This window comes from Pieris rapae, chromosome 16 (genome assembly GCF_905147795.1).
Source record: "Pieris rapae chromosome 16, ilPieRapa1.1, whole genome shotgun sequence".
Taxonomy (NCBI): domain Eukaryota; kingdom Metazoa; phylum Arthropoda; class Insecta; order Lepidoptera; family Pieridae; genus Pieris; species Pieris rapae.
The window spans coordinates 3,948,750-4,178,240 of record NC_059524.1 but is presented as its reverse complement, the minus strand read 5'-3'; the positions used below and the strand labels follow the sequence as shown (position 1 = coordinate 4,178,240).

Here is a 229,491-nt window from a genome sequence, read left to right as displayed (position 1 = left end):
TCAACGTTTATATTTCCTTTACAGTCTACATTTATTTTTGTACTTCACTACAAACTTATTATAAAAAATCTTGTTAGTATAATACATTGTAAAATAAATAACTTATACTACCAAATATACTTATTATTTAAAGTGATTTAAAGATCTCCAAATTACCCAGTTCTGGTCATATTGATCTTATCAAAACCTAATATATACGAGTACGTAGTATATCCTCAACGTATTGATTTATTACATACGAGAGTAATAGTTAGCTAATGGTGAGATTAAGACACGATACAAAACGAACAATATTCGTTTGTCAAAATCCAATACGTTTTTACGTTTGAGTGTCAGCCTTAACAACAATTCTTATCTCTTGATCGTCGATATGTTAATAGCGTCTAGTGTACTCTCAGATTTTAAGGCATTTAACTAGATCTATTTTGAATAGCGTTCTAGAATATGGTGCTTATCATAAGTCTCGATTGTGAACCTTCTTCTTAAATAAGTTCTGAGCGGCTTTCAGAGCACTTACTTAGCTGTAAAATACATATAAGCTATGACATTAGTGCTATAGAAACTAATAAAAATAAATCCCACAAGTTTTTATACCGAATTTTATGTCAGCCTTGATTCAGAGAGGATCGAAGAAGCCATTTCACACCCGATCGAACGCAATCATACTCATATCGTCATATGGAATAACGAATACTGAAAATATATCGGTAATTTATGAAGTAAAATCTTACATTTATAAGGCATGCTACTTTTTTGTACTTACCGTGTAGTAAAATCATTTAGGTAATCTCAATGCAGTATTTCAAACAGATATGTAGTATGTACTAGGTACTTGTTGATTTCTGATACAAAGTCTACGTTTTTCATCAAAACTTTATTTTATACTGTTATGTTATTATTAATAGGTGATTTCTTAAGGGCCTCAAGCCTATGTTATTGTGTAAACTGAAATAAGGAATTGCTTTCCAGTCGTACCGCTAAATATAATAATACTTTTGTAATTTATTCTGTCTCTAGTGGGTTCTGATCCGTTCAAATCATCAATCCTTTATGCTGATTGTTTACTGCTAACTATATTTATGTATGGACTTTAAACAGTTGAAATGTTTTTTTTTCAATTTAGCCTATTCTTAAAAATAAACACTGATGTATTGTATATATATATGTACCACGTGTTAAAACGCAATCACATTTCTTTTTCTATTTATGGGTATCAGTGTCAATATGCATATATATTTTTTAATTCCTATTTTTAGCAAAACTTATGTTTACATATATTTTCGTACATATTAGATAGAAGATTTTATAAAATTATCAATAGATTTCGTAATATGTATGATGTTGTAGACTTAATAAATAAATAAATAAACGTAAAAGTACAAGAAAAACGTTAATAATTAGGAAACCCGTTGTTTTCATACAATCCAATTCAGGTAAAAGGACTTTAGGTGGATTTGTAGTGGAAGGATTGTAGGTGTTAAAGTTGTCACTTATCAGGACAACTTCAACACCCTTGTATAAATACATAAATCTCAACTATATCTAGTGCTTTTTTTTTACTTGGGGAAATGCATTGGCATACGCATATCCTTCCGCGGCGCGACTGCTTGGTGCGGAAGGGTTATGTGGGACTCGCTATTGTGCATACCCACTAAAACCCCAAGGCACCACCAACAATCGCCTTATGCGGGATGCGGTAACAATCAAAACTGCAGAGCCTTATCTGCTTCCCGACATAGGATGTGGCGTATGGGTCCGCCTCTTCACACTTATTGTTGGTTTGTGAAAATACTTGATACAGCAAGTATCCTTCACAGACCGGGCCATACGCTTTGACAAATAGCTAGAGGATATCGGGTCCAGTACTTGCAGGGATGGGTCATCATCCCTTCTTTTAAACGCATAGACCCCTGCTCCCCGCTTGGGCACTTTTTAAGTGTCGAGAATTTAGCGGTCGCGTCGCGCATTTTCGCGACGGGCCTGCGGCCTCTTTTTTCTTTTCATAACCGCCTCGCAGAAATGGTAAAAAAAATTTCACGGGCCGTCATATCCCGCGCTCAATAAAGCAATATGAGATCCTACTCCTAGATACAAGATAGATATTACTTTTCCCCTACTTTTTTTTTATTTTCTCCTTTCATTTCCCTTTCAGCGGAACACAAACCGGCCACGTCTTTAGTAAAAAATGTCAATAGAAACTTATCATTGAATTTTTACTACATACAATATGAAGTGTTTTTGAAAAAAACAAAAAAATACATTGTAATAACCAAACGGCTTAACACATTTAATTCAAATTTAAAAAGCCGTTTTCTATCGTTAACCTATTGTGCGTTATCATTTTAATGTGAAATCATAATCACATTACTAATTACCTATGAAACACATTGTATACACTACAGAATAATATGATTAAAGTGACATATGTTGTGGTTCATAGCCCAATGCGCTTTGCCAACAGCGTATCAGCTGATAAGCTACTCAGCTAAATTAACATACCTTCGTAGTTCGTATTGGCTTTAGATCTATACATGACATATCTTTGAAGCATCAAACCCCGCAGAATATAGAGATATGTCATGGATCGTGATATAAGTTAATTACGTTCCTTTGTTCAAGCCATAACCACCATATAAATTGAACTTCTTCATAGAAACATAAATGGAATATCGATTTTCTAACCACGAGTAGTGCTCTTGTGTGAAAAATATACCTTTTACGTCGTAGATTGATGTAGAATGACGCATGCCACAGTTCTCAGGTCTCTAGACTTTGTCACTAGATATGTTTATAACCTCTATTACTCTCGTAGAACATAGGTTTTGAAATTTCCAGAAGTCGTTCAATATAATTCTAATTCAAAATCATTTATTTATTTACTATTTTTTTAATTTATTTGTAACTTAATGTACACTTATGAACGTCAAAAAAATAAATATACATTAAATGCTTCTAATTTTACTGCCGGTTCTCAAATAAGGGCGTAGAACGGAAGAGAAGAACTGGCAATAAGCTTTCCTTTCCTTCTTTTACACAACGTTTGTAAGGAGCTGCAACCATTACACCATGTTGCATATGACATCTTGAGTAATAAAGAATAATAAAATAAACTAATAACAAAGATTTGTTCTCTAGCAGCCAGAGTCATGGTGAAATATGAGCACGCACTTTCTACTCGTGGGAACAACACGCAAATACGTAGTAGAAGCAACTAATATCACCACATACACGAATTCAAGTACGACCAGTCATCACAAGTAGCACCCGTTCACGAGTATGACGCATGGCCAGCCATCGGCCCCCTCGCCATATTTTAGAGAGAGACAACTCGACGCATGGACGCCGCCACAAGCAATGACATTTGAGCATGACGAATTAGTGCTAAGTACACCCACAACTGCTGCAGGTACATATACGGGCACTGTATTTTTTACAACTATAATAATTAACAAAATACAGCATACACTTCAGTATTTCTCAATAGAAATAAAAAATTATACGCTGTCCTGCTCTTTCTATGGCATTTATCATGATATCACTTTCACAATTGTGTGTAGGTATGTTGAAGACTTATTGGTAGAGCTATATAACTTTATAGCTGGGTATTTAGGTACCCAGGTACCAGTACCCATTATTAAATATACCTTTAATGAAACGATATATTTTTAATGTTATGGCCTGGTAACATAGACCTTTAAGACATAACTTATTTGAAAAATGTTCAGTATTTTGAGGTCATAACACTTCACTAATTTTCGTCATTTAAATAATAATAAAAAATAAAACGATAATAATCTGCCTTTGTCACAGATATGCATTAACCAAATATGTAAACTTGGTAACTGTCAATTTCAAAGTCGAAACCGCTGGTGATCATTTCACTTTACATAATTAAAAAGTTATACCTATAAAAAAAGTATGTTTGACAGACGTCATTTTGCATCTGTGTTTACCGAAAAATATATTCGATGCAGTTACCGATATTGTAATTACAAATTCTTTAAGAATTTACTTACTGCTTGTCCTCTGCATTACGAATATTTAATTTCTAGGTTAAATATAGCTCTTGTGCTGTTATTTGCAATATGATTCAAGTAAGTACTCACCCTGCCTACTTTTCTGAACACATTGTTCAGTGTTGACGCTTATCTCGCGATTATACGTGAGTTTTCTTATAAACAATCTTAAATCGTTATAACAGTTTAAAATATGTTAAGTCAGTCTTCGAAATACTTTTATTTATGTAATTAACTTTAAAAATAACCTGTTGTCATTTTCCAATATGGCTCACTGGAGTTAAATGATTATATCACGTATTTTGCAATGTAAGTTGGTACGTACATATTATAATGTATGTCATAAACAACACCTTCCACATTGAATTGTATTGGGAAAAATAAAAAGACTGGGAGCAATTTTAAATAAAATATACTGCCTATTATTTCAGGTTGTATATTTTCAATGTTTACTTAGAGTACAAAATAAATAACACTAAACTAACAACAAGAAGAATGTTGTCTTTAATAATTATTAATAATTTCTTTTTGCTATTAGGATAATGGATCCTATTATTGATAATGACTGGCTTATGAACAAATCAGAGCCTATTGAAGACAGTCAATCTGGAAATATTGCACGCAGTTGGGTATGGAGAGAAAGAGGTATTAAACCTCCTAACTCACCAAGCAATAAAACTGTGTTAGAAAATGTTGCTGAAGATATTCTTGTTCAAAAACCACTTAAAATAAGAGTAAGTAATAAAGATTGGCTTTTATTTTCTTCTTTATCTCATATATCAGTCTAAAATATTTTTCAAGCAAATATTATGATCAATCTATTGGCTAAAGAAGTGTTTACTTTTATTCTGCATTATATAATACCTGCATTGCTTAAACAGTTTAATGTCAGAGGCCTACCAAACACTATACATTCATCAAACTGTTGAATTTTTTGTTTAAATTGAATGATTACATTTGTAAATGACATCTAGATCTCCATACTAAGTGGTATAAGTATACTAGTTATACATAATTTATTTCAGTGCTGTGATCTACCAGGATATCCACGTTCAACATTCCTCATGGTCTTTAGTCCTGATGGGTAAATGCTTTATAATATCTATATTGCTATGCAGATATATATATATATATACATATATATCAGAGTCAATACAGAGCCCTTACAAAGAATCCAAAGTATTTATTAGATTGCTTTAAGTCTTGTCTCTGAATCATACCAATAATTCACATTCATAATATAAATATTTCTAAACATTTTGTTTCACCATGTGAAATATTGCAATTTTTTTTATAGAAGTCCTAATAAAATTAAATGTTTGAATTTAAGTTTCTGTTTGTGCTTTTTGTTAATGTGAGTCACCATGACTATATTTTCTCTACTCTTTTCTGAACCAATTCTCGTATGGTTTAACCTAAATAAATAAGTTACCATAGATTTTATCTAATATGTATGCATTATATTTAACTATGATTATAATTTAGTTACCAATTTTCAGTACCAAAGTTGCATCAACGCACGGAAATCATAATGTGTATGTGTCTGAGTTGGCAAGTGGTAAACATGTCAGAATATTAAAGGGCCACCCAAGAACTCCATGGTGCATAGCATTTCATCCTTCACATCCAGAACTAATTGGGTCAGGTTGTCTTGGAGGCCAAGTCAGAGTTTGGGATATTGCAAGTGTAAGTATTTTATTTTTTATATACAAGTTATGGATAAGAAGGTGGCCACATGGTATAATAAAGATACATGTTGCGTATGTGTAACAAGAATGCACACTTTAGCAGTATTATCTTAAAACATAGTTAATAAATAAATCAATTTTAAACATCAAACATTGACTATTTTTGTATTTTTTTTTAAATTAAGGGTGGAAGTGAAGTATGGAGTGTACAAAAGGAAACTGTAATAGCGTCAATTGCCTTCCATCCTCGTGAGCAGTTATTAGTTATAGCCACTTCTAATGAACTTTACTTTTGGGATTGGAGTCAACCGGCACCCTTTACTAAAGTCTCAACTGATGATATCAATGAGAAAGTGAGGTATGTTTCAAGAGAAGCCATTAAAGTATACTTTGAAAAGTTTCCTTTGTAACAACATTGACAATTAAGCAGTTGTTAAATGAAAAAATCAGTTAACCTAAAAATTGTAAGATCATATGGAATATACCAAATATTTTTAGAAAAAATATTGTACTATATAACATTCACCAGATAATTGGAAATTAATTGGAAACAATAAAACCATTAGGTCAGTGATCTCTATAAAATATTACAATTAAAGCTACAAGCCCGGGTTTTAAGCATTTTGTTTTGGATATGGCTATATTGTGCTATGTGAGCAGTGTTGGCCTAGTGGCTTCAGCGTCCAACTCTTATACTTGAGGTCGTAGCCTCATCCCTGGCTGTGCACCAATGGACTTTCTATGTGCGCATTTAACATTTGCCGAACGGTGAAGGAAAACATCGTGAGGAAACCGGTCAGGCACTGGAGGCTGATCACCTACTTGACTATTAGATTTAAAAATGATCATTAAACAGATTCAGAAATCTGAGCCCAAGATCTAAATAGGTTTTAGCGCCACTGATTTATTTATTTTATATCGTCCAATCAAAACTGTAATTAGTTTTGATTTTTTCAGATATGTGGCATTTGATTCACTCGGATATAAACTCATAACAGGAATATCACTGTATAATACTCCTTGTCCGCCTACTGTCTCTGAACGCAATGCACACTCCAGTCCACCAGCCAACTATCGAAGACAAGAAACCGATGATAGTCCTAACAATAGATTGGATCCAACGGGCCCAACGGGAGATGTCATAGTTAATTCTTACCAAAATTTAGTACAAAGATATGACAGTCTGGTGAGAAATTATCAGAGGTTGTTTTTGGTACGACATAGGCTTACAGCTACGACACCACCGCCTAGCACGGTATAGTTTTTTATTTTCATTTGTAAAATTATCGTAGATTTGGTCATTTGTAATTTAGTATGCTCTCATTTTACATTTGACACATTGAACAAATTATATCTTAAGAGTATGAATTATTTTACAATATAAATTAAAAGGTTAAAATTAGAAATGTTCGATAAACATTATCTTTGATTTGTGAAATTTAATAATTGACAAATATATATTCCGCAATTCAAAATAGACACTTGACAAACCATAAAAAATGTGTTAAAGGAAAAAAAATGTTGAGTAAATGTAGAGAAAGATTTGTTGACATAATTATTCTACAAATGAGATATAGTTAGGTGGATAACAATTGTTTTAGTTTGGAAGATGTATAGTATAAGTCAAATATACAGCCCGTCTGTACTAAAATCTGGATGCATTTTAAATTTATTTTTTTTACAGACGGATCGCGGAACTGACCCAATGGAAACAGATTCTGCAACAGATAATAATGGACCAGTTCGTCCAATGTTTACGATGCCATTCCATCCTGTAGAAGGTAAGTTCTATTAAATATAATATATGTATTTTTTTATATAAATATATGTATTTCTTTTGTTACCTATATTAAAATGCGATTTTATATGTTCTGCAGCAGAGAATGCACCAATTCGTCCGACGCGTACGACGAATTTCTTTTCAGAGGATGGTAAGTAAAATATATAGCTAGTATTAGTATATATATATAGTAGTACTACTCGGCCCAGCGTTGTTGTGGCTAAGGTTTTTTTTATATTATATAGGTTATACATAGTAGTAAACTATTCAAGGGAAACGGTAGGAGAACTTATGTGAAATGTAGATAGCTTATGTGAAACGTTGGTACTTTTAACACAGCGCCATCTGTTAGAATTGTATCAAATAATAAACTAATAATTTGCAATAAAATAAAATTGCGACTATAATTAAAGATCCAAACTATCCTATCTCTTAAGTTAGATCAAACTGCACATGGTGTGCAAAATTGATTGATATCGGTTCGGTAGTTTAGGTGTCCATCGCGGACAAACATCGTGACAGGAGATTTATATATATTAAGATTATACATTTTATTTAAAAAGTAAATTATTTTTTGTCATTATAAATTGTGTTTTGTGTTCTGCAACAGATAATGTACCAATTCGACCAACGCGTAGGACTATCTTTTCTGAAGACGGTAAGAAAATTTATAAAAGAGATTCATTTTATTTAATGAATATAAATACATATAATACATAATAAATTGCTTTATTATATTTTACATTGCAAAATACTTTAAAGTAATCATAATTTAGTATTATTAGGTAAAAACCTTTTGAATTATCTGTGTGTTGTTAAACATTTGAATATAATAAACCTATTTTATTCATTTTATTAAAATTATTTCTTAATCTTTGGTGAAAATTGAAGCCTATAATAGCCTCGCCCTTTTTTAGTAAAAATATGTACTATTCAAAATTATAATAGCAATTTATGTTGAGATAAAAGACGCATAGAATCTAAAAAAGCAATACTACTGTATCTACAGTTTACTAGATTTATTTTTTTACTTCTTTTTTAATAGATGTCAGGCCAAGTACATCTAGAAGTAATGAAAATACAGACAATGCTGATACAGATCCACTTTCTCACAGTCGACTATTGAATCTGGACGCATTGACGCTCGAAAGAGACTCCATGAGGTAATTTTTTATTGCATTGATAAGCAATGCAACGATTGATATAAAAATATTTCTCACACTCGTCATCAGTACTAGTAATTTTACGGTCATTCTAAAATAAATCAGTCCTTAACAACGTGGTGCAAATGTGTATTTTTTTTAATTTCAGGACCAGAAGTTCGAGCACCAGTAGTCAAGAGTCCTCTGTCTTTGGTTCTCGCCCTTCAGCGTTTCAACCTCTCAACGAAGGCAATAGGCCATCTCTTTGGCAAGCGGCCAGGCTTTTACCAAATCCCTTTACACCGCCGAGACGTACTTTGACAACTAGCGTTTTTAACCAAGAGAATTCGGGATCTTCTCGAACAAATGTATTTCCCACTTACAGATCAGTGACTCCCCCTCCCCCTCCCACTCCTCCACCCCCTCCGGCCCCAGTCGATCCCCAAACGAGTTTCAATGAGACCATATCTGATTCTGTAGACGCGATTTTTCCTTCGGACAATTCAGTTCAAGTCGATTACCTAACTCCCTCATCTCCAGACATAAATAGCCCCATTCAGGTAGTTTATGGTGCTTTCCCACCTGAAACCTCCAGCAATTCTACCACGACCCGTACAAATACAAGCACAGAATCTCCCGTCAATAACCCAGTCGATGCACAAACTATTAACGAGAGTCTCGATCTGATACGTGACATTCTCAGAGATTCTGGGACGAGATTATTAAATTTGATTACCAATATGTCCTTATCAAACTTGTCGAGAGAAAGGCGACGGGAACGCTCTAGAGCGCATTCTGATGGCGACGGCTCGAGTGATGGAACTTCTAGATCTAGAAATACTAGAACTCGGCCGAGGTTGTTTAGTTCAGGCTTACCAATGTCACTCTTTTTATCATCTAGTTCAGAATCAGACAGTGATAACCCTCCCGAAGTTAATATATTTAGAACAAGAAATGCATCATTTAGAGAAGACGCCACCAGAAATACCAATCGTCCAAATGCAAGTGGATCTACTAGACCGGAACATCCTACGGACAGATTAGTTTTCGAATTGAACGATGAATTGGTGTTGGAAGAAAACTTCGAATTGGGTGGTTTTAACGTGTCTCCCAATCCTAGAACATTTCATGTTAGATCCCAAAACCCGCAATCCGCAGAGGAAAGTACAACCCCAACAACTACTAGAACAAATGAAGAACCTAGAGAGAATCGAACACGGAGTAGTAGCTTCGACCCTAATATGCCCTCTACCAGTAGGGACAACTTTTGGTCCGGAGGGAACACTCTGACCTCCCAAGAAGCATTTCGAAAAGTTCGAGGCGGCGTTAACGCCTTGCAAAAACATGTTCAACAGCTGACGAATTTCTGGGTCCGCGGACAGAGGATAAGTATGCGGGACTTGCGTAATATGTGGGAAAACTTAAGGAGGAGAATTCTAATGCTCCATAGGGAAACGGGAAGACAAGATGTTCCCAGTTATTATTCAAGATCACTTTTAGAAAGATGCATGATGTTGTCTGACATGTCGGAGAACGTTAGTCGCAGCTCAAGCAGAACTAGAGGCCACCAAAGGACAGAAGACAGAAACGCTGAAACAAGCAGGGAGCAGACACCTGCAGAAACGGGTGATAATGAACCAAGTTCAAGTCCTGGAACTTCAAATACAAGCAGACAGACTAGAAATCCACAAACGAGATCCTCTTCAGGGGGTCGATTTTCTCCATTCGCTAGACGCCGCCTACAACCTAACCATAGGTGGAGACATGAAGACGAAATACGTAGGAGAGCCCGAAATCCCACATCAAACCGCTTATCACCAAGGCTCTCCAGACCTCGGCGAGAACTCGCCCGGGCTATTGAAATAAGTGCTACGAGACATGAGATTCGGATGCGCGCAATGCAAGTTTTGTCTGTTATGTTCAATATGATGATGATGTGCTTGGAAGAGCCAGGTTTAAGCCAACTTATTATAAATATGTTAAGAACGTTAAAAAAGGCTTTAGCTTTAACCTGTCTTATGCTAATGAGTAATAGAAACGGTGGACGTGGAAGTGGCAGCACTAATCAATCTCCACAACGGTCCGATAATCGCAATTCTAATAACTCTGGTAATACTGAAAGTAACACTGACGGTAATACCAATGATACGAACACGTCAGAATCAGTGCAAAATTCAATATCAAGTGAGGCAGAGGAGGATCGCGCTCGCGAAAGTACATCTAACAATGGAGAAAATACTATCTCTCCAACAATAGTTTCTAGTCCTAGTACCAGTACCGCGCAAAATTCATCCTCCACATTACCTAGTACATCCGCCACACAAAAGTGGAGTAATCGTCTAGCTGTCCAAATAGCAACAGCAAATAGAAACACATCAGTAACTGCCAGATGTAGAAGAGAGTTATATTTAGAAAGTAGACGGCTTAAAGCTTTACATCGTACTAATCCTACAAAACATCCTCTTATAAGGAAACGAGTGCCTCCTTTGGCCTCTCACCGGATTCCTATGTTGCGGTCGTTACCTCGAAAGATAGTCAAAACACCTACCCCAAGAGATCCTTCGCCACCGACGCATCCAACCAACGCACCTATAATTTTCCCCCTACATGAACCACCACATGGTGAAATTTCAAATCAAGAGCCGTCTCGACTCCCGCCAGAAGTTATGAATGAATTCGAGCATAGGATTAATTTAATACGCATAGCTCACATGCAAGCGGTTAGATTGAGAAATGCTGCCAGAAATAGATATAGACGCCTGCAAACGATACGTCTGTATACCCCATCGTCTGTGCGGGAAATGTTTACTCTTCAAGATGGAAATGATCAAAATCAGCAAGGGGCCCGATCAAGTAATTCTGAAAATCGGCCGACATTACTGAACAGAGAACGTCTTGTCGCCCGAGTTCCTATTAATATACATTCTGAGGATATGAGACAATTGCACGCCGGTGAGGCCCTGCTGCAAGTGAATGACGCGGTAAATGTCGAAGGACAAGGAAATCCACAAGCACGATTGCCTAGGATTCACGAATATCTACAACCAATAATTCTGGCACAGGTAAGATTTGTAGTAGGTACTTATTTATTACAGAATAAGTTGTAGAATTAGAATCGTTTATTTGCCCTATTTTAATTTGGAAGTCAAGTCTTTACATCACAGTACTTGGAGTATTAATTCATGTTGTACGACCCTAGAGCTAACAAACACTTCAATCCTGTGTTTTGTTTCATCATCAGAAATGTGCCGGTGTTAGCACGCTATTTAAATAAGTAATGATAGCGACGGCTGTGATGAAGAAAAAAAACAGATCTTAATTTGAGTTAAGACGTTGCTATTGCATTATCAATCTAACATTTTTAGGTAACATTTACAAACGAATTTGCAAATGATTATAAGAAGTGTATAATAGAAATAAGTGAATTTTGATTTCTCTAATGTTTTGTCAGTGTAAGTAGTAAACGTAGTGTTATTAAATTCAGAATGCAGTGGTAGTTGAAGATGACGAGGAGAATAATGGGGAAGGGAATGGCTTTGCTGGTTTCGGAGTTCGTCGAGTGGGCATGGGAGGGATGGCTGGTCTATTGGACGCTAGTGTTATATCAGACAACTTTCATTCGCCGTCCCATAGAATACAGGCATGGGACTTCACTAGTGGAGACGCGCCGGACATAGCCGATGGTGGGTATATTGAAATGTTTAGTGAAAAGAAAGTGGCGTAGCAAAAGGGGGGGGGGGGCGGGGGTGGTCCGCAACGGGTGTCACCTTTTTTAAGTTGACACCCACCCGATCTCTCAACTTTAAGAACAATGTACAAACAAAAAAAAATCACGAGCATAAAAAAAATTCAAGGATTTTTCAACTAACACTAGTTCAGGTCTTAGTAGAATTCCGGGATTCCCGGAAAAGAGAGTGACGCTGTCCTGGGGGATTCCCCGTCCCTTACTCGCGATCTTTTAAAAAATGACCGAACCGTATAAAATTTATCGCCTTTTACTTTCGATGGGGTGACACTACAAACTTTCGCACCGGGTGCCACCCAAGGTAACTACGCCACTGATTATAGACCACTTTCTTTCTCGTATTTAAGCCCAAAACATAAATTTTTACCGCAGATGTGTTTTTCTGATATCAGTTTTCTAATACTGACAAATAACAACTCTAAATACACTAGAAATGTTTAATTTAGTATTATTCTATTGTTTCATTATTAAGTAGAATCAAGCACTATTTTGGTATATGAAGTTTGTTGGAAGTAAGTTTCCTCTGAACTGATATAGAAAATAGTCTTCCCAGCTGTGAGCTATATATTTCAGTCTTCTCGTTTAACCACGTTAAACAGCTTATAATATTGGTTCTAATAAATAATTTTAGGTGACAAAAATATAGTGGTTCAAAGATGCAGAATTCATAACGATGCCAGTATAGATATATCTAAAGACGGCAGATTGCTAGTGGCTCTCTTACCAGTGCCACGATTACGGAACACGAGCCATTGGCTAGGTAAGATAGGTGTGTGTGCTTTTTATTTTTTATTTTACACTAACACTACACTATAATGCAATTCTTTTGTGTATATGAAATAAGTCGCCTAATCATATAATGAAAAGAGAAAACAGTATTATGTTACTATGGTACAAATTACAATAATTCTTAAAATATCCCAATATACTCTTATCTAGAATTATAGACAAAAGACAATTGGGACACAATTATTAGTTTATTCTTCGCGCTTTTATTGCTTTCTGTAACCTATCTGGGGTATATTCTGCCCAAAAATTATTATTACAAACTTATTATTATAATATTAGTACAAACCTTCATTTAGCTGACAATAAAAATATATCTTTACAATTCAATGACGTCACATCTATGATATCTATGATATGATAATATCGCTATATTTCGGATCTAGGGGTATACTCGCTGGAATGGCCCCGTCTGGGTCACTGCCTTCACACAGCGGTGCTAGAGCAAAGTGCCGTATCGGTAGCGCTCTCCCCAACTGGGCGACACTTGGCCGTGGGGCTTGGGTCTCGTCGCTTCACATCGGTACATCACGCGAGAAGCAATGTGTTCGCCTTGCTGTTTAGGCTTGACCCTCTCGGTAAGAGTTACGTCGATTCATATAACGGATCACTCATGAATGCCATATGTTGCACAGATTCTACATGCATACAATTTTCAGACGGCACAAGTCGCACCGGCCTGTCGCCTATAAAAGAGTTGGAGCAAACCTGGGAGCACGGTTTCACCAGCCTCAACTGTTTGCGTTGGGCGCCACAGCCTGGCCAAGGTTTGGTCTACGCTAACAACACTGGCCAACTTATTATTATGAGTTAGACGGGTCACGTGATGTGCGAATACGCCACAGAGAAATCTCATGTATACTATTAAATGTCATAGTATGCATCGAGATATTGTTAGTTAATTGCCCGATTGGAAAATGTATTACAGCTCAAAATTGTGTCGTAAGACATAATCTGTGTAAAGTTTTATCGAGTTTGTCATTTTCAATAGCGAAAAATTAAAACAATCGAAACGCTATAATTTTGTGTCGCATATTAACACGTTTTTATTCAACGAACTCAAAATAAAGTAGCATTTTTACATAATGCAAAAAAAATATATAAATAAATTACCAAATGTAACCCACATTACAATTGCGTACCGAAAATTTTAACGCCATTATGCAATAACTCAATGTAATTCAAAACATCGTTTTAACGAAGACATGTTCAATGCTGATTATAGGTCAAAAACATTAGATTAAAATGACAATCTAAATGTTTGCTTATCAAGGAGCTTTATTTAGGTATTTAGGCCTATATATGTATGTAAACGATGAGAAATCTTCCCATCGTTTATCGACCTAATAGGTAAAATATAAGATTGGTCTCTTTAATGATCTCGGGCCTTTATTGGCGGCAACCGGTAACATGACAATCGGAACACCTTATTGTTACCATTTTTAGTTTTACAGCAGAATTTATTTAATGAATTGTAGTGAACAATTTGTTGTATGTATTGCTTAGGTACATTTGTTATAGTACTCAGATAACATACCAAATTTGGACGGCCTTATGCAACGTGGATCAAAACCATGGTGACCATGACAACGGCCAAAGATAACAAATATAGTAATAGTCTATATTATTTAATAAGGCCAGCAGTGTTTGTCGAACGGCCGCTTCGTTCAACGGCTGTCACCTAGATTGTGTGACAGAGAACGCAACTAAGCTAAACTAAAGCTATCTCTTTCGAATGGTCGATGTTACCGTTAAGTACTGTACACAAAAAACTTTACTTTTATCAGTCCTGTAACCTGTTATGAACTGTGGTCGAACCGTTTAAAACTATATATATAAATATATTTCCTTATATATTAAGATCCCAATGTTTACATGAAGTCATTCGGTTTCATGTAGATTAGAATTTAGGCGTAGGTATGGAATTTCTCTAATAATTTGTAATATAGGTAGGTAAGATGCGTGGGCATAAAACTATTTATATTTTTTTTCTATGTAAAATTTATTTTCATTGTACTGACTTTGGTTGTAAATTAATTTATTTTTACAATGTACAATTTTAGTTGAGTAGATTTGATACGAAAAAGGCAGAATTACAATAATATTAATCTTATCATTTTTTTGTAAAAAAATTTCGTAATTTAATTAATTGAAAGAATAGCTTTATTTAAATATATCCTGAAAGCCGATAACCGATGAACGTTTTGAAAATTAGATCATCTTAAAAATGCTTTTTTTAATTAGTTCTATATAAAAAAACTTGCGAATTAACTATTGAAGAAATGTAAATAATAAAACTCTTTCTTATGTAATTGTGTATGCATTAGACTTTTAATGTTTATTTAGTTCTTCCATTATGTTTGTAACTTTATTTTTGTATAAAGCTTAATATTTCGTTTATTATGTAAAATGGTAATAAATAGAGAATTTCACTCAATTGTGTAGTTTGAATTGCAATATATCACTAATGTGCTACTAGATACTAATTAAAAAAGAAAAGGCTAGAACATGTCTCTGGCAGACGATTTCTTATAATTATAATCAAAATAGAACAAGTGGAGAAATAGAGGTTTGAGAACGTCAAGATCATACATGTATGTCTTGATAAATAAATAATTAATTTGTGTAGAATAAATCAACTCTAGGTTTTTAGACAGACCTAAAAATTCGTCATTTTGTATCCAGCTAGATGTATCCATATCATTGATTTGTCGAACGATCAACGATTTAAATAATATCATTAATGTAGATATGACGATGTAGATTGCAATCATGACGTAACCTAACTTTTATTATTACTTGATTAGTTTAGAGATTTGTAACAAAACTAGCGACCCGCCCCGGCTTCGCACGGGTGCAATGCTGATACTAAATACACTTCAGAAAATCTGTGAACGTTGTATATAAAAATGTGGGTTATCCATAAGAGATAGACATATACCATCACGGACTTTTCTGTAGACCTTTTCAATGTGTACAATACTTAGTACATTATTTTGATAAAACTCGTAGGGTTCAGCCTGCGTTTGCAATGTAAGCGGAAAAAATGTAATTATTTACGAGATCACATTAGAAACCTCAAAAATAACAGTACTTCTCCACTATTTAATGGATGTTATTATACATATAAACCACATCTCACTCACACAACACTCTATCTATTTAAAAAAACCGCATCAAAATCCGTTGCATAGTTTCAATGATTTAAGCATACATAGGGACAGAGAACGCGTTTGTTTTATACTATGTAGTGATGATAACACTGCCTTTACTATTAGTCAAATCAATTTCAGGTCTGGCAGCTCATTATGCCAATACATAACGATTCCAGCGCCTCTTTACGGTTTGACCTCTAGACGACCCCCATATCATAAAATTACCATAGGTTTAGCCGCTAATATCGTTGGAAGCTGACAGTTTTCTGCGGACGTCAATAACGAAGACATGTTAAAAATAAATGCACTAAGGGCAGTTTACTATAAAGTAAAGGGAGAAATAAAACTAGAATATAGAAATGAAACAAGATAAAACTTTTTCTAATAATTTATTCATCATTATTATGTGACAAAAGTTGCCAAATGTACAAAATGTGATTATAGGTAGGTAGGTATATTGTGGCTAATTTAGATTTCAAATATCCCTGCTTCATGATGCGAAATATCTTCGACTTGATTTATTTTCCCTAGCAGGCAACACTACTCTGAAACATTCTTGATAATTGTGTCTCTATTTCTTTAATAAAATAATTTTAACGTGTTAAATGAAGTGCAATCAATTTAAATCTTCCTTTGTCTAAAATAAGTTAAACCCCAATAAATTGACTTAAATTAACAGAAAATAAATTTATTTAGTTATATATTTCCTGCATTTTTCATCAATATTCTATAAACGCAAAACATATATTTTATTATAACTACACTAACGTGATGATGACGTAAACTATAACTAAATATTGATTAATACAAAAAGAAATTGAAATCATGAAACTGTGCTACAAAATATATAAAAGATAGCGCTCAAAGTCCTATGGGTAATACAATGGGAATTCAATGCATACAAAATGGTACCAATTAAGGAACCATATAATAGCTGAGGAGAAGGGACCTTTAAATGGCTGACATTTGCATTGCATCTCGCTTGCATAGATTGGTGTCCACTAACACATTGGTAACAATAAAATAATAACTGATTATAGATTATTCTAAGTCTATTAATTCAATGAGCATTAATTATTTAAAAATCTTGTAAAAATAACTCTTCAAATATTTCATTTTGATTATACAACAGATTAAGCCATTTACAATTCCCTCCTTTAGCCCATTTATTCAACTGTTATCGAATAAAATAAAAATTAAAAAATACATGTCATATTTACAAATTACATAACATTTTGGTAAAAGATTCTGTAACAGACTTTTCTCCCTAATTTGTGAATGATACAATAAAAAAAATTCAAATGTGACTTAGGAACTGTCACTATAACTAACGGTTTTAACTTACAAATTGTATGCAAAACCATTGGATAACACTAAAACATCCTACAAATAATTTGCTCGCACCACACAAACGACTCATCACAGACCGAATGTAGAATAATAGATGTCTAGTGTGACCACACCTTTTGGTGACTTAGAAGCATTTAAATATAATATAGCGTCTATAACTAACTTCTTTGAAGTGATGTGATGCAATGTTAGTGTTCTAATGGCTTCAATTCCTTAATTTGCTTTATTAGGTAAGCCTTCTCATCATTGAACTGCTCGTCTTCAGAGCGGTCTGTGTGGAACTTGGTCAGGAAGTCCACCAACTTATCCTGGTTTCGAAGCAGTATATCCAGTATTGGTTTTGGTTTGTTTGGATTGGCTACGAACACCTGTAAGATTTTAGCATCATTAGCCTTTTCTAGTTGATACCTTTCACACCCAAATCATAACAAAAATATGATTAGATTATTGATCCAGGATGGATTTAATCATAATTTAGATGAGTAGTAATGTTTCTTTAAGAATGAATTTATTTCATTCATAATATAATAATAAGTATATAATATAATTTCACTTATTCTCTTTTATTTATACAATGCAAACTATTTTCGATATTAAGGTGTGTTGGTGAAAAATATGGTGTAGTTATGTAATAACACCTATAATTTGTTAAAAAATTAACTAAAATAATTATTGATTTATTTTATTATTATTTTTAAGAAGTCAGAAATCTCTAAGTATGCCTAAAAAGGTGTACTAACAACCACTGGAACTTAAACTTTTATAATTTCCATTTATCTTGGCATCAGGGACCAGCGATATTTGAATTTCATAAATTAAATTTCATTTCTATTGTTATTATTATTTTATATTATAAAGAAAGGGTCAACTTAATACTGCCAGGGTAAAGAAGATGAAAACTTGATCTTTTATAATCTTTATGAATAGAAAAACAAAAATAACTGTAAATAAAAATAAAGAAAATACCTTAAAAACATGGAAAGCCTCGAACTGTATATTACGCGATTTCTCTTTAAGCATATTCATCATCAACTTCAAATTCTCCGGGTTGGTAATGTATCGCGTCATAATTGAAAAGTTATGTCGATCCAGCAAGAGTTCCCCAAGTAATTTCAAACTCTGCCGTCGAGTTACATAATTCTCCGAGTTCAACAGTCGTTGGTAATGGTTAAACACCTTATCGTAATTTGCTTCTAAAAACTCAGAGCTTAAGATTTTGTGTCGTGTTAACAGTTCCTAAAATTTTTATTGCTATTAGATCATATGTATTAACATCATAGTAGAATATAGATCAATCATCAAATCTACAGACTACTGTGGCTTAACTTATTATCATAAATTTCATGAACATTGTGGTGTAGCTTTATAGGTTTTTACTATAAATAACCTGATAAAGTACAAAATTTGTACTATTTATTTAAATTGCAGCATAGTATGTTGTCAACAATGATATGAGAAATATAAATTTTGAAATACCTGCCTTACAAAATCCATAACTATTTATTTTAGTTTTTATAACTTTTTCCTAGTATTATTAATTTCATAAATGGTATTATCCAATTAATAATTAGCAACATGATAAATTTAAAAGTTAAGCAATATATTTTATAATAAATTATAAGGAAAAAGATATTTGCCCCATATTTATTTTGGAGTTGGTGTCATATTAATTCATTCTGGCACTTAGAATTTTCTATATAAGAATTACTTGATTAACAAAAAATTATAATACATACATATTATATAACATTATAAATATGTAGGTGTTTAGGAATTAAAAGGTCACAGATTCATTGTACCTTACTATTGATAATTATTCTTAAAGATAGGAATATTATGAGAATACTTAAATAAAAAACACATGGTTTAATAAATGCATTGTAACAAATATTTTTAGTATATACTACCATTTTAATCAATTTGTGGCCAAAACAATGATGTCAACTACTGTTTCAGAAGAAAAAATTATATACACACATTAAATGTTATTCTTTTATTTGGTTCAAAATATTTATTTAAACTATATATGGGTTCGAACAAATTATTTATTTTAGATGTTAAGAAAATATATATGAGAATCTCAAGATATTCTTATTAATTTAAGACTTTTCAACTACTAACCTTAAATGTAGAAAAGGCATCAGAGGCAATATCAAATGTTGAAACTTCTACATATCTGAAGAAATTGTAAAAATCGTCAGAATATAACATTATTTTAGCTAAAGCCTCATATCTAGCACACTCTCTAAGCATAGTGCCACAGTTTGAAGCAATTTCTTGGTGCTCATACCTGAAAATCCATATTTTTATGAATTTAATGTATTTGTATTTAATTAATTTAAAAATAAATACAAAAATGTATGTAAAGGTGGAGCACTAAAATAAAACACAAACTTAATCCTACTACAAAAACTGACAGTTTTACAGATTCAATGTATTTAATTAGTCACAATTTTTTAAATTTTAACAATACCACAACTTACCCAGACATCAAGGTAAACAGAATTTCAGGTTTTGTACATATGTACTCGACTGTTGGGGACCGAGTACCTATTTGACGGCGCAATACATTGTTGAATACTTGGGCAACATCTTTTTTTCCTTCAAAGTCAATGCGGTTCAAGTTCTACACAAAACAACATTATTAGGTAATAAATAAAATACAAGAAACAAATATTTTTATTCTAGTACCCACTTGAATAAGAAGAAGAAGGAGGTTTGTATTGTACAATTCTTGAGCCAGCTGGGCCACTATGATATCAGTTTGTGGCTCAGCATCTGAAGTACCATACAGCATGTTTTTTATCAAAACCTAATAAACACAAAACCAATTTAATATCAAAAGGTATTATTATTAACATCAATATAATTAAGAATCATTCATACCAGGTTTTTGCTCACATCTTCTTGGGCTTTTTCTGCTTTCTTATCCCCCCTTTCTAGAGCAGTTACGGCATCTTTTAACGATCGTACAAGCTCCGCTGGGCTCTTCTGAGATTTACCAAAAAGGGGCATAGTATTTTGATTAAATCGTCACAGGCAGTCTAAGTAATCTTGTCTTCATATGATAGTACCTGTAGGTAATTAGTATGTATGAAAACAAAAACAGTATATAACAAGGCTACAAACCTATTTACTCCAACTATGTCTACTGGAACGAAAGACAAATAAAACTGTGCTTGACAAATTCATGATGCACCTGCCAACCTTTTGATATGCTAGATGGAGAATGAGAGTATAAAATTGTGTTTTGTTCGTTTTAAATATCACAAATATAAAGTACACACACTCACTTTCAGATTATTACAATAAAATCGCACCTGAGAGATATAAACCACAGCAGAATCGAACAGCTGTGCTGTCAAACTTAAAGTGTCAATAGAAAAGTTGGTAGTTGGTAGAATTGCAATGAACGCAATACTTTAGTGTATATAAATTATTTTTATTGCGTGGATAGATAAGAAGCATTACATGAAGTTAATAACCTAATATATATTTTATAATTAGTAAAGACATGAACTCCTAAAATATATATAATATAACAACTGCTGTTGGCTATATTTGGTAGAAATAATAAAAGTGATTGGCTTAGCTTTTGTCTGTGAGGATGTTAATATTATTAATGTTCTGTGACTAGTAAATTTGGTGATTTGTCAATTATGTCATGACAAATATCCAATACCTGTTTTCAAAGTACAGGTTATATTTTAGGTTAAGCTTAATTTAAATAAGAGCAATTAATTACTTACAATATCTTAATCTTAACTTATAATGGCCGAGGCTGTAAGTGAAAAGCTATCTAAAAAGTGAGTACAGTGTGAATAATCGTAATAATATGTATTCGTCACGGACTTTAACGACGGTTCTCTTTAGTGCTTTGATGAGTAAAAATATAAATTTTATAAAACCACTATCCCAATTTTATTCTACAGTTAACACACGGTTAGTTTATTCATTTAGACATAGATCTTAAACTAAGGCTAAAATATTGAAATTAATTATATTTATAGCGAACTTAAAAGGCGTCTTAAGGCCGAACAAAAACTAAAAGAGAAGGCTGAAAAAGCTGCTCAACAGCCTGTTGTTAATGTAGAAAAGAAAGTATCCAAGGCTGAAGAGGAAATCAGCCCAAATGAGTACTATAAATTAAGAACAGCAGCAGTAGCAGCCCTTAAAAATGGAAAAAAAGAAGATCACCCCTATCCCCATAAGTTTACTGTTACAATATCGTTGGAAGACTTTATTGAAAAATACAATAATTTAAACAATGGAGATGTTGTTGACGATGTTACCTTGTCAGTCGCTGGCAGAATTCATTCTATAAGAGAATCTGGGTCTAAACTAATTTTTTATGATTTACGTGGCGAAGGTGTTAAAATTCAGGTAATTTACAAACTAGTCATTAACATAATTAGTAATCAATTTATTATTGTTTTGCATATGTCTTACAGTTTTAGTTTTTTCTAAATTTTATAGGTGATGGCGAATGCTAAATTATATGTATCTGAGGAACAATTTATTAAGGACACAGATAAATTAAGAAGAGGTGATATTATTGGATGTGTGGGTCATCCTGGTAAGACCAAGAAAGGGGAATTATCAATTGTTCCAAAAACTGTACAATTACTTTCTCCCTGTCTTCATATGCTTCCACATTTGCATTTCGGTCTTAAGGATAAAGAGACAAGATTTAGAAAAAGATACTTGGACCTCATATTAAATGATAAGGTATATTTTCTTCAAATTAAACTATCAATTTTTATTTTTTTTATTTTAAGATAAAGAGAATAAGAATTTATTAAAGTATTGAAGGTAATTACATAAAATTTATACTTTACAGGTGAGGCAAACATTCTATACTAGGACTAAGATTATAGCATATATAAGAAGATTCTTAGACAACCTTGGATTTTTGGAAATTGAAACTCCTATGATGAACATGATCCCTGGAGGAGCAACTGCAAAGCCATTCATTACCCATCACAACGATCTTAACATGGATTTATACATGAGAATAGCTCCAGAACTATACCACAAAATGTTGGTTGTTGGTGGTCTAGACCGGGTATATGAAATAGGTAGACAATTCCGAAATGAAGGTATTGATCTTACACATAACCCTGAATTTACTACCTGTGAGTTTTATATGGCATATGCAGATTACCATGATTTAATGGCAATAACTGAGAGTATGATTTCTGGTATGGTGAAAAGCATTCATGGTTCTTATAAGGTAAGAATTTTTTTTTAATTTGTTATAAATAAAAATATTAATGATAAATAAAAATGATCACAAACCTGACTCAGATATCTTGAGGCCCAGACTTACAAGGTTGGAGCTGTTCATTTTTTTATAAATAATGATACAATGTAAATAAAACCAATGCTTCTCTTCTTGTCAGTTTAAATTTACAGGTGAAATACCATCCAGATGGCCCAGACGGAGAGGAAGTGGAAATTGACTTTACTCCCCCATTTTCAAGAGTGCCCATGATTGCCACTCTTGAAAATGAGTTGAAAGTAAAGCTTCCTCCTGCTGATAAGCTTGACACACCAGAAGCCAATGCAATTCTTAGCAAACTTTGTGAAAAACATGAGGTAAATTTTACACCAATTCATATTTCAATTTATATTATAGGGGTTAAACAATTTAATTTATTTTATTTCAGATCGAGTGCCCTGCCCCAAGAACAACTGCAAGATTATTAGATAAACTGGTTGGGGAATTTCTTGAAGAAAAGTGCATCAATCCCACATTCATATTGGACCATCCTCAAATTATGAGTCCGCTTTCAAAATATCACAGGGATATTCCTGGCTTAACTGAAAGGTAAAAGTAACTTTTCATATGATTAAAATATCACATACATATTATGTGCTTTTATGATAAATACTGCTAATTTTAGAAAAATGTACCCCACATATAAGGATAATATAATGTAACTGTTGTAATTGACTGAATTAGATTAACTAAACTGATTGTAATTAAATTACAGTCAATATAAATGCATGTTTATGCTATGTAAAGAAAATGCCTGTGCCCTATTTGATAAACTAGCCATTATGTTTTCTTTTAATTAATGACTTTAATGTTATGTATACAGTAATACCCCGACTTACGCTACCTCGACTTACGCGAATTCGGAGTTACGCGGTTTTATTTTCTCGTCTATTCGTTTTTTGTTTGAACGCCGCGCAGTTGAAGACAGGCGTTTGTTTCTGACTCCCCCCGCCCGCATTATTATTCGTTCAGTTTACAACAGGCACAGACGTGTAGTCATGTAAACTGTGTAGGATAGTGATGATGTTCAAGAGCTTGTGGATTCACACAATGAGGAGGTCATAAATGATGAGCTCATATCAATGCGTGAACAAGAGGAAGAAATTGATAATCATGATTCTTTGGATCCAGTTCAATTGGAAGATCAAATGACAGTTGGAAACTTGACAGAAGCCCTCAGTTCGATTGAAAAACGGTTAACAATTTTGGAAAGCATAGACTCCAATGAAGAGCGCATTTTGTTACAAAACATGGAATTAAAAAATTACTAGGATGCTACGAGGAGATAGACGGGAGAAGAAAACGACTTTGTAATTACAATTTATGAAACCTTCTACATCAAACTTCGGTTTGCGTTTATACACTCTGTAGTTTGTCATATTATCTAGAATGAGATACTAATTATTTCCTAAATTATTGTTTTATTTAGTCTCCAGTCCCAATTAAACATACTTTGTATGTCTTTATATGCAAATTTGTACCCCGACTTACGCGAAATCGACTTACGCGGATAGCGCTCAGTCCCACCTATCGCGTAAGTCCGGGGTATTACTGTACTTAATTATTTTCAGATTTGAATTATTTGTAATGAAAAAGGAAGTGTGTAATGCTTACACTGAGTTGAATGACCCAGCTACCCAAAGGGAGAGATTTGAACAGCAAGCCAAGGATCGGGCGGCTGGAGATGATGAAACTCCTCCAACAGATGAGGCATTCTGCACTGCTCTTGAATATGGCCTTCCTCCTACAGGGGGTTGGGGACTTGGTGTTGATCGTCTTACTATGTTTTTGACAGACTCAAACAATATAAAGGTAATTCTTTTAAAAATTTGAGTAATATATTACTTTATTCTATATAATTATATATAAAGATTATTATGTATATGTATAAAAATCAGCAAGCAAATAGAAATTGTTGTATTTAATTGTATCGTTAATTAAATCGTAAAATCACATATTGCTTTTAGGAGGTGCTGTTGTTCCCAGCTATGAAACCAGATGATCCTAATAAGCATAATGCAGAGGAAGGTGAACCTAACCCTATTCAAACTGGTGCCTAATTTCTGGCCATTTAGAATTTATGTTTAAAAATTTTCATTAACCCTTCTCAAATAAATTGTTTTAAATATACAAATATTTTATTTACAGTCCTTGGAATTGACAATTATTTTTAAATGCTGACTGGATTTTATTTCCTTTGTTCATCAAAATAATAATTCTTTGTAGGTAAATTTAACTTTTAAAAACAATAGAATATTATTTATTAGACAAACTACTAAATAATTCAGTTGATTTAACTCGGAAACAGGCCTTTAGCCTTAAACTAATGAGTGATGATAAGCATATTATATACCATTCACATATATTACAAATAACTCATTTATTTTAGTCTTCATGTACTTAACTACTATAAGTTGTCTATCTCATCTTGAACTAATGCCACAGTGGAATTATAATGTTCACCTAAGCTATACATATGACGGTGATAAGTTATTATTAAAGGTGGTCCTTCATATTCATTACCCTGTTCAATAGTTTCTGGACCTGTTGCCTGGATAACAGTGATTGGGCATTTAAGACAATTAGATAAGGCTCGGATCTCTAATTGACCACCCCATACTTTAGTGCTACAAATATTTTCACAATAATCTTCGAATTCTTCACTAGTGAGCATTTCAAAAGTATTTGGATTTGTAAGAAATGGCAAAAACTCATCCTTATTTTCTTTTATGTGATTACACACATTTTTTCTCAGCTCATCAACAGTGACGCTAATGTTTCTCTTATGAATTAGTTGGTGTTCAATAGCTTTATAGAGGCAATCACCATCTGAACTAACAGTAAAAATATTAAGGTGTCTTTCTTTCAATCTTGCTAATATAGCTTGCATTTCCAAGTTCCTTGGACCATGTCGATTTTCTTTTTCTTGAAGTTTAATTTGTTCTGCTCTTTCCTGTTCTTCTTGATTTTTTTTATTTCTTCGTTTCTGAGCTTTGGATAACTTAATATTATTAATATCTTCATTTTGCCTAAGGTTCTCATCATCTAATAAAGATGAATCTTCATTAACATCATCCCTTTTGACTTTTTCTATTTCTATAGCATGTCTCGACTCCAATTCAGCTTCTAATTTAGCAATTTCGGTTGTTAGTTCTTTCTTTCTTGTCTTGTCGTTTTTAGCAGCTTTTTTTAAACCTTGGATTTTGCTTTGTAGTTCTTTCCTTTCTTTTCGATGTCGACTTTCAATAGATGTTAACGAATTAAATTCATCGATATTATCATTACTCATTATATTAAGTAATGTATAATATCTAATTATATATTTTAGTTTTCACGTGTGAGTGTGAACTGAAAACTATGTCCTGTGATGTGACTTGTGAGTCTAGACAATGGACACAGACAAAGAGTATGCAGTGTTGCCAACTACTACCAAAGGCATGTAGAAATTAATCAGATCCTTGCTAGATTAAGTAATTTTTTCTCCCTAAAAGCTGCTAGCTGTAGATAAATTTCCCGATGAAAATAAAGACCGTTCAAACGTGATTACTGGCGATCACACGGCAATCACGTGATATATAAGTGTAACCTGTTGTGGAGGCATCCAGTGTGTTTGTATTTATTTTATTTTTGACTTTGTTTTTATTAAGGATGTCTCTGTTTGGTTTCCCAATAAATAAATAAATGAATAAATAAATCTTCTTATAAAGATTTTGATATTTATTGAAGGTATACTTCTTTTGACACCCTGAAGTTAGCTGTACAACATTTTAGATTTCATATTATTAGTGTCGTTTTCTCTACCAAAGTGGAGTTAGGCGATTATATATATAATAAACGATTTTAATCTTGTTAGCTTATAGTGGTTAGTTAATAGTAGCCCGACGCCAAAATTTACTAATTCTAGCTATAAAGTACCTATGTTGGCAACACTGAGATTATATCCTATACGTATTATATGTAATCATCTTTGGTATATACTATATACACTGTTCAATTTTTTTTCATTTATTGTAACTTCGCATTGTTCGTGTTATCTGTGACGATTATAAAGATAAAGTATAACTGTGGTTAAAGTTTTTAAAAATTAGACTTTTTAGTTTTTACTTATGGCACTGCCTGTGTTGTTTTACTAAAATTGTGGTTCGTAATTTGTATCGTTCTTTGAACGAAAATAGGCTAAACCTTTGATATTTTGTTATAACTTTTTACACAATTTACTTATCGTATAATCTGTTTGTTTATTACATATTATCCTATATAAATCGTGCGAGAAATGAATCCTTGTTCCATAGCGACACCTCAGCAGGATACTGAAGGCGATGGAAGGTGGAATAGCATTGTAAGTATGTAGGTATTAATTTAATATGGATATCGTGATATTATTAGCAATTATCTTAAAACCTCTTCGTGATACCGTGATACATCATATAATGAATCTTTCTAGCACAACAGATTTCTTTCTGATGCGAAAGGGAAAGATGCCGATGTGATCTTCCTAGGCGATTCTATATTGCAAGCATTAGAGCATACTGAAGTGTGGAATCAATGGTTTGCGCCACTACATTGCCTTAACTTTAGTATTCATAGAGACCAAACTCAGAATGTGTTATGGCGCATTAGAAATGGGGAGCTGGACCATGTAGAGCCAAAAGTAAGCATTATCATTTTTGATGCCAGGGCTATACATTGTTTTATTTTACAATTTAATAACATTTCCTAGATTTATATAATAACATTTTTACAGGTCATTGTATTGCATGTAGGAACAAATAATGTTGAATATACAGCAGAACAGATTTGTGAGGGTATATTAGAAATTATTCATACAATTCAAGAAAAGCATCCCAATGTTTACATAGTCATACCTGTAAGTATATATTGTATTTCATTTAATACAAACATATACAATAATACAATACAATCTAAATAAAATTTCAGAGTCTTCTTCCTCGTGGCCAACATCCTAATTTATTAAGAGAAAAAAATTTCAAGATAAATCAACTTTTAAAAGAAAAGGTGGTCCATATGAAGAAAGTAGATATGGTATTCATTGATAAAGGTTTTATTCAAAGTGATGGTACCATAAGTCACCATGACATGCATGACTATCTAATACCTACAAATGCAGCATGTCGGAAGGCATTTGAGCCAGTTCATGATCTCTTGCATCAAATATTATCCGAAGGAGAGCCAGAGAAAGATTTGACACCATCAGAATAAGATCCTTTATGATCTTTCTAGCATTTCTTTCGCAAGCTCATGTGATTATACACTAGTACTTATTTATATTTAGCTTTTTTTATTATAGGCTAAGAATTTAATGTAACAAATAATTTATTTGTAACTCATACATTCCTTATTTATTATGTATAGGCTGTGCAATTTGGACTGAAATATTTCTGAAAAAAATATTGTCAGAAATATACAAAATTATGAACACTAAAGAACACATAATTAGGTGATAAAGCAACAATATTTTTGTAAGTAATGAAGTACTTAAATTTTACAAAATGTTGAATGTGGTAAACTCAAGAGAATGGTAAATGAGTGATGTAAATGTTTTATAATTATTGTCAATAAACAATAATAAACAAACCCTACCACTGGCACATGATTTGGTTTGAACCTTTTTAGCGTATGGCTTAAAAATATTTCTCTTCTTTTTTTATGAATGGCATGATTAATATGTAATTATACCATTATGAGCATTAAAATCTATGAAAACTTACATCTTAGTTGATATTATTTGTACGGAAATCACCAATTTGCTTTCAATTATGACCAAAGATTTTTTTTTACCAAAGCTCCAATTTCAATATTTCAAAAATGTGCTAATTCATAGAAAATATTGTGAAAAAAGATCTCATTCTCAAATATTTGTTAAAAGGTTGTTAACATGTACCAATTAATATAAAATGTAAGCTACTTAATGAAATATATTTCTTTTGCATGAATATTTGATGTAGTGGAACTACAATAATTGTAGTTTCAATAAAAAAATTCTAATAACACTTTTAATCATTATTATAAATCAGAAATCTGTCATGTATAGGCTATTATATTTAGCTACTCAAGTTGCCAAACTGCTGGAATCTCATGACTGTTAATTTGCATTACATTGATAAGGCTTAAAAATAAAGTGCAATTGTTTCTAAAATGGTTTTATTCACTGCAATTCCTGTTAATAGCAATTTTTATGCTTGTGAAATCAATTTTTTTAATTCCTACAAATAAAATTCAGTGCACAGTTAAATTATTTCTACAGGATCTACATTACAAGACATATAGAATAATGAACATATTATTGGTTCATCTGTTACTACTACTTTACTAAGTGTTTCCTAAAAAGCACTGTATTGCTTACTTGATTTATTAATGAATTATACAAATAAACTAAATTATAATCAAAATTTTATATTGTTTTTTAAAAATGTATTAACATGCTTTTACACATCTTCATTTTAAATATGATGCACCGCATACAAAAATTTCTGTAATTGTCTACCTAATATTTATTAAAAAGCCTCTTAAAATATAAACTAAATGGTAAAGAAGAGTTCCTTTTTTGTAATGAAGTATCATATATGTCAAAATGGTTTTTCTGCAACTTTGTAAGATAAATTTCGACACCAACTGCTGGTAGAAAAATCTGGTTTGCAACTTTTGGTATTTCTATAGCTCTAGCCTGAAAATTTAATAACTTTTAATTAGTTTATTTATACAAATAAACACTTTTTCATATTTTCTAATACCTACTTTTTGCAAATGGCTATTTGCTCTACTTGCGACTTCAAAAACAACATTTCGCATAGCTTCGTTATCAATTCCTCTTAATATTGATTCTTGACTTATTTTATATTTCATTAAAATGTCCATTGGTAATGTTACCATCTTGTGATGGTTAGACACATGGATAGACCTGCAAATATGCAATATTTATAAATATTTGCATAAGTTACTTGGCTATTAATTTATATAAAAATATACCTTAAAATATTGGCTAATCCTTGAGATTTTCCTAAATGAGATGCAGCGTGATCAGCATGTACATTAGTAATTCCAGCTATGCTTAGCAGTAGATAGTAAATTGATGACACTGAATTTTCAGAGTGCTTCTCTATATCTTCAATTGTTCTAAAGTATTTGGTTTTTAATATATTGCTCCTAGATGTAATTAGTCGTTCTAAATACCTTTGGGGTAATTTATAACTTTGACAAACCTAAAAATATAATTGATTATGTTGTTTTATGGTTGGCTTTAAACAGGAGAATAAGAAAACTTACTTTAAACAATTGCTGAACAACAGGATTCGCAGGTATTGTTGATTTGTCCACAGATTTATGAAATATTTTATTGAGGGAATCTTGCCAAAATTGCAATCTCATTGTTGCTATTTGTGGATCAGTTGTTTGATCCTGCACTCTTGCTACTTCTACATTGAATGCTCTTATAACCAATGCTGGTGACCGTATAGCTTTAGTCATAAGAAGAGTTGCCAAATAGTTCTCATAATCATACTGTCTATCTAAAAGAATAACACAGAAGTACCATGGTTGATTGGTTTATTAAGGAAGAAATAAAAAAGATACAAGTTTTAGATAACAATGTTTTAACATACCTTACAATGTCTGCACAGTAATTTAATGAATCGAAAGCTGCATTAGCTTTCGGCGACAATTGTTTTACAGATCGAGCACCTGCTCTGGCAGGTTTGATTAATAACTTTATTTTAAACATAGTGTTTATGTAATTTTACCTAACAGCTGCAAATTACAGAATACCACTCGTGGAGCTTTATTTAAAATGCATTTTTCCAATGATTGCTAGTAAGTTTAATTTTTATTTAAGCATGTTAAATAACTTGTCGTTTATTTATCCTTGATTTTGCCACTGGTTTGGCATGCACCTCTGAATATTTTTTTATAATGTTAATATTCTATAGTACTTTTTATTATTACACACACAGATTACAATTAAAAATAAATTTAGTAATATAGTACCCTTTTATAGAGTATACTATTTCACCACAGTCTAACCTAAACTATAAACCATAAATTTAATAAAATAAAACCAATACTAATGTAGGAAGCCACACGCCACAGGAATCATGGTAATTTTCATAGATGGGACTAGCGGTATGTTTCCCGAACATCGAATCCATTATACAATACGTTTTTGACACACTTAGCGCTAAATACCGACTGTGAATCTGAGGGACAGAATCGAGACTTCCTAATAATACATTATGATTTGTGACTAAACTTACGTAATTAAAAGGTATGAATAACGCTTACGTTTGAGGCTCTATAGTCTGCATAGTATTTTCTTACCATCATTTTATTTGATGGCACAGAGATTGTGGAAACGTGAAACATGATGAAAATGCTGGCAAGTTGCGATTAGTCTAACTAACGCCTATCTTGCAACAGTTGGTTATCAAAATGATTTCTTTGCATCTATAATTCTACTGACGTACCTAAAAATAATTGCGTCTTTTGCGGACTTATGGTTTCGATTAATAAAAAATACGTTTATAACTGACGATATCTGGGTGTCAATTCTATGTGTGAAATAGCTTATATCTTTATTATAATACAATATATAATTTAGACGTATAAAAAATACACAAACAACCTATGTATTGTACTTATTCACGTATAATATTTATTATAAAAAAAGTAAGAGATATTTTTATATAAAAATAAAATTAAATAATTGCTTAAGAAACTTCAATATCATGCGGTACCGATACTTCGTTACTCTCCATATCTTTACACTTGTCTCCTAAGTCCACATGTTCCGTACAAAATAGTATTATCCTTTGGCAAGCTTCTCGTAAATATGCTTCAGGTACAGTTAAAACTATTCTCATATAGTTGGGATACTCGAAACACTGTAAAATCGAAAATAGTCACATTTTCTATAGTCCACATTCTCTACTAGCGTCCCGTCCATGCTAATTATAATGATTTTTAATATGGAGAAACATTTTTTTTCTATCATCAATAGTTTTCGCAGCGCATGCGATAAAATATAATTATAGGCATTTTTTTATTCGTTTTCTTGCAATTAAAATAGGTGATAATGTGGCATTAAAATAGTAAAATAATTTTAAAAATCAGTCCAGTACTTTTTTAACCATTACATTATAGACATACAAATCTTTCCTGTTAAAAATACTAGTCTACATAGACAGAATTAACCAGGACCTCTAACAAAAGCTAAGTGTCAGACATTGGACGGCAGAAGCCCGATATACCCATTAGGAACTGCACAGCTTATAGTAATGGGATTCTATTTCAGCGCAAGACCTGTTGTTGTAACAAACATACCTTCCCGGGTAAACAGAAAACTGACTGCTCTTTCACAAGACGCTCCACAAATTGAAATTCATTTGTCATATTGGGAAATAGAACCATTTTTATTTCAATCATCATGTACATGGCTCCTTGAGGCATAATTGGTCGCAAACCAGGGGCTCTACGTAGTTCTTCATAGGCAAGTTTTGCTTGATTCTGAAAATAAAAATATTCTGGTAACCTTTTACTTTAAAATATATATTCTATTTACATCGGTGAATGTAAATTGTAAGTTCCTTCCATCTTATTAATTTTTTTTATACCAACTTCATGTTATTATGTTAACTAACCTCAATAAATAGTATGACATCATCGAAGAATGTTTGTGGTGTATATTTGAGAATACTTGGTAACGCTCGCTGAACTAACACACTTGGTCCTAGAATTCTTGATGCTAAATTGCTTAGCCCGTTTCTAATTTCTTTTCCAAGAATATTATGGCGATCGTGGATGATTACCCATCCCATACGCCAACCAGGAACTAAAAATCTCTTTGTGAGTCCACTACATGTTAGAACTGGAACATCAACAGACAAGGATGACAATGCATGGAACTTATGACCAGAGAACACGAAATGTTCATAAATTTCATCAGCTATAATTGGCACGTGGTTTCTTGCGGCTACATCTAATATTTCCAGCAAATGCTCCTTGTTGTATACTGAACCGCATGGGTTCGATGGATTTATTACAATAATGGCAGCTGTGTCGTCATCGATTTGATTTTCTAAATCGTCTATATCGACTTTCCATTGCTCATCTGGCTGTAAAATATAAAATGGTGTAATATTTGCGGTGTTTTACGTGTTACGTATTTACGCATTTATAATTTAAAAGGATACCAAAGAATAAGACGTAAATAGTAGGTATGCAAATCAAGCTACACAATAAACTGGAAACTTGTTATGCTTCTAGAAACTTGTTGATTAGCGCTTAGTAGATATCAACTGGGAATTAATTATATTTTCGTTGATACCGCATGTCTCGTTAGAATATTTGGAAAGCCTTTGTCCCTAATACTAGCATCCGAGAACTTCCCAGTCAGCAGAATTGAAATAAGTTGATTCAAGCTATACTATATATATAAAATAAATTTCATTTAATTATTTTGCGTTGTATAACCCATGATTCTTAATATGTGGTTTACGTAGCTGTCCTCGTTGTTTTATTGATCTTTGAATTCAACTTTCAAGGTTACTTGTTTTAGGTATAAAATTATTTTAAAGCATTTGACTTGTTTTTAATCAAGAAAAATGTAGTAATCCTTTGCATTTTTATACATTATTTTATTTCATGTAATAACCAAAAAATATTCTGATAAATAGTTAGTTGCTAATATTAAGTTATTCATTTAATATTATTTTAGATTAAGTTTGATGACTTACCAATAAGTTATAGAATTTAATAGATATTCCTAATCCCTCAGATAGAGTTTGATAAATCATGAAACCAGGTCGTGGTATAAGTATGTTTTGTCCAGAATCTGCGATGGCGGTGATAGCAAGCTCAATCGCATGAGAGGCGCCGCTAGATAGTATGACATCGTCTGGGTTTATATTTCCTTGATGTGCACTATATTCTGCAACAGCTTGTCGAGCTTCTAGGTGCCCCTTAGCAGGAGCATACCCCCTACTTGAGTGAGATTCCACACTTTCTCGAACTGCTTGTAAAACTTGTTCAGGAGGATTGAGATTCCCGAATGTTGTAGGATCACCTGCCAATGGCGCGTCAGAAAATGGTAAGCGATTAATTATTCACTTGCACAACTAAAATAGGCGCATTTACTATATTTATGAATGGTTTATTTGTGTCTATAACTCTAATATTTGATATGAATTAGTAATAAAAAAAATATATATTTTACATTATTTGTAAATTCATGAAAATATAAAATCAAACGGCATGAATTATCTAAGGTACAAAAAATGATTACTCATACTTATATTTTAGATAGTTAATGGGTATGCATTTTATTTTTGCCACAAACATCAATCATACCTATAGAAAGAGCGATCAATTCCTTTTGGGGATTTGGCTCAACCCGTAGGTTCTCGACTATACTTCTTATTTTGTTATGGGTATTACGGGCTAGCGTGGAAGCTCGTACGTCCCACTCCTTTCTTCCTGGCGTCCTTCGTGACATGGGCACCAAACTTATTGTTATTAAAAACTGTGGCAACACGCGAATTGAGAATAGAGGCTGCCTCTCGATACACCTCACTTTTGTATTAAAACGTTTGACGATCACTAGTTCCCGAGTCGCAGAACTGGTTTAATTATGTATATGAGATGACGACAGAACAGCTTTTAAAATATTCCACCCTTATTATTAATATCTAAACACATACGCAGATTGGAAGAGGACGTTGAAAATTAATTGAGAAAATCTGATCTACCAGTAGAGAGTAGAAAAGCGTGTTATAATGTTAAATTAAATTTTCGATTAGTACGAATACAAATATATATAACTTTTACTACAAATTTGGAATTTGTATTAAATACAAATTGATTCATTCAATAATAAGTTACATTACTCTGTCAGTTATTGGAGTGCCTGTACAGCCTGCCAGAGAGACCTGTACATCAGGGTACGCAGCTCATCCAATGGTTTAATGAAATCGTAAGTTTATAAAATATTATATAATGATAATATAGAAAACTGAGAATTATTACTAAAGCAAGGTCGAAGCGTTGGTAGTGAATGTGTTGTGTGAACCGGGAGTGAATGGCTGTGATATTTGGTGAAAAGTACTAATGTGAAAAAGAGTTACTACTACTACCAAATGGCTTTGGGCACGGAACTATGAAGAAACTGGATTACGATACACTTTAATTATTGTTTTAATTTCGTTTAATAACTTATAGTAAATAATAAGGAGCTTAATAAGGTTATTGTTTATATACTTGATAGATAGGAAAATTGGCGATGCGAGAATTTAGTTTTACATTGAGGTATAATACACATTATGAAAATAGGCCTTTCCTAAGCCTTTCCATAAATCCATTCTTAAAGAGCATTAGACTATGTTTTCAAAGTATAAATGATTAGGCGGATTTTTATAAGATTATTGAAAAACCAATTGTTACGTCTGTAAGTGAAACTGAGGATATTGCCATGGTGATGTTTTTTGAGCTTATGGTGTCAACGGTCTCTGCTTCGTATTCACCGTAAAATTCCGGGAGTGCTCCTCCTTAACAATGCGCTTGAAGCACCACGCATCTTTACATGGTTTGTATTACCTTTGACTCCTTGGTCCTTACACAAGTAAGTAAACATTTAAGATTCGAATTCCCTATTTGATTAAAGCCCTGTAATAATTAATTATGAACTTTAGAAGGTATGTTTATTCCGGACTGTAAAATTCTAAATTTAACAATTGACTATCTTAGTTTTCCTTCTTCTGTAGGGCATTCTGTTCATATTATCTTCATAATTAAATTTGCTTGAAAGGAGTTTGATTATAACAGTGACAATTATTTCTAGGGACATCTTAAAATAATTATGAGTACAATATAATACAGTTCCTCGAAGCATTCGTTTATAAAGGACCGATAAACATTTACTTGCAACGTAATTAGTAGGGTCAGTCAAAATAGTTTAGGTAAAAACTACCATATGTAACTACTTTTATGACCCCAATGTGATATTGATATCTACAGAATGTTTCTACCAATTTCGGCAGGTAAACCCATAACCACTGACCTGTATATTAGAGTATTTAAAATACGTAGTTAGCAATTTGTTTTTGTTCCAATTCATAACGCAGACATACAAAGTGCATTAACATTTGTTTGTAAACAAGTTGTTATGAAGGTTGTTTACAAACAATAGTACTCATGGTACTACGCATTACTTGAAGTATATATATGTATGAATAAAGACTAAAAAAATTTGTTTATTTATTTATTTTATTAATAGTTATATCAGGATGGATACAATGACACTTAGGTACCTCTGACCTTATTTCTAGTGCACTATGTTGCAAATTTGTACGCTAAGGTCTACTAGAAATAACTATATTATGCATTCACTTTTTGTAGTATAAACGTCAGTCCAAACAAATAAGAGGGAAAAAAGAGAGGTTTGCGACTATGTCGTACCTGTGACATCCTAGTTCCTAATGGGATTGATTTGCTCCAGTTCAAACAATTTGTATTAAAACTAAACTTGGCGATTGAAAAGAGTGGCGGAAAGTTTCTTGCCAGTTCTTCTTACCCGCTCTACGCCCTTGACTTGCGAACTGGTTGTAAATGTAAATTTAATTAGTTTTTTTGACGTTCATAAGTGTACATGTTTACCTATATGAATAGATATTTTCAGTTTGAGTTTGGGATGAACCAATGTTTATTTTATGTCAGAATACTCGCAGCTACAACTTATAAAAATCACTTCAGGTATTTTAAGATCATCACCTCATAGGTATCTACATCCAACATGCATCTGAACTATTACAACAGATGGTGTTGCACGAAAGAGATTAAGTAGGTACTAAAATTTTAAATTATTTGTTTGATAAGTTTAGTACAACTAGTCTGGCAATAAACTTATTCATTATTTTGAATTTGAAACACTCCACAGGGTTTTCTCCATTGCACATATTTTTCGTGTTCATTATAAAATTACAACATAGCCATTCTATGTTGTAATTGAAATTATAGAAAGTGTTCAAGAAAATAGGATCACTATCGCCTAGCACAAAGTGTCATATTACAGACTCTCCAAAAGCTTGGAATCAGCGGTATATTCATTTACCGTACTATCAGCAGATAGTATAACACTTTGTCTGTCGAAGACCAGAAGAGATCGGGGTGGCCGTGTGCTGTTAAAACTACAAAGGCCGCTAATGCTAAAAAAGGTTAATGCTGTTAAAGGCAGAATTCGTCGAAAGAAGAAGACGAAGCACAGAAATATCCTGTATAGACATGAAAAATATATAAAGATTAAAGATCGCTACAATAAGCAAAATAATAAATAAAAAGTGTATGCCCACAGTTCTGAATTAGCTTCTCAAGTTCGGAAATGTTTAACATGGTCATTATCCTGCATCAGTGATGGTTTAGTCGTGTCTTATGAAAGAGTCACAAATCTACATTTTTGTGAAAATGTAGATTTGTGAAAACTTTAGCCAGTCTAGACTTCAAATAATGGTCAATTTTCCTACATCCCACCTACAACAGTCAAACACTTATTTTTTATTCTCTCCACTGTTTGTTCTTCTTTACACTTTACTGTGTCATTGCTTTCTAAAAGCATTTTTAAATTTCTAAAAGCATTTTCAAATTACGATTTAACTCTTTTTCCGGTTATGCAGCTTCTTTAAATACGACACAAATATCAATACTTCATACGTTATAAAATATAAAGAATGTGTACCTACTTATTCTTAGAACAACATTTGTTAGTATGATATAGTGTATAGCTCTAGAGTAGGTATAATTATATGCTAATTTGTTCACTAGATTTCTAACAGTTGGTAGAGTCTGATGTTTGGGTGAGGACCTTTGTGACCGTTTAGCTTGTGACTTATATTTTAACAGACCTGTTTCGGGATGATTGGTATATAACACGAATAATATATTTATGGATAATTATAGAGGAACAGTGATATTTTTTACATACCAATCACATGCCATGAATTGCTACAGTTTAAGGTTTTTGAAGTGAAACTTCTTTAGAATCGTTGTGATTTCAAACCGGATGCAACGGAAAAGCGACAGTAAAAAGAGACAGAAACATTAATTCATATGATTTAACGTGGGAGAAAATGAGATAGATAAACTTCTTTAGAATCGTCGTGATTTCAAACCGGATGCAGCGGTAAAGAGAGACAGAAACATAAATTCATAAGATTTAACGTGGGAGAAAATGAGATAGGAGGCATTATACAGCCTCTCTTTACTGCCGCTTTTTTATTTGATCGAATTTCAAACTTTCGTTGTTTTAGTTTTTGCCAAACTAAAGATTTATATTAAACTTATAAATTAAAATGTATCATTAAAATATACTGTTTTTATAGAACACACACATTTAGTTAGTGGAAAATGATTAATTTATATTTGATTAATTATAAAAACTTTGCTTTTAAAGGTTTCACTTTTACCATGTGTGAATTGCACATATGTTTTTTTTTTTAGATATGGGTTAATTTCATATACCTAGATATATAATGATAACATTTTAAACGTTATTTATTGATAATTACTCAATATTGTGCCGAATCGTAGACGAAAGAATATACTTAAACTTTACGACTCAATTGCGAAACTTAATCAAATCTCGTTTTGCAAATAAATATTATCTACTTAAATTTTTCGGGTTTCATTGCGCTGCTGTCTAAATCCTCTGAGCTCTTTTATATAACCAAAAATTATTTGTATGCGAGTTACACTACTTCGTAAAGGTATATTTAAATAGAGAGTTCTCATTTAGGTTACCTACTGTTAAAGTTTTATTTCAAATGCGCTATGTAACTTTTGTCGTGTAATTAAGCAACAATTTTGTTAACCTAGTAAGGAAAATAAATTGTCGACTTATGTAACTAAAAGCAAACGAGGAGTATCTATTTACTAAACTGGTTGCAGGCAAAGCTTAGTCGAGAGTAGGGAGAGAAAAGGCAAAGTGTAGTCTGTTCCACACTCCCTTGAGTTGTCCCCCAGGTTCGCACACTTCTGATACAGGGTGGTATGGGGATGGTCCCATAGCAGACTTGCGGCTCGCGGTTAAACCCCACCAGGTGAGAACCCCAGTTGCACCGAGTGATGTTCAGTGAGGCGACCAGCGAAGCCGCAGTTCCTGCCCTGGTGTCGTCGGTTTTCGCGGAGAACCGGGAAACTTGTACGGGCTCTAGAGGCCTCGAGTGCCCCGGCACGATTTTTTGATATTGAGAGGCGTCCCCTCGATCAAACATCTTTGTCGATGTTTGAGATGTTCGAGTCGTGCAACAAACTCGTCGATGCACGTCTCGCGCTATAATGACATTTTTCATGTAGCGTAGGGCTGATAAGATTACTTCACGCCGTTTGAGCGTCATATTTTGTAGGGCGCGCAGAGAAAAAGGTTAAAGTGAAAGTTTGATTTTTTTTTAATAAGGGAGTTCGGCTAATAAGCATGTGTAAAAAACAATTGTAAATTCTGTGGTTATTTGACTATTTTGTCAACATTTGATAGAATGACAATTGACAGCCAACTAATCTGATATTAAATTTTATAAAAAAAATCTCTACTGAAGTTAAAGTTGTTGTATTTGGTTATAAATTAAGATCAATAATTCACTAATTATCCGGAACTAGAGCTAATAACTTATAGAATATAGCCGAATTATATACCTGCAAATATGTCTCAATTAAAAAACTCAAAGAAATTTAAATGGGCTTTGGATTTCAATCCTAAGTAAGTTTCGTGTTATGTATAATAAAAAATTTCGTTATTGTTGATTTAATATTTCATCTTCTTGTAGATCACGCTCGCAAACAATGGAATTACCTTCGCCACCAGGGTACAGTCAATCCACTAGTGCAAATTATGTAGAGACCTCTAAGGACTCTGATTCGCAGCTTCTGTTGATAAAAAAGTTATGGGATGTTGCTTTAGGCCCACTTAAACAAGTACCAATGAACCTCTTTATTATGTACATGGCAGGAAATTCTATTTCGATTTTTCCTATTATGATGGTGGGAATGTTAATTGTACGTCCTATAAAGGCACTGTTTACTACACAAGGTACATTCAAAATGGTAGAAGGAACACAGGCTGTAGGACAAAAGTTTGTTTATATAATTGGTAATATAGTTAATATATTTTTAGCATTGTATAAGTTTCAAAGTATGGGTTTGCTACCTACACATTCTAGTGACTGGTTAGCATTTGAAGAACCATTAACTCGTATGGAACATATTGGAGGTGGTTTATCTATGTTATAATCATATAAAAGCTACAATTTCATGTATTATTTATTATAAAATAAAATCATGCTACAACCCACGTATTTACAATTTAATTCAAGCCTACATTAGTCTTTTTTGCCATTGAACTCATCAATTTTTGCTTTAATAAAGGCCTGAGCTTTCTCAACTAAAACCTGCGGGGACTCCACCTTTTCTATCTGTAAAACAATTTAAAAATTTTTTGTTAGTTAATTGTATTTTAGTATGTTTATGATTACATAATACAGTAAAAATTCTATATAACAACACTCAAGCTGTGCATATTTTGATGTTACAAAGACTTGTTGTTAAATGGAAAAAAAAACAGTATTAGAAAAAGTTTATTTCAGACTAGTTTTTTAGTAATTACATAAATACAATTCTTATATCAGCACTATTGCAAATAGTCTATTATTTTCGCCTGATGTCTTTTGCTGCACCAGAAATTATGTTTTATTTATTTTATTCATATTTTGCAACATTGAGGCACCTTTGTGATAAAGCATGTTCTTGGTATCCCAATTTGTAAAAAAATGTAGGGATTTCTAAGAAAGTTCAAAACGTAAGATGACAATAGTCAAGTTTATTATGGGCTCGGACAATAAAATAACATACACAGACAGCTCCGCAGCTTGAACTAATTTCAGAAACTTAAAAACTACTTTTATTATTTCATAGCGGATATTGACTCTGGGTGTGTTGCTATGTAGAGTGTATCATTGTATGGAAAACAAGCTAAAATAACCAGAGCTGAATGATTTCGACACTAGGAGAGTGTCTTTACAACAAGGGATATTACATGGAGTTTACACTTTAATGTTAGAAGACAGCAGAAAATAGTCGGTATATCTTTTGGAGGTTGAGGTGTTAAATTTTTACCAAATATTGTCCCTGGTTCAAGAATAACAAAAATAAAAAAAAATATTTAAAACAAACCATTTCTTTTTTTCCAGAGCTCTCTCACATTCTTGTGCTGTTCTCTTACAAAATAGAGAAAGAAAATCCTGCATTAAAAACAAAATAGAAAAAATTTAGTATTAAGTAATCGAACTGGGTTTCACAAAAGAGGCCATTGAATGATAAAATCTATTGAACCAGGTACAATATACAGCTATATATGATCTAACAAACACCTAATTATTTCTAATACATTCTAAATATCGATCTAAAGACATGGATGAGGTTTAATATGGCCTCCTTTGTAGTCTACTAAATAATGTAATGAAATAATTCTTGATGCTATTCTTTAACTAATTGAATATGCTGTAAGCCTCTCGGCCGGTCCTACTGGTGGAACTGGTAATATTAACTTGACTCTACATCATCCAACTGCTTATAAATCCCCCTGTCCCATTAAAAATTGTATTTGTTGTAAATATAATTGTTAGGCATAATAAAACTAAATAACAAACCTGGTAAGTTTGTGCTACATATACACCTGTATAAACCCCACTTCCAAAGATGATCTGAAATCATTATATATTTTGTGAAGTGTTACTAATTTATATATTTATTTGTAACTATTATTTAATTATTAAAATAGTTTGGACATTAAGTATACATATATTATAAATTTACAACAAATTTTTAACTGCATTTCCTGTGTATAAAAAACCAAAATATTTAAGAAAATTACAATTTTCTCCACACATAATCAACTTACACTTGTTTTAAATAAGGATGTACAAATACCCATTATTTACAGGTATATATGTATTTCTTTAATTTGTCTCCTATTTATTTAACATTTTGTATAAAAACAGAAAATTTTATGAAATTCAATATTTTACAGTGACTTTAATGACAAAATAAACATTAAATGGCATTAGTTATGAAACCTTCAAATAATTTCTTTTTTTAATCAATATACCTAAAGAGTACTCAAATAAACACTCAAGATATCATGAAACAAAAATATCAATCTACTAATGAGGTGGTATATTTTATACTAGAACATGACAATAAATTATTGAGTGTAAATTTAATATGTAATTACGATACAGTCTACCTTAAAAAAATACTCCTACTATTTTAATATATTAATTTTTAATCAGAAAATAAAGATCAATCCAGTTAAAATTGAAAAATCAAAAATATTTCTTTTCATTTTGTTGATTAACTTTTTGTCTATCACCAAAAATCAAAGTCTGGATTAAATCAAATATATCATTAATTGAAGTGACAAACACACTAAAACATTCCTAAAAATAGACTTCATTTTCGTAATGTGTATACAATAATTTGGCAGTTATTTTTATATTAGTAACAAAGGCCATTGTTCTTAAATACACACAAGACAACTATTACCCATTACATTTCAATGGGTTCCTTTCTTTTTGCTAAAAAACTTACCAGTGCTTTCAGCATTTTCGAAAAAAAATATTACAAGATTAAACAGAAATTGCTTGCTTATACAGGAATCGTAGAATTCAGCACTGATTATTGGTATTAAAATATCAAGGTGTAAACCTGACCTATTTAAATATTAGTACCTAAATAAACTGTCTTTATTCTTAATATATTAATAGTAGTACTGTTATGCATTAGGTTTAATAAAGAAATACCATTGTTTTGATTTTTGGTAATCTGCTAACAGTGAAACAGTCAGCTGATTCGTCAGTTCATGTCTTCATGACAATTGTTTTCATTTATGTCAATTGTCAAGTTCATTTATGTTTTGTCAATGCGAGACATGGGTGATGGGTGAGACAATACCCATCAACGAACGACAATACAAACAATGAAAATTCGGTTTCTCAAAACTGAATGTTCATTGTTCAGATTCAGAGGTTCAAACTTCAGATTGTACTAATTAATCTTTCTTTCTTCAAATGAAATTATACAAACTGAGATAACTGGCGCCTTATTTCCATTTTCTAGCACCTATGTTATATATCCGTCTGTAGGTGCTTCGTCTGGCTGGATCCTTTTTTATTCGCATAAAGGGCAGTTACGGTGTGCAAATGCTAAGGTAAAAATTAATACATACTGTAGATCTGACTACCCAAATTACCGCCTGTTTATGTCACAAATACTGTTATACTTTAAAAGTGTTTAGCCTAAGTACGAGGGTGGTCCGATAAGTACCTAGCCTACAAAAAAATATTTTTTATCTAAGAAAAAGTGACGATTTATGTCTAAATATATTCTTTTTTGAGTTTGATACACTTAACCCAGAGATGTTCCAACTTCTTTGACACATCAGAAAAAATATGTATGAAAGGATGTCTGCAAATTGACCTCCGTAGAGACGATAATCGCCTCATTCGACACAAATTTCTGCCCGGCGTGTGACTTTTTAAAAATTTGGAAACAAAAAGAAGACGGGCAATTTCGGAGTATATGGGCAGCAGTTCGTAGAATAATTCTACCATTTGCATCCTGCATCCTGCACTTCGCCAAATGGGCCGTTTTTCTTTCACTCCGCGTCGAAGCGGCCCAATTAATAAGAGACCTGTGATCGTTTTGCCCTTCTGCAGGTTCGATTCAGAAAGAGATCGATTTAGAAAGATGTAAACGGTGGTCATCACTTTTCGCTGTACGATTTCCTTTTCAAAAAAACGAATCAATCCCAGACCGATAATGCTTTTTTTAATGATTTCTGTAAATCGCGACACGCGTCAAAATAACGCGTCCGTGTCCGCTTCGGCTGAAATTTTTACAGTATCTGTCTACGAGAATGTTCTAAGGGATGAAAAAGTGCTATCACGCGGTGAGGCTAAGTACTTATCGGACCGGCCTCGTATGTTACTATGTATACACTTTGTTCTGAAATTAATTCTGATGTATTGTGTGTTCCGAAGCTACCGATTTTCGTTAAGGTTTTATAAAAATATACGAGATTAAATGAGATTTCACTTTGACATTTTAAAAATAATATTCAAACTTTTTTATCAAGTTTCTGGACTTCAACTGTAAAATAAATATTTCTTAATTTACTTTAACTGTTTAATATTCACCTCATACAAAAACGCTTGGAGAACAATACACATAATAGGTACATACTATAAAAATTTAATACATTTCATCATTCTAGAACTTTCATGTCCTTACATAATAATATTATTAACTATAAGTAAACGTTTGTAAGAGTTCATTATGTTATAACATATTATCGTATCAACCGGCTCCTGGTTTACGCATGCGCTTGCGCATGCGTGCCCTTTGGCATTGAGTGTCCATGGGCGGCGGTATCACTTAAGCAATACTCCTGCCCATTTGCCCCCTGTTCTATAAAAAAAGACACTACACAAAATTAAGATTTTTTCTACATAAACTAAAATAATACTAATAATTCATTATTATTATGCTTGGTATTCCATTTTAAGAATTAATATTCAGAAATTCATAAAAAATGAAACATACCTATATTCAAGAACACTCATTATATTACACTTATTACTAATTAATAAAAAAATTCAAATCATATTATAAAAAACCTTATTGGAATGTTTCGTCATTTAAATTGTACCTTGACTTGTTATAACCAAGTTCACATAATATAAGTCTCTCTAAACAACCATTAATTAATAAATACTATCACAATATTGTATTGATCCGTAGACCATTATTCTATTCATTGTTCGGAACTTCTAAATAGGTATTGTATTGAGTCTTCGTGTAATGCGATTAGTAGCATGATAATACCGCCAGTTAAAATGCCTAAAATTGCGACTACCACGTGTAAGCTTCTTCCTTTATTGTTTTCATTTATTTCCGGAACTAAATCAGCTAATGCTATGTAAAAGAAAGTACCAGCCGTTGCAGCGTAGATCCATTGTGAGGCGGACTCGTGGTCCTCCGCAAGCCAAATTCCAATAGCCATGCCAATGAAACTAAGCACAGAGGATAGAAGGTTGTAATACATTGCCCGTCTTATGCTCATACCAGATCGAAGTAACACTGCGAAGTCACCGAGTTCATGAGGAAGTTCGTGGCAGAAAACTGCAAGTGCCGTTGCGAAGCCAGTCACTGGATCTCCACTAAACGATGCTCCTATGGCAAGGCCGTCAGTGAGGTTATGCAAACCATCACCCACTATTACCATAAGTGCAGTTGATGTCATAGGCCGTTCCACCGGTGGATGTGGCGAGCCAGGCATTATGGCTCCAAGTTCAATAGACTCTGTTTGTTTTGCAGATTCGATTTTCTCCTCTTCCACAGTTTTGCTTTCATGGTCATGTGTATGCGAATGTCCACCGTTCATTGCCTGCATGATAGCTTCGACACTATAGAACAGTAAAATGGTCAGAAAAGTGACACTGCATTTTAAAATCACTTCGGTTTCCTCCTGTGGTTCACTTGAAGAGCCGTGGCTTTTCAATGCATGAGGTAGAAGATGAAGTAGAGCGTCACCACATAAAGTACCAACAGCGATAGCTATCAGGAAATGAAGCACGTGACTGAAAATGGCAGACTTTATCATCGGTACGATTCCAACTCCCAATAATCCAGTAGCGCTAATGACTAAAATCGCTAGAGTTGCGTATATCCATGCTGAAAATGATATTAGTCCATATGAGAAAAAAACTATCAATTTAGTTACAATCAATTAATATTGGAATTATAGTATTAACAAAGATAACAAAATTACAAATTCGTTTGTAAAAAAAGAAATTGTTAAATTAACCAATCATGATAATATATATGACAAATAATATAGAGAAATAACTTACTCCAAATTCTATCCAATTTCGGCACAGGTGCGTCTGTCTTGTAACATGAACGTTGGTCTAACTGATACACTAGGGCCGGACACATTTCCAAAAATGTTTTTGGATTAATAGTTATAATCCCTGGCTCTGTCTCCATTCCATATACGGTGAGTATTTCTCTTGGTGATAAACATGATTTCTTGAGTATAGATGTCGCTGTAAGTAAATAAATTAAATCGTTTTAATCTCAACCAAATTACCAAGAAAAAAGCACGTTATTTTTTATTGACACATTAAGCTAATATAATTTTGATAGTGTGGTAGATACCTTAGATTAAGAAATTTTATATTTAAGTATATGATTAGGTACATGATTTACATTAAATACTCAGTTTCATTACAAACCAATATAATGAGACCTCCAAGGATTTTTTAAAATAAATTATATTGATTAAAAAAATCTTACACACGAATTACAATACTTTCTAAATTAGGGATCTGATATGAACAGGTCATGTATATTTTAGCTTATACAGTAGAGTTTTAAAGGAAGATAGAAAAAGGAAGTAATTTCAATAGACTAAGATTAGTAAAATAAAAATTGAAAAACGTTTTCTGGACGTACTTTGCTATTCATGATATGATCACAACGTGAAATCTTAGTTCGTGCAGTTTCATGTTATTATTGAAATGACGTGAAAATGAAGTTGTATTGAAACTGAATCGTTAAAAAAAAACACAATTTTTAAGGTAATGTATCAAAACATTCAAATACACAGTAACTACTTTATGTAAAATTCTGAAATCTATAAATATATAAATGATCTAGATGCATCTATGCCGTATGCATTAGTCTTATAACTTAAATATAATCTTTGGCTGGATTGGAATAATGTATTGAATTTTGTGTTCTAGCTTAAGTAATTACCTAGATTAAATGTGAAAATAAAGAGTATGCCTCCTCCTCCAAAAAAAAAGGAAAAATGTATTCAGTTCATTTTTAGATTCATCAAAATTCGAAATAAATAATTAACACTGTCAGGACGTCAAGAATATAGAAACTTAAAAATACTGCCGTACGAAGTAGTTTGAATGTTAATTTGATATTAGAGTAGTAGAATCAATGCAGAACTAAATATTAACAGATGAGGAATCAATAGATTAAGAACACTATGTAAACTTTAGTTTTCTAGAGTACCTCGGTTTAGTTTAGTTCATATGTTGGGCTTTTAATATAGATAGAATCATATCATAATTATAAAGTATATTACTAGCACTATCTAATCTTTTTCTTGTCAAATATTCTTTAAGTTGTTGTTAAATATTATTTAAGTTTGCGACTTATTTGTGTACAAACAGCGCAGAAAAATATTTAAAAAATCGACGGCGAATGAAATTAAACTTATAAGTAATAAACTGTTATAAAATCACTAAGCTGGGTCGCAGTGATGTCGTGGACCTAGGGTCATAATAGGATAATCGGGACCTCTTAAATAACGGTCGAGTGTTGCGCAAAACCGACTTGTTCCTGTATCGTGATATGAATATCGTTATGAATTTATAACTCTTAATGTGATTTGAATATATCTTATTAATTAAAACAGAGTCAACTTACAATGTATTTAAGTTGTTGTTGGTTTGTTTTTATTATAAACGTAGCGCAGTTTTATAAATACACCATAAGTTTGAGTTTCTGGTATTGTAATTTTCTTGGATGTAAATTTTACTACTAAGCCCATACAAGTGCGTCGCTTGTCGATTATCAAGGGGGGGGGAAGGGGGCAATATCCAGTAGACTTGAAGTATATACAGAGGATGGCACAAGTATGAGGATGATTATCCCTTTTCTCGATTTTTTTGAGGTTGTGCCCTGCTTTATTTATCAACATTTTTCCTTATTACATAAATACACCCTACTTATTACCTAGCAATATGCTATTGCGTAAAAGAACGGCCAAGGCGTACATAAAAAAATATATTTGTAATAATAATCTTTAACGGATATAGTCCATGGGATTATTACGTAAACAAGTTGATCCACTCCAAATCTTATCTATTTCCCATACGTAAAGATCTGATATATAAAAATACAATGTTTACAACACCAAATTTAAAACGTTCTTGATTCCGTCCTCTCGGTGACTTCTTGCATTTGGGCTTGGATTATAGCTGGCAGAGATTTTGTGTTTAAATTACAAAGTAATATTCTTAGTCATTGTTTCACAAAGAAAAACGTTTATGCTACTGGGGATTGAGTATCTACCGTTCATAGAATGGTTTATGAATTATTAATATATATAAATTGTTCCTTTAAATGCCTATTCAAGTATTTATCATACAACAAATATATAGTATACATATATGTATATATATTACGCGAAAGTCAGCTTTCTACCAAACGAACAAGTTACACCGGATTGAAAAGATTTTCCATTTATTAGTCGATAAAGTTACCTATTTCCATTGGTGGGATCTAGTTTAGTGTTACGTTGATATTGAAAATATTTTAAGCATTTGAAAAATATTTATTCCAAATTAATGTCAAAATAGATATACAACACTTGTGTAATCCTAGCAGTGTAGCCTACCCTCAACTGACGCTAGAAGAGGTTTAAAATTCAAAGACCTACTCGCGTAAGATTCATATATTCCTTTTTCAAAATCAAAAATACTGACATACGGGAGTCACACTTAGCTAAGTGTCGTTTCTTAATATCTCCGTACACATAGCCCAAATCTTGCAACTTATGACGACAGAAGAATGGTCACCATTAAAAGTGAAACGATCATAGAAACACATAAAATGAGCTGTGAAGCTGTGTTTTATAAAATATGATTATGGAAGGCATATTCCATAATCATTTATATTTAAATTATTAGTACTTATATTTAGTACTATATACGCTAGCAAGGACTAGTGTTATGTATAAAATATAATTATACGGTTGGCTTTAACCATTCCTAACTAGTTTGTGAATGTAATTTTCACGGATTTTTTGCAAGGTCGTTCGAACCAATTGTTTGAAAACTAAAAATAGTAGGTATATTCCTATAATGAGCTTCCGTCTTTCTCATTGGACATTCAAGGTTCTAAATTTGGTTTTAATTTAGTCAAAGCCAGACGCAGCTTATACTATGGTTAGAGAATGTAAATTGGAATCAATCAAAATTAAAATTCGATTTAAAATTTAACTAATTACTAAAAATTCACGTTCCACATTGACTGGAAAGATTTGTAAGTCAATTGAAATGAATCTAATTAGGTAATAAATATGTATTTTAAACTCTAATATTGGTGATATCATAAGGGTTATATTTGTAATAACTGCGGGTATTTAGACCTTAAGACGCTGATTTTGAAAAAGAAATGAGAATCTGTTAAAGAAAACAGTTTTTTGCCGGATTCAAGCTATGTACTATGTATTATACTACAACTTTTTCTTTTTTCACATTCAACACCTTTTGTCTTCAGTCACCTTAACCACGCAAACTGTAAAGCACGCAAAATCGGATCGGATAAATTTAAAATTAGTTATATGTTAACATAGATTAAATCCGGAGAAAAAGGGTTTTCTTTACATGTGTAAAAGCTATGTTAATAAAAGACAATACTTAATGAGATACTTACAAGTCGTTAGTGACCGTTTGTGTCGATGCTGTGTATCATGAAGCTGCTTGAAGGTCCCGTTAATTCTATGAATGGCGATATCATGTGGCGAATTGAACACACGGCCTCCCAAACCCAGGCTATCTAGGAGATGTTCGAATCCCTGAAATACCCAATACACAATTAAGAAAGCTTGTATATTATTATACCTACACAGAATCTACAAAAGCTTATTCGCTTGTGTGTGGGTAATACTGTCATGCATCTCATAGAAAATGTAAGACGCTAGAGAAGTAAAATCGCAAACATAAACGTTGTCATAATATTTTTCGGTTTTGCTTGTTAAAAACAATACATTTTGTCCGGTTCAAAGATTTATACGGTTCTCACGTTTCGGTGAGACATTGTCAATTTGAAAACATTCATATTACATAGTTCTCAATTATGTATTTGAACCATACATAAAAACGTGATAATATTACAATATTTAATTACTAGGACAATTACTAAATTAATAATTGCTAGGATAACCCAAAATAATTTCGAACGATCAAAAATACATTGAGTATACAAAAAAAGACCTAAAAAAAGTAATTGATATTAAACAAAAACTAATAAAAATCAGCATGATAGGTGTGAAAAAAAAAATCTTGATCTATCTTCATTATACTTTTTAAATTTGCCCGTGTGATTTTGTCACTTTAAATGACGACTGTACAATTGTTTTTTTGTGTTTAGTTAGCGGCTCTTGAGAACAATGAACGAAACCACAGAGAAACAGGTGGTCCATTCAAAACTAAAAGAATTAAGCAAAATATCGTTGAATAAGTTGATAAGATAATAATTGTATAATGCTAATGCAAATCTTTGTATAACAAAAGTCTTAGTGTATTGTTTTAGTACCTTCAAGCAAGTTATATTTATTTGATTGGAAAACAACTAGTTCGACGTCTTTCTGTTCTATTTAGTTTATGAATTTTTTATTTAAAAATGTTACTACAATATTATTATATCCTGGGTTAATATGTTCATATTGAAACAGAGACATGTAATTAACTACATAAAAATAGGTAGGTGTTAATACTAACTAATGTTCATTGTTGCATAATGTGCAGAAAAAGTTCATTATGTACTATCCTATAAACTCTAAGAAGTACCTAAACTAAAATACAACTTTATTACTTGGTCTGTAACGAGAAGGAAATAAGACTACTGGAAATAGAAATTTTATTACTTTGAAACTTTAAATTAAAATATGTTTATTAAGGTATATAAGATACAGGTATAAAAACAATAACTAACCTAAAAATAAAATAAGTAACATTATTATTAAAATGAGTCCCTTTAGGGAAGGTTCCGAAGATACTGGCAGCATTCCCCCTTTGAATAGCTTGACTAATTATTTGTTTTAGGTAGCTGTCAGCTCTTCTGTCTCCTGTGATGTCGAGTAACCTTATAGATATTTCCTAAAAAACCGTAAACCGTTCGGACCCGACGGACCAAGAGTCTCGACACCGAATGGGGCAAAATCATATTCGAAGCCTAGACATAGTATTAACAGGCTTTAGCTTTACAATTAAATAATTCGGGAAAACATAAATATTGTTTTAGTTAACTGTAACACACCTAATGATTGAGTATCCTACATCGATACCGGCTTATTTGATAAGCCATTTCACCAACAAGACACTCTGGGTATATTTAGCGGGGTAAACAATTATTATCTGTTATAAAATCTGTATAATCAATAGAATTAACAAAAATCTATGGACTTAAATGAGTAATGCTGACATTAGTACAACGATTGTCTAAATCCTAAAAAATAAAACAAGATAAGTGTTATGATAACCAAATAAAACGTGTTTAATAAAACTAACATCTTATGTCATCACAATTTCGAGTGTTTTGGGGTGTACATTTTGACAACCACGCGGGATTCTTATTTGATAATTGATAAGAGATCTGGAATCGATCTAGTTGGTCATGTTGTAACTTTAAGGTCATTGAACTTTCGTTTACGAAATAGGGAAAGGTGATTTGGATATAAAAGAAATTTTCCATTTATAAACGCGTGTCGTTTCTTTTAAAATTGGAACAAGAAGCACTTTGCAAAGCAAGATGAAAGTAGGTACCGATTTATATTAAGGCTGTGCCTTTTATTTTTATTAGTTTACAATTTGTTTATAGCATATCGTTTAGATCAAAAGTAAACTAAATCTGCTGCTAAAAGTTACCTACTGTTGTTATGTCTTAAAAAACAAAAATGTACGCGACTAAAAAATAATCCCTGATATGGAATAAGGATTAATGAATATACTTTGTACCAATGTTTCTGCTAAATATCACATAAAACAAAAGGCAACTTGTAAGTGAAACTGGAATCAAATATGAAATCACTTACCTCAAAGTTAATAACACCTTCCGATCCATATTTATCGAAGATTTTCTCAATAAAATACTGTTCTGCTGGTAATGTATTGTTAAGATCTTGCTCAGGGGCTAAGATGAGTTCAGCTGACACCAAACTCGTTGCCAAGAAGATGATACCAATTACGATCATATTAGACACTTAGACAGACCGTGCGCAAGCGACGTTCCACAGCACACTATCTGATTATCTGATACGAGTCTGACCACGTTGGGTACGCACTACGTAAATTGTTTATTTATTTGTGATAATCGCAATACGAATTGGAATTGTTCACGCGTCTTCGTCTGCGCGAGTGGCGTGTGCGTCTGGGACTTTCACTAAACGATCGCCGATCTTTCGAAGTCCGTTATTGATAAAGGGGTATGTCAATTTGACGATTTTTATTGACAGTGCCTGCCTTATGTACGGTATAGACGCCGAGTTTCAATATCAAGCAAGAGCAAGGATGAAATATGGAGTGTTATAAGTGCCTCGTCTAGGTTGTTTGTGCATTAATAACATTAATATATTATCTACCTACGCTGAAGGATTCAAGTGATTTATCTCACCTTCTTGCGGAACATTTTATTCATTTTATTCACAAACATGTAGATTTTAGAGATTAGTTGATAATTGCAGTACTAGAATAGTAATCTGCTCAGGCTTTTGATTCAGAGTGCCGGATTAAATAACATTAAGAAAAAGTTTTTATGGATATAAATAAATGGATAGGGAAAATAATATGTAATTTACAATTTTGTCAGAAGCAATAACTAATTTGCATTTTGCTGCATTTTGGAAGGTATGTTGCAAGTACAGTTATAAATTATAATGAGTAAAATTTAAAATTGTTAAAAACATAATTCAAATTATTAGTAGGTAATTAAAATTTGTATGAACGTGCTAAAATGAATTACTTAGTTCGGTTTGCTTTAACGTTTAATCTAATAGTAATACATTAATTACCATATTTTGTTGTAACATACCTAAAAAAAAATTGAATATATATACACATGTATATATATATATATATATATATATATTCAATTATTAATTAATTATAAATATTATAATTTATTAAATATTTATATTATAATTATTATATAAAATTTTAAATAAATGTAAATATTTAATATAAAAAAACGTACGTACGTAGACGTAAGATTTTTAATAGTGAATAATATAGTAATGTACATACATATTATGTCAGATTGCTTTATTTTAATTACGTATAGTCAGTCCTTAAACCCTTTACTTCTCATAATTAGTCAATTACTAAATACAGTATCGTTACCTAATTAAGCTCCCATTAGTAAATTTACATAGAATAACGATTGCGATAAACGGTAAGCAGGGACTGTATGTCTCGTCAGTACTGACTCGTACGCAGTTTTCTTAAAGGAGTTTCAGGGACTTAAGTCCCTAATAATTATGACTTCCGGCAAAATCCATTTTTAAATAAATATTTATCTTAAAATTTTTTTTTGTGAATCTGTCACTGTTCAACGCTTTAAACGTTGAAGTTGTCAAATTACATTGTCGATTATACTTAAAATTCGTACAAAATATCGATAAATAAATATACCATACCTTTATATTGAAGGAATATAGAAGTTATATAATATTTATTTAAACGTGTTTGATATTATCCGTTACGATATGCTCAGCTTTTTCGTTTCCTGTTTTTTCAGATATTTGTAGTTACGATTGGGGACTTGATAACATATTTGTTACCGTTGATTTAAATTGGTGCTAATATTTAATTAAATGTAGACGTTTCGCCCCAAAATCTAACACTTGATTCAATAATACATATGAAAGGACCGCTGACGTTTTTCTTTGTTGATATTTGGTAAAACTATCGGAAGGTTGAAAGATTTGTCGCTAAGGGAGTTTTTAGAAGAATGAAGAAGTTAACAATAGAATCTAATTTCTAGGTACATCCTAGATTACACCTGGTGTTTCCAGCATTTATAAGACGCCATGGAATATAAGCGTTGATAAGTTAAAAAATATGACGTAAATTACAAATGGTTTTATCACGTTAGATTACATTTTATTGTTGTATCTCTTCTTACCTTTTTCGTGACTGACATAATATCCACACATGTATCTATAGGTTTAAAACCAAGGCCGTGTATTCATTGTGTTAACGCTGACGCATGCAGTTGATGCCAAATATGTATATCCTAGTTCCTATAAGCTAGCAAAAAAAAATAGAAATCTAACTAAAGAAAAATTTCACAGGGTTCGCAACCGTACAACAATTACTGTAAATGCCGCAAAATGTAAAAAAGATATAAATAACATTATAACTATGAACTACTGTTTTTAGTAGATTGTTCAATAATTTATAAGTGGTATATATTTACGAATTTTGATCTATAATAACAAATTATATTATAGTAAATAATTTAACAATCCTGGTACGATCAACATTGATTGACATCCACTTTGGGGCGTTGCGAAGGTAAGTATGTATCCACAGAGGTTACTTTAATTCTAAAAATGTTTTTGTTTCCAGATCCATCTATTCTACTATACCGAATAAAAGACTGGCTTATGATCACGCCTTATGCAGTGTTAGAACTGCTTTTGAGACCCAGGATTTAAATACACGTTACTCATTCACTCACGTACTCACTCACTCATTCACTCACTTACTCACTCACTCATTCACTCTCTCACACACTTACTCATGCACACAATCAGGTGTGATGATAACGGTTTGAAAAGTAAAAAATAAAAAGGAAATGAATTGGTTAAATTATTTTAAGTAATTAAGTTTGTTATGGAAGAGCTGGGAACCCTAACACATGTATATTTACATAAAAGGGTTCCCAAATCTTACACTATGAAAAGAAAGATGTACCAACTTAAATGAATAAAGACTTATTATTATTATATTATTATACTAAACCTACCCACCTTTTATATAACCCGGAGAAAACGGGCAGAACGCTCACTTGAAGGATTCTAAGTCAAATTGTTTTGAAAATACTTCAGTGGGGAGCTGGTTCCAAATAGAGGTGATGCGCGGCAAAACTGCCATAGACGTCAGATGCGGATCGCTCAGAGGTGATACATAAGGAATTTCGTATTCTGCTTTGACATCCGATGATTAAACTCAGCTGCAGGTAATAATCCGAACGATTACTATGAACATTATCTTGGGCAATGCGATTGAAGAAACTGAACGTCGTTCGATATGTCGACGCAATCAAAGACAAAGCCACAGCCTGCATCAGCTCGCACTCTTAAATACACAATCAAGTGTCTGTCTGTGATTTGGTTGTGTGTTTAAGAGTGTCTTCGAAAGGAGTTCGGGATTTAGTAGACCTCAGTCCGAGACACCACATAGCAGAATTTCAAATACAAATTTGTTGCGGTCGCCAACTGCCGGAACTGTTGGCCAGTGTAATAAGTATCCCCAGTGTTGTCGTCCGCATAGCAAAGTATGTTGCTAAGTTGCAACATATCATGACATGCAGAAGAAAAGGGTATATAGGACACAATCTTGTAGGCTGTAAGATTTGTAATAAGTGCTCTGTGCCACACACAATCAAAGTCAGTCGCTGTCTAAACTTAATGCGATCGCCGGCATCTTTCACTCATTTGCTTCTGCCTACTTATGTGTAGTCACCAGCTGAGCGACAACGACGAAAGCCGTACCGACCATGGGTAAAGCTCGCCTTTAATAATGGTTTCCGTTATGTTGGAGAACAAGGAGGTTATAACTATTGGGCGATCTTGGACAGATCAGAGCGATTGCCTTTTTTAATCGGATGTATTGAAGTGAACTGACGCAATTGTGAGAAGCCATCAGGCCTGCTCGACTAACGAATGTGCAAAGAAGATATAAATAGTAAATATTAAGCCTAAATTTATTATTAAAGTAATATTACCATTAACATTATTATTAGAGATGAATTAAACATGAATATGTTACAACTCAGTCTCGTATAGAATAATAAACGCTCATACTAGTGATTTCATTCAGCTGAACATCACTCATAACTGTTGAATTTACGATATGTGATAAGGAAACGACTTAAATAATATCTCATTTGCGCCACCAAGCGATATACGAACTGCGACATAGCTATGCAGAATAGTAGCAAATGCCACCGGATCCTATCGAGTATTAGTAAATTTGTCCGATAATATCTAAATCTTGATAGCCTAATGCAATCGAATGACTTGATAGAAGTCGCGGGTATTTCATATATATATAAGCAATCGGTTACAGAAGTGATGTAAAGGGGTAAATAAAATGTTTACATGTAACTATGAATAATATATTTGCACCAAACATTTACAATGTTTTATTTAGTTTCCAATCATGTATCAACCGCTTATTTACCGCTCCCAACAAACATTCTCAGCCACTATACGATAGCTTATATAAATATTGTCACAAACATTGCGATATTGCTTATTGGTTATACCTTATTGGTGTGACAAAATGCTCCACGTCTCCGAAAGCTGATCACTCACACTTTCTAATAATCTCCATCGTTAGTACCTACGTGTATTTTCAAAATCATTTAGGTAACACAAAGTAGGTTCACTCGACCGATGAACGTCAATAAAGAAATACATATTAAACGCTAAATGCTTTACATTAACTGCCAGTTCTCAAATCAAGGGCGTAGAACGGGCCAGAGAAACTGGGAATAAACTCTAAACTATACTTTATTAACACATGAAGAAATAATGGAAACATCTTTGAATTAAATTTAGGTACCTACTTCTTGATTTGAACCTGAATTATAATATTAGCAATCAATATTTGCAACTGTGATACCGAATCAAGTGGAAGGTCCTGTCTGGAAGGTATATCCTGGTCTGTAGGATGGATGCTTGAAAAAGGATAGAAAATTTGGAAGATGGATAGAACCCACGTCGCCAAAATCGTTCGATTTTTCATTCTAATTTCTTCGACGCCAATTGTATGTTGTTAAGCAGATTTGAAATTCGCGGAAATCGATGATTGCCAAAAAAGCTAACATTTTACCGTTAGGTTTCGCTATTATAATTATTGAAGTCATTACCCTTTGAAATGAAAAAGAAGATAATCATTATGAGACCAAAGGTGAGATTTATAATTAAAAAATTATTCATCTTTATTGAAAATAAATTATAAGGTAGACATATTTTAAAACGTACTAACGTTTTCCTTGTGTTCGGGTTTCGGTACCTACATATAATTGGTTGAAATGTTAGATGTAAAGTATAATATTTCTCTTAATATGGTATCGTGTAGGTATCATTTGAATTGCAGGAAAAGTATCATAGTTTGTAGTATGCTTGGTTTCTCAGCAAATATTACTGAGTCAAGAGCAAATTTTAAATGGTTCAATCCGTTGATGCTGATTCCAAATTGCTCCCACGTTCCTGAATATAATCTTTAACACTGCTGTGAACAGTTTTGGGGAAGTGTATCGCCTTGCCTAACGTCTTATTGAAATCTTAATTCTTCTCCTTGTTGTTCAAGTTGGACTGGTGCTGTGGTGTTTTTGTAAATTTATTTTATGATTTTAATATATTTTTCATTTAGTTAAATCTAAAAAAAAATTTAGTCAAAAGTCTACGTGAATAAAGTATTTGTTGTTCCGCGTCCGAGTTGTGTTTTTCATTGTGGTACGTGTCCAATATATACAAATTTATGGTTCGCTGCTTTTATCAGTAACAATGAAACATTTCACAATAGAGTTCCGGATGATTGTATCATAATTTTATGGTAAAAATGAGTTTCTGAAGTACCTGCCCCACTTTATAGCTCTTAAATAATAATAATAAAAGGTTTGAAAGTCTCTTCTTATCATCCACATTATTGGTTTTCTTCCAGGGTTTGAACATGGCGTACGTAGTTTTTCAACTTAGGATAGAAAACCACACGTGTAAACTACACGATCAAAACTGTACCGGTATTGTAGTAGTGAATTAAATCGTTAGTATTAATATTAACAATTGGAAAACTTGTATAGAACTCATCCGCAATAAATTATTATTAATAACCTTTCGTTTTTTAGTGTTTATGTCTACCAATATGATATGATAATGATAAATAAAATTTGATTTGCATTTTAAATATTCGATCAAGATACGAAAAATGTGAATTGCCTAAAAAAAGTAGTAGGCGTTTAGAAAATTCAATATGTGGAATGTGAATGAAAATGAAATCATGTGGAATCATCGCCCTTAGATTTAAATTGCCAAAACATAATTGTATTAAATTAATGAACTAGTAATTGAATTAATGAACTTTCAAAAGATGTCTATAAAAATATATTTATATTGTTTCTTAATTTAAATTTTCGAAATCGCAATTTTGGACTAATGTTTTGATTTGCTGTTGACTAAATTATTATGACTCATTGTTTTAATATATCTAGTAAAGCATAGTGTACAATGATAGGTGCGCACAGCGATATCTTCAGCGGTTCCTTATAATTTCTCCTTTACAGCCGTTAGCAGGCCGAGTTTTTGTTGTTAGTTCTTCTCGCCTAGCCTTAACCTATATTCGAATTAGTAGAACATGTAAATTTCGATCTTTTGATTTATATTGACGTTCATAAGTGTAGATAGTTAATACAAATATAAGCGTTATGATTTGATTACTTACCCGTGCCTGGCATATTAGACTTAAAGACAAGGTATTTTACCTCGATAATGCGTTAAAGGAAAACATTTCTTTAAAAAACTGGATACAACATTACTTGACACTTCCTCCGAGGTGGTTGAGGCAAAATTATTGTATCAAATAGCAAAACCGACCCTCAACCACCTCACTCATGTCCAAAGACACCATTGATTTTTTTACTTCAAATAAAGAACTTATACTGAAAAACTTACTAAAGCTTAGCTTCCTCGGCCCCGGGGCGGAAATCGCCGGGGAGGTAGGCCCACTAGCCAATAAAAAAAATAATAAAAAAACATTACTTGACTCATTAATGATGTAAATATGTGAATTTATATGATAATGCGTTCTGTATGCCGTTTGAATCCAACTTTTTACTGATATTGTCTTGTAACGTATTCTACAGCATTACTTATGCAGAATGCATATAACTAATAAACAGTTGATTAACACATCTAAAATTGTATACAAACCTTATATACTGAAATAACATAAACATAGGAACAATGTAATTCTTATAAAAGGAAAATAAAAGAAATTTCAAAAAGCATTATATTAATAGACCGATCAAGCTCATAATATAAAAAAGCAATTGTAAAAGCTCGATTTTTATTGTCAAACTTAAATCTAAGAATACTTTCAAACAGATCTAACGTAATGATTTTATAAATCATAACTCTTTCGAGTCTTCGGGGAGACATAGGAACATCTTTGAGCAGACAATGTTGAATGAATTGCAGGCTGACTGCAACCATTGTGGAGTGTGCCGAACGCAAATAAAATAAACCGGTATTCCCGCCGCAATCATGCCAATACCTATACCGACTTCAACTGGGGACTTAAAACAGGAACATATAACAAGTGTTGTACACAAAACAAGGAATGATATTGGGAATAATAGGTTGACTCGAATCGGTCGGGATACGTTTGGCTGTGTGTGTCGCAGCCAGAGGAGGCCCGCGACTGAGCAGATAATGAAAATTGCCTCCACAGATGTGACGTATAGCACGAGTGACTCCACGCTCCGCGTCAGTAAAAGTAAGAGCGTCACCAGACACTGGAACAAAATATGCAATATTAATATGACACAACTAGCTGACCTGACAAACGTCATTTTGCCATGTATATCATTTATAATAAAAAAATAGGGGTTAATCGTAGAGGGTTGAAAATTTAGGGTTGCAATATGCACACAAAGTTTCATGAGAATCGGTCAAGCCGCTTCGGAGGAGTTTAACCACAAATACCGCGACACGAGAATTTTATATATAAGATTATGAATCTATTAATATTATTGATTTTGAATCTATTAATATGTTTTAAATATCGGATTATTTTGTATACTAAAGCCATCCTGAGACGCATCCGTAATTGAAGTTAAGATTGGATTGAAGTAAATCTTGAAAACTTTGTGACTTCCAAACCCATTTTCTCTTGTAACTTTTAGTTTTGTAATGTAATAGACCATATACGATACTAATGATATGGACGTAATAATAAAATAACCTAGCTCCTAGCGAAATAGATTAAGATATGTATATTTTTAGTGGCTACAGATACATAATTGAATCATGATATTCAAAAGGTATAATTAAGTTTTATCACTAATTATACTCTGTTGATAAAGTGAGAAAATAATTGAATTGTGTTTTTTCTGGTTATTATCACTTCCATATTAGCGTGCAAAAATTTAATTAATGTGTCAATTGTCAACCTTGTTAAATTAGTAACTTTTAGGGGAAAAATGATATCTGAAAAACAAATATATTCTATTATAAAGAGTTTGTGAGATGACTGATGTGATACATAATTATATGTAAATTTTGAAAAAAAAAATTGTTTTTTTTTAATAATACAGCATACAAAATTACACACAACCCTTAATTTTTTCAATCAAAATCTCAGGTTTATAGAGAAAAATTCACAGAAAATCCTAAAAATTTTCATCCGTAAAACCGAACAGTCTCTGGGGTAGCTTAGCAAAACTTTCCATGTTGGTATGTACTAAAAACGAAAGCTAAGTAAAATCACATTAAGGAGAAACGAAGATCGAGAGAGCAGGTACTTGGTCTATAAAATCAGAGACTACAAACCCTGATTTTTATAGACCTACTAGCGACCCGACAGACGTCGTCCTGTATGATATTTAAGCGAATAGGACATTAAACAAATTATGAAAGTACCGACTGCAGCGCCACCTGCGTGATTTGTGAAATCCACCCAGGGCTTAACCCAAACGCATACGAAAATATTCAATTCGGTCGAGCCGTTTAAGAAGAGTTCAGCAACATGCACACGTACAGTATAATTATAATATAAACTGCACAGGGTGTGCAAAATTTTATACAAATCGGATAAGTATAGCAAATTTTTATATAAGATATTTAATATTAGTGTTCTATTTATTTACACTTACCATAAAAATTAAAGATGGAACTGGAGTAAGTCGTCGGACGTCTATAAGTGCGATCGCCAGTGGTAAGTGTCCATTCCTTGCTCCGACGAAGAACAGCCTGGATGAGGCGTAAATAGCCCCATTGAGGGATCCAAAAGTACACAGTGCGACAAATAAAGGCATTATCCAAGAGAACATGCCCAGTATTTGGTCGCCAAATGTGACGGCAACGGCAGCGCCGGACGCAATAATTTGTTCCTTTGTTAAGACAACGAAGAGGGCAAAATTGGTCAATGCATACACAATTGTGACGACTGGCATTGATATACAGATTGCTCGAGGCAGGTTCCTGAAATTGAAAATATATAATTAGTAGAAATTTGGCTAACAACTTTTGTTCGACACATTGATATAACATACACATAAACATATATTTATGGAGGTTTTCTTACTAGCTGACCAAGAAAACGTCGTTTTGCCCTGTATATCATTTATACTTAATAAATAATAGGGGTTCATCGTAGGAGGGTGAAAATTAGGGGTCGTATGTATTTTTTAATGCTGTACCATAAAAAATAAAACTTTACTAAAAATTAAAAAAAATAGGGGTGGACTACCCTTAACATTCAGAGGAATGAAAAATAGATGTTCGATTCTCAGACATACCCAATATGCACACAAAATTTCATGAGCATCGGTCAAGCCGTTTCGGAGGATTTTAACTACAAACACCGCATATTAGGTTTATATTTCCATTTAAAAAAAAATAGTAGTTTAGTTACAATATTTTAAGTTGACTCAAATTGTATTTATTAACATTATTTTAAGATTGTGATTTCATTAATAAAGCTTTCCATATAACTTGAAAATTTCATGCGTTAAGTTACCTGTATGGATCTTTCAGTTCCTCTGTCACAAAGTTGAGATAATTCCAACCGGAGTACGAAAATAACCCATGGTAGAAAGCAGCCGCGATGTCCCCTGGCTTTGTTACAGTTCCCTCCATCATTGATTCAACGTTGTTTGTACTCTCAGCGAACAAATACCAAATACTCGCACCAAACATTACCACCAGTGCCAGCATTTTGGCTGCCGTAAACGAATCTTGGACTCGTGTAACCCATTTTACATTATAACAATTTAGGGCTGTGAGGAAACCTGAAACAAATATAATTATAATTGAAATGATGTTATCAAATACGTTATTATCAGCGGGTTTTAATTAGGGAGCTCACTTGGGTAACGTATTTTCTGTATTTAGTCGCTGAATAAAATGTGAATGTTGTTGAAATCTCGCTCTAACATATAACATATAATATATTGTGACCATTTACGTAAATTATTAATTTATTTTTATTTATTCCACTACATTTTTCTTTTCGTTAGTTACTACTAATTCGATAGAACTCCAAAATAATTCCCACACCAATTATCCTACATAAAAACAATACAAAATTAAACTTATAAGCCTAAATCTTATATAGTTTATATAATTAATTGTATTGATATAACCTAATTTCATAATTTATAAGCTATGTTTTTATAAAGCGAGTCACCTGTAGTTAATCTACGTAAGCAGCTTTGCGGGGCATGGTTTAAATGAAAGTGTAACTTTTTTACGAAAAATATATAACACTAGCAGACTCGGCCAAGCGTTGCTGTGGCTAAGGTTTTTGTTATATTACATAGTAATAAATTAATCAAGGGAAACCGTAGGAGAACTTATGTGAAACGTTGGTACCACGACACGGACCTAAACTAAACTACCTTTAACTCAGCGCCATCTGTTAGAATTGTATCAAATAATAAACAAATGTTAATGTTATCGTAATTTTAGTAAGGATGCCTATTTTTTTTGAAAATGAAATATAGCCTATGTCACTCAGGAATGATGTAGCTTTCCAACAGTGAAAGAATTTTTCAAATTTGCCAAGTAGTTTCGGAGCCTATTCAATTCATACAAACAAACAAAAAATCAAACCTTTCCTCTTTATAATATTAGTATAGATACATACATATAGTGACTATTTAGTCACCGGCTAATCACTATTTCAGAAAAGTACTCCTAACCCAGAGTTATGTAAATATAATAATACATTTTAGCCATTATATTTGAATCAATATTTCCCAGAACATTGGAATATATACATTATTTTGTGATTACAAAATATACATTAAGGGTTCAGGAACGAACACTAACTGTGACGCCCATAGCCAATAAAGTATGGAATTTCAGTCAGTAATTCTTCTGTTCTAAGTTAAATATTTTAAATAGAATAATATGCCCCAATTTTATGCTATATTTATGTAAAAATGTCCACAGCCGTTTTCTAATTCTAAAATGTCTTCCGTCGGGGTATTTTTAATAATTAAAATAAAATAAAACCTACATAGAATAAATTAAATTATATGTTTAAGGAAAACATATAATTTAATTTATAAACTACCGCAAAACCCATATCTAGTAGTTTTACATAACTTATCTACATTTAACCTCCAAATATTTAAATTGTTACTGCTTTATATTTAAATGTAGATATTTTTTTATTACAAATGTCAAAGTAAATTTTGGTTTAACTGTAAAACCGGTTTGAGTATCACGCGTGTTTCCTCGTTGCATAATCTATAGAACTGTTAGAAAACTCATTCACAGAGACTACAGGATAGACACATGCAAAAATACACAGAAGGTGCAAATAAATAAGTGGATTAATACTGACAGTACAAATATGTTTTTTATCACGACGCCACAGATAATGTACGCATATTTTGCATCATAGACTAAAATTACGTTAATTTGTGACGTTACCTGTCAGTGCCCCATGCATATAATGTATTACGGTAAAATAATATATTTTCCCTTGCCTATACAGGTGTGTATTACATTGTATAGGGACAAATTAAGTGCTACTACCGGAGCGTTATTTGCGCTGGCGATACGGGAGGAAATTCTCATTATCCTGTCAAGCACAATCAGCGTACGAGGATAAAGACGCGGACCTCCGCGGCCCTGCACACACGAATAACTCCTTATTGTAACGTAATTGTACTTCCTTTTTGATATTCAATATACTTTTAACTTTCATTGTTGGGCGATAAATCTGACTTTGAGCAACTTTAAAGTTCATTCGAATGAGACAAATTTTGTGACCGATTGCTTTGGGTTTGCCAACGTTGGTATGTTATTTGATGTAATTAAATGTGTCGTTATTGTTAAGCGTTTTCAAAATTTAGCTTACAAATCTTCAAAACTATATGGCGGTGGTGGTTTTTTTCGTTGTTAGAAACATCAGCCGAAAAAGTTTTGGAAATACCACTTTCAATGGGAAAATTAGATAAAAACATTTTATGGAAACTATGGACCACGTGCACACTTTAATATTACTTTGTTTATATGTATTTGAATTAAATAAGTCATTCCCAAGAGAAAACAGAACTCTTACGCTATTTTCAGGCAAAAAAAGACTATGCCAAGAAGAAATGTATCTAACATTGCTAAACTATAAAAAACTATACTTATAATTAAATTTTACAAAATATTCCAAAAACGGTCCTAAAGTCGATGTTGAGTCGATTTTATGGTTTTTGTCTATCTCAAACGGCAAATAGAAATATAACATTCCTAAGTAATAGCATTTTCCCTATACATATATGAGTTACTAGACACGAACTGTCATGCAAATTTTGCTTTCGACTTTCTACATACACTAGGTACTGTTAAGGCATCTTGGCTAAGTCCAGTTTTATAAACTTTTGTCTACCATGCACTTTTCACAGGACAAAATATCGCATCAGCGCTTCTATTAGAAATAAAAATTGCATTGTCGAAAAGTTTTCGTTATTTCAGAATATGTTTTCATTATGTACCCGAATTGTGCGAAAAAGTCCGTTGTCTCATTCTCTGGAGTACATTGAACCTCTTGAAAAGTTGCAAAGAAAATGATTGTCCAAAAAGTTCAAGAGAACCGGAAATCTTGCAAGTTGCAATGGTTATGCTTTATGGTAGGGATTGAAAATGTATTTAGTAAATTCGTTGTATAATGTATTTGCTCTGTGCAAATACCACGAAATACATTATCGAATAAATTATTGATCTATTTATTATATTGTATTTAAACTGCTGATTAAATTATACATTAATATCTATTTTGTTATGAAGTCCCTGCTTGTTTTTATATATTAGTTTGGTTGTACCAACATTTTGTCAAGATTTACAAAAGTAATATAATTTAAGAAATAAGAAAGATATTAATACTGTGAAGTTCAAATTAAAAAATTCTGCGCTTGGTTTGTTCAACATGCTAGGTTGGGTTCGATCTAAAAAGGATTTTCTTTTTATCTCCATCTATATCAATTAGACTAATGAAGAGAAAAGATTTGATTGTTTGTTTGTTTGTTTGCGTTGAAAAGGGTCCAAAAGTATTCGATATATTTAAAAAATTCTTTCACTTTTAGAATCCTATACATTTCTTTTATTTATCCTATAATCCTCACGAATATAGATATTTTCAAAAAGTTATCCGTATAAAAACTTTGTTACTTTGCGTACGCTGCGGATCTGACAATACCTAGAGAAAATCGATGTAATACAGTTTTATAGAAGACATCAATATCTACAAAAAAGTCTGCGGTACCATGTAGAAAAAAAATTAACGTTCATTTATCTAAGAAGGCTTCAGAACTAAAATCATGCTACGTCCGTATTAATGCGGGTAAAACAGAATAGCAGGATAGGCACGCATAAACACAATTTTAATAGTTTGTTACATACAACATAAATAATGTTGACCTTAGCTACCTATCCATCAGTTACTTATATTTATAACGATTAATAGAAGGTAAACTTATCCGAGAACATGGTTTAGGCTATTTCTCCAAATATTAAATAATAAAATTAATCTTAAATAAAACAATAGCAAGACGTAAAAAACAAATACGATCGAAAATCCCATTGACACAAAACAAAACGGTGTATAGTGAGATGACATTTGTTAAATAATATCTTTCCTATAAATGTGTAACTCATTCTCGGCAGGTAACTTGCAAAATAAGGATTCAAATCACTAAAGTTGCATTCTGTGAAGTCTGAACAGGCGCTGCATGTGGCAAGGAATGTACACGTTGCATATTCCACGAAACGTGTATTGTAAGTTATTATTTATAAAAAAAAACTAATGGAATTCTGCTTAACAACCTCTTTGGAAGCATTGTACAAACGAGTTATATAATACTGGCGCATTTCAACTGCGATTCTTATGAATGCAAAGCTATATACCCAAAACAACACTAAATTAAAACTCAATACTTAATTTTTTTTAAGAAAAATAAAACAGAAATCAGCAGACAGCCTAGCAATATTTTAATTAAGATTAAAAGACGAAAAGAAGATTATTGAGTGATCCCAATCTACGGAAATGAAAGTTCATCCAAGTTCTACCAAGTTTCTTTTTTTCTTTTTTTTTCAAATTGTTACGTTAGCATATAAGTGTTCTCATGTAAGTGACTAATGTCTATTATGAGAATAAATGTCTTTAAACCTCAACAAACAGTAAAATGTGGAGTTCAATAAATTTATAATTTTTATAAAAATGTGTTTCAATAATATACAATTTAAATGGTAATTGAGAAGAGACAATATAGTCACACACTAAACCATTTATTTTTTAAGTATCAATCAACTTCCAGTTCCATTCTGAACATTTCTGTAATCAATAGTGTGTAATACAGAAGTGAGACTTCTTTGTTAATTAATTATTACTAAGGTAAAAGCCCCAACAGATGATCATGTACCAGTATATGATTTGTATATCTATATTCGCACTGTATACCTGCTAATGATATTATGAATAAATAAAAAATCTGCGTTTACTGCACAAGACGTTATGCGACTGAATTGCCAACTAAAATTCTATGTAACTACGAATCGAATACATCAACCAATAGCGTGTATTTTTCTTACTCTCTCTCAATCAGTCTCAATCACTGTCACAAAAACGCTGCACATCTTTGTGACGTTTCCTAAAGTATAAAAAATATCCTTGTAACCCTATAAATGATTAGCAAAGAAAAGCATCTAATGACCAAATAATAAATATATCTGCGTCACAAATATCTGCAACGTATACAAAGTAATAAATTTGCCACATGTTGCACTATACTCGTATTCCGATGCGAACAAAATTACATCGTTAAAAATGTTCGCAAACGTCGCAATAAAAATGAACATTGCGCCAATTATTCGAATATTAAAAACATAGAAAATTGACTATGATAAAAGACGATCTATAACGACACAGTACTTTTTTTTTAATGTAATGGCCTGGTAATTAAATGGTCCAATATATATATATTTTTTAATTACTATAGATTAAAAATAAACATTACACTGAAAACATAAAGCAGATACAAACACTGGCTCACCACGACTGCTTTTTTCTTTAACATTAATTAATATACACAATGTAATAAATTGGTGCTTATATTTTTTTAAGTTATATTGTATACTTGGCAATTAAAAAGAGTGGCGGAGAGTTTATTGCCAGTTCTTCTCTTCCGTTCTACGCCTTTGATTTGAGAACTGGCAGTACATGTAAAATTAGAAGCATTTAATGTTTATTTCTTTTTTGACGTTCATAAGTGTACATTATGTTACCTTCGTGAATAAATGATTTTGAATTTTTTTTATATTAGTTGCGTAGACCAATGTAATTAGAATAGAAACGAGCAAAAAATAGCAAAATTCTCTTCGTGTAAATTGGCGATTGGGTGAAGCTTCTTGAAGCTTAACCCAATAATAATTCCACAATTAACACTTAATTAATTAATTTAATTTCACAATGTTTGTGAAATTATTATTGTGAATAGACCGCGACAGCGATCGATCTCCTATCTGCCTCCCAATAACCAAACCCTACGAAGACAATCCATTTTTGACGACGGATAGAATGCAGTCTCTTCGCTCTTTACACTTATATTTGTTAATTAATATTAACCAAATAAAGTAAATAAAACCGTATAAATAATATTAAAATATACATGTCTATGATTTAAAACATATCAAATCAAATCAAAAAGCTTTTTCATTATTTAAAAAAGTGGTGTAAGTTAAAATCTTAAGATAATCCTATCTTAAGATTTTAACTGGGCATAGTTGAACTGTCATTTTCATGCAAAGCTCTATCCACATCCATACACCGATCCAAACTACCATGGAAAGCTTGTGACAGATGGATATTACAATCCGTCGATTGGTTATTGCCACATTTTTATCAATATTTGGATTAAGATATCTGTATCAAATTGTCAAAAATGGATTGAGATAGGTTATTGGAGTTGAGCATAACTCTAGTGACGTATTGACCGATCATACATTATTATACCCCTTTTAAATTAAATTCCACTCGAATTCATATCCACATTTTCTATGAACTTCCGCCTTTGCATAACGCATCACATAAAATTCCAAGATTCTAAACCTGGTTGAGGCTCTGTTGTTTTACTAGCGCTCGCATAAATTAACTTACTTTTTTTAATAGAACAGGAGACAAACGGACAGGACGCGCACCTGATGTTAAGTAATACTTACAATCATGTTCGTAATCTGTCGTTACTCAATTCGATTTAAGATTTCTTTCTGTTCTCTTTCGCTTTAAATAATGAAACTATATGTAAACCTTAGTACGTTATAAAGTTTTTACTTACTACTAAAAATAATCAAAGTGTGCGGTTAATTATGAGGCATACGAACATTGATAAAAATTTATGCAACTTTTAAGTAAATACTATTATTTATATTATACTTACATGTCAAAACAGCAGCTACAAGAATCACGGCATCCACGGGTGGTTCACAGGCAGGCCAAAAAGGCTGGAGAATATTTGTAGCGAATATCAAAGCCGTGATAGCATTTCCAGTAGGTACCAACACGAAAAGAGCTACCCAGAGGTAGAGGAATGCTGGTAGTGGACCGAAGGCCTCGCCGATGTATGCGTAGTCACCGCCAGACTTTGGGATCATAGTACCTGGAATATAAATAGATAACTAATTTATGTTCATTTAATAATATGAAAATTTAGTTATTATAGATGCTATGGTTAACTAAAATGTACCTCATAATAATATAAAACATGATTATTTCGAATCTTATAATCATAATGGTTTAAATATGAGTCTGTTGTGTTGCGAACATTTGGTACGGTAGGTCGATTTTCTACAATATACTAGTCCAGCGCTTTTTGAAAAGCCGCATGGTTTAGCCAAAAAGGATGGATGGATATTCAAGGATGTGTCAAGTACAGACAGATGTCTGTCTTATAGTGCGTTACGGAATATCACACACATAACAGAGGGATTACAGAATATTTAAATCATCCTAATGCCTGAAAGTTACGAAGCCGAGTAGTGCGATTGTTTACAATATTTTAATGTTGTTACAACATTGACCTACATAAAGTAGGCAATATAATAACCTACTTTAAACCTCGATACTTGGCTCTATCTTCAATGAAAACACTGCATTGCAGTTAGTAAAAATGTCTTTCACGTAAATACAATTCATATTTTTATTGTTTGACCCCCGTGTCGTCTATTTTTACGTATGTAAGTAGATTCCATAACATTTTGATAAAATGATTACCATAACTAACCACAGGTTGATGGCAGTCAGAGATTTTTGCAGCCTTCGATTAGATTATTTTAGTGCATAGTAAAATTTAAATATTCTTGGTAAAATATCGCATGTCAAGGTATATACGGTGCACTGATCAGTTAACTCCATGATATCTTTTCCGAAACAGTTTTCTTGTGATTCAAACTTAGACCGCTGACCTATTGAGTATTGACGTGATAAGTTTACAGTGAAAGTAAATCAAGTCAGGTGCGCGTTATGAATTAATTACAACATTAAATTACATTAAAATGTATATATAATGTATTAATTAAAACTTACCCAACTCTGCATAGCAAAGTGCTCCGATCATTGACAGCAGCCCGGAGAGTACCCAAACAATTAGCGCCATACCCTTGGAGCCTGCATTCTTCAAGGCATTGCTGGGAGAGACGAAGATTCCAGACCCAACAATTATTCCAACAATAATTGCCACCCCATTGACAAGACTTAACCCTTTCTTTAACCGTACCCCACCACTCGGTTCTGCTTCATTATGTTCACCATCTCCTATGTCCATCACCTTCGGCGTCAATGTTTCAGTAGCTGACACTTTCGCCATCGTATGAATTTAAATCAAACCACTTAATAAAATTAATAACCCAATATGGTTGTAAATACAAACATAATTTTGGCTACCTTAACTGAATAAGTGACGAAGCTCATGTAAACATTGCATCACACTACCTTCCGAAACACCACGTGCGCTAATTGACACAAAAACTAAAATTTTATAAATACTAAAAAAATCGACTATCGCTTCACAGCTGGACGATAAAACAATTCGATTTATGCACTGATTTAAACATCCACTACTAGGTTAATATATTCAAAATAATTAAGGTCATCTATTAGTCGTATTTAAGCAGAACCGCACTTGAATTTTGAAAAATATTATATTTTTATAAATTTTTGTGTAATACATATGATTTTATAATAGGTATATATAAAATTTTAAGCATATGTCGCGATCGAAGCCGGTCCGGCGCGACTACACGTTGTTCGCTAACCGACCCCACTTTACTATTCAGTATACTTAACATGTAACTCCGAGACTACTCTACCGCGATATAATAATTCCATTACGAAAAAGGCTTTAATGTCTGATATAGCCTTTAGAATTTCAATCTTACATACTGAGCAGTAAGGATCATTTCGCACTGCGAAGTGGGTGCAAAAACTGGCTGCCAAGTTTGAACGGGTTTTCGTCTCTTTCTTTCCCCTCTGACCACGTGTACGGATGGTGTATTTTTTTACTATAATAGTTATCCTAACAGCTTTAATAACACGTGTTTCCATTGACTGTGATATATTCTAATACGAAAATGATAATAGGTTAAGGATAGTCTCGCAGGATATAAGCAATTTATTTATAACGCTACACAAGGTCATTGACAGCCGGACTGATGGTATCAGAGATCAATCACCCGTCTCAAGCCCTGAAAACTGTGTGCCTGTAATAAAATTATATACTTGCTTCAGGAACAGACATTTTCCGGTAACGGTTATGTTAAATTTTTTTTTCGACTGCTATAAAATTACATACTTATTTATTTTAACTGAAATATTTTTTTTTCGTGATTGATGCTAACTGAACCTACTTAAATTTTGGCGCAATTTTGCTAAGTAATTTGAATTAGGGCAATAATCATGTATGTAGTTTGTGAAGTATAAGAACGCTAATAGTTTCGGATTTAGTTGGTTCAGTCTTCAATTGTTGACGCAACTTAAAAAGTTTGGCTATACTAAGAAAGTAAATAGACCAAGAGCTGTGACCAAACATAACATTAAAATGTTAAACAGAATTTAATTCACGTACTTTACACGGGGACGATTAGAAAAGAGATTGAAAAAGAAAGGTTTTTCAAAATAAATTCGTAAAACTTCACGGTTTTTTTTTTCAAATAAAATAATTAATATATCATATAAAGATTTAAGGCTTTTGTATCGTTCAAACTTTATATATGTATTGAAAACACACATATTTAAACCACTGTTTATATTTTCGAGTATATATAAATCAGTAAATAGAAAAGACATTAGACATTGTATGATTCCTATAAAAACATTACTTATGGGATTTAAGATAAAAACCTTGATAATGATACAGGTTTATTTCTGTACATAAATAAATATTATTTGTACCATGTACTTAATCATTATCACTTTTTACAGGGTACTTAAATATCCTAGCTGTTCCATCATCAGATGTTGACAGTACAATGTTTTCCTTTGCATTATAAACAAGATCCAATATTTCTGACCAATGTCCTGTCAGCATTGAACTTCTTTCACCAGATCTTCCTTCATAAACTCTTAATGAGCCATCAAGACAGCCAGTAAGGAGTTGGTCTTTGATCCATGTCATTTTAGTTACACCTGCTGCCACATCCTCCGATTTTGCACAGGAATGTCTTATCATTTGCCTGGCTGTGTCCCATATTGTGATAGAACCATTAAGAGTACCTAAAATAATCATAAAAATAAGGACCTAAGTAATTAATTACTATATCATATACCTTGAAATTATTAATATCCTTTGGTTTAATAATAAAATGACAGACAACAAAGACCTAATCCAAAAAAACTCTGTCTGGATTAGTTTAACACACAGAGAATTTATTTTAAACGAGAACAAGCATCTTCAAGCTCATGCACTAAAACAAAACACTATTCTAAATAACAGTAATGCCCTATTGAACTTCTTTCCAAACAAGGTGGTCCTATATAGAATGAACTCCCTTTGAATGTTGTCCTGTCCTCTTTACTGAACTCTTTTACAAATAAATTAGGTGATTTCTTATTTTCCTTAATATACATGTCACATCCGCATATTCCGCTTCAGTGTTATTAATAGAATAATAATAATAAATTGATTTATATTGCAGGTAGAATTGTTAAAAAAATTACCGTTGTGTTTTGTTCCTTCATCAAACTTTGACATTTGACTTAATAAGTACAGAGCAGTATTTTTTTAGTATATTAATTAATATATTAAAAAAAAAAAACTAAACTGTTTATCCTCCTTGTGACAATCAAATAAAAAAGGAGATTGGTCCCACTGGTGTGTAGTTTTTGTAAAGCTTCTTTCATTTTATATTGTACTAGCGGACCCGACAGACGTTGTCCTGTCTACACGTCTTTAATTTGAAAATTTCAAACTTTTTTTAATAAGCTAAAACATTCTGGACCATTTTGATGAAAATTATTATTCAAATGTTATGACAATATCTAACGATCCAGCAGATGGTCTACAATAACACAATGATAACAAAACTTTTTTTTAATTTGATCGCAGCGCTAACTGTCGGGACAGACTAAAATTAAAATTCGAATATTGTTTAAAATTTGACACTGCGATGGTAGGGCCGTCTGTCGGATCCAATGTAAAACATTCCAAAATCAACAACTACTAATAAATTAAAAATTAATTAAAAAAACATTGCCCAGCAGACAAAATTGTGAATCTAAACCATTCCCAGATCCCCTTAAACACACACAAAAAATTTCGTCAAAATCGGTAAAGTCGTTTGAGAGAAGTTCAGTGACACACACACTCACAGAAGAATTATATATATAAAGATTATTAAAATACATTAAAAAAAAAGCAACAATTTGAAACCAAAGTTAGTAAGTCAGTTATTTTAATAGAATTACCTTACCTAAAGCAAAATATTCCAATTGTGCTTCAGGACAAAATGCAACAGTTTCCAAGTCATTTTCTGCTTGAAGCTGCGCTACAACCTTTCCATTCACCGATGTTGTTAGGACCACTTTCCCTGTTAATATATAGACAAATGTTTAAACTTAAAGCTCTTTACAAGATAACATTTTTATATATGACTTATATAATAATGATTATTTTAATATTTCTTTGTGGCTTTCTTTCTTCTCTTATTCTTGCTGGTAATATTAATGTTGAACTAATCAAAACTATAGTGTACTATAATTATGATTAGTTCAACTCAACTCAACTATAGACTTAATTTATTAAAAAATCAATAAAATTACTCATTTAAAATCATTTATCTGCATGCATTATAAAAAAATAATTATATTAAATTCTAGCAATGCGCTGCGGTTTCACACATATAAAAAATAAAAACAATAATTCTAAATGCTAAACTTTCTTCTATAATATTAGAGAAGAGATTTGTGTGTAGAATTTCAGTCTTAGAACTTCCCTATACACATTTGACATAGTTTTGTTATGTGGCGTGGAAGAATTTCATGTTTTGTAGTGAACAAAAATGGGTAAGACATTCTTTTTTTAGATATTGATAAGTTTCATAACATTTTCTGATTTATTATCAATAGTTTTCTCAGCACACACAATGGCAGATATTTATTCATAATTTTTCCACACCTTGGGTCATATTATTTTATTTTTATTAGAGATCCTATTTTGTTAATGTAATATAGCCTATGTTCATCAGTGAAGATGCAGCTTTGGTCCAGTAGTTTTTGAGTGAAAAAATTACAAACAAACATATAACATAAATCTTTCCTATCTATAAAATATAGACTATAGATAATAATGTAGCTAAATCCTGATTTATTAGATTACTCTATAGTAAACATTTTTTAGTATTCATAAAGGTAAGGAATGAATGAGTCAGTGTGGCATTAACCAAAACTCTTGGGTATGGTCATAAACATTCTTATTATAATAATAATTTATAAAAATAATGACATTAAATTACGAACCATCGGTAGATATAGAAGCCATAAGGTTATTTTCTGGGTGAATATCAATAGCAGTGACACGAGTATCATGGATTCCATTGGGGACTTGGTGTAGTACAGCATTTGTCTTGAGGTCCCATATTTTCACAGCTCCATCTTCATAACCTGCTGCTAATCTTACACCATCTGGGAATATCTAAAAAAATATGTGAATCAACATAAATAAACATGTAATAACACACATATGTTCAATGGATTTTCATATAATGGTGTTTTTCACATCAAGATGGTAGGTATATTTAACAGCATGCATTTTAAAAGTATGCTAAGTTTTAATGACATTTAAAAAAAACACTACACAAGTTAGGATATTGTTACCTTTGCACAGTCTGTCCTTATGTTGTGTCCTTGTAATACTTTAATGTCTCCAGATGGAATTTTAAAAATATATATATCTCCAGCTACCGCCCCACATATAAGAACTCTAGCTCCAAAATGCCATAGACCCCAGCTGAGATCATCAGCTTCATACTCAAATGCAACAGACCATGGTTCTTGATTTTCTAAATTACATTTCCATACTTTAATTAAACCACACATGTCAATTGTAGCTAAATATGCACCATCAAAACTGAATCCCACAAAGATAACCGAGTCCTTGTGGCCCACGCAGTCCATAATTACCTCACCAGTTTCAACTGACCACACATAAGCTTTATCATCTTCTCCACCAGTAACTGCAATTTTTCCGTTTGGGTGGAGATCACAACAAAACACTGAACCTGTATGTTTATTAAAGGCTATCTGCGATTGATCTTCAGGCCTTTCCATGCCTGTATCATACTCTTCTTCTTGATCATCCAACATTTCGTCATCATCGAACTGAATGTCATCCAATTCACCCATATAGATAAATTCCTCGTCATTCTCCCCATCCATTATATCGTCGCCGTTTATCGACGACGGTGGGGTATCTTCCTGACGGTCTCTCATTATATTATAGTTACTTGTTCCTCTTCGTGAAACTTAGCCTAAACCAACGAGATATTATAACCTTCACGAAAATAATCACGATACAAGTATCTTCTTACTTGAACAATATTTTCTTTAGTTACCCCTAACAGATTGTCCATTAAATTTTTATAGTTTAACTGTAAACATAAAAAAATATTATTGAAATAAAAATAAGATATTCACATTTCACATGCTTTTGTTTTGCTATGAATTAAAAATGTTTGGTTAGGTAGTCACTCGTCAGGTTAGGAGCAAAAATTTAGGACTTAGGACATTATAGTACGGACTACGGAGTACCAGAGATTACATTTGACACTTCGTCAATATAATATTTGTATAACATACGACATAATTATTTATTCGAAATTATAACTGAGCAATTGCAATATTTATTATGATATTACAATAGAAAGTAATTTTACGATTTACTTTTGCTTATAAACAATTTCTGTAATGAAGAGACCCAGTATTTTTTTAATAATGTCATTATTTTTTAACTTGTTCTATATCCTACATCTACAGAGTCATTTGTCATTAGTATATTATAGGCTGATGAGAAGTCCTTTGCCTTTCCCATTAGGGATAAATTGAAAAAAAAAAATACTATAGGCTGATTTGATCATGTTGTGAATTTATTTCTGTAAAATATAATTTTTTTGATTAAAAAGTTACATTTAATTGCTCTGGTGTAATTGTTGTAGCTAATAAATAACAAACATGACATCTCTAAATAAAGGTATATTAAAAAAATTGTACACACGAATTATTTATTATAAAATCATAGTTATTGACGTTTGCCTGTTTTTTCAGTTTTGTTACAGACACCTGCGACTTTCCTGATAGCTAGGCGATTTCGAGGGAAAATTAACATACAAAAACCAAAGAAGCCTCACTTCGAAAAACAACTCCTTATCGACATTACTCAACCGACTTATGGTCCACCAAAAAGTACATTACCTCAGTATGCCTTTTGTAACAAAGACAAGCCCACTTTTACAAAGAAGGAAATTGATAATCCATTTGAAAGAATATTAGCACGCGAATGTCTTGAATGGTTCAATACATCAAAAATGGTAGTCTTCCTACATTTGAACTCTATTACTATGGAAGATAAAACACCAATATTTGCTGCATTAAAAAAGAATGATATGCATTTAAGAACATATGGAAAGAAAATAATGAGCATGGCTACTACGGGGACCAGATATGAAGTTGTTAATCAATTATTTACATCTCATCAAAATGTAATATTCGGCCAGCCAAAGAATGCACATAAGATGTTTAAAATTTTGAAAAAAGCACCGCAATTAGTTGTAATGGGTAACTACTAAATATTTTTTTAAACCATAACAAGTATAACCTGTAAAATTTATTAGATGAACAGTGCAGATGTAAATCTATACTAGTACTATTAGTGATAAGAGGATCTTAGGATCTATCTTTCAAGGTTTACTTACTGTATAAATACTTAATATACATGTATATATCCACTAGGCACTTTTTATATGGTAAAGAAAAAGAGAAAGAAAGATAGAAACATGTTTTAGTTCTATCATACTGATTATTTTTTATCAGTAGGAGCCTGTTAGATTTATCCAACTGAAATACTGATCTGTGTGATGATAATTGTGGTTATATTAATTCTATTTACAATATAAATTAACAGTAAAAATTACTTTTCAGCTGGCATAATTGAAGATAGGATGATGTCCAAAAATGAACTACTGGAATTCAGTAATCTTCCTAACTTGGAAGTGGCTAGAAGTCAGCTGTGCTCAGTCCTACAGAGTGCTGGTTCATGTTTTGTCAGTCAACTAAATCAAAATCAACAAATTTTAGTCTCACATCTTGAAAAGCACATAGAGATGCAAAGCTCACCAGAAAAGAATAAGGAAGATAGTTGAAGTTGTGTAATTTGTTTGTAGCATAATATATTATAGCATTATGTGTTTGTCTTTGTATTTTGCACTGGTTATATTTATTAAATAATGTGTATAGTATACATGGAAGCTACCATAGATTATTTTCTCATATTTATGATTTTAAACTGAATCAAAAGTGAGGATAAAACACTGAATAACTATTTGAAATATTGAGTATCTGATTAGATTTATACTATGATTAGACCAAGTTTCTAAGGAATTTGTTCTCAATTAGTGTGAAATATAACAAATAATTCTCATATTAGAGAACTCTGTTATGAGTTTTCTTTAACACCGACTGATTGATTTGTCTGGCTTTACATTTAAGTCAAGGATTAGAATGCTGGGTATTAATTGACATACTGGATCGGGAACAACTACTGACCAATGAGTGTTCATACACCACTTGTATTGGTAGATAAAGCTTTATGTAAATATGCACTACCTATGAAGGCTCCCTTAACCAGGGCGAAGACGACTGTCGACGGACAAACACTAAAGATGAAGCGACAGATGGAAGTAGGTACGTATAAAAAAAAAATTTACTATCGTTAAAATATGTTTCCAGAAAAAACCTCCATTCAATTGTATTTTTACTGTCTTGTGTTAGGATTTGAATCTAAGAATACGTAAAAGAACTTCTACTATTACAAATTTTGTAACGTAAGTAAAATTTGACATTCAGATATGAGACTGAATTGTGTTTTGCGTTGGTAAAAATAAAATAAAAAGTATTTCGATTATAATTTTATAATAAACAATCTTTGGTTTACAGCCAGCCTAAAAGAGATCAAAGAAATAAGAATAATTCTTTAAATAACCTACATTATATAAAGTATGCCTGAATTTTATACAAAAGTATCTTTGTTATTGCGAAATATCATTGATACCTATGCAAAAACGAAAGAAGTTTCATACTATTGAGCAATTGTTAGCGGGCGTATTGTTAGTACGGACCATTAGCTTGAGTCTTGGTCCCATCCATTTACAAAACCTATCTAATATATATACATTAACATCATATATGTCATTAGGCTCCAATACGACTGGAAGCTAAAGTGGTAAGTGCTACGGCGGCTTCTACTTCATCTCTGTCATGTTCTAAATTGTTTATGGTAATACGCTGTTTTGAATCGGATTTTTTTCGCTTCCCTTCAGGCCACCAGGAATAGTTAGTTTCGCTTGGCTTAAATCGGGCAGCACTCTCTAACCACTTAGTTAATAACACGGGGCTGCTCGTCTTTTCAATTAAACAATTGGAAAAGGCTGTGTGATCAATCTCATTGCAATTGTTATTAAAACCGTGATCGATTGACGCAGTAGATGATCCTGAGTCGTCCGTTTTTATATCTGGACTTTCCTGTTCGTTGTTCTCACTCGATTCACGACGCGATATTGACTCTTGTTCACTCCAAATACTGTCATCAGAACAGATGCTGAACTGCTCAACATTCCCTTGCGCACGATTATTGTAAGTGCGGATTAGGTGACCCCAAGTTAATTGGTTTCTTTCAGCATTGACGTTCTTGAGTTTTCTACGCCAGTTCGCAAACCAGTTACAAATCTGTAAAAGTTACAAAAAAAATCAGAAGCGTGGTCGTTTTTTTTGGGCTTGTAATTAAGCTAAAACATATCGTTTTTAAAATATAAGAATATTGAGTCGAATATTTAAGTCAGCGATACGTGAGGTAGGTACCTAATTTTAATTGTATTAAGCAGTGTTGTGACAAAAATAGTGCCTATTTATGTACAAATAGCAATGTTTGGCGTTGTTCCAATTAGGTTGTTTGTAGGTGTAATTTGAGACTATTATCATCGGCACCAAGTGACCCATGGTATCAAATAGGTACTTTAATTTGAAGAAATAATACACTTACTTGTATATATGTTAGTCCTGTTTCTCGAGATAATATCTTTTTTTCCTCACGGTTAGGGTAAGGGTTTTCTCTTCGTCTGACAAGCCAATCTTTTAAGTAACGTTTAATTTCTGGAGTAAAAAGTCTTTTCTGGGGGCGCTGGCCAGAGACGAGACATCGCCTAAAACGGTTTTAATGAAAAAATTGGTTAACATGACAAATTAACTTCTATACATTCATCAAAATCAAAGTATCCTTAAATCGATGACAAAACAAGCACGTCTTGTAAGTCGTATTGAATGACGCACAAAGACATTATTTACTAAATAAAGACTGAAAAAGATGAGTCATGTTAACAAACCGTGTATGTCGTCTGTTCCTCACTGGTCGCGAGGACTTTCGGTCTTCTTTAGCTGGCCCGTCCATGGTATCAGGCACACCCTCGCTCCTTTGAATAAGCGTCATGGGCGAAAAGATCACTTGTAATTTAAAGTATTTAGATAAATCTGAGTAATTTCAGCACGTGCGATGGGCACCGTAGCTACAGAGGACTTCGTGTAGACGTGTGACGATAACGTTGCGGGGGATGTTTGGTGATCTATAAAAAAATAAGGACATGTTGACACAAATAGATTCAATCTTAAGCACTCCACCTTATTTTAATACACAAAAAGTTAAGCTCTATACGTTGATGTAACCGAAACATGACGTTCACATTCCTTAGTTCACTTTTAGATGTTATTATATCTAAACTCATCCCGTGGCTGCTAAGTGTCGAGCTAAGAGTTAAGATTTCAAATAAAAAACTAAGGTATTTGTTAACACTGTAAAATTTTGAGATTAATATCACTGAATCAGTATAAAAACAAAAAACATGATACTGTTACGTGTGTTGTCGAGGTCATTGTTCCACAATTTATGAAGAATTTTACTTGTACATTTTTACTAACGTCATTAGTTTTCTTTAAATTTATTTAAGATTATAATTTATTTTATTTAAACAATTGTAGTTAGAGATAGAGCAATGAAAACAAGTACGTACCAGGTTGCGGGAAAGCTCGTGGTCTGTGTGAAAATGGCGTCAGAAGTGCGACTGTAGCGCCGCCGCGCGCGCGCACCGCCCTGCAAATTCATGTTATTTCAGGACGTCTCCCGCGATGTCTCTAAACAACAAAACTATGATAGTTGTATAAAATAATTGTTTTTCTACGTTACGAAGAAATGTTTTTAATGTTATGTTGTTGATATAGTACAAAGTTCTTTTATTATTTACGATATGTAATGTAATCTCATAAATATTCAATAGTAGAATAATTTAGAACATTTTTCTCTGTCATAGAAACTGTTTTGGATGTAATTAAGGTTATCGTATAAAATCAAATACAATCGAAAGAATCTTATGCAATATTATTATTTTATGTATGTAATTAATTCGTTGATTTTTTGTGGTAATAGGTGCTATCCAAATTGCCAGACCTGTGTGATGAAAATTGGGAAATACCCTTTCTAGATAACAGCCAAAAACTAAGCTTGTAATTGACATGACATGACACACCTAGGAGTTAAAGAAGGTGTTGCGGTCTAAACTTTTTGTAGATAGATTTAGATTACGGAAAGTAATGTTATAAAATGTTTACGCTATAGATCTCTTTGTGGTCTTTAGACATATGGACTCTCGGTATGGGTTCTTTTTTCCTAGGTGGTGCTACGGTGATTAGGCCAGGGTTAAATCACAAAACCCTTGCGGAAACGAAAACATTCTTAAAATAGTATGGGCACACCGGAAGCGATGTGAACATTTTTGACATATATATATGTAACTCGATGTCGATATTAGCTTCTCTGAAATATTTTTTTATGGTTAAAACTTGCTCAAGTTGCTGGTGACAGAAAACATCAAACCTGCAGCGAAAAATTTAACAGACGCCGATGCTTAAGAACAAATAACTGAATAATCTATATACATATATATAATATACATACACCTCTGAAGTGCTGACTACGGGCCTGCGTAAGCGCATTTAGTCGCTTTCCGAAGTGTGTATGTGTGGTGGTATCATTTAATTCGTTTTATAAAATCTATACAACAACAACATTATAAGGAGGAAAGATTTGTTTGTAAGTATGTTTGTAACGAATTGCCTTAAAAAGCACTGGACCGATTTCAAAAATTCTGTCACTAATTGAATTCTTCATTACCACTTATTAATATAGGCTATATTTTTATTGCAAGAAAAAAATAAGGAACCCTACTAGTAAAAAAATGCCTATAAAATATTTTTCATTGCATGCGCTGCGAAAACTATTGATGATAGAACAAAAAAAAAAATGTTTAAAAAAATAATGTTCACCTTTACGAAGCCGGGATGGGCCGCTGGTATTTAACATACTTAACTAATACTAAAAACATTAAAAGGAGGAGTAAGCGAAGAAACATAAACAACGTATATATTTTATGCATGTTTTAAAATTAACAGAAATGTTAAAAAAATATTCGTAGTCGTTTCATTGAAAATAGAAAAGAATATTTGGAAATATAGTTTGTATATTATAAGCAAATGTTTCCTTGTATGAGTGTATAGATTAATTTTCTTGTTAACCAATATATAGGTATGCAATTATGCCTCATATTTCCTTAACTATAGGAGGATAATTTATCAGTGTACCAACATAGGCAGTAGAAAATTGCGGGTAATGAAAGAAAATGACGCAACGCTCTATTCCTATTACATCATATAAGTATTAATGATTTTTATAAATAATTAATTTGTTTGTTATTTACTATACTATGAGATATTAAAATAACAATTTGGGTAAGTAAATTTAAATCTATTACTGCTTCTAAAATAGCTCTTAAATAGTTATCTAAAATAATCCGGCATGACATTCGGGACATGTTCAATTTTTTTATACAAAAAAATAATGTTAACGACAGCAAGTACAAAATACACTTAAAAAATTTGAATTTTTTTATTTTATTATTGCGATCAGATAATCAGTACAGCTTTTAATAATTGAAAATAATTGACGCTATATTTAAAGGGGAAGAAAAGAAAATCTTACTTTAAATAAAAGGCCGTAGGCCAATTTCATAAGCTCAACTTTTGCACGTATATAGCATCTCTTTTGTGCTAGTTAGGACCCATATGTTTGTCCTTGTTACAAGCTTATTCCGTTCCTCGACAGCTGACATTTGGTCGGTGTGTTCACTTTACAATTCAGTATTCTGAATTCTCCAGTTAGCGCACATGCGCCGAGTAGACCGCGTTTGCTCGCAGTTCATATTCTTGTCGTATTCCTACATTGACGTCAAGCGTTTTTTTCGTTCTTGTTTAGTCGATCGTAAAAATGCTAACGGAAAGTAACTTATTTGTGTAAAAGTTTCATTAAATAATTACGATGTTGCGAATGTTCCATTAAATATTCTACAACATATTGAAATTTACCGCGAATTTGTCACGCGGCCACGTGTGTTGTTGTGTTTACCGGCGTCGGTGATTGATTTTTGCGGTATGGGCGAAGAAATCCAAACGGAAGACGGAACAGTGACATTGAAACGTAAAATTACGCTTTTTAATGGCGTAGGAATTATTATTGGAACGATTATAGGGTCTGGAATTTTTATATCTCCCACCGGTGTTTACTCCTATACTGGGTATGTATGCTAATAGTTTCCCGCCAATAAACTAAGTGACGTAACTTAATAATAATTATAAGGATTTGTTATTTTTATTAAAATCTGAGAGTTAAATTTGGTGAGAGATTTAATAAATTATGTTGTAAATGAATACCAATTAAAAAAAACTGTTTAGATGCATTTTAAAATTCGTCGATAAAGGGCTAAGTTCATTCATGGATTGTGTTCTTTCATTAATACATACTTTGTCGAATAAAGAGTACCTTAATGTACGCAATAGATTGAGCACGAACAATTATCGCATCAAACAGCTTACAGTTAACACCCTTTCTACGGGTAAATAATTATTGTGATACGATTGATAAATACTACAATGTGAACTAGCGATTTCAATGAATAGCTACATTATAAACGTTTAAATAAAAAATTACTTAACGTAAAAGTAAAATTTGTATTTGTTATGCAAATAATACAAAAATAATACGCTTAGACATTATTCGTTAAAACATAAAATATTTTTGGTCATCGCAAAACTTCATAATTAACACGGTTAAAACGGACCTGAATGCTGAACAGTCCTATAGTCTTGATGTTGACATAAATAATAATCCTTATCGTAACGAATACGTAAAAATAACTCAAATCCTTTTAGCATTTTTCTGTCTCGTGTTTATTTGGAGCTGGTTTCACTTCGCTGAATAACTTAAATAAAATTCATTATTGTAGCCATCTTTCTTACGGGTCACAATTAATAATATATTATAAAGCAATAGCAACGTATCAAAGAAATTAAAGTATATTATAATTCTTTCTAATAAGAACGTTATTTTCTGAATGTATTAATTATAGTTAGGTTATTAATTTTGTCTTGTATTTTGCTGTCGTATATTTTGTATGATCTCAACTGGTCAAGGCAATATTGGTTTTGATATCTTGTTGCATAGGAATGCGTCTGTTTGCGATAAACGTATGGCTTCCCGGTAACTACATAATATTTTACTAATAATTTCTCAAGTTAAGCGCAATTTATATAGAATTTCATCGACGATAATAAATACGTAACAAATGCATATTTTCGTAGAAAACTTAAAATAAAAATATCTTAAGGTTTCTTTCGTTCCGCCTTATTAATTATAATGAAATAAATTGTATATATAGCATAAAATACACCTAACTCTTTCTCAGGAATAATCACAATAATTGCTGTAAATTATTCAGAAATCGGTTTGGTAGTTTTTGAGTTTTATTTATCTCGTTCATGAACAGATATATGTATCTATATATACTACGCGGCCACGGCATTTAATTTAAAAATAGTGTTATGTTTTATATATTTATAAAGTGAAGCCGTAATTAGGGACATTTTTAAAATAAAGAATAAACTTAAATACATAATAATAATTCAAAAATAGAATACTAGAATAAACTTAATGAGATTGGCTGTAGTGCCTCTTTAATGCTGGCAGACGTAATTAACAAAAAACTGCGGATATATTTCCAGCCAGTTTTATGTTATATTTTTAATTGAGGTTTACATAGTCTCTGAAATTATGAATGTTTGTCGCAATTGTATATTAGTTGTTAGTTGAGACCACTTGCTAGCGGTGAACGCACTCCGATTCACTTGGCAACAGGGCCAAGGCTGAAATCGAAACTGATATTAAATTTGACGATGTTAATTAATCTTATAAGATAGTGTTACGGCATTTTGAAATAATGGGTGTGTCTTAAAGTATTGTTCGTTACTGAGATTCCTCTCTGAGATTTTCCGAGAAGGTTGCATAGCCTGTTATCACCAGGTTCTTGAAACCTACACAAAATTTATTTTGTTACCGATTTACACAAAAGCTATGTATTGTATACCTACTTAGATACGTACATGGCAAGTATTCAGTAGATGTAGTATGTAGATGGCTTTTGTTTTATATTAAATCTAGTATACCTGTTTGGGAGAATAAATGGGCCATCCGCAGCAAGAAAAAAATAAAAATATTAAGTTAAACTTCATTTTCTGAAATATAATCTAAAAATAGTTAAGATACACTACTCACGTGAACGGAATAGATAAGTACTTTCGATAAGACGTTGATGAAAGATACTTCGCTTCCTTTACATATTTTATCTACTTAGATCATAACGCACCCATGATCCCACACATTATACACACCTCAACAGGCTAATTATTAGTCGTAAAGTTTCTTTTTTTTAATAGTTTTAATTTGTATTTCTCGTTCATTAAATCATATATTTATTTTTGTCCAAATTCTGATTGTACTAGTTATTAAGTATAAAGCATGTTGTGATTTACTACACACGTAATATAAAGTTTAAGCGAATAAATACTTTATTTCAACAGTTAAAAATGTAGGAATATTGCGAAGTGGTAGAAGTTAATTATTAAACATATGCTGTAATCCTTTTTTAGCTTTGATTTATATGTAAGCTGTGACTTACCAATAAATAGTTAAATAAATAAAGATTTATATATGTCATCAAACAAAATTTCTTTAACTGCTAATAATTATTTACATTATTTATTCGCCGAGTAATTATGGTCAGCAAAATGCGAAAAAAATAAAGATTTGTAATTGGGTTGTACGTGCCTAAACAAAATAAAATGTTTTATTAAATTCAATTATCATTCGATTTATTAAAAATTACAATTATTTTCTTCGATTCAGATTTAAAATATGTATTGCTATAAACATTTGGTGCAGCAGTGTTGGCTAGCAGCGTGCGACTCATACCTAAGGTTGTAGGTTCGATCCCCGGCTGTGCACCAATGGACTTTCTTTCTATGTGCGCATTTAACATTTGCTCGAACGGTGAAGGAAAACATCGTGAGGAAACTGACATGTCTTAGACCCAAAATGTCGACGATGTGTGTCAGGCACTGGAGGCTGATCACCTACTTGCCTATCAGATTTTTAAAATGATCATGGAATAGATTCAGAAATGTGTGGCCAAGACCTAAATAGATTGTAGCGCCACTGACTTATTTTATAAACATTTGGTGGTAACTAAATTTAATTAAATTAGATTTTGTATTTTTTTTTTCTAGAATTCACATTAACACTTTAACATATCTGTAGTCCTACTACAGATGACGTAAGAATTCTCTATAGTAGGGCTAAGTAGAGCAAGTGTAATAATGCCCTTGAGACCTAAATGCTGAAAGGTGGCACACACGTGTCTAGATAGATAAAATACTATCATCACGAACTTAAATAAAATAGGTTTAATCTTAATTGTCAAAACCTGATTAAGTAATACATATGATATACTCTAAATATCTATATAAATATTTTACAATTCCTTTAGTAATACAAACATACGAACACTGCTTCTCTGCTATTATTATCATAATTTTAAATATATTTGTGTCTTATCGCTTCTAAAAAGTTCAATAAAACTTAATTAAAAACATGTCATTGTTATTGAATATTATATTTCGAATTTATAACATTTATGTTATGACTAATCAAGATATCGGAATTAATTACTGGTAGGTATAGATATTTCCTAGAAATTATTATTAAATGTAGGATACAGTACTATATAATAGACTCTACAAGTGCAATGTTAATATGAAATATTAATATTAGGTGGGCTAAAAAATTCGTAGACTAAAATAGAATATTGTATTTTGGGTAGAGTTTGATTATTATAACGGTTAAACAATTGTTCGATACCATTTTTGTAGTACGATTTGTCTTTAACTTCAAAGTAGGCTTCCGTTTCGGCGAATACCTCTTCATCATTGCAAACTCTTACTCTCTTAATAGCGTGAGTGATTGCCGTCCCTATATTGAGGTTTGTACCGCGCGATCCCAACTTGAAATCGGCAGCGATTATATCAACATTCCATATAAAATTCTATAAAAGCTACAGAGTACCAGCGCTCCTACCGCTTGGAGGCTTATCATATTTGAGAATCGTTAGCTAAATAACTTTAACACTGATTTTACTTAAATTTTACTGCATGGAATAAGAATTAAAATGATACAGTATCTTCACGAGGTCACGAGTTTTATATCTGTAAAACAATAATAACTTTCAAACTTATCTATTTTATCTCTTACAGGTCGGTAGCGGCATCACTCCTAATATGGCTGATCTGTGGTCTTTTATCAACATTAGGTGCACTATGTTATGCGGAGTTGGGGACTTCTATAGCGAGATCTGGCGGTGACTACGCCTATATTTACACGGCCTTCGGGCCTTTACCGGCCTTTCTTAGAATGTGGATTGCGCTACTTATAATTAGGCCCACGACGCAGGCGATTGTTGCCCTGACCTTTGGGAATTATGTGGTGAAGCCTTTCTACCCTGAATGTGAACCGCCGGAAAACGCGGTGAAGCTTCTGGCGGCGGTGTGTTTGTGTAAGTGTTCTGGTGTATCCGTTTGAAAATATTCGAAATTTAAAAAATAATATGTACTACTAATAATACTTACTTTCTTAAACATAATGACGATAGATGCGTCGGATTGCGAACTTAAAAACAATATTAATTTTAGAACATCTTAGATAACAGTGTTATAAACCTTAAGGTTATCACTCTTCTTAATGACGTATTAGGAAGAATTTAATAAACTTTTTAATTATGTAAATGTATTATAATTAGTTTCATTACAATTACACTGTGTGACGAGGACATAATATTGTTTGTACTTGGCATAAATGTTTGTAGAACAGATACAACGTGAATTATGCCGATGCCCAACTATATATAACTAACTCTTTTTTGCGTTATTTCATTCTCGAGTAATGCATATATTTATGAAGGTTGGAATCGGAATTGCATAAAAATAGACCAGCCCAGTAGATCGTAAATTCTGTGTTGCTAAAATAGCAAAGATTCGATATTCTTTGGATAGTCTAAGATTTAATCCTGTAGAATATAAACCTAAGTAATCTAATATGGCCCTTATTTGTGACGTCGATTATAGAACACATCCAAGAGAATCGGTCAGATGACGCCACATATCTGAGTGTAATTAAATTGTCGTTATGTTTGGTTGTTAAGGATCATTAAAGGATACTCATAAATAATTTAGACATACATGAACTATGAGTCACATACGTGGGCGAAGTATGCAACGCAATTTTCTGGAATAATTATGTATGTTACAAATACAAGCTGCCTCCGCGTACTTCGTTTCTCCTTAATCTGTTTTTTCTTTACTTAGCCCACCTTTTTAGTAGCTACATAGACATACCATAGACACTGTTCGTTTTTCCGGATTAAAAATCGAAGGACTAAATAAAAAAGAAATCCAATTTGTGTCCTCAGAGTTCACGGAATGAATTCTAAAAAAATACTCGCAGTCCAGTCTAGTTTTGCACTAAGTACCATATTTTGCGATTCATATTTATTTACAAACTAGCTGACCTGGCGAACTTTGTTCCGCCTTAATGGCAATAAATAAGCAGTTTGGGTTTTTTTATTGGAAAAAATACAAAAAAATTAAATACCTACATTAATCATTCATTATTATTTCTGTATTTTAGTACATAGGTTGCTCTTCACTTAAGTACCTTGTGATACACATTTTTTCATTTTTTGTTTTATTATCAGGCGCAAAAACAAACAACGCTGATGGTCTTCCGACCCGTGAACATGCCACGTATAATTGACCATGGGAAAAACATGAATGTTCTAGATTTAAACCACAAACTTTTAAGGATTGGCCTTGTGATTTGTTGATGGTCATGGCAAATGCAAGATGTATCGGAAATTGAAGTCTTTTAAATTCAAACGGCATATCGGTTGGGATCATCGGGATCCTCGGAATAAGAACTTCCTCACCTTTGAATTTTCCTATCATTATCGTAGCGTAAATTACATTGTTCTTCAATTTTCTAACCACCAAACGCATACCATTATGTAGTTCAGGTCATCTACATCTTTATTCTTTTTCTTCTTTTTTATCAGTAAGCAATGTAACTCTCATGTTTGTTGTCAGCTGCAGTTTCGTCACATAGCGCCATAGATTTGACGATTTGAGGCAAGCGTTTATTTCGTCGACAGCCGTAGATCTTGGAATTACTGGCAGTATTTGGCGGAAATCGCCAGACAGTAAAATCATTGCTCCTCCAAAACATCTCGATTCATTGCGTAAATCTTTTAATGTTCGGTTAAGTGCTTCCAATGCACGTTTATGCGCCATTGTGCATTCGTCCCAGATGATGATTTTCGATGCCGCTAAAACTTTGGCCATTGCTGAGTGTTTTGCAATATGACACGTTGGTTCTCCAATAGTTTGAAGATTTAACGGTAATTTTAATTCTGAATGAGCCGTACGGCATCCTTCTAACAATGTGGCTGCTATTTCAGAAGAAGCAACTGCAACCGCTATGTTGGATCTCGCCCGAACAGTTGCTAAAACTAATGACATCAGGAATGTCTTGCCAGTTCCACCAAGGGCATCTAGGAAATATAAACCACCATTTTCATCATCGTTTGCCTTCATTAAAGTATCATAAACTTCCTTTTGTTGGTATTTCAACAGGGGTACATTCGTTTGAACTACTAAATCTAATTCCTGGTGATCATATTCACGTTCCCGTTCCAATACTCGATTAAATGCGTCATACGACAACAACAACAAATAGAAACATTCATCATTCTTTGGATGAACTGTATACATACGACAATACCGAGTTTTATAGTTCTCTTCACTGTTTATACGAATGGGCAATAGCACTATCATTATAATTAAATTGTAAAAATAATTAAACGTATTTATTTAATAGAAATATTTTGAATATTGATTTCTTACAAATATCAAATTGTCATATATACGTCATTACATAGCTGTCATTATACGTCAATTACATAGCTATCATTTGCGTTTTATTATTCCAAGTCTGATTCTTATTTGTTATACCACTTTTTATAGTAACTGACGTTTCATGTCAAGTCCCACGGGAACGCTGTCGAACGGGATAAAAAGTATCCTATGTCCGTCTCCTGGCTCTAAGCTACCTCCATACCAATTTTCACTCAAATCTGTTCTTTCGTTCTTGAGTTATAAGTGGTGTAACTAACACGACTTTCTTTTATATATATATAGATAGATATGAATTAGTCTGGCTATTCAAAGGGGGAACGCTGCTAGTATCTTCGGAACCTTGCCTAAAGGGACTCCTTTTAATAATATTTTTTAATAATTAAATTTTAAGGTTAGTTATTAGATATATTTTTATCTATTAGGTGATGTAGTTGATATATTGTTGTAAATATATTTATATTTACAAATAAAAAATTGGGTATTAAAAACTTGGCGATTGAAGATTGTTGCCAGTTCTTCTTGCCCGCTTTACCCCCTTGACTTGCGAACTGGTAGTAAATGTAAATTCACAATCAATTTAATTTTTTTGACATTCATAAGTGTACTTGTTTACCTATATGAATAAAGATATTTTGATTTTTTTTTTGAAGCTAAGTCGAATTGGTTCACTTAAACTCGCGCAGCTAAAGATCATAAAAACCCTCAGTTGTGAGAAATTTTACAAAGTAAAGCACTAACACTTCTTTCCACACCATAATCCTGCTTTTGTCTATAAAAGTACCTCCTAAAAACGAAAACGCTTCATAAGTGCTTGAACATTTTGAGACACATCAATTGCCCCACAATGATTTTATCTCCAACACGTGTAACTTTGATAAACAACCAAATTTTGTATGTGCCTGTATAGGGAAAATATATGTCTTGCCAACAAAAAAGTTATCAACAAAACGGCCATATAATTGTGACTGCCACATGGCCACACGGTACAAGTACAAGACAGCATCCAAAATTATATTTTGCTCATGGGTTTTGATAAATACTTACTGAGGTCCTTCAAGGCCAATTGGTTAGTAAATACTGGCTTTTCATACCGGTTTACACTTTACAGTAATAAAGTACGTTGACCTAATAAAATATTCCATTCGAAATCATTCGTACCTGTTAATATTCCTAATTTAAATGTAAAATTGTTTAACTGTGGTTACTTGAATAATTTAACTGTATATTAAGCAATCTATTTGTTTTTAGAACGATAGGTGTTTAGAATTTCTGATATGTACCGATAACATGTAAATTTTCATTAATGCGTGTAAATTTAAATACATTAAAATTATATGTAGTTTGAAAACGAAAATTTCAATTACGGCAACAAATTAAAAATCTGTTATTTTGTCTCCAAGTGATATTTATTTAAAAATTCAGTCATCATTAATGACTGTACAGCCTGTTATTTTGGTGTAAACTACTTACTAACCATGTTTCGCAAAGTTCCAATAAGTTGGATATTAATTATTGTGTCGTCCCCATTCACCTATATTCCTAGCAACATTTTCATTTTTTTTTTATAGAACAGGGGGCAAACGGGCTGCGGTATCACTTAACCTGATGTTAAGTGATTCCGCCGCCCATGGACACTCTCGATGCCAGAGGGCTCGCGATGGCGTTGCCGGCCTTTCCAGAATTTGTACGCTCTTTTCTTGAAGGACCCTAAGTCGAATTGGTTTAAACATTAAACGTTTCATTTCCGTCTCTATACATAACTGATCTGTACACTATATTAAAAAAAAAACATTTTCCTTAATATGTTCCTTAATGCAGTAAGACCGACACCTAATATTACATAAATGCGTCTTCGCAGGAAACTTCCACTTAACCTAATTTCCGATCGTTCAAAGGAGCCGTTCCCGCGCGATATTGAGATACAATAGTTTCCTGTTTTCAATAGAAAGCCTATTAATTTTCTCAGGGAAAGTTAGAACTATCTAGAACAAACGACTACGTTATTAAGCTAATAGACTTGGCTTTCATTTATTAAGTAAAGTTGCAATTTGATGTAATGAGTTATTAATGTGGTTGGTACGTTAAGAAAACATGTTTAAATATTCACTGCTAGTTATGCAAATTAAATACAAATATTGATATCAAAACTAAGTCTATTACATTGATAGTGGGCCGTGACGTGAAACGAACAATATTGAATTACGTTTTTTAACGAATAGCTTCTAATACGACAGCCTTTGGACAGCCCTATACTTCCATTGAGCACGTACAGCTGTATATCAAAATAAAGATATGCCTGCCTAAAAGACCGGCTACGCACTCGCGAGCACGCTGACATCGAGAGTGTCTCTTAACATTAGCGTGAGCTTGCAGCTCGTTTGCTCGTTCTATAAAAAAAACACCAGTCATTGAAGACGATGGTTTTTTTTCAGGTATACTGACAGCAATAAATTGTATTAGTGTTCGTTGGACCATGCGTATCCAGGATGTCTTCACCACATCGAAGCTGTTGGCTCTTATTGTTATCATCATATCTGGAATTTATTATATTGGCATTGGTGAGTTTTTGGCTTACAAAATAAATTTAATAGTGTTTAAGGTTTTAATAATTAATTTGCATATCTTGAAGATTGGGGACATTTCTGCGTCGAGTTCAGTAGGTAATTATTTGCAATAGAAATTCCTGGATAGATAATTATTATATAAAATATTACCGATTTAAATAAAAACACGTGTATAATATAACACGCACTGGATTTTGTAAAACAAATTTAATAAACGTTTGTAAAATTATCTCTTGTTAGCAAGACTAAGCCGCTTTAAAAGGAAACTACTTACTCGATTTTTTAATTAAGCAGTCTTGGCCTAGTGGCTTCAGCCTGCGACTCTCATACCTGAGGTCGTAGGTTCAATCCCTGTCTGGGCACCAATGGACTTTCTTTCTATATGCGCATTTAACATTTGCTCGAAGGGTGAAGTAAAACATCGTGAGGAAACCGACATGAGTCAGACCCAAAAAATCAACGACGTGTTAACACACGTAGTCGACTTTTAGGTGATCAGCCTCCGGTGCCGTCAGGCTATGCTATTACTTGCCTACTAGATCTTAAAAATAATCATGAAACAGATTCAGAAATCTGAGGCCAAGACCTAAAACAGGTTGTAGTGCCACTGATTTATTTATTTTACTCGGTTTTTTAACCTGTGACTGTGTTCGCTGTAAAGTACCAACAATTGTTGTGTTTATTCTAAATCTTTTAATAAGCACTATAAGCAAAGTGTTTTTGCATTTTTAACTGAGGTTCTGTTTCGTCTCTATTTTTCATGTGATATTTAATAAAAAATGTGATGAAAAGAGAGAGATAAGTACCGACATTAGTTGCAAAAAGACTTATGTGTTTTTATGAATAAGTTTCTCTTAAGATAATTTTCTTAAACCTTTTCAAAATAAATATATAAATAAGTAATAAAAAAGATCAATTATTCCTTCAGCAGATTTACTGCAATTTATACTCTCCTCGTCTTGGCAGCAAAGTAAACAATCAAAAATAAGCATATAATTTTGTGCAAGAATCCTCGGAAATGCATTTTGTTTTTATGCAGAGACATGTGTGGGTAATATGTGCAAAAAGTAAATAATTAGTGTTGACGTAATCACGAAATAAGAAAATCAATAACCACACCAACAATAAAAAAAAAATTTAAAAACTTAAACACAGTCAATTTGCAGTTATAAGGACCTCTCCAGGGGTAAAGTCCTTCTCGAAGTAAAAGTCCAATGTTCTCCCCCTATCGTTTTAATTCAATCACCACCTCTCCATTTACTTACCCCTTTTTTTCTGGGCCAAACAGTATTATTAAAACAAATATAGCAAATTAATTAGAATTAACCTGCCCAGCATTAGTCCCAGGCCTTTTTATGAACTAGATAATCTCTAACTTTATAGTAAGCCTGCATTGCAGCCAGTTCCAATGTTATTCTCAAATATAAGAATATTCTTCAAATATTTGTGTAATAAACTCATACATATAAATGTTTTGCAATTATTGACAACTCGCTGCAACTTCAACTTGTTTTACAAAAATGATAATATTTCTACCAAACAAGATTGATTTTATATGTGCTGATAAAGCACGCTGACTGACCTAATTTTTATCGCATTTTAATGTTTGTACTAACTGTCCTTAGCCTAGATAAATCTAGGTCTAAACATGAATCGACAAATAGGAAGTGATTATAACATCTCAATCTAGTTCTCAGTGCGCCCATTATTTACCGACTGCGAAAAGTTGAAAGGTGCTTTTTGAAGGAATGCCAATGATGCAGATGATTCAAATGACATTATTGGTAACATAGATGTCAAATCAATTTCAGTTGCTGAGACGTTAATTTGATTAAAAGTATTATTTGGTTGGGTTTGCTTTTCAACCTACAGAATTACTACAAGTGATCATAACGAAGAGAATTCTTCGTATTTAAACAATCGTTTTGTTATAGGAACATATGGCGTTTGAGATGTAACTTTTGCTTACAAATTGGATCAACAATTTTATAGGGCTGACACATTTCGGCACCTGGTTAAAGGTTTAAAGGATAATTCTTGCGTTTTGGGTCTAGTATGTCGGTGTTCTCGCGGTGTTTTTCTATACTGTACGAACAAGTTCGCCGATGAAAAAATTAATAATATGTTGCACAAGTTAGGTTTGAAGGTCCGCTGAAGTTGGAGCGTAACACGCTTCACTACAAGGTTAACGTAGTTCCTAATAACCAACGGATGTCAAATCCCAAGGAAAAGCACATGTCGTATTAAAATACGGAAATAATAGTAGATCAAAAACTTAATAAAGATCTATTATAACTAAAAGTAGACTGAAAATAAATGTCTAAATTACTATGACTTCCGAATGTCCAACCCTAATATATTTTTGACGTACGGAAGCAGAACTTAACGCTAAATGGCGGTAATTAGTAAATAAAATAAATCTAATCCTAAATCCTTATACATTTTTGGTCGTATTTCAGGGCACTCGGAGAACTTTCAGAATCCCTTCGAAGGCAAATATGGTGCTGGAGATATTGCTTTGGCGTTCTACTCCGGCCTCTTCGCTTTTGGCGGCTGGAATTATTTGAATTTCGTCACTGAAGAGCTGCAGGATCCGTATAAGTAAGTTTTCAGTCCGTTATTATTATTTAATTAAAGTACCTGGATGACCACTTTGCTCGGTATTTTTATTTTTTTATGAATTGTGTTCTTTTGGAAATTATATTTAAGAACGAATTACATACTAATAAAATGATGAAATATGAATATTAATTTTCGATCTTACCGACAGAATAAAATTACATTTTCTAGAAATGATTCCTAGCTAGATCGATCTATCGCTACCGAACGCCCCGAATACTAAATTTCATGAAAATCGTTGGAGCCGATTCCGATGTTCCAATTATATATATATACAAGAATTACTCGTTTAAAGACATAAGATTACTCGAAGATATCCGCACGGATGTGGTTCATTTTACAGTGTGGTAAAATTACAGGGCGTGTCGTAAATTTTCATACAGATTTAGTTTTCGACTTTCTGCTAATACTACTGTTAAGGCATCACTACATCCCAAGAATGCATTATGCATTGCATCTGCTAAATGAATATATAGCTCACAAAGTATCAATTTTTCTTCTTTCAAATTTCTCATATTTTTTTTTAATATATTTAAAATAATGATTGGCTTTGCTATAGGGAACTCTGTTTACTAGTTCAATTATACAACTCTTTGCAAAGCGAAAATTACTTATATACAGTTTTTAGTAAAAATAATATTACACCTTTTTTAAAATTAATGTTTTTATTATATATAAATATGAAAATGCAATTGTATTGTAACTAAACTAAACTATATTTATAACAATAATAATAAATCTAATTTTATTTCCAATAATGATATACAAGTCATAGATTATATTACATTACAAACTTGTTATCCTACACATATATATTCTAGCTACGTTCAGTATCGTCGATCTTGCTCCAATTTCTTCCAACTGCCTCTGGATTTCTTTCTCCATTCCCTTCATGCTACCGCTTTTATTTCTTCTATCCAACTTTGGGCGCCCTCTTTTCCTTCCCCTTTGTCCTTTCGGTACAGTTAAACGGTCTTAAAAGTCCACATTTTATCTGTGTATCTTGCTATGTATCTATACTATATTTAAGGAGCTATAGTAATTGTTTCCAGCCTCGTGGGCCTATTAACAGCGTGTGACTCATCTTTGAGGTTGTTCGAATGGACTGTGCACCAATAGACTTTCTGTCTAATTCGCTTAAAAAAAATGCTCATACAGTGAAATCAATCTATAAAGTGAGGGAAAACGGCATGATGATTTAAAAAATCGACGGCGTGTGTCAGGCCTGATAATAGCGATATTGGTGTTTTTAATTAATTGTTTAGTACCCTACAAAACTTCTTTGACGAATATAAATGCGAATGTATTACAATTTGTTCTGCAACAATCGTGGTCATCGAGAGACCTTACAACTTCCATTCACCTCAATGTTTCTCAGTTTCTTAAATTCGCAGAATGTACTCGTGTTATAGTCGCGTCAATTTATGTAAGGAATATCTTGTAGTGGTAGAAACAGAAATAGTGAATGAATGGAAAAACGATTGGAATATAATAATCATTGCTATACCATATTAGGTACTTGTGATTTCTGTAATAAATAAAATCTATATGGGCTTATGTCAAGCACAATTGTGTGGTCGCTTACCTCGGTATTTCATAATAAATAGTCTAATTCGTGACGCAATCGCCGAAACACAATGCGACGACTCGATAAGTTTAATTCATAAAAAAATGTTCATAAAACACATACTTGTCACAACACATTTTCTGCTTCACTTTGAGGAGGAAGAAGGCTTCGTCTCGTCTGAAGGATACTCGACCCATCTATCATCTCGACTCATCTCAACATCTAGTGGCTTAGAACGAGAAGATGTATATCAGCGGTCGAAATAACTCAATTCAAGAAAAGATAAAAAAATCTTAAAAAGCCGGCAACGCACTTGCGATCCTTCTGGCATAGAGAATCTCGATGGGCACTTAAGGCTCGGTATCATATCAGGTCAGCTGGCTGCCTGCTTGCCTCCTGTTCTTTAAGAAAAACTCCGCTAGAGGGTTTCAGGATATGCGACATCGTTCTAATTTATAGCAAAAGCTATCGCTACAATTACATACCAATGTACTTGTCTTTGTATTAACAATGAAATGACGTTATTAAGCATGATAAATGGTTAAAAATTTAGTCTGTTTTACGGTAAAGGAGGCTTTTCTCGACTTCGAAGATAAAAACCGAAAATAACTTAGTTCTAAAATGTTATACCTTTAATTTTCATTTAGGTTTATCTTGAATTAGCTAAGAATATTAAAACAATCATTTGGATGGTTGTACTTAGAGCAAGGTCGACTTTGAATGTCATCCTTACTTCCAAGATAAAACTTGAATCGTAAGTTGTTGCAGTAATAAGCAGGATTACTTAGAAACACGTTCTTCGATATGAGTTAAAAATGTTTTTTAAAGATATAATTTTATCATAGAACATAACATTTTTGTTATAAAAATTTTATGTATATTATAAAATATCTTGCCGAAGCTGCGTACAAATTATTTGAAAAAATCTATTAGGCATGAGGGTGTGCGATTATTTACTCAATTACCATCTCAAATTCGCAATATTGGAGTGTTTGACAAATTCAAAAAGGCAGTAAAGATTCATGTTAGAATGTTGTTGACTAAAATTAAGACGGCTTATGGCGACGTGTATCTCGCTCGTATATATATACATATTAATATTAAGTTTCTCATGTAAATATTTTTACATGAGAAACTTAATTTTTTGTCAACGCGCTTCTAAGGCATGTTGGTTTCGTGACGATGTTTTCCTTCCCCGTACGAGCTAGTGTTTCATTAGCACGTAGACATAAGGTCCGTTGGTTTCCGGAGATCGAACCTACGACTACTCAGAGATGAAAGACACACTCTAAAACTACTGGGACAATCCTACTCAACAAGTCAAGATCTATACTTTTATTATTTCTTTAATAAATAGTCGGTTCGCAATTGGTTACGAATTAATGAATATTAATTTATTAACTTTTATATTTCACTTTATTCACTTCAGAATCTCGTAATGATGAAACTTTTTAAAACGACAACGCTATTGTATTGTTGTATCATATAAAATCACGATGCCTAGTGGCTTCAGCGTGCGACTCTCATACCTGCGGTTGTAGGTTCGATCCCCGGCTGTGCACCAATGGAGTTTCTTTCTATGTGCGTATTTAACATTTGCTCGAACGGTGAAGGAAAACATCGTGAGAAAACCGACATGTCTTAGACCGAAAAAGTCAACGACGTGTGTCAGGCACTGGAGGGTGATCACCTACTTGCCTATTAGATTTAAAAATGATCATGAAACAGATTCAAAAATCTGAGGCCAAGACCTAAAGAGGTTGTAGCGCCCCTGATTTACTTAGTTTTTATGTAAAATCACGCAAATTTGTCCAGTAGTCTACATTCCGCTAGTGTTTCGTGCGTGTCCAATAGGAGCAATATAATAGTGAAATAAATCTTTAAGTAAATACGAAGAGAAAAGACTCCAGTCTTCCCCAAGAGTTAATCAAACAAACCTTCTAATGGAGTTTTCTTGAGTCTTGTAAGTAAGGAGTTATTTGCTCTCTTTCCACAACTATAGTTAAGTAGGGAGTTGATTTTAAAGATAATCGTATTTAAGTACGGGTAGCAGTAGGATTTTATATTTACTATCGGAGCTCTCAGTTGTTGCCTTGTACACACGTCTTAGGTATAAAAAAATCTGAGTAAAAAAATAAAGATTCTCTATCTAATTTAACACACAAAAAAATTCATCAAAATCTAGTCGTTTGAAAAGAGTTTAATTACCATCACAGACTTAGAACTTTTTTATATATATTAAATGAATCTCGTTAATCTCATAATGCTTTATAGCATAAAAAACACAGAAATAAGTAACGACAAACCACAAAAAGAATAAAAATTAAGAAAAAAAAAAGTTTTTTGATTCGCGTCATTAACCAAGAAAAGAAATTATTAAGATTCGATGTTAAGGAATCCGTCAGAAATCAATATGTATGTTATCTTTATTTAAAGATGAAATATCTATATTAAATTCAATTAATGGAATAATTTTTGACAGACATGTTTAAAATAGCAATATTATCAATTATTTATAGCATGTGTTGGAAAATATTAGAAATTTCTTCAACTTGCCGTTTTGTCTTTCCCTTATCAAATACTCTTAAGCGATTAAATGTATTATTCATAGCGACGCTTTATTCGTAAGTGACCCACTGGAGTAATGGCCTGATGGAATATTCCATTGAGAAAATTCTCTAGCGTTCGTATTAAATTACTTTATATGGGGCTAAATGAAGACGAATTTTATTCAGCTACGCGTTATCATATTTCAAACGCCAATTGATATTTTTGTTTTGTTCGAAGTATGAGAGTGTGATTATTATTCAAAATTTATTATTTCTGATTACTTCCTGTGATACAAAAAAAACCTAAAATAATTGCCTTATTAAATTATTAACATAATGCTGTCTCATTCGCTGCTAAGAGATTTTATCTGTCGTACTCGAATATTTTATTTAGCCGTGTACCAACATTTTTAAAATTCTTTAGCTGTATTGTTGATTGCCTGATAACCTGTAATACAGGTACCTTAATCAAGCATCAGTCTCATACAAACAAGAATTTTCTTCCATTATAAATAACTTGTACTAACTCCTTCAAAAAAAGAGCGTAGCAAGTCTTCAAAGGCCGGCAACGCTCTTGCGAGCCTTTTGGCAATGTGAGCAACAGTTAACATCAGGAGAGCCCGTTAGCTTCCTATTACATAAAATAACTGTTGCTTTATTATGCGTATATGTTAAGTATACGTAATAATAAATTTAAATAAAAAAATACTCGATTTGGTCCTGAGAGTTTAGCGAATAGCAACATATTTTCGATTCAATGTTTATTTATATAAATAATATAATCGAACGAGTGTTTCTTTGGGTCCCATAATAATATATTCCAGAAAATGAATTAAGAGTTATATCGACTAAGTGACTAGGAACTATCGGTAATGGGTATATTGGTGTGCATTAGCCATTACTGACTTGTTAAATATGCCTTTCAGAAATCTACCTCGCGCAATATGGATCGCGATGCCAATGGTGACCATAATCTATGTGCTGGCGAACCTGGCCTACTTCGCTGTTGTCACCAAAATGGAGATGATGTCGAATCCTGCTGTTGCTGTGGTGAGTGCCAATCTTCGCTTCTTTAAACTTCTAAGCGTATCAGAAAAATCTAGTAGGCCGTGAGTTCTAACACGGCTGTTCACAAATTGTGTTATGGGCGTAATTAACACTTTCCCGAACGATGAAGGTAAGTACAGTGAAGTGTAGATAAATTATGCCTTAACCTAAAAATCCACAGCGGGTATCTAGCACAGGTATGATACCTGAAGGATTATGGGTTTTTTATCAAATAAACGATAGTAATTAGCACAAATATAACTTTTATTTGGTAATGAGATGAATGACAGCAAGAACACTTAGTTACAACCAACTTCATATAAAGTGTTGCCACCTAGTTAAATTTTCAATAACTATTTTACTTAAATTGCTCAATACTCCCACTAAAATTTAAACTAGGTACAAATATAAAAAAAATAAACTCCTACTGAAATTAGAGTTGTGAAAAGAAAAACAAAATGTGATCTCTTAAATAGATAAAAGCTTGAGTTGGTAACGCTTTAGTTAACATATCTGCTAATTGACTGTTACTAGGAATATCATTTAGTTTAATTACACCCAACTCAACCTTTTCCCTTATAAAATTAAATTTCACATCTATGTGTTTGGTTTTCTTATGATAAACAGGATTGCTAATTAACTTAATTGCACTCTGATTATCAACATACAATGGAACAGATGTAATATTTTCACCTAAATCTAATAATAATTGCTGTAACCATAATATCTCTTTTGCAGCTTCACAAGCAGCTACAAATTCTGCTTCAGTTGTGGAGAGAGCAGTAGTCTTCTGTTTCTGGCTACACCATGTTATAGGTCCCCCATTCATATTAAAAATATAACCTGTAGTAGACTTACGCGTATCTACATCACCTGCAAAATCTGAATCCGAATAGCCAGTGAGATCACTACTTTCTCCATAACATATACAAAAATCTTTAGTATTTATTAGGTATCTAATAACACGTTTAATGGCATTTACATGTTGTTGACTTGGATCGTTTACATATCTACTCAAAACATTTACAGCAAAAGAAATGTCAGGCCTTGAAACAGAGATCAAAAATAACAAGGACCCTATAGCTTCTCTGTATGGAAAATTAATAATATTTTCATCCATTTTCTTTGAAATAACAACATTTACATCTGCAGGGGTACTGGCAGGATTTGAATCAGTCATACAAAACTTCTCTATTAATTTTTCAATGTAATCTCTTTGATAAATACAGATACAATTATTTACTCTCTCTATTTCCATTCCACAAAATATTTCAATTTTAATTTTTTTATTTTAAATGTTTGTTTCAAATATTCTATAACTCTTTTAATCATTGAGAAACTGGAAGAGACTACAAGTGCATCATCAACATAAATTATTATGAATACTTTCACCCCATTGAAAATACCTACATAAACACAACTGTCAGCCTGAGATTGCACAAAACCATATTTTATTAAAAACTCAGTGAATCTTCTATTCCAACAACGAGACGCCTGTTTAAGTCCATACAGTGATTTATTAAGTTTTAGGATACAATCATTTTTAAATGAAATTCCTTCTGGTACTTCTATAAAAATATTCTCTTCCAAATACCCGTTCAAAAAAGCAGTCTTTACATCAAACTGTTGAATTTCTAAATTATATTTAGCTGCAATAGAAAGGATAATTCTTATAGAGTCATATCTCGTTGTTGGAGAGAATATTTCTTGATAGTCAATATCTTTTATTTGATTAAATCCGCGTGCACATAAACGAGCTTTAAACCGTTTTACCTGATCATTTTCATCCTTTTTTATAGCAAAAACCCACTTTGTAGTAAGCGTGCGTTGACCAGACCTCTCTACTGGAGTCCAAGTATTATTCTCTTCATGTGCAAGCAATTCTTCATCAATAGCTTTCAACCAGTCGTTTCTTTGTGGACTTTTCATTGCTTCAGCATACGTTTGTGGCAGTGACAGTTCAATTAGGTTTGCTTCAAAACGTCTATTAATCCTTGGTCTCAAATTTATGTTGCTTTGAATTAAATCATCATCTAATTCTTGAGAAGGTTCATATGTAGGGTCATTACTATTACAACTCAACATGGTATCTTCATTCTCTGATGATGAAGTTTCCACAAGAGTATCCTCTACATTTGTTTCTTGCATTTGATTTTGTTGTCCTAATGTCTTCACTTCATCGTCAATGTATATTTGTGTAATATTCTTCCTTATCTCTGGAACATTATGTTCTTCAAAAATTACATTTCTTGATATTTTAACCTTTTTGGTTTCTGGATTGAACATCCTGTAATTGTTATTATCATACCCAATTAGTATCATTTTCTCACTCTTTTTGTCAAGTTTAGTTCTTAGCTGATTAGGAATATGGACGTATCCAATACTTCCAAACACCTTCACATGGCCTATATGAGGTTTGATGCCGTTCCATAATTCAAATGGTGTTTTCTTAGGAGTTTGGCTGGAGGAAGTCCGGTTTAATAAATATACTGCACAATTCACAGCCTCAGCCCATAATTCCAGTGACACATCCCTCGCGTACAACATTGAACGTGCACTCTCCACAATGGTACGGTTCTCTCTTTCAGCACGCCCATTTTGTTCTGGTGTATATGGCGCAGTACACTCATGAATTATACCTTCTTTGCTGAGATAGTCATTGAAGGTTTTATTCACATACTCTCTTCCATTATCAGTATGCAATATTCTGACACTATGCATGTACTTATTTTTGATCAAAGCATTGTATTTCATGAATATGTCCATCACATCACTTTTATGTTTGACAAAATATACATGCCTGTAACTTGTAGCAGCATCCTTAAATAATATAAAGTATCTCATACCTTGGATAGATGTATGACTCATAGGTCCACAGACATCACTATATACAAGGTCACCTGGCTGTAGTTCTCCTCGTATAGATTTGTGAAATGGAAATCTGCACTGCTTTCCATATGCACATGCTTCACAAACAAAATCAGTTTTATCACTGTTATTCAGTTTCAAGCCTTCTACCACATTATCAGCACTCATACTCTTGATTTGTTTTAGGTTAACATGTCCCAGTCTTTCATGCCACATTTTAATGTTATTTTGATCACTTTGAACTAAGTTACATGTATCTGAGACCACAGCTTTAATTTTCAATTCGTATAAATTATTTTCTGTTATTGTTGCACACATTACCAAGTCATTTCCTTTGTAAATGAATGCACCAGAGTCTTTCTTGATAATGATATATGATTTACGCATTATCACACCTTCTGAGAACAGATTTCGTCGCAAATTCGGAACATACAATACATCATGTAGTTCACTGTTCTCCCACTGTCCATTGACACATCTCTTTATTAACACCTTGCCAATGCCAGCCACTTCCACTGATTGTTTGTTTCCTAATGTCAATGATTTCTGGTTACATTCCAATAGTTCTACAAAGAACTCCTTTCTATAGGTCATATGTGCAGAGGCACCACTGTCTAAAATCCACACATTGTCTTCAGCTTCATGGAATTTGGTTTCTACATTAAACGCTAACAAGTCTGCACCTTCCTGTTGAGGTTTTCTATACTTGGATTTCTTTGGAGCACGACATTCTCGAGAAAAATGTCCTCGTTTCCCACAATTATAACATTCAAATCTGTGTTTACTGTTTTTATTTTGATTTGAATTACTAGCATTTCTATTCAGCTCACTTTGTTTTGGGCTATTTTTACATCCTTTCTTAGCCACAAGAAGAGCGGTTTCTTGTTCTTCTTCACACTGTAAACTAGCTTCTTCATCTAACAAACGAGCAGTGAGATTGACAAGAGTCTGTTGCTCTGGATCCAAAGACATCCACGCTTGACGGAGTGATCTATACTTATGAGGCAGTGTTCCAAGTATTTTTGTTATCACAGCCATTTCACTAATACTTTCGCCACTTTCTTTTAACTGCTTGGCCAATGATTCCACTTTAGAAATGTGTTGAGCTACACTGTCATTTGTAGACATTTTATACTGGTAAAACTTTTCATGGATCAACATTTTACATAATTCACTCTTCTGTTCGTATATTGATTCAAGTTTTGTCATTATTTCCTTAGCAGTTTCACAATTTTCTATTAAAGTTATTTGTTTGAAGTCCATCGAAGATGTTATAATAAACATGGCCATGCCATCATTCTTTGTCCATTCAACATTATTTCCAGCCGGTTTAGGAACTGAAATATCAATCCCTTTTGCTTTTAGGGCACACTTTATCTGGAATTTCCATTGCCTAAAGTTATTTCCATCAAATTTTTCTAAGTTTATTGACCGCATTGAATCCATTTTGAGGTTATTTTGTCAATTTCTTCACAATACGATTGTAACTTTTTCTTTGCTATTTTTCTTAAAACTTTCAATTGCAGAATCTACTGGGCCCATAACCTGAAGGATTATGGGTTTTTTATCAAATAAACGATAGTAATTAGCACAAATATAACTTTTATTTGGTAATGAGATGAATGACAGCAAGAACACTTAGTTACAACCAACTTCATATAAAGTGTTGCCACCTAGTTAAATTTTCAATAACTATTTTACTTAAATTGCTCAATAATACCTATATGTGTTTTCATAAAAAAAAGACGAAAGTATATACATACATATATATGTTACCAGTAAATATATTATTTATAAAATCCAAATTCTTATTATTACGGGCTTACAGCACTGTAGTGTTATATAAGTGATCTTAAATAAATAAAACACGAATAATTTCGCAGAAACTATTTCATGATAAAAATTAAAACTATCAAAATTTATAATTTCTATTTACTTATCTCCGAAACATTTTTAAACTCCGCTATATTATGTTTAAACATTTAAATATTTTATGCGAAGAACGCCATCTGTAGATGATTCGTTCATGGTCACATAGATGGCGCAGGCAACATCACTCGTTGTTGAAGTTTCTCAATAGAGGGCGCTCTGATTATTGGTATAACCTGAAATTAAGAAGTTTTTTATGTTTCCTGTATTTGTTTAATTACTATGATATTGTCAAATACGGGGTTTTAGTTTCTCCTGTCCCTATCATAAATTGCAGTACGTAGCGTTTGTTAAAATAATAATAATAATCTTTATTTATTTTCTCACAAAATTTCATACATGTTAAATTACAACTATTTATTAATGTAAAAAAATTTAATAAAATTTTAATTACCATAACAAGTCATATTTGTGTATATTTGCTTATTTCTGTTGTTTCTTCTAAAAGGTATACTCAATTTTTAAAAAAAATCCTTTCCAGACATTCGGCGATCGCCTATTTGGTAGTTGGAGTTGGGTGATTCCAATATTCGTGGCTTTATCTACTTTTGGAGGAGTCAATGGCGTTCTCTTTACATCAGCCCGATTATTCGCAACGGGGGCACAAGAGGGGCATATGCCGGCGTTCTTTTCGCTTTTCCATATTGAGAAACAGACTCCTATACCATCACTTATATTCACGGTATGTACCTTATATAAAAAATACTACCAGTGCTTGCACTAACCCAATAATTAGTAGAATTCAATAACTAAGGTTTTTACAAATATTTTAGAAAAATCTGAGAAGCTAATCAAAATAGTAACTATTATATATTTTTTATGATTTCTTTATTTTATTTGTATATGTTTGGGATTGACATTACTTTGTCACGTGACCATGTAATGTCAATCCCATACAAAAATGGCTATATATGGCTAAATATATTTTGTTTATTTCTTATAAATTTATTAAAGTAAATAGATTCAAAATCGGTTTAAACATTTTGAGGATCTAAGATATTCTGGATTAAACCTAATAATTAATATATTAACACTATATATAGGACTTGGTCTCAGGCTCTATTTCTTGGATCATACTCTATAGAAAAATGCTGATCAGCCTTCTGCGCCTGATAAATCGTAGATTATTTCCTATTTCTCGCAATTTTTGGCTCTACCGTAGGAGAAAGTGCTAATTCATAGCACAGTCGTAATTCGAACGCACAACCAACGTACACGGTCGCACGCTTAAGAATAATTGCAAATTGAAACAGTAAATACAAAAGTGATAATTATTAATTTATAATTATTTTCAGTGTTTATTTTCGTTGCTGATGCTGACAACCAGCAACGTATTCGACCTCATAAATTACTATTCGCAAACGTTATGGCTATCTGTTGGTGCATCCGTTGTCGGAATGCTCTGGCTTCGTCATACAAAACCCGACATGCCCCGACCGATCAGGGTCAATCTAGCCATCCCTTTCCTCTTTCTCTTCGCGATCGCCTGTCTCGTTCTAATCCCAGTCGTAACTAACCCGAAGGATACCGGTATCGGTTTAGGAATACTCTTCTCGGGAATACCGGTTTATTATCTATGCGTGAAATGGAAAAATAAACCTCGGTCCTATAACACGTTATCTGGTTGTGTTTTAAGGTTCCTGCAGAAATTATGTTCTTGCATTTATGTAGACTCGTTAGAGAAAATGTCGACTGATAAATAATTTAATATTGCTCTACCCTCTTATTTATTAGTCACGTATTCTATGATTCAAAGTGACTTGACATGCGTAAAAAAATGTATTGGATTTGACGTCTCGTTTCTAAATCTCTCCCTCAATCTAGAGCGCCAAACTGAATCCACCATCTACAATATAAAGATCAATTTGACAGCTCCCTGTAACACTAAGATATTATATTCTCGAGTATTAGTGTATGGCGTCTGTCAAAATTCGATTCAAGACTGTCCTTATTTTTAAAAAAAAATAGTAATTGCAATTTTTAACTGGTGTAGTCTGTCTCTTTCCGCCACGGCGTAAACACTATATGTCAGAAAGAGACAAGAAACCTAAATCGTGTTTTTTAACGTGAGAGATTTATAAGTAAGAGGGTTTTTGCATCAAAAGAAAACTCGAACCAGTAAAATGAATTCCTAACAAATTGGCTCAGCACGTGTGTCCATGTTTTATACATAAAATAAATTTATAAAACAGTTAGTATACAGGTTCCTTCCTTCACAAAAGCAACGTGTTAAGTGTATATAGCGAAAGTATAAAAAAATAAAAACACAAATATGATCACGTGCTGTATATAATATTCGATGTCTTAAGCATAGATCACATGATCTTTGGTCCTAAAGTTAGTAAAACACAAAACACTAATGACAATTGACTTTACATAGAAAAATATTTTACCTATGTTTTAACGGCCCAGATCAAAAAAGAGAAAAAACCATAGAGAAAGCCACAGATGATGTGACCTGTGCTTTAAACATCTTTAATTGTACGAACTAAAAAGCTCTATCGTAAATGGACCAATATTATGCATTTAAGTTTTTATTTAAATCAACCTTCTATAATTTCTAGAGGCTTTTTAAATAAACACTACAATGAAATTAATTCGACGTTTTTAGTACGAATTATTTGTATAAATGATTACTTATTAGTATTTTGTACGGCTTTTTCAAACTTATTAATCATGATAAATTTTTTATACAGTTTGTAATGGTCCGTTTACTTTTAAATTATTCGTTACTGGAGACTATTCAAAACTAAATCAGTATCTTAAAACTGTTTTAACTTAATCCGTGCTTTTGATAAAACTAATTTCTTTATTAATTAAAAGTGTGTCGTCATATCCAGTGGATGTCTATGGTGAAACCGCGAGGCATTGATAGTTCTTACTAAATTTTATATCATCTGTCTCTCGTCATCGCAGTGTAAACACAATTGAACAGAAAGTGACGAATAGTGCTTCAAAAAAGCGCAGTTAGACTGATTTAGTTTTTATGAGTAGTTCAAATATTTCATGAATTGGTGTTTTATACCTATGACCGACATTTTCCTATTTAAACATTTTAATATGGAAACATCTCTTAAGCGTTATTAAAACTTGAATTATTATATAAAGTATACATTTCTTGATATATTAGGATTTTAAAAAATATATGGTTCTTTTACTTAAATGTACATATATTTACAAAAACATTTACACTAATATTTATAGGTGTTAGACGTAAGTGAACATTCCTAATAAATATACTCAAATATGTGTAATCTATGGGCAAAAAATAGCCGGCTTATAAAATTCAAATTATCTACTGTATCTGGGAAGTTTCTAGTTAGAGCGCGGCCACACGATGCGGTAACTGTGCGGTGCGGCGCCATACATACATATTACTAGTACAAACAAATAATAAATAAATAAATAAATTAGAAATGAAAAAAAAAAACTATGCCATGTCGCACGGCGGCGTCACACCGCAAGCGCGCTGTGCCAGTGAACTGCGAGACAAGGCGGGGAGGGGTAAAATATATTGCGACACCGCAACGCCCTATAGCTTGAAATAATTGCGGTGCGACGCCGCACCGCACCGTTACCACATCGTGTGGCAGAGGTCTTAGGTTTATTTATGTAAAAAAATATCATTCCATTTAAACATACATAATAAATTCGCATCCAAATATATTTTATAGGTAAATCGCTGGTTATTTCTGTCATATTGTGAAAAAATATAATAAAGTGTTACCAGATTCACTGTTATTGTATTTGGTTTACTCAATAATTTGTACCTAATTTAATTTATATTTAATTTAAGACATTCCCTATATGCGGGTTTATTTACACAATTTTATTTTAAGATTTGAACTCATTTATAAATGGACTATACTGAATATTTAGAAAATGCTTACTAGCTATTTATTCACCTGGCTACGCAATGTAACAACTAATAAATATAAAAACAAAATATGCTATTTACGAAATTATCTATGGAAATATAAATTATTCAGAACAGAGATTGTAGTTTTATTGACATAGACATAGACATATTATTTATTACAAACAAAACGCACACACATAAATACACAACACAGCAGTAATCAAAGAGAAAAATTTAAATAAAAGATATAAAGAGAGGTATTTTTTTTTATTGAGTTCCAAAATTTAAACAATGTTATTACGTTGTTTATAAGACCTAATAAGAAATTTTTAATTAATTTTAATTATTTCACAAAACAGTGTCGACAAGTGTGCCATAGAGTAAAAAGGTTCAATCTTGTGCATAATTTAAAAAGTTACCTAGTTTATAAAAAAAGTTTTGTTTATCTGACTCTGTCATTAATATGTCACATCAAGCTAGGCTATGTGATATTACAAAACCATTACAAAGGATGTTTAGTGGCATAAAAATGTATAAACCAATCCTTAAACATATACAATTTTTTAAAATCAATCCTTTATCATCAGAATTTACGCGATACATTCGAACATGCCCTCGATTAAATGGCCATCGTTGGTTACCAGATCCGCATTTTATGAAACAATTTGAAGGTGTTGCCATTTACACGACTCCAGAAATGGAGAAATACGCTAAAGTAATTTATGACGGTAGAGTAAAACCGATTGAGAGAAAGTTAAAAAATATGTGGATCAATTTTGGACCACAACACCCCGCGGCCCATGGCGTATTAAGACTTATTCTTGAACTGGACGGCGAGTACGTCTTGAGGGCAGATCCACATATTGGATTTTTACATCGAGCCACAGAAAAACTAATGGAGCATAAGCATTACAACCAAAGCCTTCCATACATGGACCGTCTGGATTATGTCTCTACAATGTCCAACGAAGTAGGATATGCTCTTGCTGTTGAAAAACTTCTCAATATAGAGGTACCGCCTAGAGCTCAAGCTATCCGAGTCCTTATGAGTGAACTATCCAGAATAGCTAATCATTTATTAAATATATCTGGTACCGTACTTGACGCCGGTGGTATCAGCCCATTTTTTTGGATGTGTGAAGAGCGTGAAAAAATATATGAGTTATTTGAAAGGGTTTGTGGTGCGCGAGTCCATAACGCGTACATGAGGGTTGGAGGAGTGAGTCAGGACATTCCTATTGGATACTTGGATGATGTTCACGAGTTCTGCATGAAACTAGGCGAGCGCTGCGATGAAACTGAAGATGTTGTGACAGGGAATAGATTATACTATGAAAGAACGGCAGGCATTGGAGTTGTATCGGCTCACGAAGCAATTGATTTGGGATTTACTGGACCGATGCTGCGCTGTACCGGTGTCAAGTGGGATTTGAGAATTTCTCATCCTTACTGTGGTTACGAGATGTATGATTTTGATGTACCTGTTGGTACTTTTGGCGACAGTTATGATCGTCACCTTCTACGTTTGATGGAGCTACGCCAGTCCTTAAGGATTATAAATCAAGTGTTAGACACTATACCGGAAGGAGAAGTACGAACAGACGATTCTAAAGTTACAATGCCTTCAAGACAGGAAATGAAAACGTCTATGGAGGCCCTTATACATCATTTTAAACTGTGCACAGAGGGGTACAACGTACCTCCTGGTGCAACTTACACTGCAACCGAATGCCCGAAGGGTGAATTGGGTATCTATATGGTAGCCGATGGCACTTCAAAACCTTATCGTGTTTTTATTAGACCGTGTTCATATCTTCATCTAGCAGGCCTAGCGATTATGGGTCCAAGAATGTTGTTAGCGGATATAGCTATTCTAATAGCGACAATCGATATAGTGTTTGGTGATGTCGATCGTTAATATGTTTTAATATATTATTAACAAATAGGTCTTGTGTTATGTTCCAGAGAATTCGTATCATAATTAAATAGGGATTTTTGTGAAATTAATAAAAATTTTCTTTATTATAAGTGGTTTTTTGTTGTCATAACAAACGCTAAAGTTTTTTTTTTTATTTATTATAATATTCTGGAGCCTAATATGCTTCTTTTATCTGATAATTTGTCCAAATATTTCAAATAATTTAAAACATACTAAACGATGATATTTCATGCGAGCTATAAATTACCTAGGTTCTATAAGTATGTCACCTGTTTGTACACACTCCCGCCTAAACCGTAGGCAAACCGTTGACATATTTTTTTAAAACCAAACGATTTTTCTAGTCCTAACGTTATTTTCATTTTGGACAGTTGAATGAATGAAGCTTTTATTTTCAATAACCAAGTTCTCACAGCTAATAAATAGTCTTATGAATTAACATATTTTGATATCAATAATATAATTAATGAATCTATTCACTCTGTCGGTTTTTGATTGTAACCCGACATAGGCCTCCTCTAGATTTTTCCACGGTAGTCTGTCCTGGGCTGTTTTCCGTATTGGGAATAAATTAAAGGAACTCTATACAGTTTAGAAGCAATTCCTACAGTAATGAAACTGTTACAAATTCTTGGACAAGATATTAATGTCAACGAAGAAAGAGAAGACGCTGAAAAATATGAAGTAATAATTCCTACCACGCTCACTCGTTAGAGGATTAATGCTGCAGTATGTATATAGATTGAAACTGTTGATGATAAATGATTAAACTATTGTTTTTATAACATGATAAATGTTATTATTTTTTACGGACTTATACTGCTGATTGGTTTTAATTATGTGAAAAGCCAATCGAAAAGAACCATGATGGAGAGAGATGATATAAAACTATAAAGATAAAGTTTTAGAAGTCCTCCAAGTACCTGCGAAACTGATACGTCGTTCGATATGTGAGCGCCAAGTATTCCAATGCTGGCTTTAAGAAGAGTATTTTCGAAAAGAGGAGTAGCGCAACAAACAGTAACAACAATAACGCGCAAACTTGTGTATTCATCGGGTTTAATAGGATTAGGTTTTGTCTGCCCCAGTCTGAGACTCCTCGTAGCAGTTTCGACTTCAGACATAAGTTACTCATATACAACTGCCCGAGAAATATCTGCCCGGCCTGTGTATAGAGATATTCCCTGTGCTGTCATCCGCATACCAATTAATGTGGCTAAGTTGTAACTTATTATTGATGTGCAAAAGAAACAGGGTCGAGGATAGAACCCACCCTTGCGTTTACGGGTTTAAGGTCGGAATATGCTTGATGCTCCGATCGGCCAGAAAGCTGGAGATCCAGTCGCATAATTTCTTGGGAAGCCCGTAGGCTGCAAACTTCGAGAGCAGTGCTCTGTTCCACATCTGATCGAACTGAAATGCCCAATTATTTTGGAGAACAAGGAGGTTATAGCTATTGAGCGATAGTTAGACGGATCAGAGAGATCATGATATATATTTCATGTTCATTAATAATAAAGACATGAATAAAAATAAAACAGTTCTAAGATCATGTAATTCAATTTAGCCAGTGTTGCCCACAACTATTTTTTATTTGCCATGAGATTCCGGCAGAACTAGAAGAGGTTGCATTATCTACGCCTTGAAGACATTATTCTCAATTCTCTCTGGAGTCAAGTGTAAACTGTAAAGTGTAAACATAATTCTCAAATCTGTGATTTCTTCAATTATTCCTTAAAATTTCTAATAATAAATAAATTAAATTAAAACCGCCGCGGCTACTATACGATTTAAACTTATATATATGATATGAACATTTTATCTCTAAACTATGTATAGGACGTGATTTATTCAAAGTAACAAAGCTCTTTGTGTGATAAAACATTTCCGTCTGTCGTTCTCAAAAAGAATCATGTCGAACTTAAAATTCGAAATTGTATCCTCACGTACTGTAGAAGGTGTAGATAAGGAAAATAAATTTGTAGCCTATATGGTACAAGCTAGACAGTCGGGAATAATCGACCCAGAGCCTGCCAATGCTGAAAGAAGATACACCCACTTTCTAGATCTCTATAATGGTCTTAAGAAAGAGTGCCCAGCATCGCTAAATAATATTTCCTTTCCACGTAAGGTTGGTGATCCATAATTATACTTGTCCAAACATACTTCTTTACATTAGTTCTTTACCTTGAGTTCTATTTCTAAAATTATCTATAATACCTTAGAAAGACATTGATAGTAATTTAATTAACTGAACTTTATTTACAAGTAATTAGATTTATTGAGAAAAGATTATTAAAAATTAGATTTGTAATTTGCTTTGAACAAAAGACTTACAAGTGACAACATTAACCTTTATTGTATTACAGATTTTAGTTGGAAATTTCGATCCTAGTTTAATATCATCAAGATGTGCTGGGTTTGAGGTACTCCTAAATTTAATTGCAAGTGAGTCTCGGCTGAGAGACTCGATGGCAGCCATAGCTTTCTTTCAAGATGTAGAATTAAATGAAGCAAAGCGTCTTATTGGTGAAGAGAAATATGACCAAGCATTTTCAGTATTGGAAACTAGCTTTAAGTTATTAAGTAAGGTAAAAGTATTACTAAAATTTTCATTAAAGGTTATTTGGATTATTATTAGATTACAATTTTATTAATACCTTTTATAGACAAGACTGGTAGACCATTTACTGACTTTTACAATAAAGTTTTCCTTTTCAGGTATATACAGATAGATCACGAGTTGTACTAAGTGCACTATGCCGTATAGTGGCATGTGCTGGCTATAGCGGTGGTGCTTTGGCTGGACCAGTTGAAAGATGGGCACAGCTTGCCCTGAGAAGATATGAAGCTGTTAGTGACTCTGACCTACTTCTTATGTATATTCCATTGCTTCACACTTGTATATCTATATGGTATGTACTGGCTTCTATAATAAAACAGATGTTTGTCCAAGCAAATGAAGGGGAAGGTATCAAACTTTGTTTGATATTTTAAAGGCAGTATATACAGTAACAAGACATATATATGCAGTGCATATAGACCTAAGGTTCAACATTCCAAATCTGTGACTGTTAGTAATGAGTTCATCACGGAATTATCATGTGACCAATTTTCATGACTCATTTTTATAAATAATTTATCAGAGAATTTATTTATAAATTTTATTCAGCTACTTATAAAGTGGAGCATGGGTAAACAACTGCTGGAACAGTATTTAAGAAATAAACCTACAGATAATAATAGATTGTTAGCATTTTTTTAAATAACATGATTAAAAATCTACAAATCTATTTTTTAAACTTGATTGTTTAATGTCAAAGTAGGTAGTTTTTTTATATGTGCTTGCAAACTCAGAATATAATTTATTACAGGGAGACATTGGGTCGTGATAAATCAAAGCTAGTCCAGGAGTTAAACAGTCTCCGAAAACGAGGAATGAAAGTGGACTCTGTACCAAGTCTAATGGAAGCCATTGACAATTTAAATACGTCAGTATAACATCATTTCAAAAATAATTCGTAAGTGATTATAGAAATATGTACTTGATCTGTCTTTGACTATTAATGTTTTTTGTTAATAATCTCTATAAATTCTTATTTTTTTAATTTATTCAGCAATTTGTAACAATCATCTTACAGCTATTTATTATAGTTTATAAGTGTCATATTATTTTATTATAATATAAAATCAATTTGATATTATAAAATTTTATATAATTGACATCAAATGCTCTAATTGATAATTCACATCAAAATGTTTGTGACATTAGTTGTAAGCATAAATATGTATATAAAAATGACAAAGAAAGTGTTATATAATACTAACTTAAAAATTTAAACCAAAACAATGCTTTACGTGTGTAATCATAAGTTTAGTGCCTAAAATTGTGATACATAATTCTAATTAAATCTCAATTTATTTAGCGGTCATTTGCATTGTCTATGACTCACACATCTATGACAAGAACAGATACAAAACTATACGTTATTGTTACGAGGTTACTCTGTATTGGAATAAATTAATAAAGGAATTTAATATAAAAGGATATAAACGCGATTCCTTATATAATTAACATGAAAGTGACTAAATGACGTATTTATTCGCGTTTATAGACAGTAAAGTAGGTTTTGGAATGTGTTTCTTAACTTAAACTCAAAAGTCAAATTTTATAATCTTAGTACCCGTAGTTTTTTTTTTTATATTATGGCCCGCACGGTTTGTGCAATACCCATAGTTATTGTTACATAATTGCTCTGTATATGAATAGACATTACCGTACTTCGTGTGATGGTTGATTTTCTACCGATATTAAAAAAAAGAAACAAAGAAAGTTTACACAAACAATTAAACGTTTCATTACACGCATTCAAAATCTATAAAGTATGATTTCGGTGCCTATTTATTCGTCTCCACTTTTCGATCTCTATCTATCGTGGAATTTATCATGATATATTGTTGATATTATTTATTAGGTGATGGTAGCTATGCGCTATTTTATTTTGTATAAAAATTATATAATGTTAAGAGTATTTTAATGTTTGCTATGTTTCATTATTTATGCATATGATATATTATATAATATTGTTTAATTCTAACAAGTTTTGCTAAAAAATAGAGTTTTGAAGGTCCTACTTTTAAGCAAGACGGTCTAAATTTTACCTATAAGTTAATGTTAGACTAAATCACGTTACAAAACAATAAGCAATATTTTATGAAATTCACAATACTGAATCATAGTTAACTGTAGTTATTGTTTTATACATTTGCAGCTCATATACATCAAATTATGAAATAAAATATACATATTCCGAACGTGTTGTTTTAGTTCAAAGAAATCACTATTATTATGAATTATCAAAAACTTGGTACCACAAGTCGGATTAGTAGAAACTTCCCTAGTGGTAAAGCATGCTATTCTTAACTATGAGGTCCTGAGCTTGAATCCATGCTGTGCACGCAGGGGTTTTTCTTATGTGCGCCCTATACTAGTATGACTCTTGTCAAAGTAGGTGTTGATTATGATACGGCGGTTCACTGCTTACACTGGGTACTGGGTCCCGGCTCCAATTTTAATGAACCGTAAAACGTAAAGGATGGATTTACTTTATCTTATGTATGTATATATATATATCACACTGTAAATAAACAAGACTATCCCTTGACGTGTTTGCAGTATGTTAGACCCGCCAACATTCTATGCAACTATCAGTAAGATTCTTGATTGGTTATAGTTATAAATATATAAGTATTGAACAATTTATACGTGCACAGAGGCTGATCGTTTAATAGATAATTCAATTAATATTAAATATGTATATCTTAATATATATAAATCTCCTGTCACAATGTTTGGCCGCGATGGACTCCTAAACTACTTAACCGATTTTAAATTGAATTAGCACACCGTGAGCAGTCTGGTCCAACTTAAGAGTTAGGATAGTTTGGATCTTTAATTATAGATCTTTAATATATATATTTTATTGCAAATTATTAGTTTTTTATTTGATACAATTCTAACAGATGGCGCTGTGTTAAAAGTACCAACGTTTCACATAAGCTATCTACATTTCACATAAGTTCTCCTACCGTTTCCCTTGAATAGTTTACTACTATGTAATAATAACAACCTTAGCCACAGCAACGCTTGGCCGAGTCTGCTAGTCTTAGTATATATAAATCTCCTGTCACGATGTTTGTCCGCGATGGACTCCTAAACTACTTAACCGATTTTAAATTAAATTGGCACACCATGAGCAGTCTGGTCCAACTTAATAGATAGGGTAGCTTAGATCTTTAATTATAGTCAAAATTATTTTATTGCAAATTATTTGTTTATTGTTTGATACAATTCTAACAGATGGCGCTGTGTTAAAAGTACCAACGTTTCACATAAGCTATCTACCTTTCACATAAGTTACCTACCGTTTCCCTTGAATAGTTTATTACTCTGTAATATAACAAAAACCTTAGCCACAGCAACGCTTGGCCAACCTCTGCTAGTAATTATATAAATATTAGTCAAATATATATTAAGTATATTAGTTAAATATATATTAAATATTAGTCAGAGAAACAGTTGCAGTCTGATTTCAAGATCTGGGCCTGCTATTGTATTATTATTATTTTTTTATTTACACGTCATTCGACTTTGTTTATTAAATTACACTTCTGTTTTTCGTTTTGTATTAAATTACCCACTAAAACAACCAAATATCTGGGATTAATGAATGATCTGAGGATGTGTTGGGGTCCTCAAATAAACTCAGTTTTCTAATTCGCTGATTTACAAATGTATCCAAACACCTTAGAAAACCCTCTGATACATATAAAATCAGGATAGTGTATACTGCATTATGCCAGTCCATATCATCTTACTGCGTCTGGCTATGGGGTGGAGCGGCATCTTCTTCAATGCTGACAATTGGGCATGCCCAACGCCTAATGCCGTATTTACATTCAGCTGTAGTGAGCAGTGAAGTGAAACCTTTTTGCTACTCAACTTCAATTTATAGAATAAAGCAAAACTTTAAAAGATTAAACATCTATACTTAATGGCAAATGTAGCTTTTTCGGTAGGTCGGGTAAGCCTTGTACTGGAACATTTGTTGGACACGAACTGTCATTTTCATACAAATTTAGTTTTTTTTACTTTCTACATACACTACTGTTAAGACATCTTGACTAAGCCCCCTGGACGTACTAGATAGGGGATAGGTCATAACTACCCATAACCGACTAGATTACGAGAGACTAGCGCATCAAGTGGAAATCCGTGGTCTATATCTACCCCTTCAGGAAAAGGCTTGTGTTTATAGATAGAGCGTCGTAGGGATACAAAAAGTGTAAAGAAATAAATCATAACAATCTGACCCACCAAAATATTGTAAATTTTCATAACATCCATCCATATAAATACTCGTAATGTGCTTTCTAATAGAACTTATAAAAGAACTTAATACCACGATATCACGAACATATTGAATATCGTAAAAATAGATGTTATTTTCTCATTTAGTAAATTGTTAAGGGATTCTCCGGGCAATTTTTCCCTTCATAAAGGTTCGTATAATGGTTATTGTCTGAATTGCTAAGCAATTTGTATACGGCGTTTAAATTAGTAAATATACATATAAGACAATTACTTCACCTCTTATGATGCTCTTTTAATAATATAATGTAGATATTAATGTTGTTGCGACTTATTTATCTAATTATAAGTAATCTAACATCTTATACTTATACATATTATATGATAATACAGAGAGCCAAAACAGATTACAAAGATAAACAATTTATGTATATAAAACAAAAAACAAGCATGTGCATTAATAGACAAAGATACATTTAAACTTGTATATTATTGTTTTTTAATGTATTTATTGAATTCATATAACAAATGAAATATACCATATAATACAATAATAAATAGAAGTGCCAATAAACACGATGATTAAGTTGAATATGACTAGGTATATCTACTTAGGACATCTAGTAGATAATATAGATTGCATGGGCAAAGAACTGGACAAACAAATGGAGTTACAAATACATGGAAAACACTGGTTACTGACAGAAGTAATGAAAAACATAAACTTACAAAAGAAAAGTCTTTGATGGCTGTATCTTACCATGCCTAGTGTCAAACCTGGTCTCTCACCGCTAAACAGAAAACAAACTCAGAGAATTTCAAAATAAACCGGTTGCGAAATAATTATTAGTGTTTATACTTTACAGTACTTCAGATTTTTGTACTAGGATAAGTATCACAACATAGTATAAAACAAAGTCGCTTTCTCTGTCCCTATGTCCCTTTGTATGCTTAAATCTTTGAAACTACGCAACGGATTTTGATGCGGTTTTTTTAATAGATAGAGTGATTCAAGAGGAAGGTTCATATGTATAATAACATCCATTAAATAGTGGAGAAGTACTGTTATTTTTGAGGTTTCTAATGTGATGTCGTAAATAATTACATTTCTTTCGTTTACATTGCAAACGCAGGCTGAACCCTACGAGTTTTATCAAAATAATGTACTAAGTATTGTACACACAGAAAAGTCCGTGATGGTATATGTCTATCTCTTATGGATAACCTTTTTTATATACAACGTTCACAGATTTTCTGTAGTATATTTAGTATCAGCATTGCACCCGTGCGAAGCCGGGGCGGGTCGCTAGTTTTACAATAAAGGCTATAATTATTATATAATATTTAATTAAAAATAAATAATAACTAATACTGTATTACTATATGTATATGTATGACTTGAGCAATCTAAAGCGGTGTAAGGTGTATTTAATTTTAATGTCACACACCGAACAGCCAATTCAGCGAATAAAAACCGTAGACAAAAGAGTTCTCAAAGTTTGCTTAAACGCGGCCGGTAACAACTATAAATCTGCCGTCTAGATTTACGAGGGGCGTCCGCAAATCGGTTTATATTTTCGATAAATAAAATTGGCGCGGGTTTTGCGAGGTAAGCAGAGGCAGTTAGGAGCACGTCGCCAGCTGCAACATAAACCCGGCAACCCTAGCGTTTTCTTGCTGACAATTTTTTCCCGCTACGGTCATTACGCAGCTGGGCCCGAGACAAAACGGCGAATCGTTTAAGCTCTACTGAGACCATCCAATTTTATTGTGTAGGTATCTAGTCGAAATTGATATGCCGAACGGTCACTTGCGTCACGTGTGACGGACATTCATCGCTGGGTAGCCCTCAAATATTATATGATATTCTCGGTTATAAGTAGGCGTAGATGAAATGTTTTCTACATTTTCTTTCTAGGTCCAATGCTCAAGAGTTATTAAAAAAAACACTGCTTTAATTGAATGAAAGCAAAGATATAAATGTGTAACATTCATGTATGATAGAGACGTGCCAAAAATCAAAGGGAGTGAGTGAAACTAAAACTTGAGTAGTCTCATTCCAGAATCGTATAAAAGAAAAGCTGTGTAAAAAGGCTTACTATAAAGTTAGCGATTATTTAGTTGATAAAAGCGCCTGGGACTAGTGCTGGACAGGCTACTTCTAATTAATTTCCTTTGTTTAAAATTTGTTTTAAATATTGTAGTATTGTTTGATGGTTTCCTTTTTTAAAACAGTACCAAGAGATTTTTACGCCGGCTTTTTCTCTCAGCCTACACCCTCTGTCTTCTTTGCCGATGAGATCCGGATCCCTACAGGTTCAAATGTAATGACTTAGAATCACTTTACCTTGATGATCTTATGTTCAAAAATAAAAGTATTTTATTTTTATTTAAGATGATTTAAAACAAATTCAATGTCACCCTGAGGTTACGCATTGGAACACCGGCTGGTATAATAATAAAATACTAGTTTTAAACACGGACTCAAATCGGGCGGTTGAGGAAAGGAAATTGTATGAAATACCAAAACCGACCGTCAACTCCCAAACTATGTGGAATCCAAATATTCTTGAAAAATCCAATAAACAATTTGTCTTGAATACCTTAAGTATATGTTAGCTTTCTTGGCCGCCCGACGTATGTCGCCGGGGAGGTGAGGTGGGTAGCAAATGAAACAAAAACACCGGCTAGTCAATAATGGATTTCTCTATCTTCTATGAGTAATTCTTGTTCATATAGAAAAGTGAATCCGTAAAGTACGTTCGTTTATGACATATGACATTCATATGTCTTGACTATGAATGTAATAATAACTTTATAGATGAAATGGAACAATAAAGGCGTGTCACTGATTATCGCACGCCCTCTGTCATTGAGAGTGCCCATGGTCGGCGGTATTACTTAACATCAGGTGAGCCTCCTGCCCGTTTCTATAAAAAAAAAACAAATTTTTTTGGAGTAGCAGAAGTTGATGTTATGTATCATATCATATTTAGAGAAATTTAGAAAATTCTATAGATAAAAAAAATAAAATTTAACATTGTGATTTTTATAAGAAATTCTTCATGACGTAACAAACCTCCGACTCATGTAAAATTTTTGAGTTCCCTAATAAATAAGAACATCCTTTTTGTATTGTCAGAAACATTCTGTGATGTCTATGTTTAATGTCCTGTCATTTTCAAATTTTCAATGGCTTTTATCCAAATTTTTCAGTGATCATAAACCTATAGAAAGTGATGAATTCAGATAGAAGTGACTTTGATACTGTCTCAATTGGCATTGGATTAGGTGTATTTTGTCTTCCACTAACTTTGCTAATCCCAGATTTCTCAGTGTGGAATGCCATACCAAAGTTCAGAGTGTCACGGTTCCACATCATAGCACAGTATCTCACCCCAAGGCAACTAAATATTGCATTAATTGTGGTGCAATTTGTGCTATTCCTGTTGTTTCTCGAAATTCGGAAGCGAAAGTACGTATGGTCATCATGTTAATACCTAGGAGGAAAACTAGATACTAAACTGGGAGGAAATATGACATATTATCGGTTCAAGCAAATCTTGGGAACTGAATCTATTTTGGCGGAGCTAGATTTTTTTTTTAAATAAAAAATAAATTTACTTTATTAGACTCAAAACAAATATTACATTCTACATATTACAATATTCAGTGCGGTTAACCATATACATAATATACCTACATCTATGAGCACTAGCGTTTAAACTAGGCCTACTTTGTACCTTAAACGCTAGTTTCTTCCAGTGTCATTAAGAAATTGGTTAAACTGTTTGCCATTGGACGTTTATTTTTGTTTATTTAACCAAATGGAGGTGGAATCAAATTTAAATTGTTGTAGTTAGTTAGATTGGAGTAAGTCTGAACTTCGACAAAATATTTTTATTTTAAATCTTCTGAATGAGAAACTTGGATATGAGATGAATTTTATTTATAACACCACATTACCATCAATTGCAATCGCGACGAAACCGCGGGCCACGGGCTTATAAAAACGTAATAAAGCAATTCCTTAATTTAAACAGATTAATGACTAAATGCAGCTTACTTCTGCAGTAGTAACACGCAGAATATGCATATGATAACTTATACTGAACTTGTACACTGCGGGTTCAATTCTCGACGAAACAAAAATTGTTTCAGGTCAGAAGCCACACATAACAATTACAAGTAGAAATTAATGTAAGGAAAATTTTATAAAATTAAATTTAATTGAAATATTATAAAAAAAATTATAAAATTAAATTACTTAACTGGTTATATCCTGACTATGTTGTTCGGATTAATACCTGCAGCTGAGTTTCATCATCGGACGTCGAGGCAGAATACGAAACTCCACCCGTACCAGCTGCCCACTGAAGTATTTCCGTACCAATTCGATTTAGGGTCCATCAAGAAAAGAGCGTACCAATTCTTAAAAGGCCGGCGACGCACTCGCGAGCCCTCTGGCATTGAGAGTGTCCATGTGAGGCGGTATCACTTAACATCAGGTGAGCCTCCCGCCCGTTTGCCTCCTGTTCTATAAAAAAAATGTATTTACAGACTTCAAGAAATGGTGGAGGCAGTGTTGACGGTAACCAGAGGAACCGAGACTACCATGGATGAAGAGCGTGTCAAGCAAGCGGCTGCAGTCAAAGCCTGTGTACAGTTGCTTGATGTTTCTACTGATCATTACGAAAATCTCGTCCTTCTGAAAGACGAAATTCGGAAGAGAGAGATGTCCAAGCAACATCCGCCGTTTATTGAACCTAGCACCTCGAGTGTATGACGATTTTTTTTATACTGCATTATATGTTTTTTTAAATTAATGTACGTATGACTACCTAATAAAACGTATTTTTGACTATTTTGATTTTCCGATGGCACATACACATGTCCGCATTTATATATTACAGATAAAAAAATACGTTTATTTTGGAACATAAGATCATCATGGTATCACTTATTCCACGTCATTAAATTCGAAAAATATAAAGATATTAGGCAAATTTTGTGGTTTCACTACTAAGCTCATATATAAGAATGAATAAATAAGTTACTATAATTTAAAGTCAAAATATAAATTACTTTTGTGTCTTTAAGGCGATTTATCACAATATAACATATTTATTAAACTATGCACCTGGGAACTTCATTTTAGATTTGATGTCTTTACTTAGCTTACCTTTTTAGTTGCATTATCAAAATATGGAACAGATTGTTATGGTACCCCATAGAGGCTTTTTAGGAATAAAAACAACATTTAAAAAAAAATTGAATAAAAAGTAAATGAAACAATTTTTTATATTTAACCAACTTCTTAATAAAAACCTCCTCCTAAGAGTTTAAGGTATACAATAATATTATACTCGGATTAGTCCAGGTGTCTTCCAGGTGGATTCATTTATATTTGTATAGTTTAAACAATGTGATCAAATGCCCTATAACATGAAAACATATCATATAAAAATAATACGTTAATTGAAACTAGCATTTTATTTCAGTTGCAGCAAAAGTAGACGTGTTCATTAGAGCAAATGTCTCAGAGTTCTCGTGGGACATCGTTGACGCGAAAAAACCAATCTGGAGCCGGCAATTACTGCAAATGGCCTAATTAGATGCCGGTAGCTTGTGGCCACTTGGAAATATCGCCTTATTTACCACTGACTTCGACAAATAGGCAAATACAGATTAATGTGGTATTTTTTGTAAATAACTACAAAATGTTAAACTTAAAAACTTATTTTGTAACTGACACGTAGTAACACGATAATTAAGTGGACATATTTTTTGCTAATTATATGACTTCTCGATAAAAAAAAAATTGTGCTGGAAATGCACAGAGGACATAAAGTGGTTTATGACAAAAAGAATGCCAGTGACAATTCAGTTAGCCGTAAAAAACAGTTAATACATACTTGCCTCAAAAAATGAGATATTAAAAAGTAGAGTAGAAGAGCGAATGAAATATAGAAGATGAAAATGAAATTTATAAATTTAAATTTGTTTCTCCTATATATACAGACAAAAAAGCTACGTAAAATAAAACTTTGCATCCGAACTATCAGGATAAGTGTAAATGTATAATACAAAATATAATATAACCTTACTCTATGGTCACAATGATCGTTATCTGTTTCTTATCCATTATGGTTTAACGAAATAACTAGTCTATATGTATGTAAACTACTATAACAATATAGACCACAAATTGTTTCCCACTACTGTGAGTTGAGCACGCCTCTTCCATTTAGACGAATCCGCCGGGAGCGGATCAGCAAAAATAAATAAAACTGTTATTGAGATAAGCATCTGCGGTGCGGCTTTCGCTAAGTCCCGCTGTGTCGCGCTGAACAATGTTCTGAGATATGTCCGGATTACGCCATGCCACAGCTCGGTGCTTCTCCTTCAAACCTGCCTCCTTTCTGCCGGCTTTCACAGCTGAAACCGCTTATAACTAACCTTTTAATATCACTATGAAGGAAATAGTAGTTTCTGTTTTTCTTATAAGGAAGTAAGAATGTCCTTTATGGAAGTTTAATCCTAGCAATAAATTTAACGTTTTACGATTAATACTAGTGGTTAAGCGAGTGAACCTCTTTCTAAGGTCTTGTGTTCGATCCTTAGTGTGAAATTGTGTGCAATAGTGTGCAATGCAAATATTAAAACATGATTCTATACGTATAGTTAATTAAATGTAAGAATTATCAAAAAATAGAATTATAAAAAAAAATCTTCAATTTCCCTCTAAAAACGACCAATACAACGATAGAATGCATGAATGACGAAATAATGTGTTTGATCTGCTAAATAAATTTAAATAACTCAATTAAAACTCATTATACCCATTGGTGTAGCTTAAATGAAGTCGAAGTCGTTGTAAGTTATATTTAAATGCATTATTAATTTTTACGCCATAAATTTCGTTTCCAAATTTTTTATATTTTAAAAATTGTTGTTTGTTAAAAATAAAATTGTATCTTGTTTAAAAATAATCACGCATAGATTACAAATATGTACTTCCATCTTAAGATGGTCCGGAGCCGCAGGTGCTCTCCGGATTAATTTCTAATCATTTTCCTGGATATAATTCGAACTGAGGAAAAATGCCACTGAGTGTTCCATCTCCAAGTTGATTAATAAAATCTAGGTGTTCAGAGTTACATTATATGTATGAAATATACTTTCTTCGATATATATTTATATATTACAGCCTACGTCTAATGATTTTACGTTTATAATTTTTTTTTATATATAAGAGCTGGCAACGGTATGAGTCCTTATTGTAAATGAACATCACCGCCAGTTAACATCCTCTTATTAATTTATTATATTCTTACATAATGGTCGATTATATAATCCTTATTTGTATTATTATTAAACATAATATTATTTATGTTTGTGTTGTCTGGAATAAATCTGGGATAATTTTCTATTGTTTTGTGATATTGTGATTTCAATAAAGTGTTGTTATTATTTGTTCCTGTAAATAATGATTTGTTACTACATTTACGTGTGCATCCTAAAAATGACATATTTTCGTTCATATCTTAGACTAAATCTGTGTTCTTCAGAAGTTTTTTATTATTCTTTACTATTTAATATCTTTTTAGATAAACTTTTGTCAGTATCTTTGATTAATACTGAGTACCACGATAATTTATTAGAGATACTTCTGCGTGGCACATAAATAATCAACCTGGGTTTGATTCTCGATATAATTGTGCTAGAAATGCCCAGACATTAGAAGATTCTTCTTGTTAGAAGCTTATTCTAGCAAGAAGAAGCTTCTAATGTCTCAAAAGAAATACGGAACATCATTGTTGATGATATATTGAATATCCGTATTGTTTGACAATTTAGTTAGCCGTAAAAATTTCAATTTAATATACTAATATAGAATGTCTTTAATAAACAAGACCATAATTATGGGACCCTCTCGAGACACAAATTTCCTTTAAAATAGGTATATGATTTTAACAGGCGACATTGTAACCACAAAACACTGCATGCGATATTTTAGCCACAAGATGGCCGCAAGCATATGTCAGTTTGTCGCTCTTCTCTTTAAATAACTGTACTTTAATACAATTATTTGCTATCATTATTGTTTGCGGTAAGAAGTTCACGCGAACACTTTCCTTTCCACAAATTACGCTTCGAGCTATGTAAATTGTTTGGAAATTCTTTATATCCTTTACGAGCTAACAATCGTCATTGTTGTTTTTTTTCTAAATTTGTGTGTCCCGTACTTCGAACAAAGTTATTCATTAATTGTCAAATTGTTGATTTAAAACTATTGTTTTTAATATATATTACTTTTAAATTCTTCTACTAAGGGTATCTATATTCTTGGTGCTGTAAATTAAATCGCGGTTAAGCAAATGATTATTTGCGTTAATTAACACAGAACAGTAGAAGGAGTTGCATGGTCATAGAAGAACCGGTATGACTTAACAAAAACTGTAATGTCAAGCCCAGCCGATCACTAATGTTGATGTTTTAAAGAAAAAGTGATTAAAGAATACAAATTTGTCTTTTTCCTGTCGGTGTGACCCGTGTAACCGATCAAAAAGCTTGAAAATCGATTAACGCCATTACCATGTCATTTCATATTGCGATTCCTGCGGAAGAGGTTCTGTTCAAGCTAAAAGATTACGTAAGAAGATTAGAGATTAACTTTACTAGAAACATTTCTTGATAGAATTCGATGAATACTTGGCTACTTTAAGGTCGAGGGCTCATAAATCTAAATTGTCTTGATCCACTCAGAATTATTTATGTTACTATTTATTGTAGTAACATAAATTGGACATGAGTTATTTTATTACTCCGAATGAGCAGAACAAAGATTACGATTGTCAAATTTGTCATAGATCATAATGGATTTGATTATAATGGATGTCACGGTTTTAATAATCGTGGTAAATGAAAGTGATTTTTTTATTTTAATATCTATTATATTTTTTGATATATATTTTTTTATTGAGGCTAATCATAAAGACGTTATTGGTAATATTTAATATAACATTCACATACATGGAATAAGAAACGAAAAGATAAACAATTGCGTAACTAAACGAGTTACTGAAGTCGCAGCAGGTTCGAAACAGATAAATCTGGGAATAAAACTTCTATTCATATAGATAAGATTATTTATGTACTTTCTTTAAAACTGTAGAAATTAAAGAACACAAAAATTTTAAGATTTTGATCAGGCAGAAAAAACTTTTATAGAGATATTAAAAACTGAAATATGAATAAAGTCCGTATGAAATGCATAAACCAATAGATAATTTTGATTCTATAAAGAATAACAAAACTCTCGTATACTCTCGTTGTCTTCCTTAAAAACATTCATAAACATTTGGTCGTTAAAATTTAATATCATTATGGTCCAGGGCTCAAATTTCTACATTATAACATATTTTGAATAAAGCCAAATCACGTTAATCATTATTTAATGTCCTTCGAGAGAAGTGCCCCTATTTTATTTAAATTGTTAACGATACGACACTCACGTATAGCTAAGCCTTTTCATCTGTCAAGATTTAACAGCTATGGAATTGGGTTATAATTTACGATTTTATCTCGTGACACCATGGGGGCTGTGGTCAGCGATCCGGTGAAAAAATGTGCAGTCGTAGTACGGCATAATGGTCAGCGGTTTCCCTCGCACCCGCCCTGTTATGACTTGCCAAAATAGAGTCATAATAATGAGAGATGGTCCCGTAACTTGTGCGTAATTTAGAGCGAATCGTAACGACCGCCCGCGGCATCACGGCTTTCCGTGTCGCCCTGTCGGGGGTGATTTAGAATCACTTTTGTTGGTCAGTTTGTGACTCAATTATTATTGTCCGCATTTGCAGTCAATACATCGGTTTATTGTTATAAATAGGGGAGTGAGTGGTTAGACCGTGTGTGGTATAATGTATGAGTGTGGCGTATTGAGTGCGCGTGATTGATACAGTTGCCAGCCGGTGTGACAAATAGTTGGAGTGAAGGAGGCGTCGCAGGGCATCTTACCATAAATAAGGATTACGTTCGTGACCACGTAGTCTTGTGGAGTGGACACGACAGCCTTTGTAACGGCGCAACGCCGCACTTGTCTAGCTAGACCGCTCGCAAACGAATATTTCTGGGCAAAATTTGCATTGAATTTGGTCGAATTTTTCAATATATTTAACCTGATTGAAAAGCTTTGCTCGGTATTTTTTTTTATAAATCGTGTTTTCTGTAAATTATAATTAAGTACGATTTACAAACTATTAAGATGATGAAATATGAATAATATTTTTCGATCTTACCGACAGAATAATAAAAAAAAATTGAATTTGTTTTTTAAAGTTATTAATTTAAAGAAAAAAATGATGAGTGTGATAGAACACGAATAAAATGAAATTTTCTAGAAATAATTCCTAGCTAGATCGATTTATCGCCCCCGAAAGCCCCCGTATACTAAATTTCATTAAAATCGTTGGAGCCGATTCCGAGATTCCAATTACATATATAGATATACAAGAATTGCTCGTTTAAAGATATAAGATAAGATGTAATAAGACATTGATATTACGACCATACAACGTGGTTAAAAATGAACAATTTCGTAATCATAACTTGCGATTCAGGTATAGATTTCTAATATATTATTCTGACTTAGATTTCACGTATTGTAAATTAGACACATCAAGAAGACCTTAACCAGCTCCTAAGGCTTAATAGAGACGTTTGGAAAGCAACAGTTTATGGGCTGACGGAGAAACCTTGGTGAAATTCAGATCAGTGATTTGTGTGCGCACATAACTCACGATCTTAGAGTAATCATCATTATTTTGTAATTTTATGGGAAGTAGTACGTAACTTATTATTTACAAAAATAATATTTTTTTTGAAGAGTACATTTAGCAATATAAATGTCACTAATAAAAGGAGTAATATTATACTGTGCATATGACTCCTTACTTACATCTTTAAAATAGATATATGTAACCTACAACTATTTTAATAAATAATATTTTTTAAGAGTACTATAAATATAATAAAGCAATATATATGACGCTAATAAAAGAAGAAATGTTATTCTGTGCATATGACTCCTCTTACCTGTTTAATTTAGATATATATAACCTACTACTATTTTAATAAATAATAATTAGCCTGTGACTATATACACCTTCGTGTTACGTTTTGCTCGATAAATTGACTCAACACAAAAATAATCTTTCAATTCAAACCTTAGATTCGCGCGTTGAATCAAACAAACTCCAGATTTATAGTAAATTTAGTATACGCATCTTAATCGCTGTCAGGACGTTTTAGACTAGATTATTTTAAAATTAATTAAACTTTGAAACAGTTAGGACGGCTTACATCTGAATGAAGACGTGAGTTGTCTCGGGTGTTTAGACTTAGTTCCGCAATTAACTTAGTAACTGATAGCACTCGACAGAGTTTCCTTGTGTATTTGCTAAGTAGATTGTAAATTCACGATTCGGTAGACTTGAATTTCCTCCATTAGAGGCTAAGGTTGCCATCCACACTGAAAGACGAACGACTTTTAAACTTTTATTTAATGTAAATTACTGTATGATTTTTCCAAATTAATAGTGCTGAAATTCTGATGTATAAACTTCATTTCTGTTTAATATTTAATGAAAACGGATTCTATTTTATCCAGATTTCGTTGTCTATTCTGACTGTAAGTATGACCTGTAACACAGGTGCTCTAAACTTTAGCAGGCATCAGACACACATAAACAATAATTTTCCATTAAAAGAAGAATAACAATTATTTATATGTATAATAAATAGTTGTAACTTATCATGGGTGATGTTTTGTGAGAAAATAAAGATTATTATTATTTATGAACTAAACTTATTTAGGAATATTAAACGTTAATCTGAGAGATAAAAATAAGGACATAAAACCATAAGTAAAATACAGTAGGTATATTTAGTTACAACGCCTCAAATTACATTTCAGATGGTTAATAATTGACCTGAAATCAGAACATAATTTCCCCACAAAGTCTGAAAATGAGGGGCTTGGGCAACGTAACAGATGGCAACATTGGGTAACTTCTAACTTGATGATAATCTCTTAGCTACTTGATTGGAGTTAATAGTTAACGTCTGATTGCTGTGATCCGACGTAATTAGTTTCAACTGCCATATTACTAACGGATTTAGGTCGATCTTTTACATAAGTATATATAATAGCAAGTACATATATTGTTCATTTATGAAGCCTTTTCGCTACTCAACTTAAAACTGTTGAATGAAACAAAACTTTTTACGTTTAGACAATTCTACTATATGGCAATATAGAGAATTTTTACGAAACAAATACTGATCTATACCCATTTTCTTTATAACATATAAAACATAATTTTACAAACGATTCACAACTTTATACATTCACTAAGAATCTTAAACAAAATCTTCTCCGAAACGTTATCTGTAGGTATTGTTATTGAGCAATAGTAGTTTAATTATAAAATTGTATGTGTTTTGTAAAAAATATTATGTACTGTTAATGTCAAATGGAAGTTAGCTGCACACAATACATGGAATCCTAGTGTACTTACTTTTATAACTAAATGTCTTTTTTATTATGTATTATAAAGGTTTTTTTTCTTTTCTCTATTTCGATACATTCAGGTCGTTAGATTATTATTCACTTTTAATTTATCAACTGAGGAACAGTATGGGCAAGTTTGTTTCCTCTCATAATTAGCGTAATAAATTATAAATTATGTTACTTGTGCACGGAGCTTTTTGGAGCCGTTTTTCGACCAACCTTTTCCATTCACATCTTTCTTGGGCCACGATGTTCCACATCACTCCTGCCACTTGTCTGATGTCGTTTTCCCATCTTTTTGTGGTCTTCCTCTACTCCTCTTACCTTCCCTAGGGTACCATCGTGTGTATACACATCTCATCATGTCCATCTCCATTTAAGTCTTCTTATTTTCGAGGTAATAGTCTAGGTATATAATAGGTAAGGTCTGTCTCTTATGTCCCACTAACTATCTATTCGTATATAATATATATTTCCAATTACAGCAGTGGTCCTCAATGTGGTGAATTTTTTTTGTTATGACATATGACATTTAAAATCTGTCAACCTACATAGTAAACAAGCGTAAACAAAAGACAATATTATATTTCAATGTTTTAATTAAGTAAAGCCGTCACATTCGACGGATAAATCCACATATAACAAGATAGCGTTTGAGGGTTCCCTTAATTAGGGGTCATAGTGTTATCTCGTGAAATCTCCAATTAAATAGTAAATATATACGGGCGTCCGAGGATTAGATATAGTTAGTCTTCTCACGTCGTACTACGGTTTTCAATTAGTTTGGAGAATTGAATTGTGTTTTTGTGTAAATATAGCATTGTATATCTATGTGCTAGAACCAATAATTGGGATGTTATAAAAAGTTGCTAGATTTCGCGCGGCAATGAAAAATATCAATAGAAACAACAAAAAATTTATAGGAGGAAGAAATGTATGAAACGAAAAATACCTAATAATGTTAAAAAACAAAGGACTGTTTAAGTATTCGTGTTAGAATTTAGAAATGTCTTTATGTTCCACCTTGAATAACTGTTATGCAAATTCGCTATACAACGGAATTTCCGCCAACTTGATTGATGTGTACTAGATTTTGTGAAGTAGGTACATATATTAAATGACCCTCGTTTTGTTTCCTCTCATAATTAGCGTAATAAATTATAAAATGATACTTTGTACCCGTGAAAATGTCCCGTGGAGCCGACAGCGACTGAATGTCAATCACTCAGAGCAATAATACCTTTTTAAAAATGATAAAAATTTTATGTCCCATCTCGTTCGTGTGCCGTATGTGTGAGGGGGACAGGATATAAATCAGTCTTGTAACATCTGTGCGTATAATAGACGTAGGCATCTTTTCGGGGTTCAAGCCCTGTGGGATCGCTTTAACATGATTGATCTGTTTATTTTACATTTTAAAGGAACATTTTTACGGTTGCTTGTCAACTTAATAACAAAGTGTTTTATTTCGGGACAAGTTAAGTTCGGTTTTATTGATAGGATGTTATAACTTTATTTATTGATTATTAAAAAAAAAACATTTTTTCAAACTTTGTATATGTTAAACGGCTAGAAAAGATGTTCTTAAAATACTGTTACTTTTATCAGTGTGGCGCCGTGAATGAAGTGGTAGCAGCCGCTTCTGGAGTCCTACCGAAAGTAGTGCGTGTCGAAGATAACACAATCATCAATTAATGGTTACAGGTGCCTTTGAGTACCCTGTATATTCTAAAACGACTTAAGTCGTCAACAGTTTGAAACAGTTCAATCTTGACTATCTAGGATATTCCGTTGTTATAGAAACTTTTTTCTTGCTCAGTAGAAAAATAATTTTTCATGAAATCTGCTAAGAAACCAACAGTTTCTTATTATTTCTCGGTTATTAATGATTTTTATACATTTCCAGGGCCAATTTAGGCAAATTAGGCTTCCTCTTGTTTGTTAATGAATATAATTGTTACGATAAATACACTTTGAACACTTCAACTTTTGATTCTGTACTTAAAATAGCGAAGGTTTTCGCGCACAGATTATACATATATACAGTTCAGATCAGAAACCGCTACAGGCGCTGTCATATTACGATGTAGCTTAATGGACGTCTATACAAAGTGTGCAGCACTCGTTAAGTCATTAAAGATTACAAAAAGTGCTCCCGCGCACCGTAGCAGCGTTATCGGAAGCAATTACACGTCGCTTTATTAATTTTCATAACTACATCAAAGGATGCCGCCCGCGCGCGCCGCCGGCAGAGGACTAAGCGATAGGCTATTATGCCTGATTCAGAGACACGTTACACTATGACTTGTCTCTGATTAGTCTATTGTTAAAGGCTTTGCGTTATAATTGAATATGAAGCTATATAATATTATTTATTTTATGTCTGTGAACAACAACATATTTAAATCTACAATGTGTCATTGAATACATTCGCTCCTGTATTTACCGAGCAACTCTAGCGAGCATTAAAAGTATACAATGCTTTGCATTTTTCTCTTAAAATTTCTCTAATGGCGTCTTAATTCGTATGTATAAGACACACATTGTGTACAGTTTAGTTGAGAAGTTCCTTCTTAAACGGGATACGATAGAATTATCAGTTGATAATTATTTCAATTTGCATTCCAATTACTTTTTAAGTATGAAAAAAATATATCGTGTTGAATTTTTAGTATCATATTTTTTCGATAATTTGACATTTAAAGTTTATTTAAGAGTCTGAAGGCGAGCCATTTACGGATGAAGATTCTCGCACAAATATAAATTGAAAGTTTTAATCGGATACATTTGGTTGTCAAAGGAATAAAATCGCTGCTCTCATGCCTTGTACCCAACTACTGGTACACATTGCTACTGGCTACTGTTTACCAAGAGGCTCTTGAAGATGCTTTAACGCACTTGTCTTGCGCCGCCGCCTTTGATCTTTGACGACTCTAAAACACGTGTAGTCTACGAAATATACTTTTACTTATTTGTCTTGACAACAAAATTTTACTATTATTTAAATTACTTGCCAAGATTGAAAATCAACAGAATCTCCCAAATTTCGCCTGTAAAAACCAACTTAGGCACCTCTCATTCAAAATCATTGCAAATATAACTGAATAAATGCTTCTTATCCAGAGCTTTATATATTCGGTAGTGGGCTGATCCATTAAAAAAAATTAAGCGAATAAGTATTTTTAAACAGGTAAATACTAAGCGAAAAAGAGCAGTGTTGGCCTAGTGGCTTAGATGTGCGTCTCTTATCCCTGAACTTGTAGGTTCTATCGCAGGTTGTGCATCATTTAATATTCGCTCGAGGGGTGAGAGAAAATATCGTGAAGAAACCGGCTTGCCTTGGACGCGAAAATTCGATGACGTAGGTATGTCAGGCGCAGGAGGCTGATCACCTGCTTGCCATTTAGATTGACAAATAATCGTGTAAGAGATATAGAAATCTGAGACCAAGACCTAAAAATTTTTTTAGCGCCACTGATTTATTTTATTTTATTACGAGTAAAAACTAAACAATGCAAGCAGTGGAATTTTTATTTTATTATTTTTAGTTAAAATATATAATGTCGCGTACTTTAATAAATAAAGTACTTATGACACAACACTTTACATCTATTTATTCACCAAATAATATAATATATATATATACACATTGTATAAAATGCAACGAAGGTTTTAGTAGTTGAGGTAGTCATTTACCTACTATCAATTTTATCTATATCCAATGATCAGAGGAAAGCATGTACTTATTCAGTGTATGTATAGTTAGTATGTATGCAATAAACTTCAAACATTTCAAATGTAAGAACTTCTAATACACAAGTCTATATACTTATTGTTGGCATTTTATCTTGCCAATACTTCCGGTATAAATTCCAAAGCTCCGTATAAAAGACATGCACGAACAGTGAACAATGGAACCGACTTATCTCACTTAAACGATTCCCACATAAATAAAGCTCATCGAATATGAAACTGTATTTACATAAGAAAAATGTAACAGGCCTAACCGTTTGAGGCGTACCGAAATCGCTTCCTACCCCACTCACGTCCGCAGGGAGCTTTAATAACAATAGGAAATATCAGTTCGTTCCTCCGATCGCAAATCTACGTCAATAACATATCCAATAGTAGCGCTCAATTCATTTCGACATAATCTAATACGGCAGAGCACGTTTCCCGCCTAAATCTACCGCCATATGTCGCCAAGATGGCCGCCCGTCCGAAACGCGAAACTAAAGAAAAAGGAAATCACGAATCGGTAATATCTTTCGAGTCCATAAACTTAAATGTTTATTTGCAGCTATATTTTGTCCCTTTGTCGATATTGCTTTAGTAAGTCTACGTCAGCTAACGTCTTAGGAATTTCAATTGGTTTTATTTATGTTCTTTGTTTAATCAATATTTTTCCATGGACGTCGTCTATCTATACTGAGCATTACACAATGCTTGGTAAGGACTAATCATATTGTTTCCGCTCCGTCCGTTCATTACAATGATTGTCGTATGTAAAGACAACTTCACAGTAATTGTGCTAAATTACTTAATTCATAGGAAAGCACTCACTGAGAACCAAGCCAAATAACACTTCCATAAATAATGCATGTGCACGGTAAGTATATTTTGTTTAGAACTTCTGCTTTTTCCTGATATTTCTGATCAAGTCATATCAATAATTAAAGATACCGCTAACTTGTCTCACCAATTCTGAATAGTTTAGAATTATTTATGGCTGCAAAAAAAATTTTTTAAACAGTCGTGGATCTTAAGTTTGTTTTTTTTTTTTTTATAGAACAGGGGGCAAACGGGCAGGAGGCTCACCTGATGTTAAGTGATACCGCCGCCCATGGACACCCTCAATGCCAGAGGGCTCGCGAGTGCGTTGCCGGCCTTTTAAGAATTGGTACGCTCTTGAGTATAGTTTATATCAAAATAAATTATACTCAATTTATCTTTTAATATGAATAATTATTTTTATTGGACAAGGGGCAAGGAGGAAGGCTCACATGACGTAAAATCGTCATCTTTGTCACAGAAGGATTGCAAGTTCGTTCGTTCGTTGAATTTGTCAACTTTATAAGTATCTGAATCAAGGCCGAGTTTAGAGAAGTGCAACTGGGCCTCCTTTAAAGAGGACCCCACAATAGACACTTCGAAAAAAAAATTGACGTGTAAACAACATTTATTTTGAAATATTTTTATATGTTTGTTTAATACTACAAGAATCTACTTGGTATCACAATAAATTATTGGTTGAAAAACTGGACTGAATTTTTTGTGAATTTGGAAAATAATTTGGGGCCTTTATTCCTAAGTGCCGTTCGATGTGGATAAAATATAGTAAAAGTATTCTATCAGGTATGTGTTTCATACCTAAGCAGTGCGGCATGACAAAATCAAAGTTGGTCGCAATTCCTTCGAACCAGCCGAAAGTTCAATCCTGGCTTAAAATTGCCCTCAGCTATAGATATCATGATTGGGTTAAGCATGGGCGTGACAAAGCTGAGAAACAATTGCTTTCCAATGAACTTTGCTGAAGTAAAGTTTCAGTACAAATAAAGTGAAATTGCTGTAATTAACTTCGCTCTCCTAATGCATTGATTGGTCAATCATCGGTGGATAATCCAAGGAAGTGCTTCTTTGTCGGAGACTTGGAGCAGCATTGTCCGCGGACGTGCTTTCTCAACATACTCATTTGAGCATAGACTGTAGACACAGACCTGTCATGTAGACTTTTACAAAGGTTTATTTAATAGATTTAAGATATTTTATTTAAAAAAAAGAACGCTACTATGTTTATGAACTTCTAATTACAAAATGTATTTCGTTAAAATTTATACATAATTTGACATTATATATCCCTGGTTAGTTGTAAGATAAATAAATATGTATTGTAAATTACTTTTTATAAAATCAAAACACTGCAGAAGCCAAAAAGATTTAAGTTAGGTTAAGTTAGAATCCTAAATCTATTAGGTTGTACACACTTGCTAACCGTTAAATTTTTGGCGCCCGCGCCGTAGTGTTAATACGTTAAGTTAAATTTTTCAAATATCTGTCAGCCTTGTTTTCTTTACACTTAATTCTGAGTCGATTCTTATTCGATTCTACAGGAAGTATTACGATACCGCATCTGTATCCAATAATCTTTGCCACTAATAGCAGACGATCGAATTGATTCCGTCATTGTATAGGAGTAGTGATTTCAGCAATTGTACAGACTCCCGTACATACAAAACTCGTAATCTCAATAAATCATGCGGTTCACTGTTCTATTTTATTTAGATAATTTGTTGAAGAATTGGACTTCTGAATTATGACTACGAAATTGATTTATCAACGGGTATTGTTGTGTTTGTAATGTCCATTATAAGAAATGGTACTAAGTTTGTAATTTTAACGTTAATAGGAAATATGTATTACGCAGTTTAGTTATATTATGTGAGTGTATACGTCAAGTAAGTGGCGACGTACAACTTCCTCCACTCTCCCCTTTTTCGGCAAATCTCTGCGCCTAGGTGATGCCTGTTAGGGCCATTACTTGATCAGTCTGTAATTGTCTTAGAGTAGACATGTTTATTGCTGCTGTCTTTAGCTATCTAGGGAATCCGCCTCCATCTCCACATTTCCAAAGCATCTATTTTCCTCCTTTCCTCCTCCAGGATTCAGCGGTAAAGGAAAACCAGAAAAACATTTTCTCTCAATAGAGAAAGGTTTGAAGACCGATTTCTTCTTTGTTTTTAAGGATAGTCTCCGGTCCGTCTATAAACTACGTATATGAGTAATGATTGAAATGAAACATTTTTAAATTGGTTCCAATTCGAAGATTGTATTTAACAACGAAAGGGGTGGGTAATGACGAGTTATTAAAAATATTTTATAATGTAATTGTATGTGTATCGGTTTTACTATAGAGTACATGTTTTCTTTGACGTAATTATAAAAAGTCCCGAAACAACTACATTATTATCTCTAGTAATTAAAATCGTTTAAAAACATTTTGTTACAAAACTATCAATTTCTACTAAATTGAACTTTTACTGTTGGTGTTTAAATATTTGTATATAAACACAAGGTTTAAGTCTCGCATTATACTCACATCTATTAAATTTACTAAGCATTTATACAATTAAATTAATGATAGATTAAAAGAAAACAAAAGGCTTTACAAAACTAATTAGGCCGTAAATTAAACCATGGCTTATTAACTTTATTAAATAGCTTAAGTAACTATAAGGTTCATTAGGCGTTAAGATTACGACTCTGAGTACGACACTCAGATGCAACTGCACTAAATAACAAGCAAGCAGATGTTGGTAAATATTTTAACTAAATGTCGCATTTAAATAGATAATTCTGTATGCCCCACACAGTTTTATATTAGTCTTAAACAACCCTCCTAACTACATATATAGATATTATTATCTAAAGAAGTAATATGACTTTGTTTGCAGTGTATTCCTTGTATTTCATGTTATTTCTTAAGATAATAATATCGGTGTATGTAGTTAGGAAGGTTGTTTAAGACTAATATAAAACTGTGTTAGGTATACACAATTATTTATTTAAATGCGATATTTAATTAAAATATGAACCAAGCATTGGTTGTTATTTAGTGTAGTTACACGAGTTAATAAAAATATATAGTTAACATGTTATAATGCTTTCAAGGTAAATGATTTATTAAGAGCGGTCACGTCCAATATCGATTTCCGTTTAATTCGGCGCGTGCTTATTCTAACCACTTTTCAAATCTCTCCTTCATTACTCCCGATTGAAGGTTTTGACCGGTAGTCTTATTAATGTCTGTAAAGTGGTTTCTAATGAAACGAAAATTATGGTTAATAAACGATTTTTATTCGCGTAAAAAGGGAAATTGTTCGATTGAATCTGATTAGCTTTTTAAAGACTTTCTTTATATACGAGGAAGATTGGTACTTAGAGCTGGGTTTGCAAAACCCACTACAACTTCGGTCGTCTTTGCTTGATGTTTTTTATAGAACAGGGGGCAAACGGGCAGGAGGCTCACCTGATGTTAAGTGATACCGCCGCCCATGGACACTCTCAAATCTCAATGCCAGAGGGCTCGCGAGTGCGTTGCCGGCCTTTTACGAATTGGTACACTCTTTTCTTGAAGGAGGCTAAGTCGAATTGGTACGGAAATACTTCAGTTGATTGATTTAGACCGGACATTCGGGTGTGACAGTTTTTGGGTACTTTTAATTATTTTTTGCGTAATTCCAAATGTAAAAGCAAAATACATTTGTAAATTAACAGCGGATATTGAAAGAAGATACTCCAAAATTCCATCAGTAGGTATGTCTGCTTCCTAGATAAATATTCTATAGTTATCCTCTTATCTCGAAGCATTGTCAAGTCTTCTAAACAATTTAATTATTATTAGATAAAATAAACTAAATATTACACTTTTGTAAGGTAAAATTGTTTGACTCTTTTCGATAAATTATATTAACACTGTGATGGTTACTGGTTACATGGTTTAAGTTACTTCACCAGGAAATTCACCAGTCTTAATTAATAATTATAATAAAACTACCAATTTGTGTGTGCAGTTTTACATTTTATACAGGTTTCAATCGCTTAATAACTCATAAATAATTTATGTATATTCATACAAAGATCGTAGTAAGAAAAATAGCAGCACATGACACTACATGACTATGATAGTTATTTTTTTAATAATATATTATTAAAATTGTAAAGTGTAAAGGTGAGTTAAGTTAGTACTATACATTTTGTTCTGATAATTATACCTATTCAGTTTTACGCAACAAAAATTTTCCTCTTGACAAATTTGCTTGTATTTTTCCAGCTACGTGAAGAATTTACGTTTTGTAATAAACATTTTATCTATTTTTTCAATAGTTCAATCAACGTTTTAGGCGTAAAATTTTTACTCAAGTTAATTTCAAGATGGCTTACAACAACCGAAATTAATTGATCGAATCTCGTTCCAAAGAGGAAACAGCGCAGAAGAGTTTTAATTAGCGAGAAAAAAAGGCACAAAGTTCCGATGTAAAAAACCGGGAGACACGGGTGGGCGTAGAATAAAAATCTCCCGGTCGTAATGCGGGCAACATTTGTGTGAGGAAGACGCTCAGTAATGGAAGACAAATTTCAATATAATTTGCAATACATAAGCGTGTTACTTTAATAGCCCAGAACCACCCTTCAAATTAAACGGGGCTTAACTTTATTTTTTTCCTCGTAGGCGCTACCACGACTAGTTCACCCCTAAGCGGCCACAGCCGTCGGAAAAAGTATAATCCAAATTAATTGCCGAGACGCAATAGTGCCGAGCCAAATCAAATTAAACACTTGCTATAAAAACCAAATTAGTACTCGCTAAGGGTGGTAGACGTTAGTTCAAATCCCGCCATTTTCATTAACAATAAATATTCTTGTGTAGCCGCACGGAATCCTTATTGTTTTACTTTTTACACCCTTGTGTCTCAGAACGGCCTCCGAGGCTTCGGCTAATTTGTTCTTTTGTTTACTTATAGAACGTAGCTAATAAAAATTTGTGTACCGCGAATTTGTATAGACTTTAAATTTTTTATAACCGGCGTCTTGAGGGCGAGTTTTGCATTTAATTGGAGAAAAATTTAGGGTCGGAGAACGCTTCTGTTCTTTTACTAATTGGATAGCCGTTACAACTTTTTTGTTTTAACCGTTCACGCAGTCAGCATTTTCTTTACTTACAATATAATAACACTTATTTTTCGATTAAGCTTTGTAGATGAATTCTTCGTAAATAAATATATGAACAGTGTTGGCCAAGAGGCTTGAGCGTCCGACTTACCTCTGAGTTCGTAGGTATGATCCCCGACTATGCAGTATGCACCAATGGACTTTCTTTCTATGTGCGCATTTAAAATTTGCTCCAACGGTGAAGGAAAAGACGCTTCTCGCTATACTGAGCCTACATGATTAATATAAATGTATTGATGTTTTACTATAGACCAGTTTTGTACCAACACTCATATTAAATATATATATTCTGAAGAGCCTCGTTTTATTAATTTAGTACCTTTTAAGGACTAATACCAAATAAGATACAAGCATAACCTAGAGCTGAGTACACCATAGTCGAATATTATCTAGAAAGTTTTTTTATATACAGGAAGTGAGGCGGGGCACTAAGTAATACCATCGAAGGGGTGACTTTTTTGTGGTAAACCTTAATTACAGGCGATACACTAAATTAGAAGGCGGTGGCGATTTAAAACAATGAAGGCCTCATTTGAAGTGCCTTAATACCGACTTCACTTTAATGTGACGATATTAACTGTTTATTATAAACATAATGTTTTTGTCATTTGTTTTCACCTGCTATAAGACATTTAATATTTTGAAATGATAATTCAATTTTAATATACGTGAAGCAAACGAAGTATTACATCATGTCAACTATTATTGATCAATTATTATTGATCTTATCATATGGTCAGATTAATAAATTATTAGTTTCTCATTATATGACGAAACGATGCAGCAGTGACCTAATGGTGTCAACGTGCGACTCATCCATAGATACGTAAGTTCGATCCCCGTGCAACATTGGTATTGTCTCGTGCGCATTAATCGTTTGTATGGTGAAGGAAAACATTTTGAGGAAACCGGCACGCCTTCTAGAAAATTGGACAGTGTGCATCAGGCACATAATGATCATAGAACATATAAAAAATCTGAAGCCCAGACAACTGAAGTATTTCCGAATCAATTCGACTTAGTGTCCAAGAAATTTAATTCTAAAAAAGGCCGGCAATGCACTCGCGCCCTCTAGCATTGAGAGTGTCCATGGGCAGCGGTATTAAATAACATCAGATTTGAATACCGCCGCCCATGGACACCCGTTTGCCCCCTGTTCTCAAAAAAAATGCCTTAAAGCTTGTAATGTAATATGTTGCGCCATATATAAACTTTATATTATTTGTAATTCAAATAAACAATATGAATTGTCCAGATAATAAGTCCTGTAACTCCATGGGGCATGAGAAAACTAATTTTTAGATAAAACATCATTTTAATCTTATAACTGGGACATAATTATTGTTTAATCATGAACCCAGGACCTTAAGACTAATAGCCATTGTATATCAGGTATAACGAATATTGGCGATTGAAACTAATTAGATTATCAGCCGTAACTAACACCAGATTTATGAGTAGGAAATATCTTTTTAATTACAAAACCACATGACTTGGATAAAGACCAAAAAAAAAGAATATTAATTGTTAGCTATTATTATAACGTTAGCTAAGACATTTAATATGCTGGTTATTATAAATGTTTGAACTCTTTTGTTAACTGAATCCAGACCTAACCAAAGGATGAGTTTACTGTCAGGAAACTTAGGGTAGCGGTGACAGTAGTTGGAGGGTATTTTCTCTTTAATACGTCCTTCATAAAGCCTTTTTTTGTTTAGTTTCAAATTCTTACTGTCTTATTATGGTATAGTGTTATGGAAATTAATATTATCATATTGAACTAAGTATTTACATTTTTAATAGGTTATAATATTAAAAAGCAAACTTAATTTAGCTTAGATTTGAAGTTTCGTCCCTCTAATCCCTAACATTGGTTTTGTTGGTCCCTGTAAAGCAATGTTAGCAGCATTCCCTTGCAGTATTGCGAAACTTTTCCATTGAGTGAGGAAAGCACCAGCTCTGAAGATACTGGTAGGTACTACGAGGCGCTAATTTCAATATTATACTTAGGGCCTGTTTCACAATGTATGGATAAAGTGCCAAATAGCTATGCAACACATAAATTATTCGAAAGATAAAAGTTCCAAATAAGATACTTCGCATTTCATGACGTATAGCGCTATCTGACAGTCGTGAAACGCAAAAATACTATTTATCCTACCAATAAGTAATAAATAGCTTATTTGGAACTTATCCGGACATTGTGAAACAGGCCCTTATTGTGTTAAATTCATTTGGGAGATGTACGTGGACTCAGTTTCCGAACTCAGACGCCCAATTGGTCTGCTGTGTTTAAGTCCTGGCTATTTAAGCCAGCCTGGCTTCTACAAAGTCCTGAAAGTTTTCTTGGCACTTCTCGGCTTCTATGCCGAGGATTTGTGTCCTTGGAAAGCCGCAGTCACGCATGACTACGTGGGTGACTGATTTGTCTGCGCTCAGTACATGGGTATGTCTGTCGCGCCAAAACAAACAGATGTTTATTAAGGACAGTGGACATTAGTTGTCCCAATAATTCATTTGAGAGATTGTGTGGTTGTTTCAGTATTGAGAAAATGCTCCTATATTCCAAGCTTTAATATTCAAAGCCTTTACAAAGAAATATATAATAAATACGACCAGTTATAGAAATAATAAATTCGCGAAACACCTTAATATAAAATATACAACCATTAATGCGCATGAGACGTATTAAGATACTAAAATTTACTAAATTAACATGACATTTCTCCGTCTAAGTTACATAATTACAGGGCTGAAAGGCCGCCAACGAAAATTGTAATCATATTATTAAAATGAGTACGATGATTGCAGGAAACGTGTTATTTAACGTCGAGCCGATAGCATCTTATCGCCCCATCCTAATGCCTGACGTGTGGATATTATCGAGCTGCCGAAATCGACCGGATATTCCACGAATATTCGACATATTTATATCGTATATAGTATGTTGTGAAGCGTGGATAAACTATGTTATTCAATGCGTCCATCGCGTGAACATATTCATATATTCTGTTAAGTAAAACAGTTTTAGCAATAGCATGAATGTTTGTAATTAAAATTTTGATTTTTTCAAGGACATCTTTGACGTACAGTAAAATGTGTGCGAACTTCGTTTTGTCCTTAAATTAGTTTATTACTGCTTCGGGTGTAAGTATGGTATTTTGCTATGCTACCCCATATAGACTCTTCGCGTTTCTGGATTAAAATCTACGTACTAAATAAAAATAAATTTTCCATTTTTCTATTACAATTTTCAAATTTTTCCCTCCATAAAAACATTCCCCGAGGAATAAAACAAAAAATACTCCATTCGGTCCGGCCTCCTTTGAGTTTAGCATTTTGTTTATTTATTTATTCATACAGATATTTTTTTGTATGAAGTAAAAGATTATTACATACTTGTATATCCTAATTTTAAATCCTATTAGTTTTACTGTATTTGCTATTAGTTCATCAAAATGAACCAAAGGTATACACAACTCGATTTTTACGAAAAATTTCCATTAAAACAAACTAATCAAACTACAATGTAGGTAAGTAAATTAAAACATAGAACAATCAATAGAAGCATAAATTCTAATAACATGTTACGTTGTCAATACGTAAAACACCCCGTATAGGCTGTTATTACACAGACAAAGCGGTGTGTTTGTCTATCATGATAATCTGTGGAGTTCCAATTCCGTGTTGTGTAAACGGCCTAATGGACGCATGTAATGTGACACGCTTGACGATTTTACTCACAAATACGAAACTCTATTACAATCTAATGACAGCAACTGTCTAATTGCGACGTTATTTTGTCGAGCGGGATATTAGGGCAGCTTTTGGTGAGCCTTACCGCCGTGAAAGTCGTTAGCGCATATATGAACTAGGCTAGATTCCCATTGTTTCACGGTGGTTGAAACCAAATGCCTGGTAGCCTAAAGGATTCGAAATTCAAAATTTAAAAATCATTTATTCATATAAGTAACAGTACCTGGATCACCGAGCTTTGCTCGGCATTTTATTTTTATTTTTTATAAATTGTTTCTTTATAGAAATTATATTTAAATACGAATTACATACTAATCAAATGATGAAATATGAATGTAATTATCGAATAACGATAATTATATTCATATTTCAATTTTTATTTGACTGACATATTTAAAAGAGCAACTCTATGTTTAAGTTGATAAAACACGAATAAAATGAAATTTTCTAGAAATGATACCTAGCTAGATCGATTTATCGCCCCTGAAACCCCCCGTATGCTAAATTTCATGAAAATCGTTGGAGCCGATTCCGAGATTCCAATTATTTATATATATACAAGAATTGCTCGTTTAAAGATATAAGATAATGTACACTTATGAACGTCAAAAAAAAGAAATATACATTGAATGCTTATAATTTTACATTTACAGTTCTGAAACCAAGGGCGTAGAACGGAAGAGAAGAACTGGCAATAAACTCTCCGCGACTCTTTTTAAACGCCATGTTTTTTCTTTTACACAATGCTTGTAAGGAGCTGCAACCACTACACCATGTATCATATGACATATTGAGTAATAAAGAATAATAAAATATATTAAAAACAAAGATTTTTCCCCCATCAGCAGGAGGCATGGTGAAATAGGAGCACGCACTTACATACTCGTGAGAACAACACGCAAATACGCAGTAGAAACAACTAATATCACCGCATACCTACACGAATTCAAGTACGACCAGTCACCACAAGTAGCACCCGTTCACGAGTATGATGCATGGTCAGCCATCGGCCCCTCGCCATTTAAGTTAATTTTGGATCTATGACTGGTGGAAGTCGAAATCCCATACTTATTGACGTCAGAACGTCATACGGAAGACGTCCAGGGTTCCACAACTAAGCATTTCTTAAGGCAGTTTTTGCCGTAACCACCACATGTGGAACCAGCTCCTCACTGACATATCCGAAATATCACCAATTCGCCTTCCATTTGGGTCCTTCAAGAAGTTGACCGGCAACGCAATTGCGAGCTTTGCGGTACCACTTAACGTCAGGTGAGCATCCTACCCGTTTGACTCCTAATATAAAATCAGCAGTAAATCTCGTTTTTGAATCTCACTCCGAGGGTGAAGATGACTGTACCAGCGGCTTTTTACGTGCTTATGAGGAAATCGTGACAATATGTATAGACACATGTCTTAGTTCCAAAATTTAATGTTTATCAAGCACAATTATTTGGAAGTGGATTTTTTTTTTCTCGTTACTGAATTAAACATTACATTTTTTTGACATATTGAGTACAAACATGATATCAAAGTTAACAATAACATAAAAAGAATATGCTTCAGAGGAATGTTATTTGTTAATTTATTATTTATTTTTACTAATACATATATATGTATTCCCAATTCCAAAAACTTTACAACTATTGAATCGCTTTTAAGCAACATTGAAGATATATTTTCCATATTTCAATGTACGAATCTTTTCATCAGTAATATTTTCTAAATTCCGACCTAAAACGTTCGTATTACAGAAATGCAGTAAATCGCATTAGAATTGTGCGATCAGCTACCGGTTGCATTATTTCGTAATAGCCCCGCAGTAATTATTGGGCGAGGTGAAACTCCGAAGATGTGTCGAATTGAATTGTCTGGGTAATAACGGCTCGCGGCCGGATGCGACCGCTCACATTATACAAGTATCAATGAGCGCGCGATTAATTTTTAATAGCTTTGCTACCAAATTGCTACTATACATTGTTGCTTAAGCTTTTTTAAATATGGAACCTAAATAATTATTAGAAAATTCCCTCTACGTACATTAAATATAATGTAGTTTCTATAATGTAGGCTGTGGGCGGGAAATATTACCACTATTACAGTAATATTTATATGTCGCAGCCAACTAGCTTAATTAGCCGTTTAATTAAAAGACTAGGCTGTTAATTGAATGGCTAATTTATATAGTTGGCTGCGACATATGTATCTACTAACATGACATTCACCATGCATGCTCGTGCATGGATTGACTTGTCCCTTTCTATGTAGTACGTCCTCGATTTGGAAAAAAAACTTGGCTATTAAAAAGAGAGGCACAGAATTTATTGACAGTTCTTCTTTTCCAGTCTTCGCCCTTGCTTTAAGAACTGGCAGTAAATGTAAAATTAGAAGCAATTAGCGTTCATAAGTGTACATTGTGTTACCTACATGAATAAATTATTTTTGGCTTTTGACAAGGGCTACCTGACAAAACCACACCAAGCCTTGTATATCCCACTCATATGCCGTTTCTCATTCACCTTTTAATATGGCTTAACCACCTAGGCGATCCTAATCCCTCCTTCGTTAAACAAAATATAATTGCAAAAGCAATATAATTCTAAAAATAAACATATATATGTAAGATCAAATACTTCCCAACTACTGAAACAATGAATGTTTGTTAAGCAGTCTTTATTTTTAGGGACAGGATTGATTTAGGCACGAAGCCATCACCCGACCCTAACCCAGCTTAACCTTATCCCTGAATTACGCGAACACGCCACCCATCGCCTTTTGAGTCGTGACACTTGCCGACCAAAGATATCCTATATACATAGGTCTACTTGTTATTATGCTATGTCAACGCATACGGTCAATAAATATGTAATTTATTGACCGCCTTTCAACTTACATTTCAGTGTCTGTTTCGCTATCATTTGTTTTTTCAGATAGTCAAGTAGGAGTTAAAAGGCCGGCAACGCACTCGCGAGCATTCTGGCATCGAAAGTGTCCATGAGCGGCGGTATCACTTAACATCAGGTGAGCCTCCTGCCCGTTTGCCCCCTGTTCTATAAAAAAAAGACAAATGCTCACAGGCTAACACAATACAATATTGACACTGGAAGAGAAATAAGAAATAAGTTTTAAAATTTGTCCGAATCATTCTTACGATATGTTTTATGTAATCATTGTAGAATATAGTATAGTTTCACGCGTTACACATGATAAAGGAAATACAGTATACGACCTAAACTTAACCTAAAAATACGAGTAGGTATAGTTTTTATATTAATTTTATTATTAATTATTAATTGTTCTAAGGTTAAATCCATACAGTACGGTATAGAAGTAAATATAATCAATAATTTTTACGTAAATCATACCACCTAACGACAAAGAAAACTTAGATTCACATCTCGAGTTTTTAAGTTATTACACCTGCAAGCACGTGCAGCCATTAAAGTCATCTGAAGAGGTCCAGGCTGAGGTGGATATTATCGCACCGCTTGTACTTCGCGTAAAATAATAACGAGCGAACTTCCGCTTCCTGAAAATTCCCCGGAAAAACGCCACGCCCAGGGCTATCGTTCTTTATTACATCACATCACTTAATTTATTTACACTTCCTGAGAGATGAATTATTGCTTCATTTTCATTTTAACATAACTAAAAAAAACAAACAAAATATATTTTTACACAGTTTCACATTTAGTATCCTGGAAAGTAGCATATTTTAATTTATTTTATATTTAATATGAAAAATATAGTTATAAAAACGTTTTTGCAAATTAAAATTCAAATGGGTTTTGCAAACCCCTTTTATTCATACCCTAGTTCATTAACGTTAATACCGATTTACTAAATTGTATTTGGGAAGTAAAAAAAGGAATCAAGGATGCTGCGACTGTGCTTAAACGTCATATAAATTATCTATGTGTCTATTTAAAGAAAAAACTTTTTTAACGGACTGAAGTTATGTATTACTATAATTATTTAAACATAATTTTAAATTTAACCGATGTTTTGCGTGCTTTACAGCGTGCGTGGTCACCGAACTTCAATCCGTTAAAAAAGTGTTTTTCTTTAAATGTGTAAAAGTTATGTTAATAAAAGACAATACTATGTGCCTATATTTTTCAGGGCTTGAACTTTCTGTCTATGCACGCATTTAACACTCGCTTGTATGGCGAAGGAAAACATCGCGAGGAAACCGGGTGTATCTTAGACCCAAAAAGTCGACGGTGTGAAGTCTGTTCACCTGCTTGCCTTAATATACAGGGAACAGATTAAATTTGAAGCCTAGACCTAAAGGGTTTGTATAGAAACCTACATATTTCAACTAATCCATCCTATACGACGCAAACAAAGCTATATCATTTCCAGTGTCCAGTCGCATTATTCCAACTAGTAATAGATCATGTCAGGTCGAGTCCACTTTGTTACTTAAAAAACAAACTGTAAAATCAATAAACCGCCGTGCGACCACGAATAAATACGATACCGACTATCCAATAAAACATTTGTAATTAAGGCTTTAAATCTGCAATAGGTGTTGCCATAAATCGAAGGAGAAAACAATCAGCGGATGCGCGTCGCTCGCAATTAGCGCTGCGTGGCGCGATAAATTTGCATTAATGCTCTCGAAAAATCCGTTCGGCTATAATTTTCACGTGCCTGGCTTGTGTGGGACACAGTGGTGCGTCGCTCTTAAATTCTAGACTATACTTCGTCTACTGTACCATAACAGATTAAAAATTTAAAGCCTTTTTTTAAAAATAACTGGCAATGTAAATGGATTACAAAAAAAACAATGCCAATGGACTTTGTATCCGGCTAATAGATAAATTAAAAAAAAGAACAAAAAAAGAAACGACTAAATATTTAAATATAGAATTCTCGATTTGATTTTAACTACCATAAAGGCTTGGACTTTTCACGACATTTGTCTTATTACAAATCTATTATTTAGGCTATATTATTTAAACACTCAGAAAAAGAACTATATAGAGTAATAGTAGTGAAAAACATGTATGTTCCTAGTTAAATTGAAAATATAATATTCAGTGATTGTGAATTTCAGAGCTGTCGATACGAACCCGTGATTTACGTAACGCCCCCCGCCTCACTGCACTTTAACACTTTTGCAGCTCTGCGCGCTTCACCGACCAACAATTGATATTCGATACGACATACACTCGGTGATAATAGTTTTTCAGTTGAAGATCTCAGGCATACGTTACAAATGCGACTCGCAAAAACAAAATCAATTTGTAGAGGAATAAATATTTGAATATATTCGGATGCATTATTGTGATATATTCTCGTAACTCAAGTCAGCGCGGCTAATATTACATCAAGAGATTCAGAAGCATGACCTAGCACAATTATGACTCCTGTATGCCAAAATTCATCACTTATGTTCATATTTGTATGCAAAGACGCCCGTCTAACTTGGGCGATAGAAATCGACGAATTGAGGCTAAGCTACAAAACTGGTGCCAATTGGACAAGAAAGAAAGCCCATGGGTCCAGAGCCGAAAAGATAGAACCTACTACCTCAGGAATAAATGTTTTTGATATCTCACTTTAATTTTTTTTTCTTTGATTATTGTTCTTTTGAGTGGTTAGGTGTGTGCGGTATATTATAATTTTGTTTAATTCGTCTATTATTTTGTTTAAAATGTGTTTGTAATGCTTTCTCTTTAATCATACTAAAAACAATACAAGACAGACGCCAATAATATATCCACAATCTGAGATCAGACCGTGACAGTCGATGGATCTACTATCTGCAACCCAATAACTAAACACTATGAAGACAATCCATTTTTGGCGACGGATAGAATGCAATCTCTTCGCTTTTTATATAATATTTCATAATCAATATAAACTGAATAAAGTAAATAAAACCGTACAAATAATATTAAAAAATACAAGTCTTTATTTAAAACATACTAAATAGCTTAAAGAAAAACACTTTTTTAACGGATTGAAGTTATGTATTATTGTAAACTTATAATTATTTAAACATAATTTTAAATTTAACCGACGTTTCGCGTGCTTTACAGCGTGCGTGGTCACGGTGACTGAAGACAAAAGGTGTTAAATGTCAAAAAGGTATCACAGCTGTAGAAAATTGTTGTATTATTGTGTTGGAGTTGGTATCGATTAAAAGATGTAGGGTTTCTGGAGAAATTTCTATACTAAACGAAATAGCTTTTTAATTATTTTAAAAACTGGTGTAAGTTTAAATCTTAAGATAGGCTATTGGCACAGTTGAACTGTCATCTTCATACAAAGGTCCACATGCACCGATCCGACCTACCATGAATAGCTGGTATCGACAGATGGCTATTCCAATCCGTCGATTGGTCATTGGCCCACGGTTTTCAATATTTGGATTAAGATGTCTATCTCAGATGATCAAAAATGGATTGAGACATGTTATTGGGTTTGGGCGTTAGCCCGACCGTTTTCCAGTTCTGAATTTTAGCCCAAGTTACTTAGAACTATTGATGTACCTTTTAATTTTCAAATAGATTTTTTTTCATTGATTACATTAGATTCATACGATCACGGCTAGTGGAGAAATAAATAAGATATGTAAAAGATTTGGTCCAGTTATTTTCTAGAACGAACCGATTTATCATTTCATTTCTCCGGTTCAATCTATGAAGTATTATAGTTAGATCATAAAATATACATGCGCGCTACCTAGTATACCTTCTTTATCTTGTCTAATACATACTTTTATATGTTTATGTTAACATTATGACCTTTTAAACGAAATCTTTTCGAAAACAATTTAGTTATATTAAACTTAATTGAATAGTGTTTAAATGTATTGATAGTGTGGGCGTAATATTTTAAATTGCCCAATATAGCCTGCCTCCCGTTGTGTCTATGGTTTTAAAGAGACAGATTCATTTAGAATATCCAGTTATACAAAAAGGCTGTTAGGTATTAGAAATGGTTTTCTGTCTTCGTTTTTAAATACTTCTGTAAAAGAATCGGTCAAAAGAGATGAGTATAATTTACCTTGCTTTACGCAAAATTACTGATAAAGATATGAAAAAAAGAGTGGCGGAGTTTTTATTGCCAGTTCTTCTCTTCCGTTCTACGTCCTTGACTTGAGAACTGGCAGTAAATGTAAAATTAGAATCATTTAATGTATATTTCTTTTTTTGACGTTCATAAGTGTACATTATGTTACCTATATGAATAAATGATTGTTAATTGATGTATTGATTGCGTAGTACAAAAGAGAGCTAATTAAAAAATGTATAGATAGATTAATCTTTTATGAATTTCATAATTACAAATTGGTATTATACAAGTTAATTATTGTTAATAAGCAAGTCCAGATTGGATTGGAGGCACCAGAGCACCGGCGGAGGCCCCAAATTATTTTCCAAATTAAATGAAAAACAATCAGTTAAGGTTGTCAATCAATAATTTAAAGTGAAACCAAATAGATTCTATAAGTATTTAATAAACTTAAAATTATATCAAAAGAAAAGTTGTTTACTAGTGTTTACTAGGCAGTATTTAAAATATATTTTTTCCGAAGTCTCTTTTGTGGAGGCCCCTAGGCAGTGGCCCCGGTTGCATTCCCCTAAATCCGGCCCTGTTAACAACGCAAGTCTAACATCATAAGTACTCAGAAGTTGTTAAACCCATATCACTTTCACGATATATTTGTATAAAAAGGATGTAATAAAGTATTGCTGAGTTGTAATAAAAAACTTTACCCAAACGTTAACATTTAATAACGACTCTATTCACCATGGAGTGCCGTAGAATACCATAAACACAGTTTGGAGGAAGACATTTAATTCTCTGTGGTCAACTATGAATCGTTTAGCACCAAAAAACATTAAATAAACATTTTGAGGCCATGGTTATTCATTATATGTATTTTAGTTTAAGGCCACTGCTATGTACATAATGTACAATTAAATACTAGCTGCCTCTGTGTAGTTTATTTCGTTTCAATGTTTTTTCTACCTTTTTAGTAGCAAAATATAGAATTTTACTATTCCGGAATATAACCCTGTTTATATTTGGACTGTTTGACAACTTCTGAGTTTGAGGAATAAATTAAAAATTCACGAATTGGACTAGCCATCTTTGTGTTTTAAGCTCAAAAACATACTATTTATAACATAGTGCTAGATTAGCCAGTAAGGTCTTGAACAACACAAGACAGCACTAGAAAGCGTCGGCGATCACTGTCTTATCGGGCGGGTAAGATTTAGTCGAGGCTTACCTCTAAGCATGACTCCCGAACGTCAAAGGTACATAAGTGCATATTTTGCGCTGTCTTATTTCTGAATTATTTTTAGACCGACTCCCACTTCCTCACTTGTGAATTGTTAAAAAATTTTTTTTTGAGTTCGTACTTACTTTGATGGAGGACGTATTGATAATAGGGAGCCATAAGTCAGCAAAGCATTATGTAGTCTAAATCCGGCACTGTATGTCCTTTATTCTTTAGCTCATACTTACGTATTTATAATTAATAATAAGATTAAAAGAAAAACAATACCAGCGCCAAAATTATCTAAAAAATAAACACATTTAAGTAATTACAATATTTAGAATAAAATTGATGTCATACAGGAATGTGTATTTCATATTTTACGAGCATCTTCAAATTTTATTTCGGAGATAAGATCTGTCGATTTGATATTTTTCGGCGGTAATATTATACAGTGGACAGTGAATGGAGGATGTGGCCATGCTGCGTTGTGGACCTCCTAACTTAACACTTAATCATTCACACGGACATTTTATAGTATTCATTCACAGTTTACCACGGATGATATTTAGTTTTAGTTTACGTGATTTAACGTTAGATTTAAGTAGACGACCGAGTTTTATCTTTTTATCGATAGATGGCGGTTATATCACCCGGTTGTTTATTATTAAATCCTATATACAAATATCAACATTAAAAGGAAAGTTATACAGAACCTTTGTGGTATGAATTGTTAGTGTTGTCGATACGATATGATATTATAGTGAGATTTTCTGTTTAATGAGACCATTCACATTCAGCTCCTAACTCATGGGTCAGATGGGTGCAGCCTAGCCTATCGAGCGACTTCGACATAAGATATTTGCTGAGAGCTGAAACTAACAAAACCGACGATGGCAACACCATATCTGTCGTCATAGATCAGACAATGATAAGTACATTATTTTAATGGTGCCTTCAAGATGTCTTAATAATTTAATTGCTTGTCCTGTAAAATAATGAAATTGCATTTATCATATTCTGACCCATGGATATAGTTTTATTATATCTATTGAAGTGAGGTACCCCTTCGCTGTGATGCCATTATAATAAAATAAGTGTCGAACAGAAGTAGAAGTAGAAGACTTTGGAAAAAAATGTTTTGAGGGGTTAAACAGATGAACAACAGAACTACAACTGCACGGCCTGCTTCAAAGTATTTCAGATTTCGGAGCAAATTTGGTAGGACTGAGAGATGAATGTATACTTTTTATAAATAGAAATAAAATAGAAGTTAATCTTTACATTATAATTATTGTTTGTCATTAATGCTGACATTAGATAAATAATTAAAACTTGTTATAAAAACCGTTAATATCATTACAAAAATGTTCTTTATTTACCTCCAAACGCTTGTCGTATCAATTAAATTCTTATTATTACTCATAATAAAAAGTACCAGGACATACAATGTACATTGTAGGACATAGGTGCACAAAAGGAACAAACCGCAGCTGTCATAAGTCAGGGACTGAGTGAGGTGGCACAATAAATTACAAGCCGCTTCGCCCCCCGTGTGATGTCGGGCAAATGCGTGGGTTGCAGCCTGCAGTAAATCTAGACTTTTCTCGATTCCAGCATATTAGGTTTCATATTGTGTCCAAAACATCATAATTTTTACCAATCGCACGTAAAGTGTGTGAATAATTCGCGTATTATTTTCTATAAAACATTTTGCCATTTGCCTATTCATATTCGTCAAATAATTAATTTGCTATATTTGTTTTAAATATTGTAGTATTTTTTGATGATTTGCTTTTTGGCTACATCCTCTGTCTTCTTTGCCGATGAGTAGGGATGCCTAAAGGTTCGAATTTAATGACGTGGAATAAGTGACACCTTGATGATCTATTGTTCCAAAATAAACGTATATATTTTTTTTCCTAAATACTATATAATAAGGACGTACAGATATTACATATGAGCTTTAATATTATGAGAAGTTTGGGCCTAGTCGCTTCAGCGTACGACCTTCACCCCTCAGGTCGTAGGTTCGACCCTCAGCTGTGCATCAGTGGACTTTTGTTTTGTGCGCATTTAATATTCGCTCGCGAAGGAACTGATCGTGAGGAAACCGACTTGCTTTACACCCAGAAAGTCGATGGCGTGTGTCAGGCACAGGAGGCTGACTTGGTACTTGTCTATTAGATTGACAAATGATCATGCCACGGCTTTTTTATTTTATTAAGAAAGTCATGGTGTCTCTTTCATTTTATTATTACATATGAATGAATCAATTTTATTAATGTAACTAAACATAACAAACAAATATACAATACTTAAAATATTCTTAAAAAATAGTTTATTTATTATTTATTTATTTATTACAAAAATACATACATTATCCTTACATACTATAAGGAGACCAATACGATAATGTCGAGAATCATTTAATAAAATATAATAAAGTGCATACATATATTAAACAGTAGTAGTGGAATATATCATAGGTTTCATACGAATTAAAAGATAATATCCACAAAGGACGAATGATATAAAATTGCTTCTGTTCGACACTAAATCTTGCACATTATGGCACAAGTTATGAGTCTCGCATAAAAAGCTTGTTAGTCAACAGACGTACCTACCGTCAGGCCATAACACAGTTCATTATTTATATTAACAGTTTAGCAGTGAGTGGCCAGCATCGGACCCGACTTATGGTAGTGTGAATGCGCGTGGGCATTATGTGTACCCTTGTTAAGCGCTGAGGATATTATAAAAATGATTCCTTTATCCGCTCTGTGACACTCGCTGGAAATTGGTCGGTTTATTTATGACTGTCATAAAAAAGGATTCGAAACCGTACAGGTTGGAATTTCATTCACAAGAAGGTTCATCTTATGAGTATTTATAGATGTTTTCATTAATTTAACTCGGATTTTGTTATTCTGTATCGAATGACAGTGGCCAAGTTGAGTTTGACTACCGTGCTTATGGTACGCATTATTTTATTTTATTTATCGTTTTTTTATTCAATACTGACTGATGTAGATAATAGATCAACATATAAGGTCATATGACCTATGCAAATAAAAATACAAAGCGCGACGTAAAATCGTTTGCTATTTACATACTAAATCAAACGTCATTCCTTGCCAGTCACGAGCGTGACTTAAGTTATTGCAGCTATCAGTGGGAATATTTCTAAGATATTTCAGTAGAAGGATCATTAGTCATCGGGGAGTGATCCGTGAGGATGGAGGAACGCGGCAGGCGCCCACCGCGACCGGGGATCGGCGCGGACGCATCATCAGATAAGCGACAATAAGTCGGTGCGCGATCCAAATAAGCTCCGGAGCGCATTAGTCACCGGTGACCGCCGGACACCGACAGTTTGCCTAATCCACTCAAAACATACAGAGACATTTGTCGGCCCGTCGGGGATCGAGTGATCGATAGCGCGACTTGCCACAAAACGATAGATAAAAGCCGATAAGTCAGAAGAAATATGACGCGAACAAAATCGGGAGATATACGTAATAAGATAAAAGTCAAACAATGATTCCCATAAATTATACCGCGGATTCGCCGCGGCATAATTTATGGGACAACGCGTGATGGACGAGCGGCGACTTTTGGTAAACTATTTACATACGGGCGGTCACGGTTCTGGATTGGGTTCTGTGACAGAGGGTGGGGCTTACCGAAAACAAAACGTCATTGTTATTTATTGGGTCACACTACTATTTACCTAAGGATTTTGGATATCGCAAACTATCCGAAATTCATAAGTTTTACCATGACTCGGAAACTTTACGTCGTATTGCAAAGGTTTTGCGGGTGAATAATTTAACACGTCGTGTGGATATTCTGTAGGCAGGTAGATTCGTAAATGATAAACACTAACACACAATTTTAAAACTTTAGTGTGAACAAATATCGAATGTAATACTTTAGTAGATGTATATATAAATTAAAAAAAACCCACTGCCGCAACAACCTTTTACTTCTGTGCCTGACACACACCATAAATGCTTGGATCGAATATTGCCATAGATGCTTGAGTTTCTGGCGAGTGTGAAATGTGCACATAGTCAAAAAGATCATTGGTTCACAGCCGGGGATCGAACGGGATTAAAGTCGCACGCTAAGCCTTATATTTTAAATGTATCTTTCTGTTTTAGAAAATGAGTATAGTTATAATGTTGATGACTGGAAATCTTCCACGGTCCGTTTCACAGGGCAATTTCTTTTGCGAACTAGCGAACTGTGGAATCGACTACCGGCGGGGATCTTCCCTGAGAGACACGTCTATGGGCTGCGAAAACTGCATTTTTGGTCGTCTCGTAGGCTCGTTTGCCCCCCTAATATATATAAAAAAAATATACGACTTAAAAACAGCAATAAGCATTGTTTTTCACTTGTATAGAACAAATTGGAAAATATCTAAATTGGGCCTGAATTGAAAATATTAAGAAGTTTCAACTGGCATTTATTTATGTATTGTTAACATTATGATTCGGCAGTAGGTAGGCGTCACATATGTTCTCTCGTGGCTACCTAATTGAATCAAGGCGCGGTCTCGGCTGCGTGCACGACAATTCCCTAAACACTTTGGGTTAAATTGCTTCCTACGAAATCTTGGAATTGACTTAACATTTCCTGAATTAAAGTGTTTTATGACTTTGATATAGATGGAGTAGATTTAAGGATGTTTACGAGATTAGTCCGTTCCAATGCAGCTATTTAAGCACGTTCTTGCAGTTCTTACAAATACTTTATTTCAGTTTCATCATCGGGGGACGAGGCTGAAATTGAATTTTGCAGCCATATAACCTCCACGTCCGTCCTCCACACACTGTGAACCAAATTGCGGTGGTGTGTGACAAAAAATACTTAATAAATTGATATTGCCTCTCAGGGTAATTTCGAACCAATTCGTCTTAGGCTCCTTCAAGTAAAGAGCCAATTCATGAAAGACTCGCGAGCATAAAGAGTGTCTATGGGTGGCGGTGAGCATTTGCCTCCATTTTATTAACTTCTAGGTGTGTTCACAGATCTGGTGAGAACTCTAAACGCTTTGAGTCAAACTGATGCATACTCATTACAACCCTCTGTACCTATAGGAGTTAGACTTAAGTGACGTTCACATAGCGATGTATGTTGGCCTCATACACGAATACATAAATGCCTTTTGTCATTATTACATCACGAATGATCCAATTCGTAGTTCGTTTAGTTTGTGTGTTGAATTATTTTGTTTAATATTTGTACTATCTCTTCGTGTACATTATGTTTGTCTATTAGAGCTTGTCACATTAAGGGCCTGTTTCACAATGGATAAAGTACCTAATAGCTATGCAAACATTATTTAGAAGATAAAACTTAGAATAAGACACGTTGATAAAGACGGCGTTTCATGACGAATAGCGCTATCTGGCAGTCGTGAAACGCAACAAACACTAGTTTATCCTACCAATTACTAATAAATAGATTATTTGGAACTTATCCGGACATTGTGAAACAGGCCCTAAACATTTTATACCGTGGTTATTTACCAATGTATCAGTGTGCCGAGCGTCTATAACAAAAAATAACAAAGCTATTGTTTTATAAGATTTTAAAGGCACAGACTATATATATTTGGCTATGTTTAATTTGTGTGAAAAAGTAAATTAGGTCGTAGGTGAAAAGGTTAGAGCGACAATCCCCGCGGAGAGGCAACTTCGCTTTTTATCTCCGCTGCGTGCTCGCTCGACCGTATAATTGGATGAGAACGTCGCGATCCCAATACCCTTATCTGTTCGCAAATCCTACCCCCTTTCACCCCAGACGCAATAAGTTTTTAGTGAGTAATTCAAGATAACCCCTTGATGTTGTTCATTTTCACACTTCCTTTGCCGAGAACGGCAGTTTATTGCGTAATGTGTAACTGTCTCATGCCGACGGGTGTCCCGGGGGCGACACCCTTGCCCCCTAATGATAATTACCCTTTTCCAAATTATTGTTTGATGATGTACGTTAGCAGATACTTCGGTTATTAACATTTTGATAAGCATCTGCCTCTCGTTTTAGGAAATATTATGATCTAGATTCTAGATTCTCCGGTATTAAATATATAAAGCGCATTATAAATGAGTGACAAAGTCTAAATAAACTTATCCAATATTTAAAAACGATTAATAAATAGCTCCTCAATAGGCTTCACTTGCTTGATTAACATTATATTTGACTGATCAACATGTCTTTTCTGTTAGCCCATTGCTTTTGTATTGTCATTTAAACTGCGAATTTTAGAGTTGTGTAGCCATCTGTTAGTCAATTTTAATATATCTATAGATTATCATCCATCTCGATTCTCAACAAAGAAAACAATAGTTAATACTGCTTATAGAAAATCCCAATAGAAATGTAATCTGTAAGAGAATTTAATAATTTGGGTAACGTGTTCTGTTCCGTTCAAGCAAATTCAGTAGTTTTAGTAATTTAGTAATTTAATTTTTACCTCCGGATGTAATAGCTTCACTTGTTTCACATTTGAAAATGGAATTAAAATCGCGTGTGTTTTTTCAGGAAGCCTGGAGGCTGCGAATTGTTGTCGTATTAGCCGGTATCAGACGGCCACTGGCAATCTCGTTTCACCCTTTCAAAACACCCCAATCTCCCCTCGCTAAATCCATCTGTTTTGGTTACGCTACGAAAGCAGGTTTTTCTGTTCTTCCTTTTCTTAATGTTTGTTTTATTTTTGAAACACCATAGTCGTGTTTATTGTATAAAAAGAGAGAATTTTATTCAAAGGTATATAAAACGTAATGTTACGTTAAAAATTGTAAAGACGAATAAATATTTATTTACACTTTGTTGCACACTTCTCATACAAAATTATTAACAAAACATTACATAGTCTAAAAAATAATGAAGTGGAAGCGCGAATCTTATAATTGTTTTATTATTTTTCTATACTAATATTATAAAAAGGAAAGGTTTGATTTTTTGTTTGTTTGTATGAATTGAATAGGCTCCGAAACTACTTGGCAGATTTGAAAAATTCTTTCACTGTTGGAAAGCTACATCATTCCTGAGTGACATAGGCTATATTTCATTTTCAAAAAAAATAGGCATCCTTACTAAAATTACGATAACATTAACATTTGTTTATTATTTGATACAATTCTAACAGATGGCGCTGAGTTAAAGGTAGTAGTTTGGCAAGACGACGTTTGCCAGGTCAGCTAGTTTTAAATAAACCTAGAATCAACAATAATGATTAATCAATAACATAGATCCTACAACTTCTTTTCTGATCAAAATTGACTATAATAATGTTATAATAGTCGATGTTGATCAGAAAATAGTATATTAAAATAATCTTATCTAAAAATAAATTAATTCTTGCTTCCTTTAAACTGTATTAAGTTAGGTTAATTATAACTAGATTACGTCCTAATACAGATATTAAAGGCGTTGTTGCTATGTAGACTGTAGTATTGCGAACTGTCATCATATTCAAGCCTTATCAGATCGTCCCCGGGCAATATAACGCGACCACTATATACCCAAGATATCGTACAACTTGTTACAACAGATAAGCATTAAGGTTTGTCCTGCGTTCTATAAATGTCTTTATACACATTTGAATCTGTACTCCAAGATGCGTTCGAACGCCAACAGTGGACTATTTATTTAAAAGTTAGTTAGTTAGTTATTATAAAGAACTTATAATGTATTTATGATGAGTAAATCTTCATATATATAATTCTACTGTACGTGTGGCCGATTTGAAATAATTTTTTTGTATGCGTTTGGGTGGATTAGATTCTCATGCCCGGCAGATGGCGCTGCAGTCGGTATCTAGGTTATATCCATACTGCAACTACTGGTTTTTCAGGAACGAGTCTCCGACAGCTGAAGCTAGAGCTCCTGGCGCGTAACCAAACGATCTGGGTTTGATTCCCATTCTGAGCCATCCGAATTATTTTTCGTTTGCCGAAAAAGATATACGAATAAATTATGCAAAAGGCTCCCACGGTCTTCATAACCCTTAGTATGTACAATTTGACACCGTGGACAGTTCTTTATCATTTCGTAATTTTTATGATTTTAGATCTCTTAAGTGTGAAGTGTGTGTTGTTTATGTGTTGCAATTATTCATAAAATGTACGTTAATTAAACGTAATTCAGAGTATGAGGTCCACAACAGAGATCATTTACTTTCTCCATAATGAACACATCTGCGACTTATTTTAAACCAACTTTAATGTATTATAACATTTATTTAATGCTTATTTAAGTTTCTATGACACAGAGTTGTGTAAATTTACTAGTTAAGGATTATTTGTACTCCGAAATAAGTTCGAACGCCAGCAGTGGACTTAATTTTTTTTATATAGTAAAGCATTTAAGTTTTTGACATATGACATTTATAGACAGAGACAGATATAAAATTTCAAAATCAACTAACACTGAAAATACGGTGTAGTTTACTAAAGTCTTCTTGCATAGTTAAATAATAAACGCTGTATTTTCGCTTGAAAACATTTGATTAAATATTTTTTTTAAGAACTCTAGACAGTAACAGGTTAGCGTTTGCACGTGGCTCACGTCGCCAATTCTCATTTAAGGATTCGACTTTTTTTTTGTTATTTCGAGTGAAATTGCGAGACCATTAAACTGAGTATAGGGACCGAGCCGATTACCTCCCGCCCTGTAATCAACATCGCCGCGTATGTTACAAACACGTAGGTATTAATGTCAAAATTAATTTTTAACTGTTTCTACGATTTGTTATTGATTGGTTTCTTCTCCTTGTTCCGATTTACATTGAATATAATTTATTATTTCACATACATTATTTCAGATGGTTTAAATTTATAACTGAGATTTTTTTTAATCATTTGAAATAGGTATTAATTGTTAAATAATTCTGTAATACAAAAATTGTAAAAAAATATAACCAATTTTACTTCTCACTTAATATTATGACATTAACTTGATTGCCGAATTACTGTAATACATAGTTATATAAAATAACTATAACACTAATTAAATGTTAAATTAAGTGTACATGTAAGAACATATTTTTGTATAGAAACAAACATGCAGAAGTATCGCCTGATGTAAAATGCAAGTAGGCTCTTCAGTGCTGTAACAGCCCTTTTTGGAATTGGTGCCCTCTTTTCAGAACATTCCTAAGACGAATTAGTTCGGATATACTTTTTTCCCGCAAATAATTCAGTAATTAATTAATCTTGTATATGCCCGCTTAATTATAAATATGTTTCATTGTTTTGCATTACTCATTTACGATTTGATCTTTTTATGATACATTGTTACTTGAAAAAAAACTTAACTACCGCGATGATCTCAGACGTGCCAGTGGCCTTTTTCAAATGTGCTATCGGCGCGCCGTCCTATAATCATATTAAATTACCTTATTACTCGCGATCAGCATTAGAATTTGCATATTTACCACATTTTATCTGAAGTGTGAAAATCAATTTATTAATTTTGAATAAGAAGGATGCATGAATCGATAAAGATACATTATATGTTATGCATGTAATATACTTATATTCTATTATTTATTATATTTTGTCGATCCGAAGTGGTAGAGGCCTGATGTAACACAGGTGCTCAACCTTATCAGGCATCAGTCTCACATAAACAATAACTATCCCTCGAAAAGAAGAATGACAATTATTTACATACATTATTAAATAGTTGTAACTTATCATGTATGAAGTTTTGTGAGAAAATAAATAAAGATTATTATTACTTAATAATTGTACGAATTTCATCAACTCTTGAATCAGTTTCAGTTCCTCTTCGCATTAACCCTAATTGATTTATGTTTAATTAATTAATAAAAATTATTAATTTACAACTAACATTAAAATGATGATGAATAATGTATGTAAGATGTAAGGATTCATAATATTTTTAAAGATTCTCGAAACTAAAGGAAGCTTGCAATAATAAATAATAATAATAAAAAAAGTGTGTCGATATTTCTAGACTTCTAGAGTTAACTAATCATATGAATGTGCTGTATCTTGATGTAACTATAATTGTTAAAGCGGTTTGGTATTTTTGAGTTTTGTTACATATATAACAATTTTGATTTTGTATACTTTCACCTGCATATTATAATAACTCGTGTAACTCATCTTCATTAAAACGATACTTCAATTAACAAAATTGATTAAATTTCAAACTTAAAATATATTACTTAGAATTTGTATTTGATTTTTCTTTTAAATAAATTCTTGTGTTATATGAAACAAAACAAATTTAAGGCTGGACTAGTAAATAAAATGTTTATATTAATAAGAGTTATTAGAGCGATTATAGCCGTTAAAAAAATTTCAAATAACAACTGACGACATAGTCTTTTTCCTTTTTTAAACAATTATAACGACATTGACGAATTTATAAAAACTATTCATCACGTGATAAATTTTAGAAAATAGAATTTTTACTTGGGTGGGAACAATTATTTTACTAGCACTTTATTACGGTCTAAATAATGGCTATAAGTGGTTGAGTTCTCTGTAATCACGAGCCGGCCACCAATCACGCACTTCTCACCCGGGCGCGTTGAAAAAATAATACATCTTCAAGTTTTGTCTATAATTTACAATGCCGCCGGCATACCGTGCGTGTGCGGCAGATCCTAATAACATGGGACTATTTAGACATTGTTTTTCTTTGATACTGTTATTGACATCTGCTATATTTCAATGTCGTTTAGTTATCTAATTCGGTAACTTGATAGTTTTGTTTTGTCTTGAATTAGTAATTTGTTTATTGCTTTAAATATTAGATACGTAAGCAAACTTACTGCAATATACTGCCCCCCGTCATGTTAGCATAGCTCACAGAAATTTATTTATTTCAGAAGGCACACTAACGAAACACATACAAACATTTACAGAAAATACATGCCATATAAAAACTAGATAGGGGATAGGGGAACATTACAATGAAAAAAGAATAGAATATAAGCATATTATGTTTATGTAGGCATCCTTGAATTGCATTTCATTTTCAAGCATAGACAATGTGTGCATATTATGTGTTAAAATTGAATAATTATTTTATTATTAATACGAGGTAATTACCAAATAATACCTTATGTAATACTTCAGCGGTTCCCAATATTGACACCGTTTCCTCAGAACACTAAAGCTAACAAAATACTCGATTGTTTATGAACTCTATGAAACAACTAACCCCTCAGCTATTTAGCTTGATTCGCATTTAGTTTTTTTTTGTAAAATCGGATGAATTGTGGACGATCCCATTGTATTCTGTTGTTATGGGGAATTAGGCAAAAATTTCATAGTTAGGTAATATTTTGACATTTGACTGACAGTTTCTTTCAATGAATATTTGGCGGAAAGGACAATAAAGCCGCATATTCTTGTTTAGATGACAAAAGAGTATTATGTGTTTAACTTTGTTAATTTTGTTTTGGATACTATTGTTCTATGTAGGTATATTTATGCTTGTGTAGAGACAATTAAGTTTATTTATAATAAATGATTTTCTATAAAGAAATCTGTATAAAATACACCAAATGTATTTAAAAACTAAAGTTAAAAGAAAATCTCCATGTAAAGGTAAGATTCATAAAATTAGTGTTTTAATAGTATCGACCATAATTTTCGTGTTTTGAAGTTGTACACAAAGTATATTATAATTAACGGTACCTTGGTTATGATGAAATGAATGAAAAATGAAAGCCACCTCCTATCAGACAGAAACCTAAAGCCAAGATCAACGGTTGTACTGGTTTCTTTTGAAGAAATGTATGTATCTTGCATCTTCTTTTTATAATTTCCTTCTGTAGACCAATAGATGAACAGGCAGGGTCCAACGTGTCATGATTTGTGTCACTTAAATATGTCTATTAAAGCCGGTCTCTTCACAATGTATTTTCACGTAAATTCCATTCGCAATACACACTAGATATCGGCAATATTAACAATGGATACAACACGTGGGATAAGTATGAACTATATACCACCGCAAAACCTACACTATTTTTTACAGTTTAGGTAATAATTAATAAATAAAATAATGCTTTAATTTTTTTATTACTTTTATTATATATACGAACACTTTGTGAGGTCTAATTTCGTTGTTTACACCAGGTGCCCCTTTTTAAAATAACCTTTCGATATTCCCCAGCCCAGATGTCAATTTTGTAAAAGATAGCAACTTTTTAAGCGTTTTCTTGGCGATTCATTATATTTTATGATAAGTCTGAGGCTGGCAAGCGTGACATTGATGGACAACCTATAAATCGATTCGACGTTGAATTGCAACGTGTTTTATAATATATTATTAAAAATGGGGTGTGCTTTAAATTTGGAACATGTTCTCATTAGTTTGAAAACATTTAAATATAGAACCACACAATTATTTAAAAACATTTAAATAGCATTTCGATAATTTTAATCGTATTATACACTATTAATATCACGGTTAATCTTTTAATAACTGGTACTGGTGGTCCCTCGGTATCAATTGTTCGGTAGTCTTTGTAATAGTGACAAACGCTTGTCGCTCCATGACGGATTATCTACACAGTTTTTATAATACTTTTACTTTTTTTCGACTACCTAAAGGTTCAATATTTTGTATTTTCTGTTTGTGACTGTTATAGATAATGCACTGGCGACGTATGCCCGTATTCCCTGGACACTCCACAGGATCAATGTCTTCATTTTAAAGGAACTGCGTGTTACCAAGAGGCTTTCTAACATTTCTCTCTATATGGATATGTTGCAATATTTCGGCTGTTGCCTAGAAACCTCATCACAGCCTAGAAAAACTTTAATAACCAGGAAAATGGAGGAATAGATACCAATGAGACGCTTAAAAGATGGCTACTTACCTAATGGTTCTATCAGGTATCACAAATATTGGGCACTATGGTCTCGGATGCCATTCACAAATAGTGATGGGAGGATGGATTATAGATATTTTATAATCGGAAACATCGACTAAGATAAGATTTCTGTTGTTTCTAAAATATTAAAATATGATGTTATAGATTATATGTGTAACAGTCAATGAGTGTGTCTACTTAGGGCATTTAATAGATAAAAAAGAATTAATGTGCAAGGAACTGGACCGTAGAGCCACAAATACTTGGAAAAGATACAGACAGAATCATGAAAATGTTTTATTAGAGAAAAGTATTTGATCCGAGTATATTACCGTGCATTTCAAACCTCAGTGATAAACAAGTAAACCAACTAAGAGTATGTCAGAATAGTTTCGAACGGAGTGTTCTAGGTCTGAAATTGAATGAAACTAGAAGAAATAAAGGACATGACAAATGCTGTGACTTCTAGTAAAATATTGAAATGGAAATGGATAGGACACATTATGAGAGAAGATAAAGACAAATGGACTAAGAAAGTGAATGCCATCCGCCCTATGACATAAAAACGAGGAAGACAAATAAAAAGATGATGTGCGAAGAGCAGCTGGCCCTATGTGGCTACATAAAGCTAGAAACAGAGAAGAGTGGAAGCTCTTAGGGGAGGCCTATGTCCAAGGACAACCGTTAATTTTTTTTGGTGTATGTAGGTACCTACTTGTATTAGACATTACAGAAAGAAAGGCTTTTATTATTATTATTATTATTATTATTACCTATGTTTAACAGAATAAAGTCCGGTAACAATATAAGTGTTAAAACATACTAATAAAGCACAAACTAGCGTTTGTATGGTAAATGAATTTAAATCCAACCCAATATTACACATACAAATAAAACAATGACGTGGCGTTTTTCACGGTTAAGTGGTCAATAAAATAAAAACTTTGCCCGGTAATTGATAAATAACTGATAGGACTAAACGAATTCTAACAATATTTGTCTCTTTCGACATTCTGTTTTTAAATTATTGAATTGATTTTAATACATTTCTCTTTTATGTGATTTCATATGTTACTGTTTCGTGTCTGCCCAGCAATGAATGTGCAGTGTGGTGGAGATTTTGTTGATACATTGTTCGTCGTAAAGCGATAGAAGTTGTTAAAAGTCGAGTTGATTGGGCCACTGATGCGCACCCGCAAGTCATTCAGGCATCTCGGCGGCAATCACAAATTACAAAGAGGGACAATGAGCTCTGATGGCTGAAATAATCCAGTATAACGTCCATATCGAACATTAAAAAAGTTTCCTTATAGTGTTGTATTAGAGTACATTTTACTATAAACAAAGATGTGAGTTTTGTTGTTCAGCCTGCTATAAGCGCTCATGGTCCGCAGAAAGCTAGGAGCATTGTAATCTGACGTCGCATCACGTCCGATCATCGGCTGATCATGATTTACGAATGATAGATTCGAAATTCAAATCTCCGAAGAATGATATTAGATTGATAGAAAATTGATTGTTCAAACAACAATGACTATCGCAAATAGTATTAATAATATGACGAAATACTGTTCACAATGAAGAGAAAAAAAACAAATATTGTTTGACGCAACATAGATTTAAAAAAGGAATAAAAAATATATTGTGGTTAGACGTGACAGAAGATGCCTTTTAATATTGCTGCGTACTTCATCAATATCTCTTGTTTATATATTCAAGAAAAACTTAATACTTTGCAAATACAAGATACCTATATAACAATTAAAACAAGTTATAAATGTAAAAGTATCCTTAAATTGCTTCACAGATAAAATTATTTTAAGAATGAAAGAGCTCATTGCAGTATCTTCCTACTACTGTATATATATTTTTTTATATATACAGTAGTAGGAAGATACTGCATATATAAAAATATATGTAGTTTCTTTTCATTACTGGTAATGATTCGACGCAACATAGATTAAAAAAACATTGTGGCCAGACTTAGCAGAAGATGCCTTTTAACATGGCTGCGTACTCCATCAAGATCTCCTAACAATTAATGCTAATTATAAATAGAAAAATATCAATAAATAGCATTACAGATAACATTTTTTTATTTCAGAAAAAAAGAGCTCATTGCAGTATCTACTACTGTATTTTTTTCAAATAAAGAACGCATGTTTTGTTAGTATCAAGATCTTCGAAACGTGTTAATGCATTTTTTTTAACAATCGATCACATAGCCGTCGTTTTTCGTGTGAGCCCGTCATGCCGCTGCCGTCAGCTCGATGTCCGATTAACATCACCTATTTTTTACGGGTTAACGCATACTACAAATGGAAATCTATTTCGTTATGCCACATCACGACATACCACTGGATAGTTGACTCATACATCGCGTGTTTTTGAGGCAATCAATGTGCACTCAACGATATCAGCATTCCATTATCGTTCAATATTAATAAACAAACGGTCAGTTTAATTGATTACAATGGAATATGTTAATCGTTGGCTGAGGTAGCGTTTGGCCCTAGAGAATTCATTAGGGCCAATAAAATGCCTTTTATTATCGAGGGCCGAAAAGCGGATGCACGCGATGCAATTACTTGATTGGCGATCTGGTCGAGACTGGCTGAGCCGTGATTGATGGGGAACATAATTAGAAAACACTTCAGTGTGTCTTCATCGGTGTTATCTTAATTGTGGGCAGCACTTACCTCGCTGACTCAATACACGTGTTGCCCGGCAGACGGTTCCTGAAACAAATAGCTTACTAAAGACTTATTGGTTACTCATCATTTATAGTAATCGCTATACAATGAAACTATAAAAATATTAAAATAAATCAGTGGCGTTACAATCTGCATCTGTTTCATGGTCATTTAAGAGTCAAAGTAAATATAACAGTTGACGGCCTGACATACTCCGGCAACTTTTTGGGTTCGAGAGAATGTTAAAATATGCGCACATAGAAAAATAAGTGCGTGCGTACAAAGTACACATTTCAGAGGTGTAAATTAATTATTACTACGGTAAAAGCCCCAATAGATGATCATGTACCAGTATATGATCGATCCATGTATTTTTATATCTATATTCACACTGTATTCGCGCTAATATATATATATATATATATACATAAAAAATCTGTGTTTACTGCACAAGATGTTATGCGACAGAATTGCCAAACTTAAGTTCTAATATGTAACTACTAAATGAATACATCAACCAATAGCTGTATTTTTTCTCGATATCCCTTTCTCTCTCTCTCTCAATAGGTCTCAATCGCTCTTTCCCTTTTCTTCGACAAAAACGCTGCACATCTTCGTGACGTTTCATAACTTTTTAATATCGAGTCCACCAGACAAATTTCATACACAAATTACCATACAGACGCCATTAATCTACAAAACCTACTTACAAGACTTAACATCAACGAGCTTTGTAAGCAATATCAATATAAAACACAGCTTGAAAAGAAGCACTTTGCATACTTCTTGCAAATGATCTAAACCATCAGGCGGAGAACGCGATAGCAGCAGACACTCGCAAATTTATAGCCACATCGCTGATATATCCGATATTGATATTTCAGCTCGCCTCGGAGAAACATTAAACAGAATCCCTTCTAATTGTGAGTTTAAAGAGCTTCATTCGATTTACTAACGTGAGTTGTAGAATAGGGGTTGGCACTTATATTCTTAACGTTGTCGCATTGCAAGGGATGCACTATTCCAGACCGTCCGACGGTCTCAAGCCGCTACACCGCAGGCCCGCAAGTAATCAACCTATTAATATAGGGATCAAGTATAATGCGACCAATTAAAACGACGTCTCCCATCTTAAGACGCTCACAGTTTTTGGGATCGTTCCAGTTGGATTAAGATTACTCTCGCGGTGTTATTGATGTATATACTCGAGAGTATATCACGATTTTTATTATATATTTGAATTATATTAATATATTTCCAAGGTTTCATGGAGCTAAAATATAGGTAAATTTAAGAGACCTTAGATATTCACTTATTTATTTTATTATGTGATTCCATACACTATACAGTATCGCGTTCATTAAATTGTTACATATAGTCATACAAGAATAAGAAACTACAGAAAACAAACGTATACCATAAGAAACACATCACATACGACACAATACATAATACATCGGAATCTTTTCTATTTTCTTCTTTCTAATAAAATATATAGTATATAAGATTAATAAATTAAAAGTATTATTATTACATTGCATACAGGACAAACCTACGTTAGAAAATTTCCTTTTTCTTGCAATACTATGTATGGATACTATAAATATTCGATTATAAGCTTCTCCATGCAAGCGTGACGGTGTTGACAGGAGTTCGGCATCTTTGTCGGTTTCCGCCTTTGATGATGGCGGCGGGCGCCGGTAGCTTCGAGTGGCAGTTTACGAGCTCGGATTTTATTGCTGCCTGCTTCAATACTGTGAATGGCTATTAGCTGAAATCATGAGGCAGAATTAAATGGCAGCCAAAATTCTATATTTAAAATTATGTTGCCCGGAAGTAACTGGTAATACAACAGCAGAATTAACGACAGTATGCAGAAGAACGTGCTTTCTGTATAGGAGTCATTATTGGCTATACTGCAACACCACACACAAGTTTCCATGTGTGTGTGCCTCATATGGGTTAAACAGTTTTTCGGATGGTTTCATTTATTATAAATGAAGGCTGTTAGTTTGAAATTGCGATGATCTTTTAGGGACTTTTTATAAGATTAAACAAATGTAGGTATAACATTACAATACTATTTAAAGTTAATAGATTATTTAAAACTCTCGAAAATTCACAAAATCCAAATATACTTAATAAACAATATTACAAGATTAGGTTATTTTTGGAAATTCTTTATACTTAAAATAACCGAATTCATACCTTCTTTAATTCCATGCCTTTTTATTTATTTATTAACATCATATAGAATGCCTTTATTGTATAATCTACTTTCCATCTATTCTAAAATACATGAAATAATAATACTTATTACACCTCCAATTTAACTATATTTATTAGTAACAATAATTAAATATTCAGTATTTATATTTGTCTTAACCTACATAGTACCTAATAATAACAATAATTTAAAAAAAATTAGAGCTGTCACGGGACGCCTGGCAGATGTGAAACATCGACATTATTTTGTAAAAGTAATATGCAGAAAAGAACAGATTGTGATAGGAACTAAATATGTCATAATGATAAAATAAAATATTACGATATTTTTCCAGATAACGATGACTATTTGTTGAATAAACATTATTTTCATTAAATATTTTTAATATGAAATTTACTACTGCATTTAGACTGTATATCATATGTGGCGATGCGTCGCCACGGCATGCGTCGCGCGCCAGAAATCGGTTTTACGTGCGGCTATAGATGTTTCACATCAAAAAATTGTTTAGTCCCTGTCCATTTAACGCTGCCAGCATTTCCTCGCTGTATTGCGATACTGATTGGTTGAGCGTGGAAAGCATTAGCTCTGGAATCACCGGTACTATCTTCCATACGCCAACTTAGATTTTTCATAAACGCCTGTGCACTTGGACCCCTTAGTCCAAGAGTCTCTACTCTAAAGGGATTCAACTATTCTTCAAATTTTAGTTTTTATTAGTATTTAAAAATACTAATAAAAACTTAAATTCAATTCTAAGAAGGCCGGCAACGCACTCGCGACCCCTTTGGCATTGAGAGTGTCCATGGGCGGCGGTATCACTTAACATCAGGTGAGCCTCCTGCCCGTTTGCCCCCTGTTCTACAAAAAAAAAATTATTCGCTTATAAACGCTTTTTAAAAAATTTTAGGTACTTTACTTAATTACTTACCTATTTAAAAATACTTATTCGCGTTACAACGCTTTTTTAAAAAAAATTAGGTATTAATGGAGTAAGTGTTAAGACCTCTGTTTAAACATATCACTGTACATAATTAGCTCTGTGTTTAAAACAATTATGTCTTGTGTGGGAAAGTTGTCAATATATTTAACTTCGGAGGCGTTGCGTTTACGCGCCGTAATCTGGAAAAACAGGGTTTCATCAACACCAGTATACGTGTAATTAGTCTTGATTGCGAATCATCAACTTTTACGGTACTTTTAAGCGTTTTGACTGGATTTGTTTGTGTTGATATAGCTATTAACAAAAAAATATTTTTACAGCTCGAGAATTATGTAGGTTAATAGGTTTTCATTTGTTTAAGAGGAGTATTCTAAATTCAAAAGAAATTGCATTTTTAAAAGGTTTTTATTATATTCTTAAATGTACCTATTACATTAAAAAAAACATTTCAATTTCTCACGTATATAGAGTATCGATAAAATCAATTACTTTAATTGTCTTTTGCATCGTGTACCTAGTCGTAATTAGTTCAAATTATATAAATAGACTACACTCTCTTATAATTACGTTAAGACCCAACTTAAAAACTTATTTTACTTAATAATCGGATGTCGAGGCAGAATACAAATTTTCACCCGTATGACCTTGGCGTTTTTAAGACAGTTTTTGCCGCGCACCACCACTATGTAGAACCAGCTGCCCACTAAAGTGCTTCCGAACCCATTCGACTGAGAGTTCAAGAAAAAAACGTACCAATTAAAAGGCCAGTAACACAATAGGGAGCCTCCTGGAAATGTAGTGTACATGGGCCGTAGTATCACTTTGATTTTTAATATATAGTTGTTTGTTATATAAATAAAATCTTATACATACTCTAATAAGGTCATACATGTAAAAAAATTACAATATATTTGGCATTGACAGTGTCCATGGGCGGCGGTATCACTTAACATCTGGTGAGCCTCCTGCCAGTTTCCCCCATGTTCAATAAAAAAAAATTAACCATTATTGTAGAAGCAAAAATAAGATTGTACTTCCCATCTTTGTGATAATGTAAATTGTCAAATCGTTTATTTGCTAGAATAGTCTTACAATTAGTTACATAAATTACAAAAATCCGCCACATATGAATAGGCATGCAAATGCCATCTTATATTTTATTTATTTATTTAAATTTGATATATTGAATAACAAGACTAGTTATTAAATCTTATATTTAGGTGGTATGACATTTATTTCTCTTTGGCAAATAGACAATCAATCGTCTGCCTGTCACACATCGTGTTGGGTGTCATTCACGTCGGGTTCCTTAAAACGTTTTGCGTTTCAGCCAGTACATATTCCCGCATTAAGTACTGGCTGAATAAAAATCAAAACTATATATATATAATAATAAAAAATTAATAAACTTTAAATTCAAATCCAAAAATCATTCATTCACCTACATGGTAACATAATGTACACTTATGAACGTCAAAAAAAGAAATATACATTAAATGCTTCTAATTTTACATTTACTGCCAGTTCTCAATTGTGTGTTTTCGACACATACAACCTTTAATACGTCCAATGTATTACCTTCTGAGGCTCGTTCATCTTTAATAACATTCTAATAATACAAAACTTATGCTTAAACGGAAAGTAATATTATTGTACAATTGTAAGTATAATGTACAAATTACTATGTCAAGTACCGGTTATATGTCAAATGTAAAGCGAATATCATGATTTTTATTTACTGCTTCGAGGGCGCTAGTTATGATTTTTCAAGACAACAGGCAACCAGCGGTTTACATACCAGTCTGCAGTAACTGTCCTTCCATCTTCTAGCACAACTGAGCCAATCATCTTTTTTCCTTGACTTCTTCCTTTCTTTACCTTAGTTGGTCCTCGAAAGAAAACACCCACTGAGCTGTCTTTTGGTTTCGGGTTCGTAGCAATATGTCCAGCTTTCATCACCTATGATGATGTCAAATACAACATTTGAGTTACCGCCGTTGAACTTATCTAACATTTGGATAACACCAAAATTGGAGATTGCTACGTGCATGCTTAAACTCGTTAAACCAATTGTAATTAGTGGCACGAGATGGGTCCTGAAGAAATGCTAATCGCAATCTTTCATAGCTTTGTTGTTGAGTAAGCCCACAACGAAAGTCAAAAGTCAAAGTCAAAATAAATCATTGACCGAAAATTTTCTCGCGTTAGGTTAATTTTCAGTTTTCACGTGTAACAGAAGTTTTAGATTTGCCGAAAATTCACAAAAACAAATGACAAATGAATGCAAAATGCAACTACTAGGTTACCAAAGAGTTCTAAAATTGAAATTCGAAAAAGTTTTCATTAGCAATGTTTCTAACTGGCCAGTTCTAAACATTTTCAGTGTGAGAGCTAGCGCGCACCGGTGACTTTTGTCAACATGACAAAAAAGTTTTTGTCGCTGTCACGTCACGCCTCCAAAGCGAGGTGCGCTCACGAAAGGTGACAGTGACAATTTTTTTTTAAAGCTTCATTTGGATTTCGACCGTCTCGGTCGTCATCTGTGAGCTTATAAGGAAACTCAAAAGAGAAAAAAAGCGAAAAGAATTTTAACCATGTTTCATAAACTTCGGGAACATCCAAAGAAATTTATTGGGTATTTTCGCATGAGTGTTAGAAGTTTTGATGAATTACTTCGCAACTTTGGACCTGCGTTGACATACGAAAATACAAACATGAGATTGTCATTATCATTATCGATATCCTCTTCATGCACTTTCACGTTTTGCGTAGACGTTGACGCCATTTTTCGTGCGCTAAAGACGACGATCCGAATGCAAATGGCGGAAGAACTACGTGTTGAGTGACAATTTTGTTGCCCGTGCGCGCGCTGCTATAAAAACCTACCGGCGCGGTGACAGTTTCGTCACGGGCTTGTCCGCCGGTCGGCGGACAAAAATGTCACCCAATTGTTACGTCGTAACGTGCGCGCACCTCCATACATACTCATAGACTTGATGTGAGTGACGAAACAGTCACGGTGACAAAAGTCACCAGTGCGCGCTAGCCCTTACCCACGTATAATAAAGTATTTTCTTTCTTTCAATAATTAATATGATTTATATAAGTTCTTTCAAATATTTTGTGCACTCGAGAATCGAATACACTACGTTTATAATGCAGTAGAGAACATTAAAGCAAATTATTATCAGGCAAGAGGTTAATATATTTCTGCTTCACAACATTTGGCAAGTGAATCAAAGCATTTGATAATGTCTTCCCAACATAAAATCTGTACTCATCGCTTGATATAACATTAGTTCATACAATAATAAAAATATAGATATATCATTCCTGTTTAATTACTTTCTATTATTTTACAAGTTTAAGGTAGGTTAAGTTAAAGGTTCAACCTTTTACTTAACCTACCTTTAAAAACGTAACGGAGTGTTTTATCGTTAATAGTGTTATTGGACACTTTCTCATGTTATATATCCTTTTTTCCAAATAAGATAATAACTTAGGCTAGATCGTAAAGTTAAATGCTGTCAGAGACGATTTATACAAAAAGCTTCGAGAGTTTTTGAGAGAAAATTTATGGTAAAATAACTAAATACATTAATAAAATCGTACTAATGTATTTAGTTAATACGATTATGACCTACCCCCGTCGTCGTTCCTAATACGAGTATCGTCGCATCTACTCTCGTCTTCTCTATTTCTATTCTATACTCTATCATCTATAAATATGGTTAACGAAAACGCCAATCGAAATGGTCTGTTAAAGCCTAATTAAACGAACCTAAATTATAAATTAATAATAATATACATAATATTTTATATACCGCGTATTATATATTACTGAGGTAACTAAGTATAGACAAATTTTTATCGTCAAAGTATTGGGTGCCTCTACAAGTGTTGTTATTTATAAAACCTTTTTAAACTCTAGTGTAGCCGTCGAGTTGATATAAATATAGATTATACGAAAAACTGCATATGCCCCTCTTATCTTAAAAGGAGCGATGCGCCCGTGCACTTGCATCAGTAATGGGCCGAATCTTTGAGCTACTTTTGGATAAACTCGTTGATTAATGGTTTAAATTAATACATTTCTCAATTTGATGTTTATGTGTTCTGGTTATCATTGAGAGATGAGTGTTTGCGATGAGAAATAATGGTCGAGGGCTGATACGATGTAACAAATATGTATAGCGATTTAGTTAACTTTTACAATTATGGAAATGATTACACATTTATACTAGGAATCTACCGGACGAATTTTCGTAGGTTTTTAAAAATACATAGTCTGGTTTTAGGTTTAATTATTGAAATCTAATGACAAATTTTGAGGATGAGCAGGTCGCTGACTTTCTGGCCAAGTTTAAGGCGGAAAGGCATAATCATAATAAGTCCCTGCTAACTTCTAATCTAAAAATCGCATGAAATTAATTAGGGCATCGAGCCCGGGTTTACCCGGGCCGTAAAAACCCGGGTTTTCCCGGTTCTGAGGATTACAAAAAAAAACCGGGTTTCAATTTTTAAAACTCGGGTTTTCGGGTTTTTCGGTTTTTTTTTTTACTTTTGTTTTTGTTGTTTATTAAGTTTAAAGCACTTTGAATGCAATAATAACTAAATTGAATAACAATTCGCTTTGATAAATTATTATTTATGACACAAAAAGTAGCTTCCTTGCTAGGTTCCTACCCATAAACAAGACATGCAAGTTAAATGCGCGTCCATCTCAGGACATGAGAGGGGTGAACTGTGGAGCAGTTGAGAGGGGAGGGTGTATCGTTGCGCGGGTGATGAATACCGACGCCATTTGAGACTGATGCCAACCCAAGTATGCAGGTTATGGTGTCTCATATGGCTGCAGTTGATGGAATTTCTCTTAGAACGTTCTCAAAATCACAAGATTTTAAGTACCTTTCTGAAAAGACCGGCAACAAATTACCAACTACTGCTGATACCGTTCGCTACATAATTCTCAAAGACTTTGATAAAAGGAAGCTAGAAATAATAAACGAGATAAAAGTTATACTGTCAGATGAAAAGAAGTTTTCGATATCATTCGATGAATGGACATCTATGAAAAATAGAAGATATATAGGGATCACTTTACATTCACCAAATTTTGCAAGGGATAGCAGTTTTCGAAATCTAGGTCTCATACGCATTCACGGGTCCATGAATGCTTACAATTGATTGAGGCCAAAAGATCGAAATGCTCGAAAAAACCGGTCTACCCGGGTTTTGATTACTCTTAGACCCGAAAACCCGGGTTTTCAGAATTGAACCGAGTTTCGATGCCCTAAAATTAATAAGTTTTTAATTTCCTAAAAAATATTTTTTTATCTATTCCTTATTGTAGTTTAGTAGCAAATATTCTTATTTTTTTATTTTAATATTCTTCACACAAATATTCCAAGATTTTTTTACTTGTACTGTTATTTAAAATTTTTTTTATTTTCTAGTATTATTATTACATTATGTTTTTTTACGTCTGTCCACATTTTTTAGTTATTTTTCTGTTTTGATTATTATTATTTTGTGTGTTCGTTCTATACATTACGTCCTAATCAACAGATTGCGACATTAAATATGTGCATGTGTGCACAAGAAAACATCTGTCAGGGTAGCATCTCACTCAGTGATCACCATTGTCACCAATTAACGGCAAAAAATTGGACCACCGAAGTGCTGTACAAGAAAAACTCATTTCAAACCGCAGGGGTGCGAACACTAATGACGCGCGTCGTGTCCAAACACTTGCGAGCCTTCTCGAATGGATTGTATCGGCGATCAAGATGTCGTTGGCTGAAGTTAATAAGATTCAGTTGTTGAGATGCGAGAAATCTAATACGTTTTTGACATACGGAAGTCAAACTTACGCCCGAACCCAATAATTAATCCACAATCTCAGATTGTTTTCAATATTTTTGGCGACGGATAGAATGCAATGTCTTCGCTCTTTACTCTCATGTTTGATAATTAATATAAACCAAATATATTTACTAAAACCAAAATGTTTAAAACATATCAAATAGCTTTTTAATTATTTAAAGTGGTGTACAGTTGAACGGTCATTTTCATACAAAGGTCGATCCACATACACCGATCCGACTTGTATCCAGAGTACTTAACTTACTTAGTAGTACATATTTTGAATTACTTATAATATGTAATCATTCAAATTATTGTGCGATTCCAATATTTTCCATAGCATCCAAACAAATGACAGTTATTAACAAATAAAAATGGGAAGAACAGATACTTCACAATATAACAGAAGATGGATTGCATGATAAATAGATTTGAATAATAAGTTTTAATAGCATTATAAATAGTTCACAGCAAGAGATCTATCTTGTTTATATTGAGTTACCAAATACATGTCAAATGACAATGACAATTGGCACAATAGACTTGCAACGTCAAGAGCAATTGACATAAAGCCACAACATTCTTAGACATCCAGAGTCATCCAGAGTACACCTGGCTTTATGATATACAATGGATTTTTAGCTATTTGAAAAAGGCGTTGCATTCTAACGAACTATGCATGTAATGGAGAAAGTTTAAAAATCGGTATTGATTTTTAATTTTAGTTATTGAATAGTTAGGACACATTTGATTGATATTTATGTATCTATACTTTCGTACTTCGTGTAAAATTTTACATTAAACAGTAAAAACATATTAAACATAAAGCTATTATAGATATAAAAAAAATAATCAGTGGCACTACAGTCTCTTTAGGTCTTGGCCTGAGATTTCTGAATCTGTTTCATGATCATTTTTTAAATCTAATACGCAAGCAATAGACTTTTTTTGGTCTAAGATATGTCCGTTTCCTCACGATGTTTTCCTTCACCGAGCAAATGTTAAATGCGCACATAGAAAGATACTCCAATGGTGCACAGCCGGGGATCGAACCTACGACCTTAGGTATGAGAGTCGCTCGCTGAAGCCACTAGGCCAGCACTGCTCTTATTATTACAAAGTTTAATTATCAACAAATATTACAACTTCTTCAGATTAACAATCTCCCCTTACGTTTGTTACTACACTTTTAACAATGTAAAAATTAATTTAATTCAAAACAAAACATAGGCTAACCAACTTGTAATATCTCGTTTGTAGCCTTACAAATGCAGTATGGAATGCTAGTCGTGTGGAGCGAATAGCGAGCTATGGATATGTCTTCGTCACAATTTACATAAATGATATATTTGAAGTGCCTAATACCTCGCTCTAGTCATTTATTAAGCAGAAAGCTTGCATTGCTCGCGTGCCTACCATGCGTCGACAGCGCAATGGACCACACTCAAATGGGAAACTTTGTTGACGTATGCCTCAAGATCATTATCTCGTGAACTCTTTGAACATTGAACTGATGACAAAAAGTAAAGATTCGGTCATTTGGTTTCGACTATCGGTTTTTATAGGTACGCAAAAAGCAAAGGTCGCCGGTGGCCGATTCAGGGTGGTCTCACGCCGCCCGCAGAGGGCGTGCGCTTCACACCTCTACATCATTCGGAGAATTCACAATGAATCGTATTCGAAATTTGAAAATTATCTCTACGTCAAATGTTCTGTCTAGTACTCCAGTTTTTCTTGTAGATGTAAAATTTGTATTGAAATTGTTTTTCATCTGTGTTTGATGTTTAAACTATATTAGATGCTAGCTCCGGGTAACTTTCTATCTATGTGCGTAATCATTTTTCACTTCAAAGCGCCTATGAAGAAATATAACCATGTAAACATACTCATTTACCTATAGAAATCTGAATCTGTTTTCGCTTATATTATCATCTCACAAGATAATATAATCAAAATTGTAATAAGCGTCATTTATTAAACGTCCCTTATAAAACGAGAGAGAGAGAGAGAGAGATAGAACAATCGTTTTACACGGAAACTTACCTACAGAGTGAATATTTTAAGTAACGAAAACACCAGATGGGTGATAATTGCTATAATATTTTTTTGTAGCTTCCGGATAGCTTTTTGTAGTAATCAAAGTAATCAGTGTCGAGCGTGTGAGGGTTATCTGTACTTGTTTCCAAAGAATCAAGACATTAAAATGCTCTATGATTCGTTGCGTGATTCTTATAATTCGGAGCTTCATTCTCACGGGTGGGTTTATGATACTTTAAGTACCTAATTGAAATTGTGTAGTATTTTACAGAGGATATGAGAGGTAATTAGAAGTGTATTAGCTATTGAGCAGTGTTTGTATGTATTCAGTTCGCGACAGGTTCGAATCCCGGCAGTGCACAAATGGACTTTCTGTCTATGTGCGCCTTTAACACTTAGGTACTCGTACAGTGAAGGAAAGCATCATAAGGAAACTGTCATGCCTCTGACCAAAAAGTCGACGGCGTGTGTCATAGAAGGCTTACAAAAAATATTATTAGAAAAAATGAGATACAAAAACCAGAAATCAGAAGACCTTAAAGATTGTAGGTGGTGTTTTTATTAGCTATGGAAACGAAAAACTTATAATATAAATCAAGAGATAAAGAAAAAAATTATATGAAAATCTTGGTTTACGACACAAGTACAAACGTGAACTGTTTTTTCTTTCTCCTTTCATAGTCATAGTCATAGTCATAATATCTTTATTCATTTAGGTAAACATGTACACTTATGAACGTCAAGAAAAACAAATTAAATTAATCGTAAATTTACATTTACCACCAGTTCGCAAGTCAAGGGCGTAGAGCGGGTAAGATTTCTTCTTTCTAATATTAAAATAATAAAAACATTATTAATGCTACTTACATACTAAAAAAATATCAGACTATCACGATGCATCATTTTTGCGTAATATCTTGTCTATTGTTAATTTAAACTGCGTATTGTAATACAATATTTTCATCAATTTCCACTCTATAAATTTTAATAATTTCGTCACACATACAATAACTTCTGCTTCAATCGAAACATACATCGTATTTGCATATGCAAAACAATAGTTACAATTACTATCAAGTATAGGAACCGTACATCATTTCATACGTGTCAAAACTTTCACAAATCTGTGCTCATCCATTTCCGGGTATGTATGAAAAAATTAATTAACGATTTTACGTCTTCGAAAACAATTTGTAATGGTTTACGATGTTAATAAATCACACTCGGTCTCTTGTTTCGGGATATTGGTGGATTGCTGAAATATTTGGGATCGGATCTGTCATCTCGCGGCAGCATTTTTTCTGTCCACTTTTTGTTGGTTGCCCCTAATGAGTTGAAGAAACATTAAATGTTACAAACGTTTCGTGTTGATATGAGATTTTTATAGAACGGGGGCAAAGGCTGACTCCATGCCAGAAGTCGGTTGCCGGCTTTTGAAGAACTGGCACGCTCTTTTTGTGAAGGATAATGATTATGTTTTTATTAATTTATTGATCAATTTATTTATTTAATTATTTATTTAGTAAGTAATCCTACAGCTAACATAAATTATATATAATTATAAACAAATACACTGAAAATATAGCCAAAGGGAACAAACAAAAACAAAAAGTATTTAATATAAAGTGTTTAAAGAACTTTATTTCTCATTACAAAAATGTATTTAATAACATGAGAAACTTATTATGAATACACGGGAGATACACGTCGCCATTAGCCGTCCCAATTTTAGTCTTGTATGTTCACTCTTTAAATTTGTCAAACGCGCCAATATTGAGAATTTTAGACAGTAATCGATTAAATAAGGATTCTAAGTTGATTGGAAATACCACGACACGTGATGTCAGATAGTGGAGATCTGCAACTGAAAACCTAGGTTTTCATATTATTTACACCAAAATGTCTAAAAACTAATTTATTTAATTATAAGCAAACCCCTATTCGTAGTAAAGTTATTAATGCAACACTAGGAAAAAGTGATTATTTAGTTTAAAGTTATATTGCTATTAGTTATTCAGTATTCATACCCACTATGGGTCACAAATAAAACAGATGGAAACATTTCCCAATCAGAAAAATCCCTCCCTCTGCTATATCATTTCAATACGCAAAAATGCAAACAAATGAAAAATCTCCACAAACAAAACCTTACATATAAATCTAGCGATCCTATCGCAAAAACCCACTATTTCCGTAGGCCATATTTTTGTCAATTTTTCGTCTGACATCCTATTTCCTATTCAGAAGGAAAAACACGTTGGAAAAAGCGTCTCAGTTGAAATGCCGGATAATTGTGTTACCGCGATGTTTTTCGGTGCACTGTTCAAATGAGATTGCGGTGTTCAGGGCCGTAGTGATCTGTAAATATATTTAAAACAATATAGAAACGCAAAAAATATTTTAATCGTTATGTACACTGGCTGACCGATATTGTGTTCTTTAAATGTAATATATTGTATTTGAGTAACATAAATTTAAGATAGATAGATGATAATGATGTACCTATAATTACATATACCTTAAATTTGTTACGTTTTTAATAACGCTGTTTTTTTCTCTGTTTGTTGTTCTAATGTTTTCGTTTAGTTGTATTAATTGATATTTTTGTTTAACTATTAAATTCATAAGAAATAAATTCTTGTGTTGTCTAAACTTTTAGTTTATATTCAGCAATAATAAAAATACTTCCTCAAAAATGATATAATATTAGTTTAATTAAATGATTGAGGAATCTTAAACCCATAACCATAAAGCATATGTTAAGAAATATTTATTGGACTAAAAGATAAAATTGTTCAATTAAAATTACCAGGGGAACAAAAAGAGTACCTGTGTGACACATTTCATTTGTTTACTTTTCTCTTTATTCCGTCCCTGCCGAAGAGACAAACAAGGGATGCAAATTCGTGTTGACACCGCGATCTATCTTGTTCCAGTCTCTGGAGACCGAATACGTCTGATTGAGACCATGTTCTCTTTATTGGCTCGATTGGCTTTGGTTAGAAACATTGTAGAAGGTATTTGTGTAAACAATCTCGTAACGTTTTCCTTTGCTAAAACAGTATTTCTGCGTATGTATTGTGTGTACTAGTTGAATTTTAATCGGTGGATAAGGATTATGAATAGTTTTATTCAACTAGAGTTCTGGGTATCTCCGCAGTTTTAGGGTTTCTCCGAAATTTGGTAAAATTCTAATTTCTCTTTGTCCAGACATTCCTCAGAGTTCAATTAATTTATTTAAAAAATCTAGGAATTGGTCCAGCCGTCTTTGAGTTTTGCACTAAGCAACATATTTTGTAATTCATTTTAATTTAAATACACGGCAATAATATAAAATGAATTTATTGTGTATATATAGTCTTAGAAATGAAAGACGTGACGCATCATCAAAATAAGTTATAACTTTTATTCATTCTTGCATATTGTTGCCATAGATTATAAAATAAATTTAAATAAACAGTGGTGGCACATGAGACATGGTCTACGCCTCGCTGCACTATGCTTTTGGCTGGCTCAAATATTAATATGATTTATTCCTTATACACGATGAATACAAAATGTATCCTATCAACCAGTACCTACCTATGTAAGTATGAAATTAGTTTTTTTTCACTGAAATCTGATACAGACAGAAACCTACCTGCCTATTAGAAGAAAAACAAATGAAAGGAAACAGTTATATATATCTGAGGCCGTGCCCTGAAAGGTTGTAGGGGCACTGGTTTTTTTGTTACGTCAACATATTACTAAAACTACTTAAAACCCACATCGGTCTTTAAACAATAAAAGCGTGGCTAAAACTGTCTTCATAAAGTGTGAGAATAACAAAAGCAACACAAACGGGGGAATAGATCATCCAGTAGGATCGCGGCTACTGTCCAATAAATATATTGTTTCGCGCAGAGCCAGCGCAGATAAAGCAACCTCGCGCCTCGCACCGCCTCGTTGACTCTGTAATGTCAGAGTGACAGCGGGTAACTGAGAAGTTAGAAAAATGAAATATTCTTTTGTTATGTGTGTATCTTATTACATATGTTGCTTTGGTTTTGTATTGTTCAAATAATAATTTTGGTATAAGTTGTTGTATTGTAGGTATCTAATGTATATAATGCCCCTTGCGTTCGATTTTCAAGACAGGAGAAACATAGGTTTAATATCTAATAATTATATTATTATATCACGGTGTTTAAATAATGTTAAAGTATAGTACTTTAATTTTGCAGTTTTCTATGTAATATGTTATGATTAAATTTATTAATAAAAAATAAATGTAATTTAGTACAACAAGATTAGAAATAAAAGAAATGTATTAGAAATCGCTACTAGTGTGACCACGCGTCTCCACTAACCCGAAACAGTGTCAGCCAAACGCGGAGAGCTTGGCGTTTGCACATTATGACTACGTGGATGTTGCCATAGTATTAATTTATACCCTTTACTGACCACTAATGACAAAATGCTAAACAAAATTGCTTCATAAAGTTCTTAGAGAAATTTAATATTTTATTTTTAAAATTAATTAATATTTTATTTAAATTAATTAATTTTTATTGTCACAACCGCGTGATCAACTAATTCGTTTTATAGGTTTGCACAAGGCTCACTTTGTATTGCTGTAGTAGTTAAAATAAAGTAAGAAAAAATAAGCATCATTCATCTGATCCTAAATTATACATACAGTCTATGGGCACTTCCACTGTCAGAGGCTAGCGAATTCGTCACCTTTTTAATTTTAGGTCAAGGCATCAGATTCGTGATCGGTTTCATGATCTTTTGTCAATCTAATAGGCATGTAGGTGTTCAACTTCCTGTGCCTGACACGCGCCAACGACTTTCTGGGTGTAAAGCAAGCCCGTTTCCTCACGATGTTTTCCTCTACTGTTCGAGCCATAATTGTAGACAGAAATTCAAGAGCATCGAACCTACGACCGCAGACATCAGGTTTGCATTCTGATACAACTAAGCCAACAGTGCTGCACTTGTACTAAGTACTAATACATTTAAAAAAAATGATAAGTAAGAAATCTCTTTCACTCCTGACAGAGCTAAGTTTTATCGTCTCATTCAAAAAATACTGCTTTTAGTCTTATTTAAGAAAGAACAACACAAAATCATCAAGAAAGGTACAAAGCGTAGCAAAAAGGCTAAAAGGTTGGGCAACCATACGATTTAGTCCCGACGGAGCCGTCCGTATTGTCACCCCACTCGGGACAACACAAGGAATCGAATGGAAGATTTATATTGTTTGCATTGTCTTTAATCTTGTTTTTCTTTTACCGCAGTGTGAGCCTTTTAAATATATTTCTTTATTTATATACCTATTACGATAGTGTCATACGATTTAAATTCTATCTTGATTGTGACGTTCAAAATTACGTCATTATAGTGTGAGTAAATTTGATACTTTATACGAAAATGTATTTTTGTCTAAACACAAGTTACTTGGCATGATGTCACAGTGTCTACACTGAGACATCGTTAGACACTTAAGAGTAATAAGTCATTTAAAACTCGCCTAATTTACTCCAAAGAATATTTAACATAAGAAAGAATTCCATAACAAAAATGTTCTTTCCTTGGATTTTTTAAACTTATAACTGTTTAGCACTTAAGATGTACACTAACAAAAGAAAAAACATAAAAGTTATTATATTTTTTTGTGATTAAATAAAATGAGGTTAGGAAACACACGTTCACAACACGTTCTAATATAACGATTGATCATGGCCCAAAATCCCAAACAAAAATTCATTTAATTTAGCTATTTTAATGGTATAAAAGCGCCACCGTAGGCTTTGATTTTTCAAACTAACGCTTAATTTTTTTATGTGTCAAGAGTACCTAATTAATTTCTAAAATAGAAATAAGTATAGAAATAAGAACAGAAATATCTAGTCTCTCTAAGATGCTGTTAATGAAGTATCGCATTTATGACTTAATTTATAACTGAAATAGTAGCAGTGAACTCATTTGGAATACGCCTGGTAAGTTTTTTCGGTAGATAGACTCTAATCCAATAAAATCACACTACACATGACAATGGCCTGATATATTAAACTTTTATTTTGTTTTTAATTTTTTTTTCACATGTAAGGACATATGCTTTTAATGAGAATAGACTTCTTTAAACATAAATTATGTACCACATTTTTTAGCAACAAAAGAATCTTCGTATTAATGGTAAACCAACTGCTACAGATGCAGTACAAAAATCCTTGTATAATTTCACTACCAAAGCAATGAAATTTTAGCATCGGCCGATATTGAAACACAAATCCTTCGATATTTCAAATATTCTTCTGATTGTAACCTTTGTAAGTTATGGTACAAACTTGGTGGGTTTGTGGTTTTAAATTAGTTTACATTTGCTTGTTATGTAAATTTAAATTTTATATCTATGTACAATATACAATACAGATTATCAAAATTAAAAAAGGTTTTGTTAACTTTTTTTTGAAATTTCGTACTGGCAGTTAATAAAAATCAATGAGTTGGAATGAAATAACAACTATAATCTGTGCTAGGCTATATTTTATTTTATATTTAAATAATGTTTATCTATACTCGTCCAATAAAAACTTGGATTCCGTCCAGTGTCTAGGAAATGGAAATTGAATATAACATTGATGATACTGTGAAGAGCAAGAAAAAACACACAGCTTATTACTACTTAGCGGGGCCCTATGCACTATAAAACGTCATAGTACAATCAACTCTATTGTATTGTGATAAAGTATAAAATTTAATGGCAAAATGTTGTCCCGCCTCAAAGGGGCGTCGCTTCCCCCTTCAAGAGAACGATTCATACTTTTTAATTTTTAATCAGTTTGTTGATTTGTAAAAAAAGTAAGTGACAACTTAAAATAGTGCCCAGTGACATATTTAACATAAACTTTGATTTAAATGTAATTAATTAGTAGTGTCGTAAACATTTATGAACACTCTTGTTATGTATGTATTTAAAAAGAAACAGATTTTTACTTGTTATAAAATATTGTATTTTTACAAAGATGTTGCAATGTTGACCTGAAATTTTACTACTAAGAAGAATTAACTACTGTTTCACTAGAAAATATTAGAGACTAACCAATATTATTCATATTATATAACATATAGGTATACCTAGTCAATTTCAGAGTTTAATCTTAATTTAATTTTAATTTAATCAATTTTGTATTTTTTTTTAAATATACTTATTACGGTCTGTTAACGAGACCTTTAAGCCAGGTCTTATTGATTTAGTTTGCTCTGTGAGTAGTTATATGAAGTAAGTTTTGGATAATACATTATTAAAAGGATTTACAATATTTTTAACGCTTAAATAATTTAATTCTAGCGGGTTTTGTAATTAAGTATTTTATTTTATTGTTATCTAGCAATAAAAAATATACCTATAGGTATTTCATATTTGCTCTATAATAATATTGCTTAGTAGACATTTTAAATACTGACACGACGTAATAGGTCTAGAATATTTCACTCATAGATTGAATTAATTAGCTGGGCACTTCAATTCACAATTTAAACGAAACGCATAAACAATTGCTGATAAGATTTACGACAAACCGATGTGGTTAGTTTAATCCTATCACACTTAATAAATTATCATAAACATGCCAAACAGACTTTCAGACTTTTAATTTTCCGCAATTTTCCTCCGTTTTTTAACACTAAGCGTGCTACGAGGTTTGATTTTCGGTAAAATTTTGTTTAACTAGGTTGATGTGTCTTGTTAGGATTAGATTAGATGGGCTTAACAAATTTTTATCTTTTTATAAGTAATAATAATTGTTTTAAAATAGTTAACTAACATCACTTTGACTTTATTTTTTATTACGAGTATATATAGGTATATATTGGATCAGGTAAACATTATTATATATTTATTTTATTTTATTTTTATAGAACAGGGGGCAAACGGGCAGGAGGCTCACCTGATGTTAAGTGATACCGCCGCATTTTGTTATCTAGGTAGGTATAATATAGAAGTTAAACCGTTAGTAAGATCTATTAGGCGGGCCGCGGGATATCAAATAAATAATAAAAAAAGTATTAAATAAAGGAAAAATATCAAAACTGATTGGGTATTAGGAATAGTTTAATAATAGTTACTATTTATTAGTGACTAGGTAAAAAATATTCTTGATTAAATTTTTCTTTACGCCGTATTTTTATCTTTGCAGCACTGGATGAGGCTATGAACTATTTTTATGAATTCTCATGGACAAAATCATTTTTTAAGTAATGTTTAATAAAAACACACCAGTTTTCTTTACCAACAATGTATCAACTTATAAAATATTCCCGATATTCTTTGAGACGAGAACGGGATACGCAAGTAAGACGGCAGTTTATCTCAGCCCATTAATTTTTTACATCGTTATAGCCGATTAAAGGCCGCCATAATACAGAGTTATTTATTTATCCGATATAATAGCGAATAGTAATCGACAGAACTTGCTGATCTCAAAATGCATCAAGTAACAAATACTTTGATAGGATCGACTCACCATTTAACAAGAGGCTTTTCAGTGCGGCGGTGAGCCATTTAGCGAAAATAGTTATCACGCGGAGAAAAACTCGCGAGAGAGAGGACGCGAAGTGCCGCCAGTGCGAAAGAGACGGTGGATATAAGAAAGAAATAATAAAAAGCGTGGTCGAAGTGTGGTGGCGTTGGGCGGGATGCAGGCCCCTCCCTGCGAAGCGTCGCCGCCTCGGCGCTACTTGACGCGTCAGTCTCAACCACAGCGCGCTATCTCGCACGCGCGCCCGCCGTATTACCGCGCGTAAAAAGTTTGACTATTACCGAAACTTCGCGAACTATGTTATTTTAGAGTGGACATCGCATCGTTTGTGTATTGTTATGATCTGTAATGGGATGCACGGTCGGTGACGTGTGGGCCCGTAGCCGGTTTCCTGAGGTGGCCAGCTTGATGCTGCTTCAAGGTGAGGGCCGTGAACGGCCAGTTATGGACGAGGAATGCTCCGCCCGGCCCTGTGCCACTGACTTTTCTATTGCGGCTATTATGGCCAGGGACAGGCAGGAGAGGCGAGAGAGACGAAGACATAGAGACCCTAGAGAAGATACTTTGACGCCTTTAGGTGAGTCTTGGTGGACGTTTGAAATAATAGGAATAAAAAGAGATTCTAAAGAAGACAAAGCGTCTTTAAAGCTTCGAATAAAGCTTTGTCTGTAGTAAAAATTAAATACAAAAATAAGTTTTAAAATTATGATAATATCGTAACATTTCTGCACTAGATTCCGTTTCTGATTTCTTTACAATATCAATATTATAATATTGCGATCTTATAATCGATTTAATATTTTTGTAATAATATTTTTAATTTATTAAGCACATTGGCCTCTAGCCTTACGGCAAGTTGTAAATTTGAGGGTGTGCAGTCTTAATAAATACCTAATTATTGGGTTAATAATACATACCATTTAAACTTTTTTATTTAACATTTGCTCGAACGGTTAAGGAAAACATCGTGAGGAAACCGACATGTCTTAGACCGAAAAAGTCAACTACGTGTGTCAGGTCACTGGAGGCTGATCACCTACTTGCCTATTAGATTTAAAAATGATCTAAAGAGGTTGTAGCGCCACTGATTTATTTATTTATCTTTTTTATTAGTGAGATACATATAAACTTCTTATTAGGACTCACGAAATTGTTAATACCTATATCAGTTTGAGTGCTGTGAGAATTAAAGTAAAAATATTTGTCACAATAAAAATAATTTTAGCGAAGTTAAATTAAATTGGAAACACATTTGAAATCTTGACTAAGATTATTATTATAATATGAAGCTAGATTACTTAAATTAGAATTGTTAATTTTGAGACAATATTTTAACTAACGCAATAATTGTAATAATTTGGATTATCTGAATAAATAAATTAATAAGCAGATTACTAAATCTAGTAAGATATTAATAATTGATACATAGAAATATTACTAAAATATCAACCAAATTTACTATACAAAATAACCAGAACTTCGACAATTTATTAACTGTTTTCCGCAGACAAAATATTAAAACTAACACATACAAATAATTGTAATAAATTTCGAAGTGGACAAACAAAATAACTAGAGAAGTAGAGTTCATGTTTTTTCAATTTATAAAGATTTTGTAAATATTTTATTTGATTCAGGAAAATTTGCAGGGTTTGAGAATCTAAAATTTCACGAATTCTTATTTTTAAAATATATTTAGTTGATACTACACCCCATTTTTAACCTCACATTCAGATAAGACAAGAGAAAACTAACTTACACTAATTTATCATACCACTTCATCATAAATGGCTGATGCCCCCTGATTGACTTTTGCCTCTGTTCATCTTTTGTTGAGAGGCCCCTGACAATCCAACCAACGCAGCCTCGGTATACTGGGTTTTCTCTTGGTTGTGACTTCAGTAAGAACCATTTGGTACTGTCGTCCGCTATTCACACGTCCCAACCACTAGAACCCGATGCATTTTATGAATTAAATCAAATCTTATCCTACGAATCTATTTAAAAAACAAAGCTACTTTAAATATAGCATTTACAACTTACTTCCGCAGACAAAACTGTATAATTAGATATAAATAGGCTGCCATTATGTATTCTATACGATATACATTTTGATTTCAGTTTTAACGTTAATACATCTAAGTTCTAGTTTAAAGAAATAAACTTAATTATTTTACGTATTACTTAATTTATTTTTACAGATAAATTTCCTTAGTTGAATTTTTCGTAGTAGAATAACTTAAAATGGAATCTGACAAATCAACAGCATCCCAATATTTTTCTTCCCATGAAGCCCAAAACCTCCATTACTCCAAATCTTACAATAATCAGTCTCTGTAACCCGTTTTAGTACAAATTTATAAGTCCCTTTTATAAGTATCAAAAAATTATTTGACCGCTCTATCTTTTATTTTGCAACCTCAAATTAGTCGATTTGAATATGAATCTTATCTATATCTATTACTATGGTAAAAACATGTTTTTACTCCATTTTTTTAGCGTCTTCCTCTGTGTTCGAGTTATAGAGGTAAAGATAAAATTTTCCTAATAGAAAGTATACTGTTTAACTTCAATGTATAATCTCAAACTTCATAATTATACAAGGTATGTTGTAGAGTAAATTAGTACTAATTATTAAGATAATTTCGACGTTTTAATATTTTCATTTAATATTTGTTAAGTGTATATCAAGGTAAATTAATAAAATGAGTAAACAACTTTTTAAATTAAAAAAAAAATAAAGCTTATTGAAAAGGACTGTAGTGGTACAACCTTACAAGATCTTAGGTTTAGATTGTTGTATAAGTTTCGTGGTAATTTTTTCCTAATAGGCAAGTAGCCTTCTGTGTTTGACACACGCCGTTGATTTTTTATTCTAAGCCAGTTTCCTCTATCTTATTTTCTTCGCCATACGAGCGAGTGATATTCGTCTCGAGGTACATTCATGTATATATTTACCTTCATTAAGTATTTATTTTACGCTTGATGAACAATTATTTCAACGAATAAATAATATCTCAAGACGGGTTTTGAACAATGCCCTCTTATATAAATATAATAAATAAAATTAATGCTTAAAGACCTATACTCTTTAAAATTATTACAGAAAAATTCGTTGATGCCACCGCCTCAGCATCTGGGTCGCCATCCCCACCTCTACCCGAATTCGACAGAGATTCCCCTGTAGATGTCTCATCTACGTCAGAGGCCGGTTCCATGAGTGGGGGTCCTGGGGGCTCCAGGGCTCTCTCCCCTACCCCAAGAAACCCCTTGCTCGCAGAACGGTGGTCCAGCGAAGAAATGAAACACATACAATGTCATTTAGAAACGAAGGAACTATGGGATAAATTCAATGAATTGGGGACAGAGATGATCATTACAAAAACTGGAAGGTGAGTGTTTTATCAATGTATTTCATATTCAACAGAGGCTAAAATTATAATTATATTTATTATAAAACTGCAATTTGTGTGACTACTACAGTTTAAAGATAATACAAAAAAGGGAAATAAAAATGGAGGGTGATTGGCGGCTTTATCGCTTTTGAGCGATCTCTTGTCCAAACACCTACTTAGTTTTTAGATGAATTAAAAATAGGTAGTAATAAAATAACAGTAGTCTAGTCACTGTTAGACTACTCTTCCGTGGTACCGAAGACCACATGTTTAATAATAAATTTATACACAGAAAATAAAATAAAAAGAAATTAAGAAGCTAAGAAAAATTATGCCACTTGTAATTTATGATGATTTTAAAATAATTTAATATAATTTCATTAACTAAGCGTTAAGTAAGCTATTTAAAGTAGGATTGTGTACGAACCACTGACATTATAAAGTTTTTATTTAAAGGATTTTTCAATAGTATGTGGAAATTAAATAAGGAATAAACAGCACGAAAAATATTGAGCATGAACCTCAATTAATAAAACTAAGACTCAAGTCAACAAGTCAACAAGTCAAGCTGTGATCGGATTCCATTAAAATCCACATAGATTTTTATATAATTTTAAGGCAATGATATAGCAATTAATTAATTGTTTTATGTGACTATATTCTTTACATTGTTGGGTGGAAAGCATGTGTACTTATGGTTTAGGTACATTTAAAACTGTAGTGGGTATAAGAGCGTGCCATTTCTTAAAAGGCCGGCAACGCACTCGCGAGTCTTCCAGCATTTAGAGGGTCTATGAGCGGCAGTATCACTTAACATCAGGTGAGCCTCCTGCCCGTTTGTTCTATAAAAAAAAAGTATGCTGCACCCATGCTTAACATATTTCGATAGTTTAACTAGTATTTTTTGAATTAAGCTGACGGTGGTAGGTCAGTGGTAATCGGAAGCGTGTTTGTAACGAGACGAAGGCTATACACGATAGCCGATATGGTAGGTGGCAGCTTTTCAGTGGTGCGAGGCATGGCCGTCGCGCCTCGGGGCAGAACAATGGGCAATTGCCCAACACTGCCCTCGATCGAACAAACGAAATCGGTGTTCAAATCGAGCTAATTAGCTCGAAGATTGTATTACACTTTTAGATGACTTTTCATAATTGGGTGGTCTATTTAAGTGGTGATTTATTTCTGTAAACTAATTGACAAGTTGTCACTTGGTAAACACTAACAATCTCAATTATGAAATTTTAAATGGGAGTGGGAAGCCTCTAGTGATGTGGCTGTCTAAGTAAAAGGGAGAAATAGAAGTGAGAAATAGTTCTAGGTTTTTGCCACAATATCAGTGGCACCGCGAGCATCGCAGTCGGCGACGTTATCGCTACGACGTAAATCACCGCGACAGCTCACCGATCGTGACAAATTCGCTAACGCGGCCTTTGATAACACCTGCCGCCATTTTAGAAATACGCCTTATCACATTTACGACTTTATTCATACCTCACGATCAAGAAGTGTAACATGTTCAAATCTTTCCTCGGGACAAAGGGTCATCTGTCAGTAATTAATTTAACTGTGAAAAAATAGGCCATAAACGAAATCCCCGTCACAAAGGGATAATTTGCCACACGCGCGCTCTGCCCCGTCGATTAGCATAAATCTCGCCAACTAACCGTCACAAATGAACGTTGCCTTACTCAAAATCTGCGTGGCAAAACAAACAGCGGTGGGCCATGGGACGTGGGCTGCGGCTCGGAGATTCGCACGGCGTTCGCGTCGCGTCCCCGTGACGCGTGACGAAGCGCGACGAATCGCGGCCGTCGCCCGCTCATATAAATCAGCATTATCTCGCAAGATAGCCGCGGCCGACCCCGCTAGCTCGTGTCGTTCGAAAAAATTAATGGCTCGGAAAAACGATTCGCTTATGAGGGATCTTTCAATGTAATTGAATTGTTCCACTGAGATCTCATTGTCGCAATGTTTTGCTGAATCAGGTGCGTTATTCCTTGCTTAACTTATTAATGTAGAACTATCTGTAGTAAACAAAAATATAATTATGTACCTGTGTAGAACAGTTGTACTAAGTCAGTCTAAATCGGCGCACTTCTTGACTTACACTGTATTTTGTTATTTTTGTTTAAAAAAAATAATGGTGCAGCCTTTTAGATCTACACCATAGATTTCTGTACATGTTTCATTTGTTTTTCTAATAGGCAGGTGATCTCTGATATCAGTTTCCTTGCGATATTTTTCTTTTCCGTACGAGCCAGTGTTATACAAAGCGATTAGTACCGGAGATCGAATCTACGACCACGTCGGCGATTTTTATCTTTTTGTCATTTATATTGTAATGTAACTTTAATACTATTTTCTTGTTAACTTATACATAGAAACATATCTACTAAATACCAAAAACTCGAAAATTCAAATCAGTGTTTTGGCTATAAATTCTTAATTTGCATATGGGTCACAATAAAAATGCACACTAGCACGGCCACTGCATTCATCCCCATGAGATTATCATAACAGCCGTAATAGAATGTAAATATGTCTGTCTGTGTAGCTTATGCGGTAAGCTGCGTTTTAAAACCCGTCTCATTGTTGCTTAAAGCGATCATTTTTCATCCGCTCAGCAAATATTTTGTCAGATGCAGTTTGTTAGGTAATTTATATATGAATTGGACGATTAACACTGTTGTATAAAAGCATTAGTTGATTGTTCGGTGTATAGGACTTCAGAATCTTATATAAAATTACAACCAAAGACAAACTTATCGTCCCTGTGTCAGTGTGTAGGTAAACATTGAAATATTATTAATATATTTAAAGAATCGCAATAAAGAGATTTAGCTTGTCAATTGTCATTATTCATCTTGTCAATTCAAATTTTTGATACGCTGTGGTATATGATGTATAGATAATTGAAAGCTCATATGATATCAAAGAAATCATTTGAGCTATGGAGATGTCAGTTTGCCAACACATTATAATCACAAACTTGGCACACGACAACTGTCTTGATTTACTTCTCACCACTATGCTTTATATAAATTCACATTTCGATGATAAACGCGAAATATTACGTTGCGACAATATTACAATTTAATTGTTTGCGTGCTTTGATGTTAATGTTTACGACTTTATGAGTATAGGATACTTTGATGAGAACGATTCACTAGAATCCCAACTGTAAGTAACATAAAAGCGACTATATTATCGAAATATTATGACTGTTCTGTCAAATTATTTAGATCAATTTAAGTTTTAATAATTTCAACATTTTTTATGCATGTTTCTTTATTGTATTTATATATTGTCTACATCCTAAACCTGCTGTATAATTGTTACAGTTCTAGACAAGCTGTGAGGGTCGTAAATAAAATAAATTTGTGCAAATAAAATAAATTGTGATAATATTCGTCGCGCTAGGTGCACCGCGCTTACACGTACGTTGCAATTTATCGCACTCGTACGATAATTGTTGATATACGATCGCGATCCGACACTGTAATTGTCAACGCTTAATCTTCTAATTGGCTCGCATTTGCCAATGCCAGCGTGTCGCCTCGATTCGCGATAGTCCGCGATTCGTAAAAAAAAAAACACATACCTACCATTTTCGGTTATCGTAAAGCGCGATCCCGCGACGCCCATAAAAGTTGCGAGGAAGAAAAGCAATTCGCGACGCCAATTTCGAGAACAGTAAAAAGTTCGTTTCACAAGTGCAACTTGAAACGGCGTTTAAGAGCGAAGCAGGGCGGCGCCCACCCGGCAGGAAACAATTTGGTATTTTATCGGCGGTGAGGAGGCGCGGGTGACCGTATTGCTGATTTATGTGCGCATTAGTCGACTCCGCGAGGTGAACGCGCGAAATGCACGTGAACATCGCTATGAGTTAGATTACCCCATCGTTATCAGCTGGTGTTTGTCTGCTTTCTTTTTAGCTATGTTGTGGTTTGGTTTAGTATGTAGGCTTATGTGAAATTATATATACAAGTTTCAAGTATAATTTTTTACATTACAAGCAAACTGTCACGTAGTTCCTAATATAACTATCAATTAAATAACTGTATTAACGGAAATTTTTAATCAATTAAGTGTTCTAATCCAAAATAAAAACATCCAAATAATAACTTCATACAATCTAATTTACTTAAATGAAGGGAGTTTGCGAAACGCCAACATTGTTTAACTCGTTCCAAGTTTAAATTGAAAACGCCAGAACTCCTTAGTCCGAGTCAAATTTTGAACTTTGCCGCTGAATTGGAAATTTCTTTATAAATATCTTATTAAGTTTAAATTTTGTGTCACGCCGCCGACACTAAATTTATTCTTGAGAGACGGCGTCGTGAGGGTGCAAGCCCCGGTGTAAATGTATGCAAACGGGAAACGCGATGTTTGAGCTGAAAACGACAAAAGAATTGGGGGGCACGGCGCCCCCTAGCGACGTTGACGCGCCGACACCGCCCCTCTAAAGAGCTCGCTGTCTCATTGCAAATTCACTTTACTTTGTGTCTTATTAAGAGATTAGCTGTCACTGTACCCACTTTGAATTTCAGTTTGTTAAAATACGATTCTGAGACATTCCTTTTCATTTTACACAATTGTATTATTAATCCACAAATCGATAATACATATATCTCTTAAATAACTTAGCGATTTAATCTCATCCGGGTGTTTATTGTTAACTATAAAAATTAAATAATAATTATCTTAAATACTCTGTGAATTTACAGACAGAAATAAAGACTAAATTTTGTTTAAATCCACTTGGTTTTTGTTACCTTTAATTGTCCCTTATTATTGAAACAACTAATATTTAATAATAAGCCATTACGTATTACTTCTATGTGCCTATTGTTAATAATTGATTCAAAAAATGCAATCTAGGTTATGTGAAGAGAACACATGCATTACTCAAAGAGTGATTCATGTAAATGTACCCTTAGCAAGTCGGGCTAATCTGCCCCCCAACCCACAATATGGCGAGGGGAGACAGGGCGCTACCGAGAAAACGTGTAAACTAATTATGTACATTTTCGTAGCCAGTTATTTACATAACCCCGCTTTCACCGTGAATATTTCATTTCTTGTGACATAATATGACATCTGCTGGTTTTGTTTTGAAACTTTTAATTTTCGTATCACCCCATATGTAATAATAGGTTATTGTCTGTAAACGTTTTGGGAGTAATTTGACAGGCACTTTCTACTGTATTTTTAAATACATTTGGGGATTCTTTTCGATAGGGTAAAGTATGGGAAAAATACTGATGCAATTTTAGGCCCCATTTTAGCATTATAACTGCGTATAATTTTTAAACAATTTTAGAAGAATTTAATTGACTCTTCAGTAGTAGACGGATTTTGTATTTAATTCAGTGTAATCACTTTCACCATCAAAATTTGTACACAAAATACACTTATGCTTGCGGTAATGTTACTAAATAAAGAACTATACTAGTATATAGTACCTTATTAACCTATTACGTGCAATGAATAGTCTGGAAGTAATGTTGATTCAAACAGGAATCATCGACTGCATTATTATTAACTATATCTCAGTGAATTCTGTATTTAAAATAACTTAGTAGCAGATAGTATCGTCATAAAAAATATTTTAATTGAGGCCAGTATTCTAAATAGTCAATCGAAAAATTTAAAAATGGAATATCGTTTTCGCAAGGATTACTCTATTATCGTACAAGTGAAATCCGTATGTAAGTTTGGTAAAGGAAATATCAGGGCATTCATCCAAGTTTTAATACACACAGTTCACGCTTATTTATAAATCGTCTTAGCTGGAACTAATTTATGGAAGTAAGTACGCGGAAAATGTTTATTTACTTAGTCCACCCTCCGTTGACATCCGCCGTATATACGCTTATGTAACCACATAATCACTTGTGTCAGCCATTATATGCAGTTTTATTATATACCGTGTGTTATAAATGAAATTCAACTAGAATAACTGTTAAATGTTCTGATATTAATATATTCTTCTATTCTCATTTTAAGGGAACGCAAACTTAAAATTCGTGTGTTAGTCACCGTAAGAGTTAGAATCAGGTGGCGGCTTTTTGTACCTTTTTATTCGGCGGGAATCGAGCTTATCCTTAAACACCACGTACAAAGCCGTAAAGTTGAGAGTACAAATTAGTTTTGAAATAAAGTCAAGTGAAAAAATGAAAAAAAAGTGGCGCTACAAGATTTTTAGGTATGTATTTCTTTAACTGTTTCAAGATTATTTGTCAATCTGATAGGCAAATATGTCAGCCTCCTGTGCCTGATACGTCCCGCGACTTTTTTCTCTACCGCAAGCCGGTTTTCACGATGTTTTCCTTCACCGTTCGAGCGAATTTTTAATGCACAATGCACATAGAAAGAAAGGCCATGGTTGATTCGGAGCAGGGTTCAAACCTACGACCTCAGTCGCTAGCTGAAGCTACTATGCCAAGTTGAAGTACCTTATTCAATCAAACATTTTTCGGTTATTAAAGTACGTTATTGCTAGATTACTTATCAAATTTACGAGGCTTCCTAAGACAACGAAATTAAATAAATATACAGCTATCGTAAATTTCCAATAATTTTCTATTATAGGCATATTAACTGAATCGTTCTGCGAGTAAATATGTACAGATTAGTGTCATTCCGTTTGAAGTTCGTTCAAAGAAAACTGTTTGATGTAGCTTCACTTTATTGGTATACCATGGTCGGTCGGCTGAATTTCATTAAATTTGTAATAAGTATCGGATTTTACATTGATTCGTATGTCTTCTGTAAAACTGTAGAAGGTAACAGAAGTGTCTAGTATATAGTATGTATCAAGAGTTGCCGCAGTGCTAAAATTGTTTAGGATATATAATTTAATAGGTAGTTTGGGTTACATCATATTATCGAAGATTTCATTTTAGATTCATCAAGATTTATTTTTGTGGCCTAGGTATTGAATGCAAACAAACACCTTCTTTACTTTTTAAAATATTATTGTAGATTTATATATACCTACTAATGGATTTACTAATAATACAGGAATTTGTTTAATTAAAACAGTTCCCAAATCTTAAACCTTATAATGAATTGTTTCAAATTAAACAACACGCTTTTAAATTTTATTTTTATTATTAACTTTATATAAATATAACTATTAGCTTAGTTAAGTTTTATTTAATGACGCATAGCAATAGTACCTACCTCATGTATTAGTTAAGCATATTAGGTTTAAATAATTAACCCTAAAATTTTAATTTTTTTTTACTTATATACGAATTATGTTTTAAAATTCAAAATTTATGCAACCTCGGAAGCTATTTTCAGCTTTCAGTAGACACAATTGTTTTATATTAGACAATTTCATAAAAAAAATTACTTAATTTAATTGATACGAGTTAATTAAATATTGCTTAGATAATGACAGCGGTTCAGCCAGATATAAGAATTTTTAATAGATTCAAATATCGTCTAGGGACATTAATATACTTTGGAGAATTCAAATTCCGTCACGCCCACATATCGCTATTCTCTATTAGTACTCAAGATTCAAAAATCATTTATTCATGTAGGTAACATAATGTACACTTATGAACTTCAAAAAAGAAATATACATTAAATAATATAATAAAATATGCTTCTACTTTTACATTTACTGCCAGTTCTCAAATCAAGGGCGTAGAACGGAAGTGAAGAACTGGCAATAAACTGTCCACCACTCTTTTAATCTACTTCACTTTTACTTCCAATGGCGATTGACATCCCAACTTAAATGTTAAGTTTTCCAAGATTTCATTCATCAAGTTCGCGACAGAAGGGCTTCGGACATTGAGAGAACTATATAGAAACTCCATTCAATTACACGCTACTGCTATTAAAAGCGCCGAATAATGTAGGCCTGTACACAATTTAGGTATCTGACGAGAAATTATATCTTCCGTACTTACAATTCGTATCTTCTAAGAAAAAATGCATAATATACCTGTAGTAAATATAATAACATAAATGACAGATCATTAGAGCCTCTTGTTCCTTCTGTTCATTGTTGTAAACTGAAGCTAAACGCCAACAAATAGATAGCTTATATATACTCAGTTTCCTATGTTCCGTTTATATGTACATGTCAACGAGTGGAGGCGACGTGCCCTGAGCTAATGTCGTCGGCTTGACGCTAGGGGGCGGCACGTAGCCAGTTAAAACGGAACATGTCAACGATAGATAACTTGTGGAAACGTCTCTTGATAAGAAACGAGGTTTTATATAATTTGATTCAGGCATTGGTCACTACTTAAACATATGTTGAACTAAACACAGTTCCGTCTGTTTCTACCTCAGCTAAAGTATTAATTGAAGGTAAGAGTTGAATAATATAATAAATAATCTCTAATAGGGTTTGTTATAAGCGTGTTTTATAGGTAAGAAATGATTTTAAAAATCCTATTTGAAAATAAATTTAATTGTAATAAAACATTTCTTTCATATCTTAAATATCCATTAGCATTGATTGTTAGTTATATACTTTATAGGTTAGTAAAGTTTTATGATGGTTGAAGTTATAAGTAGATATGAATTTATTTAATAATAAAAACATACATAATTAGATTAAAACTAACCCTTAAATAAATGAAATAAATCGTTTGTAACAAGTATAATAGTCGAACAAATTTTATAATCTTATCTAATATTTTTATTCTAAGCTATTATAAAGTTTATGTGCCTGTAAATAATACAATGCGTAAATAATGAGCATGGATAATATTTCCATTAATTGTAGACGTTTTTTTCTTGCATAATACCCTAATCAGACATTATTATTATACTTATTATAATTGCAGTCTAGATTTGCGTGTGAACATACTTCACACCAGCGCGAAGTGAAAACATTCTAAGTATAGACTATTAGTATCTTTATCTGTCCATTTTCTATGACGTAACACGTAGTTTGCGAAAGTTAATCATTACCTCACACTTGGCGATAATGACTCTCGAATCTTTCATTAAGGCTTTGTGTCTGTTATCTATTGTACTCGAAATTAATTTGTCTACTAAAGAGTAAGAAAACTATGTTTTAAATTAAAACATTAATTAAATGTTTGAAAAGCTATGTACTATACATATTAAGACTCTTTTAGACTTTAATTATGTCTGTGGCCATTAAAACAGCAGAGAACTTAAAAAAAAACTACATATTAAAGATATAAAAAAATTAACATTGGTATTTATTGACATATTATATATTTATTTATACATCGAAAATAATAAACTCAGTAATTAATCGAATAGCTGACTGCAATGAGAGGCTTCGTAGACCTGTGCTAAAAGAGATCTAAGAGTATCAGAGTGCAAGACAAATTTTGAAAAAAAATGGTATAATTTATTTAGTGAATTGGAAAAAGACTTGTAATACGTTTAGCAATTATCAACAAAGTTTCCGATTTCCGTGTCGACTTAAGGAACTCCTCACAGGTGTACGTACGTACATAGCGAACGATTACGTGACTAAATTGCGGGTTTTGCGGGCATTAACGCGGATTCGGGGGAAATTATTTCGACACGTTCTTGCTTACGTTTTTCACCCGTGTAACCTAAGGTTGTTTTAAGTACAATACCATTGTAGCGATTACCTGGCTCCAAGGTAATCTAAAGTTTTTAGGCTGTACCAAATTATATATATAAAAGTGTTATAATATTTATTTACATACAATTCAAAAGAAATAGCATAATACATAAAAATATATCTAATAACTAACCTTAAAATTTAATTATTAAAAAATATTATTAAAAGGAGTCCCTTTAGGCAAGGTTCCGAAGATACTGGCAGCGTTCCCCCTTTGAATAGCTACACTAATTATTTGTACGAGGTAGCTGCCAGCTCTTCGTTCTCCTGTGATGTCGACTAACCTTTTTGATAATTCCCTAAAAAGCCTTAACGCGCTAGGACCCCACGGACCAAGGGTCTCGACACCGAATGGGACAAAATCATATTCAGAGCCTAGACCCCTGTATTTGCAGACTTTAGCTTTTTCAATATTTAATATAAGTTCATCAATCGAAATCAAAATGAACACTCTTTCCTATACTTTCTAAATTGATTCGTTATCAAATCGAACATTCAATTTTGTATTCTCACTTTTATAGATATCCAAATTATTATATGTTAAATATGTCTTTACAAGATTGAAAAATTGCTAGTAAATAAGCCTATTACACTATAGTATATTAGAGCCAAAGTGATACACACACATTCACAAACTGTTAAATGGTACCTACAGTTGATTTTCTCGGAAACAAGAGAGTATTCGATTCACCTTTTATCAACGTGTTAAAAACATTATTAAACTTGGTATACTGTTTTGAGCAGTGTTCTAGTGGTTTCGGCTTGTGACTCTCAGCCCTGAGATCATAGGTTAAATTTCCTATGGGCTTTCTAAATGCTCGGACGGTGAAGGAAAACATCGTGAGAAAACCGGCTTTCCTCAGACCCAAAAAGTCGACGGCGTGTGCTAGTGTCAGTGTATCACCTATTCGCCATATATAAGAACAATACATAAATAAGAAAATATCAGACTACTTAAAGGTAGACGAAATTCAAATTTCAGACTAAAACAAGAGCTGAATGTGGCATGCAATGTGACACCATTAGTACAGTGTCGACAATAAAAGCATATCCACGCGGAATTTCGCGCAGTGCGTCGCAAATTCCAACCGTCTACGCCCTTTGAATTGTAATTCCAGAATACAAAAAGATTCTAAAGTCAGCCTTATTATAAAGCTTTCTAGCTCGTTACTTTTACACAATAACCAGAATATGACTGATAAATTAGTTTCGTTTATCTTGGAGTTACCTTAGTTTGGAGTCATAATAAAAAGTGTCTGGAAATTATTGAATATTTTTGCTATCGTATGGTCATTAAAGATTCTTTATCATTCATAGAGTAGAGACTTACGTCCTGGCTTCAGATTTCTGATCCGTTGATAATTTTTCTTTAAACACTAGGAGTCTTTTGTTTATGACCCACGCCGATGATCTATGGCCTAGGACGTCTAGACTAGACAAGACTAGAAACACTTATTACCTAATTAGGTTCACTAACTAAAACAATAAAGCTTATTCAAAACTTATATGAAGTTCTTTGTTCTATTAAGTACAAACCCTCCCACCCCCACCCCTAACGAAGGCATGGCCTAGATCTAAAACTGTATGAACAAAAACTACAAAACTATGTATAATTTATTATGACTATATAAATTGACTGAAATAAGAATTTCTGTTTAAGGGGTCGTGAATCTAAAACCCAAATGAATGAAGTGATCCATGAGGTCAAAATATTTTATCACATTCTTCAAACAGTAACTAACTTAACATACTTTAATATAGACATATAATTCGAGTCGTAAATAGGTTAATATCCGTTAGCCCGCAATTATAAGCGACCATTATAAATTTACTGTGTAATTAAAGTACGCATGTTTAATATTTGTTTAAAATCACTAATTATTTCACCACAAATTAATACGTATACATCTGCGGCCGTAGTTTTGTACCTTATAATTTTCTAGTTGTGTCAACATGGTGTTTGTTTTATGAGTTATAATTGAAATTGCATTAAAAATATGATACAATTATGGATGTTTTACACACAGATTTTACACGTTCTACTTTTAATCGCTCATTGCTATCTTAGTTGCAAGTTTATTTATAATGCAGTTGCCCTATTGGCTTAAGCGAGTGACTCTAATGCCCTAGGTTTGATCCCCGGCTGTGCACCAATGGACTTTCTATGTGCGCCTTTGATCATACGGCGATGGCATATCGCTGTCGACTTTTTCGATCTAATGCAGTCTATTAGATCGAAAAAGTCGACAGCGTATTTCTCTAAAGGTGATCTACTTGCCTATTAGAAAAAAATCATGAAACAGATTCCTGTCTAAGTATGCATTTGATGCGTAACCTAAATTTACTCTTTCAGTTGAATTGCGATTTTTTTTAGTTAAAATACAGCGAACTCTAGCTAATATATACTATTCCTATAACTGATGTTTTCGTTATGTTTATATTGCAATCTCTATTAAACTACTTTTAATTTGGTATTTTGCATATCATTGTACGGACCGAAGAAAGATCGAGGCATACGTAAATTGGTAGTTTTTTGGAAGAGAATTTTCAACCAACTAAAGATCAAGACTAGGTAATTAGCTTGCTAACTTTTGCTTAGGCAGTTGCCAGGTATAGTCTCAACAAGCTGGTTATGGTATGAGGAGTGATGGCAATAGAAGAAGACCAAATGAAGATAGGCCTTCAGCAATGAAGACTACAAAAAGACCAACTGTAAACTGTTCAAGTGCATTTATGAGGTTTTTTTATTGAACTGGGGGCAAACGGGTAGGAGGCTCACCTGATGTTAACTGATACCGCCGCTCATGGACACTCTCGATGCTAGATGGCTCGCGAGTGCGTTGCCGGCCTTTTAAGAATTTGTACGCTCTTTTCTTGAAGACGCTAAGTCGAATTGGATCGGAAATACTTCAGTGGACAGCTGGTTCCACAAGGTGGTGGTGTTGATCTATAAGCATTCGTAGTACTCCAAGTCACATTTACATTAATCATAGGATTGACAAAATGCAAGATTTGAAGCCAAGACCTCCCAGGATGAACAATATTTCACTATGCGCCAAGCCTCGCCACGCCCAATCAGCTCATTAAGCAACTAAGTCTCATCAATCTTTCACACATCCAAAAAAAAAACATGAATTTTGAAACGTCAAATATAGAGCTTCAAATTTCATAAATAGTTTAACGGATCGTATTGATGGGAATAATTTTGAAAAGCTGGAGAAATAATTCAGAACGTATTACCCTATGTTTGATAATTATGAGGAAATGTCGAAAGAACCAGTTGCTTGTCTAAGAGTAAAAAAAAAAAATACTGATGCTAAGAATCCTTTGCTATACATTATTCACTAGAATTTATCTATTTGATATAAAGTCGATTTTTATACGTTCTAATTTTAAAATCTCTCTTTTGTCTATATCCAAACTCGCCACAGATTACACATGGAATAACGGATTAAAACTATATGTTGTCTTCAGTTTGTTAATTCCTAGAGTTTATTATTTGAGTCAAAATATCTGTCAGAATCTCTGTATATGTTCAAGTTCACCTTGCAGGGATGTGTGAATTAAATTCCAATAAATCAACTCTAAATTTACGTCATGCTTAGGATGATTGGCAGCCCATTTTCCAATAATCTTATTGCACATGGTAATTTGTCATCGCGTACAGCCCGGACCGCCCAGGCCCATCAGAACCAAAGACATTACTCAGATATATTAGTCAAAGTGAATACTAGATGTTATTTTCATACTTGTTATGACACTAGAGAGCTGTTAGTGAAGTGGTTAAGTATACGTCAACACAAAGATAGCGCGTTCAAATCGCGGCTAAAACATCGTGAGGAATGTCTCAGAAGTTGAAACCTTTCGCTAATTATTTCAAGTGATTATTTTTTTAAAGGCAAAGTGCCTTTATGGTGTGGGAGAGAATTTCGACGATAAGTTTTGACAAGTATTTAAATATCTTACTTGTTCTTATTATGACATTTGCATGCCTATTGATATTGCTGGCTGTGTTTTTTATAACTAATCAATTAGATTGTACCACTTTCTATAGAAATTAACGATTTATTATTACTATTAATTATATCGCAGAAATATCGATCAATGATAATATAGTAATCCGAGAGGGTTTTAGACTTAATGTATATTAAAATATGCTTTGATCATCATTTAAAATTTCGTTACAATTATTACCACCACTTCTGAATCACTGTTTCAATTAATATTCATCAAAGTATCAAATTAGTACAGAAACGATTTTATTAAATTATAAAAAAAAACAATAAACAATTTAATGAACGATTTATGTAATAATCAATATTTAACATTAATACCACCGGTAGTAATTAAATAGAATTTTAAACCTCTTCGTTAGTGAAAAGTGTAAAATTACTCCGTCAATCGAGTAGGCGACGAGTCGTAACCACGTCGAGTTAAACAGACAAGGATGCCCCGTATCGAATGCCCCGGCGCGGGCGCATCCATCACAAATCCACGCACCATATCGGCAAAATGATATCTGTTCCCCTTTTTCTACACAAAGGCACCTGTTTATTGCGACCACATTACTCTGGTATATTATAGTTATACTATTTTGCTTTGTATAATATCGTTGAGCGTATTTCAGTTTTTTTTATTTCAGAAAACAATTAAAACACACGATATTGTCAATAAAACAGTCGAATAAATCGTATTTAAATTAAAATATAACTAAATCAAACAACAAACGGGATGGAGACTCGCTGTGGACGCCCTCTGCCCCACCTAGGGGTTATAGGACATAAAGAAATCAAACAAACTTAAACATGAATCTAATAACTGAATTACAAAAACTTTAATATGTAAATCTTCTAAATAAAAGAAAATTGTGTATCGATCAAAGTCCATAAAGAAAATAAAGATAACTATCTACGTCTACCATAAATTATTGTAAATACATATGTATTGATATTATCATTGGCTAAGTCATTATTATCGCATTACGTGAATAGCATATCCCTAATTCCATCGAATATACCAACCATAAAAATCTATTGTCGCCCGATGTTCATATGAATGGTAATTTGTCGCATAAAAATTTATAATTTCACCTAAACAATCATTCAATGCATTAGGTACATAGTTCAATTAAATTAGCATAAAAGTTAGTTAATTATTTGATGCTTGTGACCTGAGCAGTAGCTTTACTTCAGTAATTTTCATAAGTAAATCGCATTATCGCTTGAATGTTACAAGACATAGCGCCGAATAAAGACGAAAAAAGAATTCATATTGTCTGATTTGACAGATGACGTCTCAAACTCGAAAACATTCTATATTAAAATAATTCAATTCCTAGATTCGTAATTCGAAATTTAAACATCGTTACATTACTACTCTATGGTCTATCTAAAAAAGAAACAAACTGGCTTCCATACTCATTTCCAGCTAGTCTCTTCCGTTTGACGTATTTACGTTAGGTATAATAACTTCTATACAACTACGAGTACTGTTGCACAAAAAGAATACTTTTCGTTCCAACATAGGACAGGTGATGTTGTGATAGTGAAATTGTTGGTTTTAAGAAAATTGGTGTGGTCAGTGTTTGTTTCCTAAAAGTCAATCATTCAATCAGTCACTCAGTTTCAATTTAGTGTTTTTTAGTAGCCCCTAAAAGTAGTTACAAAAATATAATTTCCAATGAGTCGGCAATGACATTTGCAATACATAATAGATAGACCACTATATACGTTTAATAACCGTATGCGGTGGGGCACATGGCAGCAGTGACCATAAAATTAACTGTAAGTAGTACCATTATTGGATATGAAATATTCATTGACCAGTGCGGATTGTTGTCGCTTGAATTATGCAGCAGAAATCACTTAGTACGGACTATAGCACTAATACGTTGTAATAGCGAGCTTATCATTGAACAGGCTTTATACCATTTAATTTGTGAAGTTATTAGTTTTTTGTAGTCTTTGATAGAATTTATTAACAATTATATTAAGAACAGATTACCAATTAAGGATGTTATATATTGATCGTGAATTCGAAAGTAGATAAATGTTTTACCATAAGAAGTTTGACTCTTTAACGTTTTTTTAAAATTGAGGATAATTATAATAGATATGAGAGAGAAGAAAGGTAAAAGGTTGATGTAGTTTCTGCACATACGCCCAAACCAAGAAACCAATCGGTGTTGGTTTGGGCGTATGTGTCGTTGGTCGGATCGGTGTATGTGGATAGACCTTTGTATATATACCATAAAAGCTGTTTTATATGTTTTAAATATAGACATGTATATATTAATTTCATTTGTACAGTTTTATTTACTGTATTTGGTATATATTATCAAATATAAGTGTAAAGAGCGAAGAGAATGCATTCTATCCATCGCCAAAAATGAATTGTCTTCGTAGGGTTTGGTTATTGGGATGCAGACAGGAGATCGATCGATAATTGAACCACAATCTCAGATTGAAAACAAATTACTTATTGGGTTCGGGTGTAAGAGATCCTTAAAAAAAATATATGTATACGTAATTATTTCTGTATAATTGTTAGGCGTATCGTATCTTTTGTAATGATAGACAAATGCTTCTACGAAAAAATAAGTAAATGCCTTACTTATTAATACGCAGTGTTTTATATGTATATTCACAAATTATCTCATAAATCGTGGTAACAGATACCGGATGTAAATATGAGTGCAGTTTATGAAATAGGTTCCGCCATTAGTGCAATGTTATCACGTTGTGATTAGGGTCCTGCCGACCAATCAGCGACCGTCTAATTATACAGGAACGCGCTTTATTAATAGCAATTATACCGCCATATTGCCGACGCGATTTAATTAACTCGCTTCGCTGATTAGAGACATGTGGCAGTTTAAACTAAGCGCCATTTGCGTAATCTTATCAAAATTATATAGGTATTAGATATAAAGAATATAGCCAAACGGTCTTTGAATGTGGCCGTGGTCGGTGTGGGGTACCGGGTTCGATTCCCGGTTCGAGAGCAAGTTTTAAATTTATTCTCGGCCTTTGATAGGATTGTCCGGTACCGGGCGAGTTGTATTTATAGGGAGAGTATTTATTTTTTAGACCATCAATTTTTAAAACAATTATAAATTACTTAACTGTTCTTCAAATAATATGACGTTTGCATGCCTTTTTTATTTGCCTGATTGTGCGTTTTTTTATATAATTAATCAAAGTACCACTTTCTGAGTAAATAAATGATTTATTATTGTTATTAAATCTATCTCATTCAAGAAAATAGCTATCATAAAAGGCAGACGACGCACTCTCAAGCTAAACATTGAGAGTGTCAATCACCTATGTGGTGAACCTCTTGCCCGTTTACCCCCTATGATAAAAAAATCTATCTATTTATGTTAGGTTTAGGAAATCACCCATTTATATTTCAAACGTAGATTGGGCCTAAGGGCTGATAAAGCACGTCGGATAATTTGTATCCAAAACGTATGTGACCCATATAGATACACTTAAGGCAAGAGGCGTAATTAAACCCGCGACTCTTATAAATGAATTATGACAAGGATTCATGGTCTAATAGTATGCAATAGTGCGTAGAGGAGATTCATCAAAGCCGTCACGCGGGAACAATGATTGACGAGTTCGCACCTCGCTCTGTGCCGCTAATTAAGACGACATGTGCATGCGCACCCATGCAGCCCGCTTAACGATCAAGTATGCAATATTTGTTTCAAATGTCATTATAATTGTTTTAATTTGTAATGAAATACTAATTAACCATTCGTATACTATCTCAAGATCTGGTTTGCGGTTTGCTGTAATTATTTTTACAGAGTGAATAATTGGTTATAAATATTGGCTATAGATTACAAATTATGTGCGTATTGACATTGATAGTTATCGCAAGTCATCTGTCTAAGATCTATTAAAGAAATATCTTATGACGCTACATCCTTATCTGGGCCTCAGATTTCTAATCGGCAAGTTCACCTGAACCGCCCCATTGTGCCTGACACACGCATTCGACTTTTTGGGTCTAAGGCATGGCAATTTAGTCACGATGTTTTCCTTTACCGTTCGAGCGAATGTTAAATAAACCTACGGAAATGAACCTACGGCCTCAGGGATGTAAGTCGTACGCTGAAGCCAACACTACTCTTACAATTTACAAGCATCAAAAACAAATAGAAAATATATTACATACAACGGTTTAAGATTTTTCTTCCAAGCAACTTTTCAAGTTATTAACATAATGTGCAGGTATTTTAATTTTATATAAAACGTAGAAATTATGTAACACTTTTATATGACATGTCTTTGTTAAGGCCTACCAAAACAAGTATTTTTCCGGCAATCGAACACAAAACCACTGTGATTTCAATCCAAGAGGCTTTTTACATAACCTACATTAATTGTGAATTCAAAGTGGACTCACAGATCAGTGCAAGCGCAACTAAACGAACATAAATCTTATTAATGGTATTCTTATTTTCGTCCTCTCTGAATCTTGTTCGCTACAGGAGTGGATTTCTGAAACGTTTAACGAGAGAATGTATACAATTCCATGGATTCTAATATATAATTAATCGAATTTTTTGATAGATTTTTTTATGCTCCAGACTTATGTAATTAAAATAATTTCATAATATATGATAAAATATAAGAACTTGATATAATTGATAATTACTATAAAATTATGCAATACTAATTTGCACCCCATTGTTTGTGGCAGAATATGCAAAGATTTTACCACCATTATTATTAATCTTTAAAAGGCTTTGAGACGTAATATATAATTTTAAAGCTAGATTTTTTAATTTAAAATAAATTGAACCCGGGACCACGTTTGCATGTTTTATACAAAATGCAATACATTTTGTATAAACGCGCGTTAATACAGCACATTTGTTCAAATTTCTATCGTGTAAACAATGAGAATAAGATTATTTTCTTAAATATTATTTGTTTAAAAAATGACATGACATGCACATCAATGTCAAGTGTGAACAACATTTAAAAGGAAACATTACAATGATAATATAACATTACCATATAATATAAATAATATATTATATTTATATTATTATTATATATTATATATATATTAAAGTCAAAATAAATACAGCTGAGATACTAGCACTACTCAAGAAAGCACTTAACATTTTATCCATAGATAAAAAACGTAATCTTAAATGTCTTAATCAAACAAATCTGGGTGGTCATGAAATTTTTATTCTGTTAGTAAAAACAGCGACTGACAATCATTTATATCTAAAACGTCTCGTCTTACGATTTGTTTCCGTTCCCGCCTCAATGGCTACCATTTTATGTCGATTAGGAGATAGTGTTTCACTCGCTACTGACACCACTTTCTATTATAACAATGAGTCTATTATCATTTTGGAACTCTCTGGTTTTTGTTAACAAATTATTGACACATAACATGCGTACTTAATAAAATCGATAAGCGACTCTGCGAATACGCGCTACGACCTGTTTAGGTCTTGGCCTCAGATATATTGTGTTTCATGATCATTTCTATAGGGAAGTATGTGATCAGCCTCCTGTGCTTGATACGTCGTTGACTTTTTGGGTCTGAGCAGACCGGTGTTTTAGTGATGTTTTCCTTCACCGTTCGAATGTTAAATGCGCACATAGAAAGAAAGTCCTTTGGTGCACAGCCGGGGTTCGAACTTACGACCACAGGGATCTTAGCTGCACACTGAAGCCGCTTCACCAACAAAGCTCTAATAGTTTTATAGAATTCAAAAATTGATAAGTTGGATAGCTTAAAGAGGGTGATAAAGTTGTGAAAAGCAGAAAAATGCCTTTAAAACTATGTTTTTTGCTCTTAAAAGAACAAACTCTTAGAACAAAACAAAAGAAATATGGATAAAGGTATAATAAGTTACACTAGTAATTTATATCTATATGTTATTTATTTATTTATAAACACTTGGTTACATTACCATATAAAAATTGAACATTTTTTTTAAATTAAATGAAAAGGACAGTAACTGGCGGCCTTATCGCTTTCGAGCGATCTCTTCCAGGTAACCCCTGTAAGTGAAGAAAAAATGTATTAAATTACAGTGAGAAGAAGTGCAAAAATATATATTACATATAGTTATTAAGAATAAACTAAACAGGAAAAAAATCTAAAGCAACTTAAGCCTAAAACATACATATTTAATAAAAAAGAAAAGGTTGTAAGTTGTACAATAAACTGCATAATTTTATCCGCTTCTATACTAATAACGAGTATCATTAATATATAATCTACGCAAAATAAAGACACTATAAGAAATATAACAGGAAACCGCATTGAATGAGATTTCGACCAACCACAGACAATTTTCCTAAGTAGACAAAAACACAGATAAAAATGTGTACCCATCTATCTTCCTCCAATGGGACGTTAAAGAATGTTAAGAAGGGGAAGGGGACGCAATGTGTGTAATATAAATACATTTATTACAAATAATACTCACAAGCAAATAGCTAAGCTTCTGCGAGGTTCTAATCTTATTGAAGGGTGAAACAGATTTTTGAATTTGGAATAATACTGGAATAAAAGCTGCGTACATTGTGATTATTGGCCCCGTAACTGGGGCAGACACTCTCTTTCATTTATTTCGAAAAGAAATAGTTCTTGCGTACTTTGCAGTAGAAGGTATACTACAGTAAGTACATAGCTTGCGGCCACAATCCTTCCGCGGACACCGTCGCTGACCGAATCACTGCAGCTGAACCTTGAAATACAGAAACTAAAATAGATATAATCCAGCTCGTATTACTGACTCTATTTTTCTATCTACATCAATCAAATTAATTGTCCATCTAGCACACCAAACTAAATATATTACACAAAATTTCGTAGATATGTTTAAGGTATTATAAACTTAGAAGCTTTAGGTACAAATTATAATTACTTGCGATAATTAGCGATAACCTAAAAGCCGACGACGATTGAACTCAACAACTCGGCCGAGTAATTGTTGAATAATTGCGTTAACGTGAAAATACACGGTTTAATTAAACAAAAGAATGAGAATTTATGCATGAAGAATTATGTTAAATAAACAACGTTTGTGGCGGGGCAATTTGAAATGTTTTTAAAAATGGAACGAATTTTTTTCTGGATCGTATTTAATACTTGATCGCGTACTTGTTCTGTGCAATGCGAAGGCCTGAGGGTCGAATATATAAAGATATGTACCAGGGCAACATACCTAGTATATACGTTACAGATTAAATCAGTTCCATTTTTGAATGTCCGCCACTACAATACAACACATCACAGACTACAATACCACAGACAGAATCTGACTTCATTTGTCAACCCGATGTGCAATGTTTTGCGACAGCTGTTCCATATTTAAATATTACTTTGTTTTGCTACAGGCGCATGTTCCCGACGGTTCGTGTCTCTTTCGCGGGATGCCGCGCAGAGGCGCGTTACGGCGTTCTACTAGACGTGGTGCCCGTGGACGGCAAACGCTACCGCTACGCCTACCACCGCTCGTCGTGGCTGGTAGCGGGCAAAGCGGATCCCCCGGCGCCCGCGCGTCTCTACCCGCACCCTGACTCTCCCTTCTCGGGTGATCAGCTGCGCAAACAAGTTGTCTCTTTTGAAAAGGTCAAGCTCACCAATAACGAAATGGATAAAAACGGACAGGTAATGATAAAGTTTTATTTTTAAGTATAATATCCCTTTTAATAAAAATAATAACTTTTTATTTTACATTAAAGCGATTTTAGTTGGAGCTAGTAACAGTTCGGTCTTGCTAGTAAACAAAAAAAAAACAAAAACACCTAAAGTTATGCATGTAGCGTAGCAGACTAAATATCAATCAAGATTTAGTATTTTCTTTCAATTACAAAATATTACATTTTGTTTCAGTTGGTCCTGAACTCCATGCACAAATATCAACCACGCATACACCTAGTTCTCCGACGTGAGGGTGCGGTGAACGCTCCCATAACAGATCTGGAGCAAGAGGAATTCAAGACATTTATCTTCCCGGAATGCGTGTTTACTGCTGTGACAGCGTACCAAAATCAACTTGTAAGTATAATTAAGACATGTTTTTTTACATCTACGTACATAAAAGCGTAGCAACGTTTGTAAAAAATATTCATTTTTAGGGGGTAGACGCAAAAAATTTGTAAAGGACCGGCAAAACTTGAATCCAAATCTATGTAAACTAACCTCTTGATTTATACTAAATGAATAGAGGGTAGACTCAAAAATTAAAGGAATTCAACTTTTAAATTAAACTCCTGATCTCTTGACGTTGTTTTTACGGAATTTATATCAAAGAAATAATTTAGCATTCTAACAATTATCTTGAAGACCTTTCTTTTTCACTCGCCCACAAGCATCTAGTGACATAAGAGTAATTAACTATTATTAGATTAGATCAATCGTGATTTGATTTCTAAAATAGATCACAGAACGAATGTTTGTAATTGCTTAGTCTGAGTATCGACACGTATTTCTGTCTCACTAATTGCAACTCGGTGAAAGGTATGTCCAGTGGACAAAGCGACGTGGCACATTTTTGTTTATCGTACGGCCACACGCGGGCGTACCCGTTGACTGACGGACACAAGAAGATTGTCTGTGACGAGTTACTTGTCACCCAAAATATCTAATTCTCTATTTGCTAATGTGTTAAGGTTTCGAATTAAGCTTTACAGTCAAATATTTTTACGTAGGCATATCTAAAATTCTTATTCAAGAAATTTTACACTTTTATTGAATCTCATTAACGAATATCCTAAATTTATCAGAATTTTGAGGTGTAAAATCATCAATAATTTTATTAAATTAAACTATTCGACGGTTCTCGTCTTTGTTTTCCCTCGGTTAAATGGTGGTTGGTGTTCTAGCTTTCTTTCGCTTAACGCCTGAGTAGCGGGCCGCACATGTCGCCACGAGCAATTAATTCTCTGTCACAAAAGCGTTTGGGCGTCGCGACGCTCATTTTGTTCCTACCGCGCGGTAATTAGGACGTTTTGAGGTTCATAAAGGAAACGTTACTTTATATCGACAACGCGGAACATAAATCTTCATTCGTACGTTAATTAGTTACTTCGTTTCTGTAAATTTTTTGTTACAACTCGCAATGCAGTCAGGATTCCTAATTTTAGCGTTAGGTCATTGAAATGCGTTTAGGAGTCTCCTGTGTGTAGTTCGGGGCATTGATTCTAACGTTCCGTGTACAGGCTATTGATAATAACGAGAATAATAGTCTGTGCATATTGGGATCTATATTCGTAATTTAAATCTCTCATACAATACAGATTATAAATGAACTGAATACTTGACTTCATTCAATATATTCAATAGATGGCGCAGTTTGCATTATTAATTAATTATTCTATATTAATTAAGCATTTTCAAATTTAATGCAACAGGGGCCAAACAAAACTTCACCTGATGTTAAATGATACTCACATGCGTTGCCGGCATTTCATGAATTGGTACGCTCTCAATTATGGACTAACTTTATTTTTATCATTCCTTTAAGTTACAATAGATCAGAGCAGTGTTGGTCTAGTGGCTTCAGCGTGCGACTCTCATACCTGAGGTCGTAGGTTCGATCCCCGGCTGTGCACCAATGGAGTTTCTTTCTATGTGCGCATTTAACATTTGCTCGAATGTTGAAGGAAAACATTATGAGGAAACCGACATGTCTTAGACTCAAAAATGTCGACGGCATGTGTCAGGCACTGGAGGCTGATCACCTACTTGCTTATTAGATTTAAAAATGATCATGAAACAGATTCAGAAATCTGAGGCCAAGACCTAAAGAGGTTTTAGTGCCACTGATTTATTTATTTAAGCTTAATATCTAACTAAATTTAATGGATTATAAACTTATAAAAATCTTGATGGAAGTTAAAAAATAATGTAAAGTTTGAAACGTTAATTTTGGCAACTTTTGCACACTCCAAATGTTAACTGACATAGGCTTTACGAATTCAATAAGGCTACCTCATATCTTTGATCAGGAGCACCGATTTGGCTGACGTCACACTTCTGACAGCTAAAACATTTGTCGAACCGCCGAGATAGTGTCACTGATAACCCAATCCCTTACAACAATAAGAAAACACTTAATGTGTTTGCACCTGCGTCTCTCGATATATCTTGTGCCCACATAACTTGATGTTTTATTTATTAAATTTGAATTAAAAGGGTTATTTTTTTCATATTTAGAGTACTTTTCTTATAGCTTAAGAGCAATCTAAGACGAGGTATTTCTAGTATGAAAAATAAAATGTTCTTAAGTTTTATTATAAATACATTTTGCCGCGCACCCGCTAACCACAAATAACATTTTCAAGCAGGTTTGACTTAGGATCCTTCAAGAAAAGAGTGTAACATTTAGCCCCTGGTCCATAGTAAAAAATAAATCATAGCGTTATATAACTAAAAATAATTATTTGTCTAAAAATCCATATTAAACATATTGATTTATAAAATTAATGTAAAACCTTACGGTTGTTATGGTATAGTGTATATTATGGAATGCGACGCCTTCTAGAGCAGTGTTTTGACGGGTAAAGGACAGAATCAAAATTCAATTAAACAATTTGCCCCTTCACATCTAGGGGCGAATATGATTGTGTTTTTTCAACAGAATTCAGTATACCATAATAAATACGCAGGTCTATGTTGTTGTAATAATATTTATTAAGCTCTCTATTAATCTATTGAGTAATTTGAAAAAAATACATATATGTATATGTATATTTACAGAATAATATACAAAATCTAATGTAATATATCATACAATTCAAAACTTTGGTTCGTCTATAAATATAATTATTGTTTAGCGCATCAAATACATATAAAAATACGTCTTCAACTTCAAATTGTTTATCGTCAGGTTATCTAATGTAGCGGTGACTCCAATAAAAATCTTAAACTACATTAATAAAACCACTAAATCGAAGATTTCAGAATAACTCTTTAATAATTCGATTCACTTCTACTTGTCATAAAAAATCTGTCATTTTACAGTATACAAAATGAAACATCATTATTGGTGCTTTATCATTCCTGGACGTTGATATAAGACAAGATAAGGCCTAAAAAATATGAATTGCTTTTTTGTGTGCGCGTGAGACACGGCGTCGCCGCGCCGCGGGGAGGTTTCCCGGGAAAACGCTAACCTGCTCCATAACACCCACTAGCTTTTGTTAACAATCCTTTGTTTGCTATACTGAGGTGACAATGTTTGTTACAATGCAGTTTTTTCAAGCCGATGACTTGTGAATTTGTTATGATTGATTGTTCCGCTGAGAATCGCGGCAACCTGCCGTGATGGATTGAATGTACAAACATATTTACACACTTCATTGTGTGTGCAATGAAAGCAATGGATATTAAGGGACATATAATAAGAAAATTATCTTGCTCTCAAATTATCTTACTATATCTAAAAATAACTCCTTAAAAATATTAAAGCACCCTTTAATTTCTTGTTTATTAAAGTAAATTATGTTTAATCATAATATTTTATTTGTTTCGTACAGCTAACATACACTATATGTAATAAAAACAATTATACTTTCGCTATAGCCAACGATGGAAAGGTTCAAACGTTTTCAAAACTTAGAATTAAGGAAAACCTAAGTGAAGATCGCATCATCTAGTGTATTTTTTATTTCGAAGAATTAAAAAAACTAACATTTATTCAACTAATGCTAATAGCTACTTAATTGAAATTTATATATCATTCCTCAGTATCAATAATCAATATTCAAAGCCCAATCCAAAGCTATTCTCGCATTGAACATCTAAACGGGTTTGAGTCTGACACAATCGAACAATATAAAGGAGTTAGGCAAACACAATTTCAATAACAAAGGGAGAAATAAACATATTTCACGGGCCAAAATGGCGGTCAGGTGTCATGAGGTGTCCTTCTCTCCCCGCACCCCACTTCACCCCCGCACATCTCTTCAAATAATCGATTCATTCTTATGAATGTGATACTTTTATATTTGTCAACGCATTACCTCCATAAGATTATAAAAGCTTAAGGTGACAAATGTATCGGACCCAACGCACGTATTTTAACATTATTGACAGAATTTGCATAATTTAATACGGCCCGGAAAAATTGGTAATTATATTTTTGTATGTTAAAACGTAAAAAAATCATGTAGTGTCTCTGTGGGTTGGTAATTTTTCACGCATTATAACAGGACGATAACACGGAACCCACATAAGTCAAAAATACAAGGAGTCAACGTACTTGCATAAGGGAATTTAAAATAATTTAACGTGAAATTATTTATTGGTCGGCCATCTCTTTCTGGCGTATAATACTGGTAGGAACTGTGTGAGTGTGATCTCTTTCTTACTTGCCATCGATCACACGAGGTGTGACGTCACGCAGAGCCGTCGTGTGCGGCCGGCTTGAATTTATTGCGTCTGCGCACCCAGCCACCACAGAAGAACTACATTTATTGAACCCTTTAAGCTTTATAATTATTTTCATACCTTTATTAGATTTCTTTACGCCTCCTCCATTTAATAAATACTAGACCCTTCTCGATACTTTAAATTATGACATGTTTTTTATATTATTATGCGACCGTATTTTTTAATCCCTGCTATTGTTACCTATGGGTAGTCATAAGTCAAAGTATGATTGGATAATCTATGATCAATGACAGTACAAAATGCGTGCTGTCAATTTGACACTTGTCATTTTTCGAAATCTTTTCACAACACGTTAATGATAATAAATTAAACGTTCTGTGCGTATTGAAATGTGGCAGATAACGTACTCGATAATTTTCAGAGTATTGAATAATAGCTTTGGCCATGAGTGCAAAGTTGATTTTGTACTAACTGTAGGCGCATTGAAGGAGTTAATACAGAAATTAAGGGACGGTTCTGAAAACACGAACAGTCCACGAAGGTTTCTAAATGTGGGTTGGTAGAGTGTTGATAAAGATAGCAACAGAGATCGCGGATAATTTATACAACCTACATAGCATATCATTTATTATATCTATTGGAACTGTACGAGAAAGTTTACAACTTATCGATTTGTTGGACGAAGATGATACACTATGAGGTGTCGAATGTAACAGTATTTGTCAAAACAAAAAAATGAAAGTATCATCTGCGGTAGACGAAAAATACGGTAGACATAAAAGGCACGGGTTAGTCAAGAATTTATAAATGATTATAATGGTGAACTAGAAACACGGAAAATTATATTTTATAATAGTTATATAATTAGCTGCAAGTTGTCAAGCTGAACGGTACAAATTTATTGTTTTCACGTGAAAATTGTTATTAAAAATATTTTCTAAACATTTTAAATTTGTCTTGTATCGTAATTCGTTCCTAATACTAAAGCTAAATGTGTATTAAATATGAATAGTTCTGCGAGCTATCAATGCCACATAACTCGTAATTCTTGCGCACTTGCAAAATAATAAAGCATTGCTTTTCTCGAAAATCCCGTTTACAACTCCCACAGCTGTTGGCCATTTAGAATTTATTGTTTTCGCCATATACCGCGCTACGTCTTACTGAAAATTTATTTTAATACACACTAATCATTTAAATATTACACACGCTTTAACATCAGCTTTATATGACAAATAGTTATACAACCATTAAAAAATTTTTTAATTACATTAAATCCTGCAAATTGATAAAACTAAACATACATACAAATAAAAGTTATAAATAGTCAGATTAAACAGATAGCTTATAAAAAAAGGGTGACGGAGAGTTTATTGCCAGTTCTTCTCTTCCGTTCTATGTCCTTGATTTGACAAGTGGCAGTAAATGTAAAATTAGAAGCATTTAATGTATATTTATTTTTTTTTGACGTTCATAAGTGTACATTATGTCACCTATGTGAATAAATAATTTTTGATTTGATTTGATTTATACACATAATTGATTTACGAATAAAATGAATCTCATCAATATGTTACTGAGCTTAATACTCGAAGACTTGAATAATTTTCACTAATTTCTCAGAGGAAGGTTTTTATCGTAAGAAAAATATAAAAATAAAAAAATATTTATACATGTTAGTACTTTCAAGTTATTCACATGTTAGACCAGTGCCAATAATTTTTGAAACCAAAAAAAATTACAGTAGGATGAAACCCATTAGAAATGCAGGGGAATATGATAAAAATGACAGGAAAAATAAATTACGGTCGATCCGAGTTCGGGAAGTGGGAGGGGGGTGGCTTTTAAGGGGGAAAAATTGTTAATCTTGATTTCCGGCGAAACTACCAGTCCTATGGAAAAAAGTTGAATGGCAAAGTTGTAGGTCATAAAAAGATCTACAACTTTTGTATTTACAATTTTTTCACATAACCTCAAAATTTAGGTGAAAAATTCAAAAAACCATGTTTTTGGTTTTTTATTTATATCTTTTTTAAAAAGTTTTTTTTTTCTACGAAATTTGGTAAAAAGTTACCTTATTATGTCCCAAATATACTGTAATTTATTTGATTAAAAATATTTATTTTTTCGCCTCATTTTAACTTAATATCAAAAAATCACCCTAATTTTCAATCGAAAATTCTGACGTCAAAATTTCAGCTTTTTTCAAAAAGTTTTGGGGCTTTTTGTTCGTTGAAATGTCTACTTTCTGATGGTGTAAAAAAAAATTTACATTACTCTAGGAAATATTATTAGAAAATGCAAAACATTGAAAAAACCTCAAATTCGAAAATTTTCTTTTAATTGTTTACAATTGTGAGGTATTTATTAAAATTTACACTTTAATTACTCAAAAAACGTAAGATTTCATGCTTCATTGATAAACGAAAAAATTGCTAATTAAAATATACTTCTATAATTAACAAACAAATAAGTTAATAAAGTTAATATTTAATAATACATATACAATATTTTGAAAAAGTTGTAGAATCTTCTGTAAATAATATTTGTAGATGCCTATTTATTGCTGTTTTAAGATAATTTATATACCTGAGTGACCTTCGGTGAATTTTAGCCCAGTGTAAGTTATTTCATTGAGAAGTGGGGATGGACCTAGGAGGGTCTGGGCCTTACTGCTACCTGCTATTTCGTAGCAGCTGTAAAAACCGTTAGCCAGTATTCGAGATACAGAGTAGTGTACAACATCGTTTTTAAAAATACACCTGCAGGCTGAGTTACTCTAAGTGATTTGTGAGAAATTTACTTTATTCAAAGAAAAATTCAAAATTCACCGAAGGTCACTCAGGTATATAAATTATCTTAAAACAGCAGTAAATAGGCATCTACAAATATTATTTACAGAAGATTCTACAACTTTTTCAAAATATTGTAGATGTCTTATTAAATATTAACTTTATTAACTTATTTGCTTGTTAATTATAGAAGTATATTTTAATTTGCAATTTTTTCGTTTATCAATGAAGCATGAAATCTTACGTTTTTTGAGTAATTAAAGTGTAAATTTTAATAAATACCTCACAATTGTAAACAATTAAAAGAAAATTTTCGAATTTGAGGTTTTTTCAATGTTTTGCATTTTCTAATAATATTTCCTAGAGTAATGTAAATTTTTTTTTACACCATCAGAAAGTAGACATTTCAACGAACAAAAAGCCCCAAAACTTTTTGAAAAAAGCTGAAATTTTGACGTCAGAATTTTCGATTGAAAATTAGGGTGATTTTTTGATATTAAGTTAAAATGAGGCGAAAAAATAAATATTTTTAATCAAATAAATTACAGTATATTTGGGACATAATAAGGTAACTTTTCACCAAATTTCGTAGAAAAAAAAAACTTTTTAAAAAAGATATAAATAAAAAACCAAAAACATGGTTTTTTGAATTTTTCACCTAAATTTTGAGGTTATGTGAAAAAAATTGTAAATACAAAAGTTGTAGATCTTTTTATGACCTACAACTTTGCCATTCAACTTTTTTCCATAGGACTGGTAGTTTCGCCGGAAATCAAGATTAACAATTTTTCCCCCTTAAAAGCCACCCCCCTCCCACTTCCCGAACTCGGATCGACCGTAATTTATTTTTCCTGTCATTTTTATCATATTTCCTTGCATTTCTAATGGGTTTCATCCTACTGTAATTTTTTTTCTGTTTTTACCATTTTTGAAGGCTTCGGCACTGGTCTATGTTAGTACTAGTAAAAAGTAAAAAATCACCAAGGCGAAACGAAGTTCGCTAAAGCTTCTATTAAATAAAAACTGTAAATTATTTCTTTATTACACACACTAATTTTTATAACCTATTGAACATTTTATTCAGTTCGTTAAATAAACATTTGTGAATCGTTTGTGTTTTAGAGTTGCTAGGAGTTTTATAACTTTGATTCTTAAATTAGAATTTTTACACCCCTATTAGTGCTACAGCAATATATTATAGCTAAGGAGTCACATATTAAAACAAGTAAAATGTGCATCGTTCATCACGGCTGTGTATCAGTCAATGGCGGTGTAGAGCTATGACATTTATTTATTCCTCGGAATACTCCCGTTTATCCTCACCGCATTCCCTAACATGACAGGCGACAAACATTTTTGTAACTTGACATAATTATAACGACTGTACGCTTAATTAAAACGAGATTTTGTGTCGGGTTTAACTGTCTTATTTGATTTTAATGTAACTGATAAAAATTTATTAATGTTTATACATTTGTATACTAAGTCAAGTTTATGCAATGGTCTTATATGTCCATCAAGTTTTTTAATGTCATCTTTATTCGATTGCATAAAAAAAATTGAGTGTGACGTACGGTCGCAACAACGCGACAAATACATGGACAGCCTTAATGTTAAACAACATAAAATTTCATATAAAATAGTTTTTAACTAGAAAGATGCAAACATTTATTGCAATCCTAAACAAGACTGCTATTGTTACATTTCTACTAACTAAAGTTTCTAATGTTATGATAATTATATTATTCTGTCAAATAAATAAATATATAAATATATGATTTGTTAGTAACAGTTACAATATATTAGTAAAATCTTTTTCTAAATCACGAGTCTTCTAATAAAAATTCACATGAGCGGCGCCAGTTTCCCTCTTCCCAAGTTTTTTTGTTTCCCGCGCGAGAATAATGTCATTAAGACGCCTTTAATGTTGTCAGTGAACAGGCATGCCGCCCAAGGCGACCGTTTGTTGATACTTAAATTAGGTTGTTTTGACACGCCTCGTCCTTATGTTTGTACTAAATCTAATAAATGTCGGTAGCGGATCCATTACTGCGTTTGTTCTTGATACGTTTGTTACATTTCTTTGTTTTTCTTTAGTAATAAGAATTGAATAAACTTGTGTAGTCATTATTACCAAACCGGTATGCTGGTCATAAAGTCGACATTAATATACACTACAAGCAACGCGCACTCATTATGTCACTATGAGGCGCGAAGGTATTGTAGTCAATCGCACGCCAGGTGGGTGTGCAAGTATAAGTAGCTGATGACCCTCGACATCTCTTGCTTCCCGATTTGACAAACACCGTATCTCTCGGACAATTGCCTGCTCATTGTTGTCACATGACAAGGCATATGACCTCGTTGGAGTCTAGGCGTAACATCAAAACCCAACTCTCTAATAATTTATCAATAAGGAATCATGATATATGAAAATATCACAGATAAGAACATTCTTTTTTCAAATATTATCTAGTTTATTACTTCCTTTGACCGAGAACAAACTAGACTTACAAAAAGGTGGTAGCGAAATTGCAACTCATTAGTTTGGATTAGTAAAACACGAGAACCGGTGAAGATTAGTAAATAGCTGAACCAATCAAGCTAGACAGATCACTCGCCAGATAATTACTGACTCGTCACCAGTGGTTCGCGTGGAACCCGCTGAAAGATTGACACACGCGAGACGAGTATTCGATGACTTGTTTATTGCGAATACGTTGCGTCAAACTTGCACTATGCCAATTGGATCAGTCCTACCTGGTCGGTGCGTCTGGCATGCCTGCGTCTATACAGTGGCATGCTAGTCTAGGAACTTCTAAGAAGTAGTTCAGATGGTTACGCGTGTGATGAAAGGAGAAATATCTTGGTTAGTCAACTGTACAAAAGCGACAGAAATCAATGAAGTGTCCATACTAAAGTATTCAAATATTTAAATCCAGCATTGCAATGCCCCTTTGAGGATATTTGTCGTAACTCGTAAATATTACTCACAAATTGTGCGGACCACAGCGGGAGCGCGGACGCAGCGAGGGGGCGATTTCTCATGTCACTTGAGCAACGCCAACATTTTTTAACACCTTGGACTCTATTTAAATCAAACAAATTCTTTATGAGGATGATAGCGTATTTTAATTGGGTTTATATTTACTTGGGTATATATTTTATTTGGGTGTCGCAGAGAAAGCATGACAGTAGAAATAAATGCCGTGGAAAGCGTTAAGAACTATGCGTGGTGTAACATATAATGATAGGATAAGTAATATGGAGGTTTGGTCACGCAGAAGCGGAAAAGTGGAATATTCAAGGCAATCCTGGATGGTAAAGTCGGCTTGGATATGCCTTGGTGAATGTCATGATAGTGGATATAATTATGTCAGAACCGTGAACAAGTGGAGGCAAGTGTGGATTCTGCCTACCCCATCGGGAAAAAAGCGTGATAGTATACATACATAATTGCATACAGTTTATAATTATTTTTGGATTTAAATACGGAAATAACGTGTAACGTGTTATATAAATCGAGTTCTTTGTTTCAGATCACGAAGCTTAAGATAGACAGTAATCCGTTTGCAAAGGGATTCCGCGACTCATCTCGTCTTACGGAATTCGAAAGGTATTACGAATAACTTTTTGTCATTGAAATTGATTCTTACCCGCGAATCCTGTAAATAGAACTGAATATCTTAGTGTCCACAATCTTCCATGTATCTCCACGCCAAAATTCATCTAAGTCAGTAACATAAGCATAATAATTTTTTGCTCTAAAATTAGAATACAGCGACAGTGATTGATGTATCTACGTGTACAATTACGACTTCCACTGAATTTATTCGATGCAAATGATCGCTCATGTTATAATTTACCTAACGGCCCATATTTTCTAGAACTCCGCAATTTGTCTCTCTATCTTACACGCAAATTAACGTTTTATTTTTTATTTTCCTTTGTTGAGATTCTATATCACCGGAGAGCACGAAAGACCGCCAACGTTCTCTGACGATGCGCGTTTCGGCGCTTCGAATTATAGGTAGATACTTTAATTTATTACGAAGACCTGACGTGTAAGAATTTTTAATTAAATTCTAATCTTTTCAGGGAGACGATGGAATCCATGCTGGCGGAACAGCATTATTTGCGTTCGCCGCTTCGGCCGTTCGATTTGGACCAGCATAATAACAATTTGACGTTGGAAGAGAAGGCTATTTTGGCGGCGCGGTCGCAACTCTTCCTTCGGGCTGCGTATCCACTGTATGGGGTGCCAGCGGCCGCTCTATGGGGACAGTGGGCTTGCTTAGCCCCACAACTCCTGGCACAACAACATTTAGCGTCGGGATCGGGGCTTCAGCTGCCGAGACCGGTCTATCCGGGTGGAGTACCAGCGCCGCTTTCTCAACACCGGTTCTCGCCATATCCTCCTCGAAGGTCGTCTCCGGGGTCCTCTCCAGACTCTCTGAGGGACCCAAGCCCACACCCTCATCCATCACATACCCCGCACACACCACACCCGCCCCATAGTCCCACTTAAGACATGGATTTTAACGGAGAGTTATACTTGTATTTTATTCAGATAATAATTAGTTTAGCAGAAATCGTTGTCGCAAGAACAACAGCTTCTAGGAAAGTAAATGTTTGATCTATAATGATTAAAGTTTATAGATTTTATTTTCATTCCAGTAGGCATACATCATGAAAAGATTCGTAAGCCACTTATGTAATATATTGTAATATAATATTTAAATGTTATATAAGACTGTAATTATTGTTGTAATAATGTTCCTAATAATTTTCTGTAGAAATATGTATTTATCACATTCTTAGTTAAGGACACAGAGTTGTGTGGGATTGGTGTTAAAAATTAATGAATCACAAAAGTTTATGTGCAATACAACAATAGAATAGGTGTTAGTTTACTATAAATGTAAGGTGTCTATGAAAAAATCACGATACATAGATGTCTCCTTGTAGGGAAATGGTAGATAAAATAGTTATTATAAATAATATATTAATAACATTGGAAATTAAATGTTTGTTAACATACTTGTTATTTGTTTTATTTTTCCTGTTTCTAGAATAAGAACCGATTATATTATTCTCCTTTATCCGAGGGATGTTTTTTCATACAATAAAAAAATATATATTAATTTATTAGGTCTTATTAATAATTATGGATTTAACAATCTAGCAAAAGACTAAAAATGGCTCTAAGTGACGTACATTTGGTGTCCCTAAGTCACAAATTATTCAAAAGAACTGGAAAGCAAAAAGGTACCTCTCACTATCAAAATTCAGTAAAATTAGTAAAATTAATTATAGCCCGTGAAAATATAATGGTGAGTGCATCTTATTTCTTGATATAAAAGTTTGCATAGATAATACTTTTACAATTAATCTGACCAAGTTACAACGAGAACCCGTGATTGTCCATAACCGGTTATAAATACGGATTGTTGTCACTAGATGGCGCTAGTATACATAAACAACGACACAATATAACATTTTGCGTATTTAATAAACACATTCATTATATAATAATAATAATAATTAAGCATATTTATAGTTTATATATATTACTTTGTATTATGTTTACATACTCACGTAGAAAACAAATAATTTAATACTTAATTTACGAATTCATTCCTGTAACCTACATAAGTTGAAAATTCGTTTTTCTTTTAAGAGGTTACAGGTAAAGTTTTGTTAATAATATTGAAATTGTATAAACTAATATTCTTACATACAGGCAGGGGACTATAGTTCAAAAGCCCAAAGACAAGAACATTTCTCCATCACTCCCAAACTTAATTAGAACGTGTACATCATCTGTGTATCACAAAGTTGATAACTGCGAAATTCCTAACATTTATCACCAACGAAATGTTTCCTTAAAAATATAGCATATCATATACGGCCCAGTATGCTAATGATATTAATAGCATACCGATAATTGAAATAGCGTGACAGATTGAGGATTTATAAGGAGCGTCACGCGTCCAATTATGTAAACTATAATGTTATCTCGGAAAACAACACCCCAACTATTCAATTAAAATGAAACTGCGTCATTCGAGTCACATAGAAGGGTCGTCCAACGAATTAGCCCGGCGCGTGGCTACATTACTGGGACAAATTCTATGTCCCGAGGGCCTTGGGGATGCAATGCTAATCTAATCTGGATTGTAGCTAATAAATGTCCCGCGGGTTGCACAAATTTATTGCTTGTAAAACTGTTTCCAATCGTAGAAATTGTTCGGATGACGCCGTACTTTCGACATGGTCTGATTGAATTTGCCATTTCGCTGGTTTTCTCATTTCGATTTGACGCCGCAGTTTTATTTGTGATCTAATATTCAATTTTAGTGGATGGCTCAGTGTTTAATTTTGCTAAATTTTTATGAAAATATTGTATGTAATTTACCTAAAATTTTATTGATGTATGTATGCAGTACGTCAGTTTTATGTATGTATGTATGCAACTAAGGTGATTTAATAATTTCTTCTACTTTTAATTAATTTGATATATTTGTTTTAAATATTGTTTGCTTTTTTAAAAGTGTACCGAGAGTTTTTTACGCCGGTTTTTTCTCTCGGCCTACACCCTCTGTCTTCTTTGCGATGAGTAGGGATGCCTACAGGTTCAAATTGATTGACGTGGAATAAGAGATACCTAGATGATCTTATGTTCCAAAATAAACGTATTTTATTTTATTTTTAATTATAATTAAACAAATTTTATTAATATTGTATACAATGCCACCGAAGCACCGTGGTTAACGCACATCACAACCACGCTGTGGTTCTGAGTTCAATAAATTTTCTAGTTACTACCTGCTATTGAATCTCGAGGTTAAACGAACTAGTTACTAGAACTTCTGTCTCCATTCATGTTATATTAAAGTACCTATAGTTTATTTACGAATAAATAAACGGAAAATTGCACAGATTATGTTTAAAAAGAATGTACACTTCAGTTTCTCATGATTTTACGAATGAAGTATTAATTTAAGAATGAGGTTACGATTACAAAAATAATTTAAAATTAATTACTCGGAGGTTTTTGTTATAGTGTTTATAATAGAAAACAGGTAAGTGGCTTATGGCAACCTTAAACAAGGCATTATAAGGTTTCTCGTACATGGATCAGATCGCACGTAAAGCCCTTATTGGCCACTCGGCTCCTAATCCCCATTTAACTGGGGTGCTGGGATCTAGGAGACGTGCCCTGAATATTATTTGATTTTTTTTTACATTTACGCTGTTTCTCCACAATCGTTAGGCGTTATTATATCCAGAAATACTGAACGTAATCTATTTTTATATTAATAACATTCTTTGTGAGGAGACTTTTGATACACTATGTTTTCAAATTAGAACATGCCAGATTGTTTGCGTAATGTTTTTTTAAAGTAATAAAAAAGTGAGTACAAAGTGATACACCCATGGACACTCTCAATGCCAGAGGGCTCGCGATTGCGTAGCCGACTTACAAAATGACTAGAATTGTATATATGTATTTAATAGATTCGGTTCAAAGTTTATGGAAGAGAAAAAGTTATTTCCATAAATTCAAAAACATTTACTTAACGACACAACCGCTAAGACGGTTTTTATGTTTGTGTAGATACTAAACGTGCGAATAAAATTTTATCACTCGCAGGTAGGTGTCTAGTACATAGGGAGGGTACTTCACATTTCGCGAAAACTGCAAATGTACGTAATAAATTCATGTTTATCACCCCAAATGTGTATGACGAGATGGATCGCTTTAGATTCGAGATGGATATTAGTATATTTTATATGTACATACCATATTTAATGTTCTAGTATTATTGTAACTAGTCATCTTAGTATCAATTTAGTAGTTTATTTGTTTCAAAAATTTTAACACATGCTTAAATAATGGACACTAAATTATAGCCAAACCAAAACTTTATTGTCGAATTTTGATAAAGTTAATATGAATATTTGAAAATATGTATGAACGTATATTATTTAAAAAAGAATAATATTTAAGTTTCAGCAGGTCAGGTGCCGAATACTCGGATCCGAGATCTAGGGATGGCAATGATATAAAAATAAAATTTGACTGTTTCTAATTTATAAAACAACAACCGAAGATGGCCAAACCTGTCCGTCCATGCATCCGAATGGAAAATAAATATTTTGGCTCACCACGCAAAGTCCTGTGCCGTCTTCACATCAGGTGAGCACGCCAATCTCCTCTATGACTATATCTTTATATATATAATTCTTCTGTGAGTGTGTATGTCACTGAACTTCTCTCAAACGACTGGACCGATTTTGACGAAATTTTTTGTGTGTGTTCAAGGGGATCTGGGAATGGTTTAGATTCACAATTTTGTATAAGTTAATTTTTAATTTATTAGTAGTTGTTGATTTTCGAATGTTTTACATTGGATCCGACAGATGGCGCTACCATCGCAGTGTCAAATTTTAAATAACACATACAGGACAACGTCTGTCGGGTCCGCTAGTTCTAATATAAATCTTATTGTTTATCTATTTAGACATTTGTTTCTAAGTTCCTTATAAGCCGTGTACCGTTGTCTAATTCTTATAGGAAGCTTTGGCCTATAGATTATTTGCAGTTTTTCGCACACAAAAGCAAAACTTTAACAAAATAACGCATTTAGATTTTTCTGATTCGGAAAGACGGATTTTTTCTTATCCGTATACTTGTAATTCATAGATCTATGCATTCGATGAACAACGCGAGATGAAATATTCAAAACTCCGTATCCATTACAGAAAATGTTATTGTATTTATTCAAATAGATCTATAAAATCCAGCATATTGCCCGATAAAGATATTTGCGTTCAATAAGGGACGGACTTTTCTCATTTTTCGTGCACGATTGGCTTCTCCCACCACCCCGATGCGGTGCAAAGTTGAGGGCATTAGTGTTATCGGCGTGAAGACGGCGCCCACCTGACTTCCTACCACTACCACAAATTACTTATAATTACCAGAGCATAAAACTTATTACGCATCCATTGCTGTTTTTATTCACAACAGTATTTTGTACAGCCGTTTTAAACCAGCGATGTATGATTCGATTGGCAGGGTATCCGCACATATTCGCCCCCAGAGGTGTAACAGATAGTATCTATAAGCGTTGAGATGTGGGAAAAGGTGGGAAGCGTGAATGTTTTGCAAACCAGCCGTGCAAATAAGCTGCCCCTAATTTTACATTGTTTTAGCGTTGGTGGCAGCATATCTTAATTACTGCGGCAACGTTTTGAAAGTACCGCTTTTCGTGTTGCTGATACTATATAATACATTTTGTGCGACTTTGTTATATCTATACTGTAAATCAAAATTAGAATAGTGACATATGTGACCTCAAAGTTGCCTATAACAGTAAACGTTTGATTGATTCTCTCACACTTCATCATAAAAATAATGACTTAATTCTTAATTATTTCTTATTATTATTTTTTTCTTTCTTATTATTTCTTAATTCTTTCTATATTATACTTGTATACAGTACTATTTACCTGACGCCAACACACAGCCCATTCACTTTATTATTAAGCATGCAGATTTATTGTTGCTTTTACAGAATATATCACTTAAAAAAAATCAGTGGCACTACAACCTTTTAGGTTTTGGCCTCAGATTACTGAATCTGTTTCATGATCAATTTTTAAATCTAATAGGCAAGTAGGTGATCAGCCTCCAGTGCCTGACACACTTCGTCGATTTTTTTGGGTCTAAGACATGTCCGTTTCTTCACGATTTCCTTCACCGTTCGAGCAAATGTTAAATGCGCACATAGAAAGTCCATTGGTGCACAGCCGGGGAGCGAACTTACGACCTACGTATGAGAGTAGCACGCTGGAGCCACAAGGCCAACACTGCTCGCTATCACTTTTTAAAGAGTCTTTAAAAGATAAGCGACTCATTACGTAATCCTAAATATAGTTATAAAATAGCAAAGACAAATTGGCGACTGAATTAAATTGGTCACAATTCACACGGTACAATTCTAATCGAATCAGTGTGACCGCGAGGTGGTCTCCCGGGCCCAAAGGATCGGGGACCATTGACAGGTTATTGATACAAATAACCCCCGCCCCTCGGCGCACCCACGATAACACCAATAAAACCTGATTGATATTGTGTAAGTGCGCCTAGAAAATGTGGGAATTCGATTGATGTAACAGCCAAATTCGATTGGAGGAAAATTGAAAAGAACGACACAAACAAACAATTTAGAACTCTATTTTTTACTCAGCAAAGACGTTATTAATTTTGTGATTGTTGAGTTATGCTATTTTTGTTTTGTATTTCGTGATATTGATAGTGGCTGTAGGCGTGAATTGTGTTGTCTAATGGTATACACGTGCCTCTTTGCTACATGATGTTCGATTTTTATATTGTTTTTCCATCAAATGATTACGCGGTAATTACACTAGTATGATGTTACTAGAAATGTCAATCAGTAGATTGTAAGCGAATTAGAGCAACAATAAAAATTGTTTTGAAATATGAATC

At 33.1% G+C, this 229,491-nt stretch overlaps 18 protein-coding genes and 1 long non-coding RNA gene across 29 annotated transcripts; 10 read left to right on the top strand and 9 right to left on the bottom strand.

Annotated features, from left to right (window-relative positions):
- The first annotated feature begins 3,932 nt into the window (after nucleotides 1–3,932).
- Nucleotides 3,933–15,598, top strand: LOC111000340. 2 transcript variants are annotated; one of them, XM_022269738.2, is made up of 15 exons: nucleotides 3,933–4,094; nucleotides 4,555–4,750; nucleotides 5,042–5,100; nucleotides 5,516–5,702; nucleotides 5,890–6,062; nucleotides 6,662–6,959; nucleotides 7,389–7,485; nucleotides 7,582–7,635; nucleotides 8,095–8,142; nucleotides 8,530–8,647; nucleotides 8,796–11,688; nucleotides 12,111–12,309; nucleotides 13,003–13,131; nucleotides 13,544–13,735; nucleotides 13,817–15,598. In XM_022269738.2, exons 2-15 carry the CDS (start codon nucleotides 4,559–4,561, stop codon nucleotides 13,969–13,971), a joined length of 4,794 nt encoding a protein of 1,597 aa, XP_022125430.2. In that variant the 5' UTR covers nucleotides 3,933–4,094; nucleotides 4,555–4,558; the 3' UTR covers nucleotides 13,972–15,598. The 2 variants fall into 2 exon arrangements, with proteins under 2 accessions (XP_022125430.2, XP_022125429.2); XM_022269737.2 differs by having other exon boundaries at nucleotides 13,003–13,140.
- Nucleotides 15,599–16,684: 1,086 nt separating this feature from the next.
- LOC111000344 (protein Mo25) lies at nucleotides 16,685–21,095 on the bottom strand. Of its 4 annotated transcripts, XM_045631794.1 has the most exons (8): nucleotides 20,870–21,031; nucleotides 20,549–20,736; nucleotides 20,358–20,474; nucleotides 20,146–20,288; nucleotides 19,784–19,952; nucleotides 18,629–18,898; nucleotides 17,826–18,030; nucleotides 16,685–16,857 (listed from the first exon to the last, which is right to left on the bottom strand). In XM_045631794.1, exons 2-7 carry the CDS (start codon nucleotides 20,675–20,677, stop codon nucleotides 17,851–17,853), a joined length of 1,008 nt encoding a protein of 335 aa, XP_045487750.1. In that variant the 5' UTR covers nucleotides 20,678–20,736; nucleotides 20,870–21,031; the 3' UTR covers nucleotides 16,685–16,857; nucleotides 17,826–17,850. The 4 variants fall into 4 exon arrangements, with proteins under 4 accessions (XP_045487750.1, XP_022125438.1, XP_022125437.1 ...); XM_022269746.2 differs by having other exon boundaries at nucleotides 16,685–18,030; nucleotides 20,983–21,095; XM_022269745.2 differs by having other exon boundaries at nucleotides 16,685–18,030; nucleotides 20,956–21,086.
- Nucleotides 21,096–21,310: 215 nt separating this feature from the next.
- On the top strand, nucleotides 21,311–25,071 carry LOC111000342 (lysine--tRNA ligase). 2 transcript variants are annotated; one of them, XM_022269741.2, is made up of 8 exons: nucleotides 21,311–21,468; nucleotides 21,673–22,045; nucleotides 22,139–22,390; nucleotides 22,503–22,895; nucleotides 23,078–23,260; nucleotides 23,332–23,492; nucleotides 24,515–24,755; nucleotides 24,911–25,071. In XM_022269741.2, the coding sequence occupies exons 1-8, from the start codon at nucleotides 21,434–21,436 to the stop codon at nucleotides 25,001–25,003; spliced, it is 1,731 nt and encodes a 576-aa protein (XP_022125433.2). In that variant the 5' UTR covers nucleotides 21,311–21,433; the 3' UTR covers nucleotides 25,004–25,071. The 2 variants fall into 2 exon arrangements, with proteins under 2 accessions (XP_022125433.2, XP_022125432.2); XM_022269740.2 differs by lacking the exon at nucleotides 21,311–21,468 and adding an exon at nucleotides 21,469–21,604.
- A 172-nt stretch (nucleotides 25,072–25,243) lies between these two features.
- On the bottom strand, nucleotides 25,244–26,326 carry LOC111000343 (deubiquitinase OTUD6B). The gene has a single exon (XM_022269743.2). It carries the CDS (start codon nucleotides 26,230–26,232, stop codon nucleotides 25,351–25,353), a length of 882 nt encoding a protein of 293 aa, XP_022125435.1. The 5' UTR covers nucleotides 26,233–26,326; the 3' UTR covers nucleotides 25,244–25,350.
- Nucleotides 26,327–27,006: 680 nt separating this feature from the next.
- On the top strand, nucleotides 27,007–29,100 carry LOC111000351 (platelet-activating factor acetylhydrolase IB subunit beta homolog). Its single transcript, XM_022269754.2, has 4 exons — nucleotides 27,007–27,282; nucleotides 27,388–27,594; nucleotides 27,688–27,810; nucleotides 27,882–29,100. Exons 1-4 carry the CDS (start codon nucleotides 27,217–27,219, stop codon nucleotides 28,161–28,163), a joined length of 678 nt encoding a protein of 225 aa, XP_022125446.1. The 5' UTR covers nucleotides 27,007–27,216; the 3' UTR covers nucleotides 28,164–29,100.
- On the bottom strand, nucleotides 29,089–31,451 carry LOC111000350 (NADH dehydrogenase (ubiquinone) complex I, assembly factor 6). 2 transcript variants are annotated; one of them, XM_022269753.2, is made up of 5 exons: nucleotides 30,563–31,451; nucleotides 30,228–30,469; nucleotides 29,931–30,163; nucleotides 29,700–29,862; nucleotides 29,089–29,628 (listed from the first exon to the last, which is right to left on the bottom strand). In XM_022269753.2, the coding sequence occupies exons 2-5, from the start codon at nucleotides 30,426–30,428 to the stop codon at nucleotides 29,449–29,451; spliced, it is 777 nt and encodes a 258-aa protein (XP_022125445.1). In that variant the 5' UTR covers nucleotides 30,429–30,469; nucleotides 30,563–31,451; the 3' UTR covers nucleotides 29,089–29,448. The 2 variants fall into 2 exon arrangements, with proteins under 2 accessions (XP_022125445.1, XP_022125444.1); XM_022269752.2 differs by having other exon boundaries at nucleotides 30,228–30,465.
- A 132-nt stretch (nucleotides 31,452–31,583) lies between these two features.
- Nucleotides 31,584–34,544, bottom strand: LOC111000348 (tyrosine aminotransferase). 2 transcript variants are annotated; one of them, XM_045631627.1, is made up of 5 exons: nucleotides 34,365–34,544; nucleotides 33,689–34,017; nucleotides 32,594–33,067; nucleotides 32,277–32,459; nucleotides 31,584–31,837 (listed from the first exon to the last, which is right to left on the bottom strand). In XM_045631627.1, exons 1-5 carry the CDS (start codon nucleotides 34,444–34,446, stop codon nucleotides 31,664–31,666), a joined length of 1,242 nt encoding a protein of 413 aa, XP_045487583.1. In that variant the 5' UTR covers nucleotides 34,447–34,544; the 3' UTR covers nucleotides 31,584–31,663. The 2 variants fall into 2 exon arrangements, with proteins under 2 accessions (XP_045487583.1, XP_022125443.2); XM_022269751.2 differs by having other exon boundaries at nucleotides 34,302–34,543.
- Nucleotides 34,545–39,491: 4,947 nt separating this feature from the next.
- On the top strand, nucleotides 39,492–40,280 carry LOC111000354 (ER membrane protein complex subunit 4). Its single transcript, XM_022269758.2, has 2 exons — nucleotides 39,492–39,693; nucleotides 39,761–40,280. Exons 1-2 carry the CDS (start codon nucleotides 39,638–39,640, stop codon nucleotides 40,221–40,223), a joined length of 519 nt encoding a protein of 172 aa, XP_022125450.1. The 5' UTR covers nucleotides 39,492–39,637; the 3' UTR covers nucleotides 40,224–40,280.
- LOC111000355 lies at nucleotides 40,236–42,881 on the bottom strand. Of its 3 annotated transcripts, none has more exons than XR_006750750.1 (4): nucleotides 42,791–42,881; nucleotides 41,639–41,692; nucleotides 41,163–41,230; nucleotides 40,236–40,405 (listed from the first exon to the last, which is right to left on the bottom strand). It is a non-coding gene; the product is annotated as an uncharacterized LOC111000355 (long non-coding RNA). The 3 variants fall into 3 exon arrangements; XR_002600423.2 differs by lacking the exon at nucleotides 42,791–42,881 and adding an exon at nucleotides 42,579–42,784; XR_006750749.1 differs by lacking the exon at nucleotides 42,791–42,881 and adding an exon at nucleotides 41,890–41,940.
- A 1,279-nt stretch (nucleotides 42,882–44,160) lies between these two features.
- LOC111000347 (zinc transporter ZIP10) lies at nucleotides 44,161–52,454 on the bottom strand. The gene is made up of 4 exons (XM_022269750.2): nucleotides 51,889–52,454; nucleotides 49,509–49,650; nucleotides 45,902–46,096; nucleotides 44,161–45,722 (listed from the first exon to the last, which is right to left on the bottom strand). Exons 1-4 carry the CDS (start codon nucleotides 52,045–52,047, stop codon nucleotides 44,803–44,805), a joined length of 1,416 nt encoding a protein of 471 aa, XP_022125442.2. The 5' UTR covers nucleotides 52,048–52,454; the 3' UTR covers nucleotides 44,161–44,802.
- A 6,681-nt stretch (nucleotides 52,455–59,135) lies between these two features.
- Nucleotides 59,136–70,639, bottom strand: LOC111000357 (large neutral amino acids transporter small subunit 1). Its single transcript, XM_022269761.2, has 5 exons — nucleotides 69,884–70,639; nucleotides 68,739–68,957; nucleotides 61,823–62,093; nucleotides 60,957–61,284; nucleotides 59,136–59,597 (listed from the first exon to the last, which is right to left on the bottom strand). Exons 1-5 carry the CDS (start codon nucleotides 70,161–70,163, stop codon nucleotides 59,211–59,213), a joined length of 1,485 nt encoding a protein of 494 aa, XP_022125453.1. The 5' UTR covers nucleotides 70,164–70,639; the 3' UTR covers nucleotides 59,136–59,210.
- A 1,061-nt stretch (nucleotides 70,640–71,700) lies between these two features.
- On the bottom strand, nucleotides 71,701–75,576 carry LOC111000345 (angio-associated migratory cell protein). The gene is made up of 4 exons (XM_022269748.2): nucleotides 74,666–75,576; nucleotides 74,309–74,483; nucleotides 73,264–73,380; nucleotides 71,701–72,067 (listed from the first exon to the last, which is right to left on the bottom strand). Exons 1-4 carry the CDS (start codon nucleotides 75,278–75,280, stop codon nucleotides 71,754–71,756), a joined length of 1,221 nt encoding a protein of 406 aa, XP_022125440.2. The 5' UTR covers nucleotides 75,281–75,576; the 3' UTR covers nucleotides 71,701–71,753.
- Nucleotides 75,577–75,864: 288 nt separating this feature from the next.
- On the top strand, nucleotides 75,865–77,248 carry LOC111000346 (39S ribosomal protein L10, mitochondrial). The gene is made up of 3 exons (XM_022269749.2): nucleotides 75,865–76,037; nucleotides 76,112–76,621; nucleotides 76,985–77,248. Exons 1-3 carry the CDS (start codon nucleotides 76,019–76,021, stop codon nucleotides 77,203–77,205), a joined length of 750 nt encoding a protein of 249 aa, XP_022125441.2. The 5' UTR covers nucleotides 75,865–76,018; the 3' UTR covers nucleotides 77,206–77,248.
- A 709-nt stretch (nucleotides 77,249–77,957) lies between these two features.
- LOC111000352 (homeobox protein Mohawk) lies at nucleotides 77,958–80,238 on the bottom strand. The gene is made up of 4 exons (XM_022269756.2): nucleotides 80,122–80,238; nucleotides 79,441–79,677; nucleotides 79,101–79,260; nucleotides 77,958–78,787 (listed from the first exon to the last, which is right to left on the bottom strand). Exons 2-4 carry the CDS (start codon nucleotides 79,542–79,544, stop codon nucleotides 78,254–78,256), a joined length of 798 nt encoding a protein of 265 aa, XP_022125448.2. The 5' UTR covers nucleotides 79,545–79,677; nucleotides 80,122–80,238; the 3' UTR covers nucleotides 77,958–78,253.
- A 2,079-nt stretch (nucleotides 80,239–82,317) lies between these two features.
- On the top strand, nucleotides 82,318–108,650 carry LOC111000360 (large neutral amino acids transporter small subunit 2). Its single transcript, XM_022269763.2, has 7 exons — nucleotides 82,318–82,734; nucleotides 86,801–87,099; nucleotides 91,945–92,070; nucleotides 94,536–94,677; nucleotides 99,738–99,861; nucleotides 105,137–105,337; nucleotides 105,951–108,650. Exons 1-7 carry the CDS (start codon nucleotides 82,592–82,594, stop codon nucleotides 106,356–106,358), a joined length of 1,443 nt encoding a protein of 480 aa, XP_022125455.1. The 5' UTR covers nucleotides 82,318–82,591; the 3' UTR covers nucleotides 106,359–108,650.
- Nucleotides 108,651–108,985: 335 nt separating this feature from the next.
- LOC111000356 (NADH-ubiquinone oxidoreductase 49 kDa subunit-like) lies at nucleotides 108,986–110,498 on the top strand. Its single transcript, XM_022269760.2, has one exon. It carries the CDS (start codon nucleotides 109,026–109,028, stop codon nucleotides 110,430–110,432), a length of 1,407 nt encoding a protein of 468 aa, XP_022125452.1. The 5' UTR covers nucleotides 108,986–109,025; the 3' UTR covers nucleotides 110,433–110,498.
- Nucleotides 110,499–112,111: 1,613 nt separating this feature from the next.
- LOC111000353 (sorting nexin-20) lies at nucleotides 112,112–114,385 on the top strand. The gene is made up of 4 exons (XM_022269757.2): nucleotides 112,112–112,584; nucleotides 112,823–113,044; nucleotides 113,175–113,368; nucleotides 113,828–114,385. Exons 1-4 carry the CDS (start codon nucleotides 112,366–112,368, stop codon nucleotides 113,952–113,954), a joined length of 762 nt encoding a protein of 253 aa, XP_022125449.2. The 5' UTR covers nucleotides 112,112–112,365; the 3' UTR covers nucleotides 113,955–114,385.
- A 6,107-nt stretch (nucleotides 114,386–120,492) lies between these two features.
- Nucleotides 120,493–122,150, top strand: LOC111000358. Its single transcript, XM_022269762.2, has 2 exons — nucleotides 120,493–120,799; nucleotides 121,885–122,150. Exons 1-2 carry the CDS (start codon nucleotides 120,564–120,566, stop codon nucleotides 122,108–122,110), a joined length of 462 nt encoding a protein of 153 aa, XP_022125454.1. The 5' UTR covers nucleotides 120,493–120,563; the 3' UTR covers nucleotides 122,111–122,150.
- A 64,846-nt stretch (nucleotides 122,151–186,996) lies between these two features.
- LOC111000361 (T-box transcription factor TBX20-like) lies at nucleotides 186,997–223,998 on the top strand. Of its 2 annotated transcripts, XM_022269764.2 has the most exons (7): nucleotides 186,997–187,372; nucleotides 189,902–190,187; nucleotides 211,179–211,452; nucleotides 211,678–211,842; nucleotides 222,512–222,588; nucleotides 222,928–223,002; nucleotides 223,071–223,998. In XM_022269764.2, exons 1-7 carry the CDS (start codon nucleotides 187,144–187,146, stop codon nucleotides 223,498–223,500), a joined length of 1,536 nt encoding a protein of 511 aa, XP_022125456.1. In that variant the 5' UTR covers nucleotides 186,997–187,143; the 3' UTR covers nucleotides 223,501–223,998. The 2 variants fall into 2 exon arrangements, with proteins under 2 accessions (XP_022125456.1, XP_022125457.1); XM_022269765.2 differs by lacking the exon at nucleotides 222,928–223,002.
- Nucleotides 223,999–229,491: the final 5,493 nt, after the last annotated feature.

What these genes read in the sequence shown, in the direction of transcription:
- LOC111000353 (XM_022269757.2), top strand. Translation starts at nt 112,366, where the DNA reads ATGTCGAACTTAAAATTCGAAATTGTATCCTCACGTACTGTAGAAGGT. An exon ending in ATATTTCCTTTCCACGTAAG is followed by an intron (nt 112,585 to 112,822) that starts GTTGGTGATCCA and finishes ATTGTATTACAG; the next exon opens with ATTTTAGTTGGAAATTTCGA. An exon ending in GCTTTAAGTTATTAAGTAAG is followed by an intron (nt 113,045 to 113,174) that starts GTAAAAGTATTA and finishes TTTCCTTTTCAG; the next exon opens with GTATATACAGATAGATCACG.
- LOC111000346 (XM_022269749.2), top strand. An exon ending in ACCGCAATTAGTTGTAATGG is followed by an intron (nt 76,622 to 76,984) that starts GTAACTACTAAA and finishes ATTACTTTTCAG; the next exon opens with CTGGCATAATTGAAGATAGG.
- LOC111000358 (XM_022269762.2), top strand. Translation starts at nt 120,564, where the DNA reads ATGAATTCAGATAGAAGTGACTTTGATACTGTCTCAATTGGCATTGGA. An exon ending in CTCGAAATTCGGAAGCGAAA is followed by an intron (nt 120,800 to 121,884) that starts GTACGTATGGTC and finishes ATGTATTTACAG; the next exon opens with ACTTCAAGAAATGGTGGAGG.
- LOC111000352 (XM_022269756.2), bottom strand. Translation starts at nt 79,544, where the DNA reads ATGACGCTTATTCAAAGGAGCGAGGGTGTGCCTGATACCATGGACGGG. An exon ending in AGGAACAGACGACATACACG is followed by an intron (nt 79,261 to 79,440) that starts GTTTGTTAACAT and finishes AAACCGTTTTAG; the next exon opens with GCGATGTCTCGTCTCTGGCC. An exon ending in CAGGACTAACATATATACAA is followed by an intron (nt 78,788 to 79,100) that starts GTAAGTGTATTA and finishes TAACTTTTACAG; the next exon opens with ATTTGTAACTGGTTTGCGAA.
- LOC111000354 (XM_022269758.2), top strand. Translation starts at nt 39,638, where the DNA reads ATGTCTCAATTAAAAAACTCAAAGAAATTTAAATGGGCTTTGGATTTC. An exon ending in GCTTTGGATTTCAATCCTAA is followed by an intron (nt 39,694 to 39,760) that starts GTAAGTTTCGTG and finishes ATCTTCTTGTAG; the next exon opens with ATCACGCTCGCAAACAATGG.
- LOC111000344 (XM_022269746.2), bottom strand. Translation starts at nt 20,677, where the DNA reads ATGCCCCTTTTTGGTAAATCTCAGAAGAGCCCAGCGGAGCTTGTACGA. An exon ending in CTGTTTACCTTGATGTCTGG is followed by an intron (nt 19,953 to 20,145) that starts GTAAGTTGTGGT and finishes ATGGATTTTCAG; the next exon opens with GTATGAGCACCAAGAAATTG. An exon ending in ATGCCTTTTCTACATTTAAG is followed by an intron (nt 18,899 to 19,783) that starts GTTAGTAGTTGA and finishes TAAAAATTTTAG; the next exon opens with GAACTGTTAACACGACACAA.
- LOC111000350 (XM_022269752.2), bottom strand. Translation starts at nt 30,681, where the DNA reads ATGTTTAAAATAAAGTTATTAATCAAACCTGCCAGAGCAGGTGCTCGA. An exon ending in GGATTAGCCAATATTTTAAG is followed by an intron (nt 29,863 to 29,930) that starts GTATATTTTTAT and finishes GCATATTTGCAG; the next exon opens with GTCTATCCATGTGTCTAACC. An exon ending in CAAATAGCCATTTGCAAAAA is followed by an intron (nt 29,629 to 29,699) that starts GTAGGTATTAGA and finishes TTAAATTTTCAG; the next exon opens with GCTAGAGCTATAGAAATACC.
- LOC111000343 (XM_022269743.2), bottom strand. Translation starts at nt 26,232, where the DNA reads ATGAGTAATGATAATATCGATGAATTTAATTCGTTAACATCTATTGAA.
- LOC111000348 (XM_022269751.2), bottom strand. Translation starts at nt 34,446, where the DNA reads ATGTCACGAAGGACGCCAGGAAGAAAGGAGTGGGACGTACGAGCTTCC. An exon ending in TTAAATTCTATAACTTATTG is followed by an intron (nt 33,068 to 33,688) that starts GTAAGTCATCAA and finishes TATATTTTACAG; the next exon opens with CCAGATGAGCAATGGAAAGT. An exon ending in ATGTCATACTATTTATTGAG is followed by an intron (nt 32,460 to 32,593) that starts GTTAGTTAACAT and finishes TTTTATTTTCAG; the next exon opens with AATCAAGCAAAACTTGCCTA.
- LOC111000356 (XM_022269760.2), top strand. Translation starts at nt 109,026, where the DNA reads ATGTTTAGTGGCATAAAAATGTATAAACCAATCCTTAAACATATACAA.
- LOC111000340 (XM_022269737.2), top strand. Translation starts at nt 4,559, where the DNA reads ATGGATCCTATTATTGATAATGACTGGCTTATGAACAAATCAGAGCCT. An exon ending in GATATCAATGAGAAAGTGAG is followed by an intron (nt 6,063 to 6,661) that starts GTATGTTTCAAG and finishes TGATTTTTTCAG; the next exon opens with ATATGTGGCATTTGATTCAC. An exon ending in CCATTGGCTAGGTAAGATAG is followed by an intron (nt 13,141 to 13,543) that starts GTGTGTGTGCTT and finishes TTTCGGATCTAG; the next exon opens with GGGTATACTCGCTGGAATGG.
- LOC111000361 (XM_022269764.2), top strand. Translation starts at nt 187,144, where the DNA reads ATGGGATGCACGGTCGGTGACGTGTGGGCCCGTAGCCGGTTTCCTGAG. An exon ending in ATCATTACAAAAACTGGAAG is followed by an intron (nt 190,188 to 211,178) that starts GTGAGTGTTTTA and finishes GTTTTGCTACAG; the next exon opens with GCGCATGTTCCCGACGGTTC. An exon ending in TTCGGCGCTTCGAATTATAG is followed by an intron (nt 223,003 to 223,070) that starts GTAGATACTTTA and finishes TAATCTTTTCAG; the next exon opens with GGAGACGATGGAATCCATGC.
- LOC111000347 (XM_022269750.2), bottom strand. Translation starts at nt 52,047, where the DNA reads ATGATCGTAATTGGTATCATCTTCTTGGCAACGAGTTTGGTGTCAGCT. An exon ending in CAAACGGTCACTAACGACTT is followed by an intron (nt 46,097 to 49,508) that starts GTAAGTATCTCA and finishes ATTTACTTACAG; the next exon opens with CGACATCTATACTCAAGAAA. An exon ending in GAAATTGGATAGAATTTGGA is followed by an intron (nt 45,723 to 45,901) that starts GTAAGTTATTTC and finishes TATCATTTTCAG; the next exon opens with CATGGATATACGCAACTCTA.
- LOC111000345 (XM_022269748.2), bottom strand. Translation starts at nt 75,280, where the DNA reads ATGAGAGACCGTCAGGAAGATACCCCACCGTCGTCGATAAACGGCGAC. An exon ending in GGCTTCTATATCTACCGATG is followed by an intron (nt 73,381 to 74,308) that starts GTTCGTAATTTA and finishes ATATATTAACAG; the next exon opens with GGAAAGTGGTCCTAACAACA. An exon ending in ATTGGAATATTTTGCTTTAG is followed by an intron (nt 72,068 to 73,263) that starts GTAAGGTAATTC and finishes TGATTATTTTAG; the next exon opens with GTACTCTTAATGGTTCTATC.
- LOC111000357 (XM_022269761.2), bottom strand. Translation starts at nt 70,163, where the DNA reads ATGGCGAAAGTGTCAGCTACTGAAACATTGACGCCGAAGGTGATGGAC. An exon ending in GAACTGAAAGATCCATACAG is followed by an intron (nt 61,285 to 61,822) that starts GTAACTTAACGC and finishes TTTCAATTTCAG; the next exon opens with GAACCTGCCTCGAGCAATCT. An exon ending in TTCCATCTTTAATTTTTATG is followed by an intron (nt 59,598 to 60,956) that starts GTAAGTGTAAAT and finishes ATTTTGTTCCAG; the next exon opens with TGTCTGGTGACGCTCTTACT.
- LOC111000342 (XM_022269740.2), top strand. Translation starts at nt 21,498, where the DNA reads ATGTATTCGTCACGGACTTTAACGACGGTTCTCTTTAGTGCTTTGATG. An exon ending in GCATTCATGGTTCTTATAAG is followed by an intron (nt 22,896 to 23,077) that starts GTAAGAATTTTT and finishes TTAAATTTACAG; the next exon opens with GTGAAATACCATCCAGATGG. An exon ending in CAGACTCAAACAATATAAAG is followed by an intron (nt 24,756 to 24,910) that starts GTAATTCTTTTA and finishes TATTGCTTTTAG; the next exon opens with GAGGTGCTGTTGTTCCCAGC.
- LOC111000360 (XM_022269763.2), top strand. Translation starts at nt 82,592, where the DNA reads ATGGGCGAAGAAATCCAAACGGAAGACGGAACAGTGACATTGAAACGT. An exon ending in TCTGGCGGCGGTGTGTTTGT is followed by an intron (nt 87,100 to 91,944) that starts GTAAGTGTTCTG and finishes GTTTTTTTTCAG; the next exon opens with GTATACTGACAGCAATAAAT. An exon ending in AATTTATTATATTGGCATTG is followed by an intron (nt 92,071 to 94,535) that starts GTGAGTTTTTGG and finishes GTCGTATTTCAG; the next exon opens with GGCACTCGGAGAACTTTCAG.
- LOC111000351 (XM_022269754.2), top strand. Translation starts at nt 27,217, where the DNA reads ATGAATCCTTGTTCCATAGCGACACCTCAGCAGGATACTGAAGGCGAT. An exon ending in TGGACCATGTAGAGCCAAAA is followed by an intron (nt 27,595 to 27,687) that starts GTAAGCATTATC and finishes ACATTTTTACAG; the next exon opens with GTCATTGTATTGCATGTAGG. An exon ending in ATGTTTACATAGTCATACCT is followed by an intron (nt 27,811 to 27,881) that starts GTAAGTATATAT and finishes ATAAAATTTCAG; the next exon opens with AGTCTTCTTCCTCGTGGCCA.